Source organism: Panicum virgatum, chromosome 3K (genome assembly GCF_016808335.1).
Source record: "Panicum virgatum strain AP13 chromosome 3K, P.virgatum_v5, whole genome shotgun sequence".
NCBI classification, from domain to species: domain Eukaryota; kingdom Viridiplantae; phylum Streptophyta; class Magnoliopsida; order Poales; family Poaceae; genus Panicum; species Panicum virgatum.
Window position 1 is genome coordinate 446,259 of NC_053138.1, and position 226,377 is coordinate 672,635.

Below are 226,377 nucleotides of genomic sequence, written 5' to 3' on the forward strand. Positions count from 1 at the left end.
GGGGCCGCGGTGGCGCGTCGGGGCGGGGGCGGCGGGGCGACACTGGTGAGAGTGAGAGAGAGAGTGAGAGAGTGAGAGTGAGAGAGAGTGAGTGAGAGAGGCACACAGCGGTCTGAAAGTGCTAAGTGTAGGAGACTTCGTCGTGTGCCAGATCTACGGCACACGGCGAAGTAATGAGTTCGCCGTGTGCCAGATCCCAGGCACACGGCGAACACGACATTTCTATATTTCATGTGAATGAAACTTGTATTCTTTTAAATTTTTCAATGTCAGTTTGGAAATTTGTTTTGGAATTGAAAACAAGACCTTAAAGTTCACTGAAGAACATGAATATAATTTTTTCACTCATGTTAAATCATTATTTCATGTACTAATAGTTCAAATTCAATTTATATCAATTAAAGTTGTATAAATGCAGTTAATACGTTAAAATTATCAAACAAATCCAAAAAATACAAAAAATTAACATGAAGTCATTTATGTTCTCTATTGCCTATATAAAAAGTGTAGAAACCAAATTGAAATTTGAACGTGTTTGCCCCTACAAACTTAACCGCGTCTTTCTCCGTTACCCAGATCTTCTTCGGGAAAGTTTGAGTTTATAAGCAGCGTACATGACAAACACGTGCGGAACTCCCTCAATTTTTTACCATAGATTCTATGTATGATAGCATAAGAAATCGACAAATCTCATAATTTTCAGACTTCGTTTGAATTTTTTTAAATTTTACAACTATTCGGTTCTATGTTCACGAGAACTTTTTGTGAACACCATTTTCGAAATGACAATGTCAACTACAACATGAGGTCTTACTGTGCACTCAGAAACACGAATATCATTTTTCCAAAAAATTTCTTCTATTATTTTATGTACTTGCAGTTCAAAATTTGACTCATCCGAAAAATTTGTTTAATAGATACACAATTTTTATATATAGTGAACATTACGACAAAAATACCAAACTTTAATACAGAGTACCAAGCAATGTCTCTGCAGTGTAGAAAAAGTTTCGAGTTTGAAAATTCAAAATTTTCAAACTGTTAGCCGTGTGCCAAGAAAAAGCACACGGCGAAGTGTCTTGTTTGCCGTGTGCCAAGCTGTAGCACACGGCGAAGTGGCCTGTTTGCCGTGTGCCCCATGCGGCACACGGCAAAGTTGAGCGTTGTCAACCTCCGTCGCCCCTCCGTCCACCTCCGTTCGCCACCTCCGCACGCGAGTGGCACGTGCACGAGGTTTGCCGTGTGTTTTGAGGACGGCACACGACAAAGATAGTAATATGTCGTGTGTTTGGTTTTTGCCGTGTGTTTCTGGGGCTGGCACACGGCAAAGAGGCAATTTTGCCGTGTGCATGGGGTTTGCCGTGTGTTTTATTTTGGGCACACAGCAAAGTGGCTGTTTGCCGTGTGCCCGTCTTTTAGCACACGGCAAACTATTTGGCACATGGCATATTAGCGGTTTCCGATAGTGCTGTTGGGGGCTATCAAGTTGGATGAAATTGACCAGGCACCCGGCGGAGTGATCTTCAAGGAGTTGCGCATGCTTCTGTCCCTACACACTTTGTTCTGTTGAGTTTTTCACATGCATGTCCCTCGTACTTAGCTTGTAATAGTTGTGCTCGTGAACTAGCTCAGTTTGGGTTTCAAAGGGACCCGGCCGTCAGCTGGCCATTTGGTCTAATCCCTTCCCAGCGTTTGTAAGTTTTCTGTTGGATCGCGAACTGGTTGATCCCCGTTCTGGTGGTTAATAAAGAGTGAGCATGTTATAAAACAAAAACTCCCCAGTGGGGCGGGCTGTGCATTTTTTTATTAGCGGTAGACTATGCTGGGCTATGGTTTTGAAAGTGGATGGCGTTGGGCACTGGTTCCAGCCGCTGAGACTGAGTAGGATCGATCGATAGCTTTGCTTTCCACCGTAACAGAAGCCTTCTTTCTTACATTAATTGATGGTAGCGAACCACAAATTAAACAAGCTGATGAGCAGCCATAGCTGGCACAAGCTGACGATGGCCCACAGCATAGAACAGGGAATATTTTACAAAGTCATATTTAGCAACATATGTCAATATTTATTTTTACTTCAAAATGCAATGATATATTTGTATGGTTTTTCCCGCAAAGTACACACGACTAGTTAGACTTAGTAAAATTGTAAAGCACAATCGTCGATATGTCCGAGTGGTTAAGGAGACAGACTTGAAATCTGTTGGGCTACGCCCGCGCAGGTTCGAACCAATGTTTTAAATCGCCGGCTAAGACGTTTAGCGGCAGGGCTGTCGTTACGGCGTTTAGCGGGCTATAGCCGATATTTAGCGGGCTATAACCGGTTTTAGCGGGCTAAATACTATAGCGGCTGCCCTTTCTAGAAGCTATAGTGGTCTATAGCGGAAGCTATAGCCGGCTATTTAAAATCTTGGTTCGAACCCTGCTGTCGACGGCTTAACGTTTTTCTTCGTATTCGTATTTTTAAAGGAGAAGTGGGTCTCGCCTCCACTAATGCATCCCTAGTTTCTTTTTCTGAGATTAGATTAGTGATTAGATGCACCGTCTCTCACAAAAGAAAAAGGAACATTGTTATCTCACTGATGACATTTTAAGTCAATGACATATAGAGCTCACATTAGTCAATAACATATGGATCTTGAATATATCTAACTTTGACATCTAATAATGCTACATATCTAATTTTTTTTTAAAAAACATAGTCCTCCGATACAATCACCATGTTCTGTTATTCTGCTCCAGCACCAGCCAACAGTGTTTTCCTCTCACACCACTCCAACAGCAGCCACCAGCCAGCCAGTAGTATTTTTCTCTCACACCACTCCATCAGCAGCCTCCCGCACCAGCACAGCGACCAGGGTTAATAGGATAGGGACTAGGGATGGCAATGGGTACCCGAAACCCGAGTACCCGACGGGTTTTACCCGATAAGAAGGCGGGTATGGAATGATTTTTCTACCCGTGGGTACATTATTAGACAAAATCCTATACCCATTGGGTATGACGGGTACGGGTGTGGGTTTATACTACCCATACCCGCCTACTCGTGGGTAAGAAATACCCGCAGGAAAAACAAATGAGCCTAAGTATCTAACTCATTTTAGCCCATATGACCTATGAATTTAGCTCAAATCCAATTAAACCCACCTAGTATATATATTGTTGAACCCTCTCTAACTCATGTTAACCCATATGAGCCATTAACTTGTTGAAATGAAGCTTGTAATGATTTATTTTTCATGTGAATGTCTAATATTTATATGTAATACTCGGGTATGATTTCGGGTGTGAGTTACCCGACGGGTATTACCCGACGGGTACGGGTATGAAATCATTTTCTTACCCGTATGCGGGTATGGGTAATCCGACGGGTAAAATTTAATCCTAACGGGTACGGGTATGGGTGGCCGCTACCCGACGGGTATATACCCGTTGCCATCCCTAATAGGGACTAGGATTTCTTACCTTGGCTAACTACTCCTTAATTGATTGAAGGGACCCAATTATCACGGCACGCAAAGCCAAACGAGCCGACAAGGAAGCCGAATATCTCCACCGGCCTCGGCCTGCCTCCTCTTCCGCACGGTTAGTTGATCTGTGGCCAGTTGGTCGCGCGGCCTTGCTGTGCCTCGATTTGTTTGATTCCGTTCCTCGCTGCTCCTCGGTTTGATTTGATTGATTCCGAGAGGTGAGGTGACCTTTTCTCCTCTTCCTCCTGTGCCTGCTGTAATCTGCGATTCCGCTGGCGATTGGGGGTGGGTTTGTTCGATCTGTTTTCTTGTTTCATCTTCAGCCGACTGATTTGCCCCTTGCTTGATTGTGGATCGGTTTCCCAGTCGGTTTGTCGTCGGGATTGGTTTCCTATGTGTATTCCGCTGGATTTGGGTGGGACGGCGTCTCGGTTCCTCCATTATCTATCTCAGATGAACCGGAATATTGATTGAAGCGCTGTATGTCTGTTATCGTTGTTCAATAGTAGCAGGTTGGTGGTGATAAGGAAAGCGGAAAACGCACACCATGGGATCCAAAGAACCTCTCTTTCTCTTGCTCCTCTCGCTGCTTGTCGTCTCGGTGCTTGCACAAGCCAGGGATGCTGGTATGAATTTCCTTTCCTAATTACTACTCGGTTCAAGTTCAGATTCCAATAGATAGATAGATAAGATAATAATTTCATCACAAACTAATGGTTTGGCATCGTCCTAGTACTAATAGTAGATATGATTTGTAACAAATCCTGCTTCCTTGTCCTACTTTTATTCAAACCTTGGCCTGGCCTCCACGGAGGTTTCGGTTTCTGCTCGCAGTATAGTGCATGGAAAAACCCCAATTTTATAGACCACATATCTTATTCCATTACCTACAGTGGCGGAACCAGGATTGAGTTGAACCCCGGGCCGAGTTTTAAATATAGTTGTGACAAAAACCAGACGTCGACAAACTCATAGTTCAAAAGATACACGAGAACATAATGGAAGTTCAAAAGATACACGAGAACATAATGGAAAGATAGAAAACATACAACAAGTGTCATCGCGAAGTAGTATATTTATTCTTCTTCAGCAATTTTTTGGGCTTCTTCAGCAATTTTTTGGGCCGAACCCCGGGCCATGGCACGGGTGGCCCGGGGTGTACATCCGCCACTGATTACCTAGATAGATACATAAGATAATAATTTCATCACAAACTAATGGTTTGCCATCATCCTAGTAGTAGATTTGACTTGTAACAAATCCTGCTTCCTTGTTAGCCTACACTTTTATTCAAACCTTGGCCTGGCCTCCACGGAGGAGGGTTCGGTTTCTGCTCGCAATATAATGCATGGAAAAAAAAACCCTCCAATTTTATAGCCCGCATATCTTTTTCCTCTCAAATGTTAAATCCATTCTTATTGTGGCCAAGTTATAGGCAGCAACTAATCATTTGTGCTCCAAGCACTTGAAGTAGTGACATTCTTTATTAGAGGTCATTCTTTTGCCCAGAAAACTATCATACCCAATTTATTGCTTTTCAGATAACGGCCCAGTCTACAAGGAACAAATCTCTTCAACCAAGATTCCTGTCCATCGCAAGAGTAGTAGCCCAATATGCTCAGCCTGCGGAAACTTCACGACTCAAGCTCTCAGTTATCTCAGTGAGAAGCAAACACAAGATAAGATCAGGGAATTCCTTCATGATGCTTGTTGTCAGTCATTCTCCTTGGAACGGAAGGTGATCATTTTCAGCATTTTGTTAATTCTTACAATTAGGGCAAATAAAAGTTTTTGCATTGTGGAAAAGAAAAATACTGGTGAATTTACATGCATATAAACATCTGGTTATCTACCTTACTACCTGCCATGCTGGAAATATATTCAACATCAACAAAGCCTTTTAATCCCATGCTGGAAATATATACTCCCAAAAAAGCACTAGTCTATAAATTTATTATGACTATCATTAACACTTTTGTATCTTAGCAGTGTGTAGAGTTGATGGACTCTTATGCAACTATACTGTTTTCCAAGATTACGGATATCAATCCAAAAGAGTTTTGCAAACAGTATGGCCTGTGCAGGGACATAGCCCTTTTCTCTGGTGTGACAAGTGACAGCACTTGTGTGTTTTGCCATCACCTGCTTGATGAAATTGTGTCCAAACTGAAAGATCCAGACGCAGAGGTAACTGCTTTGTGTCATTTGTATATCCCCTACCCTGAGTTTGCCTTTCTGCTCCTAACATTTCCCATTGATGTCTGTAGTTTGAGATCATTCAAATTCTCATTAAGGAGTGCAATAAGATTGAAGGTCATGTCCAGCAGGCAAGTTGTTTGGTACACTTGTTTAACATTAGGACCATTTTCTACTTGTTCCACTTGCTGGGGAATGTTTGGTTTGCTCCTAAAGTTGCCATCCTGTAGCCAAGGTGCTCTGGCTACCAAATTGGTTTACATGCTCTGGCCACCAAAATGTACTAAGGTGGCCCAAAGGCATTCCAAAATTTGGCTTGGCTGCCAAGGCATATGTGGGCACCAAATCAAATCTCTTTGATGCAAGGATGGTATGGGCTAATATTTCCTTCGTGCTTGCAGTGCAAGAGACTGGTCCTGCAATACATTCCTCTCATCCTGGTGAATGGTGAGAAGTTTCTCGAGAAGAACGATGTGTGCGCGCTTTTACAAGCGTGTCCGGCCAGCAAAGTCTTGGAAGGGGTGTTGCTCAGTGATGCTTGAAGGTTGAAAGAACGCGCGAAGTATGTAGCAATGGTGCAAATAGTGTGTACAAACTAGGGCGAGTTGTACATAATAAGGTCATGAATGGATGAAGGATGGGTGTCTCGTGTTTCTGCATTCTTTTCATCTTGTATCGTGAACACATTGTATTAAGTAAACTTTCATATACATCCAGAAAGTGCAGATCGTGCAGCATTAGTCAAATGAAACAGCAGATCGTGCAGCATCACTGAGCATTAGTCAATTTGCATCAACATCAAAGGTTCTTTCAGAGAACTATATAGACACCTGGAACGCAATGTTTCTGAAACGCAAACAGTGCCGACGCGGAACAGGGTCAACCCAGACCTTCTTGGGAGGAGCAACGGAGTGATGACGCCACCTCGCCGGCTCATCCGGGAGCGCGCCGAGGCGGCGGTGGCTTCTCTGGTGGCAGTCCGCGCCCACGAGATCCCTCCGTTGATGAACGCAGCCGCCACCTTCTTCTTCGTAAGCCAAGCTTCCCCTGTTCCGTCCATGCCTTCCTACAAGGGTTCCTCCTGTGCAAACGCAGTCATCAGAATCTCTCTTGTGGATGCGCAGATCCTGAGCGCCTACTTCGTGGTGCTACCTCTGCGGGACGAGGGTGCCATCTCCCTGGGGCTCGACACCCTCCCGGGCCTCTTCGCCGGCTCCCTCTTCCTCACCGTCATCGCCGCCCCAGTCGCATCCCTGGCCTTCTCCCTCCCATCCATCCCTAAGCCCAGGGTTTGTCCGTGCCACCCTTCCCTTTCCTCACTTGGGCAGTTTTAGTCGCCCGGAGAGCACTAAATTCCACTGGGTTGTTCATTCGCATATAAAGATGTTAGCTTTTACTATACAAGCTCTGCATCTTTTGTAGCCTGAAGTAGATAGACTAAAGTAGGCTCTTCCAAACATGAAGCTTAGTTTATTCAGAGAGCAATCCAATGCTTGTCGGGTTCAATCATTTCGCTCACGAATCACAGTTGGTTCATGCTTTCTTGTTTCCTGTGGCCAAAATTGCACCAGGTTCTTATAAGATGTAAGCTTTGTCTTTATTGTGATTCGAGACGTTTTTATGTGAATTCCTCACAACACCTGGCCCTTCTTTGTCTGAGAGATCCTTGCATTATTTCTGATGCTGTTCGTCGAAAAAATTTCTGATGCTTTTGTGTGCCACCGTTGAAAATTCTGTTGGATCATGAGTAAGCAAACAATCATAATGTATTGAGAGGATTGGACACTTATTTTCCACATAATGTGTGAGGGCAATAATCATGGCCAGTTTTACTTGAAAGAACCCCCACCCCCTAGTTGCTTTATCTGTTTTTCTTCATTTTTGTAAAACTTCCATTTCCAGAATGCAGATAATCTTGTAAAATAATCATGCAGTAGAAATTCTCTGGCAATTTCATTCTTCTACTTGAATACAAGCTAATTTTATCATGTATAAATGTTTTTTTCAGGCTTTGGTGATGATACACAGGTTCTTCAGCATATCTCTTCTTGCATTTTTTGTGCTTTGGTATACCTCTACACCAGGGCAGTCTGGATCCATTTCCCAGGTACACTGTTCGCCTAAACGGTTGTTTAGCCACTTTACACACCGTTTAAACACTACACAGTGGTACACCATTTCCGTTTAACCGATTGTTTTGACTGTTTAAACAGCCGTTTTGCCCATTTAAATACCCGTTGTGCCCAAATAATGGGCTAAACAGCAGATGAACGACTGCTTACCGTTTAGCGTTTAGGATAACACTGCCCAGGTACTAGATGCTGATGACACCTGGGTTATTTTCTGTTTATATCCATCACTATTACGGCACTTTCTTGCAATATTGAGAAAACGGATTGTCCATGAATACCTTTTTTTCCACTCCAGCCACATCCTATGCCAACCTAATGTTTCTTTGTTGGAATATCGAGCAACAGTTCTTGACACAAAAGATCTTATATCCCTTGTTTTATTTTTCTTGTATGCTTATGAAGTCAAGTGAAGAGGGTTTCTATCAACCTGCTGGATGGAGAAATCAGAGCTTGTTCTACATAATAGTGAGAATCAGTTTGTTTCTTTGGGTATGCCCTTTCACAATAATCACATGATGCTGTTCATGTTTGTGATACTGAAGATGATAATTGATTTGAATAACTCTCTCCGTCTGAAGGTTGCTTTGCTAAATCTCATTACAGTATCATCAACTTGGGCAAGGGTGATTGATGTCATGGACAGTGAGGTACCTTTGCTTTCTGAATACATATTGCCTGCTGAACCATTCTCTTTTTCCCCCCTGTTCCAAATCCATATTTCTCTTTTAATTCAGTCAGGTTCAAGATTATTTGGTTTCATTGGGGCTGGTGCTACGCTAGGGCAACTTTTTGGTTCGTTGTTTGCTGCAAGCATGGCATGGCTGGGACCATGTATGTATGATTCTCTTTGAGTAAATTAACTAGTTTCTTAATGTTCATGGAATGCAATTTAATATGTCCTAATTGTTTCTCAGTTCTGCTCCTATTTTCTTCGCTCTTGATGGAGCTTGCTGCACTGTCATCAAAAGGAGTCTGCATTGATGGAATTCATGCTTCAGCTGAACTCTCTCAAACAGGGTATGAAATCCTTTTGGATATTAATTAGAAGTTATATATTCATCTTCCTTATAATTTGACATTAGTAATCTGAATCTTTTATGGAAAATATTTCTAGGTTTTCCATTGTGAGGTTTTCGCGAACGGGTGCCTGGCTGTAGTGGGTACTGGGTAGGTGGCCTTAGTAGCACTCCTCAGGTCCTAGGTTCAACTCCCCATGGGAGCGAATTTCAGGCTGAGGTTAACAAAATCCCCTCGTCTGTCCCCACACCAAAGCACATGGAGGCAGCGGCCTGAAGGACGGCCTGTTCTCATGCGGGCAATGGCCCGGGTGTCAAGCGGCCTGTGTAAGGGTGGGGGCAGGGGTTCGGGGATTTTCTCAGCCTGCATGAAAAGGCCTCTTCTTACATGCAATGCCTGGGGCGGCTTGCCCCTCGCAGGTCGATTTTTTTTATTGTGAACTTTTCAAGCCACAAGCATTATCCTTCTATTTATGATCAACTATATTCTTGCAACGTCCTTAATTAATCTTGACGACTTTTAGTACAAACATAAGTTAGAAAAATCACCTTTTTCAATAAATGTGGATTGATCATTTGCTGCTTCGCATATTCATGGGTTAGAATTTAAGATTCATTCTCATAACTGCAGGGGAGGAGAAGTTCCTAATACTCAAGCTGATGATGAAATGTCTTCACTCGTCACTTCGCCTAGATCACCTATGCGATCTCAAAAGTCCAAACCTGATTTTTTTATAATGTTTGAAGGTTTCTGGCTGATCTTCCGATCACCCTACCTGAAATACATATCTCTGTTTCTTTGGTTAAGTGCAGTTGTCTCATCTGTATTTTACTTTCAGGTATAGTCATTCTATATATGTGTATTGCCTTGCATCTTTGAGCTTATTGCTTAATTACATGTCCTGATGCAAATAAGCCATCATTTAGTCTCTCAATTGCCTTTCCTCCATGATTTTCAGAAAGTGACAATAGTTGCTACTACAATATCAAGCCCAACTGCCAGAAGGAGAACATTTGCACTGATAAACAGCTTTATAGCAATTTTTATTCTAGCGGGACAGCTCACTTTGACGGTATTTTGCCTCTACAGATTATCCTCAGTTTGATATATGTCAATAGTCCCAATACATTATGTATAAGTATATATCAACCTTTAGTGAAACTGACGAAGCCTGGTTCTTTTGTTTTCCTCCTTTTTAAGGACATTCTTTTTTTTTTCTTGGGCTTCTAGCCTAGTGGTTAGAGCACCTGAGTAGCATCCAGCAGCTCGGGTTTAACTCCCCGTGGGAGCAAATTAAAATTTGATGGATTAAATAAAGATCCCTCGTCAGCTGTTCCAAGTTATACGTGTAACCACTGTGGTCGCCTTCAGCGAGATGCGCGTGGCCCATGTGTCATAGGCACCCTGAGGCGCATTCAGGCAACCGGCCTTCGGGGCGTTTTCTCAATGGGCCAGGATGAAGAGATTCTTCTTAGTGCGAAGCCGGGGATGCGGTCCTTCCCCCACCGGTCGAGTTTTTTACATAATCTTGATTTTGATAAATATTTCAGGGTCATATCCTTTCAGTGGCTGGTGTCACACTTGCTATCTGTGCATCTCCCTTTGTTGCTGCCTCAAATTTGGTTGCACTTGCTGTATGGCCAACTTGGGTTTCTGTGGCTATCACTGAAACAATAAGAAAGGTACCAGTGGATCGGAGTACTCTAAATCTGATTGAACTTCATTGTAATCAGTTTTTGTTTGACAGGTAGATGCATCCATCAATGAAAGTAGAGTAATTCATTATGATCTACTGACAAATATGCATATTGTGACATGCACTAAATCTTGTCTTTGATTTAGTTAGTGCTATTATCAACATCTATAAAAGAGCTTGTGTGTCTCAAGCTGTGACAATAGCATTTACAGCTGTGACAATTCCTCCATCCATCTAGTGTGATTTGGGGCATGATAAGATAGCAAATGTAGTTTAATAATACCGGCAGCCTGTCATATTCCTGTCCACTATTGTTTCTACTCCAAGTAATAATTTCTATATTCCGAGGTATACTCAGAGTACAACTAACCTTTGATTCTTTGCAGGTAACCACTTATGTTTTGACAAGACCTGGAAGGGAGTTATTATTCACAGTTGTCTCACAGGATGAAAAATACAAAGCAAAGGTTTTTTTTTTCTGTCAACTACTTAGAGCTTGATTATAGCAAACAGAAGGGACATGACTCGTTACTTCCGAGATGATCAAGTGCTGTGGTTTAGCCCATCTTTCATGTTGTCATAACTTATTTCACACACAAAATAATTATTCCACAATATTATCAAGACTCAAGAGTCTGGTAATCAAATCAAATCATATCTTGGCATGAAGTTGAGTAATTTGATTATTCAAAATTGCAGCTCCATAAAAGCCACAGTTGTCTCTTAAGATAAAATTTTCTTTGCATAAGAGCCGCAGTAGCAATAGAACGGGGAACGTATACAGAAAAGACAGTTCTTTTCAATTTTGATTATCTATATATTATTAGTTCATTTCTATTTCTAGATATCTATTTCTATATATAAGAGAAAACGGAAATAATTAAATTGCAGCAAACTCAAAAGTCTATTTTCAGAAACATTAGATCCTTAACTGGAAACAGTCAGCTTTTGCAATTGTGTACCTACCTTGTGAGCATCAGATTATTTAACGACATTTTGCCGCATTGGTAGGTCGTGCAAGATTATTCTTGCTTTGCACACATCTTGCCTTAATTTTGTAAAATATTATGTTCTTTTTATGTAGGTCTGTATAGATGTTATTGTACAAAGGCTTGGTGATGCGACAGCAGCTGGAATTTACAGGCTCTTGTTCAGCAGCCTTGAGAAGAAAACATCCATGATCACCCTCTATGCATTGCCGGTATGAATCTTGTTTGTAATCAGTTTGATTTCTTGTTTGTACAGTGATACACTGATATGTGGTGTTTATCTTCAAATAGTGTCCACAATCTATTTATACATGTGAAGCAAAGTAGTGCTGACCAAGGATAAACTGAAAGAATTGATAAGCTTGTTTGTGTGCATGATTTTTTGTTTATTAAGTTCTGGTAGATAGAACTAAATAGCGTTTGTGTTTCATTTAATGTCAGCTCTGCTTCCTGTGGCTTCTCATTGCATTTCATTTGGGCCGGCTCCAGACGAATCTTGCCAGGCTTCAGGCTGCTTCTGCCCCGGCCTATTCCTGAACATGCATATAGGGATGGAGACCCAAAAAAGGCCTCCCTTCATCTTTCATGTTGTTGTTCTCACCGCAAGATCAAGCAACTATTTTAGGGTTCCAAGTTTTACTTAACTCGGGGAGCTACTGCAAGTGTCCCTGGACTTGGGGAGGCCCATTCAGAATAAGTTAGGCTGTCATCAATAGTTATTTTATTTACACATTTTTGAGGGATTTTCTTTTTGAAAAACTTGCAGGAGCACTGCTTTATCATTTAAGTAGGGGAAGCAAAACAGTTCTTTCATACTTGATATTACATAAAAATGGTACATTGATGCTCATAAAAGAAAGTACAGATACACTAATCATGAAACTAAAGGAATCTCAGGCTCACCAGAAGCTACCTTTTGGACCATGATCTCCGATTTGATTTCTTGCTCTACTTGCATCTGATTTAGTTGGTGCTGATCGAAAATCTGTTGATTCTCCTTCCAGATGCTCCAAGCAGTGGACATCAGAACAGCTGCTTTAGTGCGCTTGTTTTCTTTGGTAGATTTTCTAACTCCTGCCACCATTCCATTACCTCCTGTTCCTGGTCTGGCACATCAATGAGTCCTGCTGTCCGCACTCCAATTCTTCCCCAGACCTCTTTGGCAAAGCTGCAGCGAAGGACCAGATGTGTCGCTGTCTCTTGTTCTTGATTGCAGAGGACACACACTGGGTTACAAGGCCATTGTCTCATGCTTAATCTATCTGCCGTGAGTAGTTTGCACTGCACAAGTAGCCATGCAAAAAATTGTACTTGCCCTCTGCATGCACATTCCACATTGACGATGCATTGAAACTGCTGATGGAACCCGTGTGCTGAATCTGATAGGCTGAGTTGGCACTTTACTCATCGTTTGAAGTCCATCGCCTAGTGATGCAATCCTGCTCTCATCTGTCAACTGCCACTAGGTCCCATAATCTGATGAAGCTAGCCAATTCAGTGACAGATTCCATGCGCCACAACCCCCTCGTCCAGCTTTGGTGTTCAAGCTCTTCTTTGACTGTACGGTTCTTCCTCCAAGCAAGTTTAAACAGGTCCTGGAACAGATCCATTGGTGCCTTTCCATTCAACCATGACTACTGCCAGAATCTTGCTTTCTCCCCATTACCCAGGGTGACCACAGTACTGGCTCTGAAGAGTTGTCGATCAACAGCTGTTACAGGTGGCTCAGTACCCACCCAGGGCCGTTCCGGCTATGTCCACTCGAACCAAAGTCATCTCAAGCGTAAAGCCCTGCTGAACAGGTCAAGGTCCAGTATTCCCAATTCCCCAAACTGTTTTGGCCTCATTGTTTTAGCCCAGCTAACTAGGCAGCTTCCCCCATTGGCTTCTGCATCCCCTCCAGATCTTGTCGGTCCTCTAAATCGCCCATTTTTGCAATCTGAAAAATGTCAGGTAATAGGTTGGTATTGATGAACGGACAAGAGTTAATCAAGCTCAAATTGCCGGCTTTGTTCATCAGTCGTCCCTTCCAGGTCAGCAATCTGGCTCCCATTTTGTCAATCAGTGGCTGTATGTCAGCTCCTCTTGATGCTGTTGGAGAAGCCTTCAGAATATTAAGTTCAAAAAAAAAAGCTTCAGAATATAGTGCCAGCCATAACCAGAAGAACATTCAAGAGGAAGAAATAGTGCAACATAGATGACTAAGCTAGATAAATACTAAAACAATATAAAAACCGCAATCCTATTTCGATGTGAATTGCAGGAAAGTGTAGTTTGCAACATGTGAGTTTTTATGAATTATGACAATGGTGTGGTAGGGCCGGATTTGTTGGGCATCCTTGTGTTCTTTGGTCCTGACACTGCATTCTGCATTTCACCTACTTCCAGATCCCAGACTAATGGATGTAAGCACAGATTACTCCAAGTCGTGGTGCACCTGACATGCTTCCATATCATTCTTGAAAACGCCTGCTTTCTGGAGCATGCACATTTCTTTATAAAGAGAGAGTAGCAGAGCAATCCCATGTTCTTCGCGCTAATCGTATAAGAAATGACACAGAGTTGAGATTTGTGAAGTATAAAGACGAGACAGTGAATCATCAGACGGACACAGACCGCCAGCTACGCTAGCTGCTCGTGTGGTTGGTCCGTCACAGCAATCCAATCGAGTCGTCGGTAACAAAGAAGGCAGCCAGCATCCATGGCGAAGCGCGTTGCCACCGTGCTTGCCGTTGCTGCCGTCCTGATGATGGCGGTGCAGCCATCGGAGGCGGCGGCTGAGGACGCGGCGCTCCGGTTCCCTGGCCGGGCGGGCAGCAGACCGCGCAACCCCGTTTTCCCGGGCTACCCCAGAGCCAGGCCGTCGCCGCCAACGTCCGGTTCCCCGGCACCACCCACGCCGTCGACACCTGTGTCGCCGCCTTGCCCCAGACCGGTGGTGCCGGAGATGCCGCTTGTGCCGGGCTTCCCCGGGCTGCCGGGCAGCGTTGGTGGCTCTACTCCATCGTCGTCACCGACCGACTGCGTGACGCCGCTGGCGGGGCTGATGACCTGCGGGACGTTTCTGACTGGGAGCGAGTCGGAGACCCCCTCGCCGCAGAGCGAGTGTTGCAGCGGGATCGGGGCCTTCCTGAACGCCTCGTCGGCGGCGGGGGACGGCGACCGGACCCTGCGGTGCCTGTGCCCGGTGATCCTGGGCGACGTCAACAAGATGCTGCCCAAGCCTGTGGATCCCGTTCGGATGATGTATCTGCCCATCGCCTGCGGCGTAGTGCTTCCACCACAGGTCCTCTACATCTGCTTCAGTGAGTAGCGTCCTCGCTCATCTCTTGTCGTCGATCTTCCATTCCATTCCATGGCTGCTAAGTCCTCAATGCAATCCTCTTGCATGACTGTGACTCCATTCCATGACTGACCGATGATGGCATGAACACAATTAATAACAATAATGCGCAGCTGGTGGGCAGCAAACCCCGCCGCTCGTCGGCCGCATTCCTGACGTCTGGGAGAAGCCGTCGTCTGCAGGCAAGCAGCACACTCTCTATATATTAATTCTTCTTCAAGATTTGACACCTTGTTCTTCAGCTATTGACACTTATCTCAAGTAGATTTGATCTCTAATAGATGCTGTTGTCTGTCATGTTTCATGCAGCCTTGTCACCTTGACGCATTTCAACAGGAACGTACGGAAGCCACCATGATTCAGGCAGGGACATCTGAATGCTTCAAGTTTATCTGAAATGTGCTGTGCCTGTACGCACTTTAGAAACCAACTACCATACATCATGTCCGACGATGTAAGAGTTACAATGCATGTCCTTAATTTTATAAGGGAAGAATATATATATTAATTACTTGTGCCTATTCTCATTCCTCCATAACCAAATAGTACGTGCGGTCATTTGGATGGATCAAATTGAGTAAAAAGACAAATTTGACAAAAAAGAAAAGGAAAAAGAGATGCAGGAAGTTGAACTTGTCAGTTCCAGCTTGCCCGTACTCAATCATTCTTTTTTTTTCCTTTGAACGGACAGGAAATGCTTTGTTGAATTATATTAGAATAAATAAAGAAAAAAACGAAAACTACTTGAAAATACTACTCTGACAAACTCGTCGCTAATAAGCCTGTGCTCGATCATAACTCTATTAATTTGTTTGGAATGGAATTTTGCATGTCAGTCGTCAGATAATCAGCAACAAAATGCATACTCCCTCCTTCTGTTTATATATGACGTTTTGTTGCAGCAGCAAAATACAATTTTTATTTGGATAGTTCAAGGAAAATGACAACTTGGGCCTGTTTGGAATGGAGTTTTTTCAAAGGATTGTTGACGTCTTGGGCTCGCTGTGGATGTTTTTATCCCTGTATTTCACAGGATCCGCCGTTCGAGAGGAAAGTTTCTGATTCCTCCACAAAATACAGGAATAAAAACAGCTACAGCGAGCCAAAGTTTTTCGTTGATTCCGGGTGCCTTGGCCTCCCATAGCTCGCACTGGCGCAGCCCTCTGGAGGTCGCTGCCCCGAGCTCAATTATGGTGTCATGGCCTAGTGATTCTAGAGTCTGATTGTTCTAGTTGTGTGGCTGCTCTTGCTAAGCATGGAATTATCGTTCTTTTTACGCAAATTTGGTAGAAGATAGCAAAAACATCATGAGAATGCTGGGAAATGTTTGTTTGGTGAAGATCAATAGAGAGCAACTGTACATGAATTAGCACAACATGCTAGACTAGGATGGAAGTTTGTGTACAACATGCACGTTGTGCTTCTAGTAGATTGTAATGTGACCTGACTAAGCTTAATGATCAATATTTTTTTCCTCGCAAAAAAAGTGTCTGGTAGCAAATTTTTCCTTGGAATTAAATCCATAATAATAATAATAATAATAATAATAATAATAATAATAATAATAATAATAATAATATAGCTCACACCTTCTCCCTGGAGAGCCCATTGATACCGTACCTGCTACTACATTCATTGAGTTGTTCAATCCACCAGGTTCCCATCATGCATCCCATTCTCTCGCAACCACACTTTTTTTCCAACACGTACGCTTGGGATGAGGTACGGTTCCTATCTTTGCTGCCGAAAAGCTGCATGCATTGGATTTGCATTGCCACAGTTTGTGCTCTGCTAGCTGGTCGTCGTCAAACAAAAGACATTCACACGCTTGGCGTGTGAGTGGTTTTAGAAACAATTTTGCCAGAGACAACCGACCGATCGATCGACCGGCCGGCTTCTAGAGGACCTCGGACGGATCGGTGGACAGTTGTGCGGGTCAGTCTCGTCAATATATAATCAAACAAACAAAGACAGACGCACGCTTAGCGTGTGAGTGTACAATTTTATTTTGGATCAGGTTCTTTTAGTGAGGAAACTCATCAAACTTTAAACATCATCAGCTCCATTACCTGACACAATGCAAATTAAATTAAAGCAGTGATAGATCGGTCCATGCTCCAGCATACTGTTACTGGAGTGAGTATAAAAAAGACCCGGCTCCTCACGTCAGAATCAGATTCAGACACTTAGAGCAGCAGGGCTGGCAAACATGAAGCAGGTATTCATCAGCGTCGCGCTTGCCGTGCTAGTGGCGGCGGCGGCCGACGATGCGCTCCAGGTCCAGTACAGGAGGCACCATCGGCGCCACCAACCATCCCCACCCTCGCCGCCTCGAGCACCACCCACGCCGCCGCCCACCACCAACATGAACAACAACCCTTTGTGTAACAGTACATTATCTCCGGAGGAGGAGAGCTTGGGGTCGCGGGCGGAGTGCCCTCGCACGCCCCCGCTGCCGCGTCCCTTGGAGCCCCCGTGCTCCTGCCGCACTAGAGCCTTGCCGACCGAGTGCGCGATGCCCCTGGCGGGCCTGATGGCCTGCGTGCCCTTCATCACAGGTACCCAGGACCAAACCCCCACGCCGCAGAGCCAGTGTTGCGCCGGGCTCGGGGCCTTCTTCAACAGCTCGTCGACCCTGCGCTGCCTGTGCCCGGTGATCCTGGGAGACGTCAGCAAGATGCTGCCCAAGCCAGTTGATCCCATTCGACAGATGTATCTGCCCATCGCCTGCGGCGTCGTGCTTCCACCCCAGGCCCTCTACACCTGCTTAAGTACGTATCTTAATTATCTCTTTAATTCATTCATCATCATCAGTTACCAATATATATATATATATGCATCTTTTATTTTCATCGCCTGCGGCAGCCGGGCACCCAGCCCCAGCGGTAGTAGAAAATTTCTCTCAGCTCTGGGAAGACAAGTCGTCGTCTCCTGCAGGTAATTAATATATTATTACAAGTTCCCTGCAACTTAACAGTAGCTGGATTAATTATATTGTTTTTGTCTCTCATGACATTCTTTTGATGATGTTTCTCCTATATATATTTATTCTTTGCAGCTCTGTCGTCACCGTGATATATATATCATGCATTCATCGTGCAGCTCATGATATATATACTCCAAATTAAAGTTGAGGAAAATGCCTCGTACGTGCAGTAGTATCTGATCCATATGTGTCAGCATGCACTTCAGAAATGAACCATTAGGGTTTGATCCATGTAAGCTAAGAGCATGTTCTTAAATTTAAAGGGCACAATGGCCAAAGACAAGGACTCTACTTATCATTCAATTAATAATCAAGTCATTATACATGTTGTGCGGAAATTTTCCACAAGGACTCCACGGTATCGACATCAATACCAATCTTTTTTCAGAGACGTTACTCTGCACGAGAACCGAAAGGGTAGTTTGTATCGATCGATCCCAAGATAGCAACTCAAATAGGAATATTAAAAGATAATATTTAATTTTGAGAATAAGACTATCAAAACAGAATGGAAGGAGTATACAAACAGTGATACGATCCTTCAGTTGAATAAATACTGCCATTCAATTATATTTATTATCTGTCGACAAAGTTAATTGTGTGCTCACATTGACACTCAAGCCGTGGCATAAATTTCATAAATTAAATGTGTTTATATGCATGCATAAATATGGGAGACATAAACTGTAACAAGAAATAAAGCTCATATTAGCATGTACAATTGGTGATGATAATAAATTGAAAAAGAAAAAAAAAATCAATTGATTGAGTATTTGTGTCAAATAAATATGCCAGATGATGCATTTTGTGCATCACCTGGAGTAAATTTTAGTACTATATATATATATATATATATATCAAGTTATGTTCCTGAACTTCTGAAACTCAACTATATAAAGTGTAAATAACTGGATGAGTACTCAAGCAGAAACAACAAATACACGAAAACTTGAACAAAATTTATAGAACCAATAACCACCCCCTTTTCTGAGTTTTCTCCCATCGGCGTCCAGGGCAATCTATACTCACAACTCCATGAAACTGGCCAATACAAAGGCTGTGAAGTACTAGTGCCCGAAAGCTGATCAGAGGGAGAACACCTGCTCCTGACATGGTGGTCGCCTGGCTCTAGTTGGGCAAACATCTGGGCGTGCCTAGGTTTCGACGATGCGATGCCGGTTCTCGTGCAAAGATCTGGGCGTGCCTAGACGATGCTATTGCGCCGCCGGGAGGGTTGACGCCACCATGCTGGTGCCTGGAGAGTGGATAATTTTCTTTTTATTTCAAAATTTTTAATGATTTTTAGAAGAAAAAAATCCCACCTGAATTTTTTTTTCTTAGTCGCGCTAGCTGTCCTGACGCAGCTAGCGCATGCATGTGGCACATTCATATTATCCACGAGATGAATTGCCTATCTTTAGGCTGTCCGCAGTGGACACTGTAAAACAAACAGTACCCATCTTCCAGTACCATTTTACAGAGAAAACTCCCGTAGCGGGACACGCCAAGCCGTTCTCTATCGTCCCGGATGGCTTCCCGCACTGGATATCCAGCGCGCGTACGACCGAGACGCAAAACTGCTGTGCGCGAGCGCCATCGTCCTTCCCGCGGCCGTCCCCAACCGCCGCAACTCCGCACCTCCGGGCAGCCGCAACTCCGCTGGGGCACGACGTCGGAGGAGGGCCGCGCTAGCCGAGGTCAAGCTCGCCCATGGCGTCGAGCTCGAGGGGCACGGGGAGGCGGGCCAGGAAGGGGAGGAAGGAGGGGCCGCCATCGGGGAGGGCGCTCGGGAGGTGGCGCCGTCGAATCCCCGGCCCGCCGCAGCCATGGACAGAGAGGAGGAGGCCACCGCCGGGGATGGGGCCACGCCACGCGCCACGCGCTTGAGACCACGCGCGCTCGCCGCCGTGCCGCTGTCCCGAGAGCCGCATCGCGCTCGCCGCCGTCCTGCAACGCCCGCCGTCCCGCAAGCCACCGCGCGCGTCGGTGTCCCGTCCGCCACCGCCGGGGAGGCCGCAGAGGCCGCCATGGAGCTTGATCCGAGCGGGTCCCCTGCCCCTCCGCAGCCACAAGGCCCCGCGGCTCGCCGGCCGGAGACGCGCGCGGGGGTGGCAGACGACGGGGAGCTTCCGAGCTTGACGCCATGGCCGCCCTCGAATCCTCCTCGCCGCCCTCCGCCCCACTCCAGTGCGGGCCTCCGCCTCGCCGAGCGCCAGCGTGGAGGCGCTGGGGAGGAGGGAGGAAGGAGGGCCTACGGGCGGACTGCTGGCGGGAGGTGGCAGGGAGGACCGCCGGCGGGGAGGACGAGGATCGGCACAGGGAGGGCCGCGCCGCCATGGATCTGCGGGAGGTGGCGCCGCCCCGCCTGGCCTCTCGCCGCCGCGCCATCCGCCTCGCCCCTCGTCGTCGCGCCATGGCAGGGGGCCGTGCCCCACCTGGCCTCTCGCCGGCGAGCTCTAGGGGCCAGGCCTCTCGCTGGCGAGCTCCCTCCGCGCGCTCAGAGGAGGAGGGGAGGAGGATAGGGGAGGGGCGGCGCCCAGCAGTGGAGGAGAAGGCGGCGTGGGGAGAGGGAGACAGAGAATGGGAGGGGAGGGCGTGGGGTAAAAAATAATAAAAAAATCTAATATGCGGGTCCCACGGATATTAGTTGGTATAGAGAAAAAATATAGGAACGGATGAGTACGGAGAAATTGAACGTAAAGAAGAGAATCTTGATGATTAGGATGAAATATTCTGTTTAGAGTATGAATATAGAGAACCACGAGTGCGAACATCCTTAGGAATTGAAGATAGCACGCACAAGACAAAGACGCCAAGACAAGAGGTAGCAGGTGCAGAATACCCAATCATGATTTTACCGTCGACCGGAGGTTCTCGAGCGCACGGTCGATCCGACAGTTCTCTCCTCTCACCCACCACGTGCGTGGCCCCCACAACTCTTTCTTCCGTCTGCTCTCATCCACTCGTTTTTTCTCCTTCCTTGCCCATTCTCTTTCCTCTAGAGACGGCGCAGGCTCTCATCCGCTCAGTTTATTCCCCAGGCCAGATCTGTGGCGACGACGGGATGGAGGCCGGCCGCCGGCGAACCCGCCTCGGGGGCAGAGCGGCAGCGGGTCAACGGGGCGGCGCGGAGGCGGGGGGATGCGGCGAGACGGCGCGGCGACAAGGAGCTGCGGCGGCAGGCCATCGGCGGGGTGGCGCGACGGCGGGGAAGCGCGGCAGGCCGGCGGCGGGAAGGCACAGCGGGGAGCAACGGCGCACTCGCCACCGGCTAGGAAGCCGATTTTTTTCTTTTTTCTTTTTATTTCTTTATTTCTTTTTTCTTTTATTTTTATTGGATCTGGATGTAAAAAATTTTTACGAAACTTTTTCCCCTATTTTTTTGGTTTAGGATGTAAATTTTTTCCCCCAAACTTTTTCTTTATTTAGATGCAAAAAAATTTCTTCAAATTTTTTTCAATTCTTTTTCTCAAAACTTTCCCTCTATCATCAAAATTTTCCTTTTATCTTCCTTTTTTTTTTCGAATTTTGGATGTAAAAATTTTTTTCTTCAAATTTTTTTCAAAACTTTCCATTTTAAATTTTTTTCTCATTAAACTTTTTCCATTCTCTCCAAATTTTATAAAAATATGACAAAAAAATACTAAAAAGGGAAAAAAGATTGGTCGGAAGATCGCCGGTACGGAGCCCTCCGTACGGGCGACCGTAAACTAGCGTGCCCCTGCAGAATAGCAGTTGTAGGAGCAGATGCAAGATCGAGCATCAGAAAGTGAATATTCTCACATATTGAGCTTACAGCCTTACAGGCAATCTTCCATTGCAGGTTGTAGAGGGTGCCCTGCATCAAAATTGTGACGAGATTAAATATTACTAGTATATTTACATGAAAAAGAGATAGCCTCATCTGAAAGCACACTCATCAATCAATCAGAAGACATGCTTTGCTGTGTACATCCTGCCAAAATCAAATATACTCTTCAGAGGATCAAAGTAAATTAAAGCTCCATGAGCAGACGGATTAGCATATATTCTAATTAAGAAGCAATAAGCAGGAACATCTAGATTGCTCTGATAGTTCAAAAATCGTAACTCACTAATCAACATATACCCATTTATCAATTGTACATATGTCAGGACCTCTCACCCTCCAGTAGCCGCAGAGCACAGATCCACCCTCCGCAGAGCTTTGGAGTGGCCCCCTGTCAATTGCTAAGGATATCTGTATGTTCTCTCTCTGCTCCGACACACAAAAGACCCACACCATCCTCTCTAGGCTCGGCGGCCGGGCGCGGCGAGCTTGGGATGGAGGAGCGGCACGGGGCAGCCGGACGCGGCCAGCTTGGGCCAAGGAGGGGCGCGGGTCGGCCAGGCGCGACGAGTTCGGAAGAGCAGCGGCGCGGCGAGCTCCCTCCACCCGCGCGGAGGCCGGGGCAGGGGAGGCGCCGAGCCTGTGCGGCGGCCAGGGCAATTGACGCGGCCGGCATGGCGAGCTCCCTCCGCTGGGGGGCGAACCTCGGCCGCCACCGCTGGCGAGCCCGGGGGGCGGAACTCGGCCTCGGCCTCCGCATAGGACCTTGCCCGGTGCTGCAGCAGACCTCCTCGTGCATGATGCTCTCCTCGGGCTAGGTGGAGCACAGGCGAGGTTTTCGCGGGGACGGGACTAGAGTTCGGCGCAGGTAGACGGGCAGCGGGTGGAGCGCGGCCTCGGTGCGGGGCGAGGCGGCGCTGGGCGCTGCCATGGGCGTCGGGCGAGGTGGCCAGGCGGGCAGCAACAACTGGCGCGCAGGCACAGAGGCGGAGCGAGCCGCGGGGGCTGCGGCGCGGGTAGGTCGGCGTGGCGGCGAAGCTAAAAACAAATGTGAAAACTCGCGGAACACGATGGAACGAGGGAAGCATGAGCACCAGTGCTTCACCTAGGTCCGATTTGAGCCATTGGGCGAAAAAAAATGGCGGCCGGAGCTATGAGTTCGGCGACGAGGTGGATCTCGGCGGCTGACGGCACTGGCGGCCGTGGGATCTTCAATGCCCGGCGATTGGCGCCATGGGAGAGGTGGCTGAGGGGTCGAGCATGAGATTTAGAGGGTGTAGGAGCTCTATCTTGGAGCAATTCGGAGACGATGAAGGGAGGGGCTCGGGTTTGTCTAGGCTGCCACGCAGTCTGGACGAGGAAGAAAGGGTGCTGGCAGGTGCCCGGGTGGGCCCCATGACCCACCCTAAATTTTGCATCTCCACGGTATTATCAAGTATCTTTCAGGCTTAATCGTTGATTTTCATATGTTTAAAATTAAGACACCTTATTACTATATTATCAAGTATCTTTGATGCATTTTATACTTGTATAGTACTATATATTTGCCGTGATAAAAATTTTATATCAAGTTAGACCAATCTTATCCTAAAATTTGAGATACACCAATGAGTCTGAGCAAATTCTAGATACACCATTGAGCCCGAGCGAGAGAGAAGAGAGCATTGGCTATCTGGATAAGAACGAGAACGGCACGAACGCCAGAGGTTGGCCAAAAAAGTGGGTGCCCGTGCCTAGGCGGTTAACACGTGGCGATTCACCAGGCCGGGTCTCCAATATGGGCTCCGTGTGGCCAGTCCCAACGCGCCAGATAGGATCGTGTCCATCCGATTAAATGAGCATGCCACGTACTCAAAACGCTGATGTGGAAGGGCAGTAAATGAAGAAAGAGATCAAAACACCAAGACATCGCCCAAGGACGCAAGACGCGTTGGGGGCGAGCCCATCGTGCAGGAGTGTGGGGCCCACCTGGCGCTGCTGCATACCACTCGTTTCCATCGTTGGGCAGGGTGGTTTCTAAACCAAATGTACTGCTTACATGTCACATGGAAACTGCTCGTAGAAACCGTGGGTTGGGACTGGTCTTAGCCGTTGACGCAACTCCTGTCGATTCGAACTGTGCGGCAGGCAATCAGTGCACGGCGCGGCGCGTGGCAGTGGTGTACACTCGCCGGCGACGATGGCCTGTTTCTTTAATTTGTTTTATGGAACTATTGTTTCTTTAATTTGAACTCAACTCTTGAGAGATGATCAACCATAGAATTTTCTTTTTATTTCTTATCTCGGATTTCTATATATGTCAACTTCGTAGTAGTAGAATCCAATAATGGATGAGCCATGGTTTTGCATCTTATTTCTTAGCCATGAGGTACTTTATTTTTTTGTTCTTTCATTTTCTATGAACCAAATAGCTAGGCAACAAGAGTTTCACATATAGTACATCAACAACTATAAAATCTCCCACATCACAACTATAGTATAGGCTAATAGATTATATATGTGCCTTTCTGCATGCAGCAACGGTACCCATAGATGCTTGTTGCATGATTAGGAACGCATATATTGCCCATTCAACATAGAGAGCCAGGCACCTTATATTTAGAGACGACTCATTGATGTGAGTATTTGCCATCCTCTTGCCAATAAGGGTGTCTATCTCATTCCAAAGAAAAAAAAACAAGTAGCTGGTAGAGCGAGTGACGATGAGATCTTGGAGTGAACCAAATGTTGGCGTCTATATATGCATGACCATTGCTAGCTAAGCTACTGCCACGTACATATACCCAATTACTAGGAACATGTCGCCGTCCTTGGCGGTCCTCCTGCACTGCCTCTTGCTCAATCCTGCTGCTGCGAGTGCGATCACCCCATCATCCCCGGTGGTGAATAATGATTTCTAGAATGCGCGCATCTCTCGCCTCACCTTCTTCTGGTTTTTATTTTTACTACTAGTGCTTCTTGATTGTGTGCAAATTGGATGGCTCTTTAATTTGCTCTCTTTAATCCGTATCCGCCTCACCAGCAAGCTCACCTCGGATAGTCGGATTGATGCAGAGTATAGTAGTAGTATATATAACCAATGAATCAGCCAAGGATGTTTCATTTCAGAGACGACATGACAATCACCATGCATCAACATTGCTAGCACTATGGGAGGCTGGCACACGGCAAAGGCCGGTTTACTCACGGCAAAGCGCCCATGGCAAACAACGGAAGGCAAAGGGCTTCTTTCTCGTGAGCCAATTCATGGGCACACAGCAAACACTTTGCCATGTGCATTTCTTGACCCACGGCGAAAAAAGTTTACCAACGGCCGGACCACGTGGAAGCCCGCCCTCTTTGTCGTGTGCTCTAACGGCCCATCATTGGATGCCGCCGATTGAGGCTGCACATAATTGAAAATATTGTATGTGTTAGACAAGATTTAAGTTGTTAGTCATTACTTCTAATTCATTATTTCTAAGTCATTGTGAAGTCATTATTTCTAAGTCATAATTTAGTTCTAAGTCATACTAGAGTTATCTATCATTCAAATTGCTAAATCACTACGATAAATGAAACTAGAAGATTGTCAAGTCACTCACAGGAGTAGGAGTAGCTGCACGATAAGGAAGAGGAGTTGGAGTGAATGGCGGCGACGAAAGACCCATAGCCGAGCCCAGAGTCTGCATGTACCGAAGAGTCTTATCCAGCTTTAGGCGTTCGGATTGGAACTCTTCTTGCATTTGGGCGTACACTATTTTATTGCATGGTTAGAATACAAAACAAACATATTTAACAATCAAGGAATGACGAATGAAACAGAAATAACCTTCAGTGCTGCCATCTAGATCTCCGTAGTGTTTGGTCGTGGGCGTATGGCCGGGCTTGAGCTGATGCTCTTAGCTCGAATCTGTCGAATCTGTGCGAGAGTAGGAGTACTGGCCGTGTCAATTATGCTGTTGCCAATCCAGAACCGGCCATGCTTCTTGTCTCCTCCCAATCTCATGACGATTTCTCCATCAATGGGCTGCGTGATCGGGTCAAACTCAGGCCCATGGATCTCCATTGCCATCGAATTTTACTCACTGAGGCGGCTGTGGACGGTCGGGTTGTTGTACACTTTGGGGGTTCTCCAGGTTGTAGGTGACATCGGATGTCTCCTTCCCCATGCGGGCCAAAGCCCATGCCTTGATCGGGAGGCAAGGCTAGCCTTCAAGTGACGCCGACTGCGAAAAAAGCAAGATGATTAGAAATTATGTACAATTGAGCGTTAGAATAAAGAAAATAATTCACGTACCCATCTAGCCGTGTCAGGGGCGAAGCCAGCTACAAATGTCACCGGGGTCGCCACGTTTATGCAATGGGGTCAATAATAGTAATAAACAGTAGATTTCTATAGGATTTATGAAATTTTATCGGGGTCTTGTGACCCCAATGCCAATGGGCAGCTCCGCCCTGAGCCGTGTACTCTCCGATGGTGCGGTGCACCGAGCATTATCAAACGCCGCTGCCGGCAGGACTCGTGCATCTCCACCCAACCTTCTGCATACTACATGTCCACTATCATTTTTCAGCACTGATCATTCCTAGCTAACCACCACGGAGGCACCTACACGTCATCAAGTACATGACATATAACAAGATCAACATGTCATCTCAGAAAAAGTCAGTACTAATAATGTTGTATATTTACCCTTAGATATTGTTCTCGGGTCAGCCTAACCACCACGGCGGCACCTGCACGTCATCAAGTACATGACATATAACAAGATCAACACGTCATCTCAGAAAAAGTCAGTACTAATAATGTTGTATATTTACCCTTAGATATTGTTCTTGGGTCAGCCTGAGGTTTCACACATCCTTTTTGTCGACCTTCACTTTTTTTATGCGACATTTGTAATCACAGTTGGTCTGGATGCGCGCCTCATAAAGAATATCCGCCACCAACTTGCGACAGGCCGTGTTAGCCACCTCGCGTGCCACAGTCATATTTCCCTCCTCATATCTGTAGAAATCTTGCACATAAACACGAACGAAGCCATTATTTCAAGATTGTTCAATTAATGAGATGTATTGACAAATGCAGTGCCTGAAAGACTTACCCATAGTTCCTGCAACACCCGCTCCGCTTTGGTCCCATAACACCTGCCTTGGTGGTCTGCTTGGTCGACGGCCTCCCTGTAGTGCTCCCACGCCGACGCCCGCTGAAGTTGGTCATCAATCTCCGTGCATCTCAGGTGGTGTAGCTTGCAAAGCAAGCCCAGAATGCCATTGAGGATGCGTTTGTGAACACCTGCAATGACGATTGTAAAGTTCCTGCCAAAGTGATCAAGGCAAAATATTTGTGTCAATTTTGAATTCAAATATATCAGTACAAATCATAGTGAAGCCGGGGGGCCGGGCGTGGCGCAGCGCTCCCTGGCCGCCAAGTGAAGACGAGGTCGGCAGCAGGGCGTGCCGCAGCCTGGAGGCGTGTCGGGGAGGGCAGGTGGAGCAGGCTCGGCGGGGAGGCGGACACCTGGCCTCGCGCGTTGCTATGCCGTCCGCACGCGCCTGGGCGTGGCGCGTCCGCGGCGGTCCGAGCATTAGGGGCATCGTGGGGCGGCGCCTCGACGCGGCGCAACAGCGTGGTGGGCAGGAGGCGACACTGGCGGTGAGGTGGTGGCAGCGGCGTGGCAAGGAGCCGAGCCAGGACGGCATGGTGGGCGGGTGGCAGGGTGGGGTGGCGGGGATGGCAGCGTGGGGCGGGTGGCGGGTGGTGGGGTGGGATGGCGGGGGTGGCGGCGTGGGGGCACGGCGAGGTGGGGCAGCTGGTCCGGGTGGTGGCGCCGGTGTGGTGGAGCGGCGGGGCTGGGTGCCCGCGCGGCAAGCGGGTTGGAGGGCCGGCGCAGCGGGTAGGTGGCGGCGCGGCACGGTGGGGGTGGCAGCGCGACATGGAGGGGGTGGTGGTGCGGCCTATGTGAGTGAGTGTGTGTGTGTGAGTGAGTGCGTGTTGGGCCGGGACGAGAGACAGCTAAGTCCCTGGGGGGACAACTTTGCCGTGTGCCAGGATTTGGGGCACAAGGCAAACTTTTGTTTTTTTTTCAAAAAATCAATTTGTATGAACTAATTTGATTTCAAAAGTTGTTTTACAAAATTTGATCAAATGAACATTGAAAATACATTGCAAGACACTAAACAATTCGTGTTTTATGATTCTTAGCGGAAAAATCCATTTTTTCATGCGTTTCGAATTTAATTTGAAATTGTATCAACTAAATCATTTCCACAACGTGTTTAACGAAATTTTATTGAACGAACTTTAAATACTTTTGCCAACACGTGGCGCGATAGCCCTACCACGCTGTTCACGCCTTCACATCTCACAGAAATATATGAAAATTATAAATGCAAGTCCAATTCCATATATATCGTCCCCTACAGAAGGCATATGTAATCAATCAGGCAAAAAGAAAAGGACCTCTGGTGAACGAGGATGCAAGCTTTTGATGCTGCGGCTGGGTACTTTTTGCAATTTACGTGATTTTAGGTGAGAATTTAGTGCAATGTGCAAGTTTAGAGACGACCAAGCTAGTGTTTCTTTGAACTCAACTCTTGAGAGATGATCAACCATACAATTTTCTTTTTATTTCTTATCTTGGATTTCTATATATGTCAACTTCGTAGTAGTAGAATCCAATGGATGAGGCATGGTTCTGCATCTTATTTCTTAGCCATGAGGTACTTTATTTTTTTGTTCTTTCATTTTCTATGAACCAAATAGCTAGGCAACAAGAGTTTCACATATACATCAACAACTATAAATTAAATCTCCCACGTCACAACTATAGTATAGGCTAACAGAGTAACAGATTATATATGTGCCTTTCTGCATGCAGCAACGGTACCCATAGATGCTTGTTGCTGATTAGGAACGCATATATTGCCCATTCAACATAGAGAGCCAGGCACCTTATATTTAGAGACGACTCATTGATGTGAGTATTTGCCATCCTCTTGCCAATAAGGGTGTCTATCTCATTCCAAAGAAAAAAAACAAGTAGCTGGTAGAGCGAGTGATGATGAGATCTTGGAGTGAACCAAATGTTGCCGTGCCTCCGCATGTGTTGGAAAATGAAGAGATCGAGCTAGCTATCCTATACGGAGGCAGTGCTGTCTGATCATCCTTTCGTTCCCTTCTAAAGGAAGGTGCGATGAAGCTTGTCCATGGCTTTGATTTGCCATCCGCCAGTATGGATGACAGTAGTGATCGATTACACGGGAGAAGGAATGTACCACGAGACGGCAGCGATTGGACGCGGGATGTGGGCGGCGAGGGCCGGGTGCTTCCGCCTTCGAGGTCGTGGCCATGCCGGCTGTGGCGAGGACGCCATCGTCCGTGGAATCGCTCAGGTTCGATTTGTGTGGCCACTGCCGCCCCAGGTGGACCAGCGGTCACAGCCAACAACTGGGGCGGCGGCTACAGCCACCCCGAGTGCAGCAATCAGCATCATGATCAGCTTCTTCGTCATGATAACAAGATGCATGCAGACAATTGATGCCAAAGAGGATTGCAGTCGACAATGTTTATATAGACAAAATTTCCTATATGGTTCTCCTAAAGTCACCTCTTTCTTCCTTGACCCAGTACACATTAACTTCATTTCTTCCCTTATTATGTGGCCCTTCTGTCAGTTTTGAGTGTTAATGGTATTAGCAGCCACATGAAAGGCTCATTTTACCCCTATTTGTATTTCTATAACTAAATTGATATTGGTACACGAACTTTTTGAAAAGAGAAGTGCCTGCAATATGTATATGTATTTTTCTTTTCAAAAAGTTATGTTTTCTTACCAAGCCAAGCTAGCATTTTAGCTCACTGGCATAGCGAGCCAGCTCGAGCTGCTGGCTCGCGAGCTCAACCAGCCGAAGGTTACCACACACAGCCGAACCCAATCTCGTCAGCTGTTATCTACCTCAAGACCATACGAACCCTTGTCATCCACTCGTCGTCAAGCCTGTGTTGCCCTCTCGGACCCTTCCCTTCTCCTGCAGCATGCACCGACGCTGACATCGCAGGGGCGCGAGATCTCGTGCACCCACCCCTCCCTTCGGTGCCTTGCGCAACTGCACCGCACCCTTGAAAACCCTTGGGTACTGGCTAGCACTTCTTTCCCCCTCTACATCAGTGCCACCACATCTTCAAATGACTCATCATCATCATCATCATCATCATCATCATCATCATCATCATCATCATCATCATCATCATCACACACTGCAGTCACCAACTTAAGTTTTGGGCCCATCTACAAACACATCATCTAACTGAGTAGCCCTTCCTGATCTAACCTTCCTCTTGAACATCTTAAAAATTCTTCAGAATCTCTTAGGCCTCATCATTCTCTCCTGATGTGCAGCTGTCTCCAGGCAAGCATTCACTGTCGTCTAAGCTAGACTGGTCACCAATCTATCCCTCTACATGTCCACTCTCACCAATTTTGGCCTTACCCTTGCTAGGGCTATAGAATTCCTTCACAAACTGAATTTGCTTATCAATTTTCTATCTACTTTCATTGTTGATGGGATCACTCCTGCCGAACCTGCTCTCATGTCAAGATCTTCATTCATTGCATCTTCCTCCATGTCAGCATCTCCTTTTGAGCCTTGATCAGTACCCAACTCATCTTCATAATCATTATTTCAAGCATATCATGTGTAGTTGGAGCCACAACATATACCTCTACAACACAACCTTCTCCAGTGCTATTTGCCATCTCAATGCAAGTATTTTTTTTTGACCAAAAAGATTGTGGGGGAGTTCCCCACAGCAAAACTTTATAAATAAAAATGACAAAGTACAGGGAGATAATACTTACAAAGCATAGAAAGGGGGTAGAGAATATACAAACATAGAGAAGAAACATTAAGTGATCGCTTCTAGCCAAAGAATAATACTAAGATGTTTGTCCTCCCTAACCCTCACGAGTTGGAGATAAACTTGATCTCTAAATTTCTTCAACCAAAGGTGTAGCGTCGGGGTACCATTGTCAAAGATCTTGGAGTTGCGCAAGTTCCAAAGTTCCCAAGCTGCAAATACAAATATTTCCATGAAGAAAGACAGCCCCGTCCTGTGAAGTTCATGAAGGAGACGATCACTGAGAGTTCTAGCCATATCCCAAGTAAAACCAAGTTTGTTCCAGCAGGCCACGGCAAAGGGACAAGTGAAGAACAGATGATCCAAATCTTCTTTACTATAAGTTGAGCAGAGGACACAAAAGGAGTTTGGCTGAACGTGAAAGTGCCGACGGACTAACATATGCCTTGTGTTCAGTCAGACCACTAAAAGAAGCCAGGCAAAGAACTTTAAGCGTGATGTGCTTTTGGATTTCCAAAGTTTTGCGAAGATTGGATGGCTATGAGAGTTCTGGAAAACCAATCTGTAATAACGACTTGAGGAATAGATTTGATTGCCCAAGATAAAAGACCAAGAGTCTGGTGAATCTGCATTGTAATCAATCTGTAGAAGAAGTGTTTGCATTTCAAAGAGTTCCTCCAAAGCCTGCTGTGAAAGTGGCAGATGAAAGATGCTATCAAGATCCTCTACTTGAATTATTTCTCTGACAGAGATGTCAGGATTCAAAGCAAAAGAAAACAACCTTGGGAACTTGAAAGACAGAATGTGAGAGGACCAGAGGTCACCCCAAAAAGTCACTATAGAACCATCACCAAGGGAACATTTCACAATTCCTCTGTAAAGCACATTGAGCCTCAGCAAATCTTTCCACCAAAAAGAACCTACTTCAACTGAGGCATGAGGAATCTTGGAGGTATAATATCTATTCCAGATCAATTGTACCCAAGGAATATCTTGCCTACTGTAAAATTTGTGAAGCTGCTTCAAGAGTAAAGCATCATTCTGCAGCTTTAAGTTAAGAACTCCAAGGCCTCCGTTTTGTTTAGGTTTCTGCACTAAGGACCAAGCTGCAAGGTTTCCACCTTTCTTAGTTGCATCATTTCCCCTCTAGAGACACTGCTTACGGGCTCTGTCAATGTTTTTGATAACACCAACCAGGAGCTTGAGAGAACACATGGCATAAGTGACAGTTGGGGACAGGACAGAATTGATCATTTGCAGCCGACCAGAGTAAGAGAGAAAAGTGGAAAAGGCTGAAAGTCTTCTCTCAACTCTGTCCATTAGGGGAGTGAGATCCTCCATCCTTGGTTGTCGGTACCCTGTAGCAGGGATACCCACTTCTACTGCAGTAAGGCAGGACTCGCGTAGTCATCCGTAACTACGCCATAAGGGGCGGAGCAGCCGGCCCCCACGGGTCAGGCTCTTACCCCATCGGGCCAACGGCCCCGGACCCGCTCCCCGCTCTGGGATAGGTCCGGTGACGCCACGTGTCCCTGAGGAGGGGAAGCTCCGAGCCAACAGCCGAGGGCTCCGATCCCCCCATAGGGGTCCGGGACCTCCTCGCGCCCGTCCGGACCTATCATGCGCGTAGAAACAGCGTACCGCCGGGGCGGGTCCGGGGGCGCCACGTGTCCCGCGAGCGCGGGCGCGAGTCTTCCGCTGGAAGACTCGCCCACCCACCGCATTCAATACGGGTGGTTGAGGCGTGCACTGCCGCCGCGGCACGCGGGGCAGCCTTTGTCAGGCCTCACTGTACACCACATATTACCAAGGAACACAGTGCAGCCGCAGGCGCAGCGCCCGCGCAGAGCACGCCTTGCCACATTAAATAGATACGACGGCACGGCCCTTTCCATCATGTCGCCTACGCCGCAAGCTACTCGGCTGGTACAGCTACGCGGCAGGCTACGCCGCAAGCTACGCTTGGCACCGTTTCGACAAGACAGGGCAAAGCACGCCGGAATAAGATCTCCGTCACCTGCAGTGCCATAATGCTCTGTAGAGTATGTTATTTTACACTGCATCGTTGGGCCCACCTGTCAGGGACTCAACGGTCATGTACGCACCTCCCTTGAGATATAAAAGGGAGGCACTCGCTAGAACAAAGGAAGGATATCTCAGACTCTCTCGAGACAAAGAGAGGACACACACGGGCTCTCAAGCTCTTGAAGCACAAGCAATACCACACACAGTAGACGTAGGGTATTACGCTTTGGCGGCCCGAACCACTCTAAACGCTGGTGTTCATTGTGTTCTAGATCGAGATCGAACTAAGCGCAGCTACCCCTCGAGTTCATACTCCCTTAGGGCTTAGGCCGGTGCATTCCGCCACCCGGCTGTGGGTTTGCACACCACGACATTTGGCGCGCCAGGTAGGGGTCGAACCTATGGCCTTCTGCTTAGGAACCTGTAGCAGGGATACCCACTTATACTGTAGCATTTGGCACGCCAGGTAGGGGCCTAGCGAGTTTTAATTCATCTCATCCTTGTCTCCATGGTTCGTGTGGTGGAGCACTCTCACCACGACGACGTCGTGGAGATGGCGGAGGGTGTGGCATCATCCGCGCCACGCGCTTCTCGCCTTCCTGCGCCGGGGGCAACCGTGCCCGTGGAGCAGCCGCCGTCAGCAGCGGCGCACGCTGCACATCAGCGAGTGTCAGGGCGCCCATCAAAGGCCCCATCACAAACTGCGAGCAGCGGGGCGCTGGCGGCAGCTAGGGAGTTGCTCCGCAACCCTCCGACTGCTGCAGCTTCACCAGATGCTCTGAGGCAGTGGCGGGACGACGTTGACCGTCTCCTCCACCTGGCTCAGGCCTCCCCCAGTTCTGCAAGGACTGGGAAACGACCTCCGCCCGGCAATGCGGTGGTACCCTACCACCGACGCTAGGGCGGTGCGTCGACATCCGTGCACTCCCCCACTGTGAGGAGTGCGCGAACAGAAGACCTGCGGGCGGAGCTCAACCGCAGGCGTGCGAGTGAGGATGCCCGCGTCTCCCTGGAAAGGGCGCGAGAACGCCGCCTCAACATCGAGGGCCGCAATCTCAACGCCGACTTGGATGCAGCGGCACCCAAGCTTCCGAGAAAAGCCCGGGCACCAGCGCCTGCCCCGGTTGCTGGGGTGGGCTGCGCCGCGCTCGCGGATCATCTCCACACGGTGGCCTGGCCATCCAAGTTCCGCCCGCACCTGCCGGAGAAGTACGACGGTACCACTAATCCGTCGAAATTCTTGCAGGTGTACGTCACCGCCATCACAGCAGCTGGTGGCAACGACGCTGTCATGGCGAGCTACTTTCATGTAGCCTTAACCGGGCCAGCCCGGACTTGGCTCATGAACCTCACTCCTGGGACGATTCAGTCCTAGGAGGAGCTCTGTGCGAGGTTCACTGCGAACTTCGCCAGTGCATACCAGCAGCATGGTGTGGCCCATGCTGTGAGGCAGAAACCCGGAGAGATGCTCCGGGCATTCATCTCACGCTTCACCAAGGTACGAGGTACCATTCCTCGTATTTCTAACGCGTCTATCATTACTGCTTTCCGTCAGGGGGTACGTGATGAGAAGATGCTCGAGAAACTAGCGACGCACGAGGTGGAAAGCGTCACCACGCTTTTCTCCCTCGCTGACAAGTGTGCCAGGGCCGTTGAGGGCCACCATTGGCACTCAGCCCCCCAAGGCGGAGTTGCCGAGGCTGGTGGCTCCGGAGCCACCGTTCAGGGCGGTGGCAAGAAGAACAAGAACAAGAACCGCGGTCGCGGGGGACCCCAGGCTGGAACCCCAGATGCTGCGGCAGTAGCACCAGCCGCAGTAGCGGCAGCTGGGGGCTAGAATGCGAACGGCAAGCGCCCGCGCCCGCAGGGCGGCAGTGGTGGTTCATGTCCAGTGCATCCCACTGCTCGCCACAGCGCTGCTGACTGCCGCGAGATCCAAAAACTCGCGAAGCGAGTCAGTGGGCGGCATGAGCCGCCCTCCAAGGACGGCTCACCCCCTCCTCGCCAGCGGTCTGGCAAGGAGAAAGTCTCCGACAGTGAGACCGCTGCCGGGGGGAAGGAACTGGGGTACCAATCCCCCGCTTGCGAGCTGAAGGGCGTTTACCACACGACATTGGTTTTGTTGTTCCCATAGGTAAACCTAAGTAGGAGAAAGGCATGGAGGCAACTTGACAATCAAAAGCTGAAGCTAGTGCAGTGACATCACTTGCAGGGACATTAATTGGGATCATCGAAGATTTATGATAGTTAACTTTCAGTCCAGTTGAATCTGCAAAGGTATCCAAAAGGCCTTTGAGATGTTGCACTTGAGGTAACTCAGCTTTCATGATCAGAATTGTGTCATCGGCATATTGCACTATTGGAAAATCATCACTAGAATGGGGAATTGGCATAGTAAAATGGCCCTGCTGGTAAGCATCATTGATCACAAACTGAAGTAACTCAGCTGCTAGGACAAAAAGAAGAGGGGGGAGGGGGTCTCCTTGCCTAACTCCTCTTTTACATTTGAACTGTTTTCTAGGCACTCCATTTAGGAGGATAGAAGAAAAACCAGAGCTGAAGATCAAATCAATCCAAGCTAACCATTTATCAGGGAAACCCATATGTTTCATCACTTCTAGAATGACATTATGCTCAACAGTGTCAAAAGCTTTAGCGAAGTCAAGCTTTAAAACCAGAATAGCTCTTTTGCTCTGTTGACATTGATGGATATATTCAAAGCACCAAGCAATGCAATCTTGAATGGTTCTGATCCTAATGAAGCCATACTGATTTGCATGTAGCAGCTGCAGTATGATTCTTTGTAATCTTTCAGCCAGAATTTTTGTCAGCAGCTTGATGCTACAATTCAGCAGGAAAATGGGACGAAAATCATTGACCGTTTCTGGAGCAGGGACTTTGGGAATAAGTGTGATGAAAGAGTTATTAATACTCTCCAGATTAACTTTGCAATCGAAGAAATCTTGGCAGAGGGCATAAAAGTCTTCCTTAACAAGGTTCCAGCATTTTTTCAGGAATAAACCCTTGAAACCATCTGGGCCAAGAGCTTTATCTGAAGGCATCAGTTTTATAACATTGTCTATTTCCTCTCTTGAAAAGGGAACTACCAGGCTATCCAAATGAACTGTAGCAGCAATTAAGGAGGATAGATCAAACTGCATTTGTGGTTGGAGTGAGATGCCCATTCTATTCTTGAAGGCTACCAAAAGAATTGCTGCCTTACTAGCATGATCAGTAACCACAATGCCATTGTCATCTTGTAGCTGAGTGATGATGTTCTTTCTGTAAGAGACAGTAGCCATAGCATGAAAAAATTTTGTGCAAGGTGAAAATGTTTATTTTAGGAATGCTGGTGCCAATCAAAACTTTGCAAGGTATGTGATCCGAGGTGATTCTAGCCAAAGGTAGAACCAAAGTATTTGGGAAAGAAAGAGTCCAGTTAACCGAGGTAAAGAACCAGTCGAGCTGCTCAAGCAAAGGATCCTGCTGCATGCTACTCCAAGTATATGCCCGACCCTTTAGAGGGAGTTCGACAAGACCAAGATGGCCAATAACATCATTAAAAATTAAAGTGTCCAAAACATTACCCCCCGGTTTATTTTTGTCCTCCAGTGAGTGATAAAAATTAAAGTCACCCAAGAAGAGCCAATTCTCGTCATTTGCAATGGTCTGTGATCTGAGCCAAGAAATGAAATCTGTTCTAGTAGGGCCATGACAAGGGCCGTAGACTGTTGTTAACTTCCACGTATCCGAGTTCAGAAGGGAGGTGAAAGTGACAGTCAGACCATAAGAGCGTTTATCGAAAGTGATTCCTGAGAAAACAGCACTGTTTCACAAGATTAAAATACCCCCTGAGGCACCAACTGAAGGTATGAAATCATATGTATCAAAACGTCGTGGGGCAAATTTCCTAATTAAAGGCATTTCAACGCTCCGAATTTTCGTCTCCTGAAGACACACAATTGAGCAACCACTTTCCTCTATCTTGTTGCGAACTGCGTCATGTTTTTCACTGGCATTTAGACCTCTAATATTCCAACATAAAACAATCCAGTTTCTAGAATTCATTGAAAACACAAAGAAAGGGGAAAAAGGACTTATGTCCAGCATAACTGAACATGCAAGCAGTCTTCTGAAAAGCAAAGCATTCACAAATATAGATAGTAACAAGATCACAGCCAGGAGAACTACGCTCCAATAAGACCAAGGACCAAACAAAAGAAAGGACGAGAGGATTCAGTTCAAGCTGCATCATCTTCATTTGCACCTTTTCCTTGAGAAGAGCATCTTGTGTCACCTCACTAGGAGGGACATTACACTGGAGACCCCAACCCTGAAGCACCTCAATTGGAACTGGAGCAGGCAAAGCATCATCTGTGGGTTTTGGGGGCAAGTCTAGAGAAGGTCCAGCTACTTGAGGAATAGAAGCATGCAACTTTTTACGTTTGCGTGGTGTATTGTCAAGCTGCACATAATGGAAGCCTTCATGTGTGTGCAGCCGAGGACTCCTTCTGCTAGCAGCTGTGGACAACGGTTTGATCATCTTGGCTTTGGAGATTACTGAGGGAAGAGAAACCTTCCCTGCCTGCCTAGGAGGCAAACCAGCACCAGTAGAGGAAGCAGCAGCATCCAAGAGAGGACTCAGGCATTTTTTAGCAGGCACTTGGTCATCAGATAAAGACCCAAAAGGAGCTGAAAGGTCACCAGTATCATCATTGTCAAGAATGGTGACTGAATCTGTTGGAACATGCTGATCCTGAGATGAAGAAAAATCTATTATCAGTGCAGCAGGCTGGGCATCAGCTTCACAACTAGAAAATTCAGGTTGGGCAGCAGCCCAAATAGTAAGCAGAACTGCATGCAGACTGGGTCTAAATGGGACCAGAGCAAGAGCATCAGCATTCTCACCATTGACAGCAGCAGAGTTGGCTTCAGTACCATGAGAAGTACCCCAGGTCATAGGCAAAGTAAATTTATCCAGGACAATAGGGAAAGAAAGAGGTCTGGGGATACTAGTGATATGCAACCTTTGAAAAGCCTGCGCCTCTGCATGTAGAAAACCTGAGTGTACCAGAGCAGTAACCGAAGCAGAAGAAACTTCAGAGGAAGAGGATGAGGAGGAAGAGTCAGCCAGGGCACCAGCTAAAACATCTTCCACATTTAGAGTAATATCCACACCAAAAGCTCTGAGATAAGCTGCACTAGAGCCAGACTGATCAAATGTGATGGATTCCTGCTGATGATTATTCTCTGGGCCCAAAATATTTTGATCAACAACATCATTCTGATTAACCTCCGGCCAATCATCCCATTCATCCTCAGCTACATCTTCCACCAGAGGCACTTCTAGCTCATGCTGAATGTCTACCATGTGAACATCATTAAGCCCATGATCATCATGAACTAACTCATGTTGCCAACCATGAGGGATATTGGGATTGGCATCCTGAACTATACCATTGACCGAGTGTGGAAGACCATCAAAAGGTACAGGATCCTCCTCCTGAGGAAAAGCATCTGGAAAAGTGACCATTGAGTATAAAAACTGGAACCGACCAAGAACGTCTCGTACCACCAAGAACAGTACCCTGAGAAATTACCAAACTCCGAGGAACACATTCTGGAGATAGCATGAGACATTTTACAAGCACACAAGATTTATTCGGGCCTTATAACCAGTTCAATAAACGGCCAAAGGGTGCAATAGCAGCACGAACAAATTCTGGTAACTGATAATCAAGAGGAAAACCAAGAAACATAATCCAACCTTCTCTGATATAAGGACAAGCCCTGAGATTTCTAGCCTCATCATGTTTCTGAACACGCAAAGTCCACTGATCAAACTGAATAGGAGAGGCAGCAAGCAAGCCATCACGTTGCATAGGATTCTCAAATTGAAAAAGCCCTAACCCCAAAGGTGAAGGGAAGGCGGAGAGCACTCTCACTGGGAACTCATGTTGAAAGAAATCAGCTACCTCTTGAAGGAGATCCAAAATATGCCCCAAAGCAGGTTCCGGCTCCAAGGTGATAATGGCATACTGCTCATGTCGTCGGGGAGGTTCACCACCAAGAGCAACCCGTGTGTGCGCTAGGCGTTGCCAACCATGCTCGACATGGAGGCCTTGTGGGACAAGGAGGGCTGGATTACACGGGAAATTTGCCATTGTGGGGGACTGCGGCAGCGGCGAAGATAATGGCGGCGATCGACTTGCACAATGGTTTGGGGAAGGTGGAGCGTCAGAGGGCAAGTACGGATCCTCCGAGAGGTTTGCACAAGAATCAAGGAAGGTCCCTTCCGAAGTCACCGGAGTCGTTGCAGCCGGCCCATTCGATGACAAAGAGGAAACCTTCTTGGGGGCCCAAAGAAGTTTTGGTTTGGATTTTGTAATACACCAACGGGCTTTATGACCATACTTAAAACAGAGTTTGCAGCACCAAGGGCTGCAACAATTTTGGGCCCTATGATCCCACGACAGACAGCGTGCACACCTGGAATCCCCTTTGAAATTTGAAATTGGAGAGGTGAAAGTGTTTGAATGGCCCTTGAAAACCGGATCTGAAGAGAAAAGGGTTGAACCACCAAGATCTAGGCGAATGCGTTCAAAGACCGAAGAACACTTATCAGGGATTGGTATTTTGAAAGCACCAATAGTAATCGAATCAAGTGACAAAGATGGTTGATGCTTGCGCACTGGAGAGTTCTATTCCAACCTGGGAGCAAAATGGACACGTCGGGCAGAGCCAGACTGGGGTGCAGAGGATTTCTTCTGTCTCTTTGAGCTGACCTCCGTCCATTGACGCTCTTGTTCTTGTTCCCACAAGAATTTCTCACGTTCCCAATGTGGAGCTCCATTGCTCCAGAGGTGGAAATAAACATCAAAACAAGCACCAATGAAACGACGAAGGTTGTAAATCTTGAAACCCACAGTCTTACAAGAAACAGAGAAATGAAAGTGGCGATCACTTTGAAACTTGACATGAAAACCATGTGCAGAACCACCCGAACAAGATTGTGGCATGAGAGCCACAGAATCCTCTGTCAATCGAACAGTATAGCGGCGAAACGTAGCCAGCGGAAAGAAAGATGCATCAGGCGAGGAGGAAGGGTGGTGTACCGACTTGGAGAATTGCGAACGAATCTCCTCCTGAAAGATCTTCCAGTGGCTAAAATCCAGTTTGGAGAGTAGATCCTTGTTCTCCTCCATCTGAAGATCAAGGAGCCACCACGCAGAACCAATAATCTCCTAGAGAGGGAGATCACCAGGAAGATCGCCATGGAGACGCCGGAGGGGAGAGGGGAGCCATCTCTCAATGTAAGTATTATCATCCACAATTGCACGCGGACCAGACTAAAGCTCCTTCCCAGGTAAAAGCCATTGCAAAAAGGGTTCCATCCACTACCGCACAATGATCCTTCGAATGACCTACAAGCTCTGGGAGTGATACTTTATCTTGATCAATGTCTGCCATCGTATCATTTCCACCACAAATAGTGGTGGATCTGCCTCCACATTCATGAACTCCCCGTAGAAATGAAGGCCCTGTTTAGGGGAGCTGCAACTTTTTCGAAAGCTATTGTTGGGAAAAGCTCCACCAGCTAGTCCAAGAAGCGCTTCTAGGAGAAGCTAAAGAGGCCTGTTTGGCAACCTCAGTTTTAGCCAAAGCTTTTGGGAAGAGAAGGTTGGGAGCAGCAGCACACATCGAGATGTGGGCGCGGACGCGGCAATGGTGGCCATTGAGGGGTGGGCAAACGCGGCGGCGGCAAACCTCGAGGGGTGGAGAGGACAGGGCGGCAGATCTTGAGGTGGGTGGGAGGACGCCACTGCGGGGGCCGTCGAGAGGTGGGGAGGATATGGCGGCGGTGGACGTCGAGGGAAGGACAGGACGCGGCAGCGGCGACTATCGAGGGGAGGATGTGGCGACAGCAGGAATTGAACAGAGGGGAGGTCGCGGTGGCGGACGCCGTCCAGGGGAGGGGAGGACGCAATGGCGATGGCCGTCGATGGGGAGGGAGGACCCGACGGCCGGAGACCGTCGTGGAGAGAAGGGGCGACGAGGAGCTGAGGGCTGGTGGAAGGGAGGGGCACTGGCGGCCAACATGCAGGGGAGGGAGCTCATTTCTCGGGGGCGACGGGGAGACGAGGGCAAAAGCTCGAGAAGCTGGTCTTGACCAGCTTTTCCACTTGCAGTGTAAATGCGGCTTTTCGAGCTTCTCGATTGTGGCAAAAGCAACCCCGTCTGGGGGAGCTTCTAGCTTTTGGAGCTTCTGGGAGAAGCAGAAGCTGAGGAAGCTCCCCCAAACAGGGCCGAAGCCTAACAGGGTCTCAACAAGACAAGCGAAACCCCATAAACCCGAGCTACTATGCCTAGAAGCCCTAACTTGTAGAGCTCTAATCTAAAGATCTAGACCATCTACTTCACTACTGGATCGGGTTTGCAACACTCACAGGTTTGTTGCAGCCCTCAGATCTTGGGCAGCATCACCATCCAATCGCAGAATTGATGAAGTGCTGCTTTGTCAGGGCCGCCGCCTCGGGTCAGCTAGGGTTCTTGAGCGAGTGGGGAATTTCAGGGGGGAGTGAGCACGAGTGGGGGAGATGGCCTTTCAAGTGGCCAGCGCGATTGCTAACTGGGCTAGCATCACGACATCAGACGAGTGATGTGGCTCCGAATTGGGTGGTTTCGGCTCAAGGGGGGTAGTTTGCATGGTATCATTAGTTCGCAGGTTTAGGATGTTTGGTTTTGTAGTTCTGGGTTGAAAATCGAACGATCGTGATAGTTTCGGATTGAAAATAGAACTTTTCCCTTTTTTTAATAGGTGCCTTGACAGTCTTGCAGATGATAGGAATAAGTGATGCAGATCACTGATATGTGAAAATTGAACATATGTTGATATCAAATGATAGCAGGTCAACTCATCCACCTTGCGATCATCTGCTCGTGCGATCACGAGCGATCACTAAATGACAGCATATCAACTCATCCGCCTTGCAGACCAAATGACAACATATCACTGAATTGTCACATTCTATACTATCCTAGGGCAAGGGGAACACACATTTTTGTCGCTTCCGCCGATCAACTCATCCACCTTGTGATCATCCGCTGGTGTGATCACTAAATGACAGCATATCAACTCATCCACCTTTTAGGCCAAATGACAACAGATCACTGAATTGTCACATTGTAGACTATCCTAGGGCAAGGGGAATACACCAGCTTGTCGCCGCTGCTGCCTTGCGATCATCCGCTCATGCAATCTGCTAGGAGAGTCGAAAGGGAGAGGTGATGGCGACGAACAAGCGGTGGCAACGGGAGAAAGAGAGAAGGGCGATGACCACTGAGACGATTCAGACTGGACACAATTCCTTTTGCCATGCTGGACGGCCCATGTGGCACCATTAGTCGTCAAAATCGCTGTCTAGTCAGCAAAACTGGATTAGAATGTGGACCAAAGGGGAATGGTGCACTAGTTTTTGCAAAATAGAGGGTTTAAGTAAACAGTAGTACTATTCAGGAGGTATCCGGACTTCCCTAATAGTACAAGGTAGTGATTTGGACTTTTCCTTTAATTTATAGAGCAATCAAGAATTCTAAGTAGCAAATTACCACTCCTTTTCTCCCACTGGCTTCTAGTGCAATCTATACATACTCTATATGCTCCACTATTCCATGAAACTAACCAATACAAAGGCTGTGATGTACAACAGCTGAAAAGCTGATAAGAGGGAGGCACCTTCTGCGAAAAGGGCTTGTAGCCTGATGGTTAAAAAAAGTCAATAGTAGCACACCTCAGGTTTTGGATTCGACTTCCTGTGGGAGCGAATACTCCCAAATTTAACGGCGGCGTTGTGCTTTCAGTGGTAGGCGATGTTCCCATTGACAGCGAGGTGCCTGTGATGATTTTGTAAATCTCGAGAATTTGCTGGCTCAGTCTTTGAAAATAGTCATAAAGGTAGGATTTGCGTACATGCGTCCATAGAGATGAGTATGCGTGTGTTGTGAGTGTCTGAATTGTATCATGTAATAGCAAAAAAAAAGCACCTCTCGCTATCCTAGCTTGGCTAGCTAAACATGAGAAACATCCTTAAAAATTGGATCCACTAGACTCAGCAAACATGCCCTCTAGCTATCCCTAGCCATCTCCACTCCTTCTCTCATCAAAGATACCGACATCCTTGGCTCCCTCCGCCGAGCACCCCGCCGCCGCCGAGGAGCAGTGAGATGGGGACGGGGAGCTAGATGCGGCCGTTGCCGGCAACCTCGAACGCCTTGAGGAGGAGGCGCAACATCGGGAGGAAGAGCGTGTGGAGGCGGACAGACATGGCTGCGTCCAGCCCCGTGACGCCGCCCCGGAGGGTGGGCTTCATCGTCGGCCGCCATCCCTATGCCACACTGTGTCACGACGGGGGAGGGTGCGGAGAGGGCCGCCGTGAGGGGCTTGTCGGGCTGGGTGGAGGTGAGCAGAGAGGATGTGAGGCCGGTGGGGAGGGTAAGGAAGGAGAAAGAAAAGGATGACCTGTGGGACCCACGCGTGAGTGGGTGGGGAGGGGAAAATTGAAGGAGCTGTTGCGATTTGGAGAGTGGGAATGGAGAGTCTGTTGGAGGAAGCCTCTTGAAATGCTGGAGAATATGTTTAGAGAGTCGGATTGAGAGTCAAATAGAGAGATTAAAAATGGCTACTTTCTTGAAAATGCTCTAATGAAGAACCACTCCATATAATAGGAGTTGAAGTTGATACATCCTTTTATGCTTGAATTATTTTATCAATTTTTTTCATAATAACCTGTACAATTTATATAGCGTGAGATATGGATTTCATCGAAATGAAGAAAATCAAAAGGTATTTCATGGAAAGAAAAAAAGTTCTTAAATATAAATTGCTGTTTCTTGCGCCACATGAGCTGGTATATGATGTTTATTTAGTCTAGTTTCATATCATCTGAAAAAAATAGATACCTCTTTTGTTTCAAATTATAGATTGTTTGAATTTTTTGATATCACGTTTGACCACTCATCTTATTTAAACAATTTGTGTAAACATAGTCAAATTTAAGTTTTTTTTTGAAGAATTTGTATTGATAAAACAAACCACAACAAAAAAAAGTGATATTTTGCACAAATTTTTAATAAAATGAGTGGTCAAATTTAAAGTCAAAAAATCAAACGATCTATAATTTGAAATGGAGAGCCAAATTTATCTTGGTAAAAGTTAGAAAAATGGATGGAAACGGAGGAAAGGAGATGAAGCTTTATCTGGTTTTCTGGCGCCTCCAGCTTCGTGTTCATCGCGTCACCTTCCGTAAGAGAGTGTGCGAAAATAAAAAATTCAGCCAGAGAAGGCAATCCGAAAGGGAGAGGAAGGGATTGGAAAGCTAGGGTTTTCGCCATGGCCGTCGCTCCCTTGGAGCTCGAATCCATTCTTGCGACGCTCTGTTCCTAGCTTCTGCATCTCGCATCCCCACAAAAGAAGCCGCCCGCTTTGATTCCCCTCCCCCATTCGAGGGTTTCCCTCCCCTCCCCTCCCCTTCCCTTCCCCCAAATCGAATCGCCGCATTGCCGGCCGAGCAAGCAACCTACCCACCCGCCCGCCTACCTTCAAGACGGCGCTGGCGATCCAGCAGGGGGCGAGGGCGGCGGAGGCGGCCGGATAATCGATGTGTCCGCTGTGCTCCGTGCAGCGCTGGTCGCGCCGCGTCGCCACCATGCTCCCGTGGCTCGTCATCCCCCTCATCGCCATCTGGGCCATCACCCAGCTGCTCCTCCCGGCCGCCTACCGCTTCGAGGTCACCTCCCCGCGCCTCGCCTGCGTCTCCGTCCTCCTCCTTACCCTCTTCTGGTATGAGATCCTCCTCCCGCGCCTCTCCCTCTGGCGCGCCCGCCGCTCCGCGCGCCTCCGCGAGGAGCGCCGCGCCCACGCCCTCGAGCTCCACAAGCTCCGCAAGACCGCCACCCGCCGCTGCCGCAACTGCAGCAACCCCTACAGGGACCAGAACCCCGGCGGTGGCAAGTTCATGTGCTCCTACTGCGGCCATGTCTCCAAGCGCCCCGTGCTGGACCTTAATTCAGCCGGGAAGGTGCCCACCGGATGGCCTTGCTCTCAGGATTGTGGATACTGGCTCGACCTCCGCTGCTCCTCCGGCAATAACAACTCATTCTTGGCATTCTCATGGCGCCTGCTGTCGTCCTTTTCCTCGACAGTAGCAAGCTGGTTCTTGAGGAAGATATTCAGATTTACATCGTCAGGGGATGATGAGGGCTTGGGCCCAGATGGTAAAAGGTTGGCAAAGAGAGGGGAGAATGTTGGAAAAGCTGAGGAGAGCAGGGTCGAGAAGGCGAGGAGGAAGGCGGAGGAGAAGAGACTGGCGAGGCTGGAGAGGGAAATGCTGGAGGAGGAAGAACGGAAGCAGCGTGAGGAGATGGCAAAGCTAGTGGAGGAACGGAGGAGGCTGAGGGATGAAAAGGCAGAGGCTGAGGAGAGGTCCAAAAGCGCTACCCCTGTTGGGGAGAAGGATGCTAGGAGGGAGGCAGAGAGAAGGCGGCAGGAGAGGAGGAAGAAAGAGGACAAGGGGTCAAGCAAGAGCAATTCAGATTGTGAGGACATTGATAGAAGATTGGGCCGCGAAGGTGATAGGAAGCGAGACTTCGACAGAAAGGGTGACTTGGACAAGCGTGAGGGTTATAAGCCTCATTACTTTGAAGCTAACAATCATAGTAATAAGACAGTGGAGAGCAGAACAAAGTACTTTGGCCGTATGACGGGTAGTTTCTTATCTTCATCAAGAGGTTTTGGTGGTGGTTCCTTCTTTGGCAGAAGTGCTCAGCCCCCTGCACCTCAAGTTAACAAGGTTAGTAGACCTGTAGTTCCTGCAACTGACCAGGGTAATGCACTCAAAAGAGAAACCCAACATACAGCCACTCAAGTTACAGCCAAACTCGCTACAGCTGGAGAAACCAGAAATTCGTGGGCAAATTTTAATCGACCTGTGAGTAACAAGGACATTATTATTTTAATATAAAATCTGACTGTTAGAACCAATTGCATTAGTTGATTTTACCTGAAGTTCCATCTTAAATTTTCCATTTTTCTTTTGTATTATGATATATGCAGGTTAGTCCAAATGTGCAGCCACACCCTACGGGCCTTAAAAAGTCATGGCATCAGCTGTTTAGTCGTTCAGCATCAGTGTCCCCTTGTCCTGATGTTACAACTTCAGCCCGTGATATGAATAGGAAGCCAGAACCAAATGGAGCACAAATAAGCAATGCTCATATATTTCTGTCTCAGTATCCTCCTCTGGAAAGCAAGCCATGTTCAAGCCAGTCCATGCAATTTCCAGGTTTCCCACCGCTTAATGGAGCACCCCCCATTAAGCCATTACCTCATTTTCCTGCTGGACACATGCCCTTCTATGATGATGCAGAATCCACAGTATTTGAAGAACCAGAACAATTTGAAGACCCGTGCTATGATCCAGATGCAATTGCATTACTTGGGCCAGTTTCAGAGTCTCTGGATAACTTCCCTTCGGACTTGGATTGTGGGTTCATCTCAAGTGATATCACCAAGGAATCGCATGGGAGGCCTTCACCCATTGAGTCCCCTCTCTCAAGATCTCGAACAGTTGAAGAGAATCCTATTAAGCCTCCGCACTCATCAGTCACAAAAGGGCCTGGTGGTTCCATTTTGCCTGAGGCTAACAGTGAACAAGGCACTTGGCAAATGTGGAGCACGCCATTGGTTCAGGAAACTTTAGGTCTGCAAGGTCCTCAGAGTCAGTGGCTTCGACAACACACTAATCAATTTAACCATAGTGTCAATCTATTCAATGGTGGAACAGAAAGCTCCCTGAGTACTGGTTTGAATGACAATGATCCATGGCTGCAGAAAGCACCCTTTCAGCAACTGCCCCCTGATACACCAAGCCTGTTTCTTCCACATGAAGTACAAGGAAAAGCTATACACAATGACTTGGTTTTTGGGTCTCCAAACAAATCAGCCCATGAACACCCCTTTGGGCCGCCTGGCCATTCTTGGTCTAAGTACGTACTTTCCTATGCCCTTCTTGTTTTCAGAAATTTTATTGCATCAAAGGTCTTCAGCACCGCTGATCATCTTATACTGTTTAGTGTTTACTTGAGCTAGAAACTTGGTACCCTTTCCCCAGATGTTGACAATGCTTGTTTCCTACAATTGTTTGAGTTCGTTCTGGTTTTCCTTTTCCTGCAATTGTTTGAGTTCGTTCCTGTTTTCCTGTTCACTACTTAGTATAACTCCATGTATCAACAAATATAAGTACCAAGGTATCAACAAAACTTTTATGATAATTGTTGAACGTCGTATGTGCATAGTTACATACATGTCTGATTGTGGATTACAACTTATTTCGACCAGGTAATTTGGTATAGAAATGAGAGGCTTTTGAAAAGAAAATTGCATTATCTTTGCATTTAGTATAACAGGGTGTTTAATTTATTCTAATCTTATACTGTTGAACCCATGTGAGTATGTGATACTGGGTGTTATGGATGATCCATCTTGAAAATATTAAAGGCACTGGTGCTCTTTATTCTCCAATGATTATGTGGAAGTTTCTCATGGATCTTGTTTTTATGAGCCATACATGCAATTTGGGGCGGGTCAAGGGGTGGGGGTGCTTCTAAATTTTTTGAGGAATTTATTCCATGAATCACCATTCACCAACCAATTTTGGCCTTTGATGCCACTACTCTAGAAGGGCCTAGGTGCTAGGCATCACCATGCTGCTTACCGCCTAATTGCTGCCTAGTCTACTCAATCGTCTTCCTAACTGTGATTAGTCTCTAGGCATCATCTGGTGCCTGCCTTGTGCTTAAGGCTTTTTAGAACACTCGATACACATATATTTCTGATATTTGTCACTTTCATGGATCATTGTTCCTTGATGATATGATATTAACAATTGGAGATCTACTGTACTGGTTATTCATGACGATGGCCAATTGACAAACTGTCATCATGAATAATTAGCTAGCTAGGATTGTGCCTGAGCTGGTTGCGTGATCTGTTCCACTATTTGTGATTGTTGAACCTTAAAAACTATATGTATTCTCAGCAAAGATTTTTGTTTCAAGATGGCATGGTTGACGAACAAGGATGCCATGGGTTTCTTTCAGCCCAGCTAGAAATTATGTGCTAATAAATTTATTTTTTGAAGGTGATTAAGAGGCACATTCATTGCTAGTTCTTAATTGATTAGAAAGATGGGTACAGAAGCCAAGGAGGCAAGGGACATGTGTTTCTCTGATATTGAATATAGCTGTAGAACCATAAAAATGCATGATTCAAATTTTAATTGTTTTGTCATGGCTTTGTTTTCCAATATTGATCTATGACTAACGGGTACCTAAATTTCTGACAACTATCAAGTCTGTCTTTGCGACGGGAAGTAGTTTTGAGGTGGATAAATATAGTGAACACATGATTTTACAATATCAAGGTCTTCTATGTTCATTTTCTCCACTGGCAAAAATGTGTTTGCTGTATTTTTTAAAATATTGTGGACTACTACTTGACATAACTAGAGGCTGGAGTTAGATGGTAAAAAAAAATCATAACTCACTGCGAGCGTAAGCCTGTTTGGTTGCAGGCGCTTTTTAGTAGGTTGGTCGCAAGTGTTTTAGTTCTATCTGTAGTAAGATTGGGATGATATTACATCTGAGAAAATGTGATGATATGAGACTGGAGGTTGAATGAACTCAGTTGATATCAAAGAACAAAATTGATAATTAAATATTTGCCTATTTGTGCAATGCCACAACCCTTGAATGAATGAATGGATTGTTTTGTGGGGAGCTAGTGTTGTATATTTAGCCAAGGTTTTTGTGTTCCTATTGAGAGTTGGACTTTGACTCTGTAGATGGCTGGCATGATTCTTATAAGTGCCGTTCACTAGTGGTGTGCCTGCATCCTGTTTGAGCTTGTTAATGAAGCAAAGCATATTGAATTTTTAAAGATGTTTGTGTTAAGCAGTGTAGAATTTTAAGATGCTTATTGACAGCTACTCTGGTTTATGTTTGCATGGGTGGGGCAGGTTCCTTGTTGCACAAAAGCTCTTTAAGGGTGCTCTGGTGCAAGAATAGGCAGTTCAATCCAAGTAATATGGATGAGCCTAGTTAGGATACTATACGTTGTCTAGAGACTAGGGATGATTGGAGACAAGGCCTGATGGGGTCTCCGGTCCTATCCCATGTCCATGTGACCACATCTGCAGGAGACATTCATGTAATCTGTGCAAGTGAGCTGCTCCCCACATCAAAATGTGGCTCAGGGGAGCATGGAAAAAAGTCTGCTACTCAGTTTTCTTAGCATGACCGATTTTTTTGAGTTAGGTTGGAATACTCGGGTAGTATTACTTTGATCATCAGATTCCTAGTTCCTACAGGCCAGGCTGTGTGCAGGGCTGAGGCACTCGACCTTCCAACAGCTCCTAGCTGATGGAAACTTAGCAGAAGTGCAGAACTAAATGAGACCTGTTTGTGTTATAGAAAGTGCTGTTCTAGCCTTCTAATAGACAAGACGAAGTATCCCAGCACATGTGGCACTTCAATTTTTTTTCCTTTCCCCTTCAACTGTCCAGATCCTATGTAAATTCCTGTTTTTGGTTGTAGTAGTAGTACATACTATCATTGTTGGTTGATGAAGTGAAAACTCTGGAACTCATTACTTTGTTGGGGTCTATGATTTACGCAGGGAGGAACTGGTGCTGAATGGAACTCAGGAAGCAAAGCATATATCATCCCCGCCTTGTGCACATGTTGGTGGTGGAGGCTTATTTTCCTCAACAAGTCCTGATGTACAATCAGTGTGGTCCTTCAATGAAAAAGAGACAGCATAGAACGAACTTTGATTATATAGAGGGAACGAGATGTCGAGCCAAGACTTCCTTGCCTCCTTACAGTGATGTAGGGGTTAGTGAGGAGATGAGATGGTGGACTGTGTTCCTTGATGCAAAAGTATGATGATTTTGTTAAGTAGCACTCACCTCACCAGTTAACATGCGCCCATGCCTTGCATTAGGCCTGTCTAACCTGAGTGATGTGTTGGGGGGCATTTCATCATATTAACTTCCGGATTCAATGAAAAATCGGGATGGGGACTTGCTTATTGCGCACGGTGGCTGCATTGCTGATTATTAGTTAGATTACTATATGTCCATGCATGATCGTCGCTAACAGGACTGTCAGGTAACGTACGTAGTGCTCAGAAGGTTTGAAGAATTGGTGACGGATGAAGTGGTGTGGTCGCATTTACTCGGTGCTTATTATCTATTGTTTGTTAATCTGCACGCTTAACTTTTGCATCAGCAGCTGCCCTAAAAAAAAAAACTTTTGCATCAGCAGCTTATTTGACAGAACAAGTCAATGCAGTGAGGAGTGGCATCAGCATGTTGATTTGCAGGTGGTTCACCAGTCACTGCTCTATTGGTGGGCGCAGCCAGGCTGCCAAACTTTTTTGGTAAACACGAGCCTGTTGTGTCTGCACCCATATCCATTGCCAGTCGAAAGAGATATTCAATCCCATCCATGGCGGCCTGCAATTGATTTTTGATGACCGACTGACTGTTTGGATGTGGTGGAATGATACAGAGCAGTGGCTGGGAAGCAAAGCATTCGGTCAGCAATAGGATTGTGTCGGTTGGGTCCGTGGGCGGGACCATGCATGCCACAGCCCTGCACGGGCGCACCACTTTATCACTGGCGGCTTCAAAAATTTTCTTCTTCCTCCTTCCTCTCATTTTCTTCTTCCTCCTCTTTTTCTTCTTGCTCCTCCTTATCCATGGCTAAAAATTATGGAAGGGCTTCATAGGATAGGATGTATGGGGGCCCCCACTCTGGATGCGGTCCAATATCAAGCATTCTCCGGCAGAAGACTACGGCGGCATGCCTTGAGCTAGCGACGAACAATGTCGCATGTGTCGTGGCCACCACACACCTTTAATTTAATTTAATTTAATTTGTTGTGCATCTAATCATGCTCCACATTAATCATCAGACTGACGACCGCTACGTAGTGGTTGACAACCGCTATGTCCCGTTCATTGGCTGTGTGTTTGACTTTCCAGACGAACAATCTATAGGATATAATAAACCCAGCTCTAACATTAATCATTGTTGCATTTATTATTTTATTTGCAAAAAAATATTAATCTTCTAGAAGCGCGTTGGTGGTGACTACTGACCAGGCCGCTTGCGACTCAAAGAGATGAAACAGTCCTCACAAGCCAAAATGCTGCGGAACCACATACCACGTCAAAGAAAGAAAAGACCCGCTGACAGGGTGGGCCCGGAGGGTGGAAGGTGTCAACCAGCCTGTCTGGCAAGTGGGGCCCGCCAGCCTTGCAACCACGTTTATAGAAGAAGCAAAGGGGACGCCTCCGACCGAGACTCTCCGCCCTCCTCGTCCTCCACTTCCACCGGGGATTCCTTCTCCTCATGGCAACTGGCAAGGCAATCCTTCCTCCTTCCCGCGCTCTCTCGTCGTCCTCCTCCCCCCCGGATTTGAGTCGAGGCAGCTACTTCCTCCCCTTTCCACCTGCTCTTTTTTAGCGCCATTTCTTTCTTTCTTTCGTTTTCTGTCCAATTCAATAATAATTAATTAAAGCCAAGTTGCGAGAGGAGGCGGCGTTAGGTGAGCGCGTGCCCGGCCCGTCGGCCGAGTCTCGGCAGAAATCCATCCGCCCTGCAAGGGGGATCCGCCGCACCCACCCAGACCCAGGTTCCAATCCAACTTCCCCTAATCCGCCATTGATCTTCTTCTCTCTCTCCCCATCCCCGAAGCCGCGCAACCAGCAATAAAGCCAAAGCCGCTGCCTTTTCTTGGATCCAATTCATTCGGCCAAGGGATTCATTCATTGATTGCTTCCTTGGAGAAGAGATGTGCCCGCTGCGGGTCATCCTAATCTTCCTTTCCGCCACCATCGCCGGATTCTTCCTCATCCGGGGGCTCAACGCCGAGCCTGACCAATTCGACGCCGACGATGACGAGGCCTCCGAGTCGGGATCCCCCAGGGCGCCCGTACCCCTCCATTCCAAGGTAACGCCTCCATCCCCTCTCTGCTCTGCCTCCTCGCTATTCTTAGCTTCTTGCCTGCGCTCAAGGGAAATAGGAAGTAGGATTACAACATTAGCAAGGCCTTCAATATCTATCTATTGTGCTATTTGCCAACCAACATGGCCTTGCTTCTGTTCTTCATCATGTCAGCACATAGGGGTGGTCTTCAAGATGCTTCATTTCAGGCTCATTTCAATTATATAGATATGCCATCGGTGGATAATAAGCTTCCCTTGCTCCTTTTCTTGCATAAACTACCTTGCTAGCACGGTTACATTTCCTCAGCTTAAAAAAAAATCAATTGCACATTCAAGAGGGGTGGGGGGATAAATTGTACCACTTGATTAGGTAACCCTTTGGTTTGGTAGCCTTCAAACTCAATAGAGCTTGAAACATTTGGAATCTTGTCCAGCACTGCCACTGTCCTCAGCTCTGACAAACATCATGTTATCAACTCTTGGTGACCATCGATTGTGCTCTAGTTTGTTGCGTGAGTGCTAACTGCTCTGCATCGTTGTAAGAAACTGTTTTTCATCATCCTCTTAATACAATGAAATGCAGCTCTCCTGTGTTTTTTAGAAGAAAAAAAACTCTTCGGATCTAGCGAATGAATTTGTTTACAAAGTAACTGTATGGAAATATGAGTTGAGTGGGCTGAAGTGGTTAAACTCTTTCACGCGCAAACAGAAAAGAAAGGAGCAAACATAGTTAAGCAACATAGGTGCATGATGCACAATCGATGGTCACTTGCTAATACTTGTGGTTTAAATACTAAATCATCATCTCATTGTTTCCCTTGTGTACAAATCTGATGAAAGATGCAATATATTTTCTCTAAAAACAATTGGTTCATATCTAAAGCATTATTTTCTATGCAAATCTAGGTTGGATCGGCTGTGAAAACTGGATTCTGGACTATGGTGGATATGGCAAGTGGTCGGTACCTCTGGCGCACCCTTGTCGCACAACCTGCAAAATCGGAGTCAGAAAAGGCTCGGTGACAAATGTTCCTAATTTATTTTGTATTTTGCTGATTGAGTGCCAACAAAGGTGAAGATGGGCACAATCATGTTGTTCCTACATGTTTATGTTGATGTGTACACATGGCAAATGTAACACGTGTGGGGATTACTCCCTCCTTCCCTGTTTATAAGGCATACACGTATATCAAGATTCAAACCTTGTCATCTTTGACCAATAATTTGACTATTAAATTTTTATTTTTATAATGCAAATTTCATATGATTGGATTCATAATCAAATATATTTTACAATGATTATAAGTTTATAATCAAAAGTGATATAATATATGATAAATAAATGGTCAAAGTGTTGTTTAGAAGACCGTGTCATGTTCCACCATGCCTTATAAACGGGGAAGGAGGGAGTATATGCTAAAGTAAATGTGCAGAATTGTTCATGTCTGAGCATTTGAGTTGTAGCCTGCAGGATAGTGCAAGTGGGTGCAATGCTGGGAGTATGGACTTTTGGATATGACATTTGGGCTGACACACCAAGTCTAATATTATGCTTGCCTTAATAAATTCAAAGTTTCCAGCACAAGCCATGAACAAACACACCAAGGTTGAGGATGCTTCTTGTAAATTATAAACCCTTGCTTTCTGGGCATAGGCTGAGCGGAATTGCTGGGAGTGCTTGGCTAGCCCCCCTCATGACCAGCTTCGTCTTCCCGGCGTCTTCCGCCGTGCGCTTCTCGTTCCTGCTCCTCTTGATGAGGTCACTCACGGCCATCGCGATCGAGCCCTAACCCCTCTGCAAACGATCCGTATTGTGTTCCTCTAAAACCGTATAGGTTATCTGAACGACACTCGACGAATAAATAGGGAGATTGCGTCAAACAAAAGGAAAAAAAAAGGCCGACTGACGGTGCAATGCAGTGCCGTTTTTTCTTTTTTATATTTTTAAAAAATAAAAATTTCAAAAATATATGTCCGTTTTGAAATATTTCAAAAATACCCCCCGGTCGCCCCTCTAAAGGGCGACAGGCCCTAAGTGTAATTTTTTTCTTTAAATTTGCAAGGAGGTCCCTGAAAAAAAAGGGGGCCTGTCGCCCCCCAAACGGGCGACAGAGGGGGCCTGCCGCCCTCCCCTCGGGCGACCTGGGTAAGCCCCCCTATATAAGACCCAACCCTCCCCTTCCCTCCTCATTTGAGCCCGAAAATACCACCAAAAATCCAGAAAAAAAAAGAGGAGTGAGGAGAAGGAAAGCGGCGAAGCTCTGCCGGATTCAGCACTTGTGATCTGCAGGTTAGTACATTTAGTTTATATATTGTTATATTTAAGTACTACGTATTTAAGTATGAGTAATTTAAGTAGGGGTGAGTAATTTAATTTAATTAGTGGTATAGTAGAACCATTTAAGTAGGAGTTTAATGATACTTTAGTTTGTAGTTACGTACTAGTAAATTAGTTTAGAAAATTAGTACTACGCATTTATTATTACAATTGCAGTACTATTAGAGACGTGTTTATAAATTAATTATGATTTAGAATAGAATTTGGCATATGCAGTATAAAATTTGAGTGTCATCACGTAGTTATGAATACTTATACGTTGTAGTTGAATTTCATACTTAGTTTTTACGGATTATTGAATAAGGTAGTGAAGTAAAGAGTATAACTCGATAAGTATTATATGATATACAGAAATGTCGAGCAAGATGCAGTTTCAAGTATTTTATGGTGAATACAATGTTATGTATGGGCCAAATGGAGTAGATCTTTCTGCCTTTAAGTGCACATCTAGCGGCATAGATAAACCTCTGGAAAGGAGTTTTGGTTCCATATGTAAGTGGCTGCAGCGTGGGTTCCGTGTTGATCCGTTGACACATGTGATCACTGTCCAGTCTCTTGTTAATTGGGAGGTAGAAAGTGAATTATGGGAATTGATGATGATACACAGCACTGATGACTGGCAGAAGTACATGCAAGCAGCTCTAGAGCGTGGGTGGCCTCTGGCCATCCTTGTTCAAATCCGGGAGAAGACACAAAATGAAATCTAACATTGTGCAGATCAAGGAACTCCGAGTATTCGAAGAGAGACCAATTATGTTGAGCAAGATGAGTCAGAAGAGACAGAGAACCAAAACATGGGACCACAGGGTCTTGCTGATGAGGGAGAGAGGATACATAGCATTGTGGACGAGATGGAGGCAGAAGACCAAACCGCAATAGAGATGGAAGAATATGAGGGCTCATCTGATGACGAGCAGTACTCATTGCCAAAAAGTGGAAGGAGCATGGTTTTGGCAGTCATGTCGCAGAAGATGTACGAAATCAGGAGTGGGAGTACAGAGGGAATGAGGTAGTGCAAGGTGCAACATATCCAAACATTGAAGCCGTAAAATATGCTAGGAGACTATGGGCAATATCATGGAAACGAGAATTCAGAGTCGTAAAGTCTGGCAGTAAAGAATATGAGGTGAAGTGTGTGAATGCTGGATGTCCATGGCGAGTACATGCATTCAAGGGAAAATGGAAGTCAAACTGGAAATGTTCCATTGTCACAGAGCACACTTGTTTGCTGTCAGAAGTTCTTCCCTCGCATCGCAATATATCATGCGACTTTGTTGCAAAGCAAATGTATGGGTTTATTATGGAGAACCTAAATTATGAGCCAAAAATAATTGTTCGACACATTGAACAGACTTACCAGTACACCATCAGTTATTTGAAGGCATGGCGGGCTAAACAAAGGGTGTTCGAGATGCGGTTCGGCACATACGAGGCATCATATGATAACCTACCTCGTATGTTATCCCAGGTTGCTGCTAGAAATCCTGGAAGCTTTTATGACACATATCTTGTACCAGCCGTGACTAGGGGACAAAGAATTATGCAACGAGTCTTCTTTTGCATAGGTGCTTGTGTTAGAGCATTTCAGTTTTGTCTTCCGGTGATCTGCATTGATGGCACATTTTTTACTGGAAGGTATAAAGGTCAGATACTCACCGCAATCGGTGTAGATTGCAACAACCAAATAGTTCCGCTCGCATTTGCATTTGTTGAGAATGAGAACATAGACAGTTGGTATTGGTTCCTTGAACGAGTGAAGATTCATGTTGTTGCTACACGTCCAGATGTGTGCCTTATTAGTGATAGTCATGCAGGTATCCTGCAATCAATACTGAAATTGCAACGTGGAACTGCGACAACGCCTCCATTATGGCCCGATGTCCATAACAGGTGGTGTATTAGGCATATGGGTGCAAACTTCTATGACCACTTCAAGAACAAGGATCTTAAGAACCTGTTTAAGAGGTTGTGCACCCAAAATCAACAGAGAAAATTTAATACATTATGGCAGATGCTTGATCAGTTGACTGCAGAGCTAGTGAAGGTAAGGGCATCAGGAGCAGGCACGAGTCAGGCTGCAGAGGCTAGGGATTCAATTGAGAAGCCATTTTCACACTGGATTCGAGGTGCACCTAAGGAGAAATGGTCATTCCTTTATGATACCAACGGAATACGGTATGGTATTCAGACAACGAACCATGCAGAGTGTTTCAATATGGTTATGCGTTCTTGTCGTGCCTTTCCTCTTGTGGGAATTGTTGAGTTCATCATGTATGGGTGCATGAAGTATTTCAGAGAGCGTTACACGGCTGCAAGCATAAACATCAGCAACCCCCAAATTCAGTTTTGCAAAAGAGTGACACAATATATGCAAGAGAAGATTGAAAAGGCCAAACTGCACCGCGTCATATCCACAGGTACAATGGAGCATAGATTTGAGGTTCTATGCAAGGATAGAAGTGGTCATGGTATCCGTAGAGATAGGGTGGTACAGGAGAGTTTGATTACAGTTGATGGCAAAGCCTTCTGCTCCTACATGAAGCCTAAGTTATTGCATATGCCATGCTCCCATCTCATTGCGGCATGTGCAGAGTCTGCGGTGCAGCCAGGAGTATTTGTTTCACCGTACTTCAGCAAGGAAGCAGCTGTATCCACCTGGGGACATGAGGTATACGGGATTGGAATTGTGGGGCCTTTCACTCAGGATAATGAGAATAAGATGTTTATTCCTGATCCAGCCACTAAGAAAGGCAAAGGCCGCCGTTAGACACGTCGTATTCGGAATGGTATGGACGAGTCGGAAGCAAGCAAGGCACAAAAGCTTTGCAGCCAATGTGGAGCATTGGGTCACAACTACAAGAAGTGTCCTCAGAATGCACTTCACGATGCTGCTGACGTCGGTCCTTCCGGAAATCCCAGAAATGGAGCACCTCCTACGTTCAGACGAGCATCGGCAAGAATTGCTCGTGGAAGGCATTCGGTGTCATGATCCACAATTGTATTTCATTATTTGTAATATGTAGTAATGAAATATTGCAAGTATGTAATGAAGTATTATTGTACCTATGTGTCCAGTTTGTATGAAATATATATTTACCTATGTGTTTTCATATATTTTTGAATGCAGGTATGGAGATGGACTCCTTGCTAGACCCAGTTATCGACTCGAGCCACAGGTCTTACTTTGCAGCTGTTGAGCACCGAGCCCTAGAGGTGCTACGTCCTCGTCCCCCCGGGGAGGCGATCTCTATACACCACGATTGGTGTGACCGGTATGTAATGAAATATTATTGTTTATCACTTATGTATTCGTCGGTATTCCTTGTTTTCGATAATTTTGTTTTTTTGCAGGTTACGTGAGGCCGGTCTACTGACTCTGAGCCGTTTTGTTGAGGTTGGGCCTATTCAGCTCGACCGATCCCTCCTGACGGCGCTCGTTGACAGATGGAGGCCGGAGACACACACGTTCCACCTCCCGTGTGGGGAGATGACTCCTACGCTGCAGGATGTGGCCTACTCCTCGGCCTCCCTATCGTCGGGGAGGCTGTAGGTCCGCGTGTGGTGGCGGCCTCGTGGAAGGATGAGCTGGAGGCCCGTTTTGCCCTGGTTGACCGCGTGGAAGAAGCAGGTCCGATCAACCCGCACCCGCGAGCAGCAGGTCCTTCGAAGACCTGGTTCCTACAGTTTACAGTACGTATTCATTCCATATATAAATTTAATTGTTACAATTCACATGTTCCATTGACATTTGAAACCATTAATCTTAATTGTTTATGCAGCCTGCCCTGTTGGCTGCGGATGCCGACGAGTACAGTGTAACCAGATCGCTGGAGGCGTACCTACTTTGGTTGTTTGGTTACATCATGTTCAACAACACTCATGGCAACTCGGTCGATAGGATTCTCCTTCCGTATGCACGGGAGATTGCGGATGGGGACGAGAACGTACCGCCCTACAGCTGGGGTGAGGCGGTACTTGCAGCTACTTACCGTGGACTCTGCGACGACTGCATGAAGACACATGGGAACGCTATCCTGGCAGGGTGCCCACTACTGCTACAGCTTTGGTCGTACGAGAGACTAGCCGTTGGTCGGCCCTTAGTCAGCCACGAGCCTTACCATGGGGGCATGTACGGCGACGAGGAGGACGAGAGGCCCACTATGGGAACTATCTGGATCTGGCGTTAGGTACGTTCGCAACAAATCTAATTTTGTTATTTATTGTTACATGATGTATTAGCGCACCGAAAATTTTACTTATTCGGATGTTTATGATTGTCCTAGTTTACTTGTCATTTGTTTGTATACATACTATTGATGTGAACTTGTTATGTTTGTGGGTTCCATAATGCTCGTGAAATAAGGGAAGTTCTTGCGAATTTTTTCCGTGATTTATTGAAGGACAAGTTAGGTGTGGTAGGAGTTAGCGGCCGAGATCCTGCCGACGATGATGACGACTACACGTTCGAATAGCTCAAAATAGGAACCATAGTGTATCTAGCTGCGAGTACGAGATCACAGGTTGCCACTGCTCAGCACGGCAATCACGGGTTTCCCAAATGTCGCATTCTTTGCCCAGACATACGTGACATGTTTAGCAGTGCCCTTCCACCATTTCAAAAAGATGTGACAACACGGCAACCACTCCAGCTCACCTTCAAAGCAGTCTCTCCGGCGAGGACGACGAACCTGTCATTCGACAGCGCAGGTCTGTGGCGTGTAGTGGGGAAGGCGGCATCTAGGCGCGATCGACCGAGCGGCATCAATGCAGCGCTGTGAGTCTGCATGCACAGAGATGCATCGAGTAGTCATTTCGAGAATCGAATCTAGCCTTTTCAGTGTTAGGTCAGCTAGCCTCTTCACTGTGTTGTCATGTAGGCTTTTTAGGTGCATTTACACTCCACACTCTGGGTATCAGACCTTTGTGCGCCTATAAATACTCCGAAGTTTGTGAACTCCCAGCATCACTTATACACCAAAGCTCATTGTATAACCAATGTCTGGAGGTGGGTCTAGCGGGAAGAATTACCATGGTTTTGGTAAAGGAAAAGGTGGAAGAAAGAGAGACCCCATAATATGGGAGGGGCCTCTTGGACCTGATTCCTTTCCGGAACCAGTGTTTGAGTTTCCGCCACAACACAAGAGTGAATTTACCAATGAAACTTCTCTTCGACAATACGATAACCGTAGAGAACCGTGGCCAAAATGCAGACATGGTGAGGACTGCTTAGTGCAGATGTGCACCGACGCGATGGATGGCGGTCGGCGTTTCTTTAAATGTCCACACGCATGGGTAATACTCGGTTCTTTCATTTCTTTATCTTCAATTAGACACCTTACATGAAATTTATTTTGCAGTCTTCCGATGCTCTAGAAAACTGTGGTTTTACTAGGTGGGTCGATCCTGCACCAATTGATTCTGTTCAGGAGTTCATCGAGTACCTACAGATAAAGATCTTTGATCTGGAATGCAAGGTGAACCATTATGAGGAAGTGAGCGAGGGTAACAAAGACGACGAAATTGATGATACCAGCAATGCTGCCGGTTCACAGGATGAAACATGCACTATTCCTTACTGCAACTGCCCTTGTCACAAGAAGAAGGGCCCTGCACCTCCGGCACCACCGCCTGCACCACCTGCAATGGGTGGATACTGCGGAGAAGGCTCAACGCAGTTTGCTACGTGGGGGTACGGCTACTAGGACTACCCTAGTGGTACTGACATGCTGCATCGTTTTGTTTGTTCTGTTTTTTTTAATTTACCTAAGGCATGTTAGGTTAGTCCGGAATCTGTTTACCGTAGTTTGCAACGGGTTCTTCCATGCCACTGCATGTGTGATGTGTGTTTCATTATCGTTGTATTATGATGTAAAATTTAATGGTTCACATTATGTAATGCATTTCTTAGTTCTTAGTTCTTATCGTTATATTAATTACATGTGTGCTTTTTAGTATTCTAGTGACATGTTTATACTTCGATGCTCCATTACGACTAAGTACGATTCAAACTCGACATTATGTACATGTCCAGTGAATGCAAGTTAGGTACGAGACATACATACAAGCATAATACAACATTAACAATACTAAATGCGAATACATCTTAAACCGATGAACATCATATGTTATAGATCATGGCATGAAATCATCTAGGTCGTCATCCCAGTTGACAGATGGTGGTGCTGCAGATGGTGTAGTATGGCTCGATGAACCTCTTGGTTTTCCCTTTCTCTCTTTTCTGGATCTACGTTCATGTACAGGGGGAGGAACATCATGTGTTGGAGGCCATGGTTTGGGGGGCATGAAGTCATCCATGTCGTCATCCCAGTTAACACAAGTTTGTGCTGCGGGTGGTGCAACATGACTTGACGAACCTCTTACCTTTTCCTTTGTCTCATTTCTGATTCTAGGTTCATGTACAGGGGGAGGAACATCATGTGTTGGAGGCCATGGTTTGGGGGGCATGAAGTCATCCATGTCGTCATCCCAGTTAACACAAGTTTGTGCTGCAGGTGGTGCAACATGACTTGACGAACCTCCGGACATCTGTTCTTGCCCAGGCCAAGTAGGGCCCAACAAAAGGGAAGCGACTGCTGCGCGCACGCTGAAACTACAGCCAGTTCCAACTGTTTTTTTTTTTCTTTCTAACAAAGTTGAACAAAAACAGCTACGGTCGTGCAAGCTCTCCAATCATTCAATAATCTATGGATGATGCACATGGAAGCCAAGCAATCCAATAATTGTGTCGTATTTGATAATTGTCTCCTTGTAGGATTTTTTTTTCTCCGCTAAGCATATCCCCGACAGATCCAACAGCTACGCAGTCATGCAGATGAGCGAGCCAAGCCATAGAAAAAAGTAAATTTGCACATTGAAGCCTGGAAAGATCTATCTATAGCGTCACTTTTGTCTCTATTTGTGGCGCATCAGGCATCGATCGTGGCAACTCGATCATCAAGAACAAAAGCACATAGTATGTTGAAAATCAGGAACTCAAACAGTTTATCCAATAATTATGCACAGCTTGCCATAGCAGCGATTGGTTCGTTGAAACTAATCGGATTGGATCGATGTTTGACCTGCTTGGAAAGTTGTTCCGGTGGTTGATTAGGAATGTGAAAAACGAGCTGTCAGATCTATCCACAATCCCAGTTGATGGGGACAAAATTCTTTTCAGTGCAAGTGGACTGACTAGTGGAGTTTAAATATTACCTGAAGATTTACCTTATCAACAATGTTTCACTATCAATAGGGGCCAACATTACAGAACAGGAACAATTTTCAGAATGAAACTCAAGAACTCAGCTTTTCCACAGTTATTGTTCAATGGAATACAACCTAATGGTTCAGGTCACCACCACTCATTAGGTTCTCTTCTGATAAAAAAAAAGGAATGTAGCTTCTAAAAAAGAACACACACACATATAAAACGGAATCACTCTGAGCTGAAGAAAACAAATTTTCGGAACAAAAACTGAGACATCCAAAGCTACTCCTGCAATTGCTGATGATCATCTCCATGCCAGGCCCAGACTATATCCTTCAGCGCTGGCCGGATGTCCTGTTCGAATAATTTCTGATACTCAAGTGAATCACCGCTTGTTTGTTTCATCTCAACAAGATGATGGAACGGTGTGATCTCAAAGATCTCTGTGTCAAACTGAAGGACACCATTCCTTCCCTCCTTCCTCCCTTGAATCTTGATAACACCATTATCCTTCTTCCTTACCCTGAGATTCAGCATCTTTGCAACATCTTCAATCTTCGAGATGATTGCTGAGGCTGGCTTATCTGAAGTAAATCGTGCCTCCTTTCTATGTTCCTTTTGAATAAATAAGCCAGAAAGATCAAACCCCGAGGAGAAAGAGATAATTTCGAAGGCATTTAAGTTTGTCACAGGCATCAGCTTCACATCTTCATAAGCATGCTTTCCACGCCTCACAGAAAGTGTTGGAGCAGCATTTGTGGTGGCATTCTCACAGGCAATTTTCTCCTTAACTGTGCGGGTCCCCTCAGGGCCTTTTCGGAACCAGGTAGACTCTTTTATTTTTTGGATTGAAATTCTTGTGTTTGGGTTGGGGTCCAGGATCTTGTACAACAGCTTCTTAAGTTTGTGCGAAAACCAACTGGGGCACCTGAAATCACCGTGTTGTATCTTCCGATACATCTCCATCAAGTTTGGGCCTTGGAAAGGGAGATGACCAGCAACAAGGACAAATAGAACAACACCACAAGACCAGATGTCTGATTTTGCACCATCATAGCCTGTCTTGCTGATCACCTCTGGAGCTACATAAGCTGGTGTTCCACAGGAGGTATGGAGCAATCCATCTTGCCTTTTTGACTCCGAAAGTGCACTGAGTCCAAAATCAGAGACCTTCAGGTTCTCATCCTCATCCAGCAGCAGGTTCTCAGGCTTCAGGTCCCGGTGGTAGACACCTCGGCTGTGGCAGTAATCCACCGCACTAATAAGCTGCTTGAAGTACTTGTGTGCAGCAGACTCCGTGAGCTTGCCACTCTTCTCAATCTTGTCAAAGAGCTCGCCACCTTTCACATACTCCATGACAAAGTAGATCTTGTTTCGTGTTGCCATGACCTCATGGAGCTCAACAATGTTCTTATGTGCCACCAACCTCATTGTTGTGATCTCACGCCTTATCTGCTCTGAAAGCCCGACCTTGAGCACTTTGTCCTTGTCCATCATCTTAATAGCAACACTCCTGTTGGACTCAAGGTTTCTTGCATAGTGCACCCTGCCAAATGTACCTTTGCCCAGCAATCTCCCCAACTCATACCGCTCCATCAATATCTTTCCTCTACCCTCCATGTCTTCAAAAGTATAAATCACAGGGCTATATTTTGACCGCCGAACAGATGGACTGCAATGATTTAGCCCTCCTCCCCCATGTCATGGTCCATGACGGTGAACAGAACTCTTATGCCTTGGTCGTGTCGGAGTCTGAATGGTGTAGAGTTGATGCAGCTAAGATGGTCGCTCACATCAAGAGTTGAGCAGGCTAGCAGCCTTTGTGGAGCAGCGAGCTCCTTGATGTCGCAGCAGAAATCTCTTCTATGAAAGCACATCTTTCAGCATTCCCTGATGTTTTGACTTGTTGTGGATTTTGTTATCTGCTAAAAAGAAAAAAAAATGGATTCAGAAATTGGGACTCCAGGTATTGACGAAAGCTAATAATTTCTGTTAAATACTGTAAGAATTAACAACCAAATAAATGTTTTACAGTTTTCAGAGAATTGAAGAGGCTTATTGAATTAATTAACCAAGTAATATGAATATTATTAATTCAGTACATAAGGTTCCCTGCTGGAATCAGTTAGGAGTCGCTTGGAAACTTGAAATAAGAAAACGAGAGAGGCAGGCTTTACTGCAAGCATTTGCTGGATTTTTTACCCCTCGAAAATGCCATTGGATTTCTACAGATGGAACAATTAACTACTTTCCATATTGCACAACAATTAACAGGTAGTAAATAAGGAAAAAAGGATAGGCACATGGCAGCGTGGTGACATCCATGGAAACCATCACAAGGTACCAACTTTCTGCTCTCAATGATTCCACATCTGACAAGAACTTTATTCAGAGGAAGCTGAAGCAACTACGGATGTGAAAATAATTTGACATAACTCAAGCTTTGTCTGGCCAGAGGAAAGCGGGTATAGACCACGAAAAATAGCGCCTTTTTCCAAACGACGGGAAGCATAATTCGGCGTCGAGAAGAAATTGAAGGCAGCTCGAGCCAAGGGGCGCCGCTTAATTTTTGTGAATCTACAGAAATTAACAGGGTAGCGCGAGGTTCCTTGTGCAATGGATGGCATGCGTCCTTACAAGTGAGCAAAATCGAAGAACCGAAGCAGGTAAACAAGACGAGAATCCGTAAACGCAGTGGCTACTCGCATGAACTGAGACTGCAGGCCAGGTAGAGATTGAGACAGAGAGATGGATTGCATACCTTGCGATTCCACGAAGAGGAAGAGGGGGGGGGGGGTAGAGGAAGCGACAAAAATCAAGACTTTGATTGAGTATGTTGCTGCTGCCTGAGTTCCGCTGGGCGGGGAGGGGAGGGGTGGGATGCGGCGACAATGAGGAGAGGAGGCGGGTCTTCTTATACAGGGGGAGCAGCTGCAGCCTGCAGGCAGGCAGGGGAGGAGGGTTTCAGAGAAGGAAGGGACTCAGATTACTTGGCCTAATCATACCGCTGCGTTTCCTGCGCACCGCATCACAGCTCCAGGTCCGGATGGGATATTCTTGACACATCAGGCCACAGCTAAGCCCGTAACGTCGCCATCTGACTACAGCTCAGCGGTCTCTCCAGCCATCACACACGTCCAATTTCATTTTTTCTTCATCTAATCTACAATCAAGGCTGCTTTTTTTTTTTTGCCCTGAAGGAAGTTGCGAATTAGTAGCACAGCAACCGTGGTCGATCCGATCTCATCCTTTTGCTGAGTCAAGGACAGCATGCGTCCACGTACCAGTTAGGACAGCTCGAGAGTATGTTTAGAGAAGCTAAAATTGAATGCTAAACTTTAGCTTATATTAGTACTCGTGCATATGCAAAAATGAGCCGCATATGCTTAGCTTGCTAGCGCATCATCGTCTTGCCGGCTTGCTAGCGCAACTTGAAAATCACACATGCTGCGACTAACAACTAGCTATGTGTTGTCGCCGACGGGATACACAGCACACGGTATTGGACTCAATCTAGCGAGCCATCTGCAGTTTCGTCCACAATTAAGGAGGTTGTTAGGCTTCCTCTACAATGATGCCACTTCTTTTTTGGTTGATGTGATTTTGGTTTCGGTTAGCGGGGAACACACAACACGTGGCCATGGCCAATCTGATCGCATTATCCTCCATGGACCTTTGCTACAAGTTTTTTTTTTTCTGGTTTGGTGTTCCAAAAATCACCCTGTATTTCAAGGTTCCAATAATTCCATGATGTGCACGATATATACTTGCAGCGTCGTGTCGCCACATTCAGCAGCAATTACCACCAACTTCTCTATCATATATTCATATTCATATCAGATAAACGTGAAAAAGAAAGAAAAATAATATTTGTTACCATCTTACGAATAGTATAGGCATGACAATGATATATATATATATATATATATATATATATATATATATATATATATATATGTGTGTGTGTGTGTGTGTGTGTGTGTGTGTGTGTGTGTGTGTGTGTGTGTGTGTGTGTGTGTGTGTGTGTGTGTGTGTGTGTGTGTGGCGCCAGAGAGCCAAACAAGTTGTCGTCCCTTGGTTCCAACATGGCCTTTCCTGTCAACTATTCATTTATGCGAGTATCTATAGGGGAAACGACAAATAAGAGAGCTGCAAAAATTCCTCAAAATGTTCAGTTCTGCTCAAAATTAGGGAATCTAACAATTTACATACGAATTGATGAGATGTTCTGCAAAAAAAATTAGATTGTTGGTGAACTGGAGATAGTTAAGTTGGAACTAATATCTACTTTCCGTCCAACCATAGGGTGTATTTTGAAATGGAGCAGGCTTCAAAGTATATTTTGATGTTCAATCGGATTCTGTTGTCAATTGATGTGGAACAAACATTATATTGACCACGTCAAATTACTTTCTATTACATATGTATTGATGAACTTTTATACACTGACCATACAAATAATTTACAAATTATTGAACAAACATCACGAGTTTTTCTTTTAAAAAAACAAATGTACAGTACCATTTTCTCCTTGAAATGGCTTTTAGCAATTTACCTTGTATTCCAGTGGTCCCAACGAATTTATGTTTCCTTGTGTGTGTTACATCACCTAATACAATGTGTATAATTAAATCTTTTTTTAAGAGTACACAGTACAACTTAGACACTCGCGACGTACACAACCCTACCCCTATGAGCATCTTTGAAGACTGAGACGGCAAATTCTATGAAGTCGCCACAGACGCCTCGCTGTCAATGGTAATGTCGCCTACCACTAAATGCATAATATTGTTAAATTCTAGAATATTCACTCCCACGAAAACTCGAACCCAGAACCTGAGGTGTTATCGAGACTGTTGCAACCACCAAAACAGTAGGATGCGTGCCTTTCGCATGTACAATTAAATCTGGTATGCCTTTTTTTCTTTGTCGTTATGATTCAATTTCGATTTCTCAACTGGACTTTAGCAGCACGACGAATCTTGTCTGGAAAGATGGCTAAATTCATTTGCAGGATGCACGTGGTATACTTCCATCACACAAAACCAGATGTAGCCCAAATTTATGGCTTCATTCATCTCTATTTGTAATGTTCAAGAGTAACGTAACCCTCCAAGGACCATCCAGATTCATTCATCCAAAACTGGTAGGTACGTGGTGCATTGTCCATGCGAATGAATCTAACTAGTAACTACCGAGTTAAACTAGAATTTGTTTGAAATAACCTGGGAATATACTTTGCCTAGCGCACTGTTTTCTATACCATTTATTGTTGAAATGGTTTAAAGTTGTTTGTATAATTTGGAATTAGTCAGCAGAAAGCTTAAGAGGACGTGTCTTTATGGTAGAATGAGCTAACTGTGAAAGATGTACTAGTTGCTGAAAGAAAGTTGACAATTCTTTTAGTGAAGAAAAATTAAAGAAACTTGACAACCTGAAGTCCTGATACTGCATGCCATGCATATTGACAGTTGAGACGATGCAGTAGGGAGGCAGATGGAGCCAAGAGTAATCTGGGTTGGTTGGTTGGTTCCAGCCTGCAACGACCTTGCTGCTTCCAATAATGCCACCTGCAGGCTGCAGGACCAGCGAGTATTTATTTGTTTTCTGGACAGGTTCTAGTTTATATTTATATATATAATATGCAAAGAAAATTTTGAGGTCCTCGTCGATGGGTCACTGCCACGTCAGCTAATTCCTATCGAGAAGAGAAGAGGCAGAGCAGAGTATCCGCCCACATATAATGATTCCGGCTATGGATGCAAGCGGGGCGGGTTGCGGCTGCCCGCCCCGCGTCCGCACGAGCCGCGAGTGCCGATGCGGGCATTAGCGGCTGCCTGCACAACGCCACTTGTCTTTTGCGGACTTTGCGGCTGCCCGCATGTGTCCGCCGCCAGCCGCAGAGAACGAGATCGCCGGCCTCTTGTCCGCATGATTGTAGCTAGCGCAAGCTCCAGCATTGCATCATGAGGTGACCTCCTGGTTGCATAAAGCAATCCGCACGCTGCCGCACTTGCTCAGCGATGAAGGAGGGGGAACGGGTGGAGCGTCCCGCGGCCGTGGAGCTCGCCGTGGAGCTTGAACCGGGAGCCCGCGAGGGCAAGGAGCGGCTCCGCCCATTGGAGTGGCGCTGGCTGCCGGTGCCGCCATGCTCTCCGCTGGTTCTGCTGCATGGAGAAGAAGCTTCATTAATTGGCCTGCTTTGCTGAATTGAAAGAACAGGAGCCAAATGCTTGCTAGCACTTCACGAATTGGAGAGCTCCATCGTTCTCGTGCTTGGATTTAGGGACGGACGAGCAGTGCAAGGAGCAGGGATTTGGAGCCGGTGGATTTGCTTGCTTCTTGCGTGGGAAGGAATTGATCTGTAGCTGTGCTTCCGTCGGTGGAGAGAGGAGCACGAACAAGAACAGAGCTTGAATTGCAGTAGGTTAGGTGGGGAGAAAGCGGAGCACAAGGGTGGCGGCGCCTTGGACGTGATTAGATTTAAGGGAGTGTCCCTAAACGATAGTAGCGCCTGCTAGGATGCCGACCTGCACACCATTAATGCCTTGGAAGTTGTCAATCGTCTGATAGCTCATGAAGCACGCCGACATCGGAAGAGACGGTACGCGGGGTTGCGGCGCCGCTGGGCACCGCGAGCAGAGCCGCATCGTCCGCTTCGGCGACGCGGTTTCGCGGCGCGGGCTATGCGGTTTTGCGGCGCGGGCTGAGATGGCGGGTTCGCGGCAAAGCCCGCCCCGCTTGCATCCCTAATTCCGGCCGGTCGGTGCTCAGTCAGTTCAATGATTCCATTTCTTTTGGAAGATGGCGCCGTGTTTGGTCACTGATGACTCGGATAGTAGGTGCAATCCCGGCAAACCAATCGGAGATTGACAATTCTTCTTGGTCCTGCGTTTTTCTATTTGTTGCAATGCAAGTGGATTGTCAGTGCAGGTGTTATGAAAGTTCCATTAGCATTTAAATTCATGACATATCAGCATTTAAACTTTACATATTAGCATTTAAATCCAAATGCTAATGTCTAAAAGTGCTAAACTTTAGCAGTAGCTCTTCCAAAACAGTGATGCTAGTGGGGTGAGCTAAACTTTAAGTTAAGATTAGAAAAACTTTAGCATGCATAGGATATAAGTGGTATTATTTGCTAAAATTTAGCACGTAATTTTAGTTCATCCAAACAAACCTTAAAATGAAGAGATGTGAGAAATCGTATATTTTATTTTACAGTATCACAAGTACTGAGATATAAGTGTAATAAATGATAAAGTTTAGCATGCAATTTTAATCCATCCAAACAGGCTCTAAAAGAAGAGATGTGAGAAATTCTAGATATCCGGATCAATACAGAGAAAAAAAATTAAACGTCTCATTCATTCATTCGCCATGCTTAGACTGTCCACAACAGGGCACTCCAATCGACCCGGACCCCAATTATAGAGGCTGGGATGACCCGGTACCCGCTCCAGCGGTACCCGGTACCCGAGCCTGGATATTTCGGGGTCCTCCGGTCGCCCTCCACATTCCCAGGTCCTCCATCGTCTCTCTCCCCGTCTCTCGTGTCTCTCTCCGTCTCTCTCCACCCCCGGCGGCTGTTGCCCGCGCTCGTGCTGAAGTTCCGGCCGAGCGGGCGATGAGCAGGGCAGGGAAGGTGGCGGCCGACAGGGAAAGGGGAGGTGGAGGTGGATCCGACCAGGAACAGCGCGGATCGGAGGAGGTGCCGCCCCGGGCGGCAGATCTGGAGGAGGACCAGTGCAGCAGATTCCCAGACACCGGCGGCGGGGGGCTAGAAGACCGGGCCTGTGGAGGAAGAGGAGAAGGAGAAGGCCGCCCAACCAGGTCAGGGAAGAGGCGCCGTTCATCTCGGCTGGTTCGTGGATCCCGATCCGGATCAGGGGATTCATTTTCATCGTTGAAGAACCAGCGACTAAGGAGAAGGTAAAATCCCTATGCTTGTCTATTTGGATGTGATGTTGGATGGGTGTCGGTTTGAATGGATTGTATGTTTTTACTTGCTGTACGCTTTAGGATTCTGTACTAAAGATGATTCAAAGATGGCCTATGGATTTATGGATTGTATGGTTTGAATAGATTAGTAGCAATGATAGGCTCCTTTTTTTTCAGGACTACACACATGCATATGCACGCCTCACCGGCCCTAGCTTTGATTTCTTATTTGAAGTTATTAGGATACTCTCTTGCATGATGCAGCATGAAGGAATAAAATTATAGGATTGCTGAACTTTGTGGCTGGAGTCATAGGGAACTTGTTACATGGTAGATTGCATCTTCAGTTTGCAGTCTCAGCCAAGCTAATCCATTCGGCTTGTTCAGTCCTCAAAGTTTCTGAAAGAAAGACCTGATATCATCTGAATAGAAACTATTACTATTGTTCTGTTAGTTTTTTATCATCTGAATAGACCTGATATATGTAGTAACTAACATTTGGATGCAAAGTTGTTCTGCTCTTGAATTACTTAGTAGTGATAGATTGGCTATGTTCTGTTTGAAGCATTTAATCAATAGACCAAACAATTAAACAGAGGCCTCCTGATTTTAGGGACATGGATCATATCATTAGTTATGCATACCAAGGTTGCAACAACGATGAAGAGCGGCAGTCCTAGCAAGCGGCTGCCAATGCCAGCACTGGGCAGCAGTGGATGCACCCCAACCCTCAGTTCGGCATGCCTCAGCAATTTGACAGCTACGGAATGGCTCATTTTAGGCCTCCAACTGAAGCCGTAATGCAACAGTCCATAGAAGGACATGAAGGGGATTGTACATCCTCCATCGGTAAAAAGCAAGTCAAAGTCAAGCAAAGTAATTTTAGTGCAGATGAGGATGTACATTTGACCAAATGGTGGGTTGCTGTCAGCACAGACCCCGTCATCAACACGGGCCAGAGAAGGGAGGGATTCTGGAGCCGGATCACGAATGGCTACAACTCTAATAGAGGGCCACACGTTGAGCGGTCTCTGAAGTCACTGAGCAGTAGATTTGACCACATCAAGGAGCAGTGTGCAAAGTTTTCTGACTACTATACACAGATACTACATGTTAATCCAAGTGGTATGTCTGATGCGGACAAGGTTAGTTGCATGTGTTCAATTGAATTGCACCATGAGTTGTGATTTGTATAAAGTATTGCATGTCCTAATAATATTTATTAAATATACTTGCAGACTACAGAGGCCCTTGCTAGGTTTGCCAGTACACAGAAGCCTTTCATGTTGATGCATTGTTGGAAGATTCTGAAAGACGAGCCAAAGTGGCAAGACCTTGTTGTTATGAGCCAAAGTGGCAAGAACAATGAGCAAGAAGATGACTGCTATGTTACATCTCCCTCCAACCAAGGAGACACTGAAGCTGAACCGTCAACCCCATCTAGTGGCGGGACCAAGAGGCCACCTGGCCGTGATTCTTCAAAAGCAAAGAAGCAGAAGAGTGCCTCCTCATCTGCATCTGCAGCTTCCACCGAATATGTATCTAAAATGCATGATCTGTGGTCTGATAGGTTCTCGTTCATGAAGGAGCAGCAGGTTGAGAAGAGCAAGCAAATGGCCGAATTGGCCAATCTGGAAAAGGAGAAGCTTGATAGGCAAATGGAGTTGGAGGAACGTCGTTTGGCTTTAGAAGCTAGGAGGTTGGCCAAGGAGGAAAGGGTGGATGAATCAAGGTTATTGGCCGAGGAGGAACATATTCTTAACATTGATCTTGACACATGCAAACCATCTCTTAGGGTGTTCTATAAGGCTCAGCAAGACAAGATCCTTGCCAAGTACTTGGCGCCATCTTCTTAACTTTAAAAATGTGTTATGTGCCCTGCGCCATTTATTTCCTTGTTGTAACGTAGAACTATTTGTTTGATTGTTGTATCTGTAGTTTGGAGAACTATTTGTTTGATTGTTATATCTGTAGTTTGGAGAACTATTTGTTTGATTGTTGTATCTGTAGTTTGGAGAACTATTTGTTTTATTGTTGTATCTGTAGTTTGGAGTATATGATGGGCACAGACACATGGACACATAACGAGAGGGATATAATTATATAATGAGTACTGATACAGGCATACATAACGACTACGATACAGGTACATGGAAGCAGATAGGAAAATACCATGCAAAGTTCTAATTTATCACCACTGATGATGCGCCACGCAGCTGCCAGTTGTGCTCGATAAGATCGACTTGAAGCTGATGATGGGTTCTACTATCGTGGAGCTTGTGATGTGCACGCACAAAAGCGTGGCGATCAGCAAGGATGCCTGTAGAACGATCAGCTTGCACTCCTATGTTCTCAAAGTTCGTGTCCCTTGCGCGTTCACCTTCATCTTCTATAATCATGTTATGCATAATTATGCATGCCGTCATTATTTCACGTATTGCCTCTCTATCCCACCCATACGCTGGACCACGAATGACTGCCCATCTAGCTTGGAGTACACTGAATGCTCGCTCAATCTCCTTCCTGGCCCCCTCTTGCACTTTACAGAAGTGTCGTTTCTTCTCTTCCATGGGTTGACGTACACTCTTCACAAAGGCAGGCCATTGAGGATATATACCATCAGCCAGGTAATATCCCATATCATAATCATGGCCGTTAACCCTGAAATTAATAGGGATTGTGTTTCCCTCCATGTACTGTGAGAAGATGGACGATCGGTGCAACACATTTATATCGTTGCAACTTCCAAGCATGCCAAAGAATGCATGCCAAATCCATAGGTTATTGGAGGCCACAGCCTCCAAAATCATGGTAGGTGATTTCCCCCGTCCAGTGAACATGCCCTTCCATGCCGTGGGACAATTACGCCACTCCCAGTGCATACAATCAATGCTACTGAGCTTTCCAGGGAATCCCTGCCTCTCCCCTTCAGCAAGGAGCTGAGCTACATCAGACTCATTAGGAGCACGAAGGTAGTATTCTCCAAATGCGTCGATTATCGCTCGACAGAAATTACGCAAAGACTCTATAGCCGTTGACTCCCCGATGCGTACGTACTCGTCCATGGCATCAGCTGGGAGACCGTAAGCAAGGATATGAATTGCGGCAACACACTTTTGCAATGAAGTCAGTCCTAGTAGGCCCGTGCAGTCCGGGGTTTGGATGAAGTACGGGTTCATTCTTTCGCATGCATTTACGAGCCTCAAGAATACATGCCTCGCCATATGGAACCTACAAATTAAATGATCCAACATATGAAGAAAAATATAAGACTAACAACTTCATAAAGGTACCATTTAATATTTCGTAGGCGCTTACCGACGACAAAACTTCTGAGGACCATACACTGGTCTCAGCGCGAAGTAGTCAGCCCATATCCTGTTGTGCCCATCGTTATGATCACGAGGGACGACTTCACGAGGAAGCCTAAGACCTCTTTGACGGCTTGACCCTTCTGCATCCATGGACGCGAGCATGAATGTCATCTCCTGAAAGCCCTCCTCCATCTCTTGCATCTCTTCCTCTGAGTCGTCATCCTCCAGAATGTATTTCCACAAGAGGTTCCTCCCATCCATTGTGTGTCTGTGTGTTCTAACATGCAAGACCATGTTTAAATAGAGGCCGCGTAGTGCCATGCAAAGAAGCAAAAGCAAAAGCAAAAGCAAAAGCAAAAGCAAAGTGAATATTCCATGTGCATGTAAAAAAAGCAAAGGATGCATGTATGTTCATAGTGAAAGCAGCATGACGGCATATAACGATGATGCAAAGCGAGTAAGCGACAATGCCTTCTACCTGTAATTCATAAAGTATGCAATTGTAAATTTGATTCTTATCTTAATTAATTATTTTTCATAAAATATATTTACACTCTAGACTATCATTGGTACTCCTGTTCAGATTTTGATTAATAAAAAGTTATTTTAGTTTTGAGGGGGAAGAGGTAGTTGGAGTTAGTTGGAGAGGGAAATATAAAATATTGGATGGTGGGGTATAGGGGGTGTGGTATGGAGTGTATTGTTGAAGAGGATTTTGATATAGAGTGCGGAATCTGTTTAGAGGGAGGAGAATATTCTTTTTAGGGGGTGGATTTTAGAGGGTACCCCTGGAGACAGTCTTACATATGTGTGGTGAAAAATCTAACACTGCTGTCGACCTGGCACATGCAGAGAGCGGATTCCTCTGCAGTTGACTGTACAGTCACTGCACGCGGGCCTGTGGGACCCATGTGATGGTGTCTGCAGTCGAGTAGAGAGCCGAGCAGGCACTTGATGAGCTCTCGATTGTTTTATTAATTATTATTTGTACACACAAATGTACAAAACATTAACAAGAAGGGGCACATCACATATTTGTCCTTTGCTTGCCGAGGAGGACAGGTCATGACGTATACGTGTCCCGATCGACGAGCCATCATCAATCAGGTAGGTTCTGGTTTCTTCATTCGTGCATCCCTCCCTAAAAGGAAGAGGAAGGATTAAACATGCTATGGCCATCCAGAAAATCTGCCTCCGCTGAGGAGCCATGGTTTTGTGCACTCCAAAATTTGTACCCAGCAATTCATGTTTATGAAGATCTACGGCTCACAGCGATTTCTACCCGATCCGACGGCCAGCCCACCCAGGCTTCAACGCATTGAAGCCTGGCCCCGCGTTGAAGCCCGCCCACCCAGCCCCCGCTCCACCGCCTCCTCTGCGCTACCCGTCCATCCATTGTGGGTTCAATTCCCATATACACCCCTCTTTTCCCTTTTTCTCCTCGGAATCACGCGCCTCCCGCGCGACCCTTCTTCTTCCTCGCCGTCTTCCGCGCCCCACAATCGGCGGCGTGGCTACGCGGTGTCCTTCTACGGCGGCTCGGCTTCCGCGGCCGCCGGCACCGAGGACGAGGAGGTCGGCACGAGGAGGGCTCTGCCTCGGGGGTTCGGCTCTCACTCCTCTCCGCCGCTCCGCCCCTCGCCCTCCTCCGCTCCGGCCACCTCCTTCCCTCCTCCCCCTCCAGATCCAGCGAGGGAAAGGGGTGGGGGCCACCCCATCCACGCTCGCGACGCCTCCATTGAGCTCCTCCCGACCCTAACCCTAGGCGCCGCCTCCGCACCGGCGTCGTGCTTGCCGGCTGGATCCACGTCGACGTGGCCTTCTCCGACCTCAGTACATAGTGGATCTACTCCGACGCCGCCATCCACCTCGCTGACCTCGGGTCGGCGCTGCTCATCCCCTACCTCGGTGCCGGCGCTGCTCCTCGGCGCCGACCCCTCCCTGATCTGTCCCTCGGCCACGACGGCTGCAACGTCCAAGAGGTCGGGCCGGTGCGAGTGCATCAAGGTCGCAGCTCTTGCTGTCTCTCCTCAGGTTGCCCTTAACGTTGTTGTCTATCTTCTCATGTCTCTCTCCTTGATTTCTTTATCAGATTTAATTTGTCCATTTGGCAATCTCGGACTTGATTTTACTGTGATGCGAATCCATGTCCTGCACTCATTTTACTGATTTTATTTGTCCATTTTGATTCCTAATGGCTTGAATTGACTCTGCACGAGGCAAGAAGGGAGGCCTTCCTGTTGCTGTCCCTCCGGATCCAGGCAAGGGAGTGATGGCGCGAGGCTGCTACCGGCGCTCGGGCTGCTCTGCTTCCGGATCCAGCGTCGTGCCCATCGCGCTCAACAAGGTCCGCGTGCTGCTTTCTCCTTCATGGTTTCAAATGCTTCATATATGAGCTCTTTCTATATTCAGTTGTTGCCTTTTTGTTTTGCCATATTCTTTTCCTTCTAATGAAATTTTTCCATATCCTTAACTTACGAGGTATATCAACTGATGGTGAAGATGTTGTCAGCTATGGGTACCAATTATTCTAGCTTCTTCGCTCTTTTGTGCCCTTAGGCTCCAACATGATGATCAAATGATGATAATATTTTTCTGAGACCCCTGAGACCAGTTCTTTGTCTTGTTATGTTAACAAGTCATGGTGGATATGCTCTGATGATCAAATATCTTGTGAGGTACTAAGCATGGTCCTTTTTCTCTTTACTGGACTTACTACCATGCCGTGACGCTCCAAGTTTACGATCATATGATGACTTTAAGTAGACTTTGTAATTTGTATGTCTTTTTGTTAGCTAAATTTGTTCTTAGAGCTTTCCTCTGCATACCCATTTATAAATTACAATAGGAATTGCAATGTGTATACAGTTGTATTTCTGAGTTGTCCTTCATGGTTTTGTTAGAACATCTCTAAATGGATGTGCTTCCTAAATGCAGGCAACTAAGCAAATAACAAACACAAATACTATTTAATCTTTGTAGTTATATAAGAACATAAATTGGAATCTTTTTTCTGCTGTATCTACAGCAGTCTGAAGCAAGTAGCATTAGTCTGAACCATTGGCATTGTACTGCGGAGAAAATATAGCATTAGTCTGAACCATTGGCATTAGTCTGAAAGCTGAAATGTTAAGTAGACTGATTTAGCTTGCCAGGTATAGCATTAGTCTGAACCATTGGCATTGTACTGCAGAGAAAATATAGCATTAGTCTGAACCATTGGCATTGTGTCTGGCTGAAACATTTTGCATGTTCTTTCCAATGCCAGCTAGAAAAAAAACAAAGGCCCAATTCCATTTTGCTTGCTTACTATTGGCTTACTGCAATAATGCAGTGCTATAATTTTGCTTTGTTGATTGGTGCCATCTTTTCTGGTCAAAGAATCTCTAAAATGGAACCTTATCTATCGTAAAGTCCAAGAATAGCATATTCAGTAGCATGCCATTTTTGTTTCATCCAACTATGTTTGTCTATTTTTGATCTTTGAGACAATCCAGTATATTTTGCAAAATGTCCCTTGATTCTGAACCTTAACGTGCAATATTTCCCTGTCCTGCCTATGTCCAATGCAAACTATGGATGCTTTTGCTCTTCAACTGTGATACTTGTCATGCTTGGGTGTGCAGTAAATTTGGCTGCATATTCAGTAAAAGTACATGAACTACTTAACTAGAACATAGCATCTAATAATTGGGTCTGCAGTTTTTACTCAGTTGTTTTATGTTCATGAAAGGATCTTGATCACGCGATGTCGTAGCCTAGAGGGGGGGTGAATAGGTGTTTCTTCAAAATTTGGTGCTTAATCCCTGTTGGGACTGCCTGGACCGGTTAGACCAGTCTATGCAGGCAGACAACCCAGTCAGCAGGAACAAGTCCTCTCTCGAGCTTGAACCTATAAGAAACTTGGGATATGTGTCTTGCAGAGTATTTCTACAATATAAACAAGTCCCTACACACAAGTAGAGCACACCCAAGAAGATCGAGCGGAAGCACAATTCAAACTCAAAACTATAAATGCAAGGTAAGTAAATAAAACCGAAATAGAGATGATGCGATGAAGACACGGTGATTTGTTTGACCGAAGTTCGGATTCACTCCGTGCACCCACGTGTGAATCCTACTCTCCGTTGAGGAAGCTCGTAGTGACCCCAAGGTCAAGCTATCTCCTCTTCTCCACTATATGACCATGCGCCCTCTTGGCACACGATCGAAGCCGCAACAAACTTGCCGCTGCTCACCACAACCTTGGGAGCTAGCCGGCAACGCCTAGCCGTCTAGGAGTCGATGCTCCAAGAGTAACAAATGCTTCAATGGAGTTGACCGACGCAACCTCAAGTGCTCAAAGCTTGGGATGTTTCTCTCTTGCTCAAATGGCTCTCAAGGAATGGATTCACTCAACCCAACTTAAAGATTCACCTTGAATCAAGCAACTCTCACAAAGAGAGGTTGGGGAGGACTCTCCAAGTGCTCACAAGGCTCTCAAGATGTTCTGAAATGTTCTAGCATCAGCACTTACGAATGGGTGAAGTCATGGGGTATAAATACCCCTTCTAACAAAACTAGCCGTTGCCCTGTCAGTGTTAGACCGGTCAGACCGGTCTATTTTGAAAACTAGCCATTGGAGGCTCACCCTGCTCAGACCGGTCAGACCGGTCCCTTGGACCGGTCAGACCGATCCCTCACTGTTTTCTGCAGTTAGCACTCTCTCACTTTGGCTATTCTCTCTAGGGACTATTTGAGCACTTTTAGTATTGTCTAAACCTACTGATGTTGCATCCCTCTTGATAGTACGGCATACCTATACTCAAGTATATAAATGAAATATACAATTTCCACAATCACAACTTGAGCTTCACATTTTGATCATGCCGTCCATTCTTCAATACTTTGAGGGCATCAACATCTTCATTCTTTGAGCATACCCGCTTTGAGCTAGTGACTTTGAATCTTTGATTTGCATAGGAGTGAAATCCAACTTGATTCACAAGTCACTTTCTTTACTTGAATAATGACACTCTTCAACATAGAGCTCTCCATGACTCTAGGATCTCCGGCCTTTGACCCGTATCGGTTTCTTTGCTCCCCCCAAGCCGTCGCTTTGCGTAGCCTCTTGAAACACGCCTCTCGGTCCTCTAACTTTATCCTAGCCGTCCATCTTGAACTCATATTGATTTGTGTCATGCATGAAATCTTCATTGTCAATTCGAATTCTCAATTCACTCTTATATGCAAACTTTCCAATTTGAGACATTATATATGGATCAACTCATGTCTCATTCTCTTTTGCCTTGCTTGCTTCTTTAGTTAATAACCATTTATCACATGTGACAAGATCTTCCATATTTGTGATTATGCATAAGCATATCACATCTCATTCACAAAACCTTTATTTGTCACTTTAAATCCCATTTTAAACCGAAACAAGCCTTCGCATATTAGAGCTTTTATATCAACCATGAATACATTGCTCTATTTTTCTTTTCTTGTTTTGCTTGTCACATACACATTTTACCAATGGGATAAACACACTTGCTTGCAACACATGAGCCATCTCATTTAGTACCCATTACTTAATTAAATACCTGCTCATGATCTCATGCAAATAAGTTAGTCCTTTAATCGTGTTGTCAATCAATACTCCAAAACCCACTAGGGGCCTATATGCTCTTTCAGTTCATTTTAACTCAGTCTTGCTATAATCTTTCAGATTTTTTTGTTTGAATTTTTGTAGCAGATCTTGTAGTTCTTATAATGGGCATCCAAAGCAGAAGGTTGAGATTTCGAATGTGGCGAAGCCGATAGCATTAAGTCTCATTGAGAGGGTTCTGATTGTTGGATGATGAATTAGCACTCGCTGTGTGATCTTTTCAGAATGTTAACTAATGCAAGTTTGTGGGATAATGCAATTCTGATCCTTGGGATTGTACGAGATTAATTGGTTTCTGTATAAGGTTGATCATAATTAACATTTTATAAGAGTTCTTTTGTTCAAAGTTTTAACCATGATGTAAAAATATCAGCAAATCATGTGTTTTATTGTTGCTCTGAACTCTGAAATTGCATTTTTTTGGAAGACTGAAATAGCGTTGCTGCATCACTATACGCTTTGGCTATATTCCTCAAATATTACTCAGTTATTTTTGCACATAACACTAATCTGCACCATTGTACTGATCCAAAATTTGTTGACGTAGTGAGGGAACAAGTTTCAGAGCTACTTCCTGTGTTGTATCAAGGCCTCAAGAGGAGGAAGTGCTTTCAATGCCTATGTGAACAATTAGATCTCGGTTTTGCTAAATATCCAAAAATGTGTAATATATTTACTTGATGACTGCTATGTTGATATGTATGAAGAACAAACCAGTTTTATGTCTGCTTGTACAAGCTGTCATTAATTTGATTGTGACATGTGGTAACTGTGATCTAATATGTTGTTTGGTGTACATCTGAAATTTAGCCGTAACGTTAGCACGGGCACCTTACTAGTCGATCAGTAGTTGACTGATCGCCTAAAAGAGCGAGGGTGATCACAAATTGTTGTTGTACATGCATACATGGACATGCGCATCTAGTTATTTATGGTGGCCTGGCCCAAAGTACTCAAAATAGGCCCAATCCAGCCCACAATACAATGATGTACTATGTACTTACTGCTATATATTACTTATAGTAGTATAAGTGTTTCTCAGAAAAAAAATATAGTAGTATAAGTATCTTGATTGCCTTATATTCAAAAAAGTATCTTGATTGATATATGTTGGAATCGGACATAGGCTGGCAGTGGTGATTTGGATCGTCCTTGCCTATCCGAAACACATACATACTCCATCGATCGGGTTGTGCTTGCCTAGCTAGCTTCCTCAGACTTATTTATAGTAGTAGTAGTACTACTACTACTAACTAGTAGCTACTTATTTATGATCGTCATATCGATCGCAACCACACAAAAGAAAACTTCGATCCGCCGGCCGGCAGGCCGCCATGGAAGCAGCAGCAGGGGAGTGGCTGATGATGGCCGTGTGGTATTTTGGCCAGGGCCTCATCTACGGTTCTCTTCTTGCGATAGCAATCTTACTAATCTCCGAGGCGCTGGCCGCCATCCAACGCTGGCGCAGCAAGCTCGCCGGCGAGCGCCTGCTGGACACCATACCCGACATCCCGTACCACCCGCTGCCCGATAATGATGTGTCGCCGTCGTCGTGCGTGATCTGCATCGAGGAGTACGAGCGCGGCGAGAGGTGCCTCGTCATGCCAGGATGCGCTCACATGTTCCACAGACAATGCATGCGCAAGTGGCTGCGTCAAGGCAACCCAACCTGCCCAATCTGTAGAGCAACCCTGCTACTCGCGCCAGCAGCAGCAGAAGAAGAACGACGTATTAGCACGGCAGAGGACATGGTGTAGCTCTATTCTTTCATTAATTTGTGTTTTCTTTTATTTTATTACCAAAGAAAGAAGAAAAATTGATGCTGACACCTTGCACACTAGTACAGCAGCAGCTCTATTATTCTGAAAGAAAATCATGTTAGTCTTCACTTTTTTTATTATATTATTGTAATTGCATCATTTGTGTGTGTGTGTCCACAAATAAAAACGTGCCTCGACGAATAATACAATGCTGTTGTGATTGTAGCAAGATATAAAAAAGCAACGGCTTGAATGAGAATCGGTTAAGCTTCTAATTCAATTAAGAAGCAGCAGATAGGCAGAGACCAAAGGGATTAAGATAACAGTTGGAGATCGATCTAGTCCCGACCGACTAAAATGAAGTAGTAGTATGATCATCAACCGGTTCATTATACATAGTACAAAAATAATAATAATGTATGGTTCGACCTCGACGCATATCTATCTACACCATGTTTTCAGCAACAGCCGACCATTGCAGTTGAGCCCTGCACAGGGGACATGTGTTGTTGTTGGCCATTAATAACCAGTTGACGATGCAGTCCCTGTGGAACTCGTGGCGGCAGACTGGCATGATGCTGCACAGGTCGCCGTCCTCAAACGGGCCCAGGCAAATCGCGCAGTCCTCTGCTACTAGTGTTTCTGCTGCTGATGGATCAGGATCACCGCCGCCGGCGGCGTTACGGCGGCGAGGATACGTGACGCGGTTCAGCAAGGCGATGGCGATGGATTTGGTGTGCGCGTCTATCTCCTCCGGCAGCCGGGCGTTCGCCTGCTGCTGGTCTTGATTATGATTGTTCGTGCAGCACAACAAGCAGATGATGACAAGCACTGCTGCGATGACGAAGAGAGCAAGCAAGCAGGCGTCCATCACCGATGGACCAACCATGATGATCGACGACATATATAATACAAGCACTCGACTACTATTGCTTCTTGCAGCAGCGCAAGGAAGACCCACTCAACTACTGATCATCGATCCATCAGATCACCTGCTTGACATCTTCTCTCTTCTTTCTTGCCTTGATGATGCAATGCTTGCTGGCCGGATCGGAGTATCTATCTGAGCTCGTAATATAATGGAGTCCGAGAGCGAGTTTTGCTGAATCGGAATCGCCGTGGGGTGGGAGGGATCCAGTCCGAATCCAAGACCGATCCTAATAATAACATAATAAACTCCTCTCCTAATAAATCGGCAGCTAGCTTAGTTAATCTGATCGAGGACGATCGATCACCATCACGATGATGATGGACTGGGGCGCTTTCTCCGATTGGATCGCCTGGGGCTTGCTCGTCTGCTCTTTCCTCGTCGTGCTGGCCGTTGCCCTCACGGCGCTCGTCGTCATCCTCCACCACGCCATCACATATCTTGGGCGGCGCTTCGGCAAGGCGCCGCCGCCGCCGTTCATCGAGGACCTGCTCCAGAGCATCCCGGACGTGGCGTACCAGGAGCTACCTGACGCCGGCGGAGACGACAGGGACTCGTGCGTCATCTGCGTCACGCCCTACGAGGCCGGCGAGGCCTGCAGCGTCCTGCCCGGCTGCACCCACATGTTCCACAAGCCCTGCGTCGCCAGGTGGCTGCGCAAGAAGAACACCTGCCCGCTATGCAGGGCCACGGTAGGCGTGCCGGCACACCCACACCCACCACCACGGCAGCCCAACCTAGTCAACGCCGCAGAGAACGCGGTGTAGCTCAATTTTTGTGAATTTCTAAATTTCAAGTACTAATCGGGAAGTGGAGTTCAATTTGTATGATTTTCGAAGCAGATCGCCTGGCTTTCGTAAGATAAAGAATAGATTAAACAAATTATTGGATTTCATTTTTACCACTTTTCCCTCTTTTGCTTTTGAACCATGGTGAGTTGCTCTGCAGCTTGGTCCCACCCCAGACTCAAAAACCTTTTGCTTTTGTTGTTCCCAATGCCATGTCGAATTGTCGACCTCCGTTCTTGTCCTCCTCATACTACCACGCTGCTCAACTGGCATCTCGCTTTGCCGCTGCCGGCCAGGCCTTCAAAATGTTTCGAAATTATTTTAGACCAGGCAAGGGAAGGAACAAGGCTTCACTGATCTCCCTCATCAATCTAGCGTTTACTCTACCCCGCAGGTTACTACTACTTCTCTCCTGTCTCTTCTCTTCTCTGCTTCTCTGTGTCCATCATCATTAACCGATAATTGCGTTTACTGATGGGCTTCATTTGTTATTAGTTGCTTCTGTCACAAGGTAAAACCTGACATGATTTTGTTTGCTATCGCCTCTGTGTTTGATGCTTCCTGTAATTCCATAAAACCTTTTCCGTTATTCAGAACCTTCCGCTCGTTCAGTTCCATATCTGTGCATGTTTCATGCCAGCACCTGATTTTTTTCTTCTTCTTTATTAAAGGACTTGGATTAGATCTGTCTTGCTCATTCTTACAGTTCTGGGGATTCATCCTACTTCCATGGATTTTTAGATAATCCTGCTACGATTGAAAAACCGTATACTCCTGCAACAAACAGTGGGTTTGTATCCAAGATTCACAATCTATCTGTTTTGTTTCATCTAGAATAGAGAAAGAAAAGAAGAAAAGAAATGATTTTCATAGAATGAGTGTGAGCAACAAGCACAGCCAGTTACCATCTAGTCTCGGCATCAAAAACCTGCCAGCGTTCCTCTGCTAATTCTTTTTTTTAGCATGCCAAAGGTTTGATATTTCTCGTATGTGTTCACAAAGAGTTTGGTTATTTTTCTCTCTTCATAGATGCTGGATCGAAAGAAGTCACTAGGCCAAGGTTCTGATTTTTCTCACATTCCCGTTCAGAAAAAAGTTTTATTTTTTTTCTTGTTTCTCTTCCTAGATGCTAGCTAGACTGAAAGCAGTCACCAGGCCAATGGATTCAGCAACACCAAGAACAAGTGCCGCGACTCCTACCTGTACCGTTCCTGGGCTCCTAGCTGGCCTCACCAAGCTCTGCAAGCTCACCAAGGTCTGCGCAGCGCCAGCACTGGACGATGAGACAAAATCTCAACTTGGAACTTGCGGTGGATATGATCAGAGGCTGCTTCTCATAAGACTGTTTGAAGCAGTGGGATCCCTCAAGTCAGCCTACATCAAGCTCCCGAGAGCTTACATCCCCTACGATCCGGCCAAGATCGCCTTCGCCGATGAGATTATCACGTCTGAGCTCGATTCAGTAACAGCTCTGCAGCGCCTGTGCAGTTGGAGCTGTGGGATCGGGTCGTTGGTCAACGAGCGGTGGTCCTTGGTTCAGGAACTGGAGGCCGAGACGAGGAAGAGGGTGTTGGCTTCGCCCAGGAACTCTCTCACACTCACGAACACACGATGCCGGCGAGGGAGACAATGAACACAAGAATTTTCGGCGACGAACGCCGCGGCGACGAACGCCTGTATCTTCGCCTGTTATTTCACTGGACTTGGCAAAAGGAAACAGTGGGGTACAGAGACTATTTATCAGCCAGGGGACACACACATAGGAGCCACGTACTCCCAGCCCGGCCATCTCGCCAAGATTCGCACGATCCTACCCTCAACGTCCTGCATGCTCGTTCCGAACGACTCGGCCACCTCCCGTGCTAACCGGCGCCTCCCTCTGCTCCTAACCTCCTCCTAGGATACTGCAGCCTGGACGCAACAACCATGCATCCGTTCTGCCCCAAGACCTGGACTCCGATTGACACAGCAGCTCAACTGCATGGCGCCAACACACACAACACACACCAGCAACACATCCATGCATGGCGTGTTTATTCCAACAAACTCCCCCTAAACACGACATGTCGTTGCTGGAGTTGCCGCAGCTGTCATCGTCTTCATTGCCACAGCCGCCGCTACACCCTCCCGATATGACGCGGCCACGGGCCACCTCTGCATGTCCATCTCCGGCGAACACTGCACGCTTGCCGTCGCCGCCACGGCCTCCACTACGGCCTCCACCCTCGACGCGAACCGAGCACCCGATGGCCTTCATCATCTTCTCCGGCGACACACGCCGTTGTCTCCGGCTTCGGCGACACACGCCGAGCTTCTTCTCCACCAGCAACTTGTGGCCATGGATAGCACCATACGCACTGCAGCCACCATCTTCGTCCTCAGCGACACACGCCGAGCTCCATGTACGCCGGCGACACACGCCGCGCACGAACGCGAACTGGTTGACGCCTCCTCCTCATCAGCGCCATGAGTGCCACACAATTACTTGCGATGGAGCCAAGCGCCATGACTTGCAGACTGCCGCTAGGTCCGGGCGACAAACGCCCTACCCCTGGCGACGAACGCCGCGGAGCAGAACGCCATCTTCTTCGGCCCCGGTGCGACGCACACGCCGCTGAGCACATCTTGCCCGGCAAGATCGACACACGATCCGCTGCCGAGCGCCTCCACCGGCGACCACGCACAGGCCGACACACGGCTAGGCAATTAACCTCGTCACTCCGCAACCAGACAGCGCCATCACGCTGCCGGCAAACTCCGGCTTGCGCCAGCCGCCGCCATGAAGGCCGGCTCGTGCCGGCCACCACCAGCACACCTCCGACGAGGGGAACGGATCTCCTGACGACCTAACCTTGCTCTTGATACCAATTGCTGGCTTTGCCCAGGAACTCTCTCACACTCACGAACACACGATGCCGGCGAGGGAGACGATGAACACAAGAATTTTCGGCGACGAACGCCTGTATATTGGCCTATTATTTCACTGGACTTGGCAAAAGGAAACGGTGGAGTACATAGGCTATTTATCAGCCAGGGGTCACACACATAGGAGCCACGAACTCCCAGCCCGGCCATCTCGCCAAGATTCGCACGATCCTACCCTCAACGTCCTGCATGCTCGTTCCGGACGACTCGGCCACCTCCCGTGCTAACCGGCGCCTCCCTCTGCTCCTAACCTCCTCCTAGGATACTGCAGCCTGGACGCAACAACCATGCATCCGTTCTGCCCCAAGACCTGGACTTCGATTGGCACAGCAGCTCAACTGCATGGCGCCAACACACAACACACACACCAGCAACACATCCATGCATGGCGTGTTTATTCCAACAGAGGGGTTCAGACATCGTGGTGCTCAAGAGAGAACTGGAGGCGCTGCAGAGGGAGAACTCGAGACTGAACAGGCAGATCAAGAGCGAAAAGTTGTCGTCAAGTAAGCAGAAGAGTGACAAGGGCTCCGTCGTGCCGAAAGAGTTAGCCACGGCTACACCAAGTACAGTGCTGGAGGTGTTCAAGGTGGCATCAGCATCGGTGCACGACTTTGCAGAGTTGATTGCTACTAGCATGATGCAGGCATCTTCAGATAACTGTACTGTGAAGGATGCTGCAGTAGAGCAGTCATGGACATGGAGGAGGTGCTCACTTGAGGCGCACCTGTCGCGAACAATGCTCGTCGGTGCCATTATTACCGGTACTGAAGAAGAAGAAGAAGAAGACGGAGATACGAAATGGTTGAAAATGAGTGGTGGTCGCTTCGATCGGATCATGAGGTTCTGCGACCCTCTGGACGCCTTGATGCAGTACCCAATCTCGGGCTTCTCGAGATTCTGCCGGTCAAGGTACCTGGCCGCCGTGCCGGCGGAAACGGAGGCGGCCGTGTTCCGGAACCTGGACCAGCGGGCGTTCGTGGCGCGCGGGAGGACGTGGTTCTACCGGGCGTTCGCGACGATGGCGAGGTCGGCGTGGGCGCTGCGTGCGGCCACGGCAAGGTGCTTAGAGCACGGAGTACACGGTGTCAGAATGTTGTACGCGAGGAGAGGGAGCGAGTACGCCGAGGAGTTGATGGAGAGCGTGGCTGCGCCTGCGTATGGCGTCGGGGAAGGAGAAGGTGACACTGACACGGAGGAGAAGCTTAGCGTTGCCTTCACTGTGACGCCCGGAGTGAAGGTCGGCGCCACGGTGGTGGCGTGCAGGGTGCTTCTCCGTCAGTGTCGTCATCAGGAGGGCTTCCTCCAAATCCAATGACGACTGCGGTTCTTAACTTTTTCTCTTTAAGAAAAAACAAGTACTGTAGTTATGAAGAGCTGTGAGCCTCTGACTTGCATTGAATATTTGCATTTAGGCCGTGTTTAGTTTCCCATCTTTGGAATTTTGAAAGGGAATCTTTCCATATTTGAAGTACTAAACATAGACTAATCACAAAACTAATTATAGAACTTGTCTTTAAACTACGAGCCAAATCTAATGAGTCCAATTAATCCATCATTAGAGCATGTTTACTGTAGCTTTACTGTGGCAATTTAGTTTTTAATCACGGCCTAATTAGGTTCATTAGATCCGTCTCGCAATTTACAGTCCATTTGTGATTTTTTTTTTCCGACTACATTTAATACACCATGCAAGTGATTTATAAAATTTTTGGAATTTTGAAGTTTGAAACTGAACACGGCCTTAGTAGTGCCAATTGAAATTAAAATTGGCATTGAATATATGTCGGTCAGTTTTGGATTTGCTTGAACGTGTGTGGCAGGCAGAGCAGAGTGGGCGGTGGGTTGAGGGCAGGCAGGTCAAAAGTCTAAACGCGGCGTTGGTTGGCATGGCATTGGCAGCTGGGTGTTTTGCACACGGACACGGTGACGCGGCAACAACGACTTTTGAGTTTGAGTGTTGGCTGCCTGCTACGCACGTCGTCGTCTTAAATTCCTGGCTTCCCTCTCACGACGAAATTATTATTCACTACATTCTCTTCCCATGGAGGACTACATTCTCTTGGGTTTGATTAGCTAGCTCGCTGGCTCCTTGGCCTCCAAGTTAGTTTCTTCCACCGCCGGCGCCGTGTATATATCTCTCTTCTTCCTCACACCGACCGACCTCTCCAGTCCTGACCTGTCCAATTAACAAGCATTCCCTTCATCAGGCTCAGCTCAGGCGATGGGACGAAGCCGTCTCTTCCAGTTGCGTGGCCTCCTCCTGCTGCTCCTGCTTACCGTCTTGGCGCCGCGGCCTTCCACCTGCGCTAGGCCTCTCAACAATAACATCATACTGATGCCTGTCGCGGCGGCTGCATCTGCAGCCACACCACCGTCCATGATGCCCAGAGAGAGAAGCAGCAGTGAGGATCAGCGTCAGCTGCCACGCACCGGCAGGAGCAGCAGCTACGAGTGGCTGCTCAACAGCAAGCCCCGGGGGAAGCCACCGCCATCAGCACCCAGCAAACGCACCAATTGACGAACAAGCTATAAGATTCATACTAAAATCCTACTGGCTGCCCTGCTCTGCTTAATTTGCAATCAAGCTGTGGCTGCAGAGAGAACCAACAAAATACTCCATCTGTTCTTTCTCCCCTTCTTTTCCTTTTCATTATAGATAGCAGCTAGCATAGCGTATATCAGTATATGTATTGTTTTGTTCTTTCATTATACTATCTCGTGTCTTTTGCCTGACAGAAGAATTGATGTAAAATATATGAGTAGTACAGCTAAATACACATGTTCCTAGATCATGTACACGCATTTTTCAGTCAAATCTATTCTCCTAACATAATTCGTCCATATCTTTCTTTTTTCATATCGAATTGACTGCTCCCTTACGATACCAAGTTATCACAGCCGCAAACTAAAATAAAATATGATGAGATTATTAGGCAGCACAGCAGGCCAAGCCCTGCCTGCTGGAGATCTCAAGACGCATGCATGTTCTTGTTCTTGGATCAAGCGAAGCGGGTCAACTACCTATTTTGACCGCTGACTTGATGGAGCAGACACCATGCCGCTTGAAAGGGGTCCATTGGCCACACCGAATCCACCGACCGGTGCAAGTCCTACGCGCTTTTGCTCTTTTTTGCTTTCTTTTTTATATAAAAAAGTCCGGTTAATTTACACCATCCAACTATTATAAAAGTTCAATTTTCAACTTTCAAACCGAACAACAGAGGTCGTCATCTGACTGTAAATTCTTGATTTTGAAAGTGATTTTCCATTTTGTGAGAAATAAAATATTCAAATTTAAAATAAAAAATTTATAAGTAATTCATTTTAAATAAAAAAGAAATAAAATGGGTATCAAAAGTTTTATGAAAATATAACCAATAGATAGTTACTGTTTTAGAAAACTTTTGAAAATCGTTTCGTATATTTTTATTTAAAATGAATTGCTAATAAATTTTATATCTTAAATTCGAATATTTTTAATTCTCACAAAATAGAAAACCACCTTCGAAAACACTTGAAAGGCCAATTTTGTCCGATTTTTAACAGTTGGATGGTATTTCTTATCTGGTTTTGTAGTAAAAGGTTGAAAATCAGACTTTTGTGATAGTTCAAGGGTGTAAATAAGACGTTTTCTAAAAAAGTTATATTCCATGACATATACTCCGATGAGTATTATTGTTTTGCACTATTTCTTAAAACTATAATGTACAGGGTGATAAGTAAATTACTCCTATTATATCTTAACAAACCATACCGGCTTGACTACCTTTTTGGCATCCACACACACTAAGTACCAAAAAAAGAAAAAGAAAAACAGATTGCTCAAATTAAAACATGACGTGCTGGTGACGCTTGTCGTCTTTGCTCTGGATCCTGCCACGCGTCGACGAGGAAGAGGAGGAGGTGGTGGTGGGCGCCCGGAAGCCGATGTTCTCGACGGCGCCGACGGTGTTGAAGAAGAGGCGGCGGTTGAGCTCCTCCACCAGCGTCCGGTGCAGCAGCTGGCTCCGCATGTCCACCATCGACCTGTTCCGCGTCATCCTCCTCCCCCTCCCGTGCCGGTCGTCGTCCTCCCGCCGCCGCGGCCGGCCGGCGTGCGGCGACATGCTGCACTGCCGCTGCTGCTGCTGCTGCCGAGTCAGCAGGGAGCTGCTGCTCTCTCCTGGGCCGAATCTGGTGTTCTTGGGCTGGGCCTTTGAGGCCGTATCTCCGATGACTTGATGTGGTGACTGGGCCTCTTCTTCATTCCCTGAGGCGTAGTGCAGAGCAGAGTACTTACCAGAGTGCATGGAGCTCATGTCATCATCATCGTCGCTTAAAGAAGCCAAGTACCCATACTCTACACCAACAAAGTTTTTGAAAAAAGAAGAAGCACGCGTGTCAAGGCTCAATATACTAGCCTAGGAGGATATGCATGCATGATGGCTGCCTGCAACGCGACATACGCTGTCTAGCAAGAATGCAGGACAAGTGCAAAAGTCAGCAGCAGGTAGCGTGCAAAGTCCAAAACAAAAGGCATCGGCGACGCCTACGTGCAGTGTGCCCACCTAGATAGAGTGCCAAATAAGTACTACTAGTATGCATCTCGTTCAAAGCCTAGATGACGCATGGCTACTGCAGTGGCGTGCTTGCAAAACAAAACAAAACAGCAATCTTGTGGATAACGAGCCAGAGCCACCATAGTCAACATTTCCAAGTCCAAAGTGTCATATCTAATACACGTAAGCATCCACGTAGGTACAAAAATGAGTTAGTTGGGCCAAGATGCCCTGGCTTGCTAGGTTCCCTATATTTATGACACGTGCATTTCATGAGCTTTGTTACAATGATTGTAAAGTAACAATGGATACTTTTTTCTTGAATTTTTCTCTAGCCGTTGATCAATGGAAAGTATTTACAAAAACTAAATTAAATTAGTATTTGGTCCCATATTTTTTACCACCAGGTACTTTAGCCGAGGTACTTTAAGTTACTTGCTACCTTGATCACCGTGCGATTCTGTTATATGAACGACTCTTATTTTTTTCAATCATTGTAAAAATTCTTGCATTTCATATGTATGTTTGGACGAAATCAAATTAAACTTTGGTTCGAAAGCAATCAAAAGCATGCATACAAATCACTAATCTATGTCACAAGTTAACACTAAGAAGAAGAAGAAGAAGTGAAGTGCTCAATCGCAATTAAAAGATAACGTTGTTACCTTTGGACCAGGCGCTGCCTTGTGGGCCAGAGAAGCCTCCGGGTCCCGCTCCACAGACAGAGCCTTGGGAGGAGGTGGGGGAAGAGGAGAGGTAGTAGAACGGAGGAGGGCGCTCCACGTTTTCGTCGTCATCATCCTGTGCCGCGTACACAGTGTACTCGTGCTGCTGCTTTCGCCCGGGAAGCAACCTCTCGATCTCCTGGTCGATCATGGCGGCGATCTCCGATGGGTCCCGGTCCCTGATCTCCAACTCCTTCACCATCTCCTCCGCCACCTCCGTCGCCGTGTCGCTCACCATGTCGAACGGGAAGTAGATGTTCCGAACATCGTTCCCTGCACAACATGTGCATGCGTGTGTATCAGGTACGTACGTATCAGCAGTCAATCGATCAACTGATGATGCAATGCAAGATCTGATGAAGAACAATTGATGAGCGTACCCGTCTCGTCGGCGATCTGGACTTTGAGGAAGATGGTGTCCTCCTCGGCGTTCAGCTTGCCGGTGATGGTCATGTCACTAGTCCTGCTGGCCACTGGAGGATCTGCGGCATCCTCACCCCCCACATGATCATCACCCATTGTTGACGAGACATCATCGGAACTACTGATGCTGCCGGTCGAACAAGGAGCAGCAGCAGGCGGCAATGATATTGTTGGCTGTGGCATCACGTCGGTGGCATGATGCTGATAATGATCGTCGAGTTGGAGGAAAGAGTCGAGCAGCAGCTCCGCCGCGGACGGCCTCTTGGACGCGGCGACAAGGCACCTGCCGATGAACCGCCGGGCCTCGGCGTCCTCCACCCGGTAGAAGGCGTCGGGCAGCTTGCCGGCGGTGACCTTCTTGTAGATCTGCGCGGGGTTGGAGCACTCGCTGTAGGGGTACTCGAGGGTGAGCATCTCCAGCACGCACATCCCCAACGAGTACACGTCCACCAGCTCGTCGTACTCCTCGTCGTACATCTCGGGGGCCATGAACTCGGGCGTGCCGATCACGCTGTGCGCCGCGCCGCCGGCCTCCCGGAGCACGGCGGCGAGGCCCAGGTCGCCGATCTTGACGCGGCCCTCGTGCCCGTTGATGAAGATGTTGTCGCACTTGAGGTCGCGGTGGATGACCGGCGGGTCGAGGCCGTGGAGGTAGGCGAGGCCCCGCAGGATCTGGCGCGCCCAGGAGCGGACGGCGCGGAGGCTGACGCGCGGGTAGCGGCGGCGGTAGGAGCGGAGCGTGCCGGAGGAGAAGAGCTCGGTGATGAAGTTGAAGGTGCGGCGGGGCAGGTCCACCCACGAGGCGTGGAAGCCGATGATGGCGTCGTGACAGAGCCTGCTCAGCAGCTGCACCTCCGAGTACATGCGCTGCACCGCGTCGGGGGTCCGGAGCACGTCGCTGAGGCTGGCCTGGTTCCACGCCACCTCCACGCCAAGCTCCTCGTCGAAGCCCCGGTACACCGACTTCATGGCGCCCTTGCCCAGAAGCTCGTCGAACTAATTATTATGCCTTCAGATTAGCAATCTCATAATAAATAATTTTCAAATTATATATACTACTCCTTATTTATTACTATGTGTTATCTTACAAATATTACAGTTAACTACTCCCTGCAGTTGGATTGAAATCATATATACTGAGTTACTGACAGGCTGAAGAAAAGTGACCAGCAGAAAAGATTAGGCACCATATCTATTGGATATGACTTGGCAACAGCGTATCCCTTTTGAAGCTTTCAGAGCATCTTATTATTGGCATATTGACAGATGGACACCAAATCCAGCTTGGGAAAGTTCAAATACCAATCAAACACCATCTCTGACTATTGGAAAAAGCCAGCACTCTTTCTGACGATTATTGGACCACAAATCACAATCAAACTCTCTGACCATCTCAGATTAATCATCCACTAGTTGACCATTTATAGAATTATTGTGGTATTATTATCTTTCTGTACAGCAACTGATTAATTTAGTACTATTATTTGACCCTGATCTAATCTTGATGTGCTTAACAATATTATATATGAATGTCTTGATGGTTCCACCTTTCATGTTGCAAATTAAACTTACAGTAAACACGTTACATGACCATGCAGTGATCGATATGGGTATCATTGGCAACTAACTACAAGCATTGGCATGGTGCTCCTGTACATTCTTTATTATTAGTATTGTATTACACAAAAAGGATGTTAAATAGCCAAGAAAAATCAGTAGAAGTATGTGTTATTTCTGGGAGAGGAGGAAAAACAAACCGGCCTTGCTGATGTGTGTGTTATCAACGAACGAACTGTATGGAAAGAAGACAAGATTTGCAAAAGGCAAATGGAAATGGGATGGAAAGGAAAGGAAAAGGGCGCAATAATTGTTTCCTGTTCTACAGGTAGCTCCGATGTGCACATCACAATATGGAATCTATCCTTAAATAACATGATGATTAAGAAAAACCCTATAGTAGTAGCTTAAACTAATGACCGAAGGTTTGCTGTCAGCATGTGATGGAAGTACGTATACCATCTCTACTAGCACAAGTAATCAGAAACCAATATTGGAGGTATCTGGGACAGCGATTGGAAAGGAGGGCAATTCGCGGGGAACTTCTCTTCTTCTAATCATGCATCAATTCTTGGTAACTATATATCTTACTGTAATGCCAGGTTGTTCATTCTAAATCAAAGCATAACTGTGTAGCACGACATGTATACGTGATACTACAGAGATCCTACAAATGAAGTGAGCAATAAATTTATTAAGAACTTGTCTTGTTTGCCACTAGAAATTAAATGAAGAGGAGCAGAAATCAGGAATGGCATATATGTGCAGCAGCAGCAGTACATACCCGGCCATAGCGACCCGTGGGATCGGTCTCGACGTATCCGTTGGTGTTGTCCCCCACCACCGCTGGCCGCCGGCTGCCGCACCGCCGTGGCCCGGACATGCTCCAGCTCGATCGCTCGATCGGTTGCAGGAAACACAAGAGACAAGTTGCTGTGCCGAACAGGCTACTACTGTAATTAAGTAGGAGATGACTTGGTGCTGTGTGCTAGATGGTGGGCTTGCCGAAGTTGTGGATGTCGTAGGTGAAGAAGACGCGGAAGAGGAGCCAGCTGAGGCTGGAGCAGTCGACGACGACGATCCACGGCGCCATGGACGGCCAGGAGGAGGAGGAAGAAGAAGAGACCCCCGCGTGCGCGTGGTGCGCGGCGCCGAGGAGGCAGCAGGGCCGTGCACTCATCTGACGCCGCTTATATGTGGCAGCGAACGACACGCACACCACCACAAGGTCGTGGATTGATTGAGTGATGGAACAGGATGCCTCCCTCTCCCTCCAAACTGAAGTGCAGCTTTGCGAATTAAGTGCAACCTCCTCTCGATGGGTGGGATCGATCACCTCAGTTTTTCGCGCATGCGCCTGCAGCACCAATTACAGACGCTGTCGTGTGCCCCTGCTGATTGCGAGCTCTGACAAGACGACGCGACACTTGATGGGTATGCAGAGGACGGACGCGCGAAGCAGAGGAATAAACGATGGATGCAAAATTACTGGTGCAGAGAATAAGTCCCCAAAAAATCGACCACTCGCCTTCCCTTGTTATCACCTGGCCTGGAAAAGGGCAAAGCTACTAGACTGGTGAGAGAGATGTGGTGGGAGAACTATGTGTAGAAAGAAACCAACCAAACTGGCTCGCTGGCAGAGATCAGAGGGATTTTTGTTTCTCTCGTCGCAGCTGAGAGAGCAGATGAAGCTGAGAGAGCAGATGAGATTTTTGCTCATTCATTTGCAGCTACAAGGAGAATCTGAACTTGAAGAATCTATGCCTCGGAAGCATCTTCTCTCTGCGGTGGATCCTCTTCTGCAATAATCTGCAGGAATTTGTGTGGAAAGTAGCACAAGATGGACTCAAAAACAGAGTAGCGACTAGCGAGAGCTGCAGCGATTTGGATGTTCTTGAGCAGACTGTCTGCTTTGCTTTCAGAGATGATGATGCTGGTGCTTCAGAGTTGAAATATGTAGGGGAAGGTAGGAGACCTTAATTGGTTATCTGGGAAGACAGACGAACCCATCCAGCAAACAAAATGCCTATGTCGCATTCTGAAAATATAAAATGCAAGTGCCTTTTTCAATACTGTGTGCACATGATCCGTAGTTGACTTTGCTTGTTTCTGTACGAAGCTGTGGTATATTCTCTCTACACTTTATTTGATGTTTGACAAAGAAAAGCAAAGTATTTTAAAAAAAACAAAAAAATAGCAAAAAAAAAAACTATCGTGACGACAATAAAAGCTCAATGAGTCATGCCTGTCCTTGGATGCAAACACTGATAATGAATGCTATTCCAATGACGAGTAAAGCTTAAGCTCCTGATTCAGTCCGATGTACAGGTAACCTTTTTTTTCATTTGTTCATGTACCATTTAGCCATAATGTAGCTCCAATTTATTGTGGCCCTAATTATTCTAGGCTGAAAATCATGGCATATATTCAGGAAAGTGACTAATTTCCCTCCGTTCTCTTTCAGGGTTCAAGATTCCTCATGAGTCATTTTCAGGCCCCTTATGGGGTAGTACTAAGCCAGTACAGCCGCCACCACCACCGGCTCAAACCTGAAGATGGTTCTCCTTTGATCGTGGTCCAATCAACTAGTTGTTAGCAATGAACAATCATCTTCAAATGGAGTACGTGTAACGTTATATGGCAGGCCACATGTTTCTTCAGTAAAAACAATCCAAGCCCTGCGTACGCAACAAAGGACATGACCTTTTTTTTTTGCAGTATGTCAAGATCATATATACATACTAGCTGCTCCTAATAATATATATGATAGTACTAGCATCTGTACTGTCCCCTCTATCGAAATACATTATTTTGCTAAATTATGTGTGCTGTGTTCATTATGTGCTTATGTGGCAGACACAATAGACAAAACTTTTGAGCTGCCGTGTCTCTTTGACAAAAGTTCAGTTAGTTAGCTGCAAAATGAATTTGGACCCCAGTATGTGTACGACCTATAACTGCCGCCACTAGCAGTGCCCAACAAAAAACATGCCTCTCAATAATTCAGAAAGATCCAACCTGAAGATCAAAAGTATTATCCACTAGAGGAGAATGTTGTGTCAGATATAGCGCAAAGTCAACACTGCAATAGAAATAATTTATTATGCTATGAGAAGAAATGACCCCTGAAGAAAGATGCACCACAAATTTGCTTAACAAAAGTGGCCATTGTTCATTTGGACTTGTGAGCCAAGTGCTCATTTAAAACCCTCACAAAACTTACAACCATCAACTTTCAAAAAATTGAAGTGGCAAAACTGGCCATCTGACCCCTTTCCCTAAATGGAACAGAGATTTGACTATTCGTACTAACGAGAAGGTAATATAGGACAGAACTTGAGCAAATGTACATGCCTCGATTGTGTTTCTTTCTTTTTAATTGGGAATGTAAAATAAATGAGCAAGCGTGCACAAGTTAATCTAAATCTTCTTAGTCTGCCCCTGCAGCTCCTGAGGGATCAACCTAAGACCAAGTTAATCTAATCTTAAGTTTTGTAAACATTGAATGCAATAATTGAGGTACAGAATCTATTATAGATGTAATATGAAACAGACCGAGTTCCCCAAAGGTGAACCCGACTCCCTGTATCGTAGTGATAATCCCTGGATTAGTAGCTATCACATACATAATCCATTTCAATCGAGTATCACAGACATAACTCACGTTTACAACATCACACGAGTTTATTTATTACATAATCCAAAGAATTGTATTATGAAACTCAGAGTACAAGCCCCTTGGGCTAAAAGGAAACAAACAGAAAGCGGAAACGATATCTAGTCTTCTGGGCAAACTTCATCTTCACGACTCTTCTCCACAGGCAGCTCGGAGTGTAGCTCGGGCCATCCTTCACATCTTCTTCCGTTGTCGTCCTGTCGACTCCTTCACCCGGATCCTACATCTATCAAGCTATCCCCAAGGGCGGGATAGGTTCACGTCACCATCCGTATGCAAGCTTTATGTGGATGCAAACGGTAAAAGAGTAATGCCAAGGATAGGCTATGGTTTCCTATGCAAGCAATATATGTAGAAGTCATCCAAAATCACCTTTCAACACAGGCAGCTCCGGCATTCCGGACTCCCGATCTCCTATCTTCCTCTACCAAGTATCTCATCCCTGTTTTGGTGCGGGAACTCCCTCTCCCCACACCTCAGCTGCTATCCGAGCAGAAAAAGTGGTACTAGAGGGAGGTAGAAAAGTATATATGGTTCTAACTGCAGTGTCAGATCCAGAGTTGTACATGACCGAGTACGCGGCTATATGTATAGTTTTCACCCTGTAGGGGTTGTACACCTGTACCCACTAGCCCCGAATCTAGCCAGGAGCGACCCGATTTCTCCGAGGTACCAGTCAATGAAACTAACGGCTACGTCACCATCCTGCTCTCGGTCTGGGGCGCGTCCTCCCGCAGAAGGTCGCCCGGGGCTGTGAAGCAATCTAGAATGGAATCTCCGTGAATCCTGCTATCGAGGGCGATAGGATCCTGCCCTCTCCCCCTGACACTGATACACTATCCTCCTCAAGGTATGATGCCGTGCATAGCCAGCTCGGGCTGGGTCCCCCCTCATAAAGGATAAGTGGTGTGCACGTTTGACATAGTTCCGTCAATAGGGCCACAAAGTCAAGTCCTTCATCCAGCCGAGGCGAGCGTCTTCGTCCAAGTAGCATTCTGTCAACACGGTCTGCAATCGATACCCATCACAAGTATTGCCTCCTCAACTACTCCTCTACTAAAGTTCCCACCGGAACAGTCTGGCACCCGCCACAGGTGCTCGTCACCCATCACAGGTGCTCACAGGATCGTGCCCAACACACAATTCCCGGCTCTCGATCCAAAGATCAGAGAAAAGGACCCGCTCGCCCCGCTATAACCTAATCACCAACTCCCATATATGTGGAGGCAACTTCCAGTAAGCAAGGACTATTATATCATATATTCACATACCCCAAATCTCACTCATAGAAGCAATAGCATACAACAATTCATTTCTAAGTATGGGAATCAAGGAATTAGGTAAATAAATGGCCATGCAAGCACATCTCATCACACTCAATTTGGGAGCATAGCGTATCTAGCAGGCAATGCCTATTAGGTATTCAATCTCAAATGGGCGTGAACCTGATAGGTATTCGTGGTCTTCCTTGGTCTCTGACGTCTTCTGGTCGTCCGATACGTCCTTCTGGATCCTCCGGGTGTCGGGGTAGTCCTTCTGGATCCACTGGTCGCTCGGAACGTCGATCAACTCCTTCTCATCAGGACCTAATCGTAATTACATATAAGTATAGGGGATACATATAAGTATAGGGGCCAAAGTGCAAGGATGCACAAAATAGGCTCGCATAAGATCCAACTCACAACAAAACCTATTCTAACGTGTAGATCGTGATTTTAGAAGAATTATGAAACTGTTTTCATATTTTTCGGAGCTCCGGTTGAATTATCACGAATTTTCTAGGATTAAAGCATTTTCTAGAATTAATAAATGATTATCGAAAAAGAAAAAACACAGAAGTGACACGTGGCAGCACCAGGGCATGCCACGTGGCATGATGACGTCAGCATGACGTCACTAGGTGGGTTAGTTCTGCTGACGTTAGCAATCAGCGTTGACCAAGTCAACATTGACCGTTGACTGGTCAACCGGGTCAGTGGGTCCCATTGGTCAGTCTCACATTAGACACTTACAAGTGGGCCCGCGTGTCAGGTTAAACCAGAAAAAAGAAAAAGGGTTTAAGGTTTGCTGGGCCGGAAGCGAGATTGGGTTGGCTCATGGCCCAACTCGGTTCGGCTCCCACAGGCGGGTGGCTCGGCCTGCGGCTTGCAGGCCGGTTAGTCTGGCGGCTTGGGCGGAAACAGGGCCGGCTCGGGCTTGGCTGGTTGGGCCAAAAGCGGCCCAACAGGAGGCGCACTCCCCCTTCCCCCTCACTCTCTCGTCCTCTCACTGGCTAGGCGGGCCCGCCGGTCAGCGGTGGCTGCGCCAGCTGACACGCGGGACCCGACGGTCGGTGACGGTTGGATCCGGTGTGGCCGGGCACGATCCCGTGCGGGTCGGCGGTCGTGGGGGCGGCCGTGTGTTCTAGACATAGGTTAGATCGGCGGCGAGGCTTGACGGCAGAGTAGAGGGGCGGCACAACGGCGGGGTCCGACGGCGCGTCTAGGGTCTTTTGGTGTGGTAGAGATCTGGCCCCTTTCCCCTACTTGACAGCTCCGGTGGTGGCAGCGGCAGCGGCGACGACGGGCTTCCTTCTCTTCGAGGCAGCGGCTTGGCTCCTTCCGTGGCGGCGGAACGAAGGCTCATCGGCAGCGGACCGGCTACGGCGAGGTGACGGCGTAGATGCAGTCCACGAGCAAGGGCTCGGTCCTACGGCTCGGAGACGCGAGGCTTTCCCATGGCCAGCCTGCGGTGGAGCAGAGGCAAGGCGACCCGGCGGTGGTGTGATCCGCGGCGGCCAGACGAAACGGAGGCGGGCGCGTGGCAGCAGCAGCAAAGACCGGGGCGAGGTTAAGGCGATGGTGGTACAGGGCCAGGTTTGGGGCTAGGCTAGCGAGTTCGTGCGCGTTCGTGCGCGCGCGTGCGGTGTGCCCGCGACGTGGCGGCGTGGACGTGGCCACAGCGCGATGGCGGCGGCGGCTGGAAGGGGGAAACCCCAAATTGGCTAGGGTTTCCACCACGGGCGGCGACCTGAGGTTTTATAGGCGCTTGCTGGGGCTCGAGGGCGTGGGCACTGCACGTACATCGAGGAACAGTGGAGGGCGCTCGGTGCGGGCTCGCGGACGCGTGGCACGCATCGCCGATTGGGAACGAAAAGGGGAACAGCAGGGCAGGCGGCGTCGCCTTTTGGGAACGAAAGGGGAACAGGACAGGGCGCCGACAGGTGGGTCCCGGTGGCAGTGACTCGAAAGGGAAGGAGCAGAATGGCGCGCGGGGCACGGTGCTGGGCTGGCACGTACGCGGGGCACGGTACTGGGCTGGCGCGTACGCGGGGCGTGGTCCGACTGACAGGTTGGGACCACCTGTCAGTGGCGGTGGGGAAAGGATGAGGCGCGCGTGGGCTGGTTCGTGCGTGGAGGGGGCGTGCGCGCGGTTTGGGCTGGCGAGCGCGTTCGCCCGGCGAACTGGGCCGGTGTGTGTGCGTGTTGGTGGGCCGTGGCCTGTGTGCGTGGAGCAGGCCAGGCCGAGTGCGGGATCGGGCCATTGTGCAGGCTGGAGAAAGGAAATAGGCCAACTGGGTTAGGCTGCTGCTGGGTTTCGGGTTCAACTGGGCTGGACTGGGTAGTGGGCTCGTCCGGTTTGGGTCAGGGCTAGGATAGGTTAGCGGGTTAGGGTTAGAGGCTTGGATGTAATTTGAATGGCCTAATTCAAATTAAACTGAGGGGCACACCTCAATTTAATTTCCACACAACTTTCACGCAATAAGATAAATCCAAATCAAATCGAATAAACAAGGTAGAGCCAATAAAACCCAATTAACTCCAAATATTCCCACACTAGCAATTAACATCCTTAATTATATTCGAAATTTTTAATTACTAAGATTTTTGAGGAGGCAGAAATCCTACTTAGGTGAAAAATTATAGCACTGCCACGAAAAATTTTAAAATTCACATTTTTCGACTTTATAACATTCCGAAAAAATTCGGGATGTTACATAATAGCTGTGTGCCCGCCCACCAAAAGAAGAGTCTACAAGTAAGCATGATTGAACTGAATTACAGAGGGTTAGTGTGACCTCAATGTATAGGTACAATATTTTATACAAATAATTGCTACTTGTTTGTTATAGTGTAACATCTCATATGGAATTAAATAAACTGAATTATTGGCCGTAGGGGTGACATTGGATACATAATATCCTCTCCATCCCATGACATATGCGTGAAAGAATCACATAGATGGGTTTCTTATGATCTAACCCACACTAGATATATTATTTTTTAGTTTCTCAAGAAAAAGATATAATATCCTTCTTTGTATTGCAAAAATCAAATAGACGATCAGCAAGACACATGATAAGCAATATTTGTAGTAGCATCCAGCAGGATATCTGAAACTTTTCCAACATATTAGCAAAGTGAGTAATGCCCTTTTGTTTTCTTATTAAAATGTCTATGGGTACTCACCTTTTTTTATTAACATAACTAAGAAATGTAACCTTTTAACATGCAACATGATTTTTCAGCCACTCACCCGTAGCTGTCGATTGTAACCTGCCCGTCCTCTGAAACGAAGTCCCCACCTTCCCTAAAGCAAAAACTCACTATGATACATGTAACTTTTTTCATTTATTATCAGTAAGAATCTGTAGCTTGGCATTTTCATATGTTAAAGTATATATCTTCATATCAAGATAGGATTCATATTCGTCAAAAATTGCACCTTTTAAAGGAAACAGTTTAATTTGAGATGTCAAAAACGGAGACAACCGAATGACTTTATGTTGGGGAGCGGGGTCTCCCTCACTGGAAGGAGATTTAAAAGTTTTTGCTAAAAAATGTCATAACGAATGTTTCGACACATGCATGAAGTATTAAATGAGGACAAAATAAAAAATCAATTGCACAGTTCGCGTGTAAATTGCGAGACGAATCTTTTGATCCTAATTGCATCATAATTTGACAATGTGATGCTATAGTAAACATATGCTAATGTCGAATTAATTTTTTTAGAAATAATGTCGGATTAATTAGTTTTAATAGATTTATCTATGTGCCAAAGGGGCCCTAACTATAATGGACCTACGGCCCAATTGCCCACCAGCAGTGCAAAAAGGCAAGCCCATGCAATCGTGGGCGCCTGCCCACTCGTATGCTCCGGCCGCCGTCCTCCGTCTCCTTCGCCGCCTCCGCCGCCGGAGTTCCGCCGCTGCCGCTGCCTGCCACCAACTTCACGCTCTCCTCGCCAAGCTCGGCCTCCTCGTCCACCCCACCTTCCTCCCCGCTCTCCTTTCTTACCTCCCGGCTACCTCCCGTTCGTCCCTGTCCCTCCTCGCCGCGCCTGCCAACGTCCTCACGCCATCCCTCTTCTGTCCTGCAATCGCCGCCTTCTCCTCCTCTCCCGTCCCGTCCTGCTCGCTCCTTCTCTTCAACCACGTCTCCTCCCTCTCCCTGCCCACCCCGCCTTCCCCGCTCTCCTCAGGTCCTGCGCGCGCGCTTTCATGCTCAGCTCCGGCACCAGAGCTGCTGCGGTATTCGCTGCAAAGGGCGCCGAGCTGCATTGCCGCGCACTCAAGTTGGGATACATTGAGGATCGGTACGTCTAAAACGCGTTCGTGTCAATGTACGGCAAATTCCGTCTCCTCGGGGATGCAAGGAAGGTGTTCGATGAGATGCCTGTGAAGAATGCCGTCTCCTGGAACGCACTTGCCAGCGCTCATGGCGTCACCGGGGACTTGCAGGGCGCGGCGCGCATCTCTCTGGCGACGCCAACAAGGAACATATCGTGGTGGAACACCGATATCATGCGAAGTGTGAGCCTCGGGGATATAGCTGGGGCTGCAAGGATTTTCAGGGAGATGCCTGAGAGGGATGCTGTGTCCTGGAACTCCATGATTGGGGCCTATGTAAAGCTCGGGATGTATGACCGGGCATTAGATATTTTCCGAGAGATGCAGGATAATGGTGTGGAACCAACAGAGCTGACGGTTGTGTCCGTGCTTGGGGCTTGTGCAGAGATGGGAGAGCTAGAGCTGGGGAGGAGAATCCACAATCACCTTGAGAGCAAGGGCATTGCAGCCGATGGATATGTTGGCAATGCACTCATCGATATGTATGCGAAATGTGGCGACTTGAAGCTTGCCAGACAGGTATTCGACAGCATGTTAATCAGGGATCTTACATGCTGGAACGCGATGATTGTTGGGTTGTCAGTCCATGGCCAATCGCTGGATGCCCTGAGACTGTTTGATTCTATGAAGATTGAGCCTGACCATATCACCTTTGTTGGTGTTCTGACTGCTTGCAGCCGTAGTGGCCTGGTGTACGAGGGGAGATCATATTTTAACAGCATGACTGAAGACTATAAAATTGTGCCCGGTGTGAAACATTATGGCTGTATGATAGATATGCTCTACCGCCATGGAAAAGTGCATGAAGCTTATCAAATGATCAAGGATATGCCGATCAAGGCGAATTCCGTGCTTTGGAAGATGGTCATGGCTGCATGCAGAGTGCACGGGCAGTCTGACCTTGGTAGCAAAGCTTTTTGCGAGCTGCGGCAGTTGGTGCCAATCGATGATGGGGATGCTATCACAGTGTCAAATGTTTATGCAGAAGCAGAGCGATGGGATGATGTTGAACATCTGAGAAGGAAGGTGATAGGATGCAATGTGTCAAAGCATGCTGCATGGAGTCAAGTTCATGTAAGATAGCCAGCCAAATTTATTAATAACTGTTGCGCAAACTGCACGGTGTTGTGATCAGATTCAATATAATTGCAGGAGCCTCTTGCATTGGGTTTTGTTGCCGGAAGATTGTAGCTCATCAATTTGTACTGCTACTAGTAAAATGGTAAGAATGGGGCATCTGAATTAATGCTTGACTTCATTCCACCAACGCTCGTCATCAAACAATAGATGGGTGGGCACTAGTACTAGTAGTGTACGCAAAAGATGGAAAATAATGGAGCGAAAGTAACATGGGTCTTGGAAGCATGTGTAGAATGGTATGTTCTGAAAACAAACTCAGAAAGCTGTGATGATACGTACTGGTATCTTCGTTGTTGATGCATCCAATCCGTGTGTATCTTCTTGCATCGATGTGTCTGGCAGGATGCAGATGCGTATGTACCCTATATATATAAACCCTCACTCGCAGTCGCAGCACCCCACCAGCATTACCAAAACCACGCGCTCGAGCTATTGATTGAGTTGCAGGCAGGCAGTTGCAACTATATATGGCTCGCCCTGCAGTAGTAGGCCAGCAGCTGGCGGCGCTGCTGCTGCTGCTGCTGATGGCGGCGCCGTCGGTGACCAACGCCGGCGTGACGTGCGGGCAGGTGCTGAATTACTTGACCCCGTGCATCAGCTACGCCATGGGGCGGGGCAGCGAGCCCCCGGCGGCCTGCTGCTCCGGCGTGAGCAACCTGAACGCGGCCGCCAACAACACCGCCGACCGGCAGGCCACCTGCAAGTGCCTGAAGCAGATCACCAGCACCATGCCGGCGCTCAAGCCCGACATCGTCGCGGGCATCCCCAGCAAGTGCGGCGTCGACATCCCATACCCAATCGCACGCTCAACAGACTGCTCCAAGTAACTATACTACTATATATTATATATAATCATTTATTAGTTACCCCCATGCATCCTTGACGATCGATTGGTTCGTTGGACATTTGTTGCAGGGTGCAGTAATTAATTAAGAAGCAGAAAGTAATTAAGGAGCATGGAGCTAGCAAAATAAGATCAATCCATCATCGACCTGTGTGTTTGTACATGATCGATATCTTTGCCTCATCTTACCTACCTGCAGCTACTTGCTGTTGCTATTTGTATGTATATATCGTGAGGGTTACTAATAACAGACCCGATATATGCTATATATAGCATGCAAGGACCATGTACTTCAAACATACCAGCAATCAACCACAGGTCTTCTGAGCAGCAACATATATACATGATTGTTTAAACAACAACAACAACAACAACAACAAAAAACTGTTACATGATTGACATGAACGTAAGCGAAGCTATTTTGTTCCTGAATTAGTTTTGATGGCCTAGTTTAATTTCTTGTCAATGAAGGCCCAATAGTAGAAAGCTCGAGGTAAGCAACAACACTGCAAATAAAACCGACCAATCGGAAGCCCATAACTCATCACGTGGTAAGACTAGCCCACCATGGAAAACAGCCCAATTGATGCGTCTTGCTTTTTTCTTAAAAAATGACGCCTCTCGCATAACTAGAGGCCAGCTTGATAGAGCTATATCTAATTCTGATTCTCTATGTGAGCTGATTATCTAAGAGAAGTGATTCTCTAGCTAAAAGTGACTATCTATAATTCTATAAGATTAACTTAATGAAAATAGATCCAGTTCGAGAAATGAATCAAGAGAAGCTACTTTTTGCAGCTCCCAAGTCCTTAGTTTATTACTGAGAATCACTCAAGAGAATCTGTGTAGAATCGCTTCTCTCGGAAAAAAATTGCTTGGCAGAGTTTCTTCTGGATGCATGCGAGAAGCTGCTCTGGGAGCTCTGCTAAACAGGACCTTCATTCTGTTCGGCTGGCTGTGGCTGGTGGTTGCTGCTGATTTGTTGTGAGAAAAAAATACTGCTGGCTGGCTGTGACTGGTGGCTGGTGCTGGTTTAGTGTGAGAAAAAAAATACTGTTGGCTTGTTGCAGCCGAACAGAGTGAAAATCTTCTTCATCGCGTCTAAACTTTGGACCTATCTCAGGCTAGTAAAGTAGGATTCTCTGGGACTATCTCAGGCTACTAAAGTAGGATCCTCTAAAAAAACTAAAGTAGGATTCTTCTTCATCTACTGTTCTAGAGCCCATGCATTGATCTAGATCTTCTTTAATTTAATTTTTAAAAATCTAGATCTTCCCGAATTATTCTGCACAAGGAAGAAATTCCATATAAAAAATAATTAACGATGGTAAATGGATGTTTAATTTCTCCTTTTCTGCGTTTATAGTCGTCGGGCCAATGAAAACATTTGTACCTGCGCCTTTGAAATGCCACCTCTTGATTTAAAGACACTGTGAAATGGAAATTGTGGGCAGCTGAGTTGTGCCGTAACGTCTCTACCACCGCAGTAAGATCGAAACAGTTGCATTTGTTTGATTGCAGTTGGTCATCTAGCTACTATATATGTCTGGCAACTACCTCACCAAATTTTGCTGGCTATCATCAAGATTTGAACACGTACATGTTTCACATTCAATGCAAAGCAAAGCTATTATTGGTTGCTTTTGCTCAAGAAATTGCAACGATCTGGACGTATATATACGATGAAGAAGGGGGCTAATTATTGCGAGTCGATTAGCTCAATGTCGAGTATATATACTTTTGTATCGAATATAAAAAGTAAAATATCGATAGAGTAATTATTAGTAAACTTGTGTACCCTGTAACAAAAATGAAATATGATTTATAATCAAATAAAGGGAGGAAGTAAACAAGTAGATAGAATGGAACCCTCTCTGGTCGTATTGGCACCGTACATGGACACAGGACACTCTCGACTGTGGTACATTTCGTACATCTGCATGCATCAGACATGTATGCATGTCATGCCGTGTGTGGCAGATATAGTCAAACTAGTGAACTAAATTTATCAAATTATTATTAAGTAATAGTTCGCCAATTACTGAACTAATAAAAAATTGTTCAATAATTTTGCTCAATCTAGCTATTAGACCAATCTCAGTGAAAGTGTCACGAGAGTGTCATCAACATTAAATTTGCTGACATGACAGCCTCATTAAGAAGAGAGAGGAGGGAGAATGTTATATAATGCATGTCAGAGGAGTGTCATCACCATGACACTCATCTAGCTCGATTACCTAGTTTACAATCTTGGCAATTGTGTCGATGATATTACCACTGACATTGACCTTAGTGTACAATAATAAACTGCTGACCTTAGTATACAATAAACTGCTACACCTAATAAAGTGTTGAATATCACATATAGTTACAGGCAGAGAAGTTTGTAGGTTTTTTTTATTTGCACAAACCAATGCAAAAGTCCGAATGCAAATGAAGAAGCACGGTCACGTGCACGCATTCATCTCGTAGTACGTACGGCGGTCCTGATTGGTTGGTGGTATGCTGCTCATCATCAACCACCACTCCAGTACTACTCGATCGTCATCAGGTAACACATGCACATGTTGTATGCCGCTCCACCAGTACCTTACCCTGCAGGTCATCAGCTCCAAATTAACCTCCTATTTATACCCCCTGGCTAGCCTTGTATCTCCATCAGCTTCGAATCCATCACAACCTCAGCTCACCACACACTGCTAGCTAGCTGCTTTACACTTCACTCTCACTATAGCAGCTGCTAGCGATCAGATCAGTGAGTGTTAATTATTTTTTATATATATAATGGCTCGCCGCCTCTCCGTCTCCGTCGTCGTCCTGGTGGCTGCGCTGGTGGCTGCCGAGACCGCTTCGGCGGCGGTGAGCTGCGGCGAGGTGACGTCGGCCGTGGCGCCGTGCCTGGGGTACGCGATGGGCAGCTCGGCTTCGCCCTCGGCGGCGTGCTGCAACGGGGTGAGGTCGCTAAGCAGCCGGGCGTCGTCGACGGCGGACCGGCAGGCGGCGTGCGCCTGCCTCAAGAGCATGACGGGGAGGCTGGGCGGCAACATGCGCAACGCCGCCAGCATCCCCAGCAAGTGCGGCGTCAACGTCGGCGTCCCCATCAGCCCAAACGTCGACTGCTCCAAGTAACTAACTACTGACTCATCATTCTTGTACGTACTTATCGTCACTAATTACCCTGCTGTTCTGTGCAGGATAAACTGAGAAGAAGGATGAATGGCTATGATGTCGGCCAACAGAGCAGAGAGCAGTCGTTTAATTTACTACCTCTCCATTTTACATTTTTACACCACCACCGTACCACCTGTGCACGTCGTCGTCGTGTATGTAACAACAATAATCCTCTCTCTGCTTATGGGTTTGCTGGCTCTCTGTGTTTCATGTATGTACTACTACCATGCTGCTGCTGCTGCTGCTTTGTTATAGGCAGGCAGCACTCTGCTCAACCAATAAACTTTTTGTATACATACATGTATATATGCGCCATCTTTTTCAATCCACGCATGCACGCTTTCAGTTTCAGTAATAATTAATTAATACAATAATAGGCGCAACTCTATCATATCTGCCGGATCTGCAAGTGAAGTGCTCGTCTCTACAGGACAATACAATTATTAGACGTGTGCCTCTGTCACTGCCTGCCATGCTATTGCTAGCCATCCTGCTTCAGATTCAGGGAGCCAAGACTAAAACTTTTGTTTTAGTCGAAATCTTTTTGTTTTTATGATGCCATATCAAAGCCTTTAGTTTTATGGGCTTTGTTTTCAGTTTCGGCCCAAGCAAGGGATCTAGGACGCATGTTGTTATTCTGTTTCGTTATAGGGCTGATTTGTTTTGCTTCTAGGTCTTTGTTGTTTCTTGTGGGAATGTGGTCTGTTTTATTTTCTAATTTGGCCCAGCAGTGATTAATTTATTCCTTCTATTTTATTCTAATTTATTAGCACGGTTCTTTAGCTGTTTGTTTCCGATTATAATTGGCTTATGAAATAAGCGATAATTTCACCAAACACCTTCATTATTTTTGCTTCTTTGATAATCCGCTCCAGAGATTTAAACTACAAAAAGCGAGAAAATCTTCGCTTCTCTCGGCCACGCTTAGATTATAAGCTAAGCGAAAACAAACAGGGCCAAAAGATAATTACAACATCAAGTATTATTAGATTTGAATTATCATAATGAAGAAAATATTGATTGATCCACATGTTATATACTCCCTAAATATAGGAAATAGAAGACGTTTAGGACAGCCGACACGGTCTCCGAAGCATAACTATGAAAGCGCTTTTTAAGATAATTCTATTCATATGGCTTTCACCTTTTCAAACTCAATAACCTAAAAGTTATTTATAATTTATATTCCCAATATTTGGCCTAAATTTTGTCCAAAACGACATTCTTTTTTTCCTATACAGAGGGATTATAGCTCGTAACTTTTAACATGGTTCATTACTTGATTTTACTTAAATTTTTTTCAGCTAGCCGATTAATGACTTAGCTGGGTGTCTTATCTTGGTGTTGATGATGTAGAAGAGGGCCAAGATGTGGGTGCCAGAGATGGAACATGTATTACAGATGTCAGGAACATTAATCAGTATAGGACCCAGCTGCAAGTTTGTGTAATAAAGTTGGAGCTTATGAAATAAATGATAATTTCACCAAACGCCTCGATTATTTTCGTTTCCTTGATAATCCGCTTCAGATATTAAACTACGAGAAGCGAGGATTCTCTCGGCATCGTTTAGATTATAAGCTAAGCGAAAACAAACAGGGCCAAAGGATAATTACAGCGTCAAGTATTTTTAGATTTGAATTATCATGATGAAGCAAATATTAATTGATTCACATGTTATATACTCTCTAAATATAGAAAATAAAAAACATTTAGAACAACCAATCCGATCTTCAAAGTATAACTTTAACCGCTTATTTTTTAAAAATATTTTGCCCAGGCCCAGGCAGACGGACGGTGCTCGATCAGCTAGCTTCTGGAGCTACCTAGTAGCCAGCAGGCATGCATGCACCCTCGCCAAGATTTGACGCATGCATGTATGGCTGGCTGCTGGGGCCCACGCATGTTGTACTAGCTTATTAAATAGCTAGCTGCTGGGGCCCACGTACATGCATGCATCTGTCCGAGGCCCTGTTTAGTTCGTTTTAAAATTTTTTTTGAGTGGTAATCTTGCCAATTTGAAGTACTAAATGAAGTCTATTTACAAAACTTTTTGCATAGATGAGTTGTAAATCGCGAGACGAATCTAATGATGCTAATTAATCCATGATTAAGTAATAATTAGTGGATGGTTACTGTAGCATTAATGTTGCAAATTATAGATTAAGTAGTCTCATTAGATTCGTCTCGCGATTTACAGCCCAACCATGCAAAAAGTTTTGTAAATAGACTTCATTTAGTACTTCAAATTAGTAAGATTCCTTTTCACTTTAATGCGTTTACGATTTTTTTGCATTTAAGAGGTGGGAACTAAACAGGCCTGAGCGTCTGGACAGGATACTGCACACGAATTTCAGCAACCGTACCGTCGTCGGTGTGTGCACCCATCTGTCTGTCTGGAGGACCTTCAGATCGCGATCCATACTCCCACTACTCTAGTGCTAACTTACTCCCTCTATTCACTTTTGATAGCTATATTTCAAAAACTTAAATGTTCAAAAATGATAGCTATATTTACTATTAGCATGGGTATTGACAATAAATAGCACTAGTTACAAAGAGTTCCTAGTTAAAACATTGGAGGACCAACAAAAAAGTCTGTGACATTTATTAGATTGATAAGCACACTTGTGGTGCCCTTGGTCATTGTGTCATATGGAAATATATCTATCAAAACTGAATGGAGGGAGTATATCCTTAGCTTAATTTCCAACGCGCGAGTAATTAATAATTAGCTGGGAGTACGTGTTTATTTGGATCCACCGACAAATTGCATTGCTAATTATTACATTAATAGACAATGCTACCCCTATATATATTGGAAAATTTAACCCAAGGATATGATGTAATAATGAGATATTTTATTTATATATCGTATTAGATTTGTTCTAATACGGTCTTTTTACGTTTTTACGATATATACCAAATTTGTTCTAACCCAAGGATATGAGGTAATTAATACGGTCTTTTTACGTTTTTATTTGGAATTAGCTAGCTGGGTTCAACTAGCTAACAATGAGGTAATATTATTAGCTAGTGAGGGACCAAAAGAGCGACCAGAGAGGGGGTGAATGAGAGCCGATAAAAATTCTCGCAAACTAAAACTCTGGCTTAGTCCCAAAGAGCTCACCCAACCCTCGGATCCTAGGCACAGCGTGGAGCAGCTATGGAGGAGCTACACCAATACAAAAAACCCTAGGAACAAATGAAAACCAATGCGGAAGCACACAACGAGAAGAAGCCGCTTAAAAGGCGCACGGTATAACTCACCGGTTGATCCGACGCACCGATTTGAACAGCATCGGTTCAACCGATGAGCAGAGCCGGCAACAGAAGAAAAAGCAGCACCGGTTGATCCGACGTAGCGAATATCAAGGCATCGGTTCAACCGACGATGTTACACCGGATGAACCGATAAAATCCAAATCGAGCGCCGGCGTAGTTGTCCAGAGACACTTCAAAACAGTCTTAACGACCACCGGTTAAACCGACGCCAATAGGACTTGAAACACCAGTGCAGTTGTCCAGAGAGATAGCAAATCAAATCCAACTGATCACCGGTTAAACCGACGTCTAGAAAAATCTATACGCCGGTTGAACGCACAAAAACTGCAAGCCCAGCAGTGACACCGGTTGAACCGATGCTCGTGGTAGCTAAAACATCGGTGCAACTGAAGAACACCAGAAAACCCTAATTTCAGAGAAACGTACTCACCGGTTGATCCGACGCATAAACCTTCAAAGCATCGGTTCAACCGGTGCTAGGAAAAACTGAGTCCAGAGAGGTTTTTCCAGCCCGCGTTTCTTGACAAACTCAACGATCGAAGGATCAAATCATGTCCAAACCTTGCCAAACTTCGTAGGCACGATCACAAAAGGACTTGTGAACATGTCCACGGAAGGAATCAACGAATCACTCTATGGTTTGGGAGGAATCGAAGAAATTCCGAGCAAGATTAGGGTTTTCTCAAGAACGCAAAAACTTCAATTCGAAAAGACTTGTGATTCCGGAGGGTTTAGCACTAGACTAGATGGGTTTGAATCATCCCAAAGAGTCACGAAGTCATCAAGAACAAGCCAATCATCTAGTCCTCATGAATCGACGAAGGAAAATCGAATTCATTCAAAACAACGCACGAAAACGTATGAGATTGACATGAATTCAAAAGCCCGGAGGGCACAAGGAGGATTGGGCCTCCTTTCCCACACAATCTCAGTACAAAGTCTTCAAAAATCCATCCCTAAAATCCTAAGCCTAGAGAGGAAAGGGAAGAACCAGGAAGGAGGAGGAGGGCACTAGGAGAAGAGGTGGGCGGCTTGGTCTGGCTGTCTGGCGCGCCGGAAAGAGAAGAGAGGGGTGAGGGGTATTTAAGGTGCCCACGCAGGGGTCCAAAATACCCTCGACTCAAACTAAACACTAAAACGCCCGTAGGGGCAAAACCGGAAATATGTACTCGATCTCATCCGACAACGGAGTTTCTTTCTTCGACTCGAAACCTTCTCTACGATGCCGCCATGTCGATGAAGATCCTGTTCGCAGTTTTTGGGGGGTCCGCGAAACCCGGGTAGGTGGCCGGTTTTGAGAAAACCGCCAAAACTCCACGCGCGGGAAGATTCCCGCCTCCACGCCGTTCCCGCCTCGGCCTTCTGACGGCCCTAGACGCCGTCCGACGCCTGTCACCTCCTCGCCCGCAGCGAGGCCCTAGACGCCGTCGACGCCCGTCGCCTCCGTCAGTCCCGAGACCGACGCCCGTGCCTCCACGACTCGGCGTCTTCAACCGCCGTCCGCCTCCTTGATTTTGTGGCGCAAACCAAGAAACCCGCCTTCCGTCGCCGCTTGCGTCCTCGATCCAGGAGTGGACGCCACAGCTGCCGCCCGGCCCGAGCTCCTCCACGGCAACTCTCCGTCGACACTCGACGCCCGTGTACCTGCAATCCAAAGACCAAGCGTACGATCACACCGCACGGTTGACAATTCACTCATCACAAGCAGGATAGAGTACTCTCATTCCTCAGCTAGTCCATTAATTAGCTGATGTGTTCGGATATCCGTATTAGCTAAATTTAGCTAGCTAGCTCTGTTTAGATCCTCTAGTTGGGGTCTGCTTTATTTTTGTCTCTCCCTTTTTGGCCGGCCGGTTTTCTTCCTTTTACGAAGATATATGCTCGAGCTTTGTACAGTGCTAACTCTTTTGTTCTTGTCCGTCTGACACCCTTGTTTTTAATATAGCGGGCAGCTCTCTTGCCGGTTCGTTTAAAAAAAAAACAGAACTATACTACTGCTAGCCTCTTAATTTTTGCTGGACAATTCATTACTGCTACGTCTAACTAACCATATCATGTGTGTGTATACGTGTCGGAGGAGGAGGAAGATTGCTGGAAGGATCGATGCATTGAGATGGACGGATGGATTATATTGATGTATCCATGTTTAATTGTGTGATAATCACTCACATCTAACACCCAAACCCTCATTGACATGACTCAATCAATGCAATAATTGTGTGATAATCACTCACATCTAACACCCAAACGCTCACTGACATGACTCTGAATCAATGCAATGCAATGCAACGCGGCCTCCACTCAACTGCATGCATCAAATGAATTGAACCATGAACATGTGTCTGTCTGTCCCTGCAGCATATACTACTACTTTGGTCATGTTAGGCGGCAGCCCCTCTCCATCGATGATCGAAGATGGTCGGCCCGCCCCAACCCCCAACTGCCTCCTGCCGCTCCATCTCTTAACTCCCATCCCATGACGGAGACCCACACCACACACCACACCACCAACGTACCCTATGGTAGCTGCAACCATGGACAAGGATCCACCGACGACTGCATGCGCCACACCACCCTTGCTCTATTTATAGACCAACATTCCCTTGCACTCCCTCCTCACCAGCACTTGCTTGTCATTCCCAAGCAAACGCATTCATCCAGCACCGGCCGCACTCAGCTCGTCAAGCTAAGTTCACATTCACGCACAATCCAAGCAATGGCTCGCGCTCATCAGGTCGTGGCTATCGCCGCCGTTGCCGCCGTCGTGCTGCTCGCCGCCGCGGCGACCACCACCGAGGCCGCCGTGACCTGCGGGCAGGTGAGCTCGGCCATCGGCCCCTGCATCGCCTACGCCCGCGGCACCGGCTCCGGCCCCTCCGCAGCCTGCTGCAGCGGCGTGAGGAGCCTCAACTCGGCGGCCAGGAGCACCGCCGACAGGCGCGCCGCATGCAACTGCCTCAAGTCCGCCGCCGGCAGGGTGAGTGGCCTCAAACTTGGAAACGCCGCAAGCATCCCCTCCAAGTGCGGAGTCAGCATCCCCTACACCATAAGCCCAAACGTCGACTGCTCCAGGTAATTAATTAATCCCTTAATTATATATATATATTATATATTAATTATACACATGATAATATATATATGACTAATCAATGCAATGCAAAAAAAACTAATCAAAATTATATATATATTCTTGCTGCAGGGTGAGCTAAACGACGACCAGTACCGTCGCTACCTATCTACTTAATTATCGTCTATGATCGAGTTCGATGATGATGAATAAAAATCTCTCCGGCGTCGCGTGCACTGTCGTCATGCGCTAGCTCAGCTCGCGTGGTACGTCGTCGCTCAGCATGTGATGAGCGATCGAGAGACGGAGTCCTCTCCGATCCTTGTGTCCTTTTGCATGCTTCGTACGTTTTGTGTCTGCATCTGCATAGTAGTGTGTCCTCCATTTCCGTTTGGAGGAGACCCACTCTGTACCTTGTCCACTATACCTTTTAATACATCATACACCACTTTTTTGTACGCTCCATGACTTTATTTCGATGCTTCTCTGCTTCATTCCTCGTCTCTCCTGCTGCAAATATTTTTTATTTACAGTTTTACACAATTTCTAAAAAATGATGAGTAAAATCATTGTATTATTATTGTTCTCTATCACCGCCCTGCTATCAGATACATAGTTGGATCAATAACACAGCTATTTATGAGTTGAGCGATTAAATTGGATTTGACCGAACAAGTTATTAAGGGATGGTGACTGAAATATAAGATGCATGGTTTCAACAATCAATTGAAAAAAAAATGTCACTCATTTCTATCAGAGATGCGCATGGCACGCTGTATTCACCACAATCGACCTCTTTTTTTTTTCTTCATATTTCATCAATGTTCCTATTGTCCTTGATTGATATCTAGTTGTAAAGGTTGATTGTTTATTAGCGCTAGCTACTAACAAACATCTAAGTTGACATATTGACCTATTCTTGTCACTTGATTATGGATGATGTTGAACTTATTTGTTGCTATCATGTTGTTGAATTGTTCAACATTTCATCTTTGAATCAGTTTAAAGTTTATTGATATACTTAGAATTTTTGTTTAAAACTACAAACCAAATAAACCAAATCAAAATAATGTATTTGTTTCTTCATTTTTCTTTTCTAATTTGAAACTATTCTTTTAACTAGCTAAACTAAATGATAATAACATCACTACCAAATTTCCTAGCCCTAATGTACGTCTTATGAATTGTACTATAACATCAAGGCCATCGAAAAGACTCTTTCAAATAAATATGCACGTGAAAGATAAAAAGTTCAAAATCTAGAGAGAAGATTTGAAAGCAGATACAAAAATGTTATTGTGGAGAAAAATATTTCAAAGAAAGTAAAACAATAAATAATGAAAGAGATATAAGTAAGATGGTCCTGTTAGGCCAATTCATCTACTGATCCACATGCTCACTTGGGCTTCTCCCAACTAAGTGTGGATAACAAGAAGGCCCAAAACAAGTCCACGTATCCAAGTGGGTCTTTGATTATTCCAGTAAGTAATCCTTAATGAGCTAATCCGATAAAAGGTCTTAAAAGAGTAATTTTTCCCATGCAAAATGGAATCTTACTGTGAAGCCTTTGAGAAGGCGCCGTTCTTCAGTGTGCTAGGAATTACCCTCTTGTCTCCAAGTATGGAAGCTGCAGAGCCTGTTTCTGTAGATCTTATCATTCCAACTGCTCGCGATCGGGATTAATCTGAATTCGCAAGTACCAAGCACTTCTAGTTCTGGGCTACGTACGTCGACCCAGTAGCTAGGCGACAACGAGTAGTATCGTGAGCAGGGAGACTTGCAACAAACTATTATTGTAGTATATGGAGCAATGGTGTTTTTGAGGTAGAATCTCATAAGATGCTAGAGTAAGATTTTTAACATAAAACAGAGAAAGAGAAAGGGTCATATACACATTACTGTTGGTTCGTTCGCTCCGCTGTTTGAATTAGCCGTAACTAAGTGGTGGTTGTATAATCAATGATTATAGTATCACTACCAGTAACCGAACACAAGAATTGGGCTATACTTTTTATCCATGTTCCAAATCGGTAGTCATAATCACCACTGGTTTGTGTTGTTAATTAACGAACAATGATTGCTTCTGTCCCAAGAATCTAGCTGGACTGGGCAGTAGCTCATACACATTCATAAAACATCAGTTGACTTCTTCAGCACATTTTATATGGCCTTGTTTAGTTCATGATTTTTTTTGGATTTTTGGTACTGTAGCATTTTTGTTATTATTTGGCAATTAATGTCCAATTATGGACTAATCAGACTTAAAAGATTTGTCTCGTCGTTTGCAGTTAAACTGTGTAATGAGTTATTTTTCCAATTGCATTTAATGCTCCATGCATATGTTCGAAGATTCGACATGATGTGTACTGTAGGAAAAATTTTGGAAACTAAACATGGCCAAATCATATATACACATGCATCCCTAGACTCGACCGGAGGGGGTATTGACGCCCCGCCGTTTTTCATTAAGAAGAAGCGGCTTCGGCTTCGGGATCAAGACCCTCACCCCCCCCGGAACCCTAGCTTCTCTGGCCAACGAGGGGGGGGGGGTTACTCTTAGCTTGAAATTCACTCACACTGGGAGTCAAACCCAAGACCCAGGAGTGCTACCGGAGCTATATAAGAGCATATTTGGCAATTAAAGCCCCCTACTTGAGGATAGATTGATAGGTGGATTCCAGAAAAGTAGGGGGAAATAAGGACTCTTGCTGGAGTTGAGCATAAAAAATAGAGTCCAATAAAATAAGGACAACACCTACTTAGCAAAGTAGGGGTCTGAAGCAGGGGCTATTACTAGAGATGCTCTTACCAAGTTAGCTAGATGCCCTTTTGCATATACACATGCATCTCATTTGAACATGTTTTATTCATAGAACATATGTACACGAATTAATAATAAAAAATTTGACATGTTTTTTAATTTTCTTTAAGTACGGAACAATAATAATTTGGAAGATGATAAACAACGCCATCAAGTTGCACAGAAAAAAAATAGTTGATGTCACTGAAAGTTTTGCATCAAGTTTAAATTACCTCAGCATCATGTTTGCATTGAATTGGTCTTCGGTGTCGTGAATGTGTGCATGAACTATTATTATTCATAAAAGTCATGTGAATTGTCCTACCTCAAACATAGGTAGGGGTTTGAAAAAAGACAAGCTATACACATGGCCAGCCTTTGTTGTTAGGGATCGGACGAAGTAGATGCGCCATCATGATCTATCAGTTACAGAGTGTCAATGTATGTAGAACCCGTGAACTAGCTAATCAGCTTACTGCACACATGATCCTTGTTGTGATGATCCCACGATATAGATCCTTTTTCTTTTTCTCTTTTATCTAGTTAATATTAATACAATATGGTAATTCCATAGGTTTTACAAAGACAAGAAAATTGGTGTCATCTTTAGCTTATTATGAGATAACAAATTATTGGATGATGAGCTCTTTATTTATTTTCATCATGTGCCTAATTAAGCTAATAGACTAATGAGCCAACAAATTATTCGGCGCTAGACACAATAACATGCATGATGTGAAGTTGGAATTAAAGTTAGTTGGTTGCATGTGTTTCGACTTCCAAAAAAAAAAAAAGAAGTTGGTTGCATGTGAACACAAGTCGTGGCTGAGAAGCATCCACGCGCGCCTTGCGTATGGGAGAGAGTAATGCCAGTTATATTAGCTAGCAATGGAATGTTTGCTCGTGATGGATCGATCGAGATGGTCGGAGCTTAATTGTTGGCTGGCTAGTCGTCGTCTATCTTGCATCTATGTACAGAGACGTGGCAACGAACATTTTAAGGCTAGCAGATACCATTGTTAATTTTTTAGATTAAGAGAAAATTCCAGTCTTGAATATTCGTAAGTCAATATCCACAACTAAATTCACAGAAATGTAACACTTAGGCTATCAGTACATGTCGAGCCCTCATCAAATCAAATCTGTGTACATGGACTTCAGCGTTTAGTCAGATTCCGAACACTATATATCCAACACTTTGATCGAGCATGGGTGCAAGGAAGACTTGGAATTACGTGGATAATCAATAATGATATAGTTTGCAATGATGACAATAGTTAATTAATTGGCCTGGAATGATGTATGCATATAACATCACATCAGCATGTATATATCCTCATTGGATTTTTCTCAATCTTTATCACTGTTGTGGTACCCCTTTCCTCAGGGAATCGCAGAAAACTACACGTCCAACGCGATCAGAAGTTGGCAGCAAGCTGAAGTTGCCTTGTATTACTAGGTAGCAGTCCAACGCCCAACGACCCGGCCATGAATAATGGATCATTCAATCATGCATTGATGCAGATGGAGACGTGGAGTACGGATCATATATATTACTCTCCTTTTCCCAAAAAAAAAAGTAACTCTCCAGTGTAGTGGACGACTAACGACCTGATGAGCTGAGCTCCGATCCGGATCCATCCTCTATTTAAACTGGCCCCTGCTGGTGATCCTGCTCATTCCCCCACAGCACAAAGCAGCTAGACATCCACTCAGCTCACACACTGCAGCTAGCATTTGCTTAGCTTAGCAGGAGCATCATATCGATAATAATAATACAATGACAATGGCTTTGATGATGAAGAACAACAGGATGCAGGCGGTGGTGGCGTTGGCCGTTGTCATGGCAGCTGCGGCGCTGGTGGCGTCGGCGTCGGCGGCCATCACGTGCGGGCAGGTGGGTTCGGCGCTGGCGCCGTGCATCCCGTACGCGACGGGGAAGGCGAGCGCGCTGCCGTCGTCGTGCTGCGGCGGCGTGCGCAGCCTCAACAGCGCGGCGCGGACGAGCGCGGACCGGCAGGCGGCGTGCCGGTGCCTCAAGAGCCTGGCCAGCACCGTCAAGTCGGTGAACATGGGCACCGTCGCCACCATCCCCGGCAAGTGCGGCGTCTCCGTGCCATTCCCCATCAGCATGTCCACAGACTGCAACAAGTACGTCAGTATATGTACATGATTCGTGCCGCGATTTATTTTAATTTCTTCTTTAATTTGGCGCATGCATGCAGGGTCAACTAAATTAATGGTATGTACATACCAGCTGATCGACGATGAGAAGCTTTGGTGACGTCGTCCTTCACAAGATCTGCTGTAATATACATGTTGTACTCGATCTGTGTGTACGTGCGCATATATATACATGTGTACATGCCTATGTACGATCGATGTTATGTGCACATGTATGCTTGTGTGTCCTGCTGTAATAATCGAGACAGAGAACTGCTGCTACACTGTTAGTTCAGTGCTGCTTCGACTGGCCTACTAGCTTGTTCAGACAATAACTATTAATCGTTCTGCTCTAAATATGGACTATGGCACGCTGTCGGTGGTGCTTGCTTGTTAAGGACATGGGCAGGCTAGGATCACAAAGGTCAAGCTTCGACGACCAATATATTTTTAATTGAAAATATATATGAAGCCCATCTATGCCGATAGATGCTAATGGTAAGTTTCGGTGATTAATGACAACCGTATGCGACTAATGTGTGTTTTGAAGAAAAATCAATGATTGATTTAGTCACATAAAAAAATAAAAAGAGACCCCTAAATTCGAAACAATCATGCGTGCCAAGGACTCATTTTCAAATATTAAGAATCTTTCTAGTCTCAAGTATTACAAGGAGATGAAGGACACTTGATTTAGTTACAACTTTATAGTTTTTAGTTCTTGATCGTACTATTAAGAGGGGTTCTTGAGTTAGTAGCTTGACCGAATTTGAATTGGCGTTAGAAATCTTGCACACTCGCTCAAATACAGCTCAAGACAGTCAAAAGAAGTCAATACAACACTTGGAAGAAGAAACGATCGAAGAAAAAATCAAATCCAAGTCAATTCAGCTGCAAAACAAGAAAAACAGCAGCACCGGTTTAACTGATGCTTGAGCATCAGTGCATCCGACGCTTAGCGGAAGAACCGATGCCCCTGTCAGCTCAATTCTTTTTTATGCAAATTGGAATCAAGTTCAACTCTCTTGATCACCGGTTGAACCGATGGTTCAAAGTTAAGCATCGGTATTATTGCCAGACTATTGCCCAGAGAGCATGTTTGGATTGATCAAGACACGCCTTCAGCACCGGTTTAACCGACGTATCCAAGGAAGGCATCGGTGCATTGGGCATACTATTGCCCAGAGACGTTGTTTTGGTGGAACCAAAACACCATTCAGCACCGGTTTAACCGATGCCCCATCGGAGCATGCACCGGTGTAATGACACAGGCCTGTGCACAGTGTCAGAACTTCCAACGGCTACTATTTGGACGCAGAGAGACCGGTTTAACCGATGCTACCTCAACGCCACCCATCGGTTCTTCCGATGGTCCCGATTTTTCTGCAGTGGGTTTGTAACAGCTATGGGGGCTTCTCTACTCTATATAAGGTCACCCCCTGGCTCATTTATGATGCCTTTGACGCATTGAATACCTGAGGCCACCCAAGAGAAGAAGAGAGAGTGCTTTGAGCCATGAGATGAAGATATAGAGCTAGAAATTGTTCCAAACTTGAAGAAATCTTCCTTTGCAAGTGTAGCAAGTGTGCTTGAGCTTAGGGCCAACTGAGTGTAGGTCAAGTGAAGGCTTAGGAGCTTGTTACTCTTGGTGTTTGACGGCACCTAGACGGTCTTGGTGATCGGAAGGTTTTTGGTGAGCTCTTGGAGTTTGTGAGAGTCCCAAGAAGAGAAGCTTGTACACGGTGTGAAGCTTGCCGTTCCGAAGATGGAGAAGGAGCATTCTTAGTGATCACTTGCTCCTTGGTGGAGTAAGAGAGCAATACCCTTGTGTGGGTGCTCCAACGTGGATTAGGGGGGAGCATCAACTCCTCGATACCACGGAAAAAATCCGGTTGTCTCGTGTCTCTTGCATTTACTTTCAAGCAATTAAGTTTTTTTGTTTGTGACCTTGCTTTTAATTGTTTGTTACTTGACTAGGACAATCGCATGATAGTGTGACTTTTTGCTTAAGGCTTGATCTTGCTAGTGTATCTCTTCTTAGGCAAAAATGAGCATGTTAGTGTGTTTATCCACATAAGGACCCTTTGCTAGTGTGCTCTAGTTGATAGGTTTCAAATTTATAAATTGGGCAATACTAGTTTAGACTAAGGACTAGCTAGAAATTTGAAAAAGTCACAATTCAACCCCCTTCTTGGGCCTCAATCCTTTCAATATAACATAACTATTCCGAAGTACAGTAAGTTAATTAAATGTTTTGAAATCATTTCTCATGTTAAATGCATGGCTGCCGCACTAATATAATCCAGTCTTCCATTTTCAATCATGCATGTAACTGTTTACATATTGACAGTAAAAGTTACAAGGTGAAGTTAGTTAAAGATCAGACTGCGCGCAGGTGCATTTTACTCGTAACACAAGCAACAAACAACCTAAGTATGTAGTAGGATTGCGCTGTCAGCTCCACAGCTGCATATATGTGATAATGCAAAGGAACAGCGAGTGAGATGTGACGTGGTCGATCGTGGACCCAAGCAAAGACGACGACTCTCTTGCCTATCTACTACGCTGCACGTCTCCATCGATTCTCATGGCAAACAAACAAACAAAAAAGAAGGAAGGACCTAGCTAGCCTGCTCTGTTCTTCCTCACAAACACGATCCAATCATCCATGGAATTGCAACCTCAGGTACGGTGCAGAGCGATTCTTAGCGAGACTGACGACACTGACACGTGCGGCACCAAATGTTTTCAGCATACCTGCAGGCCACTGTACATCATACTGAAGCAACCCCACCGCCACCAGCATGCGCATGCTCCGAGACAATAATAACCCCACCGCCGCCGTCGATGCATCCTCGGCGGCGCTGCTGCTCGTCACGCCAGCGTCCGCGGCGGCGGCGGGCGGTGTCCTGCAGCCTCCGCCCGCTGGCGGGAGCGACGCTAGCTTCGACGCCGACATGGTCATCATCCTCGCCGCGATGCTCTGTGTCCTCGTCTGCGCCATCGGCCTCGACTCCCTCATCCGCTGCGTCCGGCTCCACTGCGGCCGCACCCGCACGCCCACCGTGGCCGCCGCACGGCACGCCGCTGCCACCATGGCTGCGGCTGCGGATGCCATTGCCGGGCCGAAGAAGAGGGAGCAGATCATGAGGAGGATACCGGTGGTGGTCTATGAGGCCAGAGCCGGCGTCTCGGCCACTGAATGTGCCATCTGTCTCGGCGAGTTCGAAGACGGCGAGAAGGTGCGCGTGCTCCCGCGGTGCTATACCATGGCTTCCATGTCCAGTGCATCGACATGTGGCTGGCCATGAACCCTTCTTGCCCGACATGCCGGAACTCGCTCCTCGAGGATGGTGGCGCCAACCGCGTTGAAGGGAAGAAGGGACATACTCCCTCCGTCCTTAAAATGCAAGGCATTTTTGCTTTGTTTTAAATAGTCTAAATTTTACTAAATTTATAGGGAATAATATTAACATCTAACACATAATCAAATATATAAATTTAAAAAAATATTTCATAATAAATCTAATTATTTTTATTTGACACTCAAAATATTATTAATCATTTTTATAAGTTTGGTCAACTTAGAATAGTTTAATTTACGACAAACCAAAATACCTTACATTTTAGGATGCAACGTAGTAGTTTAGTGACCCACGAGCAGATTATTTTTTATTTGTTTTGTAATTTCTTTTACAGTAGGGGGCTGCGGTGCGAAACACATGACCTTTTTTTTCCTTATATACGTTTTGCTCTTTCTTTAGAGTTTTTTTTTGCTATTTTGTGGTTAGCTATTTTTTTCTTACTTGTAATATAAATAAACTACGATTAACATTTAAGAGGGATAGGCTAGTTACAATAATATGCCGCCATCACATCTTTGTCATTTTAATTTGTTATTATTGTCTCGTTCCATGCATGTTTTCGTACTCTCCATTGACACTGGACCGAATATATATTTATGATTTTGTTTTATTTCACATCTATACTATAAAGATGGAGGAATGTGGAGGAATTGTATATATGATGGATCGAGCAGGAAATAAAGTACCCCCAACTGCTTCCATAAATATTTTTCTTGGATGCTTTGGGTAAGAAGGCAACCTCTCTTTCTTTCAGCATACTATAATATAAAGCAGCGCGAGTGATCGTTGGAATATGTAGCATTGTTTACTTGTATATGCATGCAGTTCCATATGGATAAGTACGTACAGCAGCTAATTAAAGACATGCACTAGCCTTCAGTGCTGTGTGCCGACCACACCAGCCTTTAGTGCTTTGACTTTGAGGGACTGTTTTTTTTTTTGAAGGACTGGCTTTTAATTTCCTTACTTACTTATGCACTACAAGGAATGGTGCTTTACATGATGTTTTTTTTTGACCTTCTCAGAAATCGTCATAGAAATATACTACCTGTGACGTTTCATTGTAGTGGTGATACATCTGTGACGGCAATGTTAGTTTTCGTCATTTTTGAACGTCATAGAATGGTGTAGCAACTCATTTGTAAATCTGTGACGGTGAACTTACTTTAGTCACAGATAAAGTGTCCAACATGGCGCTGACATGGATGTCCACATCAATCCTATGTGGACAGATATAATATTAAAAAATAGATTGGTGGGACCCACCAATCGGTCTGGTTGTTGAGTGTACATAGGAAACGTGGACCCACATGTCAGTGTACTATTAAAATGTACAAAATGCATCACCAAGGAGTTGAACCTGGGACCTCTTGGGAGAGAAAGTTGTGCTCACCACTAGATTACTTCGACACTCTTGAATATAACTTATCATTTTTTCTTTTATACGAACTCCATTGAATTGAGATTAAAGAGGTTGTTTCAACCCCCCCCATTATTCCGAGCGCAGGGCTTGCCGCGCCCACCAGCTGCTCCCCACCCCGCCGCCGCGCACCACTCGCCCTCCCGCCGCCGCCCACCTGCTCGCCCTCCAGCCGCCCACGGCTGCTCCCTCCCCGCCGCCCATCGCCACCGCGTCGCCGCGCGCCCTCGCCGTTGCCCGTCGTCTACACCCCATCAGGCTTTGCCAGCCTCTGTGGTCCCTCGTCCTCGCGTCCGGCGCCCGCCTCCGGCCTCCCACCACTGCACGCGCACTGCACATGCCTTACCGGCCGGCGAGCAGCAAGCAAGCGACCAAGCGTGTTGGTAATGATACTAACTCGAAATTGTTTAGGGTTTGTGATTCTGTTTGTTATCTACATTTCACCTTGATTTGTGTGATTTAATATGTCAATGCGGTGCCTTTTGATCCATTTTCTTGTTTTAATTCGCCGCAGCTATAATTTTTTTCTTAATATGTTTAATTTATTCATTTTAATAACAGAAGTTAACATGTTGTTTTGCCTTAAAATGCTCAATGGGATTGAATCTTTTAGTTTATTTAAAAAATAATCTTTAACATTGAACCAACAGAAATTGGTTGAGCCCTCTGAATAAGATGTTCACAATGTAGCCATGTATGAGCTAACTGTGCTGCGGCGGCAGTGGTGTAGGCCTCGACGAGTGATCACTGAGGGAGGCTGATTGCGCGACTCCGTGAAGGCTTCCCCTGCACGGTATCCATTGGCGCCCACCTGTGATCTCGTCTGGCAAGCAGCTATTCCCTCACCCCACCTGACTTGGATTGGTATGATTTTTGATTCGTGATTTAATTCAGTTCTGTAGTTTGATAGTCCATATAGTGGTTCTAAAGCAGCTGAGATATATGCTCTGCAATTTTTGTTGTAGATGGATAGAAGTTGGGTGCATGGAGTGCTATTTACGCCTAAGTATATTGGTGGTGTGCAATCTTTCATGAGCTTCATCAGAGAGAGGTTTAATGATGCTGAACAAATTCTGTGCCCATGTACTGCGTGTTTAAACCATAAATATTTGCACCAAAATGATGTGCAGAGGCACCTACTGCTTAATGGCATGTCTAGTACATATACAAGGTGGATAAATCATGGAGAGGGCAGCGATGTTCTTGTTTTGGAGGAACCAGTACAAGAGGACAGAAATGTTAATTCATTGGAGGAACCAGTACATGATGATGGATTGGATGGGATGCTAAGGGACCTTGTCGGCTCTGAACATGTAAATGATGATGGACATGGAGATGGAAACTCATCGAATGATGCTGCATCACGTTTCAAACAGCTGATTGAAGAGGCTCAGCGTGAGCTGTATCCTGGTTGCACCAATTTTTCAAGGCTCACATTTGTGATCAAGCTGCTCCATGTGAAGTCATACTGTAGGATCACTAACTCAGCATTTTCCATGTTTTTGAAGATATTGTCAGAAGCTTTCCCAGAATTCAACACGGTTCCAAAATCATATGATGAATCAAAGAAAATGCTTCGTGAGTTAGGGCTTGGTTATACATCAATTCATGTGTGCCCAAACAATTGTGTGCTATTTAGAAAGACATATGCAGGTTTGGACAATTGTCCAGTTTGTAAAGCATCAAGATGGAAAGATCCTGAGAAGAAGAAGATTCCTGCAAAGGTATTACGGCATTTTCCATTGATTCCTAGGCTACAAAGGTTGTTTGTTTCCAAGAAATCATCTGAGGAAGTACAGTGGCATAAGTTGAAGAGGAAACACAATGAGAAGGAAATGACCCATCCCGCTGATGGAAAGGCATGGGAAGATTTTGACAAGTGCTGGCCTGATTTTGCTGAAGATGCACGGAACCTAAGACTTGGACTTGCCACAGATGGTTTCAATCCTTTCAGCAACATGAGTTCATCTTACAGCATGTGGCCTGTTTTTGTGATTCCATATAACTTACCACCTTGGTTGTGCATGCAAGAATCTAATTTCATGATGGCTTTGCTGATTCCCGGACCTCATTCACCAGGGAAGGCCTTTGATGTTTTCTTGCAGCCTCTTGTAGAAGATTTACTTGATCTATGGTCTGGTGTGGATACCCATGATGCTATAACCAGAAAAGACTTTAAGCTTCGTGCCGCAGTGTTGTGGTGCATTCATGACTATCCAGCATTGAGTACTCTATCAGGGCGTACCACAAGTGGTTACTTTGCTTGTATCCACTGTGACAAAAATCCTCTATCCTATGCCATAAGGGGCAAGATATGCTACATTGGGCACTGTCGTTTCCTTCCTAGTGGTCATCGTTTGCACAAGGCCAGTGATTTTAACTCTCTCCATGATACCAGTGCAAAGCCGGGTACTTTCACTACAGAAGAGCTTCTACAAGAATTAGAAAAGGTTAAAGATGTTAGAGTTGGACAGAAAAGGAAGCGTTCTGCGAATCGTGTGCCAATTTGGGGTAGAAGGATTTCTTTGTGGGACTTACCATATTGGCCATCTGTGAAGCTTAGACACAATCTTGATGTCATGCACATTGAAAAAAATGTGTGTGATAGCCTGCTTGGTACTATTCTTGACATAAAGGGGAAGTCAAAAGACACAGTTAATGCAAGGTTAGATCTGGCAGATCTGAACATTAGGCCAGAGTTGCAATTACATCATAGTGGAGATTCATATGACATGCCTAAAGCTCGATATACATTGTCTAAGTCAAAGAAAACTGAATTTCTTAATTTCTTGAAGGATGCCAAGTTTCCAGACGGGTATGCTTCTAATATACAAAGATGCTTAATTGCTGATGCAATCAAGTGGCAAGGCCTGAAAACTCATGATTGTCACATTCTGCTGCAAAGGATTATGGCTGCTGGGCTGAGAGGTTTGTTGGACGATGATATCTATCAAACAATTGCTGAGTTTGGTAAATTTTTCAGAGAATTGTGCAGCCAAAGACTGAACAAAGATTTGTTGGCTCGAATGAAGACAGAAATACCAATCATATTGTGCAAGCTTGAGAAAATCTTTCCCCCTGCATTTTTTGATGTTATGGTTCACCTTGCTGTCCATTTGCCTGACGAGGCCATCCTTCGTGGACCTGTGCAATTTGGTTGGATGTACCCAATTGAACGCCGCTTGTATACTCTAAAGAAATCTGTTAGGAACAAGGCACGTCCAGAAGGCTCAATTGCAGAGGCATATGTGGCAGATGAAGCCCTCACATTTTGCTCTAGATATATGGAAGATGTGGAAACAAGGTTTAATCGACTCCCAAGAAATGTTGGATTTTCAGATCAGTCGGCTTATACTGTTGATGTTTTTGGGCACGGTGTTAATCTCATTGGTGCTTATGATTATTACTACTCTAATGAAATTGATCAGCTGGTTTGGTATGTTCTCAATAACTGTGATCAGGTCGACAAATACATAAAGTATGTACTGAAATACCTATATGTGTATATTACATGCACTTGTTTCTTTCAGATTAGTCACTTGCTCAATTTTTTTGAGTTACAGAATGTTTCAAGATGAATTAACAGCATCAGGGGTGGTTGCTGCAGATCTTGATAGAAGGACTAAGAATGATTTTGCCAATTGGTTCAGGAATCATGTTAGTCTCTGAATGGTATCCTATTATTTCTGTCATGTTTTAGTTAATTATAATTCGGCACTGAGACATTCCCTTTGCAGATGTGGAGGAAGAATGCAACAGAGCTGGTAGATGATGATTTATTTGCCTTAGCTTGTGGCCCTGACATTAGAGTGAGACAATTCTCCACTTGTGTTGTAAATGGTGTTCGTTTTAACACCAACGAGCGTGACAAAAACAAGAAGACACAAAACTCCGGGTTGACCTGTATAGGTGGATATAAGAATGAAAATATTAATTATTATGGTACACTTAAAGAGATTATTGAGTTACATTACACTATCAAGGATGATGGTACAAAGCGATCAGTTGTTGTTTTTAGATGTGACTGGTACAAATTGGATGGTAAACATACCGCCTTAAAGGATGATGGTTTCTACAAGAGTATCAATATTAGCAACTTGTGGTACAAGAATGATTGTTTTATTCTGGCAACTCAAGCGACACAGGTTTTGTATTTGCCGGATAATAAGTACGGACAAAATTGGCGGATTGTGCAAACATTTAAGCATCGTCATTTGTACAATGTGTCTGAAATAGATGGTGTCGTGTCCACTGCTGCACCCTATCAAGAGCAGACATGTGTTGTTGACACTGGCAGGAGACCAGAGGTATCTGACATTTTATCTGACTTGCCTTTAAGCCGAGATGATGAGGATGCCATTGTTGTTCATGGTGCTGAGGTTGCTCTTCTTAATAAGTAGAATCAATTAAATGTAAATAGTGAAGCTGAAGAGTGTGATGAAGAAGTGGATGAGACATTGATGGAGTACAGCAGTGAAGAAGAAGTTGCACCTGCTGAGGTAGATAGCGACGATGAGTAGTTTCTATACTAGTGAACTGACTATATGTCATGTAATATTATGCACCGTAATATTTTCCCAGTTCATTTGAAGTACTAGTGAACCATGTAATGTTATGTACTGGTACCTGAACATGCTCTGTGCTGATTGAAATAGCAGCTTGGTGAGGAAAGTGGCATATATGGCCTTTGAACCTGAACTTGATCTGTAATTGGCCTATATGGCATTTCAACTTGGCTGTGTCAATGCTATTACAGATTTGGTCTTCTTTTTTTAATCTTAACTTGTGATTCCTACCCATTGTGCTACTTCAATAAACCATGAGCACCTCCAGTTTCAATAAACCAGAAATGGAAGGCACCAATGCAAATATAATATTTCTAACATGAAGATTACATAATTTAACACTACCTGGATTATAATTTATATTCACTTGGCTGCCACACCACTCACTAATTTATATTCACAAGGGGGAACAAACAGATATCAAGGAAATCCCAAGCATCGTACAATAAAGGAAGAAAAAGGCAGCACAGGACAGGGACCTGCTAACTTTTGCATGAAAATTTTCATCGACATTACAGTAAAATTCACAAACTCGAATCTCACGAGCAGTACATCACGAGCAATCAAACACACAAGCAGCTGGCAAATGATGATAGAATATCGTGGATGGGAACAAACACACGAGCAGTACATTGTTGATAGAATACAGTAGAAGTAGCAAGCTAGTTAAGTACATTATTGATATTACATAAAGCCTTACACACTTGAAACTCTTAGACCCTCTAACATGCACTAAAAAAGCCTTGCAACGAATTCACAACCAAACTTCATGACAAAGTTCCTGTTAACCATGGTAGGTAGTCCTAGCATCGTCGAGGTCGTCGAGGTCGCCCGGTGGTGTAATCTCTACTGGTGTGATACTTGTTCCCAGGGTGTCATCATGCGAACCTTCTCGTGGTGAATCTCCAAGTGATTCAATGAAGAGACCTACAAGAGGATCCGTATGAGGTAGTGCAGTTTTTGGGTTGTCTTGGTGCTCAAGTATGTATGTAGTTAGGAGCGATGCATAGACTAGTTGTAGCATACCTATTTGCCGCTGACCTCTATCTGCACCTCCTTGTGTAGAAGTACCTGCATCCTGGCCACCATCGGATTGCTCGTACAGTGTGTATCGGATTAGATTGTTGGACCACTCTGCAGTAACAGTCCGAATTGTTAGAGGGAACATGGTAACATTAACGGAGCAAGGTTCTGTTGTAAATGCAGTTACCGTCCGCCTGGTGCTGGTTTGTCTGTTGATTACCCGGTGGAAGAGCCCTTACTTTAATCCAAAGTGGCCACATGTGCAGGACCAAATCACCGGCTACCCTTTGTCTGCGGATGCCTATACTTGCAAGCCTAGGTATAGCTAATCTCGGCGCATATGTGTTCGCGGAGATTGAAAGATCATGTCTATTCAACCGGACATCGCTAACCTGACAAATGTTCGCGAAGATTCTAGATATTATTATCACAGGCCGCACACAAAGATGTGGTGGCAATCCATATATGGTAAGACTGAGTGGTTCGTTATTGCCAAGTGATGTTGGGGGTATGGCTGGTGTGGGCACCATGGGTATGCTGGGATCGAAGGGTACTGTAGTGGAACCATATTGGGGTGTCCATGGGAAGATCGCAAGGTATTGATCCGCAATTATGATGGACTTTAAAGCCATGATGCGAGTGGCTGCGGCATGCGATGGGGCTAGCACCAGGTAATCAAACATATGTCGTGAGATACTTTCTATCGGAACCAAGATCTGAGACTTCTGCTGTATTGCTACCTGTATCGTTGCACGATTGATCTCAAAGGGTACATCTGGAGGGAACACAGTGTATGCTGATACAGGGAGCTTGACAAGTACTAAGAGGCCTAAAAAACCTGGATTGTAGAAGTTGACCTCATGGGCGTCAAAGATGGTGAGGTGGTCATGGTGGAAATGCGACATCAGTTGTTCGCCGGGAGCGGTCACAGGACGAACTGGGATAGCCGGCAAGGCAGAGCGTCGGGGCTGGCGGGGACCACCGGTGGGGCGGATCCAATGGCATGGACGGGCTGCTCCTCCTCCTTCAGACCACACGCAGCAGGGGCTGACGGCGCGCGGCAGGAGTGGGTGCCCCGCGCAGCAGGGGCGCGCAGGGCAGGGGCGCACGGGTGGGGCGGCCGCCGGGCGGGGCGCAGGCACGCGGTGGGGAGGGGATAAGGTTGCGGTGTGGTCGTGTGGAGGGGATAAGGTTGGGGTCGGGAGTGTGCTGCCCAGTTTTGTAGATTTTGACCAATATTTGCCAAGCTGGGCACCTAAAGTTCCCATTGTGCCCTCGCCCTATCCTATCTTTCTCTGTCCATCGCCGCTCTTGGCCCCGCCGCCGGCCGCAGCGAGCACACCGCTGGAGCAGCTGCCGCAGAAGCCGCGCCTGCTCGCTGGGCATCGGCGCATCGCAGTAGCGCCGCCCGCTCTTCGGGGAGCCGCAGGAGCTGCACCTCCCGCCCGCCGCAAGTACGCAGCCCCTGCCCGTCTCCTGCTGCCGGAGCGCCACGCCATTGATGCCATCCCGATGCATTGTTAAATACTTAAACACGAAATTGTTAAATACTTAAACACGAAATGAAAATAGGAGCACTTGATAGTTAATTAAAAATACTATCCACCAACTCTTAGATAATTAAAATAGGAGTACTAGAACAGATCTTTGGTTCAGTAGCACATGTTGGAGCCATCAAGAACTGTTTTGGCTGCATTAAAGAAAAGGGCAGTTTTGTTCCTTCCATTGGATAAACACTGGGAGCTGGGACTTGAAATTTAAACGGCTTGAGCGGGGACTTGAAATTTCGCGGCGCGCAGCCTACTTCACTCCATGATTTCGAATTACCATTTTCCCCAGACCGAGTGAAACAGTAGTACCTCCCGAAAACCAAACCAATGAGGACGTTTTCGTAACATTGCACTTGCACCTCCCAGTCGGCGCATTCATTAGGCATCGCCACCGCCCAACAGCCAGTGTCGTATATTCATTGCGTGGCGACACCGCCCAGCCAGCTCGCCGCCGCAGCTCCGCTCGCATCCACTACGCCCCAATCCCCCCATGCCGTATTCACCGGCGCGCCCCAAATCCCCCAATCCTGCCGTCGACCATGCCGCCACGGAACAAGGGCAGGAAAGCAGCAAAGAGGCCACGCTCGGAGCCCAGCATTGATGGTGCGCTGTCTCTCCTGTTTCCTATTTTCCGCCTCATGCTATTGCTTATATACTATTTGCTCGCCGAGATTAGTGCCTTTGAACCCAGATTAGCTGCATGCGCTTAGGAGCTTGCTGTGAACAAGGCACTTAGGAGCTTGCTGTGAACCCGGATTGTCTTCACCCCTTGTTTGTTGTTTTTGTAGCTTTGTTGTGAATTAGGAGTACGCTGTTGGAGTTTGCTTAATGTAGATTACATAGAGCCTTCCACATTAATTTGTTTTTCCAAAAAAAAGGAAATGTAATATGGTACATCTCCACTCTGTGCTGCTGTGACCTAGATGTTAAATATGTTATGTGCTTCCTGAATTGTCTTTTTGTTTCTTTGTCAATGCAGTTGATAAGATGTGTGACTATGAAAAAAAAGGATGAACGTTTGTCTTAGCAACAATGAACTGATGCGAAAGCTAGGTCTGCCTGTACACAATAATCCTTTTGGGAACACTAGGATTTCACCAGAGGAACAGGGCATAGGAGACTCTGGGTCTAAGTCTAATGGTGAGGATGAGCCTAACAATGATGACCATCCAAGTAATGATAACCTAGCACTTGAGAAGGATGACGGCTTGCAGGAGATGGACACTGCAATTTCTAGTAATTCAGCAGATAAGGTGCTATTTATTCCATATTGGCATGTATAAATATGTGTTGTGCTTGTTACTTGCATCTAATATTTTTATCTATTTTTGTGAATATTTGACTGGTTATTTGTAGAACAAGAAGGTTACCAAGAGAGGAGGTCAGAAGACGAAGCCTCACAATCAAGCTGGTAGACGCACAAGGTCAAATGCAAAGAAGGTTACTAAAACTGAAATCTCTAACCAATATACGGAGGAAGGTTAACCCTGACTTTCATGAATCAAATTTCACTCCATTCCATTTGCATTACTAACTATATCTTGCATTGTAGCTGATGCAGAGCAGCAAAATGATCGCCAGGATGGCCCCACTGAAAATGGCATCGACCTTGCAGGTGTGTTTTTGTGATCCTTGCACCATGCAAACCTTCCCATACCCAACATAAGACATTAATGTACTGTAAAATATCCTTTGCAGATGATATATTTGATGAGGATGATCGGATTAGGGGACCTAATATTGGGAAAAAACTTGATCAGATGACTCGCTCGAGGAAAGGTAGACTTCCTTTGGTTATTGAACCAGGGAAGTCAAGGCCAAGCTCAGTGACGATTGCTGCCAAGTTCGCAACTGAATGCAATATTACAGTCAGAGGCCATATGCCTATATTTCCACACTGGAAGGAATACAAGAAAAAAAGTTTGAGACCAATCATCTGGGGTTACATAGAAAGAGTCTGTGTAAGTGTTCAAACTTGCCTCTTTACACCGTTTATTTTCAACCAATATATTGTTTATTCAATATCGAGTACTAATAACGTTGTTAACTGCAGTCCAAGTTTGAGACAGATAAATATTCAATCCATGTGCAAAAAGCATGTGTGGCTATGCTGAAGAGAGCTGTTCGCCAGCAGCGCTATAAGCTGAAAAAGAAGTATTTTGATGCTTTCCCACTTCATCTGGTGCCCAAGAAATCTCCTGTGTCCTCGATGAGTGATGGCCAATGGGATACACTTGTCGAATGCTGGAAAAATGAGAACAAAATGGTAAGTTCATGCCATTTTGTTATGGAATATGATGTGTCCATAAATTTTTTATATTCAATTAAAACTACTCTTAGATGCAACATCCAAATAAAATAAAATAGAATATACATATATATATGATGTGTCCAACAAGCTTGTACATCTACTGGCTGGCTCTCCTAGAGTCCTAGTCACATACTCACATTCATCCAGCCACACCTTTTCATAACATCTTGGCCTCAATGCTGCAGTACTCTTAGTCCTAAACATATTTCTTAATAAGAACTTAATTTATTGGATAAGCAAACTGCCACTGTACTTGCTGCACATTATTGTAGAATTCTGCCAGCACATCTTTATAGTTATGCATGCTCATTAGGGAAATATCTTGGCTTGTACTCTAGCTTTTTTTCATCTTTGTCTGATTGTACAGAATTGAATGGTTATATAATCTGATGTTTTGATCTCATATGTCCCTAACATTACAACTTTGTTGGTGTAGCTGACTTGTGAGATAAACAAAAACAACAGAACCAAAGTGCAGTTTCACCAGACAACTGGTTCTCGCAGCTATGAAATGCAACTTATACATTTGGTAAGTATAAGTAACTAGCACTGGGCTTAGACTGCTTGATTGGTTTGTTTTACAAATTGGTTCTCGAGGCTTATGCAGCAGACTTGATTTCTTCTAAACAAACTGCTTAAAATTTTTGCAGCAGTTGCATACCATGTCAATTAGTTTAATTTACTAATTATCTAAGTTACAAATAAAAGGATTCCACATCAGTTTTCTGTCGTTGTTTCAATTCATTTGCAGGCAAACAAGTATCAAAATGAACCACCGGATGCACTGGATATATTTAAAGAGTTACACTACAGCAAAAAGAAAGGATTCACTCCTACAGTTCAATCTGCTATTGTAAGTAAAGTCAAAATTAGTGCACAATCAAATGATACATTAGGTCCGTATATGTCATGATCATTTATCTATCTATCCCATCTACTTGTAGGTTGAAATTGAGGACAAGATAAATGCTCCTGTAAATGAGGGTGAGGAACCAAAGGATGTGGCTAATGCTGTCTCTGAGGTTCTTGGTCAGAAGACTAAGAAGAATAGATTTTTGGTAAATGTGGGGATGAAAAGCTCATGTGCTAGGGAGGACAATGCTGAAAGTCAGTGTGAGCTAGAAGCTGAACTGGTGCGGGAGAAACAGGCAAACAATGATCTTAGGGAGATTGTGAAGACTCAGCAACTACAGATAGATGAGATGATGAAGAAGTTCCAGGAAGTAGAAGCTGTAAGGGCAACCCATGACGAAGAGGTGAAGAAAAAACAAGCTGAGACAGATGCACTGATTAAGGGGTTCATTTCCATGCTTCCAGGATGTCTACCAACAAGGTAAAGTTGTGTTTGGTTGATGGAGGTGATTAGATCACTCATCTTTCATAGAGTTGTTGTTTCTAGAAGGTGCTAATTTTGTAATTGCCAGTTAATTTAATGCATTGGATTTTTATATCTGTATATGGATGCCATTTAGCACAAACAAATGTGTTTTCACATGAAAATGTTATGTGCCTAAGAATATTTGATGCATCTGTTGTTGAGAATGGAGCCACTTAGCAAATTTTACTAATATAATTTTATCAAATGGGACTTACAGCTAAACAGGTGTAGTGTAATTTCTGATTTTCTATACTTTTAATTTGATTGGTAGGTTTATATTTGTAGAACCACACATTTTTTTTCTTTATGAGGAGCTCAGTGGAGTAAGGATATACCCAGATTTTGAACTACTAAACCAACTTACAGCTATCAAATAGTTTGTCACAAATTGACTGCTGAATGATCTGTTCTCACAATTGTCTGTTGAAACTCCCAAAGTTAGATAGTTTCAGACATGGTTATTCTTGCAACACTAATTGTTGGAATCTGGTCTACAAAATATTTTACTACTAGATGGACCAAAAAAGCGTTACTTTCATACCCAGCTAAAAGTATGTTTCCTTTGTTTTAATCTCCTTTTTTCACATTCAGGTAAATATACGCATTCTAACTTGATATATCAATGTTTCTGCAGGTAGAGTCTGTCTCCTGCTACTGCAGCGTAGATGGGGGGGGTCTTAAAACCATTTTGAGTTCTAGGAAGTTTGTCCCGGTGCGAAGCTGTGCATGCAACCTGATATCATACCATGTATTGAGGGTCGACGCATTTTGGCAAGTGGTGCTTTTGGGTTACTTGACTGAACCTTTGGCAATGTCAGCCTGTGTGGGTTCCTTGGCTGAACCTTTTGGGTCGCAGCAAGGCTGTTGGTTTGTGGACTGGTCTGTCATGTGAACTTGTGCAATGTCGCCTATGTGGTGCCTGAACCTTTGGCAAGTGGTGCTGCAGCTACGTGTCTTTGAATGCTTTTGTTTGAACTTATGCCATATCTGTAGCGATCTTTAAATGTTAATGATATGTGACTTGTAATGGCAATGTGACCTCTCCATATGTTTCTATGTGAGCTCTCCATATGTGATGATCAGCGACTATCTGTGATGATCCATTTAAATTTGAATTTGAATATTTCAGGCAAAAATTAAATTATGTTGTTTCATTGTATCTGTGGTGATCAGCTGTGACAATTAGTGACTATCTGTGACGTTTTATATGTGCTGTCAATTTAAATTTGAATTTAAATTTTTTGGCAAAACAATTAAATTTAAATTTAAATATTTGTGGCAAAAAATTAAATTTGAATAATGGGCCAATTCTAAAGTGCACTTGGGCTAGCCCAATCGCATTTGCCTAATTAGAAAAAAATATATATAAACATGGGCCTAGTGTCAGTGGGCCTCCTCTATAGCATGAAAAACAAATGGGTCTGCACCATAATGGGCTGGTGTGTGCCAGTGCTACCTTGCCACGTCAGATCCATCATTACCAAATGACGTGGCAATTGCTGACGTGTAACAACTTCCATGACGTTTCAATTCGTCACAATATGATTTGGCTATTGATGTTGACCGTGCATTCCATGACGATCACAAGTCTCAATCTATGACGGTTAAATTAGGTCCAGCAAATGTATGACGTGAGATACATGACGGATTTCTGGATCGTCGTAGCAAGTAACCCGTGACGTATTTCTGACTCTTTATGACCAAAATGATCGTCATGTAAAGCACCATTCCTTGTAGTGATGGTAAGGTGTGTTCAAATGTAAAATACATTTTATTTTACTATGCTTATTGGAACGGCCCACTCCGTGAGATAGGAGCCCCAGAAGGCAACCTTTCCGGGCCGAGTCGTGATGCTGCGGGAACGGCCCACATATTGCGCCCGGCCCGTCTCTCTCACTCTGCTTCTTTTGTTTACCTGGCCCGGCCCAGGGTGCCCCCCACCCCACGCAGCCCGCATTTTTTTCTTTCTAATCCTTCTCGTAAAGGATTTTCACAAATAGACCCATAAAAAATGAATTGTGTTTTTGGACCCAAGGGGTCGGCGTCATAGCTCGTGGCGCAGAGGTAACACGTCTCGGCGCCGTGAGTCATGGCGCCGAGATATTTGCCACTGAGCTGATGTGGTGTCGACGTGGCTGCTACCTCAACGCCATAACCGGTGCCGCCGAGCTCGGCGCCAGCTGCTGCGGCGCCGAGGTGCTCGAGGCTTGCGTTGCACCACCGTCACGCTAGCAGCTGCCCAACGCAAGCACTGTGCCACGTGAGGCCACATGCATTTCTCTGTCTTTCTGTCTTTTGGCCCTACGCCTAGAGGTGATAAGACACATATCCATATACTAGTTTGACATACGGTCCCTTGTACTATGTTTGCTCACTTATTCTTGTATTAGTCTTATTTTCCTTCTACCGCATATGTTTTTGATTAACTTGGCTTTTGAGATACTAGCATCTAATCAATTGTAAGGGCATTCTTAACCTTCCTACAGTTTTCATAGCATTAAATATACCTCTACATAATTAGGGGTATAAAAGTCTTTTCTATAAATACATAATCTGTCCTAAAAATTTCAGAACACTTTACATCCATCTGACAAGCTTGCTGTACAATAGTTTTCTACAATACTGATAAGCATCGAGGCTTGTACTGTCATCGGTGCCAGTATTTTTCAACTCAGCATCGGCAGCTACAGTGGCAAAATCGAGGCTTTTCTCTCTCCTATCGGAGCATCGCTTTTCACTCATGCTGTGAACCGATAAGCATTGGGATTTGGGATGCTAAAGCTCGGGTGAACCGATATCACAAACTAGTCAGGTTCAGTATATATATTAATTCATAATATAAATGTGAGAAAGTGTTAGGTTCAGCATATATATTAATTCATAATATAAATGTAAGAAAGTGTTGGACATCTGCTAGTGCGCCGGGCGGCCCCTCGAGGCATGTAGAGCTGAACTTTCAGGTTACTGCCACGTCGAAATATCTCGGCGGCGCCACGAGCCATGGGGCCGACCTTTGGATTCAAAGATGCAATTCGTTTTGACATAAGTCTATTTGTGAAAATATTTTAGGAGAAGGGTTAGAAAGCAAAAAAAAAAAAAAAAGCGGCCCCACGCAGCATCGAGGAGGCTACGCCGGCGGCGGAGCAACTGCTGCTGCCGCTGGGGGCACCTGCGCCCCCATGGCCGGAAGCCGCCGCCGCGTTGGAAGCAGGACTGGTTGGAAGAGCAGGGTCGCAGCCACAGGGCGACCAACTCCCGCCGCCGCCAGGCGCCACCCTCAACACCAGTTCTGAACTATCCCCCCCTCCCCCCCCCCTCCTACGCATCAATTAATCTCTACTCTTGCTTTAGTTAATTATTAGTACGACTGAAATGCCGAGTATTTTCGTCGACTCGTAGGGACTTTTACCATATTTCTAATGAATTAGTGCTGGTGATATTTTCACGTCTCGACCAACTGATACTGCCAGTGATATTTAGGGTACTTTGGCCGATTGCTACTGGCCTCCTTTAATTTTGGGTCTCCACCCCTGTCTATATGGCATGTCTGTGTTTGAGAATATTCTAATTCAGTGCACGCAATTCATCAACATTCTAACATGTTCACTCCAAATAACTTTTTTATTTCTCTGACCAGACAGATAGGTCAAGAATTCCTTGATTACTTGGTAGATGCCCGTTGCTATCCTGCGTATAGTTTTGGTCATGCCACTGCCTTGAACTTTGCTCAATTAGTTTGGTGAGTATAGTCTTGGTCACGCCGCTGCGTTGAACTTTGCTCAGATAGTTTGGTGATGAAGTGAAACGTAATCTCAAATTTATTTTTTTATGGATACTTTTGTGGTGACCCTGATTATTGGAATTTGGAAAGGAATGAGCCATAAAAAAAATCAAAGTTGTACAGATAAACAGGGGAAGGGATTATCTGTTAATCCTTTTAGTGCTATAGAAATGTATATTCAGCACATGATGTCATTCATTTTACTGAGTGGATGAGTTGGATCCACAGTAAAATATAAAAGAGCTCTCATTTTGTCACTGCAGAGTCTTATGTTAATTTGGTCTTCCTCATGGTCATGGGGCTGCCATGGTCTGTTTAGCGACCAAGTGGATTATAGGAAAGCAAGTAGTCACATGAAAGTTGTCTATATAAGAAGGGGAGTATTATATCATTGAGCTTTTTTATCTCAATTGATATTTATGTTGAGAATCTCTTACTCTACAAAGCAACCCCTCTGCCATGATTGAAAATATATAATTGTACATGCATGCTGTTGGCACACCAAAAAGATTGTAATTATTCTATTGTGGAAAAAAAATGAAGCTGTAGGTGGTTCTGATGTAACCTGTTCTGATTGAAGTTTACCATGTCCAAATAGACTATCTTGGCTTTTGTTCAGTTAAAGGCTACTGCATTTCCTACGGTGTACTAACTCATAGGGTATAATTCTATTATGTTTCAGTTCTTTATTCTGATCGATTATTCTTGAATTTCTGCAGATCTCCTGGATAGCCTGCTTCACGAAATCATTGTTCTCATTAACTCATTCCATGACTTCCTTGCTTTTATTGGCACCTGCCGCTCTTGGCGCACTGCAGTCTCTTCCTTCCCCTCCGTGTATACCTTCAGTTTCCCGCCTCTCCATTTTGAACCAGATGGTCCATATTTTCGTCCACATAGCATAGGTATCAAGCCCCTCCTTTTATCTAATTGCAAATGGAAGCTCAGTGATTCTAGCAAGGAAAACTTATCCCTTCGCTGTGCATTGCCTCAAAGTACTCCAAATACAGTGTACTATTTAGGCTGCTCATATGGGTATCTTATCTTCACCTATGAGGACTGCCTCCTTGTTGATGCCTACACCGGTGCCAAGGTGAAGGCCCCAAAACTCCCATGCAACAATGAACTTGGATGGTCTTCTGGCATAGGCGTCCTTACGGCTCCATTCAGCTCACCCAACTCGCGCCTCCTCCTTTTCTCGAGGGCTTCCATGTTTGAGTGGCAGGTTGGAACAAACTCCCGGTCAGTTCATCCTCTTGCTCTTGATCATGAATGCATCCATCAGATTGTGTTCTTCAAAGGTCATATCCTTGTCATAGATACTCTTAGGAGACTTAACACTGTGCAATTAACACCTCGGTTCAGCATGCAAGAAGTTGCAATTATGTGGAGGTCCTTGCGGACCCTGCCTCTTAACCCATGGTTGGTGGCCTGTGGTGACATGCTTCTCATGGTTGACTTCACGTTTCGCTCACTTACCTCTGACGAGCTTAAAACTATTCTAGAACCTTTGAGGAGGTTGAGTTTTCTAGAATCTTTGAGGTCTTTCGGCTTGACTTCTCAGTGAAACCAGCTAAGTGGGTGAAGATGGCAAAGTTGGAAAATCTAGCTCTGTTTGTTAGCCTTGATAAGGGGAATCCTACATTTTGTTGCATGAACCCTGAAAGATGGGGAGGAAAGAGTAACTGCATTTATGTTGCCAGGCTATTTGAGGATCCTGATGAAACTTGGACAGCCGTGGAGCTTGGTGAGTCAGTGCCGAAGCACAACATAATTCACAGCATGGTGTATGGTTTTTCATTGCCGCCGGACTACAGTCAAATAGGTAGCCTTTGGCTGTTTCCCAGTTTAGTTTATGGTCGTAGCCAGTAATCTTGCTGCAGGCTTGCGAGGGTTTTGGCTAGCCCCGCAAAGGCCCTGGCGATTGCTGTTATCTTAATTTTCGTTAGCAAGGTCGCTGTAACTAGAAGGTTTATTTCCTGAAGTAAATTTGGTATGCATGCCTGGTAACTCGGTGAAGAACTGAACATCAGAGTTGCATTGTCGTTTGCCGGCCATTTGATGACTGGCACCAGTGCTGTATGCTTGTATTGCTAAACACAGTGGGTGGTTTTTTTACCATTTACAGTTGATAATCTGCGTGGAGATTGGACCATAGTACTAAGGTTGGTTATCAATACTAGTCAGAAGTTTTTGTCTACAGCATTGCGGGTTTTTTTTTTGCAATTTAATTTGCTGCAATAATATAATAGACGAGACGATCGATAGGACATAATAATTTATTAATAACGAGTTCAATTCCGGTGGAAGCTGGAAATTATTACGTAATTAGCATCCGCAGCAAATTGATCAGGCGGCGGCGGAAAGCAGCGCCGCGAAACGATCTGCCAGGCTCCGGACGGTGGTCGGAGACACCGCGGGGTCGCCGCCGAGGTACCACTTCTGGATCATCCTGGCCACGTTCTCGTTCTCAACCTTCATCTTGGCCTCGTCCTTGCCCTCCGTCGCGAACGATATCTCCGCAGCCCCAGCTGCTGAAGTGGCCGGGAAGTGGAAGGTGATGACGTAGCCAGGCTTGAAGTACTTGGCCTGGAAGAAGTCGGTGATCTTCTCGACCGCCGCCTCCTCCTCCTCGTCGTACTTGTCGGCGGCAACGAGGCGGTCGCGCACGGAGCTCTCGAGCTGCACGCCGTACTGCGAGCCCTTGATCTCCTTGATGACGACGACCCGGAACAGCTTCTCCACGGGAGCCGCGACGAGGGCCTGGAAGAAGGCGTCGTCTCCGAGCAGCTCGTCGGCCGACTTGCCCTTCCAGCCGTGCAGGTGGTCGAGCAGGACGTCGCTGTTGTGGAGGTAGATGCCGATGGCGTTGTACTTGATCTGCAGGAAGTGGATCTCGATGTCCGTGATGCCGTTAGCTACGAGGGACAGAGCAGGGTTGCCGGCGGTGAATGTGATCTCCGCCGGGAACGGGATGCCTTCCACGGTGACCGTCTCTGTCTCCGAGCCCACTGCGATGCAACGACGACGTTTATTACCAGGCAGGCAACAGATCAATTATATATATACACGATGAAATAATAATGGAGAATGGTGAAAGGAAGAAGAAAATTATTATTATATTATTAACTTACTTTTGCTTTGTGGTGACTTTGACAGGGATGGGAGAAACTGATGATGGATGGCGGAGATAGAAAGGGTTGGAGCCTGCCGGTGGTTGTTCAATTGCCAATGCAATGCTCGCAGGAAAGAAGATAGCGGGCTAGCTAGGCAGCAACAAAAAGAGTGTGATCTGAGCATGTATATATGCATGTCTGGGTGGATTGGCAATTATATTGCAAGCTCTGATTGATGGATGGAGTGATCGAGTTAGGTAGGAGGAGAGGCAGGGAAGGAAGCCAGGCGGGTGGCTGCAAGCGACGCGACCTAATTCGATGGATGATGCTACCTACAACCGACGGCATGCAGTGTAGCTAGTGGTAGGTGTAGGCTGTGGTGTGGCTAACAACAGCAAGCTGTTCAACGTCCACCTTTTCTTTTGGGTTCCCCATAAAAAAAAACTAAAAGTCAAGCTAAAATTGTGTCATCACAGCCTTTATATAGCGAATTTCAGTTTCAGAAACTGAAATCCAATTAAGTACAACTGAATAAGCAATTAGGACCAGCTCTGTCAATCTCATATTTCAGTTCTCCTAAGATCAGATGCTGATAAATACATAACATCAGTATGTGATCCCAGAACGCTTTAGAATTCAGTTAACCAGTCAAAGCTAACTTTCTCAAGTTACCGATTCCGCTAATACATATGTTTTACAGGAAGCAGAGCGTCTTTCTATTAGACACTATCACACACATAAGAGTCCAGCCCCCTCCCCTTACAAATACACGCAATTTCTCATTCACAGACGCCAGGTACAGTTTTCTATTTGTTGGCACTTGTACCCCTATACCACTGACCACAAACATGACTACACACCAGTCATTCCCGTCTACCATCTCCTTTATTGGTACTGAAACAAGAGATGGCAATTATTACTAAACAAAGTTATAAAACACGTGTCTACAGCCTAAGCTGAATTTACAGGAGGATCTCACTTTGCGTGTGAGACATAAGATCGTTATGGTTATGCACATGTCACTTGTGTCGATATAAGCTGGATCATGTCTCAGTTTCCTCTCATAGTCTTCATCCTCCTCACATCTCAATATGATGAGAATGACTCTGAACATCTCCTTTGTTGTCCAGGGGCATGTATTGAGCCATGATGGCACAGATCTCTGAGTCCATATACCTCTGTAGTCATAGGCAATGCAAAAGCAGAATCAGATCCTAGAGTCAACAAAAGATATCAACAGATGAAATCCGCTCATGTCTTACCCGGATCCTGTACTTGTACACTGCATATCCTGCAACTCCTGCCGCCACTACACCAAATAAGATAACCCACAAGAAGCTCCAGCCTGTTTCTGTTGCTCCATTTTTACCTGGGTATAGCAGATGTGGAATCAGTATCACTTTGTCAAGTTCATGTCTAGATTCAGCATTTGGTGCTACTTTGAGCTTCCAAACTATCAGTAATCGAAGTAAATATCTAAAATTATGATTCATATGTCTCAAATAGGTGAATTAGCCAGCAACTTCTGCTAACTTATGGCCTAAGTCTCACTTGTGAACTAATTCAACATAAATGCGAGCCAGTAATAAAATGAAAGTGTAGGTGTACGAGGGCTGCGTACTTATGCATGTGTTGGTACCCTGTAACAGGGATACCCACTCTTACTGCGGCAGGGCAGGACCCGCGTAGTTATCCGTAACTGCGCGCAGATGACGGAGTAGCCAGGCCCCACGGGTCAGGCTCTTTCCTCACCAGGCCAATGGCCCCGGACCCGTTCCCCGCCTGGGATGGGTCCGGAGACGCCACGTATCCCTAAGGAAGGAAAGCTCCGAGCTGACAGCCGAGGCCTCGGACCCCCCATAGGGGTCCGGGACCTCCTACGCCCATCCAGACCTCCCTTTCTGCGTGGGGGTCCGGAGCCGCCACGTGTCCCGGAGGCACGGGCGCGGGCTCGTGCGCGAGCCTTCCGCTGGAAGACTCGCCCACCCACCGCAATTAATGCGGATGGTTGAGGCGTGCTCTGTCGTCGCAGCACGCGGGACAACCTTTGCCAGGCCTCACTGTGCACCATGTATTACCAAGGTACACAGTGTAGCCGCCTGTGCCGCACCCGCTCAGAGCCCGCCTGCCGCATTAATTGGATACGATGGCACGACACTTTTTCATCATGCCGCCTACGCCGCAAGCTACGCGGCCCGTTCAGCTACGTGGCGGGCAACGCTGCTGGCTATACCTGGCGTCGTTCCGACAAGACAGCGCCTGGACACGCTGAACGGGGAACTCCAGGAGAAGACAATGGGATCCAGGAGAGAGATCTCCTTCGCCTGCGACGCCATAATTATGAACAGTATGTTATCTTGTACTACATCGTTGGGCCCACCTGTCGGGGTCCGACGCCCGTGTACGCGTCCTCCTTGCTCTATAAAAGGGAGACGCCCGTTAGAGAAAAGGCAAGTCGAAGGAGAGACCTGGGGGCAGTGGATAGACTCATTCATTCCTAGTGCAATACACCACACAGTGGATGTAGGGTATTACTCTCCGGCGGCCCGAACCACTCTAAATTCGTGTGTTCTTGCATTCTTGCCCCGAAGCCGGATCGCCTAATAGCTTAGCACTTCCCGAGTACTCCCCCTCGGGGAAAGGGCGGGTGCGTTCCGCCACCCGGCTGTGGGTACCCCCAAAGGCTCACGACAGCATGTATCATGCTCCTTCATGTAAAACAATCCTCCACTGCAGCCGCACTCATAGCTTCCCCATGTGTTCTTGCATTTGCATTCTTTGCACTGACATGCAGTCCTTTCCCAGGTACTAGGGCACTCGTTATAGGGTGGTGGAGTGTGTAGGCTTTGGGTAATTAAGGGCCTGGACCTCGTTCCAGCTCAAGAGTTGTCTTCCTAAGTCCTACACGACATGTCCAGCCCTATATCTCAAAGGATCGAGTACGACAAAGTGACCTCACCCACTGCTGCGAAGGGTCTGGGACGTTGAAGCCAGGTCCGGAAAGATCGTGCTGTTTCCTGGAGTGGTCCGGAGCCCTGTGTAGCGCCTTAGCCTGGTTCCGCACCCTAAGCCTACGCACTCCACCACTCTGTAACAAGCACTGAGCTACCTGGACCTGTGCATCTAGAGCCCCGGACCTGGTACCAGCCTGGGACCGGTCCAGGATGAGTCCCGCGGGCCTGATACTAAGCTGTAACTTTGAAGTGGTACACAGGTTAAGCCCTGACTGGTGGTAGCTAGCCTCAAACCATTGAGCCTACCTACCAGGGGGACCTGACATCCGTTTCAAAGGTTTCATGCAGATCAAGGTCCAGTCTCAGTGGTAGACAGACTCAAAACAACTGAGTCTATCTCCCAGGGGGCCCGGAGCATCCGCTTTGTCCCAGACATCATGAATGGATTCTGCATGCGTCAAACAGCTAAGTTGCAGTATCATTACTACCGTATAAGCGAATTTGATTCTTCTCTCTGTAGTTCTGTATGCTACATAGGGAACAAGACGCTCGCTCGCCTTGCAAACTATGCGGCACCTATGCCCAAGGAGGTCCGGAGTATCTTCTACGGCTCAGGTGGCAGACATGTCCAAACAACTGAACCTATCCGCCAGGGGGCCAGGGCGCCGGGGTGCTGCATACCGCAAATCAGCAACTGACAAACAGCTAAGTTGAAGTTTTCTTCTATTTCAAAAAATTTCAAGTAGTACAGTGTTTGTTACACAACGCAAAAGATACAAAGATACAATGCCCAGCTCAAGGGTCTGCAGGCTCCCGCTTGAAGTAGGCGGCAATGAAGTCGACGACCTCCCGCACGCTGTCCCGAGCGGTGGCCTCCCTCTCCGCGACAGGACCATCGACCACGGGCGTCAGCGAGATGGCCGGGTCGTGGCTCCGGAGGCAGGTCAGGATGTGCTCCGCTACCATCCGGATCAGCTCGCGACCCTCGGTTTCGAGCTGGCCAGCAAGGACCGGCTCCAGACGCCGAAGCCTATCCGAAGTAGAACTCAGCACTGGGAGGGCGTCAGCTATCGAAGCTGGTGGCTCTGCCACCTGGATTGGGCTCATTCCAAGTGGCACCAGTGCTAGGCTCGCTTCGGCCGCCCAGTCAGTGATCCGCTGGGCCCCCACGCGCTGGTCCTCCTGGTGCTTCTGGACCGCCTTCTAGACCACCTCTTGCATCCGGGAGTCCAGAGCCACCTTGGCCACCTCCACCTCGCGGGACCTCTCCTAAAGCTCGGCCTTTCTCTTCTCCGACCACTCCTTCAGCTTCTTGAGGGAGTCCCGCTGGCGCCCGAGTTCCTTCTCCATGTTGGAGGCGTGGGACTCCTGCTTATCAAGGGACTTCCGGTCCTCTTCCAGATCCGCCTCGGCAATAGTCAACTTGCTGGCTCTCTCCTACAGTTGCTCACGCCATCCCTGCAGAGTCGTAGAGAGGACGTCGAGCTCCTGCCTCCGGACCTCGAGACTCTGGCTGTGAGTCTCCAGCTCGGACTACTGGGCCGCAAGGCGAGTCTCGAGGTCGGACCGCTGAGCCGCGAAGCTAACAACCTCCAGGGCGAAGGTCTCTTCCCGCTGGGCCAGGGCCTTCTCCCGGCTCGATACTGCAAGCTCCCGGTTGAACACCTTCAGAAGGTTGGCTCGATAGGCCTCTTGGTCGGCTTTGAGCTTTGACCGGGTTTCCGCAGCACGGAAGGCTTCCGCCTTCGTGTGCGCCTCCAGGCGGGTGTGCCAGTCGGAGAGGCACTGGCGTTCGCTCTCCAGGGCAGACCACTCCCGCCGGAAGGCCGCCTCGGCGGAGGAGGTTGCCTCCACTATCGATCGCCGGACCTGGCTCAGCACCTGGGGAAGGGGAGTCGCTTCCTCCTCCGGTGGTTAGAGCTGCAGGAGCTGCCTGCCAAAGACCACCTCCAACTCCTCCTCTGCAACAGGACAGGAGCTGGAGGTGGAAGCTTCCGGTATAGACATCGGGGCCTCAGTAGACGTGCCCGCAGCGGCTGTGCCCAGCACCGGCGCCTCCGCTGCCGCCATATCAGGTGCGGCTGCGCCCAGCTCCGGCGCCGTCGCTGCATCGGGCGCGGCTGCGCCCAGCGCCGGTGCCTCCGCCGCCGCTGCGTCGGGCGCGGCTGCGCCCAGCGCCGGCGCCTCCGCCGCTGCTGCGTCTGCTACGCCCGTCGCCACCGCGTCGGGCCCCACCGGGCTAGCAGAGGTCGCTGCACCTGAGGTTCCCGCTCCCGCCGTCGCTCCCGCTGTCGTCGCAGAGGTCCCGGTCGCCTGGGCACCAGCCGACGAGACGGAGATGGTAGAAGAACTGCTGGGGCGAGGAGCCCTGGCAACAAAGTGGAGAAGCCTTCAGCAAAAAGCAGAGCACCTGGCACAGGGGAAGAGAGTAGAATAACACTAACCCAGAAGTGCCAGATACCCAGCGTCCTCGGAGGCCCGACCTCCACTCCTGCTGCTGCTGCTGCTCCCATGGCTGCGACGCGGGCGCAACTCGGGGCTGCTCCTGTTGCTGCTATTGCCGCTCTCGCGCCCACTGCAGCTGCTCCCGCGGCTGCTGCTGCTGCTGCTGCTGCCTGTGGGAGGTATCTCTTGGTGGCGATGGTGGCGACGCAGTCGCCCCGGAGGACCCGCGAGGCCGGTGGCCCGGGAGCTACCCTGGCCCGCGCCCTCAGCGGTCCTCTGACGCTTCACGGCGGACTCCGTGACTGGGGTCCCGTCGCCCCTGAGTAACCTGCGCCGGCCTGCGTCTCCCGACGACACACCGGAGCTGCCCGGCACCTGGCTGGAACCGGCTGTGGCGGTGCTACTAGCCACGGCCTGTTTCCCCTTCGTAGTAGGCCCGGACCCCGCAGTGCTCAGTGTAGCTTGATCCCTGGACGCGCCAGGGATCCGGAGCCCATGGTTCGGATCGCCTCCGGTCTGGCGTGGGGCCAGCCCCACGTCGTCAAGAGTTGGCAGGGTAGCCAGCACCGCCACCCTCGCGGGGTCCTCGCAGAGGGGGACAATACCCTGGGGGAGGATCAGGTTCTCCGGGATGAAGGCGTCCCCCATCACAGCCCGCACCAGGACCTCCAAGGCTTCCTGGGTCAGGTCGCTCCCCTCTCCGCGGTGGGTTCTGCTGCAGTCGTTGAGGCCGGTGAAGCTCCAAGCAGGGCGCGGGCGCTGCTTCAGGGGGGCGATCCGGCGCTTCAGGAAATCTCCGAGCACGTGCCACGAGGTGAGGCCGCTCTCCGCCAGCGACCTGATCTTGCCCAGCACATAGTCGAATTCTGGCTGCAGGGACGGCTTGGCCCTCCAGGATGTACGGTCGGTGGCAGGTCCCTCGGTCGACAGGGCGAGGCGCTCGTTGGCTTCGGTGGTGGCGATCACCCAATCCCTGCGCCACTCCTCCCACTTCCCGCTAGTAAGGCCGGGAATGTAAGGCGTCGGCAGGTCACTCCTCATCTGGAAGTAGTACCCCCCCCACTTCATCCTTGATCCTTCCAGACTTCACCAGGACGAAGAAGTAGCGGAAGAGGATGACGCAGGGCCGCACTCCCACGAACATCTCGCACAAATGCACGAAGATGGACGTCAGGAGGAGGGAGTGGGCGTTAGGTGCTGAAGTTGGAGGCTGAAGTCTTCCAGCAGCAGCAGCAGGAACGAAGAGATTGGCAGCCCCACGCCGGTGGAGATGTGCGAGGTGAATAGCACAAACTCCTCGGCGCGGAGGTCGCCAAGGGGAACCGAGCCTGCTCGGACCCCCAAGCCGGTCTACTGAGCACTCCACCCAAGCAGGCGGCGCACCGTGTTCAACTCCTCCTCGGACTGGAAACGGCGGGGATGAGCAAGGGATGCCATCTCTCTGTGGAGGTGAGGAGCAGCCTGCGTGAGGGAGCAAGGGGCAAGGAAAGCTCGAAGGCAAAGGGACGCAAAGGTTGGAAGGAAGAAGGCGAATGCGGGAAAGTAACCGCGGTATACGGTTCACCCCATTATAAAGCCTGACTCAACCGGCGCGCCCCGGAACCGTCGCTGGAAACCAAGCGACGCCCGCACCTGGTTTTAACCGCCCAGTCCCTGACAAGGGGGCCCAGGCCCACCTGTCAGGGTGAGCGGGTAACCAACAGGGGTGTGAAAAGACGGGATCTGGACCGTCGCCCGCGCGCGAAGCGAGGCGGAAGCTGAGCTGACGTGCGCGTATTAAGCGCTGGCGTGGCCAAGCTTTTCGGGAACTGCGTCGGTAGTAAATATCCTGTTTACTCCGGCCGCAACAATGCCGAGCGTCGCGCGCGTGACGAGGTGAACCACTGTATGTGGGGACCATGAGTCAGTAAGCCGTTGCGATGCGATGAGGCAGCAAACAACCCGATAGATGGTCAAAGCCGGTCAAGACCCCTGCAGTAAGAAGCTTCAAGCTATGCAGATCCAAATCACAGTAGTGGCCCCACCTGCGGGTTCGTACCTCCCCCAAGGTGGGCCCGGGGGCCACTGTCGGTACCTTGTAACAGGGATACCCACTTTTACTGCGGCAGGGCAGGACCCGCGTAGTTATCCGTAACTGTGTGTAGAGGACGGAGTAGCCAGGCCCCACGGGTCAGGCTCTTTCCTCACCAGGCCAATGGCCCCGGACCCGTTCCCCGCCTGGGATGGATCCGGAGACGCCACGTATCCCTAAGGAAGGAAAGCTCCGAGCTGACAGCCGAGGCCTCGGACCCCCCATAGGGGTCCGGGACCTCCTACGCCCATCCAGACCTCCCTTACTGCGTGGGGGTCCGGAGCCGCCATGTGTCCCGGAGGCACGGCCGCGGGCTCGTGCGCGAGCCTTCCGCTGGAAGACTCGCACACCCACCGCAATTAATGCGGATGGTTGAGGCGTGCTCTGTCGTCGCAGCACGCGGGACAGCCTTTGCCAGGCCTCACTGTGCACCGCGTATTACCAAGGTACACAGTGTAGCCGCCTGTGCCGCACCCGCTCAAAGCCCGCCTGCCGCATTAATTGGATACGACAGCACGTCACTTTTTCATCATGCCGCCTACGCCGCAAGCTACGCGGCCAGTTCAGCTACGTGGCGGGCAACGCCGCTGGCTATACCTGGCGCCGTTCTGACAAGACAGCGCCTGGACACGCTGAACGGGGAACTCCAGGAGCAGACAATGAGATCCAGGAGAGAGATCTCCTTCGCCTGCGACGCCATAATTATGAACAGTACGTTATCTTGTACTACATCGTTGGGCCCACCTGTCGGGGTCCCAACAGCCATGTACGCGTCCCCTTGAGATATAAAAGGGAGACGCTCGCTGTACACAACAGGCTTTCCAGACACACACAAACTCTGGCGGACTCTCTCGAGGCAAGGCAATACAACACATAGTGGACGTAGGGTATTACGCTCCGGCGGCCCGAACCACTCTAATCCCGCTGTGTTCATCGTGTTCTTGAGCGAGATCGAACTAGGACTAGCTAACCCCCGAGTACACACCCTTTGGGCTTAGGCGGGTGCCTTCCGCCACCCGGCTGTGGGTACCCCCAAAGGCTCACAACAGCATGTATCATGCTCCTTTATGTAAAGCAATCCTCCAATGCAGCCGCACTCATAGCTTCCCCATGTGTTCTTGCATTTGCATTCTTTGCACTGACATGCAGTCCTTTCCTTGCATTCATCAATGTCTGTCACAAAATTTTTCACATCAGCATCAAATGAAAAGCGGGAACAGTTCAACAGCAAAACCAATTCTGAAGTGCATATTCAAATTTGTCCATTACAGCAGAAGCTGAGGAGGACATACAAACATTTCTAAAAGGACTAGAGGAAATGAACCTTACCTTCACACTTGTGTTTACCATCACCCTTGAACCCATCTGGGCATTTACAGCCATCATCCTGCAGATTATAGACACCACAACTAAAATTTAAGAGTCTGCAAGCATTTTTTTAATCAGAAACAGAACATGGCCCTACTGATAATATGGCAGTTTTAAGGACAGTAGAAAAGTCATTTGACACTTACAGTGCAGGCAGAGTTTGTCCGCCCATCCCTGGTGTCTTTCCAACACCCTCCATTGTTAATTTCACATCGCCCAGAACCGAATGCTACAATTACAAAAGCACATGTTGCAACTCAGAAAGCTCTAGTGCCAACTATTGATCTTCAGCAATCTCACTATGTTATTGTTAACAAACAAGAAAAAGAAAATGTCAAAAGATTAATCTTAATGCCTTGCCGCATACCTTCACAATGAGTATAGCCAGCACCAACAAATTTTACTCCTTTCACAACTGGACACTCACAAACTCTTCCACGGAAAGTATCCTGCATATTTGTCGAACAATTATTATATACATATATTAAACACTTAAAACAGAACAAACTGATAATCCTAATTTTCAAGAGAAACCTAACACTACAGGAGGTACCTTGCATGCAATGATGTTAGCAGCCTTATCTTGCCAACAGCCACCATTGTTCTCTAGGCACTCATTTGTTTGTATATCTAAGGTTATAAAAAAATACAAAAGAGCATACTACATGCAAGTTACACTTGGTGAAGTGCAAGCATCATAAATGCAGTAAAAATGGAAAAAAACTAGGGAAATCAATGCACCAACCTTCACTCAAGCAAACAGCTGGCTCAGTAGTTTCCCGAAAACCAGCACAAAGTGCTTTAAGAACTGCTCCTTTGACAAGCTTCCCTGAGAAACATAGACATCAGGTAAGTTCATCTGGAAATCTCAACACAACAGGGGCAAAGCCAGCCGAGAACGCCGCTGGGGTCAGCTTCATTGCACACTGGGGTCGGCTTCATTGTGGAACAGTGGGAAACAGTGATTTACCACTGATTTTGCAAAAAAAATCGTCGGGGTCGGCGGACCCTGACGCCTAGCTGCAGCTTCGCCCCTGCACACTTTTTATCATAATTTACAGGATAGAAGAGCACATACCTCTGTATTGTCTATTGTTAATTACAAGAGTTGGTAAGATGGTAACATCACCACGAGAGTCCTTGCCAATCTATATAAAGTGGTGGATGGTGATGTATTCAGATTAACAGTAGGATGAACAGAAAAGATCACGTGTTCACAATGAAGTACTAACCTGTGCATCTTGTTCGGCTTTCAGAATAGGATTTTCTTCATCAGCGTCTGGATCACCAATACATTTATCTATTGCTTTATGATCAAGGCCTGTGAATTATAAAGAGGTTCAGTACAAATACTGCAGCTTGCCACAGAACATAGCGAAACAGAAGTAAATACAAAACATACCAAGTGACTTGATAACTCCATCAGCACACTCCTTCGTGTACTTCTTTTCCTTCATTGGGCACCGAATCGCAAAATCAGTAACATAGTCCCACCATAACCAAGGCTTCTTGTGCTCCTTAACAACCTTAAACACACAATTTTGGCGCAAATTCTGGACCACCACATCTTTCCCATCATATCCTTTGCTAAAATCCTGTTCTGGATCAGGTGCACAGTATCTACCATGATTGATGCACTGGGATTTACACTGCTTGCTCAGAATGAAGGCCTTTGGGCAATACCAGGTTATATAATGAGGAGTGAACTGTGTGTAGCCTTTCTTCTCAAGTACCTGCACTGCCCCTTTGAAGCTCTTGACAAAATCAATCTGACTGTCGCATTTTGGGCCACATTCATCATTACTGTTGGTCCAAAATTCATACTCAACACGCTCATCAGGATGGGGCAGAGCCTCCCTCCAATCCAAATTCACATTGATCATATCACCATTATCAATTGCCTTCTTGAGCCTATCCCCAAAGCTCTTGGTTATTAGTGCTGAAGGGATAGTGATGTTCTCCAAATAATCTGCCCTCCCACTTTCCTCAAGGGTGTCCATTGTAATTAGAGGTTCATCCTTGTCGTCAGCGACAAGGATTGCTGCTGCTCCCGCATTCTGTGCATTACATGCCTTCTTTGTGAAGTAGCAATCTGAGCGCAACAAAACTCATATTATGCAATCCATTATGCATTCAACTAAGCAGATATAGTGCAACATCTTAGAATAGACAAAAAGCAGTGTTATATAAACAACAAATTGGTTGAAAGTAAAATCAATGTAGCATCACGGAAAATTGACAGGACAGTAACATAAATACTACATAATGCTGGAGTAGTGGACTGTGAATTAAGTTCCCTTTCTATGCATATCAAGTCATGGTTTGGTGGTAGTATACTTTAATACAACTGGGTCAATGAGTATTAAACTTAATCACATCATCCTATGAAGACAAGATCTAATCTTCTAGTACTGGCAAAAATAGAGACCACACGACTAAAAAAAGAATTGCCCACCTGAGGTCAATCTTTCAACATCAGTCTATCCAGTCAAACTAGCCCATGTCTTGTAAAGCTTACTAGGTAACAAGGACTAACTAACAATCCAATCCAACGGACTGGGGCAGAAAGAGACCTTGCTCAGTAAAATCGCAAGTCCACACGCGGATGACCTAACAGAGACCAAGTGCTACTACCACAGTCGCAAGGAGAAGAACCAATCTTGTAATTTTGCTCACCTCCCCTGTCTACGAGCAAGAAAGTGGGGAACGCCCCTGGCTTGGCCTTGTAGGAGATGTCAAAATCGTCGAAGCTCTTGCAGGTCTTCCTGTTTGCCTTGGGGTAGGCGACGAAGCCGACCATGGTGCCGCCATACTGGGGGACGCCGAAGTTGCCAATGGCGCACTCGTAGGTGCCCTTGAGGTCATCCGGCGCTGTCACCTTGAGGCCGTTCTTCTCCACCAAAAACCTCCCATGGCAGCAGCCCAGCAGGAACGCTACCCACACCAGCAACCGCAGCATCGCGCCGGTGTATTGGAACCCCATGCTCCGATCCAAGACCGCACTTTGCAATTGGCGAACAACAGCTGGGGATTGGACTGGTATCTGAGGTCCGATTGAAGCAAAGATAAGATCAATCTTTGCGGCTGTACGGGCGAAAAAAGCACCGAAAACGGTGGCGGAGAGCGGAAAGATTGGATTTTGACGGCAACGGGGAGGGCGCTGGAGCGAGTTCTACACTACTCGGATGAAGGGGTTGGAGTGGGAGAGATTTTTTGTGTCAGGGGGGTTTGGTTGGGAGGAAGCAGATCCTCTGCAGTACTGCAGAGGGACTCACCCTCACTGATGTGTGGGCCCCACGGCACTCGAGCCCACATGTCAGGGGGTGAGTCCCTCTGCAGTACTGCAGAGGAGACTCATCCGGTTGGGAAGAGGAGAAAGGAGAGAGGTGGGGAAGGAGACGGAAGGACCAAGGACCCGGTGTAGAAGCCTCGTGGTGAAGCAAAACCAGAAGAACACATGACCAAACCCAAACCGACAAGTTAACATGTGTTTTTTTTCACATTGCATCTTCAAAGAGAGAAAAACATAAAATTAGATAATCAAAGATCAAATGGCAAGCGACTGGAAAATTCCAAATTATAACCTTGAATGATACTATGTAAGCACGAGATTAGAAACAACGAATTTGTAATTTTTTTCCTTTTCACGAGGACACAAGAAAGCTAATTGTATTATGTATGATAATAGATACTTTCTTCGTTCCAAAATGTAGGTCGTAAAATGTAGGTCGTTTTGGCTTTTTTAGATTCATAGTGTTTGCTATGTACCTAGATATAACATATGTCTAGGTACATAGCAAAATATATGAATCTAGAAAAGTCAAAATGACCTACATTTTGAATCGGATGGAGTATTTGACTTGCAGCTTTGAGTAAAACAATACTATAGTCTTATAGCCTTTGTCTCGGCACCTTTTAATTGCACATAATTGGGGGCACGTGTTATACTTGGGCCGTATTAAAAGCAGTGAGGCCTAGCAGGCGCATTATTGGGCCCTTCCTTCAATCGAAATAAGCTAATTGACCTGTTGGATCCCAAGTTCATCAGGCCCAAATTATTGGTACAGAACATGTTGGATCGATGCTCCTTCTATGTTGGGAAAACTTAAATTGACACACCATTCATGGACAGTTTGATGCCTTTATTTACTATTATACTTCGTCCTGATTCAATTTCATGCCAATTATCCCTTTTCATGTTTTGTCACCCGAAAAATAATTTGTTTTTTAACTGATTCTTAGGGCTAGTTTGGTGTGGCTACAGCTCTGGCTCTGCCAACAGCTCTTACAGGACCCGCATCAAATGAGGTGCTCCATCCGCAACTCCGATAGTACCATATTGGAAGAGCCGCAACCCTTTTTAAGAGTGCTCCGGTGGAGCTGCTCTGCTCCTGCTTTGGCTCCACCCGCTGGAGGAGCCCTCACAAACGGGACCTTATGCTACTTTTCTTTATTTCTTCGGAGGGAGTGAGAATGAAAATAAATATACAAAGCGATCCTTTAATTACATGCCAATTTCTTAGCACATGATGCGAAACCAAAAAGGGAATAGCTGATTCGTACTTTTACATGAATTTTATCTCGTGTTGGCTCGTGCATGTCTTGGAAACTGACAATTTGTTTCTCTGTTGTGCAAGTGTAGGTGTACTGCTGTACAATGATCGTTTAATATATACATATATACAGAACATGGTGGTAGGTCCCAGCATGTATATTGGTGACTTCAAACCTGCATTACTAGCTACCTTGGCCAATATTTGCATTGTATCATAAAAATAACTGAACGATCAACTTTCCACTGGCCGGTGCATAAAAAAAAACTCTCATATGCTATTCTGGAAATGGGTTTAGCTACTTTGCCATATGAGAAACTGAACAGTGATGATGTAATAATATATTGTCCTTTTTTGTAGCTAGTGTGGATGACTACTGGAAGCAACATGGGTTTGGATAGTCCACTGACTGACGCTAGCTAAATTGAAGGTCCCATGCATCGATCTATTTGCCACACTTCTGTCCACACACGTCCATAGCTTACTGTGTGGTTAATTTCCAATTAGTCAAAATCTTCAATTGCTTCTTTAATATTAGCAGGTTATACATGAATTTGACACGTACTAATGATACAAATAAAATTGATTGGGAACATTGTTTGAATATTGTGGGTACAAAATTCCCAAGAAAAAATGTGCAATAATCCACAAACATCAGCACGCTAGAATTTGAACTATGCATATTTGGGCACTTCAAATGAAAATTTTATTATCAGCTAAAAGTTTTAGATTCGGTTTTATACTATTAATAACTTTCTTTGTCTCGATTAATTTGTTCTGCATGCAGAAATCATGAAAACTTGAAGTATATTATTCTTATACTTGGAAGCATGAGATTTTAAATGCAAATAAAGTGTGAGCCTGGAGTATTATATATATTTAAGGAAGATCGATTTGGAGTGTTTGAAGTGCTCTGCACTTAATTTTAGGTTGATTTTTCGCCTATTTGAACTTGCTCAGCTAGCCTTGCAGAGCTCAGATAAGCCTGGCTGGCCCACTTTTGATTCGGACATGCAAGTTGCAACATTTCTGCAAGTTTGACATCAGGAGTGATGCTTAACTTTGACATCAGATGGTGTTTGTCATGCTTACGCGCGGTCAAAGTTGCAACTCCAATGCAATCAGAGGCTTCGCGGATCCTTCACTAGATTTGCTCTCTTGGCCCTTTTCCTCGTTTTGTTTTATTACAGTTTTAATATATCGTTTGTCCTTCCATAATTTGTTCATTATTATATACTACTAGTAGTCTAGAAGGATCATCACCAGTCATCAGCACTTGTTTTCCACACGCGATACACACATATCACATATGACTGCTTCAATTTTATTTGTAGCACGCAGCAGTAATTCCTTTACGCAACGACTCATATTATCTAAAACGACTCATATTATCTAAAAACTATGTACTAGTAGTTTTTTCTTCTAAGATTTTATGGCTAACTAATAGTCCTTGAAGCTGTCGCACAGGAGGAAAAGCTCGAGATCGGGGAGAAAGTCTTGTCCAGGTGATGCTTCCTCTGCTGCCATCATCATGTCTCCTCCTGTGGAATGATAATATCCATTGCAGGAGGAGTCGCCGGAGATGCATGAACTGCTTGTGGTCGATGGCGTATGATAATCTGTACCGCAGGGCTGCTGCTGCTGCATACCGCCGATAGGAATTAATGGCGGCGGCGGCGTTTGATGATGGAAAGCAAGGGCGGAAGAGGAAGCCTCGACCTCGACAAGAGGAGGCAGCACCAGCACCGCCGGTGGTTCTTGCTTGACGACGACATTATTCATCATCACGGCAGCATTTAGAGGATGAGGATTGATGATCTGTCTGTCGCTGCTCTTGTTGGTGGCTGATGTGCAGTATTTGTTGCAGGTGTGCTTGTTGTTGTAGGTGACCTTGAACACGGGAGGGTCGCTGATGCTGTCCTTCTGCTGGACGTGCTTTGTGGCGAGGCAGCCAGTGTCATCCTTGTAGGTGCACCTGAAGTAGCTCCTTGTGAAGCTGGTGCCGTTGATCTTCTTCTCGCCGTATTTCCTCCACTCGTAGCCGTCCTCGTAAGGCACGGTGGTCAAGCCTGCCCATGATGAGCTTGTTTTTCCTGCGGCTGCGGCTTCCATTCTTGTTCTGAAATACATAGTAGTAGTCGTTGGAACGAATCAATTAATAATTGCAGAAGGTTAAACATGCATGCATGTATGGCAACACTCGATATATAGATGGCTTTGTTAATTAATTCGTATTACTAACCTTCTTCTCTTGCCTCTTCTGGCCGCGCTCGTTGTTTTTGCTTCCGGATCGGGAGCTGCTCCGCCATGGCTGGGCGGCTCAGCTTTGATGCTTATTGGTGCGGCTGGAGCAGAAGAAGATTGCTGCTGCTGCTGCTTCATGACGGAGAGGGCGACGTTGAGTGCTCGCAGCGCCTCGCTGAGGAGGCTCTGGGTCAGCTGGGTGGTGGTCGACGGCGGGCAGTGGAGGATAAGGAGGGGCTGCTGGATCTTGATGCGCTCGTACACCTGCGCCACCACCTCCACCGCGTGCTCACGATCCGTCGCACAACAATAATCCATTGTGCTGTGCTACTGATCGATCGATGATGGCCTGGATATACTAGATGTGTGCTTGTGGTAGTAAGTGATCGATACCCACGCCTGCGCGCTTATATATGCGGAATGGTCTAACTTTCAGTTGACCACCAGAGCTAGCAGAGCGCGTGGAAGGTACGGTGGTGCCCAAGCAGCAGCTGCAGGTCCAGGAGCAGGTGATCGAGCTCTCACTGTACTAATTTAACTGAAGGTGGGCGTGGGCACTAATAACCCAGGTAGTTATTAAGACGAAGGTGCTTGGAAGGAAGCTCGGAACGAACCTGCTTTTTTTTCTTTCCTATCCTAAGGTTCAGTCACAAACTCGACAGAGTTGACGACGCGTATACGCAGTCAAGGGGAGGAGAAAACAAAATCTGAACCCGCATGCCAAGACAACCCCTGCGCACGCATGCAGACAAGCTGCAGGGAGTCAGAGTGCATGGTCAGGTTTCAGATCATTATTTGAAGTACATGTAATAAGCTGCTAGCTAGCTAGCTAGCTAGCCTGGGCTAGCTAATTCAACATTGCAACTTGCCATTAACAAACTTGCGCTGCATCAACCATATTATATTGATGTGCCCTGACATTAATATATATTGCACCATCTAGATTAGATTAATCAAACACGTGTTGTACGTTGTGCCAGCTACGTATGTATAAGCAATCTAGATTAGTATAAGCAAAACATCGTGTCTGACCACAACATGCATGCAGGTTGCAGGAATAATTAGTTTACCAATCAAGTTGCTAACGATTATAATGATGATTATTGGTACGTGCAATGCCTGTGCCAATCACGTACTTTATTTAATCTATCTACTGCATCATGTCGTACTAGATTGTTTGCATTCTGCCACGTGCGTCTCACTACTGTTGCTCCTTCGCACCACGTGCGTCTCATAAATTTACAATCCTTGGCAACTTCCCATGGGCGCAGAATGTTTGGGTTAGACTTGAAGGTTGAAGAATGTACTCTGATGATAAGTAAATTAATAGTGTAAAATGGCCGGGACTTAACTATGTAAGTTCTAATATTTGTGAACTAGAATGTCCTCTAGGCCGGGCAATACCATATTATAATGTATTCACAGCACCTAGCAATGCAAATACAAAACTTAGGCCTCTGTTTTTTTCCATATATACAAAAAAAATTTCTTCTCTTGATTTTTATTGTGCTCCTAACCTAAGCTTGCTTAGCTTGGTCTCTCTTTCCATAGTACTTATTGGCGGTATGATCAATCAAGATTTGCGCCAACAAAGATGTACTTTGTTTAATTAAGCAATATAATTTTGGGATCGTAATGCCAACGTTAGGGTACTCACGTCATGCGTGCCAACGTAATAAGTAATGAGAGAAAGAGAGACCAATATAATTAATGCATCTTGTTGATGATGCAATATAAGGCCAGTCTCAGTGGGGAGTGTCATCGACACAGTTATTTAGACTGGAATCTTAAAAACTGTGATAGTGGAGGGTCATGGTGATGACACTTCTCTCATATTTTATGACATTCATCTTTTCTCTTCTCATACTATTGGTATATGTTATCAAATTTAATGTTCATGGTATTTTTATGACCCTCCCACTGAGACTAGTCTAATGCAAGCTAGTCCAAGGACGACCACACGCGACGACGTGACCTGACGCACCCCCACATAACAGGACGATCCTTGCTAGATTTGCAGTAGTGCATCCTTTTCCCCGTTCTTTCATCATGCATGTTACCGTTTGTCTGCCTTTTATGTACATATATATAATCTCTGCACGACTGCACTTGCCTTTCCACACGCAGAGCATATAGAATGATAATAGCGCGTGTAGCTTTTATCTTTACTGCTGCTTTATTTGTTTCGAAGGACCGAAGCCGGCGACCAGAGGGGGGTGAATGGGAGCCGATCAAAAATTCTTCGAAATTCGAATCGTCGGCCTATGTCCCAAAATCGCCCAAACCCTCAAGCGTTCTGACCAAAGTTTAGAGTAGCTATTGAAAAGCTAACCCAACACAAAAGGCCTCGAACGAGCGAGCGAAACCACGAAGCAAATCGGAAAAACTGCAGCACTGATCTGCCTGGACCGGTCTGACCGGTGTACTGGACCGGTCTGACCGGTCGAGTCTATTCAAAATCCAGCAGACCGGTCTGACCGATCGTGACTACCGGTCTGACCGGTGGCACCAAGAAAACCCCGAAAAACTTAGATTCAAACGGTGAATCTCGACCAAACGACCACGAAAATCGATGAAACTTGGGGGATTGCTTCGCCCCTACCCCGTGAACATATCCCCAAAAGATCTCGTCCTAAAGATCAACGAATCTTGAGAATTATGAGGGAGATCAAAAGGGATTGGGGTTTTCTCAAGAACTCAAGGAAACGAATTCGAACAAGCCAGTGAATCCAGAGGGTTTAGGACAGGTCTAGAAGCACGGAAATCACCGCAAAGAACTCCTGGACTCCTCGCAATCAAGTGCACCAAAACGAAATCGAAATTTCATCAAACAAGGCACAAAACGAGGAGATGGATTGATTCAAACCGCCCAGAGGGCACGAGGAGGTTAGGGCATCCTTTCCCAATCAAATCCACAAGAGTTCTCACACAAACAACATTCGAATCTACCCTAAAGAGATGAACAGGGGGAGAGAGACACAGGGGCGGTGGCCTGGAGAACAGAACAATTCACGGACACGATACAAAAGCCGCAATTGACCTAACACAAGTGAAGGGGTATTTATACCCGAGGGACCGGTCAGACCGGTACGCTGGACCGGTCAGACCGGTTGGTTAGACCGGTCAGACCGGTGCCAGGGACCGGTCAGACCGGTTGGCCTGCAGCACCCCCTGTACACGATCTCATCCGACGACCGAGGGTCTTTCTTCGGAACGAAGTCTTCTCCACGATGCCGCCGTCTTGATGAAGATCCAGTCCGCGGTTTTGGAGGGTCCGCGAAACCCGGGTAAGTGGCCGGTTTTGAGAAAACCGCCAAAACCTCACGCGCGGGAAGATTCCCGCCTCCACGCCGTGGCCCTAGACGCCGTTCCCGCCTCGGCCTTCTGACGGCCCTAGACGCCGCCCGACGCCCGTCACCTCCTCGCCCGCAGCGAGGCCCTAGACGCCGTTGACGCCCGTCGCCTCCGTCAGTCCCGAGACCGACGCCCGTGCCTCCATGACTTGGCGTCTTCAACCGCCGTCTGCCTCCTTGGTTTTGTGGCGCAAACCAAGAAACCCGTCTTCCGTCGCCGCTTGCGCCCTCGATCCAGGAGTGGACGCCACAGCTGCCGCCCGGTCCGAGCTCCGGTCCCGGCTGCCCTTCACCACCGTCCACCGCACGGTCCATCGGCCACAGCACCTCTACGGCAGCTCCCCGTCGACACTCGATGCCCGTGTACCTGCAATCCAAAGACCAAGCGAACGATCACACCGCACGGTTGACAATTCACTCATCACAAGCAGGATAGAGTACTCAACATTCCTCAATCTCTCCCTTGATGAGTGCATTGTCAACACACCACAAACGAACCAAGAGAAGTGAAACCAGAGAACAACAAAGAAGCACGAAAGAGAAGAACTCAAGCAAGTGACGAAAAGCTCAGAAAGGCAAGAACAGTCACTTACTCAAGCAAAGATCGATCCCCTAAGACAAGGGCAAAAGCTCGACGCAATCAATCAAAAGCCAAAACATGACTCCTCAAAGACAGAGGTAACGCTCGACGCAGTCATGCAAGAAGCAGAGGGAAAACGAGGAAAACCAGGAGCCAAAACCAAAGCAGAAACTCCCCAAGCAAAGATTTTCCCTCTCAAAAGTGCAACTCTCCCAAAATGATACACTCTCAAAGCCCTGTGCACAACAAGTTTTTCAAAAAATCAAACAAGTCTCCCCCTTGTTCGATCACCTCTCTCAAAATTCTCCCCCTTGTTGGCACATGAACACATCAAGTCTAAAAAGACCTAAAGCTCCCCCTGAAGCTGAAACTCCCCCTGAACAGATGCTATGCAATGAATGCAATGCAGGAGGTGTATGTGAAAGCATTCAGGGATACAAAGATATGAGCAACATCTAGTCTCAAGCACGTGTGCATCCATAAACAGGACCTGCATCTATCTCAACAGGGTATATCAAATCAGTCTAGAGCTAGGCAAGTTCAGTTTAGGAGAAATAAAAGCATCACTCATGATCTAGCACTAACAGGTAGGGAATGGAAAGCAGTGCTAATCAAACTCATACAGGTGAGCCAAAGCAGCCAAAACAAGATGCCAACATTCATTTTTCAATCAAATTTATCTCAAGCAAATCTTAATGCCAGGGGTTGAAAGCTTGTCATGCTTCACTTAGCAACGAGTCCAAGCCTATGCCAAAAGACAATCAGAAACTTAAAATACTCGTTTCAGTCATGCACAGCCTTGCCCGGGTTCTCACAAGTGCAAAGTGAGTCGTCCCGAAAGTTCGATCAGTGCGACAAGCAATCCCACCTGGATCTTTTCAAACCATTTCAAGAGCAGTTCAAGCAATTTTATCAGATTTAAATCATTTCAAGTATGAATTACAGAACGAAAGGCTACACTAGCATGAATAAGATAGCAAAGCACATCAACACACCCTAACATGCTAGTAGCCAAAACAGGGTGATCATGTTTTCAGATTTTCAAAACAAAATAGCTTAACTCAGATGATGTCATATACACAGTGGAGCAAGCTATACATGATCAAATTTATCAACTTACACTAGCAGGCACTAGAAGATCATAGCAATGTATACAAGAATGCTAGTGCAAGTGAGTCAATGCAAAATGCAGACAAGTACAATTTACATGCACAATGCAACTACCAAACCTAGAAAACAAAGAGAAGCAAATAAAATCTACAAAGCTAACCAAAGAAAAGTCAGCAATCAAAAGGGGTAACAAACCCCAAGCTCCCCTCGCAAGCGAGCAAAGGTGTCCTGCTCTAGCGGTTTGGTGAGGATATCTGCGGTTTGCCTCTCAGAAGGGACATGGATCAGGTCTATGTGTCCTCTCTCATGGTTGTCTCGCAGGAAATGGAATCGGATATCTATGTGCTTGGTTCTGGAGTGTAGGACATGGTTCTTTGCAATGCTAATGGCTGACATGTTGTCTACAAAAATGGGAACACTACCGAAACTCAAGCCATAATCCTGCAAGGTTTGTTTCATCCAAAGTATCTGGGAGCAGCAGCTAGCAGCGGCAACATACTCAGCTTCTGTGGAAGAAAGCGCTACGCTAGCCTGCTTGCCAGAGGACCAAGACACCAAAGATGTACCGACAAATTGACAAGTGTCGGATGTCAACTTGCGATCCAACCGACACCCACCGAAATCGGCATCAGAAAAGCCCACCAAAACCAGAGAAGAATCCGCAGAATACCAAAGACAAAATTCAGGGGTGAATTTTAGATACCTGAAGATGCGTTTCACCACCTGCATGTGGGAGGTGAGCGGCAAAGCCTGATACCGCGCGCAGAGGTAGACACCGAACTGGATGTCCGGTCGCGTCGCCATCAAGTACAGGAGAGAGCCGATCATGCTCCTGTACTCCTTCTGGTCCACCGCCTCGCCGTCCAAGTCCTCATCAAGCGCCGTAGATGTGCTGATCGGAGTCGGCTGAGGAGACAAGTCACTCATGTCGAACTTCCGCAGCAAGTCGCTAGTGTACTTGGCTTGATGGACAAAAGTGCCCTGAGGAGTTTGCTTGATCTGCAGCCCGAGGAAGAACTGCAACTCGCCCATCATGCTCATCTCGAACTCCCTGGACATCTGCTCAGAAAACTTGGAAACAAGAGCGTGAGAAGAGCCACCAAAGATAATATCATCCACGTATATCTGAACTAAAAGAAAATCAGTGCCAGATCGCATGAGGAATAAAGTTTTATCAACACATCCCATTTTAAAGCCCTGAGCCAGCAAAAAGGTTTTCAATCTATCATACCAAGCTCTAGGTGCCTGTTTCAAATCGTAAAGAGCTTTCTGAAGTTTATAAACACGGTTTGGAAACTTGGGATCTTCGAAACCAGGGGGTTGCTTCACATAAACCTCTTCTTCGATAAAACCATTCAAGAAGGCAGATTTAACATCTATTTGGAAAACCTTAAAACCCTTGGAAGCAGTAAATGCAAGAAAGATTCGAATAGCTTCCAAATGAGCAACAGGGGCAAAAGTTTCCTCAAAATCAATACCCTTTTTTGGCAAAACCCCTGGGCAACAAGACGAGCCTTATTCCGAACAACCAAACCATCCTCACCCTACTTGTTTTTGAAAACCCACTTCGTTCCGATGGGATTACAAGCAAGTGGAGGCTCGACTAAAACCCAAACTTGGTTTCTTTCAAAATTTTCAAGTTCCTCATGCATGGCATTGACCCAATTAGAATCAGAAAGAGCGTGTTCAATATCTTTGGGCTCAAAAGAGGCAACAAACGCTGAATGAGCAAAGCCAGCGATACTTGTTACCTTGGACCTGGTGACTCGCTCGTTGAGATCACCTAGCATCTGTTGAGGTGGATGGCGGCGCTGAATGTGTCGCGGTGCTTCCCGTGTCGAAGTCGCCTCCTCCTCAACCAAAGCTGGTGCCTCCTCAGGTGCAGCTGGTGAAGCCTGAGTCACCTCCTCGAACAGCCCCCGTGAAGTAGACGTAGTCGGATCGGGGCCGTCGTCATCGTCCGAGCTCGTAGCAGAGATAGCTGGGTCCACAGCACGCGTGGTAGCCTCAGCATCGCCATCTGCAACTTCTTCCTCCTCATCTCCTGCAACTTCAAAGACAGAAAAATTGCACGGTGCAGTCTCGTCGAAAGTGACTTCACAAGTCTCTCTGACGATGTTAGTATCAATAATCAGCAAACGGTACGCTCTAGAGTGAGAAGCATAACCGAGAAAAATACCGTCAGACGAGCGAGACTCAAACTTATCAAGATTTCCATCTTTCAGCACAAAGCACCGGCAACCGAAAACTCTGAGATGGTCAACATGGGGCTGGCGTCCAAACCGCAACTCATAAGAAGTCCTGTGCATGAAAGCACGCAAGAAAATGCGGTTGGACACGTAATAAGCGGTGTTAACCGCCTCAGCCCAGTATTTGCGAGGAGTCCTATGCTCATCGAGCATCGTCCTCGCCATCTCAACCAGCGTCCGATTCTTCCGCTCTACAACTCCATTCTGCTGTGGAGTGTAGGGAGAATAATACTGGTGTTCGAGCCCTTGATCACTGCAAAAGGCGTCAAAACGAGCATTTTTGAATTCTGTGCCATTATCACTGCGAATCGCTCGCATGGCCTGGGGTAACTCGTTTTTCAACCTCAAGATCAAGTCTCGAACAAACTCAAAAGCCTCATCCTTGGTTCTCATGAAAAAGACCCAAGAATAACGAGAAAAATCGTCTACAATCATAAGAACGTACCACTTCCCACCAACAGACATCACCCTAGAAGGACCAACTGTGTCCATGTGCAGCAACTCTCCAGGGTGAGCGGTCATCACCTGATTAACAGGTGGATGTGAAGTAGCAATCATCTTCCCGTGGCGACACAGATGGCAAACAAGGTCCTTTTCAAACTTCAATTTGGGCAATCCTCGGATCAGGCTAAGTGAGCTCAGTCTCGACAACAAATCGAAGCTCAAATGCCCAAGTCTCCTATGCCACTTCCACAAATCAGAAGAAGGACCAGCCATCAAGCAATGAGAAGGGCCAAAAGGAGTTCCAGAGAAGTCAACCAAGAAAACTCGATCGCGAGGTGTAATCCGGCAGACCAAATCTCCTCTGGAATCAAGAACACGCGAACAGCCCTCCTTAAAGCGAACCTCAAACCCCTCATCAAGAAGTTGTGAAACAGAGAGCAAATTAAAGCCAAGATTCGAAACCAAAGCAACTTCTCTCAGGGTAAAGCGATCAGAAACTCGAACAGTGCCAAGTCCACGTACCTTTCCTCTTCCATTATCCCCGAACACAATGTACTCCTTTGAGCGCATCGGGGTGAGGCTGGAGAACCATTTGTCATTCCCGGTCATGTGGCGCGAACAACCGGAGTCCATGATCCACCTGTTCTCCAAGCCTCCGACCTGCACATCAGTAGTGAGACAAAGGGTGAGCAAATGTTTCAACACTGGGGTTAGCAAAGTGATAAGCAAACCAGTGTCGAGCCATTTGCTCTACAGAAGGGTTAGCAAAACCAGACAAAGCGTATCCCCCGTCCCGTCTACCGCGTGACTGACGAACACTACCGCGAGGAAAGCGTGGAGCCACAAAACCTCCTCCAAAGCCTCGGTCCCGTGGTCCATAGCCGTACTGAAAACGACCAGGAGCACGACCGGCAAAGCGACCACCCGCTGGAGCACGGTAACCACCACCGTCTCCCTGACCTCCACCTACACGGCGCGCCCTAGCATCTCGCCTATCACCACGCCGAGAAGGACCATGCACCCGAGCAGAGTACATGTCCGCGTTCCGTCTCTCCTGCTCTTTCCTCACAGCCCGCTTCCTCCTGAAGCAAAACTCCTCCAGGTGACCTTCCCTGTCACAGAACTCGCAGTGGTACCTCACCTCACGCTTGGGAGGTGGAGGCCTAGCCTGCGGACGGGGAGGAGCAGCCCTCTTCTTTTGGGCAACCTGGGCTGTGGCAGCAGGGAGCGTGTCGAGGGGGTTCCTCAGTGCATTGGGCTTTGGAACCCAAACCTGCTTCTGCGGAGGTGCTTTCGGTGGTTCTTTAAGCACACCATCCGCGGGGTCAACAAGCGAAGGCTGTGTGCTCGTGTTAGCAGTGTTTCCAGCAGCCTTGCCAATCTTACCATACAACCTGTCAAAGTCTGACTTCGTGTATGTGTAACCGACCCCAAACCCATCACCACGCTTAAACTGCTTAATCATCATGCCCAACTGCGGCTCACTGCTTGAAATCCAACTCAGAATCGTCCTAAGGTATGTGTTCTCATTCTCCAAGTTGGCTTTCTCTACCGCAAGACTATCTAAATCAGGGATCAAACCAGGGCAAACAGAGTAGTCAATAGGTGGGCTAGACTCTACGACCTTAGTCTTTCCAAAAGACTTGATCAAAGCGTTCTTCTCCTCTAGCTCCAACCTAAGCGTGGGACAAATCTTACAAGCGCCAAGCAAAGCAGGCCTAGATCTAAGCTCCTCTAGTTCACAAACAACAGTAGCAAACTTGGACTGCAAAGAAGCTAGATCTGACTTGAAGATAGGACACTCATCGCATTCAAGCACATCACTAACAATGGGAGCGTCCTTGACAAGTTCAAGCTCATGCTTGGCCTTGGCTAGCTCGTGAGACACGTCAGAAAGCGAAGTCTTAGCAACATCTAAGTTCGCGACATTCTCATCATGCTTGGCACGGAGAGCAACAAGATCATTCATGTGAGATATGCAGCCAGCGCACTCATCCTCACTAGGTTTCTCCCTAGCACAAGCCAGCTCAGCCCTAAGCTTTCTACGCTCTCTGGCTGCTTCCTTAAGCAGCCTCTTCTAGTTGTCGAGAGCGGCGTACAACTCCCTAACCTCTGTATCAAGCAGGTCGATCGTGGAGTTTACCTCTGAATCGCTCTCGGATCCAGGAGAAGAGCCGGAGTGCGTCGGTGTAGCATGTCCACCCGAAGACGCACGAGCACCATTGGCTTCGCCCGCCATGGTGCAGAAGCTCTTGCGCCGACCGGCCGCCAAGCAAAGGCCGATGAAGCCGGTGGCTTCCTTGTCCCGCTTCTTCTTCTCTTGTCGTCGTCGTTGGAGGTCGGTGAAGAAGAGCAGTCGGTGTCGGAGTTCTTGTTGAGGTCGCTGAGCTGCGCCAGGAAGGCCTTCTCCCGCTTCTTGGCCTTGTACTGGAAGTGCTTCTTGAGCGACTCCTTGTCGAAGCGTCCTCCCCGGTCACGACTGCGGTGCTTGAGGCGCCGACGCTCCTTATTGGAGCCTCCCTCGTCGTGATTACGGTGGCGGTAGTAGTCGAAGGAGTTGTTCTGGCCACCGCCGGACTTCTTGGGACAATCGGCGACGAAGTGGTTCAGATCGCCGCAGTTGTAGCACCCGGGGTTCTTCTTCCTCTGCCTGTTGTGGTAGACGCGCTGGAACTTGCTGATCAGGAGGCACAAGTCATCGTCGCCCAGCGTCTCCAGCTGCTCATCTGAAACAGAAGGCAAAGAGGCAAGAGAAAAGCCAAGAGCAGAGTTAGCGTTAGAGCCTGATCCACCACCTGGGCTAGTCACAAGAGCGACACTCTTGGAAGGAGGGGCACCATTGAGCTTGGCTCGTGTCTGGTTATCCACCTCCGTGGCCTTGAGCTTGCTGAAAAGCTCGTTCACCGTCAGAGTCTCATAGCCAGCAGACTCAATGATGGTGTTCACCTTGAGATCCCACACAGAGAGATCAAGTGCGTAAAGCAACTTAAGGGCCTTCTCGTGCTCTGTGTACTCAAGGACACCAGCAGATCTGTTCGCATTGACTTTGTTCACAATCGACTGAAAACGACTGAACATCAAGTCAATGCTCTCACCCGGCTCCTGTGTGAAGTTCTCGTACTCACGCCGGTGAGTCTCGAACAGTCTGGCCTTCACCTGAGGTGTACCCTCGTGGTAGTTCTCAAGGCACGTCCAAATTTTGTGGGCTTCCTGAAAACCCTGGACGCGTGAGAACTCCGCACGAGAAACGCCAGCGAACAAGGCATTGACGGCCTTGGCGTTAGCCTCGTGCTGGGTCACCTGAAGAGGCGTGGCCCGAACAGCAAGCACCTCGTAAAGCTGGTTCGTGGTAATCTCCCAGACATCGGCTCCCATGCTCTGCAGGAAGGCTCTCATGCGGACCTTCCAGTATGCATAGTCCTCGCCGAAAAACACCGGGATCTTACCAAGACTCGCCATGGTCGTCGAGTGGTTTTTGAACTGGTTAAGGTACTGAAAACCTCAACCAAGCTCTGATACCAATTGAAGGACCGAAGCCGGCGACCAGAGGGGGGGTGAATGGGAGCCGATCAAAAATTCTTCGAAATTCGAATGGTCGGCCTATGTCCCAAAATCGCCCAAACCCTCAAGCGTTCTGACTAAAGTTTAGAGTAGCTATTGAAAAGCTAACCCAACACAAAAGGCCTCGAACGAGCGAGCGAAACCATGAAGCAAATCGGAAGCAAATCGGAAAAACTGCAGCACTGATCTGCCTGGACCGGTCTGACCGGTCGAGTCTATTCAAAATCCAACAGACCGGTCTGACCGATCGTGACTACCGGTCTGACCGGTGGCACCCAGAAAACCTCGAAAAACTTGGATTCAAACGGTGAATCTCGACCAAACGACCACGAAAATCGATGAAACTTGGGGGATTGCTTCGCCCCTACCCCGTGAACATATCCCTAAAAGATCTCGTCCTAAAGATCAACGAATCTTGAGAATTATGAGGGAGATCAAAAGGGATTGGGGTTTTCTCAAGAACTCAAGAAAACGAATTCGAACAAGCCAGTGAATCCAGAGGGTTTAGGACAGGTCTAGAAGCACGGAAATCACCGCAAAGAACTCGTGGACTCCTCGCAATCAAGTGCACCAAAAACGAAATCGAAATTTCATCAAACAAGGCACAAAACGAGGAGATGGATTGATTCAAACCGCCTAGAGGGCACGAGGAGGTTTGGGCCTCCTTTCCCAATCAAATCCACAAGAGTTCTCACACAAACAACATTCGAATCTACCCTAAAGAGATGAACAGGGGGAGAGAGACACAGGGGCGGCGGCCTGGAGAACAGAACAATTCAGGGACACAATACAAAAGCCGCAATTGACCTAACACAAGTGAAGGGGTATTTATACCCGAGGGACCGGTCAGACCGGTACGCTGGACCGGTCAGACCGGTTGGTTAGACCGGTCAGACCGGTTGGCCTGCAGCACCCCCTGTACACGATCTCATCCGACGACCGAGGTTCATTCTTGGGAACGAAGTCTTCTCCACGATGCCGCCGTCTTGATGAAGATCCAGTCCGCGGTTTTGGAGGGTCCGCGAAACCCGGGTAAGTGGCCGGTTTTGAGAAAACCGCCAAAACCTCACGCGCGGGAAGATTCCCACCTCCACGCCGTGGCCCTAGACGCCGTTCCCGCCTCGGCCTTCTGACGGCCCTAGACGCCGCCCGACGCCCATCACCTCCTCGCCCGCAGCGAGGCCCTAGACGCCGTCGACGCCCGTCGCCTCCGTCAGTCCCGAGACCGACGCCCGTGCCTCCACGACTTGGCGTCTTCAACCGCCGTCCGCCTCCTTGGTTTTGTGGCGCAAACCAAGAAACCCGCCTTCCGTCGCCGCTTGCGCCCTCGATCCAGGAGTGGACGCCACAGCTGCCGTCCGGTCCGAGCTCCGGTCCCGGCTGCCCTTCACCGCCGTCCACCGCACGGTCCATCGGCCACAGCACCTCCACGGCAGCTCCCCGTCGACACTCGACGCCCGTGTACCTGCAATCCAAAGACCAAGCTAACGATCACACCGCACGGTTGACAATTCACTCATCACATGCAGGATAGAGTACTCAACATTGCTCATGTTTATCTAAAGAGGCTGTACATGCAGAGCACTTGCCTTCTGTGCAGATTCAGTCAACTAGATCTCATGCATGATTATTCAATTAATTTGCTTGTTATTTTTCCTCCCGGATATCTTGAAATCTTCAGTGGTTCCATTTCGTTAACGTACATTCCAAACTGTACTAGTTTTTTTTAAAAAAAAAACTGAATTAGTATACTTTGAGTATGTTTTCCTGTCCAACAAGCAGCTTCAGCTGCATGCTAAATAGGAGTAAAGCAAACTGGTGTGTACGCATGGTATACATGAAGCTTTGCTTTCCTTTGAGATGAAGGAAAGAAAACAAACTTTCAGGTGGTGAGCAGGTCGACCACGATAAAAACTAATTAGGGTTGCTTGATTTCTTCTATAGCAGACTTCTGATGACTGCTAGTGCGCGCGCCCGTCCTTTCGGATCGTGGCGCAGTGTGCGTTCACATGACAAAGTGATCCAGACCAGCCTGTATATCGCCGCCGTCCTGCGTAAGCGAAATGCCACACAAGATTTCACTCAAGGATAATCCAACTTAGCTTTTATATATTTTTATTATGAGGATGTATATATACTCATTAAGGATCGATAGACACATGTACATAGGGATATGGTAACGGATCATAACCCTAACAGTCTTTTCATAATCCAACTTAGTTTTATATATTTTTAGCTCAAAATTATATAAGATAAGAGTCCGATCTTTTTTGGACCTATCTCTTAGACTAAATTTTGAGGCTCTTTTACCGTCCTTCATGTACACCTTGTAATTTTATTTTGTAGGAATACTAGCAAGTATAAGTTAAGTTCCCCTGGAAAATAGGAGTCAGGGTTACCAACGAATAGCTCTTCATGGTCAAATAAATTACTGCGTAGCCCTCTGGGATTTGAATTCCAATGCCCACTAGCTCCATCAATCCTATGGGGAAAAGGAACAATTCAAGGGGAGAAATTGAAAAAAAAAAACGTTTCCCAGGAGACCAAATTAAACGAACTTGCAAGAATCCCTTCAAGTCACCATAGAGAAAACTATTCCACAAAATTTGTATAGAAGAATCCTTCAAAAATGTTCGTAGGGAGCCTTGACCATATTGTAGGGACAGATAATAAAGAAAAAAATAACAAATAAGTGCCCGTAGTGGGGCTTGAAGAGCTTGTGCGTGTTCGTCCTAGGCCCTTTCATCGGCTTGTGTTTGTGAACAAAATCGAGCCCTGTATTTAGCCCAGTCCACGTCGCCCACAAACAAATCTAGTAGACCACAGCCCAAAGGCACAAACAGGCTGAAATGCACCACGGCTCACTTGCAGGGGTCAGCAGGCCCAACCCACCAGGCTTCACGTTCATGCGTCAAAACCATGTCAACTAAACTACTCAAAGTATAATACTTATTACTCCATCCATTCCAAATCGTAGTTTATTTTAGTAAATCTAGAAATACAATTTCTTGTTATGCACGTAGATATACACTATATATGTTTAGATAGATAGGAAAAACTATACATTTAGATTTGTCAAAACGACCTACAATTTAAAATTTAAAATGGGAGTAGTAGTATTGATTTACTCATAACTCATTACAACACTACACATAGATGAAACATACATTTTGAGGCATACCAAAGCCAAACTGTTTCTGAAAAAGTAAAGTATGTGTAAAATCAATACTAGCACATCTCAAGATAGAAAAAGTAAAGTATGTGTAAAATCTACCTAACAGACAAACAGTAGTTGGATATTATCAGAATGACCAGGCAAATCTGTACAACAAATCGATTGTGCTGGTACACACTCTTTTGTCTATAACGGAGCTCCAATCCCTTTCTTCTCGTCGTTCAGCACAAATGTGCCTTGAATGCGAGTGTCAAGAAGCAACTCAGGCAAATCACTCCGTCGCTCAATGGGGATAAGTAGGTTGGGTACTGGGTCCCACTAGTTGAGACCAGAGACATGAATGTCGCCTCCCACTCCGACAGGTACAAACTCCACTAGGCACTTCGACATGCACCAAGAGCACCCATCATATATGCTTCTTCCTCCTCAAAAATTATCACAAGAAATGCAAGTACTTGATGCATCTCAAATGACTGACCAGCAACAATGTTCTCAGCAGAGCACCCCTGCTGCTGGACCACTGCTTGCTGCCGCAAAACCGTCAACCTTCATCAAAACCACTTAACCAGTTAACTGTTACTTGTAGGAGTTGATGTGTCTGCCCACTGAAAACTGGCTTGCACAGGGGCTTCTCTCTGGTTGATGACTGGCACTGAAAGAATTTATGTTCGGGGACTGTGGCATAGCTGAGGATCCCCAGTCGCATGGATCCCCAACTTTGTTGTACTCGTTTCATCATTTGAGCTTAGGATGTGTTTAGTTCGCGGAAAAGTTTGGATTTTGGTACTGTAGCACATTTTGTTATTATTTGACAATTAGTGTTCAATTATAGACTAATTAGGCTTAAAAGATTCATCTTGTATCAAACAGTTATACTGTGTAATTAGTTATTTTTTTAACTGCATTTAATGCTCCATGCATGTGTCCGGAGATTCGATGTGACGGGTACTGTAGGATTTTTTTTGGAAACTAAACATGGTCTTATATAGTTATATGTGAAGTCTTGTTGCAACAAGTCCACTTCAACTTTGAACAAATTTTGACGACTATTATGTTAAAATTTGAAGTAAACAATATCCACGCATAAATTATGCTGCATTTTCTCCTGATAGAGAATCCAACTTGCTTCTAAAACTCAAGACATCTTGATAAAATTATTATTGTATATAGAATCTGTAAAGTTTAGTGTTTCAGTAGTAGGCTAGTAGCAGAATGACCAAGCCGACTCTGCTGTCAGGATTCAGGAATTCGAGACATACATACTAGTCTCATCTCTAAACAAACAAATAAAGCTACCTCAACAACCCTTTTCTGTATCATGTACTATCAAATAAAAGGAACTCCAATATCATTCTCCACATCATTCAAGCACAAAAACGTGCCTTGAACATGAATGTAAAGAAGTAAGCAACATGGATGTAGTATCTATATGGGGATCTGTCTGTAGGTTGGGTCCTTGTGGTTCAGGCTCGGGACAGCAATGTTGCCTCCCAGCACTTGACGCTCCAAACTGGCACCAAGCTGCCTCCCAGCATATATAACCTTCTTCTTCCATGAACAGCATCATAAGAAATGGAAGTACTCGATGCATCTGGACTGACCAATCGGCAGCAATGTCCTAGGCAGAGCACCCCCGCTGCTGGATGAAATGCTTCCTCCTGAAATACTGTCAACCTCAATCGTAACCGGACCGTTACCTGTAGGTGACGATGAGGTTGTCCACTGAAACTGGCTTGCATAGGGGCTCCTCTCTGGTTGTTGATTGGCTCTGAAAGAATGCGTCGCCGAGGTTGTCAAGAATGTGGGCTGCTCATTGGCTGTGTGCGGGCTGAAGCAGATTGATACCGCCTTCCTCGACGACGATGGCGCAGCAATATCTCTCGTGCTTCCCATGGGATTTGAGCTGGTGCTGCAGGTGTGCTGGTTGAAGTAAGTGACAGAAAACAATGGAGGATCGCTGGTGTCCTTCTGCTGGACTTGCTTTGTGGCAGGGCACTTCATGTCGTTCTTGTAGGTGCATCTGTAATAGAACCTGAAAATAGAATGACATTAACTCAAAACCTCACTTCAAAAGGAAAGAGATGAATTATTTGCCAAAATGTGGAACGCAGTCTAAATTCATTTTCTAACAAGCTTACAATAGTTGTATTTAACAGCATTAAGGGCATGCCCTCCGATCCACTCATAAAATTAGCAAGAGTACATCAGAATGTGACATCAGGGGACTTCATGTCATTCTACATTTCTGCCCACTGATCCTTTTGGACGGTTGAACTGAGGAATGTTGAGTACTCTATCATGCTTGTGATGAGTGAATTATCAACCGTGCGGTGTGATCGTGTGCTTGGTCTTTGGATTGCAGGTACACGGGCGTCAAGTGTCGACGGGGAGCTGCCGTGGAGGTGCTGTGGCCGATGGACCGTGCGGTGGATGGCGGTGAAGGGCAGCCGGGACCGGAGCTCGGACCGGGCGGCAGCTGTGGCGTCCACTCCTGGATCGAGGGCGCAAGCGGCGACGGAAGGCGGGTTTCTTGGTTTGCGCCACAAAACCAAGGAGGCGGACGGCGGTTGAAGACGCCAAGTCGTGGAGGCACGGGCGTCGGTCTCGGGACTGACGGAGGCGACGGGCGTCGACGGCGTCTAGGGCTTTGTTGCGGGCGAGGAGGTGACGGGCGTCGGGCGGCGTCTAGGGCCGTCAGAAGGCCGAGGCGGGAACAGCGTCTAGGGCCACGGCGTGGAGGCGGGAATCTTCCCGTGCGTGAGGTTTTGGCGGTTTTCTCAAAACCGGCCACCTACCCGGGTTTCGCGGACCCTCCAAAACCACAGACTGGATCTTCATCAAGACGGCGGCATTGTGGAGAAGACTTCGTTTCGAAGAAAGAACCTCGGCCGTCGGATGAGATCGTGTACAGGGGGTGCTGTAGGCCAACCGGTCTGACCGGTCCAGCGTACCGGTCTGACCGGTCCTGCGGGTATAAATACCCCTTCACTTGTGTTAGGTTAAGGGCGGCTTTTGGTAACTCGTCCGTGAATTGTTCTCTCTCTCAGGCCGCCGCCCCTGTGTTCTTCTCCCCCTGTTCATCTCTTTAGGGTAGATTTGAATGTTGTTTGTGTGAGAACTCTTGTGGATTTGATTGGGAAAGGAGGCCCTAACCTCCTCGTGCCCTCTGGGCGGTTTGAATCAATCCATATCCTCGTTTTGTGCCTTGTTTGATGAAATTTCGATTTCGTTTTTGGTGCACTTGATTGATTGCGAGGAGGATACGAGTTCTTTGCTGTGATTCCCGTGCTTCTAACCTTGTCCTAAACTCTCTGGAATCACTGGCGTGTTCGAATTCGATTTCTTGAGTTCTTGAGAAAACCCCACCCCCTTTGATCTCATTCCGAAATTCTCGTGCTATGGATATCTTTAGGGTGAGATTTCTTGGGGATACACTCTTGGGGTAGGAACGAAGCTATCCTCCAAGTTTCATCCAATTTGGACGGGATTTGCTCTCGATTCATGGTTTGGAACTGAATTTTCGGGGTTTCTGGACGCTACCGGTCAGACCGGTTGGCGAGACCGGTCAGACCGGTCTGCCTGTGTTTGAACTGCTTGACCGGTCAGACCGGTCTTCTATACCGGTCAGACCGGTCTGTGCCTGAGCAGATTTGATTTGAGAAGTTCCTGGAACAAAAGCTTCCACTTTGCGACTCGGGTCTTTTGCTTCGAGATAGCTCGTTCATAGCTATTCTCGCTGACCTAGGTTTGAGGGTCTGCGGTGGTTTTGGGATATAAACAGACAATTCGAATTTCGGAAGAAATTTTGATCGGCTCCCATTCACCCCCCTCTGGTCGCCGGCTTCGGTCCCACATGAACATCTTTTAAAGACTTGCATTTTTAATGTACCCAGTTACCCACTAGTGACTGATCTTGTTCTTTTCTTTTTCTTGAAAGTTCTTAAGAATTCTGGAACTGAACTATGCATTAAGATGCATTTGCCAAAGGTCAACATCCCTTTAACTCAGTAAGTGGGTAAGTATTGGAAAAATCAAGATCAGTCATGTCCTTTCCCCCTCTGTCAACATTCAGTCTACCTAAATTAGGTGGAACAGCATCAATAAACACTCTCACGACCTTTTCTTCTGCGACATACTCCTACACTGCCTTTTAGAGAAAAAAAAAATGCTCCCACCTATTAAACATGCTCTTAATAGGCTAACAAGATATATGGGCTCTGCACCGCATTCCAATCGCTATCTAAGGAAGTAAAAAAAAAAAAGAGTAGCAGGGACTGTCGGCATGCATACTAATAGCTGGAAACTTGATTTGGAGCAAGTGTGCTAAACAAATGAAGGAACACTTAGCCTGCTAATGAAGTATTAGATTTCGAACAAGTTGCCAATGACAGGTAATAAAGGTGGCCAACTTGTGAATTGTATATTCATATAGGAAGCAACACTTTGCAAGTTTCGTTTGTCTAGTTGAGCTGTCAATTAAGAAAGATATTGCCACTGCAAGGGTTATTTTTCTAGCCCAGTAGTCATTCATAAAGCATTTTTTAATTGATTAATATTTGTTTCCTTTCAACCAGTCAAGGGTAAGGTGACACCTGTCCACCGACAATTCTATTGCAGAGTGGACTAGTAGACAGCTGCGCAGTTTGATATGTCCTCCTTCCCCTAATATACAAGCATTAGGCGCACTAACAAGCAATGTGATTTGGGGTAGAAAAAGTATCTGGCCCACAAACTGAACATACAAAGACTATATATTGACCAAAAGCAAGAGATTTTTTTTATTTGTGGGCAAATTTAGATTTTATTTTAGGTAATGTAAAAATTGGAGCTTAATTACATGATGAGTTCTGCTAGATACCAAATTTGTTCTCCACTTAGACTACCAGAACACGTACATTTAAGAAGTAAGCCACAACAGTAGATAGGAAGCATTTACGGATAGCCTTCATTTATATTACTGGATGCCAGGGTAGCATAAATCTATTAATAACCAGGAATATTTCCAGTCAAAACAAGGCAGAGGTGTTCCTAAAATCCAAATATTTCAGGTAATCACTCTTCAGTTCACACAGCAACAGGTCCCACAAATTCACTCCAGATCCAGTCAATAGCTGAATTGACCGTTTGCGACAACTGTATCGTGACAACAGTAAGAGAAGTTCTTGCACACAAAGTGGATGCATGCATGGACTGAAAGAAAAAAAAAGCTTTTTCAGGGAACAAAATGCATGGAAAGGGGATTGAAGGCAGGAGGGATTATGAACCTTGGGAAGTTGGAGTTGGAGAGCTTCTTCTCGCCGTACTTCCTCCACTGGTGCCCGTCATCATACGGAGCGTAAGTGTCCGAGGTCCAGGTGCGCTCATCTTTCCTGATGCTTTTTTACAGAACAGAAATTGAAGAAAAGGCACCATGAAACTGAAATTCGTGCAAATTTCGCAGCAGGGGAAACTTGAGGAAGCTGCGCTTCTGCGTACCTGATCCTTTGCTGCTGGGTTCTGGCAGCCCTGTGGGCTGATCCCAAGTCGCTGAGATAGGTAGGAACAGAATCTAGAGCCATGGCAAGAATGGTGAGCGGAGGGAGGCCGCTGACGAACTGATGAAGAGGGAGGGAGAGAGGATCAGAGGAGACGTTTCTTGGGGGAACTCGGCGGCCTGCGCTGGGAGACTCTGACAACCTTTATTTATAGCATTAAATAACGACGGTGAAGCCAGGAGCATTTTTCAACGTTAACACGCGTCGTTGCCTCTGGAACTCCCCCTAACGGCGGCGCTGCACTTCCTCTTCGTGCATTTTTGGGCCTGTTTGGCTCCAGGACTTAAAGTCCCTATCACATCAAAAGGAATCTTACTATTTTATATTATTAAATAAAATCTGTTTATAAATGTTTTTTGACAGCTGAGTGCTTTTTCGCGAGACGAATCTAATGAGCCTAATTAATCGATGATTGGCTACAGTGATGCTACAGTAACCATTCGCTAATCATAGATTAAGATACATCATTAGATTCGTCTCGCAGTTTAGCCCCAGGGTTCTGCAATTAGTTTTATAATTAATATTTATTTAATACTTCTAAATACTAAAAAGTCCCTAGGACTTTTTTGAAGTCCCTCAATCTAAACACCCCCTTTATATGTTCTCCATGGCAGGACTCCTTTCCAACTTATTCCTACTAATTACAGGCCATGTTTGGTTTAGGTGTGTAAAAGTTTTGATGAGAGAGAAATGATACTTTGACCATTAATTAGGGATATTAAATAAAGTCTAATTACAAAATTACCTCCACAACTATGGTACTGTAGCAGTTGCTCTAGCTAATGAGGCCTTTGACCACACGATTGGAAGATGATTGAGTGCGGTTACTGTAGCATCACTGTAGCCAATCATGATGAAACTGGGCTCATTAGATTCGTCTCGAAAAATTACACCCATTTCTAAAAAGGTTTTGCAAATAAACTTCGTTTAGTACTTCATGCATGCATTCGTCTTTTTGTGAAAAAGTTTTGATGCATTCATCCAAACATGGCCACAATTTACAAGCACTAATATCATTTTGCAGCGCTGCAAGTAAGAATCTGTCCAAGAGCTATGCTTTCTTTCAACCATGCACATCAAACTTTGTTACAAGCTAATGATATGTATATGCCAGTCTGAGAGCATTGAAAATGTGCAAGGATTGAGAAAATATTATGCATAATTTCCCATAGAACAAAAAAAAAGTCTTTATACTTACCTTGTTCTTTTTTTTATCTCTACTAGATGCCAGTCAAATAATTTCAGAAATAATATTAGTGTCTCTAATCAGTGACGAAACGGAGAGGAACTGACGGAGTGAGGCTGGCATCAGATAGCCCGCCACGCCTGAATAACTAATGCAATCGTCAATACAAATCCATGTGCAAGAGAGAACAGCTAGCTAGCTGATGCCCTGGCTCTGCATTTCTTTACATTTCTCAAGACTGTCATCGTGGTCATATATTACTTGTTAAATAAAAAGGAAGCACAACTTGGTTACAAAATCTTGGGTTTGGTGGATCAATCCCCACCGGCACAGGCTAGCAAGGAACCAATAAAGAGCTTATAATACTGCATCCCTTCGAACAAACTTTCACCAAGTAGTCTTTTTCAAAGCTGTACCAAGAGAGAGAAGCACAAAAGGGAAAAAATAATCCTGTCAGCGACTCCTGATTTAAGTACTATTAGTTACCATGGCAATGACCTTATGGATAGAAAACGTCTTTGTATCGGAACTGCTGAAAATGACATGATTTAAAATTTTATTTCCAAATGTAAAATCATAAGCACTTGGCTAGTTGCGCGGAGCTTCTACGCTCTTCTAAAACTTAAATTTACAAATCCTAAAGCAACACTGCTACTGGTGGTGAGTGTTTTCACCTTTCTGTAGGGCACAGATCCACAATTCTTGTAATTTGTAATTAGTTTATTATTCAGGCTTGTTCATGGATTCCCTTTTTATAGTAACTTGTAATTAGTTTATTACTGCCACTTGTTCACGGGCAAATGAAGTACGTTTGAACAAGAGATTATAGACACAAAAAAATTATTGATATATTTGAGGAACGAGAGTACTCTATCCTGCCTGTGATGAGTGAATTGTCAACCGTGCGGTGTGATCGTGCGCTTAGTCTTTGGATTGCAGGTACACGGGCGTCGAGTGTCGACGGGGAGCTGCCGTGGAGGTGCTGTGGCCGATGGACTGTGCGGTGGACGGCGGTGAAGGACAGCCGGGACCGGAGCTCGGACCGGGCGGCAGCTGTGGCGTCCACTCCTGGATCGAGGGCGCAAGCGGCGACGGAAGGCGGGTTTCTTGGTTTGCGCCACAAAACCAAGGAGGCGGACGGCGGTTGAAGACGCCAAGTCGTGGAGGCACGGGCGTCAGTCTCGGGACTGACGGAGGCGACGGGCGTCGACGGCGTCTAGGGCCTCGCTGCGGGCGAGGAGGTGACGGGCGTCGGGCGGCGTCTAGGGCCGTCAGAAGGCCGAGGCGGGAACAGCGTCTAGGGCCACGGCGTGGAGGCGGGAATCTTCCCGTGCGTGAGGTTTTGGCGGTTTTCTCAAAACCGGCCATCTACCCGGGTTTCGCGGACCCTTCAAAACCGCGGACTGGATCTTCATCAAGACGGCGGCATCGCGGAGAAGACTTCGTTTCGAAGAAAGAACCTCGGCCGTCGGATGAGATCATGTACAGGGGGTGCTGCAGGCCAACCGGTCTGACCGGTCCAGCGCACCGGTCTGACCGGTCTAACACACCGGTCTGACCGGTCCAGCGCACCGGTCTGACCGGTCCCGCGGGTATAAATACCCCTTCACTTATGTTAGGTTAATGGCGGCTTTTGTAATCTGTTCGTGGACTCTCTGTTTCTCCAGGCCGCCGCCCCTGTGTTCTCCTCCCCCTATATCTCTCTTTAGAGTAGATTTGTCCATGGATTTGTGAGAGTTTGTATTGGATTTGATTGGGAAAGGAGGCCCTATCCTCCTTGTGCCCTCTGGGCTTTTGAATCAAACCAATCCCGTCCCTCTTGTGCTTTTTGTGATGGATTTTCGTTTTGGTTTTGATGCACTTGATTGCGACGGTTCGTAGGGCTCTTTGGAGTGATTCCTGTGCTTCTAGCTTCGTGTCAATCCCTCTGGAATCATGAGCTCTTCAGAATTGAAGTTTTCGAGTATTTGAGAAAACCCCAATCCCTTTTGATCTCCTCTCGAATTCTCAAGAATCGTTGATCTTTAGGACGAGATCTTTTGGGGATATGTTCACGGGGTAGGGGCGAAGCAATCCCCCAAGTTTCACCGATTTTCGTGATCGTTTGCTCGAGATTCAACGTTTGAATCCAATTTCTCGGGGGTTTTCTGGGTGCTACCGGTCAGACCGGTAGGCACGACCGGTTAGACCGGTCCAGCACACCGGTCAGACCGGTCGAGCGCACCGGTCAGACCGGTCCAGGCAGATCAGTTCTGCAGTTTTCCCAATTCGCTTCCGAATTGCTTTGGGTTTTCACTCGCTCATTCGAAGGCTGTTGTGTTGGTTTAGCTTTTCAATAGCTACTCTAAACTTTGGTCAGAACGCTTGAGGGCTTGGGCGATTTTGGGACATAGGCCGACGATTCAAATTTCGAAGAAATTTTGATCGGCTCCCATTCACCCCCCCTCTAGTCGCCGGCTTCGGTCCCACAATATTTACCTAATTAAGAAAGAGTCATGCTTAGTTGCTATGATTTTTATGCAACTATCAAATTTGTATCCCTTTTTCTCTGAAACATGGATGATTTACCTGCATATAGCGGTATTTTGTTATTTATTTGCATCATCCAGCGCACTAACTTTTGCTCGCTAATACTAAATATTACAATGTGAATGACTACAGATCAATAGAAACAATTTGTCCTTTTAATAGCATTGGGTGATACTGATATTTTAGCCATTGAGATTGTGGCTATAGAAGTAGCCGCATCATCTCACACATTATTTTGTTGCCGAATTATGAGAGCAAGTGGACATTCTGGTGGCCTATTCAAACAGTCAAGCTTAGTTTATTTACTTCAAACGCATCCACATACAAACAAACAGCTCACCCTACCATCCTTTTTTTATGGAATGAAGAAGGCGGTTGTTTTATTCTATTACCAGATCATTGACAAAAATATATTTGTAATGCAGTAGTACCTAGCCTCAATCAAGACTCAGGGGAGGTGCATGGGCGAAGTCTGAACCTCCTTGAATTCATCTGTGTTTCAAATACTCCATTCTTCTTCAGAAATGTAAACAGTGCCTTCTGCTAAAACACATACACCGCTTGCACCATCCAGGAGAATCGGCTTGGGCGAACTGGATGAACAACCAGATTGATCTTGCTTCGTTAGCTGGGGACTGTGTCGGTGTGCACTGGAAAAGCCTCCAAGATCTGCTCCCAATCTACAGAGCAATCACCACCACAACCATTGGCGATGGGCGCAACACTTCATTCTGGTTAGATCACTGGCTCCCTACAGGACAGCTAGCAGAAACCTTCCCTGCACTCTGCACCCATGCTAAAGAACCTGAGGCATCTGTAGCCAAAGTGTGCTCCCAGCTGCGGGCTCATTTTGCCTACAGGCTCTCCTACATAGCTGCTGCCGAATTCGCAATGCTGGAAGAGATAGTGGAAGAAGTGGTGTTGTAAGATACGCCTGACTGCAGAAAATGCCCCCTGGCTGGGAAAGATGGTACCCTCCGCGTCGGGCCGGTCTACAAAGCCATGATGAGCCTACAAGAGGATACTCCCTGCCCATTCTATCAATTTGTGTGGAAAAACTGTGCGCCCCCATGTTTGTTTCTTTGCATGGCTCCTGGTTCAGGAAAAGATTCAGTGCAAACCTGGTGATCAAGCACGTCGTTGATGATGCCGAATGTGAGGTGTGCAGGGCCGATGACGAAAGCCCTGACCACTTGATCCTCCACTGCACAATTGCCACTCAATTCTGGGCGAAGCTAGGCATCAGGGTACATCAAAATTCAGTATCACAACTCTGGATGTTGGACAGGCCCCCGGGTGTGCTAGCCCAACACTACTCCACCTTTCTGCTATTGTGTGCCTGGCAAATCTGGAAGCATAGACACGATGTTGCCTTTCGAAGCCAGGAGCCATCCCTCCTACGTCTGCTACTCAGTTGCAAAGAAGAAGCACGCCTTTGGTCGTGCAGACTGCCGAGACAAGACAAAGAAGTTGCCGATGCCTGGTGCCATATGTTTTGTTCCAATATGTAAACCCTAAGATCATAGTACTGTATTCCTTTTTGCCTGTAAACTGTTGCTGAACCCTCCTGATTTAATGAGCCTACAAGAGGCTCTGGTAATATATGGTGGGGGGTCAAATATTTGGAACCAGTGAGAGCAGAGAATAGGAATATAATTTGTTACTCTATAGTAGCCTTCAAAAGTTGTTACAATGGCCTTTGCATCTAAATTAAGGCTGACACTAGATATGCAAAGACCATTGACATAAGTAATATTGAAGCCTTTCATCAGGAACGGTACTCCATGAAGGGCAAATTAACTCCTAACAATGGCTGCTAATTTTGTTCTTTTTTAGCACAGTGCATAGCCAGGGGCCAGGGCATGAGTCGTAAACAATGGCGGGCAGATGCCCTGGAACTTGTAATGAGCAGCCCCTAATTGAATAATTAGAGCCCAATGGAGGAAAACAAAGACAACCTAGTGGATCTGCTATCTAAAAAGTGGTGATGCAAGGTGCTTCCATGTGCTGCTGCGCTGTTTGCATGCAATGCAAATTGTCCAATCTTAATCGATCCACGAGAAGAATCTCGTTGATTATGTAAACAATTTTAATACTCCTATGATGGGGGGCGGTGGGATGGTTCCTGGAAGCTAAGATCTCTTCAGGGGGCCTAAGATAGAAATTAAACGGTGATATCTTCTTGACAGTTGAGATGTGGCACCAAACTTTATTTCTTTCATGACGTAAAAGTTAGGATGACAAAAACAAAGTCAAGGAAGATATCATTCCACTTGGACTCAACTGAATTAGTTCCTCCCCCAGCACCATAATATGTCGGAAAGATCAACCTGCGCACATCAATTTTAACCCCTCTTTTTCGCAGACCGCACTGTTCTGTTGGCAATAAGCAGCAGTGCTTTTCTCTCACACCAAATTAGCACCAGCCACCAACCAGCCAGTAGTACTTTTCTCTCACAGCAAATCAGCATCAGCCACAGCCAGCCGAACATATGTCTTGAATCTAACTCAGCTTAAGAAAAGAATTGTTCTCAAAGACGATAAACGCGGCACTCAGACAATTAATATTGCTATGATAATACCCCCACCCCATGTGTAGGAATCAAGGCTCGATCAGTAGTTGCTAGGATAAAGAATTCCCAATAAGATGTTGAATCGGTTTAGGATTCCTAGTTAATTAGTTTATGCAACCAGCTGTTTCGTATAGAAAATCAAGAGGAAATAGCTTAGGGACACAGCAATCTTGACACAGTTTGCAGCTGCTAGTATTCTAGTATATCCAGCAGGCTGCTGCTACGGTCCAACAATATTATATCTGAAGGCTTGTGGCTGAAACGGGATAGTACTTACTGAAAAAAAAACATACATGCAGAGAGAGAGAGAGAGATGGGGGATAAATTATTGGCATCAAATGAGATAAGTTCAAGCAATGAGAACCGTGCTAATTCAAAAGTTCAAAGCTAACACAATAAACACGCACTTGTGCATACACAGTAGACACAGAAATTTACGAGAAAAAAAACTACTAAAGGATACAGTAGATTAATCTTGGGCTCGAAAAAAAAACTACTAAAAGCCCCGGAGATGCAGAGCCGGTGTTTTTTTATTTTTATATTTAAAAAAACAAAATTTCAAAAATATATGCCGAATAGGTAAATTTTCAAAAATGGGTGTCACCCATCCAATTGGCGACAGGACCTAAATGTAAAACAAATTTATATTTAGGTCCTGGCGCCCAGAGCGCATTAAACAGTGAACTTGTAAAATTGATATAAAATTATAGAAAAAATAGAAAAATACAAACTCAACTGTTATGGATTCTATGAAACAAGATCTATAACTTTTGTTACATAAAGTTTTTCATTTGATCAATGTATCTTGCTCTATTTTAAATACCAGTTTAATGCACTTTTATTTAAATCCCAAGATCCATCCTTTGGATGCATTTCATCTTTGGCAAGAGTGTTGCATATGGTGAGCATAGGCTTGTACAAAATTGGTAGGCCCAGAAAACATTTCTAGAATAAGTTTTTAAATTAGATCTTGCAATATGTCTAGTTTAAATGGGTTATTTATCCATGCTACTATACTGAGTATTAGAAACCATAACTTTTACAGTACCATTATTTTATTTCCTAAGAGCTATAAAAAAAGTTTGGTAAATTTTAGATAAGCACAACTAGACCAAATGAATTATTTTAGACTTTTCTAGGTATAAGAACTATTTTTCTTGATTTAGATACATTGATCAAATGAAAAACTTTATGTAAAAAAGTTGTAGATCTTATTTCATAGAATCCAGAACATTTGAGTTTGTATTTTTCCGATTTTTCTACCATTTTATATCGATTTTACAAGTTTACTGTTTAATGCGCCCTGGGCGCCAGGATCTAAATGTAATTTTTTTTACATTTAGGTCATGTCGCCAACTGGATGGGCGACAAGCATCCTGTCGCCCATTAGGGGGGCGACAGGCACCCATTTTGAAAATTTCCCTATTCGGCATATATTTTTGAAATTTTGTTTTTTTAAATATAAAAATGAAAAAAAGGCCAGAGCCGCGAGGCTCCCTCCGGGCTGGACACGCGCCTGGCTTCACTGGGCCGTCCGATCCGAGGGCATCAGTAATCACCGGGCTGGACGATTTTGTAGTATGTTGGACCAGTCAGTCAATCTTCTTCTTTAGCATTGATGGGCCTCATTTATTCATGATGCGACGGCGGCCCGAGCTTCTTGGGTTATTACCGCAGCTCTGCAGTTTGAAATCCTTGAAAATCAGCCAAAAACCGCATAGTGTTTCCTCTTCGGTCGAGACTAATTCACTAATTCAATGACATGATTTGTTTAGAGTAGAATACACCACTAGATCTTAAACTTGACTCGGGGTGTCATCCAGATTCTCAAACTTTCAAAATGCATATTCACATCCTTAAGCTTGTTAATCGTATCAAGTGAGGTCTAAATCATAGTTATGGGTGGGAAGAATATCCGAAACCCAAAACCCGTACTCGAAAACCCGAACTTGAGCCTGAAAAACCTGAATCCAAATTCGAGTTCCAACCCATGGTAACCGAATTATTACGAATAATTTTGGTATCAGTCTGTGTACTCGAACTACATGAGCAGGCCAACCCAAAAATATCATTCATTCCAGCCCACTCATATTTCCAGCCCAGCCCACCAAACATCTTCCTAACCCTAACCCTGGCCAGCTCCCATACCCCCAGCCCCCCACGCCACGCCCCCAGCCCCACTTCGGTTCCCAGGCCACTCATGTAATCATGTAATATATTTTCATATTAAATTAATTGGATACATTAATATTAGTAATTTTTTTATATAAATTGGTAAAAAATGAAATTGTTTGACTTCTCGGAATGTAAGAGTAGCATTCTTTTTAAGATGGAGGGACTGTGTGTATATGGCCGTAATTATATTTGCTTTGGTCGATATAGTTATAGTTCTTATTGTATCCTTGGCGAAACCCTATGTAATTAGCAGATAACATGCCTCTCTTCAATCAATGGTCATGAGGACCCAGGTTCTCTTAACCTTGAATTGGTGTGTGTGCCATTAAAAAACGAATTACTCCGTACTTTAGTGACGTGTTAGTACTTAATTAGGACATATAGAGGCATGTACCTTAGTTCACTACTGCCGACTTGCTGGTTATTAGGCAAGTTGTTGTAGCTTACATATAGTCATCATATTGCTTGGATCCCGTCAGGTGTTTGGTGAGGTGACGCAGACATATTAATTATTAGTTCCTACCACTACAAAACTTCTGTCTGGTTGGATGAGCTAAAGTTGAAAATTTTAGCATATATTAGCACTTATAAGCATGCTAAAGTTTTTTATTCTTGATTAAAGTTTAGCCCACTCCATTAGCACTTCCATTTGGATGAGCTAATTCTAAAATTTAGTATTTTCATCCATTAGCACTTGGATCCAAACAGAATTCTTATTACTGCGCATCCTTTATCGCGTGCTATAGTATTATACGGAGTCCGATGCAATGCAAGTAACTACTGTACATATTCTACTCCCTAGAGATAGACCAACTTGTGCACTAAACTAACTACCACTTGACACATATACTTAGTTCTTTATTATCTAATTTCTAGTTGCAGCATCAAGTCTATCTACAACTGATCTAGTATACGCACGTGCATTGAGAGCATGCATAAACATCTTTCAGAGAGAGAGAGAGAGCATGCATAAACGACAAACTTGTGGCGGCTGTGGGTCAACACGCCCTCTTTAAAATTACTCAATGATTAGCAGCTACTTGTCACTAGTACATAATAATAATTAGTTATGTGTAGTTGCTGCTATTGCAAGGCAGCACTGCTCTGACATGATTTCCATATTAAGGTTGTACTGATATTCCAATTTTAGAACTCGGCAATCACATGGATATTGCATTATGAGAATCCAATGCCTTAACACAGGTATCAGATTCCAACATACAAGACAAATTCTGGCTATTCAATCAGCTCCGTCTATTCCTAAATACTTTGTCACGCTATAGTCCAATAGCTAGCTAGCAGTATATATACTTGTCACTGATTTTTTTTCAGGATGATTTCTCATTTTTTCTCTCCTCTTATTATCTCTCTGCTATTCCTAAGATTTGTTTCATATCATGCAGATTGATCACTACCTCACTCATCAATGTCCGAATTATCAGCCTCCTAATCTTAGTGCATCCATAGGTTGTGATGTAAGGAAGGGTCATAAAAATGTAAATGCAGTTAACTCCGCTGCATGCCATCGTCTTGCTTGCGTTGGATCCTGTCAGGTGTTTTGGTGAACTGGAACCTTTCATCCAATGGTAAGCACACCTCTCTAACATCTGTTCATTACTACCAGTACAGTACAGTACAGCATTTAGGTTGGTTTCATATTATCCAGTTGATGAAAGGTATAGCAGATATATATGCCCCTCAAGATTCATACTGGTATATATATGCCAACTAACTAGTATGACGACTGCTACCACAGATGTGCAAATGGAAAATATTAAGGGCACGTACGATAATCTTGTGGCGGCTGCCGGTTAATTAATTATTAAAACCCCCACCATTCCTTTCTTAATCACCCATATGTATAGTATGAAATCCAAAACACTATGATGATTAAGTGAGAACCCCCAATGCATTTTAATGGATCGCCAGCTAATTCACAGGTGGAGACATGCTGAGGCCGTTTAGATCCAAGTGCTAACAGGTGAAAGTACTAAACTTTAGCACTAGCTCCCTCCAAACGGGAGTGTTAATGGGGTGGGCTAATGTTTAGCCAAGACTCAAAAACTTTGGCATGTGCATGAATACTAATATATGCTAAAGTTTAGCATTTAATTTTAGCTCATCTTTGAGAAAAGCATCTCTTGATTTTCAACCTGCAATTAATGAACTACTGATACCCTGAACACCCTCAAAACTCTAGGCAATAGTGTAAAACATGGCTGTGGTGCTTGCTGGGGCTTTTTGTTAAGCTATAATTAGTGAAGTGGCAAATTAGAAAAAATAGAAGTAATGAAAATAGAAGGAACTCACAAATCAACTACAGTATGTATATATCTTGCTGTTGATGTGTATGGAGCACGTCATAAAAAGATAGCTTCAGTTTTCTCTGGTGCTCAGTAGGATCGGCAGTAAAGTGCCTTGCATTGTCATGCATATCAAATTCGGACTGCAATCGATCGAGGGTGTCACAACATGCTTTTTTTTGTCATTTAATGCTTTGTTATGCATATAAAAATATAAAAGTTGAAAATCACACCATGCCTATAGTCGAATGTTGTAAAATAGATCCTTTTCTTTTCTTCATGGCTGCTTGATACAAAAACTCACAAAACTGACGCATTATACAATCTGGCTATATAAATATAATATTTTCACTCACAACTAGGAACAAGCATCTCTCTCTTTGGATCATTATCATGTCTTATCAAACTAGCTTTTAGTTGATACCTTAATTATCAGGCTCCAAATGAAATCTTAGGAGTGCATCCAACTCCCAATAGTCCAAATCCAAGGGTGCAAATGGGTTCATGTTCAATGGCTCGTAGAGGCTCTTTGTGACCAAGTCTGCAGATTTTTCGATCAGCTTATTGTCACCTAGGGATGTCTGATGATCACAAGGATCTGTACAGGTGGTCGATATGCTGGATCGGCTATCACTGCTACTTAGGGTGTTTGTCTCGGACTCATCGGTGCCTGAGTCGACGCCATTGTTATCCTTGCAGGTATGCTGGCCGTGGTAGACGACTGTGTACATCACGGGATTATCAGTACCTGTGCTTTCATCTTGCTGTTGCACCGTCTTTGTTGCTTTGCAGTCTTGTTCCTTGCTGTAGGTGCATCTGTAGTAGCTCCTGGAGAACCAGATTAATGATAGTCCAATTTAGTACATCTGTAGTAGCTCCTGGAGAACCAGAAATTTTACGCATATCTTTTAGAAGAGAAAAGGTACCTTGGATGTTTCGCTTTGTTGATGTGCTTTTGCCCATACTTTCTCCATTGGCGGCCATCATAGTGCGGAACAGGCGTTTCCAGTGACACCGTATCAATAGACCTCCTGCTTAAAATTTGTTTGCGTTGGGAGAATAAATGAAATAGCTTAATCACATGCAACATCGAGAAGTATATTCCAAAAGGAATCTAAACTTACGCTAGTTCAAACTTCAAACTGAATTAATCAGGTCACATATATCCACATACCTTCTCTTGTGCTGATGATGGGGGTTAGCAGTAGCACCCTCCTCCTTGATGCAGTCATCAGAAGAAATCTTCCTCACTCTCTTCTTGTCATCCACCATTGAGTCATCAGGTCGAGCATCAGACTGATGCTGCAGCTGCAGCTCAGTTATGGCCCTGCTGGAGCAATCCAGTATGTTCTGGAACATCTGGGCAACAAGCTCGCAGCGTTGGTCCGCCTGCAGCGCAGGAAGGACGATGGCCCTCAGCTGCGTCACCAGAGACTGCCCCCTGGCAATCTCCTTCATCGCCAGCCCGTGGTCGGAGACAAAAGAGGGGCGATCAGAAGGTGAAGATTGAGGAAGGCATCTGCTATTGTGCTGCTTCATCTCTGCTAATAATTTCTAGCTAGCTTTCCTCTTGTGTCTGAAGAAGACTGAGGCTCTGAACACAGGAAGGAGGGAAGCTTTTAACTGCAGGCTCGTTCTCCTGCAGTTGTGGGAGGAGGAAGGAAGGAAGCTAATTGTCAGCTGGCTATGGCGATAAGGTTACTCCTAATCCCTTGCAGTTATATACAGAGATGGGAGTGGTATGGCACCCCATAATTAATGATCAACTTGGGCAGCAATATAATCAACCGCATGCGTAGGCAGGTGCAGAGCACATGGAAAGAGACAGGAAGGACTGACTTGGCAGCTACCGCGCGTTAGCAAACAATACTGTGATGGGTACGTAGTCAAAGGAATTAACCAGGTACACGGATTGATTTGGCAAATTTCATCGTAATCAATTGTCGCTTGTGCTCACCAGGTACACCCTTCTCCCAAAACAAACAAGTCTGGTCAGTAAGCAGTTGCCTTCAGTTCTCACCTGAACTTTTCACCTTCTACTGTTCTGTCCTACACTACAGTCCAATTCCAACAATCCCAGATGCACATACACACACAGAGGAAGAAAGAACACAAGACGTCCGTACACTTGAAATCTAACCACGGTTCGTTGGCACGCATTAATTGAAGAGTTCTCTAGTATCTTCTTTGAATAAGCCGGGATTGGAATCAGTTCATTTTACCTTGAGCCCTGAATGGGCTTGGCCCTGATCCCCACATATTTGCAAAAAAGTACTTGTGTGTCTTTACTTTGTAGGCTATATCCGAAGTGAATTAAGATATATAGTTGCATCCAAATTAGCACTCTCCACATACATATATATACTCCCTCCGTTCCAAATTATAAGTCATTCCAAGAATCTTGGAGAGTCAAAGTTTTTCAAATTTGACCAAATTTATATGACAAGATAATAACATTTATAATACCAATTAAGTATCATTAGATTCTTTATTAGCTACATTTTCATAGTGCACCTATTTGATGTCATAAATCTTTATATTTCTCTCTATAATTTTTGGTCAAACTTTGATATTGTTTGACTCTCCAAGATTTTTAGAATGACTTATAATTTGGAATAGAAGGAGTGCTAGGTATTCATCATTTATATCTCATCAGGATATTCATGGTATATGTATATAGCTTACTAGCTTGGAGACAATAGGTTTTGGCCAAGGATTTCATCATGCTGACAGAAGCAAGCTCATGTCAGCACAAGTTCGTCACCTTCTAGCATTTCGTGTAAGCTCGAAAGTCCATCCAAAATCTTCCTGACGCTGTTTGTAAAAATGTCGTGTTGGTCTAGGTCCACGTTGTTAGCGACTTATTAGCAAATTAGCAATGGTGGTTTACACCACAGCGTATTGTTTAGTTTCCAAGGGCGCTTAATTCTTAGTTGGAGCAGTATAGTAAACAATGAGCTGCAGATCGATAAGGAGCAATACAAATAGGGTAAAGTTTGTTTTTCAACTTTGAACTATCATGATCGTCTGATTTTGATCCTTGAACTACGAAACCCGACATTCTACACCTCCAACTGACGAAACCATTCGGAAAACAACCCTGGCTTCAGCCTAAGGCGGTTTTGCTACAGTATAATTTCCGAATTTCTAGAATTTTACATATCTCTCAATTAAATAATGGAGAAATCAAAGTTAATATTGTCTAAAAATTGTGATATTTTGCTAGGAGGTAGAACAAGAGACAAGGAATCTATTTTGAGTAGATGTGCTACATTAGACATAAAGGAATTTGAATTATAAAATTTTAAAAGTAGGTAGAATTCAAAATTCCTTGAACCGTTAGCAGAGCGTCGATGGGGCCGGCGGCACGGCGAAGGGGCGAACACCACCGCGGGGGCCGGCGGCACGGCGAAGGGGCGACGACGCTCTCCATCGCTGGCGCCGCCGTAGATTTGGAGGTCGGTTGTGGTGACGAGGTCGTCGTCCGATGAGGACGAGTAGATCGGCAGCAAGTCCTGCTGCTCCGGGGGAGGGGGACGATGGCAAGGACATGGCCGTTGGCCACTGCCCTCTCAGTTTTCGCTCTCAAGTGCTTAATTGGGGACTCCGCCGGAAACTTTTGTGTGGCATGCAGGCATTGTTAATCTCTCTCGTCATCTCTCTCGTGTCGTGTCATCTTGTCCCATTCCGTTCGGCCAAAAAATGGATTGCATGCAGCTAGGGGGAGCACCGAGAATCAATTTCCTAATAATTAATTAACTGATCATCACCTCATTAGTAACGTGATTGTTCATTCCCTGAACATGATGGCCAAGCCTGCTGTCAGTATACAACATGATGACATAAACTTTTTTTTTTGAAACTTAGCAATCTTATTACTTGTCTGATAAATTGTCAGTGACAATTACATGGACATCTCCAAGAATAGAACTAGCGATTAGCTCTTCCCCTTCAACACACTCAGAACCCAAGGCTGCCAAAGCATGGGCAGCCTATGCTAACTCTACTCAGAAAATTACACTTCAATTCAGAAAAAAACACGTTACTAATTACAACTGTTTGTTTGCTGTCAAAAGAAAAAAAAACAGAACTGTTTGTTTGGGCTTCTCGGCTGCTTCTTCACCCTAGAAGAAGCAAGAAGCCCACGTTTTAGCGGGACAAGCCCAAAGGAAGCTTGGGAAATGAATAGCTTCCGCGGGAAATTACAGCCCATGAAACTGCCACGTCAGCAGTCGAACCGTTTTTTTTTTCTTTCCGTCCAACCCTACCCTGTCCAGTCTCCACCCCGGCGGCCGCCGCCCCTGCTCTCTTCCTCCCATATGCTAGTTTGCCTCCGGCGAGGCCTCTCGCTCGTCAGGCAGCGCGCACCCCGCTTCCTTCCCTCGCCGCCTCCCCGTCCCACCCGCCGCTTCCTCCACCACCTCCCCGCCGCCCACGGGATGGGTGAGGGCTCCGCTGCCGGAAAGGACGCCAAGGGGAAGGCCAAGCCCAAGGCCCCCACCGCGGCTTCCGCCCCGGTCGTCGCGCGCGATGAATCCTACCTGGAGGCCGTCACGAACAAGAGGGTCCGCATGTTCGAGGAGATCCAGGCAAGGCAGGCCCTCCACCGGCTCAACATCGGCGGCGAGGCCATCAAGTGAGAGCTTTATTTCACCCATCTGCTTCCGTGCTTGTTGCCGAATTAGATTCAATATTCACACTCAAGTTTAGATTTTGATATTCACATCAACTGCCTATTGTTCGCTGTATCATTACGCTGGATTTTCACACTTTGAAGCACTGTTTGGGGGCTATTATGTCCTTCAGAGTAACTCTGCCCGATGGCGCTGTCAAGGAAGGGAAGAAGTGGATAACAACCCCAATGGATATCGCCAAGGAGATATCCAGCGGATTGGCAGCTAGCTGTTTGATAGCTCAAGTGGACGAAACGCTCTGGGATATGGGGAGGCCACTGGAAGGTGACTGTAAATTGCAGTTGTTCAAGTTTGATAGCAACGAAGGGCGTGACACCTTCTGGCACTCAAGTGCTCATATTCTTGGAGAGGTGAGATGGCGTTTTGCATGTTGATGATGCTCTTTTTTTTTTTGCTGTTTTTATCTTCAAATGATGAGTTTCAGTATTTGTACATGGCAATCCATTTTCAGTTTAATTATCACTAATTACAGGTCTAAATTTGTAGTCTCTTGAGAGAGCATATGGCTGCAAGCTGTGTATTGGGCCTTGCACTACAAGAGGGGAGGTATGAAAATGATATGAGGATCAATCAGCGTAATGAATTAACTAACCCATCTTGTCTGTGGTTAAACTGTTTTCTAATATCTTCTCTTAACTTGTTAAAGGGTTTCTACTATGATGCTTACTACAATGATCTGACATTGAATGAGGAGCACTTTAGTATCATAGAAAACCAAGCTCAAAAGGCTGTCACGGTAAGCTGTGAACTTTTAACTCATTTCATTTTAGTTTTTGCTGAGGCTTGTATCAGTACATCTCCTTCTGTGGATCACAAAGTACATATGATGATCCCAAATTTTAGAATTGCTAATGTTGTATCACTTTGTTTCCAAAATTTGGAATTCATAATGATGTATCAATATCTTGCATTTTTTTTGTGTGGAACAAACAATTGAAGTACTCCAGCAAAAAAACATTGTTTTCTTAAACTATTAGAGCTTACTTGATGCAGGAAAAACAGCCATTTGAACGAATTGAGGTCAGCAGAGCAGAGGCTCTTGAAATGTTTGCTGAAAATAAATTCAAGGCAACCTTCCTTGCTCCTGTCTTGTTTATTTCATTTTTTTATATCTTCTTGTTGCTTATTTGAAATATTATGTGACCTCCATTCATCTTAAAAAAAATTGGACTATATGTTTAGGTTGAAATCATTAATGAGTTGCCCGAAGACAAGACCATTACAGTATACAGGTGTGGTCCTTTAGTGGACCTATGCCGTGGGCCGCACATCCCGAATACTTCCTTTGTCAAAGCTTTCGCTTGTCTGAAGGTGAAATGATTTCTTTGGTTATGTGTGAACCTCAACTTTCTCTTTTTAGTCCAACTGGTTATTTCAGATTTAAACCTGCATGCAAAAATCAGGCGTCATCATCATATTGGAGAGGAAAAGCAGACCGCGAAAGCCTGCAGAGAGTGTACGGAATTTCATTCCCTGATTCTAAACGTCTCAAGGTAAACTGGTTCCTAATCAATAAACCCTGCTGAACGCATCTCTTAATCTTGCATTTTAGATAACGGCATAAGTTATTTTTTCATGATCCATGGGTTGCAGCCGACTTAGCAAGATAGTTTTACAGACATGATATGATAACTTTTCATAGAATCAGTACCTTGAAACTGTATCTATGATATTGTGGCTTTCGATGCCTGTTGGGTATGGGGTTGGGGATAATTTGCACGCCATGCTGTATGGTAATCTTTTAAAACTTACTGGGAATATCTCTGTGAGGCATTAGTATTGCTCAGCTCAGAGCCTCGGATAAAATATCTCTATGAATATAGTATATCAAGACAGGGCATTTTAAATCTTCTATCATAATAATATGCCATTGAATGATGTGTTTACATTTTTCATTTCACTGGTCTCTCCTTTTGCATCTATATTTATGATTTATCACATGATATTTTGCAGGAATATAAACATTTTTTAGAGGAGGCTAAAAAACGTGATCATAGGTTACTAGGACAGGCACAGGAACTCTTCTTTTTCCATCCGCTTAGGTACCTGTACCTTAGCACTCCTTTATGATTTTCTCTTCTCTTTCTTTCATATCTCAATTCGACATCTTTGGTTAATAATGAATTGCTGATTTATTTACAATTATGCAGCCCTGGAAGCTGCTTCTTCCTTCCACATGGTGCTAGGATATATAATAAACTGATGGACTTTTTGCGACAGCAATATAGAGATAGAGGATACCAAGAGGTATAGTTGTTATTAACTCAATGAGATTGTTGTGCAACTCCACTGTTTCTGTTCCTTACGCCTGACGTATAGGTGTTGAGCCCAAATATTTACAATATGCAACTTTGGGAAACTTCTGGACATGCGGCAAACTACAAGGAGAACATGTTCGTTTTTGAGGTAGGCGCATCTACAGATGATACAGCACAATCATAAGTGTTGGTTATTTTACATATGCCATAGACTCAGCAGTGAGTTACTAACTTCTGCTGGTTGCTTGTCGGATCGATTCTCCAGATTGAGAAGCAGGAATTTGGATTGAAGCCGATGAATTGCCCTGGCCACTGTCTAATGTTTGATAATAGAGTTCGTTCATACAGAGGTGAGTTTCCTCCTAATTTGATATTCTATTCTAAATTGTTTTATGTCAAGTGAGTCATACTGCTTTCACAATAATGCCTTGAAGCTTCTTCTTTTCTGAACTGTTGTTTTCTGCCAAAGTTTGTATATTTTCTTGTTATCCTTAGGTCAGTATTTATTATTAATCTTTGGTGCTTTGTGTCATCTATAATAACATTTTATATGTTCTTTTAAGTACTTTTTCTTGGTAAAAGAACTTGAACTCTAGAATTATGAAGAGATTAAATTTGAGCCTGTTTTATTCAGTACTTCATATCATGCTAATAGAACTTGAGCTCTAGAATTATGAAGATATTAAATTTGAGCCTGTTTTATTCAGTACTCCAAATCATGCTAATATCTACATTAGATGGTCCTTGGGCAAGGGACACTATGGGCATGCCACAATTGAAACTACTGATGTGCAGGACTCCAAAAACCATGAACTGAGTTGGGCAAGATAGAATGCTTACAGGGTGAGGGGTTTGCCATTTTTGTATCGGATATAATTTCACGGCTTGCCTTGAAATGAGATAGATAGGGCCTTTCAATGAAATGCAATCAAATCAACTCATACTAAACTTTTTCCTAAGCGAACTCGGATCGAAGCTAGAATGGATCCAAAGAAGCCTGTACTGTCACTGATGCTAACTCCAGATGGCACCACATGCGTAATTAAGCTTGATTGTTCCTATTCCATTCACCCTTTTTTTTATTATCTTGATTTTTAGTGGATCCTTTTTTTATCATTCTTGTGCATCCGTTGGTTTTGACAAATCTCATGTGCAAGCCTTTCTTCTCTTTTGAAATGCTCTACAGAGTTGCCTCTTCGTATGGCTGATTTTGGAGTTCTTCATAGAAATGAGCTTAGTGGTGCACTTACAGGTTTGACACGTGTTAGGAGATTCCAGCAGGTAAGGAGGCTGTTCTGTGAGTTTTCAGTTATATTTAATGATTTTGTTCTGTCCATACTAATTATTTTTTTGATGTTTACGTTTCCGGCAGGACGATGCTCATATCTTTTGCAGAGAGAACCAAGTAAGCTTTATTTGGATAGACCATACTTGTTTACTATCCTCTAGAATGAATTATATAATAATTTATTCAGTAATAGTCAATTGTTCTATAATTTATATAAAAGTGTATGATCTTATGATGATTGCTTTTGCATGCTGAAGAGTGAAGACCAGCACTCTGCATACATTCTAATTTGCATCCCTACTTGCATTACTAAGTTGTATAGTGTGTTAGCTATGCCTTCCTTTTTCTGACTGTAGATGAATTGTGGCTTGGATTAGTTGGATATCTTTCCCAGTATTGTTGCCTACATTTATTAAAGTTTGTTTTTGTTGCAGATCAAGGATGAAGTTAAGGGTGTTTTGGAGTTCATCAATCATGTTTACGAGATATTTGGCTTCAAATACGAGTTGGAGTTGTCTACGGTATTCTTCTATTCTTATCGTATACTGATAGCATTTATAGGTTCATAGGAACCAGAATCTATGTCTGAAAATTGGCATGAAATGATGACGGATTGGGGGCTTTAAGTTGCAATTTTAATATGCATGATTAAGTTCACTTTGATGAACAGCCTTGTTCTTTTCCCTTTTATTTTCTTAACCATTAAGGAATTAGAATCACAAGATAACTTGTGTATCTGTGAATGAATGTTGCTAGGGTTATACCATCACGTACTTCTCTTTCAGACCTATTTAAATCTGGGTAATCATGTTAGTTTGTTCATGGTTGCTGGTTGCATCCCTTTTATTATCTCAGTGAACTGTATTTAGATATGTATGTTGCATTCTTGTTTAACTTGGAGTTGGTAAAGTTCATGGCATGATCTCCCAAACTCTCTTCTAGCATTTGATGTTCATGTCTCTCTTTAATTCTGGACATCTTGGTTGGATTGATATATTGTCTTATGGTGATTCAAAAGACTGATTATTTTCATAATTACTGAGTAATTGCATGTTAAATTGTGACGGCGATTTCTTTTCTATCTTTGCTATTGCCCATTATGACATAATCTTTGGGGGCATAATGTGAATTCTCTGAGCTTCAAAGATAACCCTTGATATTACTTGTTGCTCTTAGTTCATACTCTAACCTGATCATAATGTTGTTTTTACCAGAGACCAGAGAAGTATTTGGGTGATATTGAAACCTGGAATAAAGCAGAGCAACAATTGACAGAAGCCTTGAATGAATTTGGGAAGCCGTGGCAGGTACCTACGCAAAGACTATGGAGCCATTCTCCCCTTATTCTTTCCATGCCATTATGCTGCTGGACCTGCATTTGTACACAATATTCATTATTTTGCTGCAGTAAATGGGGTTTTCAGTAAATTATGCTGTTAAAATTCTGTAATTTTGATCGTTTGTCTTGATTGTTGTTATTCATGGATGCTAGCAAGTCTAATCCTTGGGGAAGAGTCTAGGGCTTTTAATTAATTCTTGCTGATTTCTGGGGATGAAATTACGAGTAACGTCTAATGAGCTTTAAAATATTTGATGTTGAAACAACTATGTTGTTTTCGCTTCATCTTGGGACTGAAGTATTGGAATCTTGTCATCACGCTTACTCTGATTCTGATTGATTTAGTTGCTATGCAAGAGTACACTTCTTTTGTTTTTTCTGTTGCTCTACAAGGAAGCGCATATACATTTTGCAAAATTGTTTAGCCGTTGCTTGTATTCAGAGGACTTATGTAGATGTTCGAATGCAGATTAATGAAGGAGATGGTGCTTTCTACGGTCCAAAAATTGATATTGGTGTGTTTGATGCCCTCAAGAGGAAATTTCAATGTGCAACCCTACAGGTTCACCTGAATATTATTCTGCCATTAACTTTAGATTTTTAAAAATAGTCTCATGTATCTAACTTATATATTATATGTTACAGCTGGATTTTCAGCTCCCCCTTCGCTTCAAGCTGACTTACTCTGCCGAGGATGAAGCCAAACTTGAAAGACCTGTGATGATACACAGAGCAATCTTAGGATCCGTGGAAAGGATGTTTGCCATTCTTTTGGAGCATTACAACGGTAAATGGCCCTTGTGGCTAAGCCCTCGCCAGGTCATTGTTTGCTCGGTATCTTCTGGTTCAGCGGAATATGGAAAGCAGGTAAATGGTCCTCGTATCTGCAAACTGAGTTAAGCTACATAGTTCTCTGTGATAGCTGATGCTACCAAAAAAAAAAACTGCTTTAGTTATTCCATTTGGTGGTCCTCCCTAGTCAAATGGTATCTTAGATGGTTCTTTGCGGTTACTGGTGTGAAGTTACTTAGATTTTGTCTCTAATTCATACAACAAATATTTTTGCTAACTTTGAGTTGGTGGATGAGGATTATGACTTATGTTTGTTTAAACTCAACATTTGATCATTTAACTTGCTGTGGTATATGGGTTTCATGTAATATATGTTCCCAATAAATTCCCTTTTACAGACTTAGGCAAACTTGACTGTGCTTATTTTACAAACTTGCTAATTGATCTTTTGGTTTTCTGGTACCAGGTCCTTGCCAGGCTACATGAAGCTGGTTTTCATGTTGATATTGACATTAGTGACAGAACAATCCAAAAGAAGGTACTTCCCTGTAGCCATTCTCTTTTACCAGTTTATTTTGGTTTTTTATATTTGTTTCCTCATCCTTATTGAATGAAATTCTGTGTCACAAGGTAAGAAATTACATGTAGCAAGAGTATTTGTTTCATATGTTGCACTAAAAGATGGTTAGTTAAGTAATGACATTTATAACATTATTAGGACTATCCATGTCATTTTTCTTGTCCATACAGTGAGCAAAGTTGTCTTTGATGTTTAAGCAATGGGGTTCATATATATCTTAATAATAATGCACCGATTTCTTGCAGGTACGGGAAGCCCAGCTAGCCCAATTCAACTACATTCTTGTTGTAGGTGCACAAGAGGCAGAGACTGGAAATGTACGTTTTCTTTTCCTTGTGCCATTTTTCTTTGTACATTCTGTATAATTCTGTATGAGTACCAATCCTCAGATATTGATGCAAGCATCCTTGCTGGTTCATGTGAGATAATTACGTGGCTCCCTTGTGTATTGCAGGTATGTGTTAGGGTAAGAGACAGTGCCAACCTATCCACAATGAGCGTTGATGGCATCATCACACGTTTAAGGGAGGAAATATCAGCTTTCAAATGATAATGATGCTCCATGATTTTTTTTGCCCCTCAGTCATTGGCTCCATTTGTGATTTTGACGGAGTTTGTAGCCAACAGCATCAAATTCTTCGTGTTACAATCCTTGTTTCTGTGGTTGAAATGCTAAAAACGGATGTCCTTAGTTAATTACAGATGTGCAAGTTAGTGCCATGATTTTCTGTTAAAAGAAATGCTTTATTTTTTCTTAGTAGCTGTGCATGTGTGTGGTGCTACGGGAGACGGAAATAACGTCATAAGAGGTGCATGTAAAAGCATGATGTTTTGCTATGACTAGAGACTACAGTCGCCATGATCTTGTTTTGAGGCACATTCTAATCATAACAAAGAACATAGGTGCGCATCTTTGTAATCTTTGAAATTTTTTAGGTGCGAATGATCAACATCAGATATTGAAGGGAAAAAGTGTTGATTTAGAGCAACTCCAACAGATTAGCTAAAATTTCTAGCTAAATGACTTGTCAAATGGCTAGGTAAAACAATAAAAAGCCAGCCAAAAGCTGGGAGATCCAACAGCCTCTCCATCCACCCCTCTCTTCCACTCCAAAAAAATTGATCTGACATGTGGGATCCAGTCGTCATCCCCCCTCCTTTGCCTTCTTTCCCCTTCTTGCTGCCTCCTGCTAGCCGCCGGTGCCTCGCCGGGCAGCAGGCGGAGCTCTGGCGCATGGAGTCGAAGGCCGCCGGAGCTCCCTCCTCGCGGCCTACCGGACTTGCCTCCCGGAGCTCGCCTTCCACGCCGAATCCGGCGACCTGCACGACGTCGTGCTCCGCGGAGGCGGCAGCGTGGTGGTCCCTTCATACCACGATGGATCCGCCCGCGCAAATTGCCGACGCCCCTCCTTGTGCGGGATGAGCTGCTCCGCGGCGCAGCAGGCGGGGGGGGGGGGGGGGGGGGGGGGGCGGAGCGGAGGGACCGCCGGATAAGGATGGCAGCGGGGCGGGTTTGGTGTGGATATCCGTGGGTTTCGGGTTTGGTTCCTGATTTTCACCCGCGGATTTGCGGGTTTGGGTACCCGAAATATTTCGGGTTTGGTGCGGATCCTAAATTGTACCCGCGGAGCTCCATTGAGCCTCCGAAGTCTTTCAGCCCAGTAAAAGCCCATCTTGAAACCATAGCTATATAAGGCTGAAATCCTTCAACTCCTCACCTACCCCTCCCATCCCGACCCATCCGCACCTGCAGATGCTGCGCCGCCTCGTCTCGTCCATGGTGGCCAGGAGCAGCGGCGGCGGCGCCGTCGAGTTCGCCGCCATGGCTTCCTCCTCAAGGTCGCCGGGGACCAGCAAGTGTTGCGGCGGCTCATCTCCTCCATGGCGGCTGGGAGCGGCGGCGGCGGGTTCGCCGCATCGCCACGATTTCCTCCTCAAGGTCGCCGAGGATCCGCAGGCATTGCGCCGCCTCATCTCCTCCATGGAGGACAGGAGTGGCGGTGGCAGTGGTGCCGTCAGGTTCGCCGCCGCGGCGCCGGAGGAGTGCCTACTCCTCGATGAGCGCGGCCTTCGGCGCCGATGTGGGCACCGTCGCCGCGGACCTGGGCGCGGGTCCGCCGCGGACGGCCTAGCTCGACTGCTCGAGGTCACGCCGTGAACGGTGGCGGCGGCTGGTGCTCGACTGCTCGAGGCGTCTGTACTGTGCGTGTGTTGGATTATCCGGGTTTCGGGTTATTCGTCGGGTTTCGTGTATCCGCGGGTTTCGGGTTTGGGAATGAATTCTCACCCGAATAGTAGTTTGGGGTGCGTTCGGGTTTTAGGTTGGGTTTCGATTTTGGGTGTCCAGACACTCCACCCGAACCGAACCCGACCCGTTGCCACCCCTACCGCCGGAGGGGCGCGCCGGCGAGGGATGTCGGGGGCGGCACGGGACAGCGGCGCAGATGCGGGACATGGGGGCAGCGGAGGCGGCCCAGGTCGGCGGGGACGGCGGCGCCGGCGAGGGCCGGCGGCGACGGCGCCGGGACATCTCGGTCTGTGGAAAATCAGAGGAGGGGGAGGGTGGTTCCACGCGGTAGGAGGAAGATGGCGAATGGGATCCGTTCGGGAAAAATGCCTCACGCGGAGCATGGGATACCGAATATGATAGCGAGGGAAGCAAGATAGAGAAGCTGTTGGATCCTGTTTTTATCCTAATTTTGCTATTTTTACCTATCCATTTTACTTTACAGATGCTGTTGGAGTTGCTCTTACATATGTTTCGGAGCATAGTGCTACCAACACATAAATATCGGTTGCTTTTGACACGATATATATATTCCTATGTCTATTCTATTATGTCTGTGCTTATTTTTTTTCTATAATGAAATAAGGCAATTACACCCCCCCCCCAACGTTCTAAACTGCTAATATAAATTGTCCCATCTTTCCAAATTGTAGGTAGCCATACTTAGTTTTCCAGAACAAAGAAATAGGCACATCTGAAACACTCTAAATAAAGCAGGCATTAAAAAGTTCTTATTTGGGGTGCCCATAGTACAGTTATATATTAGCCAACACATGGCACAAATTTAATCACACAAAAACTACAATAGTTATTCTTAGCACCCAAAAATAGCTTAAATGTTAATATTTATTTACCATGCTTAGAGTAGCAAGACTAAAACTGCCTATGTATTTGGAATCAAGAAGAGTGGTTCTAATATTGAAACTTTGTATTCCCATCTGAAGCATTCTAAAAATCAACTGATTTAATTAATCTACATTATTGATGATTAAGCCAATGCAAGAATATATACTACTCCTAACGGATAATTAAATAATTGCCGACTTCACATTGCAGGAATTGAATATTGTAGCTTTTTGAGCTGTTATTTAAATAATGAATCCGTGTACATCATAAATTTGACTGTTTGCTAAAGCTGGTTCTTCAAACTAAAACCTACCAATTTCATTCACCGTCCAAATATTCAGGGTATATACTGGTTAACCAATTTACACACCACTGAATCAGTATAGTAGCCAAAATTTGTAAACCTACAACTCATGGTGCATAAGCCAGATATATCACATCTTCCCGTCATCCCAATCAACGAGAGAGTTGTCAAACACCTCTAGTAAAGCTGGCAAGTCCAAGTCTGTCTCAGGCTCTTGAACATTTGCTGTTGCTTGAGCCATTTCCCCGTTTTGAAGATCCATATTAACAGGCTGCTGCTGGGGTGCCTGGACCATGCTGATGTTATGGTCCTTGCAAGTGTGATCTCCATAGTACACAACAGTGTACTTGGCGTTTTCCACTCCAGCAATGGCACTGCTACTAGTACCGGCATTATTTTGTTCCTGTTGCTCAATTGTCTTGGTTGCTAAGCACTTCCTTTCTCTGTAGGCACATCTGTAATAGTTCCTGCTCAGTCGAAAGATCATGTGATACGATTATTATTAGTATATATGTATGTGCGTGTTCATCAATTTGTTTTTTTTTTGAGACCATAAGGGAGATTTAGATAATTTTCCCATGGACCTACGTAGCTTCGTTGGATCATTTGCTGGTGATGAGGCATATATAAAAGAGATACATGCATATGGGGCGGTTAATATAAATACCTAGGATGTTGCCTCCCGTTGATGTTCTTCTGCCCGTATTTTCTCCATTGATGACCATCATAATGTGGAACATGTGTTACAAGGGCTCTTGATCGCTGCTTGTCGTTCCTCCTATAGATATATAACATACATATATATATATGAGCCAAAAATGGATCAATTATATTGGTGATGCATGTTACAGAAGATTAGCATTAGTATTACCAACTCCTATATATACATACATATTGTTGAACATGCATGAGATAGTTAATATATATAAGATATGTTCAATTAATGTTAGTATTATTACCAATACTGGTCACATATATATGAAGATTATATATATAAGATATGTTCAATTAATGTTAGTATTATTACCAATACTGGTCACATATATATGAAGATTATATATATAAGATATGTTCAATTAATGTTAGTATTATTACCAATACTGGTCACATATATATGAAGATTATATATATAAGATATGTTCAATTAATGTTAGTATTATTACCAATACTGGTCACATATATATGAAGATTATGTTCAAAAAGCAGCTGGGGAATAATTCATATTGATGCATCAGCGCGCATCTACATATATAATTACACACCGTACCTTCCCTTTTGACCAGCGCTATTATTAGGCTTGGCTTGTTCCTGATCCGATCCGTCGTCCTGTCACCAGTAATAGTACTGTTTCTCTTCCTCGCCAACGACGACTTCGACTTGTCGTCGACGACGAGCTCTACAGCTGGTCCATCATCATCATCTCCGGTCGTACTCATGATGAGGCACCCTTCAAGCTTAGATGCCACGCTGACGTTGCAGCCGATCACGTCGTCAAAGAGCTGCATCAGAAGCTCCTGTTGACTCCTCATGCTCTCCATCATCAACATCATCTCTGACTCTGAGCCATGGCAGAGGCACTGCTAGAAAATCTCTCATTAGTACCGGTCGGAAACCCCCGGTTTGTACCGGTTTCCCGACCGGTACCGCTCCTCCGGTACTAAGTGCACGCGCACTTAGTACCGGTCAGCTGGCCCGGTACTAAACGACCCGTTTAGTACCGGTTGGTACTAAACTGGCCTGTTTAGTACCGGTTGGTAACCCCAACCGGTACTGAACTGCTGGCCAAGCCAGCAGCTAGGCCGAGTACCAACCGGTACTAAATGATTTTTTTCTTTTTGATGTTTTATATTTGTTCTCTTTTCCTTTCAATTTCAATTAATTAGTATTAGTAGTCGTACTCGCAGCGGTTTGTGTATTCGTACTCGTACTCGTATCTAGAATTCATATTTGTATATGGAGCAAAGCAAATAAAAAAATTATATACATATACATACATGGATAAAAGAAATGTTAGAAATTATATATATACATGGATAAAAGACAATAATATTTACAAGTATGAATTCTCATAAGTTTTTTTCCGACAAATTCTTCAATAATTCTAATCATCTGCATCGTCATCGGCACCGGCATCCTTCTTGCGGCGTTTGTTGAGTTTATCAGCTCGAGCCACACTTATAATTGGATCGGAATAAAATTCACCTTTTGGATTTATCACCTCATCCAACAGGAATCCACAGAGTGCTTCTTGAATTGCCCTGATTCTTTCCGGTTCGATGAGGTTCTCTTTCAGTCTCCAAATCTGTCAACAACAAATAAACACCAATAGTTTAATTTAGTACCTGCATGGAATTAGATACAAGAAATTGTTACTAATGTTATATGTACTTCGAAGTTTTCTTGTGTCACCCTCTTGGTTTCTCTGAAAAAAAGTGCATGTGCTCACATACGTAGTATCCGCAGAGGTTGGTTCCTTGTTGCTGTCTCAAACACTATATACATATATACATATATACATGTTATGAAATATTCATGCTGTTTGAATAAATGAAAGTAGATGTGCGATATTCGTACCGGCTTGTTATAGTTGAATTCAAGCTCAGTCGGTGTTGACGCGACTCCTAATTGTGTTTTGAGGAACCGAGACCATGCCCTTTGCATGATGTCTACGAGATTTTGATATAATTCTGGTGGCTTATTCAAGGAGTCCCACACAGTAACTCGGGACCGATCGATTTCGATCACAAGTAGGATCCAGTAGAAACTGTTGATACATACATATGGATACAAGAAATGTTAGATATATACACTTATTGGCTAGTTGAAGTGACTCAAAAAGTGAAAAGGACTAAAAAAACCTGAATAAATTAATTGAGAGAAATCTCTAATTAATTGAAATAAATCTCTATAACTCCTAATTATTTTGACACCCTTCAGTTCCAGGAGAACACTCTTTTCAATATCCAGAAACCATCTAGAAGAAAAAAAACTTTATTTCGGAAAATGTATATGTCGGTAACCTCGACCCTACGGTGATGACAATGCCTTTCTGGGGGACACGGTGCGGTACAAGGATGTCACCAATCGGCCAGTCGCAGCACCAACATTTCCGGTTAATAGGAACACAGCACTAGGCATAGGCAGCGTGCTCGTTGATATACTCTCAATGCAACAACGGCCACGCTGACTGCGTCAAATGCTGTCTTCGTATCAATCGGAAGTGCTGGTGATGCGACCAACAGATTCGCGACGTCCATATAGCGCATAGTGTTTCCCCGAAAGTTAGTGTCATCACTATTGGATGGAGATTAACGACGTATACTTGTTTTGAAATAAAGATTTTTTTTAGCTTATAGATAATTTCAATGTGAGCCTGAATAAATACATCACTAGAGTGTCAAAATAATCTATTCATAATAAAAAAATCTATTATAATTCCTTCATTAGTTCATTATAAAAAAATTAACTATCCACATTATGGTTATATCTACTACAATAACATGTTTTGTCTACACTCATTCTAAAAATTTTTACTATCCACATGCTCATCTGAATCTAAAAATAAAAAAATGTGCTACGGTCATTTGTAATATATAGAAAATAATTGAAAAATATGTCTATAAATTTTTCATATTCAACCTAGCCAATAAACCTACTCCCACATTCAAGTCATCAGTTCTATATATCTCAAATCATTGCATAAATCAAAGAAATCATACTCATCCTCATTATTTCTAAAAGTCACAAATTTCTCCAACTATAGAGCATAAAACGAAGAATAAAGACTATCAATGAAGAGAGGATGAAGTTGCAAACCTTTGGCGCACTTGAATGAGTCCAAATCACACAAAAAATGGATCAAATAATGGCGGCGCAACTCTAATATGAGAGAAGAAACCGAGCTCGAGCTAGCTCTCTGGTGAAATGGGCGCTGGCTCGGCTCGGGGAGGAAGAAGCCCCAATTTATAGTGGGAGCATTAGTACCGGCTGGTGGCTACAGCCGGTACGAAAGCTCCCCATTTGGTACCGGCTGGAGCCACCAGCCGGTACTAAGTTTCTTGGCGCCAATTTAGTACCGGCTGGTGGCTCCAGCCGGTACTAAATTGTCACTAGGCGGTTGTCGGGGGCTGTCGGTGGCGCACTTTAGTGCCGGCTGGAGCCACCAGCCGGTAATAAACGGCTCCCATGGGCACTGTTTCTTTGACCCGGTACTAAATTTGCACGTTAGTACCGGCCAAAACCGTGACCGGTACTAACGGCCGCGGACGAATGTGCGTTTTTCTAGCAGCGAGGGCGTTAGGCTGCTCTTGCGATCCATTCAGTATGTACGCTCTCAATTATTTGTGTTTGCGTTTGTCACTGCGTCTGTGATTGCAGGTAGTTTTCGCTGGGGTGCGACTTTGAGAGAGAGAGAGAGGGACACAGCGAGACTTTGCAGCTGGTAGCTTAGCTAATAGGTAGAGGTCGTGCAGTGTGTACTCGGCCATCAGCATGCACTTGGTTATATATGTGTATACAGTACTAGTGCTAGAATTATCGAATGTGCATGCTGTGTGTGATGTCAAGCTTAATTGGCACGTGCTGCTGAGTCAGTAAATATGGCTCTTATATAGGGGTATTCAGGAAGATGGATAAAAAGAAGCAGTGAGACATCCATTTCGTGGTGTGAACGCATGGGCGTGCATGAGCATGACCTCCATCTCTCCATTCCATCGAGCATGCACGAGCCAGGAGGTCAGACTTTCAACACACTATACCATGCGCATGTGCCGATCGGCTACATTCACTTAGACCACATGGAAGGGTTACTATATATTACTAACTGAAGGTTAATTAATTAAACACGCACAGCCAACCAATACTAAACGCACCACCCAAAGAGAAGAAAAAATACACACGATTGTGAGGATTCAAACCCACAACCTCAAATCTCGTGTATAACTTCTATTGCCATCACACCTATGCATCACATGTGACTGTGTGCGAAATGCTTTCCTTTTAAATAAGCTGTGGAGCCCTATTTAGTACCGGGCCAAGACGCTGACCGGTACTAAATGTCACCCTTTAGTATCGGTCGGTGTCATTGATCGGTACTAAATGACCATGTCATTTTAGTACCTGGCCAAAACACCAACAGATACTAAAAGGTGACGTTATTACCGGGTGGTGTTATGATCCGATACTAAAATGGCTCCGGAGGCTTTTAAATTTGGACCCGATACTAAAATAGCTTCGTGACAACTTTAGTACGAGACTAAATTATGACTGGTACTAACATCCAGGGACTTCTTGTAGTGACGCTAGGAAAGAAATTCTAAAAATCTCATAAGATAAGAAGAATCGGAAATATCATACTATCAATTGCATTGTGTAGGTTCTGATCATCATAGTTATTGAATCAATTATATTTTTCTTTTAGAGACATCAAGGAAAACATGCATGATTGCTAAACATTATAATTAGGAGCCAGGGGTGGAGCTAGAGAGAAACTGAGGGGGGTGCGGCATTTCAGATCATATGGATTATGTTTGAGTTTTATATGGTGATATTTTAGAAGTAATAGCTAGTTTTCAAAATTTTGTGGGTACGCCCACACGAGCCGGGGTTTATGTTGTCCTTGCATATTCTTTCATCAATTAACCACGTTTCTGGTCAACAACTTGAGATATATAGTATAGTGAACAAAATTAAATTAAGGTAGAAGCGCTGCATATACATCAGGCACATATACTAGTACACTACACAACATGATAAGAACCATGCAATTCACACTTGAAGGTTAGGTGAATGGAGATTTTCTTTTTAAAGATCATGAACCTTGCGGTCCGGCATATATATTATTAAGAAAAGAATTGATCCAGTTATAGGTAAACTGGATCCGAAAACCACACACCAAAACTACAACACCTACAGCTACATCTACAACTAAAGTCGATCGGATTTGAATATATATCGACGACGCCGCATCCTGGTCGGTTGGAATGGGAACAACACGACCACACCACCGCGCCTAGGTCGGATTGGGACATCGACCTAGGTCCCAACTCCGTCTGGTTTAATTGCGACATCAACACGAGTCTCAAGAGATCTCTGTCCGATCGGATTGGGACGTCGACACGAGCAACCACACAGCCAACACTTATCGTAGACTGGAAATTAAAAAAAGAAAAGAAAAACTAAGAAAGAAAAGCGCCCTTTCAGAAGCAGCCACCGCCGAAGCAAGCATCCTTGTAGGGACTGCCCGACAATGCCTTCCTCGCGGTAGAGATGCCCGACGTCGGCTTCAGGAAGGACGCAGTAGAGATGCTCGACGTGGCACGTGAGATTAACGGAGAATTCCTCCGTCATTATATTCAGTTTGCGGCTCTTGAAATCAGGTCGGCCTGTGATTTGTCGGTCAAGTTCAGATAGATACCATTGGCTAGGTTTGTCTTAGGCGGGAGCGAGTAGTCGTCGGTCGTAGCGTTGTCCGGAAGGACGGAGTGTTGATGAAGCAAAATAAAAAATTAATAGTGTATAATAAGGTTGACCGGTCAAAAGATTTTAAGAATCTATGACTAGCTATAGGACACATCGGTATCATGCATGCATGAGTATATATGTTATGTTCGTGGAGTATGTGCCGTATGCTTCTAGAAAACAGAGGATAGTTTTTGTGTTTTTGGTTGATCGGCTAAGCTTGAATTGACAAACACACACACACACACACATATATAAGCTTAAAAGTACTAGTAAATGACAAGATAATAAAGTGATAGTGATAGCAGATACAAATGCAAGCTAGCTAGGCGGCCAGTGCGCGTAAGCTGCACACGGCAATAGAGTGACGCCACGGGCGTGATGTCATGGCCTGGGAAAAATCGTGCATCTCGTGCAGGGCTGCTGGTCCAGCCAGTGGGGCCACCTATTTAAAGCGATAGTGATTACTGGGCTGGGCTCCAGGCCAGCTTGACGGGTTTTTTTTTTTTGGAGGGAACGGAGGACCTTGACGATTTTGTCTACCAGGGCATAGTAAGCATATATACCGACTTTCGTGTTGGCCCATGCATCAAGGGCCCGTGTTTTTTTCTCGAGACACATTGTTTTCTTGATAGTGCAGACGCAAACGATCATAAACACGCATACACACTGACAATTATAAACACACGAATAAAATCCTATCCTTGTGAATATCACCGACTAGGGATGGAGCCAGTTGATCCTCGATATTTGCAAAGTCATCACAGATACGTTGCCTACCAAAATTGAGCTATGCGTACCTCTATCAAGGGCCCGTATTTGTATAGTCAGACTAGGTCCGTTTTATATATTTTGTGGGGAACATTAAGATTACCGTTTTATATATTTTGTGGGGAACATTAAGATTACGCTTTACGTCTGGTTTATCCTAAGGCCGTGTTTACATCCAAAAAATTTACCCTAAAATTCGTCACATGGAATGTTTGGACACATGCATAGAGTATTAAATAAATCTATTTATAAAACTTTTTACACAGATGAGTTGTAAAACACGAGACTAATCTAATGAGCCTACTTAATATATGATTTGCAACGGTGATGCTACAGTAACCATTCGCTAATTATGAATTAATTAGGCTCATTAGATTCATCCCACGATTTACAACCTATATGTGCAAAAGGTTTTCTAAATAAATTTTATTTAGTAATCTGAAATAGTAAGATTCTATTTTAAAAAATTTACGCCAAAGAAACTAGACACGGCCTAAGTACGTATATATCACTGTATGATATATGTAAAGTTGTTTTGAGTGCATAATATTTTCCAGAGCAGGAGTTATTGTTTGGTGAAGTGGCCAAGTATTTAATTATCATCTTAGCCTAATTTGAATTTTTTTTGAGAAAGAAAACAAATAAGCAACTAACTCAAGCAAGCATGCATCCATGTAAGTACATACAGCAGTACAAGGATCGCCCTTCACCACCGCATAATACCTACTCCCTCCGTTCCAAAATGTAGGTCGTTTTGGCTTTTCTAGATTCATAATATTTGCTAAGCACCTAGATATATCATATGTCTAGATATATAACAATATATATGAATTTAGAAATGTCAAAAAGATCTACATTTTGGAACAGAGGAGTACCTAGCTAGCTAGAAAGAGAAATGGGAAACAGTAGGATGCTGATCATTACTAGCTAGCTGCTGCAGCAGCAAGTGATGGTCCTCAATCGTCCAACAAGCATCCGCTGCGGCGATGTGCACCGGTGACCGGATTGGTCCGGTGAAATAATCTTCTTCCATCTCCTGCAACGCAGCAGCCGTTGCTGGGGCCCAGCTGTCATGGACGCCGAACAACCTGCTCCAGTAGGTGATGTCGTCCGAGATCGCCGGAGAGTCATCAATCCCGGCGGTAACGGTGTTATTGGTGCTGGTGCTGCTAGAACAATAAGAGCCGCCTGATGATGATGTTGGGGCGGCGACACTAGTAACAGTAATGGTGCCGTCATGATGATGATCTTGAGGGGTTCTCCTGTTATTGGTGCTCTTAATAACTGCAGGGACGACGGTGGTGGTCTCGAGGATGATCGGCGGCGCCTCCATGGAATCGTCGTTGGGCGTGCAGGTGTGCTCCCCCATGTACACCACCGTGTACTTTGGGGCCGCAGCTCCGCCGTCGTCGTCGTTGCGCTGCACCGTCCGTTTGGCCGGGCAGCCTTGCTCCGCGCTCCGGGTGCACCTGTAGTAACTCCTGCGTGCATGCGTGCGTGTGAACAAATTAATTAAACTCGATCATCAGTATGTAGTGTGCAAGTCTTACTCCTTTTCTTCCCCTCAAGAATTATTCATACTTGTATATAACTTTTAGCAGCTCAATTATTCTTCTGAAAATACAAATTTGCAAGCTTACGTACTGTCTCAATCGCTGGGTCATTATATTGGTCCTGAAACACATGCGACAACCAAGGCCTAACGTGTATCACGACAGATACAGTCATCATTTGTGTTGCAGCTAGCGTTGGTAGAGACGGGACCAAACTAAAGGGACAGCGCATAATCGTCAGGCATCCATCAGCAGCTAGTGTCACTGTCCAAATATTGAAAGATTATTTGGTGTGGAGCTTCATACACACACACACACCAGAGAGAATCTCTAAAAATTTGATCTCTCGATACAACAATATGCATAAAATGGGCATGGAAATGGCATCTTAGGGCAGCTCGATCGATCGATCTTCTTTTCTGTTTTTTTTTACGGATCGGACAAGCTAGTTCTCTTTTAATGAAAACGTGGTTAGGTCCGGTCGCGAAAAAACAAACAAACAAGCTAGCAGGAAGTAAATTAAAGATTTACCGTACGTACCTAGCGTAGATGGCACCTTCTATTTGCTTCTGGCCGTACTTCCTCCATTGGTACCCATCGAAATCGGGCACGGATGTCACGAGAGACGACGTGCCGCCGCTCATCTTCTGCCGCCGTTGCTTATTCTGCTGCTTCCTGCTGCAGCTGAAATAAATGCAATCCATATATTATCAGTCATGCTACCATGATACATGCGTGCAATGCAAATCGAAGAAGCCAGTGTACCTTGTTTTGCAGGATTTATGACGAGGAGGCTCCAGGTGTTGTTCGCCGCCATTGTACGACTTGCTGTCGTCGTCTTGAGGCCGGCCTCTCTTGCTCCCCCGCGGGCGCCGCCGTCTCCCATCGCAGCATGACGACGACGACGACGCTGGAGGCTGCTGTCCGCCTTCAGTGCCGCCGCCGGACGACGACTGATCATCATCCACCTTCGTCGTCGTCGGAGATGGCATGAAGAAGAGCATCAGGTCGCGGAGCTGAGCCTGGAGCTCATCATCACCCTGCTGCGGCCCTACTACTAGTAGCGTCATCGTCCCCGGCCGGCTGCTAGCTTGACTACATACTCCGCTAGCTTTTGCTGTTTATAAAGGCTGGCCAGCTGCTCGGCTCGGCTCGGCTCGGCACAGCATGCATGCGCTCCACCAGCAATTGCATGCGTGCACACGTATACTAGTGACGCAAGCACCATGACGTACGTGTATATGCAAGATGTACAGCTAGGGATGTAAGTGAGTACCCATTAGTGTTTTTGGATTTTTTTCATTTTTTCTCCTAAATTAATTACGTAGCTTGCCATTCTAGTTTATTTTATCATATTTTGGGTCGACTCAATGATTCAAAAAAAATTGGAACTTGCATCTCTAAGTACAGTCTTTAATTATTTCGAGTATGTACGGTTGATCGGTGTCAAGCGCGCAGTTATGGAACATGCATGCATCTAGATTATATATATTGCACGCAACTAACGCTCTGGTCTTCTCAACTTAATTTAGCTGAGGACGCCTGCTAGCTGCATCTCTAATTTAATTTCGTAATTCTAGTGTGAGTCTTGCATTGGTTACTGTAGTTCCACTATGTTTTAGAGATGGCTATGGATACCTGAAATCCGATAGGTACACAATTTAGCGCCCATGCATGCATAACGCCCTTCAGTTGTTCACAATAAAAATATGTGTGAATGCATAAACTTGAGATGCATGCCTTTTAACATTTTGCTTTAATTTCATTCTATCTTCACATATTTACAGAAATATAATTGTAAGAATAATAATAGCATATATATGCATCAATAATTGTGAAGATCGACGAACAGAGGAGAGAGGGAGAGATTGTCTCTAGTAGTTAATTAACTGAGGGTCTTGGAGTACGAAAGGAACTCTTATATAGTAGATTACATACATTATTTTACTCATTGTAGAAATAAATTTTATCTGTTATTTGTAGCCACAAGTGTCACTCAACACATCTATCTGCTGTGTACACGAAGGCCAGGTAGAAAGAAAGAAGGGTGGGTGGGTGTGTGTGTATATATATGTGAGGAGCCTAGGGCTTTCAATAAGAAATGAAAGCCTCGACTAACCAACTAGCTTTCTGGGCCGAACCAACTCCTCAACCAACCAGCCCATTGAGCCCAGCCCAGACCCAGGCATATATAAATACATCCACCTCATCCAATAACCCTAATCTCCTCCCCCCACATGCCTCCAGCACCCCCGCCGGCGGCTTGCGGCGACGCTGGAAGGGCGCCACAGCCCGGCGCGGCGCTTGGCCGGCGGAGGCATAGATCCGGCGGCTTGCGGCGGCGCTGGAAGGGTGGAGGCACGGATCCAGCGGCGGCCGGGCGTGCAGGCCCAGCAGGGCGGCTGCTTGTGGCGGCACTAGCAGGGCGTGGCGAACCATCGACGCTCTCGGCCGGTGGAGGCGCAGATCCAGCGGCGGCCAGGCGCGTGGGCCCAACAGGACGGCGGCTTGCGGCGGCGCTGGAAGGGCGCGGCGACCTAGCGAGGTGCTCGACCGGCGGAGGCTGGGCGTGCGGGCCCAGCAGGGCGGCGGCGCGAGCAGGGCATGCAACGCGAGGCGCGCGGGAGGGGAGGGCGGCCAAGCCGGCTGCGGCGATGCGGCAGGGGCGCCACGCGAGGACCAGCGGGGTGGAGTGGCAGCAGCTCGGGTCCAGCAGATCCGACCACTGGCGCCCTCCACTAGTGGCGTGGCGGTGTCCTCTCCGGCGGTGTGCGGCGGTCCCGGTCCCCTTTCCATGGCGGCATGGCAATCCCCCCACCCCCGCGGTGCGCCGCGCCTCCGGCGTGCGCCGAGTGGCGAGGAGGTGCAGTTACGATGGCCACACGACACGGCGGCATCACCTGCAAGCTGCGTCGAGCGTCGGCGGCGGCCCCTGTCCAAGAGGCAGAGGCTGCAGTGGCATCGAGTGGATTGGTATGGAGGCGGCTTGTTGGAGTCCTCTGGCTGGGGTGCGGCGGCAGCACTCAACAATCCCCTGTCCCGGCGGTGTGAAGGTGCCCCTTCCCCGGTGAAGTGTCCCCTCATGATAGAAGACTTAAAAGTGATACAATATCAATCCCAGAAGGCTGATAACACTTTTATTACATCAGATGGTACATCACCATACAACTCTATGTGGAAGTGGGCAGTGAAGCGCCACTATCGCGAGGATAACGACTAACACCCACACAATGATATTAACTACGAAAAGGGTGTCATCACAGTCTTGCGCCATACGGAACTTTCTGCGGGTGACCCTATCCACAGGCAAGGTTGGGTGCAGGACGGGACCTCTACTCAACGTCTTCGGGAACGAAGTCTGGATCTTCCTCTGTAAAAATTTAGAATGGGGTGAGTACAAACGTACTCAGCAAGTCCAACCACACCCACGGAGGGGGTATAAACAGAATATAATGCACAGGGTAAATCAAGGATAAGGCGAGGGTTTAATTTGCGGAAAGCTAATTTTTATGCGGGGTTCATTTGAAAGAAAGGATTTTCAAAGCAAGTTTTCTTGTACCAAGTAACACGTAGTGTTGATCCACACAGGATCCAAGTTTTAAGTTGCTACCGGACTTCTCATCCGCCGTAGCACATGGCACAACTGCCGGACACTTTTCCCAAAACAACTCACGCCAACCCGTCCATTCCCAGAAGAAACACTAGTTATGTGACCACACCGTAACTCGCCCAGTACCGTGGGCACGGCTATTCGAATAGATTTTAACTCTGCAGAGGTGTGCAACTTTACCCACAAGCGGGGTACCACAGCTCGATCACCATAGTATCGGTGCAGATCCCAACAAAGCCATTACCCACCTTAGCTAAACCTGACTAGCCATCACGGGATCCACCAAGGGGTCATTGACTTATCACAGAGGTTTTAACCAGGGCATAAGTCACACAGAGTTAATCCCTTCTCCTTGATCACCCGTTGCTCTCAGCTCTCCTGATGGCTATCAGACTAACTAGTGGGGTTTATGCTAAGCCGTTGCCCATTCAACGGTTGAGTGGTTTGCACAATAGTGGAGTTAGGTGAGATGACACACCAACTCGGTCCTTAGTTGTGACAAGATGGATATCTCCCTTCCTTGCTCTGCCACACAGGCACGAGCACACCATTCGGCAATTCACACAGAAGTGCCATCCATCTCGTCTAATCTCATCTTTCGAAATCCCACATTTTTTCCTTCCCACACACTCACACATTTTCCTTTTATAAAACAAGTTGTATTGTGTTTAAGGTCCTAAGCGTTCTAGCGTCGATTAACGTCCAAACACATTCAGACATTAATCTAGGTGGTCAAGGAATGGTTATAACAAATCAAGGGGTGGCTATCCAACCATGTTTTCAGCAGGTAAAACATATGCAGTTCTATAAAATAGGCCAATAGGTTGTGTTTATAAAAACTAGGACAAACCATGCATCAAAGGGCGGGATTGAACTTGCCGTCTTCGAAGCCTTCCGAGAAGTCCTGCTCGAGGTACTGTCCTTCGGGTTCAGGGTCGCGGAACTGGTCCTCGTTCGCTTGCTCATAGTACTATTCGTCGATGGGTTCTCTCTTGTTCACACCGTGATCTACGACGCACACAAGCAAGCACACAATCAGGAAAAAGAAATAAAAGTTTTATCGTTGAGCTCGAATCGGAAACGATTGAGATATGGAGAAAGGAGTAATATTTTTGGGCAGTTTCCTAATGGCACAGCCAAAATTATGTTAGGTTTGGTGTGGTAAAGTTTTAGGTCGATCAGAGATTGTTTGGCGCATAAAATGATAAGTTAACGGGGTGTTTAGGGTCTAAACAAGGATCCAGGGACTTGTTTGTAATTAGTGAAAGGACCTGATTAGAATTCGGGGGAGTGTTTGGATTATTCTAGAGAAGTTAGGGGTTTATTTAGAATTAAGTTTATATGGTGGAAGGGTTTATTTTGAAATATAATAAAAGAGGGGGTTTCTTTTGCAAAATGGTTAGAAAGGGGAGGGACTCTTCAGGAAATAGAGAGAAGGGGAGGGGCCAAGGGCAAATCTACCCTCTTCTCCTTCCTTTCGACTGGGAAACAGGGGAGGGGGAGGCAAGGCGCTGGCGGCGGCCAATCCGGCCGGCCTGAGCTCCGGCGACGGCTGTGGAGGGGGGAAAAGGAAGAGGGAGGCGAGAGGATTTGATTCCCCCGCTCACCTTGGACTGGGACGCGGCGAGAAGGCGGGGCAGCGGCGGTAGCGGCGGCCGGCGAAGGCGTGCGTGGCAGCGGCGCTAGAGGTAGGGAGGTGCTGGGCTGGGCGGAGCTACGGGTTGTGGGGGCGCCAGGGGTGCTCCTCGGCCCATTTTATAGGCGTCCGAGGCGGTGGAGGGCGGGGCGCGTCGGTGGCGGCCCGACGGGCTTCGTGGCTGGCTTTAATGGCGGTGAGGTGAGCTGCTGTGCTGCTCGGCGTCGCGAAGCGGTGGCGCGGGCGACGAGGTCGGCACGGGGTGACGCGACAGCTCGGGCAGGCAGCGAGCGGGGCAGGCGGCGCGGTGCAGCTTGACGGCGGGCGGCGCGGCGAGTGCACGTGGGAGCAGGGCCTGGCATGTGTGGGTGGGCCCGAGAGCAGGGGCAAGCGGACCGGGGGCGGGCGGCGTCGAGCCGCAAGCGGCGAGCGGCACGGCGGGCGGTGCGCGTCACGTGGGGGCGTGTGCGTTGGCAGCAGACGAGCGGCGCGGAGGTGATGGCGGCCGCGGGAAACGCGTGCGGCGTGCGGGCAGGCGGCCGCGGCGTGGTGCGGGCGTCGCGGCTTGGTGCGCCGAGCGCCGTGTTCGTGCGTGCTCGCGTGCGCGTGCGCGTGGGCAGGCCGGGGGCGGGGCGCGTGCGCACAGGGACGGGGAGCGGCCGGGATAGCCAGCGGGCGTGCGCGAGCGTGGTCGGGGCAGCACGGCGAGCGGGCTGCAGCGCGCGGGAGAGGAGAGAGGGAAGGAAGGGAGGAGGAGGAGGAAAAAGAAAAAGAAGGAAAATGGAAAAAGAAAAAAGAGAAAGAAAAGGGAAGAGAGAAAGAAAGAGAGAAAGAGAGAAAAAGAGAGAGATGTCGGGGATCGCGGTGGCGACCTCGGCCAGACGCGCACGCGCGCGGGACGAGGGCAAACAGGGAGACGGGACAGCGATTGGATGTCGGGACCGGGTTTTCGAGAGATCGGGCGGGGATGGATTTTGAATGGACTGAGCTCAACGATTGAAAAGAGGTTTTGAAATTATTTAGCGCGTGATTTCATTTGGTAACTTTTTGGGATGTTACAAACCTACCCCACTTAAAATGAATCTCGTCCTCGAGATTCGGCTAGTTCCTAAACAGATGGGGAAACTCCTTCTTCAAAGCGTCTTCGCGTTCCAATGTAGCTTCTTCTATTCCGTGTCTACTCCACTGAACTCTGCAACTTCTGACCACATTAGAGGAGTTTTGCATTTTCTCCCGTAGAGAGCTTCGAACGGTGACATGCCCAAGCTTGCTTGATAACCGTTGTTGTATGAAAATTCTGCATAAGGTAAACTCTGCTCCCAATCCTTGCCATAGGTAAGGACACATGCTCTCAACATATCCTCCATTATCTGATTCACCCTTTCTATCTGGCCATCCGTTTGCGGGCGATAAGCGGAGCTGAAATCCAATTTGGTGCCCATGGCTTTATGCAAACTTTTCCAAAACCTAGAGGTGAATTGGGTTCCTCTATCTGAAATAATTCTGCTAGGCACACCATGCAACTTTATTATGTTCTCCACATACAGCTTGGCTAGCTTTTCTCCACCGTAGTTGGTCCGTACGGGTATGAAATGAGCCGCTTTAGTGAGTCAGTCCACTATTACCCATATGGAGTCGTGTCCTTTCTGTGTTCTGGGCAAACCCACTACAAAGTCCATTCCTATCTCATCCCATTTCCAAACCGGAATGGGTAGGGGTTGCAACAATCCTGCTGGCTTCTGATGTTCGGCCTTGATCCTCTGACACGTATCACAGTGGGCAACAAATCATGCAATATCCGCCTTCATTCCATTCCACCAGTATTTTTGTCTTAAATCCAGATACATTTTGGTGGATCCTGTGTGAATGGAATATGCTGAGTTATGAGCCTCGTCCATGATCACTTGCCGGAAGCCCCCTTCTTTGGGTACACAAATTCTATCCTTATAACACAAGGTTCCCTTATCATCTACTCGAAAATCCGGTGCTTTGTTTTCTCCAGTATGTTTGCGAATCTTCATTAAATCCTTATCCGAACCTTGAGCCTTTCTGATTCTATCTTCTAGTGTGGATTGGACGTTCAGCACGTGGCTGGAGCCTCGAGGGACAATGTGCACATTCAATCGTGCCATTTCCTCTCGCAGATGATCATCCTTGGGTCCATAGGATTTGCGGCTTAAGGCATCGGCCACTACGTTCGCTTTGCCGGGGTGGTAATGGATTTCCAAATTATAATCCTTAACCAATTCCAACCATCTTCTTTGACTTAAGTTCAAATCCGGCTGGGTGAATATATACTTCAAACTCTTATGGTCGGTGTAAATCTCACACTTATTTCCAATCAAATAATGTCTCCAAATCTTAAGGGCATGCACTACGGCTGCAAATTCCAAATCATGGGTTGGATAATTCTGCTCATGAGGCCTGAGTTGGCGGGAAGCGTATGCAACAACTTTCCCGTCTTGCATTAGTACACACCCTAATCCTTGTCGGGATGCATCACAATAGATAACAAAATCCCGATGAATATCCGGTAGGGTCAGCACTGGGGCAGTTGTCAATCTTCTCTTCAATTCTTGAAAACTTCTTTCACATGACTCTGTCCAGTTGAACTTCTTATCCTTCTTGAGCAGCTCTGTCATGGGCCGGGCTGTCTTGGAAAATCCTTCGATGAATCTTCGATAATACCAAGCTAATCCGAGAAAGCTTCTGATTTCACTAACATTAGTTGGTTGCTGCCAATTGGAAACTGCTTCGACTTTCTCAGGGTCGACTGCTACTCCTTCTGCGGTCAGAATATGTCCCAGAAAAGCCACTTTCTCTATCCAAAATTCACACTTGCTGAATTTTGCATAGAGTTTGTTTGCTCTCAACTTTTCCAAAACTACCCTCAGATGTTGCTCATGTTCCTGGACACTCTTGGAGTAAATAAGTATGTCGTCGATAAAGACTACGACAAACTTATCTAACTCGTCCATAAACACCTTGTCCATGAGGTTCATGAAATAAGCAGATGCATTAGTTAGTCCAAAAGACATTACGGTGAACTCAAACTGCCCGTAACGGGTGACAAATGTTGTCTTTGGGATGTCGCTTTCTCTAATCTTGAGCTGAAAATATCCCGACCTCAGATCAATCTTAGAGAAGTAATTGGCTCCTTTTAGCTGATAAAAAAAGTCATCAATCCTGGGGAGGGGGTACTTATTCTTGTTGGTAACTTCGTTCAGCGCCCGATAATCTACACACAACCTCATACTCCCATCCTTCTTCTTGACAAATAGGACTGGAGCTCCCCAAGGCGACGAGCTTAGCCTGATGAAGCCAATTCATTGTAATTCTTCCAGTTGCTTCTTTAGTTCTGCCAATTCAGAAGCTGCCATTCTATAGGGTCTTTTGGCTATAGGAGACGTTCCAGGGACAAGGTCGATGACAAACTCTATATCCCTATTTGGTGGCATTTCGGGAAATTCTTCAGGGAAAACATCTGGGTATTCGTTTATTACTGGGACTTCTTCCAAGGACTTGGCTTCCATGCTAAACACCATTGGGTTAGATCCACTTTCCTGGGTATGGCAGGTTACTCGTACTCTTTCTGGGTTCGTTAGGTGTACCACTTTGTCAGTACAACTTATGAGACCATTGTGTCGGCTTAACCAGTCCATTCCAAGGATCACGTCTATTCCCTTAGACTTAAGTACTACTAGGTCTGCTAGAAATTCTACCCCACTTAAATTGATCCTTACCCATAAACAATCTAGTTGACACTTGATGTCACCTCCAGGCGTCCGGGTTAATAGGGGTGTTTTTAGTAGTACTGTAGGTATATTGTGCTTTTCCACAAAACTAGAGGATATGAACGAGTGTGATGCTCCAGAATCAAATAATATCGTTGCAAGAGCTGAGCTGACTAGGTACTCACCGAGCACTACTCCCTGAGCTCCTTTAGCCTCTTGCGCGTTGATGTGGTTGACGCGGGCTCGTCCAAATGACTGCTGGGGCTGCCTCATCTGCTGAATATTGTTGTTGATGTTGTTGTTGTTGCGGATGGGCACTCGGTTGGCACCTGACAGAACTGGCCTTGGCCCATTCACCGTGTTGGAGAATGCTGATGTAACAGGCTTGTTCTTGGCATATGGGCAGTTGTCAATGAAATGCCCTGTCTCACGGCAGTTGAAGCAGGCCTTAGCATTGTTGTTGTTGGTGGTGACCTGGCTTTCATTGCTTTGCGCCTTCATGGTGTTCTGGCTCCTGAACTGTGTGTTAGAGGCCTGTGGGCCTGTCACTTGAGACTGAGTCCTATACTGCATTGGAGCCTGAGATCTTGGTGCAGTGTAGCTGAAGCTTCTTGGTTTCTGAAAGTGGTCCTGCTGGCGGGCCTTGCTTTCCAGAAACTTGCGCTTGTTATCTTTCCTTTCTTCAGTTTTGGCCCTTTCTGTAAGAATGGCCTTGTTCATCAGAGTGTTGAAGTCCGGGTAGATCTGAGGGGTAAGCAGGGTCCGGAGTTCTGGGTTCAATCCCTGCTTGAACATATCCTGCTTCTTTTCATCATCGTCCACTTCCTCTGGTGCATATCGGGCCAGTTCCATGAACTGATGGGTGTACTCTTCCACCGACATGCTTCTTTGCTGCAGTGCACGGAACTCATCCGCTTTGCGCTTCATGGTGGCCGAGGGGATATGATAGCGGCGGAACTCCTTCACGAATTCCGTCCAAGTGATGGTGGAAGCATCTTCGGCAGCGGCGCAGTAATTCTCCCACCAGGCCAAGGCAGTTCCAGTGAATTGGTGAGCTGCCAGGAGAACTTTGTCTCGATCTTGACATTCGAACGGCTCAAGCTTCCTCTGGATCACACGCAGCCAGTCGTCTACATCCAAGGGGTTGCTGGATCTGGCAAAGGTGGGCGGCTTGGTCCTCAGAAAAGCTGTCAGCTTGTCATTCATAGTCTGCTCTCGTGGCCGCTTGTTAACGAGGGCATTGGCTAGTGTTTCCAGTATGAGGGTTTGGTTGTGTATTATCTGTGCCAGGTCCCCAAGGGTGGTGGTGGCGGCGGTGGCACTTCTCCCTGATTTTCTCCTCGGTTCTGGCTCCCTTCCTGTTCTTCCTGAGGAGGGTTCAGCCCATTAAGCTGTACTCCTGCCTCAGCGGCTGCAGGGGTCCGGTTGCGGGAGGCCCTTGTACCGCTTCGGGAAGCCATCTGTAGATTTTGTGAGATTGGGATTAAGATTATGTGATGTTTAAGTTGTTTAATTCATATTTTTGAAAAGACAGAATCTACCTTCCGCCGGAAAGCACACAAACTAACAAGCACACAAACTAACAACCAACAAGCGCAAACATCTTTATTACTGCAAGGGAGAGTACAACACGGGGACAAGACTAAAGCACGTACTACACGTCCGGGTACAGGTTCACACTTAAGGGTACAACTTAAGCCAAAGGGGCTGGGAGGGTACAACACTAGGATGGCATAGGACATTCTACTCGCGGGGCGAACCTTCTTCTGGGGTGGAGTGTGCGAGTAGTCCTTGCTCGCCGTCCTCTAGGTTTCCATTTTCTAAGGGTTGCGTAGCAGCTTCTCCTCTATCGGCGGCAGTAGACCTTTCAGGGTTCTCGGGTGGGGCTTGTGGGGTTCTCAAGAGTGGTCCCCATCCTATGACGGGTGTCCCGAGTAGAACATGGTCTTCCCCAATCGCCGGGACTGGTGTTCCACTTCTGGTCCATTCTTGCATACGCCGGTCTCGGGTGACCCTATCCACAGGCAAAGTTGGGTGCAGGACGGGACCTCTACTCAACGTCTTCGGGAACGAAGTCTGGATCTTCCTCTGTAAAAATTTAGAATGGGGTGAGTACAAACGTACTCAGCAAGTCCAACCACACCCACGGAGGGGGTATAAACAGAATATAATGCACAGGGTAAATCAAGGATAAGGCGAGGGTTTAATTTGCAGAAAGCTAATTTTTATGCGGGGGTTCATTTGAAAGAAAGGATTTTCAAAGCAAGTTTTCTTGTACCAAGTAACACGTAGTGTTGATCCACACAGGATCCAAGTTTTAAGTTGCTACCGGACTCCTCATCTGTCGTAGCACACGGCACAACTGCCGGACACTTTTCCCAAAACAACTCACGCCAACCCGTCCATTCCCAGAAGAAACACTAGTTATGTGACCACACCGTAACTCGCCCAGTACCGTGGGCACGGCTATTCGAATAGATTTTAACTCTGCAGAGGTGTGCAACTTTACCCACAAGCGGGGTACCACAGCTCGATCACCGTAGTGTCGGTGCAGATCCCAACAAAGTCATTACCCACCTTAGCTAGACCTGACTAGCCATCACGGGATCCACCAAGGGGTCATTGACTTATCACGGAGGTTTTAACGGGGGCATAAGTCACATAGAGCTAATCTCTTCTCCTTGATCACCCATTGCTCTCAGTTCTCCTGGTGGCTACCAGACTAACTACTGGGGTTTATGCTAAGCCGTTGCCCATTCACGGTCGAGTGGTTTGCACGATAGTGGAGTTAGGTGAGATAACACACCAACTCGGTCCTTAGTTGTGACAAGATGGATATCTCCCTTCCTTGCTCTGCCACACAGGCGCGAGCACACCATTCGACAATTCACACAGAAGTGCCATCCATCTCGTCTAATCTCATCTTTCAAAATCCCACATTTTCCCCTTCCCACACACTCACACATTTTCCTTTTATAAAACAAGTTGTATTGTGTTTAAGGTCCTAAGCGTTCTAGCGGCGATTAACGTCCAAACACATTCAGACATTAATCTAGGTGGTCAAGGAATGGTTATAACAAATCAAGGGTGGCTATCCAACCATGTTTTCAGCAGGCAAAACATATGCAGTTTTATAAAACAGGCCAATATGTTGTGTTTATAAAAACTAGGACAAAACATGCATCAAAGGGCGGGATTGAACTTGCCGTCTTCGAAGCCTTCCGGGAAGTCCTGCTCGAGGTACTGTCCTTCTGGTTCGGGGTCGCGGAACTAGTCCTCGTTCGCTTGCTCGCAGTACAGTTCGTCGACGGGTTCTCCCTCGTTCACACCGTGATCTACGACGCACACAAGCAAGCACACAATCAGGAAAAAGAAATAAAAGTTTTATCGTTGAGCTCGAATCGGAAACGATTGAGATATGGAGATAAGAGTAATATTTTTGGGCGATTTCCTAATGGCACGGCCAAAATTATGTTAGGTTTGGCGTGGTAAAGTTTTAGGTCGATTGGAGATTGTTTGGCGCATAAAATGATAAGTTAACGTGGTGTTTAGGGTCTAAACAAGGATCCAGGGACTTGTTTGTAATTAGTGAAAGGACCTGATTAGAATTCTGGGGAGTGTTTGGGTTATTCTGGAAAAGGTAGGGGTTTATTTAGAATTAAGTTTATATGATGGAAGGGTTTATTTTGAAATATAATAAAAGAGGGGGTTTCTTTTGCAAAATAGTTAGAAAGGGGGAGGGACTCTTTAGGAAAAAGAGAGAAGGGGAGGGGCCAAGGCCAAATCTGCCCTCTTCTCCTTCCTTTAGACTGGGAAACAGGGGAGGGGGAGGCAAGGCGCCGGCGGCGGCCAATCCGGCGGGCCTGAGCTCCGGCGACGGCCGTGGAGGGGGGGAGGAAGAGGGAGGCGAGAGGATTTGATTCCCCCGCTCACCTTGGACTGGGACGTGGCGAGAAGGCGGGGCAGCGGCGGCCGGCGAAGGCGTGCGTGGTGGCGGCGCTAGAGGCAGGGAGGCGCTGGGCTGGGCGGAGCTACGGGTTGTGGGGGCGCCAGGGGTGCTCCTCGGCCCCTTTTATAGGCGTCCGAGGTGGTGGAGGGCGGGGCGCGTCAGTGGCGGCCGGCGGGCTTCGTGGCCGGCTTTAATGGCGGTGGGGGCGAGCTGCTGTGCGGCTCGGTGTCGCGGAGCGGTGGCGCGGGCGGCGAGGTCGGCACGGGGTGACGCGACAGCTCGGGCAGGTGGCGAGCGGGGCAGGCGGAGCTTTGCAGCTTGACGACGGGCGGCGCGGCAAGTGCACGTGGGAGTAGGGGCGAGCGGGACCGGGGGCGGCCGGCGTCGAGCCGCAAGCGGCGAGCGGCACGGTGGGCGGCGCGCGTCGCGTGGGCGGCACGCGTCGCGTGGGGGCGCGCGCGTTGGCAGCAGGCGAGCGGCGTGGCGGTGATGGCGGCCGCGTGAAACGCGTGCGGCGCGCGGCGGGGGCAGGCGCGCGGGCAGGCGGCCGCGGCGTGGCGTGCCGCGGGCGTCGCGGCTCGGTGCGCCGAGCGCCACGTTCGTGCGTGCGCGCGTGCGCGTGGGCAGGCCGGGGGCGGGGCGCGCGCGCACAGGGACGGGGAGCGGCCGGGATAGCCAGCGGGCGTGCGCGAGCGTGGTCGGGGCGGCGCGGCAAGCGGACTGCAGCGCGCGGGAGAGGAGAGAGGGAAGGAAGGGAGGAGGAAAAAGAAAAAGAAGGAAAATGGAAAAAGAAAAAAGAGAAATAATAGGAAAGAGAGAAAAAAGAGAGAAAGAGAGAGATGGCAGGGATCGCGGCGGCGGCGGCGACCGCGGCCAGACGCGCACGCGTGTCGGTCGGGCGTGACGCGCGGGATGAGGGCAAACAGGGAGACGGGACAGCGATTGGATGTCGGGACCGGGTTTTCGGGAGATCGGGCGGGGATCGATTTTGAGTGAACTGAGCTCAACGATTGAAAAGAGGTTTTGAAATTATTTAGTGCGTGATTTGATTTGGTAATTTTTTGGGATGTTACACCCGGTGGCGTGCGGTCCTAGACTCCTCCCCGGCGGTGGTGAACGGCGCCCTCGGCTTCCTACTGTGCCATCTCAAGTTCACAAGCGAGATCCACGGCAGGCTTAGTGACCTGCTGACGACGGCGACGCCCAGAAGCAAGGGGGACACGCCTCTGCACTGCACCGCCAGGGCCGCGGAACACTCTGATGGTCATCCGCCTCATGAAACTCTCCGATCTGCTCCTCTATGACATATCTCTATGGCATCTATGGCATATGGTCATTGTTTTCTTTTGTTCCAGTTAGATTCGAAATTTAAAATTTTCATCCCAAGATGTCATGTCTCTTTCTATGCGTGTATGTACATACCTCCATGGCATCTTCGATATACGTTTCTATGCTACCATATAAATTATAAATTATTCTACCATAGATGGGGTACTATGCGAAGTATCCGTGCATGTATTTCTACGCTACTTTGGCTAAGCTTCTATGATCTGAAATCATCAACAAATCGTTGGATTGTATTCCTACGTTACTTCGGTCAAGCTTCTATGATATGAAATCATGAACAAATTGGATTGTATTCCTACGCTACTTAGGCTAAGGTTATATGATCTGAAATGATCAACAAATTGTTGAGAGTCATCACTGCATTCTTGAAACTTATGTACTGAAATCTATAAGCTTCTATGGTTGCCAAAACAAGGTCAGATGAAAGATTTTACTAATCATAAAAAATTCTTACCTGCAGAAACGCTTCAAATTCCTGCACGTGGAGATTTTTTATCAACGATTCTATGCTAGTTGCCACTGAGATTATATGCTAGTTGAGCGCATCCAATTTATATGCTACGCCCGCTAATATTGGTTTATATGCCTATGATTTTATAGTAGATGGATTCAAATTTAAAATTCCAACAAAAAGGCATTGATCTCACGTGGTGACTAGATTACAATTTTAAACTTCACAATACAATTGTCCGGATACTCCGGGTAGACATGTTCGGACATCCGATCGACAACCCGAATACTCCAGACATATATTCGGACATCCGATCGACAGCACCGATACTTCGGGTATATGTTTCTATCTCCATGTTTCGCAGGAACCTCTGGGTATGGTTTCTGTAATAGAAATTTCAAATTTTAGAGATAACTTCTGCCTCTATACATATGTTTATATGATTGCACGCATATGGTTCTACGCCATGTTTCAGGACAGATACATCAATCACTATAAATATAGCCATATTTCAGGACAGATACATCAATGGCTATAAATATGGTCCTATGTACAGATTTCTGTGATATGCTAGATATTTTTTTCTATAGTTCAATTTTTAAATTTCAGAGGGAATGTGTGTCCCTGTACATATGTTTCTATGACTGCAAATATATGACTATAACTATGGGCTTCTATGATGTCTAGATTTAAATTTCAAAAAAATTATAAAAAATATTCTAAATAGATCTCATATGATGCAAAAAAACGCCAGTAATCTAGTGGTGAAAATCGTTTGAGAACTGGAGATCCGAATGAAAAGTTATGAGTAAAATACACCAGAGGTCCACCAACTTGTAAAGGTGTGTCATTTAGGTCCACAAACTTCAAAAGTTCATTTTTAGATCCATCAACTTATAATTCGTGTCACTTAGGTCCATAAACTATAAAAGTGCATTTTTAGGCCCATGAACTTGTAATTTGTGTCACTTAGGTTCATAAACTCCGAAATAGCAAATTTTTTTAAGCTCCTGAACTTCATTCATGAGCAATCGTGTGGCTATATACTCTTAAAAGTTGCCCCGGTATAGCTGTTCATGAATACCTTTCAACCCCTTACCGAGAACCACTCTGGGTTGACCCAACTCTAACATCGTCACAAGATTTTTTGCCACAACAACGTGCACCACCATATCCGGCCACCCACGCTATGGAGGATATAATATCCCCTACCACGATACATATATTGTTGAGTCCCTCTATAACCTCTTCCATCTTTCCAAAGCAATCACCCCCTACTCTCCACCCATATTACGGGGTTATATCTGAATATAAGATCCAGAACTCATCAATGACAGTCTGGAAGCCCCCTTTGAATTCCAATACATGTCAATAACCTCCAAAAACAAGTCTTTCAACCCCCTCTCCCCTCCCTATGCACTTGATTTGAAATTGGAGCTCAAATTTCACCACTCTGACGAAACTCCAGCAATGTGTGGGAACCGTGTAGATTCATGTTAGTGCGATATCAGTGAATGAAGAATAGGTGGAGGGGTATGGACCTAGGTGACCCAAATTACAAGTTTATGGACCTGGGAATGAATTTTTAGAGTTTGTGGATCTAAATGACATAAATTACAAGTTTATGAACCCAGAAATGCAATTTTGAAGTTGATGGACCTAAGTGACACACTCCTAAAAGTTGATGGACCTCTGGTGCCTTTTACTCAAAAGTTATTGCAGAAAAAGACACAAAAATAATTGCATGCATGGGTCAGTCACCTTTATCTCTCCTATGCCACGTCCTGCTAGACTCGGCATGCATGCACGCTGGGTCAGTCCAGGATGCTGAATAGGTTATTCAGCGCCCTTCCCTCAACTCTGAAATTGGAAAAATATGATCTCAAAACCGGAAAATTCTTCTTTAAACCGAAAAAAGATAAGTATCCATTCGCAATCGGAAAATTAGGATGTTCAAACCGGAAATTGTTCTGTGTGACCGAAAAAGTTAGCTCATCCATTCCGCAACCAGAAAATTAGGAGGTTCAAACCGGAAATTATTTTGTGCGACCGAAAAATTTAGCTGAGTCATTGCCATTCATTTTGCAACCGAATAATGAAGCTCCTAAAGTCGACGGCCAAGTCCAAACAAACCTACGA

At 46.1% G+C, this 226,377-nt stretch overlaps 25 protein-coding genes, 2 long non-coding RNA genes and 2 pseudogenes across 50 annotated transcripts; 18 read left to right on the forward strand and 11 right to left on the reverse strand.

Moving 5' to 3' along the window:
• The first annotated feature begins 3,459 nt into the window (after positions 1–3,459).
• On the forward strand, positions 3,460–6,417 carry LOC120696530 (proactivator polypeptide-like 1). Of its 12 annotated transcripts, none has more exons than XM_039979470.1 (6): positions 3,460–3,585; positions 3,983–4,096; positions 5,012–5,208; positions 5,457–5,657; positions 5,738–5,797; positions 6,068–6,417. In XM_039979470.1, the coding sequence occupies exons 2-6, from the start codon at positions 4,018–4,020 to the stop codon at positions 6,206–6,208; spliced, it is 678 nt and encodes a 225-aa protein (XP_039835404.1). In that variant the 5' UTR covers positions 3,460–3,585; positions 3,983–4,017; the 3' UTR covers positions 6,209–6,417. The 12 variants fall into 12 exon arrangements, with proteins under 12 accessions (XP_039835404.1, XP_039835410.1, XP_039835400.1 ...); XM_039979476.1 differs by having other exon boundaries at positions 5,460–5,657; XM_039979466.1 differs by having other exon boundaries at positions 3,465–3,585; positions 3,977–4,096.
• Positions 6,418–6,534: 117 nt separating this feature from the next.
• LOC120696529 lies at positions 6,535–12,424 on the forward strand. 3 transcript variants are annotated; one of them, XM_039979462.1, is made up of 13 exons: positions 6,535–6,697; positions 6,791–6,955; positions 7,675–7,773; positions 8,201–8,287; positions 8,377–8,445; positions 8,533–8,629; positions 8,713–8,815; positions 9,446–9,653; positions 9,774–9,887; positions 10,366–10,497; positions 10,898–10,978; positions 11,596–11,712; positions 11,942–12,424. In XM_039979462.1, the coding sequence occupies exons 1-13, from the start codon at positions 6,581–6,583 to the stop codon at positions 12,035–12,037; spliced, it is 1,485 nt and encodes a 494-aa protein (XP_039835396.1). In that variant the 5' UTR covers positions 6,535–6,580; the 3' UTR covers positions 12,038–12,424. The 3 variants fall into 3 exon arrangements, with proteins under 3 accessions (XP_039835396.1, XP_039835397.1, XP_039835398.1); XM_039979463.1 differs by having other exon boundaries at positions 6,540–6,697; positions 11,990–12,424; XM_039979464.1 differs by lacking the exons at positions 6,535–6,697; positions 6,791–6,955 and adding an exon at positions 6,964–7,250.
• A 4,599-nt stretch (positions 12,425–17,023) lies between these two features.
• Positions 17,024–18,132, forward strand: LOC120700504. The gene is made up of 3 exons (XM_039984769.1): positions 17,024–17,614; positions 17,709–17,780; positions 17,902–18,132. Exons 1-3 carry the CDS (start codon positions 17,053–17,055, stop codon positions 17,916–17,918), a joined length of 651 nt encoding a protein of 216 aa, XP_039840703.1. The 5' UTR covers positions 17,024–17,052; the 3' UTR covers positions 17,919–18,132.
• A 25,653-nt stretch (positions 18,133–43,785) lies between these two features.
• LOC120696531 (stress response protein nst1-like) lies at positions 43,786–49,657 on the forward strand. Its single transcript, XM_039979477.1, has 3 exons — positions 43,786–45,490; positions 45,616–46,547; positions 49,237–49,657. Exons 1-3 carry the CDS (start codon positions 44,162–44,164, stop codon positions 49,379–49,381), a joined length of 2,406 nt encoding a protein of 801 aa, XP_039835411.1. The 5' UTR covers positions 43,786–44,161; the 3' UTR covers positions 49,382–49,657.
• Positions 49,658–50,910: 1,253 nt separating this feature from the next.
• LOC120696533 lies at positions 50,911–52,795 on the forward strand. Its single transcript, XM_039979480.1, has 2 exons — positions 50,911–51,579; positions 52,482–52,795. Exons 1-2 carry the CDS (start codon positions 51,421–51,423, stop codon positions 52,596–52,598), a joined length of 276 nt encoding a protein of 91 aa, XP_039835414.1. The 5' UTR covers positions 50,911–51,420; the 3' UTR covers positions 52,599–52,795.
• An 8,337-nt stretch (positions 52,796–61,132) lies between these two features.
• Positions 61,133–64,066, reverse strand: LOC120696532 (CBL-interacting protein kinase 15). 2 transcript variants are annotated; one of them, XM_039979478.1, is made up of 2 exons: positions 63,882–64,066; positions 61,133–63,042 (listed from the first exon to the last, which is right to left on the reverse strand). In XM_039979478.1, exon 2 carries the CDS (start codon positions 62,738–62,740, stop codon positions 61,403–61,405), a length of 1,338 nt encoding a protein of 445 aa, XP_039835412.1. In that variant the 5' UTR covers positions 62,741–63,042; positions 63,882–64,066; the 3' UTR covers positions 61,133–61,402. The 2 variants fall into 2 exon arrangements, with proteins under 2 accessions (XP_039835412.1, XP_039835413.1); XM_039979479.1 differs by having other exon boundaries at positions 61,133–63,045.
• A 4,588-nt stretch (positions 64,067–68,654) lies between these two features.
• Positions 68,655–71,092, forward strand: LOC120696534 (glutathione S-transferase T3-like). The gene is made up of 3 exons (XM_039979481.1): positions 68,655–69,052; positions 69,675–70,206; positions 70,300–71,092. The coding sequence occupies exons 2-3, from the start codon at positions 69,778–69,780 to the stop codon at positions 70,915–70,917; spliced, it is 1,047 nt and encodes a 348-aa protein (XP_039835415.1). The 5' UTR covers positions 68,655–69,052; positions 69,675–69,777; the 3' UTR covers positions 70,918–71,092.
• Positions 71,093–79,356: 8,264 nt separating this feature from the next.
• LOC120700302 (E3 ubiquitin-protein ligase RNF167-like) lies at positions 79,357–79,779 on the forward strand. Its single transcript, XM_039984531.1, has one exon. It carries the CDS (start codon positions 79,357–79,359, stop codon positions 79,777–79,779), a length of 423 nt encoding a protein of 140 aa, XP_039840465.1.
• Positions 79,780–80,227: 448 nt separating this feature from the next.
• Positions 80,228–80,653, reverse strand: LOC120700304 (RING finger protein 215-like). The gene has a single exon (XM_039984532.1). It carries the CDS (start codon positions 80,651–80,653, stop codon positions 80,228–80,230), a length of 426 nt encoding a protein of 141 aa, XP_039840466.1.
• Positions 80,654–81,024: 371 nt separating this feature from the next.
• LOC120700305 (probable E3 ubiquitin-protein ligase ATL45) lies at positions 81,025–81,477 on the forward strand. Its single transcript, XM_039984533.1, has one exon. It carries the CDS (start codon positions 81,025–81,027, stop codon positions 81,475–81,477), a length of 453 nt encoding a protein of 150 aa, XP_039840467.1.
• A 209-nt stretch (positions 81,478–81,686) lies between these two features.
• On the forward strand, positions 81,687–87,236 carry LOC120696535 (protein GRAVITROPIC IN THE LIGHT 1-like). Of its 2 annotated transcripts, XR_005684213.1 has the most exons (4): positions 81,687–81,892; positions 82,625–83,065; positions 84,833–86,553; positions 86,634–87,236. XR_005684213.1 is itself a non-coding variant. In XM_039979482.1 (3 exons), exons 2-3 carry the CDS (start codon positions 82,625–82,627, stop codon positions 85,739–85,741), a joined length of 1,350 nt encoding a protein of 449 aa, XP_039835416.1. In that variant the 5' UTR covers positions 81,687–81,892; the 3' UTR covers positions 85,742–87,236. The 2 variants fall into 2 exon arrangements, 1 of the variants encoding a protein (XP_039835416.1); XM_039979482.1 differs by having other exon boundaries at positions 84,833–87,236.
• Positions 87,237–88,043: 807 nt separating this feature from the next.
• LOC120696536 (probable serine/threonine-protein kinase WNK7) lies at positions 88,044–93,584 on the reverse strand. Of its 4 annotated transcripts, none has more exons than XM_039979484.1 (4): positions 92,454–93,584; positions 90,070–91,108; positions 89,630–89,962; positions 88,044–88,675 (listed from the first exon to the last, which is right to left on the reverse strand). In XM_039979484.1, the coding sequence occupies exons 1-4, from the start codon at positions 92,550–92,552 to the stop codon at positions 88,254–88,256; spliced, it is 1,893 nt and encodes a 630-aa protein (XP_039835418.1). In that variant the 5' UTR covers positions 92,553–93,584; the 3' UTR covers positions 88,044–88,253. The 4 variants fall into 4 exon arrangements, with proteins under 4 accessions (XP_039835418.1, XP_039835417.1, XP_039835419.1 ...); XM_039979483.1 differs by having other exon boundaries at positions 88,044–88,765; positions 92,454–93,535; XM_039979485.1 differs by having other exon boundaries at positions 88,055–88,765; positions 90,070–92,336; positions 92,454–93,545.
• Positions 93,585–100,447: 6,863 nt separating this feature from the next.
• Positions 100,448–102,437, forward strand: LOC120696537 (annotated as a pseudogene).
• A 50-nt stretch (positions 102,438–102,487) lies between these two features.
• On the forward strand, positions 102,488–103,276 carry LOC120696538 (non-specific lipid-transfer protein 4-like). The gene is made up of 2 exons (XM_039979487.1): positions 102,488–102,919; positions 103,012–103,276. Exons 1-2 carry the CDS (start codon positions 102,564–102,566, stop codon positions 103,019–103,021), a joined length of 366 nt encoding a protein of 121 aa, XP_039835421.1. The 5' UTR covers positions 102,488–102,563; the 3' UTR covers positions 103,022–103,276.
• Positions 103,277–105,583: 2,307 nt separating this feature from the next.
• Positions 105,584–106,436, forward strand: LOC120696540 (non-specific lipid-transfer protein 3-like). The gene is made up of 2 exons (XM_039979489.1): positions 105,584–106,065; positions 106,135–106,436. The coding sequence occupies exons 1-2, from the start codon at positions 105,725–105,727 to the stop codon at positions 106,142–106,144; spliced, it is 351 nt and encodes a 116-aa protein (XP_039835423.1). The 5' UTR covers positions 105,584–105,724; the 3' UTR covers positions 106,145–106,436.
• A 5,514-nt stretch (positions 106,437–111,950) lies between these two features.
• LOC120696539 (non-specific lipid-transfer protein 2-like) lies at positions 111,951–112,926 on the forward strand. The gene is made up of 2 exons (XM_039979488.1): positions 111,951–112,466; positions 112,594–112,926. Exons 1-2 carry the CDS (start codon positions 111,955–111,957, stop codon positions 112,601–112,603), a joined length of 522 nt encoding a protein of 173 aa, XP_039835422.1. The 5' UTR covers positions 111,951–111,954; the 3' UTR covers positions 112,604–112,926.
• Positions 112,927–116,825: 3,899 nt separating this feature from the next.
• Positions 116,826–117,781, forward strand: LOC120696545 (non-specific lipid-transfer protein 3-like). Its single transcript, XM_039979497.1, has 2 exons — positions 116,826–117,412; positions 117,487–117,781. Exons 1-2 carry the CDS (start codon positions 117,042–117,044, stop codon positions 117,494–117,496), a joined length of 381 nt encoding a protein of 126 aa, XP_039835431.1. The 5' UTR covers positions 116,826–117,041; the 3' UTR covers positions 117,497–117,781.
• Positions 117,782–118,089: 308 nt separating this feature from the next.
• Positions 118,090–138,974, forward strand: LOC120696544 (annotated as a pseudogene).
• On the forward strand, positions 122,543–133,858 carry LOC120696541. Of its 5 annotated transcripts, none has more exons than XM_039979492.1 (12): positions 122,543–122,588; positions 122,932–123,073; positions 123,175–123,260; positions 123,340–123,380; positions 130,772–130,827; positions 130,900–130,962; positions 131,046–131,308; positions 131,401–131,613; positions 132,095–132,187; positions 132,410–132,511; positions 132,603–132,991; positions 133,671–133,858. In XM_039979492.1, the coding sequence occupies exons 4-12, from the start codon at positions 123,361–123,363 to the stop codon at positions 133,672–133,674; spliced, it is 1,203 nt and encodes a 400-aa protein (XP_039835426.1). In that variant the 5' UTR covers positions 122,543–122,588; positions 122,932–123,073; positions 123,175–123,260; positions 123,340–123,360; the 3' UTR covers positions 133,675–133,858. The 5 variants fall into 5 exon arrangements, with proteins under 5 accessions (XP_039835426.1, XP_039835427.1, XP_039835424.1 ...); XM_039979493.1 differs by having other exon boundaries at positions 130,909–130,962; XM_039979490.1 differs by having other exon boundaries at positions 123,175–123,380.
• Positions 138,975–139,078: 104 nt separating the features above from the next.
• On the reverse strand, positions 139,079–140,169 carry LOC120696543 (probable chalcone--flavonone isomerase 3). Its single transcript, XM_039979496.1, has 2 exons — positions 139,952–140,169; positions 139,079–139,828 (listed from the first exon to the last, which is right to left on the reverse strand). The coding sequence occupies exons 1-2, from the start codon at positions 140,127–140,129 to the stop codon at positions 139,167–139,169; spliced, it is 840 nt and encodes a 279-aa protein (XP_039835430.1). The 5' UTR covers positions 140,130–140,169; the 3' UTR covers positions 139,079–139,166.
• A 510-nt stretch (positions 140,170–140,679) lies between these two features.
• LOC120696546 lies at positions 140,680–141,566 on the reverse strand. The gene is made up of 4 exons (XR_005684216.1): positions 141,555–141,566; positions 141,196–141,302; positions 140,913–141,111; positions 140,680–140,827 (listed from the first exon to the last, which is right to left on the reverse strand). It is a non-coding gene; the product is annotated as an uncharacterized LOC120696546 (long non-coding RNA).
• A 3,560-nt stretch (positions 141,567–145,126) lies between these two features.
• On the reverse strand, positions 145,127–151,754 carry LOC120700306 (vacuolar-sorting receptor 1-like). Its single transcript, XM_039984534.1, has 11 exons — positions 151,448–151,754; positions 150,174–150,863; positions 150,004–150,092; positions 149,850–149,919; positions 149,517–149,600; positions 149,325–149,401; positions 149,139–149,220; positions 148,918–149,000; positions 148,733–148,790; positions 148,434–148,576; positions 145,127–145,255 (listed from the first exon to the last, which is right to left on the reverse strand). Exons 1-11 carry the CDS (start codon positions 151,752–151,754, stop codon positions 145,127–145,129), a joined length of 1,812 nt encoding a protein of 603 aa, XP_039840468.1.
• Positions 151,755–154,619: 2,865 nt separating this feature from the next.
• On the reverse strand, positions 154,620–156,098 carry LOC120696542 (probable WRKY transcription factor 41). Its single transcript, XM_039979495.1, has 2 exons — positions 155,567–156,098; positions 154,620–155,443 (listed from the first exon to the last, which is right to left on the reverse strand). Exons 1-2 carry the CDS (start codon positions 155,884–155,886, stop codon positions 154,765–154,767), a joined length of 999 nt encoding a protein of 332 aa, XP_039835429.1. The 5' UTR covers positions 155,887–156,098; the 3' UTR covers positions 154,620–154,764.
• A 15,112-nt stretch (positions 156,099–171,210) lies between these two features.
• Positions 171,211–175,705, reverse strand: LOC120696547 (transcription factor WRKY19-like). Of its 2 annotated transcripts, none has more exons than XM_039979498.1 (3): positions 175,516–175,705; positions 175,305–175,415; positions 171,211–172,072 (listed from the first exon to the last, which is right to left on the reverse strand). In XM_039979498.1, the coding sequence occupies exons 1-3, from the start codon at positions 175,596–175,598 to the stop codon at positions 171,604–171,606; spliced, it is 663 nt and encodes a 220-aa protein (XP_039835432.1). In that variant the 5' UTR covers positions 175,599–175,705; the 3' UTR covers positions 171,211–171,603. The 2 variants fall into 2 exon arrangements, with proteins under 2 accessions (XP_039835432.1, XP_039835433.1); XM_039979499.1 differs by having other exon boundaries at positions 175,305–175,409; positions 175,516–175,689.
• LOC120696548 lies at positions 173,890–175,659 on the forward strand. The gene is made up of 3 exons (XR_005684217.1): positions 173,890–175,189; positions 175,257–175,394; positions 175,481–175,659. It is a non-coding gene; the product is annotated as an uncharacterized LOC120696548 (long non-coding RNA).
• A 10,884-nt stretch (positions 175,706–186,589) lies between the features above and the next one.
• LOC120696550 (WRKY DNA-binding transcription factor 70-like) lies at positions 186,590–188,078 on the reverse strand. Its single transcript, XM_039979501.1, has 3 exons — positions 187,515–188,078; positions 187,267–187,371; positions 186,590–187,168 (listed from the first exon to the last, which is right to left on the reverse strand). The coding sequence occupies exons 1-3, from the start codon at positions 187,877–187,879 to the stop codon at positions 186,766–186,768; spliced, it is 873 nt and encodes a 290-aa protein (XP_039835435.1). The 5' UTR covers positions 187,880–188,078; the 3' UTR covers positions 186,590–186,765.
• Positions 188,079–190,617: 2,539 nt separating this feature from the next.
• On the forward strand, positions 190,618–198,153 carry LOC120696549 (threonine--tRNA ligase, mitochondrial 1-like). The gene is made up of 20 exons (XM_039979500.1): positions 190,618–190,976; positions 191,147–191,384; positions 191,521–191,580; positions 191,681–191,770; positions 192,028–192,102; positions 192,217–192,345; positions 192,438–192,527; positions 192,988–193,076; positions 193,185–193,281; positions 193,354–193,440; positions 193,558–193,642; positions 194,479–194,573; positions 194,665–194,697; positions 195,015–195,101; positions 195,795–195,887; positions 196,389–196,481; positions 196,565–196,786; positions 197,178–197,249; positions 197,537–197,608; positions 197,746–198,153. The coding sequence occupies exons 1-20, from the start codon at positions 190,660–190,662 to the stop codon at positions 197,839–197,841; spliced, it is 2,220 nt and encodes a 739-aa protein (XP_039835434.1). The 5' UTR covers positions 190,618–190,659; the 3' UTR covers positions 197,842–198,153.
• Positions 198,154–200,858: 2,705 nt separating this feature from the next.
• LOC120700307 lies at positions 200,859–202,278 on the reverse strand. Its single transcript, XM_039984535.1, has 3 exons — positions 201,991–202,278; positions 201,892–201,896; positions 200,859–201,195 (listed from the first exon to the last, which is right to left on the reverse strand). The coding sequence occupies exons 1-3, from the start codon at positions 202,276–202,278 to the stop codon at positions 200,859–200,861; spliced, it is 630 nt and encodes a 209-aa protein (XP_039840469.1).
• Positions 202,279–208,562: 6,284 nt separating this feature from the next.
• Positions 208,563–210,617, reverse strand: LOC120696551 (probable WRKY transcription factor 70). The gene is made up of 3 exons (XM_039979502.1): positions 210,277–210,617; positions 210,052–210,195; positions 208,563–209,439 (listed from the first exon to the last, which is right to left on the reverse strand). The coding sequence occupies exons 1-3, from the start codon at positions 210,579–210,581 to the stop codon at positions 208,842–208,844; spliced, it is 1,047 nt and encodes a 348-aa protein (XP_039835436.1). The 5' UTR covers positions 210,582–210,617; the 3' UTR covers positions 208,563–208,841.
• Between the last annotated feature and the right edge of the window lie 15,760 nt (positions 210,618–226,377).

Excerpts from the sequence above, each read along its gene's own strand:
- LOC120696547 (XM_039979498.1), bottom strand. The coding sequence starts at position 175,598 with ATGGCTCTAGATTCTGTTCCTACCTATCTCAGCGACTTGGGATCAGCC. Across the intron at positions 175,416-175,515 it reads ACCCAGCAGCAAAGGATCAG|CATCAGGAAAGATGAGCGCA; the intron begins GTACGCAGAAGC and ends TCTGTAAAAAAG. Across the intron at positions 172,073-175,304 it reads TCCAACTCCAACTTCCCAAG|GTTCTATTACAGATGCACCT; the intron begins GTTCATAATCCC and ends TTCTATTTTCAG.
- LOC120700306 (XM_039984534.1), bottom strand. The coding sequence starts at position 151,754 with ATGGGGTTCCAATACACCGGCGCGATGCTGCGGTTGCTGGTGTGGGTA. Across the intron at positions 149,001-149,138 it reads TGGCTATACTCATTGTGAAG|CATTCGGTTCTGGGCGATGT; the intron begins GTATGCGGCAAG and ends TTGTAATTGTAG. Across the intron at positions 148,577-148,732 it reads TGGTAAACACAAGTGTGAAG|ACATTGATGAATGCAAGGAA; the intron begins GTAAGGTTCATT and ends ATTTTGTGACAG.
- LOC120696543 (XM_039979496.1), bottom strand. The coding sequence starts at position 140,129 with ATGCATATATACATGCTCAGATCACACTCTTTTTGTTGCTGCCTAGCT. Across the intron at positions 139,829-139,951 it reads AAAGTCACCACAAAGCAAAA|TGGGCTCGGAGACAGAGACG; the intron begins GTAAGTTAATAA and ends GTTGCATCGCAG.
- LOC120696550 (XM_039979501.1), bottom strand. The coding sequence starts at position 187,879 with ATGAAGCAGCACAATAGCAGATGCCTTCCTCAATCTTCACCTTCTGAT. Across the intron at positions 187,372-187,514 it reads CATCATCAGCACAAGAGAAG|GAGGTCTATTGATACGGTGT; the intron begins GTATGTGGATAT and ends AATTTTAAGCAG. Across the intron at positions 187,169-187,266 it reads AACAAAGCGAAACATCCAAG|GAGCTACTACAGATGCACCT; the intron begins GTACCTTTTCTC and ends CTGGTTCTCCAG.
- LOC120696532 (XM_039979478.1), bottom strand. The coding sequence starts at position 62,740 with ATGGAGGGTAGAGGAAAGATATTGATGGAGCGGTATGAGTTGGGGAGA.
- LOC120696545 (XM_039979497.1), top strand. The coding sequence starts at position 117,042 with ATGACAATGGCTTTGATGATGAAGAACAACAGGATGCAGGCGGTGGTG.
- LOC120700307 (XM_039984535.1), bottom strand. The coding sequence starts at position 202,278 with ATGATGTTGATGATGGAGAGCATGAGGAGTCAACAGGAGCTTCTGATG.
- LOC120700302 (XM_039984531.1), top strand. The coding sequence starts at position 79,357 with ATGGAAGCAGCAGCAGGGGAGTGGCTGATGATGGCCGTGTGGTATTTT.
- LOC120696549 (XM_039979500.1), top strand. The coding sequence starts at position 190,660 with ATGCTAGTTTGCCTCCGGCGAGGCCTCTCGCTCGTCAGGCAGCGCGCA. Across the intron at positions 191,581-191,680 it reads CTTGCACTACAAGAGGGGAG|GGTTTCTACTATGATGCTTA; the intron begins GTATGAAAATGA and ends AACTTGTTAAAG. Across the intron at positions 196,787-197,177 it reads CAGCGGAATATGGAAAGCAG|GTCCTTGCCAGGCTACATGA; the intron begins GTAAATGGTCCT and ends TTCTGGTACCAG.
- LOC120696536 (XM_039979483.1), bottom strand. The coding sequence starts at position 92,552 with ATGTCCGGGCCACGGCGGTGCGGCAGCCGGCGGCCAGCGGTGGTGGGG. Across the intron at positions 91,109-92,453 it reads CCACGGGTCGCTATGGCCGG|TTCGACGAGCTTCTGGGCAA; the intron begins GTATGTACTGCT and ends CATAATAATTAG. Across the intron at positions 89,963-90,069 it reads CCAGATCGCCGACGAGACGG|GGAACGATGTTCGGAACATC; the intron begins GTACGCTCATCA and ends CATGTTGTGCAG.
- LOC120696540 (XM_039979489.1), top strand. The coding sequence starts at position 105,725 with ATGGCTCGCCGCCTCTCCGTCTCCGTCGTCGTCCTGGTGGCTGCGCTG.
- LOC120700305 (XM_039984533.1), top strand. The coding sequence starts at position 81,025 with ATGATGATGGACTGGGGCGCTTTCTCCGATTGGATCGCCTGGGGCTTG.
- LOC120696531 (XM_039979477.1), top strand. The coding sequence starts at position 44,162 with ATGTGTCCGCTGTGCTCCGTGCAGCGCTGGTCGCGCCGCGTCGCCACC. Across the intron at positions 45,491-45,615 it reads GGGCAAATTTTAATCGACCT|GTTAGTCCAAATGTGCAGCC; the intron begins GTGAGTAACAAG and ends TGATATATGCAG. Across the intron at positions 46,548-49,236 it reads CCTGGCCATTCTTGGTCTAA|GGAGGAACTGGTGCTGAATG; the intron begins GTACGTACTTTC and ends TGATTTACGCAG.
- LOC120696530 (XM_039979470.1), top strand. The coding sequence starts at position 4,018 with ATGGGATCCAAAGAACCTCTCTTTCTCTTGCTCCTCTCGCTGCTTGTC. Across the intron at positions 5,658-5,737 it reads TGAAAGATCCAGACGCAGAG|TTTGAGATCATTCAAATTCT; the intron begins GTAACTGCTTTG and ends TGATGTCTGTAG. Across the intron at positions 5,798-6,067 it reads TTGAAGGTCATGTCCAGCAG|TGCAAGAGACTGGTCCTGCA; the intron begins GCAAGTTGTTTG and ends TCGTGCTTGCAG.
- LOC120700504 (XM_039984769.1), top strand. The coding sequence starts at position 17,053 with ATGAAGCAGGTATTCATCAGCGTCGCGCTTGCCGTGCTAGTGGCGGCG. Across the intron at positions 17,615-17,708 it reads GGCCCTCTACACCTGCTTAA|CCGGGCACCCAGCCCCAGCG; the intron begins GTACGTATCTTA and ends CGCCTGCGGCAG.
- LOC120696534 (XM_039979481.1), top strand. The coding sequence starts at position 69,778 with ATGCACCCCAACCCTCAGTTCGGCATGCCTCAGCAATTTGACAGCTAC. Across the intron at positions 70,207-70,299 it reads GTATGTCTGATGCGGACAAG|ACTACAGAGGCCCTTGCTAG; the intron begins GTTAGTTGCATG and ends ATATACTTGCAG.
- LOC120696538 (XM_039979487.1), top strand. The coding sequence starts at position 102,564 with ATGGCTCGCCCTGCAGTAGTAGGCCAGCAGCTGGCGGCGCTGCTGCTG.
- LOC120700304 (XM_039984532.1), bottom strand. The coding sequence starts at position 80,653 with ATGGACGCCTGCTTGCTTGCTCTCTTCGTCATCGCAGCAGTGCTTGTC.
- LOC120696529 (XM_039979462.1), top strand. The coding sequence starts at position 6,581 with ATGACGCCACCTCGCCGGCTCATCCGGGAGCGCGCCGAGGCGGCGGTG. Across the intron at positions 6,698-6,790 it reads CAGCCGCCACCTTCTTCTTC|ATCCTGAGCGCCTACTTCGT; the intron begins GTAAGCCAAGCT and ends GTGGATGCGCAG. Across the intron at positions 10,498-10,897 it reads TCACTGAAACAATAAGAAAG|GTAACCACTTATGTTTTGAC; the intron begins GTACCAGTGGAT and ends GATTCTTTGCAG.
- LOC120696535 (XM_039979482.1), top strand. The coding sequence starts at position 82,625 with ATGCTAGCTAGACTGAAAGCAGTCACCAGGCCAATGGATTCAGCAACA. Across the intron at positions 83,066-84,832 it reads AGGCCGAGACGAGGAAGAGG|GGTTCAGACATCGTGGTGCT; the intron begins GTGTTGGCTTCG and ends TTCCAACAGAGG.
- LOC120696533 (XM_039979480.1), top strand. The coding sequence starts at position 51,421 with ATGTGCCCGCTGCGGGTCATCCTAATCTTCCTTTCCGCCACCATCGCC. Across the intron at positions 51,580-52,481 it reads CCGTACCCCTCCATTCCAAG|GTTGGATCGGCTGTGAAAAC; the intron begins GTAACGCCTCCA and ends ATGCAAATCTAG.
- LOC120696551 (XM_039979502.1), bottom strand. The coding sequence starts at position 210,581 with ATGACGCTACTAGTAGTAGGGCCGCAGCAGGGTGATGATGAGCTCCAG. Across the intron at positions 210,196-210,276 it reads CATAAATCCTGCAAAACAAG|CTGCAGCAGGAAGCAGCAGA; the intron begins GTACACTGGCTT and ends CATTTATTTCAG. Across the intron at positions 209,440-210,051 it reads GAAGGTGCCATCTACGCTAG|GAGTTACTACAGGTGCACCC; the intron begins GTACGTACGGTA and ends GCATGCACGCAG.
- LOC120696539 (XM_039979488.1), top strand. The coding sequence starts at position 111,955 with ATGCGCCACACCACCCTTGCTCTATTTATAGACCAACATTCCCTTGCA.
- LOC120696541 (XM_039979490.1), top strand. The coding sequence starts at position 123,175 with ATGGATAGAAGTTGGGTGCATGGAGTGCTATTTACGCCTAAGTATATT. Across the intron at positions 131,309-131,400 it reads GTTACATAGAAAGAGTCTGT|TCCAAGTTTGAGACAGATAA; the intron begins GTAAGTGTTCAA and ends TGTTAACTGCAG. Across the intron at positions 132,188-132,409 it reads AAATGCAACTTATACATTTG|GCAAACAAGTATCAAAATGA; the intron begins GTAAGTATAAGT and ends ATTCATTTGCAG.
- LOC120696542 (XM_039979495.1), bottom strand. The coding sequence starts at position 155,886 with ATGGATTATTGTTGTGCGACGGATCGTGAGCACGCGGTGGAGGTGGTG. Across the intron at positions 155,444-155,566 it reads AGAAGAGGCAAGAGAAGAAG|AACAAGAATGGAAGCCGCAG; the intron begins GTTAGTAATACG and ends TATGTATTTCAG.